Source organism: Gymnogyps californianus, chromosome 15, assembly GCF_018139145.2.
Source record: "Gymnogyps californianus isolate 813 chromosome 15, ASM1813914v2, whole genome shotgun sequence".
Taxonomy (NCBI): Eukaryota; Metazoa; Chordata; class Aves; order Accipitriformes; family Cathartidae; genus Gymnogyps; species Gymnogyps californianus.
In genome coordinates, this window is record NC_059485.1 from 6,994,078 (window position 1) to 7,196,465 (window position 202,388).

General features: G+C 40.7%; 4 protein-coding genes across 9 annotated transcripts; 1 reads left to right on the plus strand and 3 right to left on the minus strand.

The window, feature by feature from the left end:
* Window positions 1–1,049: 1,049 nt before the first annotated feature.
* On the minus strand, window positions 1,050–14,039 carry GET4 (guided entry of tail-anchored proteins factor 4). 5 transcript variants are annotated; one of them, XM_050906110.1, is made up of 9 exons: window positions 13,885–14,039; window positions 9,445–9,523; window positions 8,937–9,018; window positions 7,816–7,965; window positions 5,998–6,091; window positions 3,943–4,083; window positions 3,784–3,859; window positions 3,524–3,596; window positions 1,050–2,414 (listed from the first exon to the last, which is right to left on the minus strand). In XM_050906110.1, exons 1-9 carry the CDS (start codon window positions 14,037–14,039, stop codon window positions 2,326–2,328), a joined length of 939 nt encoding a protein of 312 aa, XP_050762067.1. In that variant the 3' UTR covers window positions 1,050–2,325. The 5 variants fall into 5 exon arrangements, with proteins under 5 accessions (XP_050762067.1, XP_050762066.1, XP_050762069.1 ...); XM_050906109.1 differs by having other exon boundaries at window positions 5,998–6,136; XM_050906112.1 differs by lacking the exon at window positions 13,885–14,039 and adding an exon at window positions 13,192–13,321 and having other exon boundaries at window positions 5,998–6,136.
* A 948-nt stretch (window positions 14,040–14,987) lies between these two features.
* On the minus strand, window positions 14,988–44,551 carry SUN1 (Sad1 and UNC84 domain containing 1). 2 transcript variants are annotated; one of them, XM_050906187.1, is made up of 23 exons: window positions 44,416–44,551; window positions 39,316–39,412; window positions 32,960–33,151; window positions 32,428–32,618; window positions 31,290–31,316; window positions 30,991–31,185; window positions 29,133–29,255; window positions 28,044–28,127; window positions 27,613–27,723; window positions 26,085–26,183; window positions 25,326–25,419; window positions 25,150–25,208; window positions 23,801–23,946; window positions 23,418–23,642; window positions 22,830–22,916; window positions 22,409–22,452; window positions 21,222–21,357; window positions 20,049–20,303; window positions 19,423–19,507; window positions 18,793–18,908; window positions 18,141–18,308; window positions 17,203–17,295; window positions 14,988–16,759 (listed from the first exon to the last, which is right to left on the minus strand). In XM_050906187.1, the coding sequence occupies exons 2-23, from the start codon at window positions 39,390–39,392 to the stop codon at window positions 16,646–16,648; spliced, it is 2,721 nt and encodes a 906-aa protein (XP_050762144.1). In that variant the 5' UTR covers window positions 39,393–39,412; window positions 44,416–44,551; the 3' UTR covers window positions 14,988–16,645. The 2 variants fall into 2 exon arrangements, with proteins under 2 accessions (XP_050762144.1, XP_050762143.1); XM_050906186.1 differs by having other exon boundaries at window positions 20,049–20,299; window positions 21,218–21,357.
* A 13,634-nt stretch (window positions 44,552–58,185) lies between these two features.
* On the minus strand, window positions 58,186–89,360 carry DNAAF5 (dynein axonemal assembly factor 5). The gene is made up of 13 exons (XM_050906286.1): window positions 88,829–89,360; window positions 88,204–88,388; window positions 87,222–87,346; window positions 86,662–86,777; window positions 82,372–82,604; window positions 79,135–79,347; window positions 76,818–76,961; window positions 71,685–71,853; window positions 68,892–69,039; window positions 63,269–63,419; window positions 61,751–61,907; window positions 59,746–59,937; window positions 58,186–59,231 (listed from the first exon to the last, which is right to left on the minus strand). The coding sequence occupies exons 1-13, from the start codon at window positions 89,358–89,360 to the stop codon at window positions 59,092–59,094; spliced, it is 2,505 nt and encodes an 834-aa protein (XP_050762243.1). The 3' UTR covers window positions 58,186–59,091.
* Window positions 89,361–90,982: 1,622 nt separating this feature from the next.
* On the plus strand, window positions 90,983–192,261 carry PRKAR1B (protein kinase cAMP-dependent type I regulatory subunit beta). Its single transcript, XM_050906039.1, has 11 exons — window positions 90,983–91,004; window positions 91,851–92,054; window positions 104,817–104,987; window positions 108,788–108,879; window positions 148,605–148,666; window positions 149,420–149,466; window positions 158,165–158,323; window positions 167,329–167,389; window positions 170,952–171,073; window positions 189,309–189,390; window positions 189,823–192,261. Exons 2-11 carry the CDS (start codon window positions 91,878–91,880, stop codon window positions 189,993–189,995), a joined length of 1,146 nt encoding a protein of 381 aa, XP_050761996.1. The 5' UTR covers window positions 90,983–91,004; window positions 91,851–91,877; the 3' UTR covers window positions 189,996–192,261.
* Window positions 192,262–202,388: the final 10,127 nt, after the last annotated feature.

The window sequence follows — 202,388 nt, forward strand, 5'->3', positions numbered from 1 at the left end:
CATCTGTGTATGTATAGAGACATTTTTATAATTGCAAATTTATAAAATATTTAATTATATATTATAAATATACATGTGCATGCTTTTATATAGGTACAAAGTATATAATTTATGTTTATAAATTTAAGAGAAATATATTGCATATAAACATACATATAGCCACATGCATATGCATAACTATAGATAGATATTTAATTTATTTATAAATATGTATTTCACACACACAGCCACTCACACTTACTTAAAACCCCAGGCATGTCAGAAGCAGGGAGAGGACAGGCTGGGCTAGTTGTTTGTGTTTATAGCTAGCTGTAAAGATTGTGTGCATGTATAAGAATAATAGAATTAATATTATAAATTCTATGCCATACAATTATTTAATTATGAATTATTATATACACACGCGTGTGTATATTTTATTCTATACACATACATATATTCTGTACATAGTGTTGTCATTATTGAATATGTATTTTGCATACATCCCCACACCTGCCCTGTGGCAGCAGCACAGCTGCCCGTGGGCACGCTGCAGGCTCAGCCCGTGCCCCGCACCCGGCAGCAGAGGCAGGGGCTCCCCGGCCCCGGGGTGCTGCCCTCCCGGGGTTCAAATCAGGGGGCTGCTGGAGCCCGCCGCAGCCCGGACCTGGCAGAGCCGAGGTGAACACGTAAGCTCACTTTGAGCCGTATATGCAGGACACAGGAGGGGCCGTTGCTGCTGGACACCTTAAGTTGCCCCAAGACAGGCACAGTCGCTGGCAGCCACAGGCAATGAAATGATGTGGCTAACTGCTGCCAGCATCCCAGAGCATCTATTAAATACTGCAGCCTCATCCCGGGTAGGGGGTTCTTCCCTGAACTTGCTGCAAATCAAAGCAATCCACATCTGCCCCAGACATCGCAACACCCGACGGAAACTCTGCCTTTACTGCACAGAGGTAAAGCTGCAGCACTGAGGTCTGGATGACCCACAGTCAAATGCAGAAGGGGAAAAAAAAACCAGCAAGGAAATTACTCATAAAACTCCTAGAAAGCACCAATATTGCACATCCTGGTATAAAGTGTTTATTTGAGACTTCACAATTAACACAAAGTCTTCCTTTCAATGCCTTTTCTTTTTCATACAGTCAATAAATTTGTATTAATCCCTCCCTCCCCCATGCATGATTGCTGTTTATTAATCTAAGCCTTTTTATTTTCATCGTGAAAAAATAAAGCGTTTCCCCACCATTTCATCTGTTCACTGTACCACTGACATCCGCTGTGCTGCATTAAAGAGGAGGAGATGTAGAATGGCTATGCCTACCACTGGGGTTGAAGTTACTCCATTATTTATTGGCTTATTCTTTTTTTACAGAAAGTGTTAAATGAATCAATCACCCAAGAAAAATAAATATATCATAAAGAACCAAAAGTTCTGCAGTATCCCTTTTCTTTACATACAGCTGCAGTTCAAACACATACATTGCTTGCGGCAAATCATTTCATTCACTGTAACGCCGTCGCCTTTACGTATGGTTGTGAACTTATGCTGAAAAAGAATCTGTTCCAAAGGAGTAGAGCCACGAGCCAGAGGAGGTATTTTAGATGCCAAATTTTTATACCTAGGCAAGAGAGATCCACATGGAAGCCAATTACCTATGTTCCACTGATTGGCTTTTACTCAAGAGCAATTCAATCTTGTGCTTTTCAGGAAGTATCGGCTAAACACACGCGTGGGCTCAGCCAGAGCCAGACCTTAAGTAGAGTGAAAGGCAGTATGAATGGCGTGCATGTTACTCACGGCAGTGGAAGCGAGTTCTTGCTATCAATGTCTCTTGGATGTGCATCTCAAATTATGCTGCTTGGCTCGTCTCGCAGTACTTTTGGCACCAGCCTCACAAATAAATTATTCAATTGCTCACCCTGCCTTTCGAGATCTTCCTTGGAGATGGCAGAGGTCAAGGAGGCTTTCTCGTAACAAAGATGGTACTGGGTAGGCCGTGAAGTACAAGACCCACATTTATGCTTTACTGAATTACTGTGCAAAAGGGAATACTGCATCAGAAACCGTAGAAGACTATATTTTAATCAAAGTCACCAGCCGCTGTATCGGGAACCTGCTAACAATTGCTCCGATTGGTTCGTTTGGCTACTTTTTGTTGGTTTCTTTCTTTTTTTACATAAATAATATAGACCGAACATTATAAACATTTCAGCAACCATTTCTAAAAGACCAGAGGAGCCCTTTTAGGTGCCAAGAAACAACTGCAGGATTCAAATTCCAAAACTGTCTTTGGAGTCATCGAATCATCAGATTTACACGGCACCCAATGACAACAACATTCAGTCGAGCTCAATAGGACTGCTGTCTTCCTGACCATCTTCTGTGTCATCGTCTTCTCCCGTTCCCATCAGACTGTTTAAGAGATTTCCTGGAATAAAATACAGGACAGTCAAAATTTCTAGTTTTACATTCTCATCTCAAAAACTTTAACTATTCTCCTACCATCCTGCCAGGGTGCAGATTTCAATAACGAAAAAAAAAAATTTTTTTTTTTTTTGTTTTGAAGTAAGAGAGTGTCAGCAGGACATCAGTATTCCCACACTGGTTTCCATGAAGAATTTATTGATTTGGGAAGCTGTATTTTGATACTGTTCCTTCTCTAAGAGTACACTGGAAAAACCCCACTGAAGTCACATACTTATGTACTATAGTTGCAGCATGAAAGGGAAGAAAAAAACCCCACCAAATGAGGAAAGAGACACCTCCAGCCATGAAACTGTCAAAAGCCAGCAATGGTCTGCATCATGCTATACAGAACTTGTTCGAGGCATTTATGCGTTCTCCCTGTTTTATTCAATTTAAAGATGCCTGAATTGCTGAAAAGCTGTTATTTACATATGGGATCTATGACGTTCATGTTTTTCATCAAACTCTGGGTATCAGTGAACTGACATTTGCAGGTGAAGCTTCAAGTCAGTTTACAAACAGAAAAGCTTAGTTCTCAAGAAAAAACATCTGATTTTACAAAAGTAATCCAGTTCAATTTGCTCACATTTTATTCAAGAGCCAGGAAATGAGGGCTGAATATCTCTATTCCATTTCTTGTAGAAGGGCAGTATTAATTTCAGAACTTCTACTTTGGGAACATTCATTTTATATCAGCACTGGATCTCTACCAAAGTCCCAGACTTGACTTAAGGAAAATCAGCCACTGAAGTCTGAGGAAATTAAGCTCTAACACAAGTAAGATTTTTCTTTACATTTGGAAGTCATACCATAATGTAAAAAATTAACTGTAAGAGTCATTTATATGCTTCTCCCCTTCTCAAAGATGAAAAGTCTACTAGCTTCACCAAATTAATTTCACGTGCAAACAATTAATCTTGTATTCTACAGCAGGGACTGTTTCTACAGGCTATGAGAAACCCGAGATACTCGTTAGAACAAATTATCTGTTTCCAGCACAGCTGTTTTATATAAGCCACTGCTCTGAAAAGACTGGTGGTATCTCTAAACAGTCGTCAGCATAAACCTTACCTAGTAATCCTCCGTAGGACGATGTCTGCTTGGGCGGAACACCAAAGAAAAGCTGTCCTATTCTATCTAGGTACTGAAACGACACAAGATGAAGAACAAGGTCAGCTACTTCGTTTACAGGTGGAAATACTATGGGCAGCAGTCACCCCACACAAGCTAGATCACTGACCCGTGTCTACAAGTCACAAAACAGGAGACAATCAGCTATTATTTAACTAATTCTGTAGGTTAAATCCTGTTTACAACTATGAGTAACTCACCTCATTATACATGGGATCTCTTTTCAGTGAAGGTTGATACTGTTCACACAATACTGTAAATACTGTTAGTTTTCCTCTAGAAAGGAAACAACCAAAAATGTAATCTCGGTAACAACTGAAAAGGAAACCAAGAACAACATGAGAAAAATCAGACTGTACCCATCAACCGCCAACAACAGAAACCAGATGAAGTTTAGCAGTGGTTGAACAAAGGGCGGACCCTTTTCTATTGAAGGATGTTTCTGTGTGTATGTCGTAAAAACAACTGATGCGCTGGTCTTATTTTTTAAGCAGAGAAATCTGCAAAAGGAAACAGAACAGGGCAAGTTACAAACAAAAGGCAGAGAAGGAGTTTTACGTGCAGAAAGAAAAAGGGAAGCCAAATGCTCAACAATCTCTACTTCATTTGTGCACAGAAACCATCTCAGGCTTAAACTGATGGCAAAAACTCTAACTGGTAGACGTGTACATCTTTGGCAATGGTCTGGCTATCAACCGAGGAAGGGGAAAATCGCTACTAAATTACATTGTGGAATAAGCAGGTTGGGAGGGAGAACTGACATTAAATATTAATAGAATGAGTTTAACCAAGATCTAAGCAGATTGTATACAGGACGGTTACTAACAGAGGGCATCAATTAAATCAAAATGTGGAAAGACTGGCCACTGCATAATTCAAATTAAACATGGCATTGCATTTACTGGTCCAGACTTTACTATGCTGAGGTAAAAACCTAATTAAAGACCTCTCTCTGGGTCCCATCCATGTCTCCTTTCAGTATGTATCTGCCAGTCTCCGATGACTCTGTCATTCTGTTAGCACTACCTCAAAATAACACAGCATCAGGATCACTAATAAGTTTGACACACGTCTAAAAGTCTCATAATAAAGCTACACTTTGAGCTTTATTTGTCACCAGTTAACAGATTGATTTCCCAAACTGATCAAATCTTTGTTCAGGTCCAGTTAATTTAACTGGCAATCTCTGCAAGTCTCATAGGCCTAACGCTGACAGCATTTGTCCCACATAAAGTCTCCAGAACTGGGAAGGCTGCCACGAGCAGTCTCATTTTTGGTCGCAGGCTGGCCTCCAATTCTGTACCCTCACACATGGAAGGGCACTGGGCTCTTTTGCCTTAATGCTGAGCAAAGAACTGCAATTATTTTCATTAGAGTATAAACCACTATGTAAGAGGATTTAGTACAGTGTTTGAGATATAGGCCAGTAAAGGATGTAGTAGTGCTATACAAATACTGAAAAAATAATCTCTTACTAATAACTTTTCCCCAGAATTTCCCCCCCTCCAGAACAAAGCCCCATAAAATTGTTTAAGAGTCCTGCATATACTGGATTTCCATAAAGGATTTTCTACCGCTCAAAATCACTGCCATCTATATCAACCAGCTATGGAAAGCAGCACAAATCTGACATGACAGCTCACTGCTGCCAAAAGAGAGACAGACTTGCTCTCACCTCCTCCCTCTCCCCCAACACCTACTCTCTCCCTGACTCCCTGCTGCACAGTCCTGTCTCCACCTCCTCCTCAGACTCCTCCATGAGCTGCTTTCTCTGACTGAAGAAAGCCACCAGCTGATTAAACACAGCAAAATTGGCTTTGTCAACCTTCATTGTACACGAGCTCTGCAAAGGCACATAATAGCTTGCATTCCCACCTCCTACAAAATAAATGCCTGAAGTAAATGAAAGCCACCAGCAACTCTGTCAAACCAAGAACCAGCGAACTGCTGCTCATAGACCAGGGTGACCCAAGACAAATTGTCTCTTAGGACGAGACTGAGAGCAAGTACTATGCTAAAGGTAAAATAGAGCCTACTTAGGTCCAGCCTTGGGAACACCATCAAGTTAAGCCCTAACTAGACATAAAGTGGTGTTAACAAAGCTATGAATTGTGGTTTCAGGGTCAAACAGATTACATTAATTCTTCAGGCAATTAACATGACTTCAGGTTTCGACCTTAATACTTTTTTTTTTTTTTCCCCCTCTCCCCAGTCTGACCAATTCAACAGACCAGTTCCGAGGTGGTTTTCCCCTGTTGTTACCACACAAAGCGAGTTTCAGCAGCTCTGGCCAGTTTCACAGTTTCTTTTGAAAAGGATGCACAGTTAACCTACAGTTATCATGATTAAATTAGATTGGCCTCAAACACAGTGTCATCTCAGCAAAATAGTTAAAAAAAAGTTTTAACACCTACTGTAGTACTGCCTGTGCTACAAACATGTCCACCTCACTGCGATATCCCCTGGACGAGGAGTATTCTACTAGCATATTTGCACATCCTTCGCCATCTGTGGAGTGCAAGAAGTGATACCGAGATTCACTATAGTTTTGCTCTATAAAAGGAAAGAGAAAATGGCTTTTAAGAAATCAGCTCATCACACCTGAACGTAAAAACAAATTTGTTAGGCTTGTATACTACAGGTGGTAAAAGGACAAGAGCTACACACATGGTATATAAACAAGACAACTAGCAAAAAGAGAGCGGGCTTTTGCCTTTATAAGTTACAGCCATTTTATAAAGGGAGATAATAAATATGTTATCCTAAATACATTTGAAGAACTGCTATTAAATACAGTTTATTCAATGCCACCACAAAACACAGCTACCACTGGGACAAACAGCTTCAGCTGCTGTCATATCATTTTATCTAACTGCATGTTGACACTTTGTGTGCTAGCATCACTGCTTAGGAGAAGAATCAAGAAGTTCCATATTAGACCACGTGCACCAAGGAGCCAAACAGCACCTTCGGCATCCTTCTTTCTAAGTGCACAGAAAGAAGGCATTTCCTATTTTTAGCTTAGCCTACTCTCGCTATCAAAACTAAAATTGCTTCCATGTGCTGAATAGAACAGCAATTATACGGGAAAAAAAGGTGTAAGAAATAGCAATGATTTGTTAGAACTTAACTTGAAGCAAAGCATCATGCAAAATCACCGCAATGACAAATCAAAACTGGACAGCTGCTAATCTTTGGAATTTAAAAGCTTTGTTTTAAAAATCTGAGCCTTTTCTGATGAAGCTCTCAAAAACTACAGACCAAGAAAACATATGCATTTTGCTCTTCAAAAGAACAGTGGTCAGACTGCTACAAAATGGGGATTTTTACTTTCAGAATGCAACCGTTTCTTATCCTAATCATATCATCTCAGCTTCTAACTTAAATGCTCTGAGGAAAATCCTCCCTTTCTGGCTGGCAGCAGCCATCAAGCTAACATAAGTCCCATGAGAACAGCTATGGGATTGCCTATGGCACGCAGAAAGGCAATGAGCTGGAATGTTGACCATTGGGTCAGGATTGTTATATGAAACCACTATCATCACTTTGCAGCTACTGAAAAATTTAAAATAAACAAACAATCCTCTTGCACAGTTATTAATTCACGAGAAACCACAGAAGAGATGGCATTTATTCAACTGTTCTCACTCACCTTTGTTATGTTTTGAACACAAGACACTAAAAACTGGCTATCATCCACAATTAAAATAATTACTGAGTGCATTTTTGGTTTATCTTACATCCCATCACAAGTGATAAAATCCCACATAAATCAAAGGCAACAGCATTCATTCTGGAATAAGCCTGCTGGTCAGCATCTCAAAAAGTACCTAATTACAGATCCAAAGATCGTTTTGGATGCTAGGTGATGTACTTCAGTCTCTGTCATGTTTATCCAGGATTTAAAAACAAAAAGACCACAACAGAACAGCTTTGCTCCCCAGCAATTTTCCTCCTAATGACTTAAACTACCTCAGTGTCTAAAGGATCAACCTACAGGGAGCTTTACAGCAGTTGTGTTTTGGGTTTTGCACTAATACAGAGTTACAGTCCCAGGTTTTTTTTGTTAGTAACATTAAGCTGAAGTTATTGCAAAAATCAGGTAATAGCAGAGCTCAATCAACCACTTCCATCTCAGCTTCCTGAGATTATTTCCAAAGTAGACCTCTTACAGTACCATACTTCCAACATTTTCAAAACAAAACACAGAAAAGCCAGTTGATTTTTCTTACCTTTCCACAGGGTAATTGCTAGTAACTGGTGTAGTTTTGGATGTCCAAGTTTTCCTGATCCTCCGCTAGACCATTTTAGTGCTCTGGATACGAAAGCCACTCTTTCGGGAGAATTTGGATCCATTAAACTAAACAATTTAGCCAAGTTTTCTAGAAGCAATAAGATTCACAAATATTTAGCATTAATAGAAATAGGATGAACTGCTGCTTCTAGTGCATCTTTAAGATACAACATTCAAGTTACAGTGCTATTGTGTCTTCAAGCTCCCTTAACGGCCTCCGTAAACCACCTTAAAAAAGAGTGACTTTGAACTTGAGCCACTTCTCATACATCAAGTCAATCTTGCATCTATCAGCCACCAATATTCATATGACTCCTCCACAGTCAAAAGCTGTGCCCTGCAGTCAGCCGGGGACAGCTTCCCTGTCTCATTGTTTGGGACAGGATATCCCTGAGGACCATGGAATTCCAAGGAGGAGGAAAGACTGCAGGTTATGGGACTGTTTGCCATTCATAGGGAAGCTGTGAGGGACACAGGGCTGTAGTTTGGAAAAGCACCACCAGAAGTCACAGATGGGATACAGAATGTCAGAGCTGACCTAAGTGAACAAAGAACTGCCTCTGTGTGTCTGCCTCCTTCCATAGGTTGTTAATAGGAGTGGCTCGCCCATGCTGCAGCAGTAGTCTGGCCAGGCACCTCTTAAGAAGGTCTCCCTGAACTGCCTGCTTACCAAATCTCACAGTCAAACAAGAAAAATTTCCTTGTGAACAGTTGAATCACAAATAATGTGCACACTACCACACTGCTAGGGTGGGAAACCACCATCCACCAAAGCCCTGGGGACGTCAATGACTCTGCAGACAATACGTTACTGCTGCACTGAGGAAAGGACAATGCCACAAGACAGCAATGTTTGTTCCAAGCATGCCCACAAAGTTATCGGGAATCCATTATCCTCTAATAAAGTTTTCCCCCAGTCCATTTCTATGATGAAGGTAACCCTTAGCCATGTGGGAAGGCACACAAAAAGGATTTCAGGTTCCAAGACTGTTAACAACAGTCACTGCGAAGTGAAAGCACATCTAAACACCATTAAACCAAGCACAAAGGTCACCTCACCTAAAAGATCATCTGCTACTTTTGCATCCGATTTCTCCAAAGACTCCAAAACCAGCATGGACAGATCAGCAGCACTGTTTTGCTACAAAACAGACACATACTGGTAGTGATGAACATATCAGTACATAAAAGAAAACATCAACCAGAATTTTGTCAGAAGCAGATTTAATACTTTTATCAACATCTACAGCTAAGGCACAGTATCACAAGTCTCAACCTTCCCTTATAAAAAAATTATAGTAATTTGATGGCATCAAAAGAGAAGCCTCCAGGAAAGCAAAACAAATGTGGCTACGATTATTGTTTGGATGCTCACAAACACTTCTGTTTGATGTTCCAATTTGGCATAATCCTTCTTTGTGGAGAAAGACTCAACAAAGAGGTAAACCAAAAGATTACAAAGCTATTACCCCAAACATTTACCATTGAGAATTCATCATTCACCCCTCAAAATCTTGGAATAACAAAGCCCCCCCCCCAAACTACACACACAAAACCAGTGACTTACCTGGTTATGACTGAAGAACAGCAAAGCCCCTGAATACATTAGTTCTCTTGCTTCTGCATGTTTTCCTTGTGACATATACCTGAAAACAACACCAAAGCCTTGATAAAAATTACCACTAAATAAGTTGTGTAGGCTTAAAGTTACTTACATTCAAAGGATTAAAGATCACTAAAATTTAAAATAAAGGCAATAAGGGATTTATTCTTAAATCAGATTAGTTTCAATAATGATGTAACTTTAACTGCAAGCTACAATTTGTTTTCTGCTCCAGACTTGATGGAATACAAGCGAAGAGTGTAAGATTGAAAACGGAGAGCTTCAAACCTGATTTGGGCTGAAACAAAGAAAAGGAAATGATCCCAGGAGTTCACCTAAGCAAAAGATGCTGATGCACTAAACTACACTGCTCAGACCATCACATTAGAGCCTTTACCAAAACCAAAGCCATCACAGTGAAACAGTTTTCGGAATACACCCTGGACAGCTCGCACACCCAGCGCCACCCAAGTGGCTCCAGCCCTCTCCTCGCTCATGTCTCCTTTCCACTGGTTTAAGTCTCTCTCACCACTACTACTCCCTGCCAGGGCACATCAGGCACATACTAGTCCTCTGCTGAACCAAAGCAGCTTGTCTCTGATGGGCTCTAGTAAGACAAGAACAGCCAGCAAGATTTACCATGCAACACTTTACAGAGTCACCAATTCATAAAAGAAACAAGTCTGGTCTCTCAAATATAATGCTTCAAAACATACCTGCTGCAGCTTCCACCTTCCTCACTTAAGAGTTAACCAAGAAATGAAGAATAAAAGAATTTGTTCCTAATGGTTACCTCAAGAGCAGGAGCCTCTTACCGTGGTGCTCTGATTGCAGCCTCCTGCACACCATCACTACGGGTAAATAAAGGTCTTGGATAGTCACATCTCTAGATTATAAATGCAACATTTCCTATAAAGGCAGTTAAGGTGTGGCAGCAGATACAGTTTCTAATTTCCACTGCTTCTCAAAAAGTCTGTTTTCTGAGTAGTTAGCAACAACAGCCGATTTGCTCATATCAAAAAGATAAGACGTCAGTTCTATCACACTGCTTTAGCATCTGCAATATTCGTTTTGTCCTCTACGACACCTGGTCGTGCTGCGCCCCTGTCTCACCCCTTCTGTTCTCAGGGGTCAGAGCAGCCTCTCTGCTCCTGCAGCGGCAAGGCCGCCCGGTACAGCAGATCCAATGCACGAGCGTCCCCGCAGGGTAAGAGAGAGGGGTCGGCGGCTCTGGGAGTGAAGTGAAGCAGTCAGGGGAGCGGTGGGACAGTGTGGGCATGGAGGGGGTCACGCTAACCAGAGGGAAAATGAGCAAATGGTGGATACCGTGCTCTTGTGCTGCACGTGAGATTCCCGTCACACGTGACAGTTCAGGGACAAGTCCTACTGGTAAAATCAGATCAAACAAGCAAGGGAGGAGACAGTCCTCCCATCCTGCTCATCATCTTCCAAAAACCCCAAGGTCTTTTATCCAAAACAGTCAGCAGAACTGTAATAATGGATGGCATGATGGTGGTTTTTTGGAATAAGTATCCTCAACAATTCAAATTTGCAACCACCATAGTAAATGCTCCGCATGGTAGTCAAACGGATCGGCAGCTCCCACATTTTTATAGTTGGCCTCACATCCAGGTTTGCTTCTAGGCGTTTGATTCCGAATCTCAGTGTGGATCCACTTCCACAAATTCTCCTTCCAGTAGGTTCCCAATACTATTTGGGAGCTCCTAATCTGGGAATTATTACAGCAGATACTAAAAGATGCTGAAAACAGCTTTACAATATAAAATACATTTAAAAGAGTTGTGCATTTTTTTTAAAAAACTTTTTAAATAAAAAGAATTTTAAATAAAAATAAATACTCACTACATTTGTTCTAAATGCCATTTAGATCAGAGAGAAACATTTTCATAATTGGAATCCTGGAACAGACCATTCATACCAGAAAAAGTACCTACAAGCATCAGGAAAACAGACACCAATGTAACTACAACAGGGGTGTCAAACTTGGAAGTTTGACTCAATCACCAAATCATAAACAGAGAAGAATTCAACCAGCCAGCCCGTACAGCCCAGGTACTCCTGTTCGGAGGAGCACAGGACTCGCTGCTCGGGGTCAGGCAGGAACAGCAGTTTTCCACAAGCTCCGTGGATCACAGGGAGGGGTAAGAAGTCTGCAGGAGGCAGGCTTACAATAATCTTTCCTCCTCCACTTCTTCCCTGCCTCCACCCTCAAATACATCTCAGTTTATGACTTTAGAAACTCTGAGTCAGGATTTCAAGTTTAACACGCAACTCATGACAGAACAAATGTTTAACAGGCCAGTGTTGTTTAAAATGAGTAAGCACTGGCTATCCCAATTACAATTCCACAGCTGAGATCATCTCACTCTGTGTTAATGTGTCTCTGGAAAACTGTTGACATTAACGTACATTTTACAGAGGACAGATGAGACTATCCAGGACTCTTTTTTGGCCTCACTGACTTTCCAAACAAGTTTCACAGTCTCATTATATCTTTTTGCCTAGAAGGAAACCCTCTTCCCAGCTATGCAAATGTCACCTTCTCATTTAATTGAGCACCTTCTTTCTCTTGCATTTAAAATGGAAAAGGCAGGATCTTTGATTCCAAATTAATTCAGGGAGGCTTAAGCAAAGTATGTGAGTTAATACATTCAGAAGACTGGATGAGAAGTGACCTGCTGAGCCAAGTCATCTTCCGCCACTGCAGCCATCACATCACATAATCCTTACTATAAAATAGGCCATGCTTTGTCTTAAATTTAGATTTATTCTCAAATACAGTTTAAGTCTTAAGGCCTAGACGGTGCCCTTGCTGATCCCATCAGAAGGCTACGGCAGAACACAACTGCTTTAATTTAATGGTGCTTGGTAGGGCAGGCTACCTAATGTACACTGGTAGCAGAAGCAGACTATGCACAAGGACTCTCTTCCCCACGTACCTGGCTGCTATTTTTCTGAGGATACCCACAGGCCTGTTCCCATTCCAAATCGGAGCTCCGAGGACAGCTGACACAAGTGAGCTACCAAGACTCAGAAGGCAGCTTTCCCACCTGTCCTCCCCCGGCAGAGCCACAAGTAAACAAAGCTGGGACCAACCGAGGAAGCCCCTAGAAGAACCACTTTATTCTGTGTCCCTGAAAGCAAGGGTCTACATTTTAAATTTTTATGAGAAAAAGGGTGACCACCACAAGTTACGGTGGATGTGAAAAATAGCGTAATCTAAAAAAGGTTTGCAATAAAAATAAGTTTCTCATAACATAACAGGCAGTAGTAATATTTCTGAAAGAATGCCCAGGCCTGCTCTACTTGGTCATTGTCATGTATACAAACATCACACCAGCTAGAATCCATTCTAACAAAATTCCTCAGTGCAGGTAATTCTTGCCTTTCTGAGCGCTGCCCCTTCCTAAAAGCGGTACCAGAGGGTGACCACCATGCAGCAAAGTAGCCCTGTTTCTTGGCTGAGCAGTAATCAAGTCAAAAACCTTAAAACCCTGAAACAATCTACTTCACAGCCAGGCTGACGTTTAAAATGAGCTAGCAAAGCAGAGGCTGTTGAGAAAGCATCTGCTTGAGGAGCTCACGGACGGCCCTGGAGCCAGGGACACGTGAAGAGCCCAGACCCGCGCTCCCAGGGGATGCCGGGGGAGGCACACCGAGCCCATCCCGCCTGGCAGGGGAGGGCCTTACTCCGCCTTCTCGGGACGTGGGGCCGCCAAGAGACGTTCGGGGACGAGGAGCGAAATTCAGCTCTGTCCGTGACCTCTGGGAAGTATGACGCAACACGCCCCCTTGCACGTCAGCGGGACGGTGTGCTCCCGGGAGGCGGCAGCAGGGAGCCCCCGCCGTGCCCAGCTGCTGCTGCCGCCGCCGCCGGCGCCCGCTCCCTCAGCTGGGCCTGTCGGGTCGGGTCGGGCCGGGTCGGGCCGCCGGGCTCGGCCGCGCCGCGGTCGGAGTTCACCTTCAAACCCCGACGAGCAGCGGCTCCCGGCGCCGCCCCCAAGCCCCCTCACACGGCCGCCAGCCGCCGCGACTCTACAGCAGCGGCCGGGGGCGGGGCGGGGCGGGGCGGGCCGGGCCGAGCCGAGCCGAGCCGAGCCGAGCCGAGCCGAGCCGGAGCCACAGCCACCCGCTGCCCCCAGGCCGGGCCCGGGCCCTACCTGGGCCGGCGCCGCTCACCCTACCCTCCATGGCACGTACCCGCCCCCCCACGCCCCCCCACGGCCCAATGAGAGAGCAGGAGGCGGAGATGGGCAGAAGCGACGACCAATGGCGAGCGGGCACGGGCGCGGCGGGCGGCAGCAGGGTAGAGTGCGTGGGAAGGCTCTGGAAGGCCGGGCGGGGGAGGGGCAGGGCGGCGGGCCGGGCCGGGCCGGGCCCTACCTGAAGAAGAGCGTCCGGTACATCTGGTGCGCCTCGTAGTAGTCGCCCTTCTCGACGCTGGCGCGCAGCTTGCCCTCCACGCGCTGCACGCCGCCGCGGTTCCTGCCGCCGCCTTTCGCGGCTTCCTGCTCCGCCGCCATAATCGCCGCCGCCATCAACGCGGAGGAGGGGGAGGGGAAGGGGGGGGGCGGGCGCAGACGCACGCAGCCCCGGAGCGGCGTCGCGGGCGGCGCGCGTCGCTGCCCGGCTTCCGCCCACTCTGACGGCGGCCTGCGAGGCTCAGGAGGCGCGGCTGCGCGGAGGCGCGCTGCGTCACGTGGCGCCCCGGGGGCCGGGCGCGGCCCCGGCCGATAGCGGTAGCGGCGAGCGCCCGAGGGAGGGCGGGCTGGGGGCTGCGCCTCGCAGCGGCCGTCAGGAGGGCACCCCCCGGGCAAGGGGAGAAAGACAGGCTCGGGCTTGCAAACAAGGCCCACCGAACGGGGAGGTGCCGGGCCCGTCAGCCGGCTAAAAAGAGGATTAAAGCAAGCTCAAGAGTCTCTGGTTGCTGTATCGCATAACCAGCCAGCAAGCCCAGGGAAAAAGGAGAATATAAAATAATCTAGGAAGGGTGTGTGGGTTGCAGACAGTAAGACCGAGCAGAGTACTGCTGTGGCTCAGGGACACAGGCAAGGCTGAGGAAACGGGGTTTAAAACCAAGCAAGCAAGCCAGCCCAACTCCCCAGCATTTCAACACTGTACTGCACACGGCTGAAAGTCATCAAGCAACTACCAACTTGTGGTTTTCTTCAAAGATGTCAGTGTGTGCTGAACAGCACAAGACACTGCTGCACAGAAACTCTGAGGGAAAAGCGAGCGCCAGGTACTTAACTACCAGACACATACTCCTCCTGGAGCTGCACTTCCAAGTTTTGTGACCCTACCCGGGAGCAGCGTACCTGACAGCCCACTTGAGAGCAATGATCGGGGCAGGGGGAGAAAGAGGTAGATTGTATTGGAAACGAGCCATAGGGAAAACCTATCCTGCCTGCCACGATGGCAACAGGCATTCAGTTTTAGTGTTAGAGCCTCTAATGGCCTCAGTTATTTAAGCAGGTGATCAAAAATACAGAAAAGCAGCTTTATTTCTTGTTTCAAATATTACATGCACTTTCAAAAATTAAAACTCTTTATTTAACATCTCAATAGCATCTTGTCAGTAAGAGGCAGCAAAGAATAACAGACATTTTGAAAAGCATTTACAAAAATACATTGCACAAAGTCCTATCTTGCTTTTTTAAAAATAAGTTAGTGTTATTCAAAATATTCCCACCCCAGCTACCTAATTTCAATTTATACAGGATAATTCTAATTTTAAATATGTAACCTATAATATGAAAACACCTGTACATGTGTAGTCTAGCTCCTCTGCGTAGGCCATAGGTTCTGTCTCTAGCTCAAGTGAAAAAAAAAGTTCTTCACATGGAGACTTTTTTTTTTTAAACATTCGAGGACTGTTGTGCAACATACATAACTCTATTCAGAAAACCAGTCAGCAGTTCCATGTGTTAACAGTTCATATGTAACTATAAAATGCATTATAACAGCAAGATAAAAATTCTGCATACAAGTACATTGCAGGAATCTTTTCTGAAAAGGACTTCAAAGTAGCATTCCTAAGGGGGGCAGTAAGTAGTTTCATCTCATTCTACATGGAAATGTTGCTTCTGAGAGCAAGACATCACTCTAATCATCCTATACCCGACTAAGGTTTCTGGGGATGATCTAAAGAATGCCCATATCTTTCAGTACGGCAGTACAGAGCAGAAGTCCCTCTTGTAAATGTGAAGTAGCAAGGTTTACTTCAGTCGTGTTTTCCACATTCCAACGTTTACCGAGTATAACAATGAACCAGCCTAAGGCATTCTTGTCCCAAAGAGATCACTTTTGACAAATTAAGATTGTTACATTGCTGTATACTAATGTTTACTAAGCAATTTATCAGGCTTATCAGCTCCGATCCAGTTAGTCAGTACATCAAAGTCAATTTGGAATTGACACTAAAGAAGAACAAACGGGCCAAGTTGCTATGGTAAAAACCCTTAAAATAACTTCAGTTACTTAAAGTTATCCCTGACTTTGAGAGCAATTCATGGCCACAAATTACAGTAAAGCATTCTCAGTCGCTGGTGTTTAAACTAGTTTTGGTCGTGTTAACTTTCCCTGACAGTAGTATTTATTATATTCAACATGTATCAAAGCTGCCCTTTTGGATCCACCAAAAAGGTCAAAACCAAGGGTCAACTGAAGGACACCTTTAGCCACAGTCAGTGTTTAAAGTGTACCACAGGTTTTGGCTTATGGTGCCAAGCTAACAGAAGTATGCAGTTAAGTCCTGGATTTAAAAAAACCAGATTCCTAGTTGCAGAAAGTGTGGTTTATTCTTTTAAAAAACCCTATACATTCATTTGTAATAAAATAGGTGTCGCCTGTTTGCCAACTGGGCTTTATGAACCAGAGTAGTTTTCATGCATTATTTCTCTCGGCATGGACACAAAAATATAAAGCTAACTGGCAATTACAAGCTGAGCATTAGAGCAAATAAAAATTATTTTTTATACAGGTTTGCTGACAGTCTTCTGCCTTTATCAGAGGATCAACAGTTCTGCAGTATATCTCTTGCATCCTCGTCCTTTAAAGATTCCAGTGTTCTAGGCTTTCCGGTATATACAAATTGAGAACAAATGTACAACAACAAAACCAACCCAAGCTGTAGTGTAGGAGATTATTCGGCAGGTTTCCCATGCACTCTGAACCGATAAAGGCATGTATATTCTGCATGTCCCCAATTAGAAAAAATTCTCAGTTCCACTATTTGGAATGCGGTTTCACTTTTCTCCTGGAGAAGGAAAAAGCAAACACACAAACCAGAGTTAGGTTTCTAGCATAAACAGGTACAACTGAAGTTGCTTTCTTAGATTCCTGCAACTACCAACTTTTATTAATAACTAAGTCATGCCTTGGGAACTTTCTGCCACTTTGAACACAACGTTCCCTGCCTTACAACTGGTTATTTGTGAAGGGAGTCAGAAGCAGCATGAAGCAGACTCTTCATGTGTTTAGCACCTTCACACCATTTGTGTCCAGATGGCACAAACCTTTCCTCCCCTCTAATCTATTTAGACCATAGGTTTTGAGGCAGATAGGTAGATACTTTCTTCCTCAGTTTCTACAGTGCCCAACAGAGAACGAGGCCTTTTTCCTTCACTGCTCATTGCACACGACCATAGAAAATACAGGTATCTTTCCCCTGACACTTTAAATCTTATCATGCAGACTTACCATCACTGGAAACATCTGCAGTGGTTCTCCTCCTTGATCGTAGACATACTGTCCTAGAAGCTTCCCTTCTTCTTGATATTCGTCATCTAGACCCTATAACAACAGGATAAAGATTTTTGCTTCCGTCAAATTTGAAATCAAACCAAAACCAGAAGCGTGTCTACATAACTGAGTACCAACAGACAGCATTCAGAAGTCTATCAAACCAGGATCGCAATGTTTCCCATGTAACCATGCTTGTTCAGGCACAGCTCTGTATTTGAGTTTCCTGCACTGCAAATAGTTGTGCTGTATTTGTATGCTTTCATGGTCAAACCCCTTAATCTCCATGGCAAAACCACTATCACAGTGTACAATATAAACTGCTCAGGACAAACAAGAATGAGAAAACATCAAGGATATAAACAAGACAGAAGTCAAGATTCAGATGCTTGCAAATGACTGCTTAAGCATTTAAAAGAACCAGACAAAAAGTTCTCGGATATCACAACTACACTCTGATGTAGCCTGTGGTCTTCTGTTCTGCAATCATGCCTACGCAACTGTGGTGCTAGTTAAAATAAATTTAAAAAAAGATTTGGCTTTTCATCTTATCTAAGATGTGCCTTAAAATTTGGAGGGAGGTGGGGAAGGGGGAGCAGTGGAGAAAGAATGGAACAATTGAAGTGTATTGAAGAATTACACCAAATAAAAACCCACCATCTCCCTCCAACAATGTTTACTACTGTATAAAGCAAGAGAAAAGAAACTCCCCCCAAAATAGGTGTAACACTTATTCCTAATCTCAAAGCTCATAAAAAAATAAGCACTTCTAAGAGCTATGACAGAAACAATTTATCTTCTTAGCTCCCCTGCCTTAAGTCATTATTTTCCAAGCTATGTAACACAAATATCCTTTATGCACACAAACATCAACTTAAGTTCAGAAACAAACTTACATATACTGAAAAGTTCCTAGGAGCACTGGTGATATTTCCTGTTGGTGAAAGTGTTTTTGGTATGTGTTCCACTGTAAAGGCAGTTGGATAGATCTTCATTGAAAGTCTAACTACAAGATACCCCTGTGATCCTTTGAAAGCCCAGCAGTTTCCTGGATACATGTCCGGCTAGACAGGAGAAGGGGGAGAGAACAGGATGGGACACAACAACAACAAAAACAGAACTACAAGCATTTTTGTAATGATTTTTTTGTAATAAAGAGTTGTCATGAATTCTGACTTATTAGGCACAGTCTTAGTAAGTGGCAGAATATAACCTATTTGGTAGAACTCTCCAGGAAGACAGCATATCCACCTGAACTACCAGCAGTGTTTTGAAGACCCACCCTGAGATTACTTCTCAACAGGAACCCTCCCAGTGCTCACACTTTGCAGAAGTCCAATGCACCACCCAAGCCTCCTATAAGGGTCTTAACTGTGCTACAGTAGGACATAAACAGTGCCCAGGAACTACCAGAAGAATCCCACTCTTGGGAACATAGTTCAAAGTACCCATGCCCCCCAATACATTAGACAGAAACATCCAGAAAACAATCCAAACCATTCAACACAAAATAACATTGCTGAACTTGTTTATTTGGCCTTTAATTACCTGAATCACCACTCTGGGAGACTGAGAGAAGTACCACAGGGGAATTCCAAAGAGACTAATTAATGCTGTTTTGGTCTCGTAGGTTTCAGAGCAGCGAGTACTCAGAATGCTGCCACCTCAAAAAAGATATATCAGGTTAGCAGAAATAATTACTCATTTCCTCCTGAACACTTTTAAGGCAGAGATTTGTACAAAGGTTAATGAGCATTAACAGTTATTTTCCTCAGAAAAAAAACTATTAAAGATATTGTTAAAGTCTAATAATTTTCTGGGGATACAATGCTTCTATCAAGTACAATGTCATTTTAAGAACATGTTAAAGGTTTTTCATTTAAGAGGGCTAAAAAATACACGCTCTCCCTAGTGAGTTCAGTGGTGTGTACAACCCGCACAAACACATCTGTGGTTCTCTATTACCCAGTTATATACATGCTTAGAACTATTCTATCCCTGTCCATGCATACCTATGCCGATATATATCCCTGTAAACAACATGCACAGATTGCAGTAGTCTGATGGTCAGGCAACACACAAGGATGCTCTACTAACCTTTAGTCTCCATTTACAAGATTTTTAGTAAATACTATAAATAACATGAGTAGTAAAAATGGTGTTTCCTCTACTATTTACCTCCAGATTCCAAGGCAAAATCCACCATACCAGTCTTGTCTTGAGAGTAGAGTTTCAGTGCATTGTTTACAATAATCTGTGCTTGCTACAGATGTACATATAGAAGAAGAGAATGGAAAGACAAAGATTTTAATAGTATCAACTGATAAAATAATTTATATATACACATCTGTATATAAGCACCTTTTTGAGATGCTGCACTCCATCACAAGTCTTTGAAAGCCTCTGTCAAGACAGAGGCCATTTTTAATGCATGGGTTTAATGCATGGCTTAAAATACAAATTCATAGTGCATCTCGACTGGTGTTTTCTTCAAAAGTTGCATTCTTTCCCCCACCTTCCCAAGACCCTGAGCTGCACTTCTTTGGTATACTTGTTTTTTTGGGAATTCTTCAATTTTCAAGATAGCATACTTTGGAAAAAAACAAACATTGACAACAGGCAACAAGCAATGCTGTAAGAATACATTTGATAAAGCATTTGCTGTAGTTCTCCCCATTTCAATTAACGTTCCCAACATCTCTCAAAGTCATTAACATTTATATTGACACTCATGCTCCACAAAATGGCTACAAAAGGACTCTTTACAGTTTTAGTTGAACTTTTGAGAACTTAAACTCACTCACCGCTTCTGTGATTCCAGAAATCCCTGCATTAGCCACAGCATTTGTTACTACCTCAGATGTTAGTTTTTGGTTTCTAACAGACATATGGAGAGTAATATTCTTGAGGATCTGCAACTCTAGATCCTGCAGCAAAATCTGCAGATCACTTTTGCTCACAAAATTGGACGTAAGCCATGGGAGAAGCGATTCCGGAAAGTCTTCTTGTCGATCACCAAAAAGCATTAGCTTGACAGATTCTTTGACCTGGGCATCTACCTAGTAGAAGCCATTAACAATTATAATAGAAATGATTAGTCTTTACAAACCATTAAATAATACCATATATATAATAGGCACATGTGAAATCAATACATACATTCAGTACTGCATAGAAGGCTAGCTTTCACATGTGTTTTAACTACATTGACTTACACTGAAATAACAGACCAGTCAGATGTGCAGAAGAACATATGGGAAATCTGGAGGCTTCATTGGTTTGGTGAACAAGACACTTAAAGCAAACTGTGCAGTTTATATTAGGGGTCTAACGCTTCAGAATAAAAAAGCTGGCTGCAACAGCTCAAAGGCGGCACCATGGCAACTCTAAGGGGAGTAGCGTACTTGTTAGGCCTAGCTAAGCAAGTTGCTTCATCACTCACTTATGGTATGCTTTGATTCCATACACGATAGCTAGATCATATTTGAGCATTATGACAAGATGGTGTTTTAGTCAAAGTTGATAATCCTGTACCAACGCTTACTGTTGTATTTTGTTGGCTACATTCTAGTCAGACCTTGTAAAAGGCTTCAAAAGAATTTAAGCCTGATTTTTTTAAAACAACTCTCTGATCACAAACCTAACTTGCTTTTACGTAAGTTTCTTTTCCACATTTCCATGGGTTAGGCAAAATACACCGGTAAGAACAGCAAAGTACTGTATACAGAACTGTTATTGCATCATATCTGAAATGCAAAAACCCCTGCCATTGTAAAAAACAAGCCATAAACTCTTCTCTAGTAAAATGTTACACATTAATGGAAAAAATTTACAGTACCACTACGTAAAACACTACCATTCTTTAAGATGAATACTACCCCCACATTACTTACTGCAGTGTATTTCAAGAAAGTTAGTGAACAAAATCAAGTAGTACCAAGTTTTACTGGGACAGTTAGAGAAGTTACAGAACCTACTTTTTCATGAATGACATCTATTTTCTCACAACTTGTCTTCACACTTTCCTCAGTTAACAGCTCCGATTTCATCTGAGACAACTCTAGTTCTAGCTTTTTAACTTTGGACAGAAGTTGATTATGTTCACCATCATCTCTGACAAAAACAAGGAGTCAATAATTAGGAAAGAGTAGTTTGAATCATTCCATCAAATTCCAAAGGTGTGAGAACGTACTTGTCTAACACAAAGTGCCTTCCTAGTTCAGTTATTCACCATGATAGACACTGTGAGCTTGCAGTTCCTTGAAGATGTTATTTAAGGCATACTTAGGATTAATATATTCAAAGCAAAGTATTTTGAAGTTGTGAACAAATCCAGCAGTGATGACCTTAGAACATCACCAGGCTGACAAGTTAATAAGTCAAACATATATAGATTTTTGGGAATTTAAGGTTTCTGGTAAACCAGTCAAACTTTATTTGCATGAGTTTGCCACTGGTTAGAGTGAGTTTCAGGTTACCTTACTTAAACCAGAATAACTTTTGAGGCAGGTGTCAAGTTGAGCTTAAGTAGCAGGTCACATATGAACAATATAGATCAGTGTTCAGTGCATGCTATGGAAAAAAGTATCAGCCATCATTCTAAAGCCATTTTACATTTAGATCTAATTTAAATGACAACTCAGCAAAGAAGCATTTCTCTTCCTCTTCGCAATGGGGAAACTACTTAATGAAGTGCAGCAGTTTTTAACCTGGTATTACACGGTACATGAGTGGAAAGTAGTACAGCTGACAAACCAAAAAACAGAGACAAAAAGGTTAGAACTGATACAATTCAAGAATTTAAATATAAAGCCTATCAAAAGCAGTTACTGTATGCTTCACTAAGCAATTTGAGGAAAAAAAATCTAATGCATTTATAAGAGGATGAGAAGTCACTCATTCTCCGCCTCTATATAAACAGCCTTCTCTAAAAAAATGTAGTTGTAGGACTGCTCACACACTGGAAGTGGGCCTTGTGCTGATGTTTGGCACCACAGTTAAAGTCTACTGTAAGACAGAAGTACTCTTGATGACAACACAAACTCTTAAGGTCAGTTAACTGACAAAAAGAAAAGGACTGTTGTATTTCAAAGAAGAATGTGTATATCACCATCAGTTAGCATCAGGATTGAAAAAGCAAAATGTATTTGAAAAGTGCTTATACCTCGTTGTTTTTGCTTTGGCTATGTCAAGCTCCTTCTGGATGTCCTAAAAAACACAAAAGTTAGTTTTAACATACAGAAACACACACAAGTGACAGAAAAAGGATAAAAAAGGTTAAATGAAAATTACACATTTTAGCACCACCTATAGAGGACTGTGTCCCCACACTTATGTTTGTGCCTCTGTATAATAAGATTTTATTCCAAATAGAACCTGCCTCACTGGTCAAGTGAGTAATTTTTCATCTTTGGACTGAAACCCTCTCCAAGAATGGGAAGCAAGAACACAAGTTTTGAGACTTAAACAACTGTAAAAACAACCAGAGTAAAGCAAACTGGGGTTTGGGATAGCCAACAAAAAACTTAGTCTATTTTATCAACGGGTTACAATTAGAGCGAGTTAGCAAAGCTAACTTTCAATACCTTGGATTCAGCAGCGAGTTTTCCAAGAAGGTCTTCCAGTGTCAGGATGCGCAACTCATGTTCTTGATGTAAAGCCAGGAAGTCAGTCTTAAAAACAGGGAAGAAAAAGGTGGTGTATTTTCTTTTAAGTACAAATAGCATAATTGAGATTTTCTACAAAGCAGAACTTTTATTTCATTCTGTGAGTGTTTAAGTGACTTATCCTGCAGGTAGTGTGAGAAATTATAGAATCTGTAATAGAGAGGCCTGATTCACCAGTAGTAGGGGTTATACACCGGGAAGTTTACCACAAAACCTCTTCTTTGTCACTAGTCCTTCCTATAGTCGTCTTCTCTGAATGAAAACAGGACAAATTCAGCTGCTTTTCAGCAATGTAAGATTCTACTTTAAACCGCCTATCTGGAATTAATTCTTTGTCAGCAATAACAAAGGAGGAACAAATGCCAGTGACTACTCCCTGGCATTTACTACCTAGCAGTTAATTCTATAACAGAAAAAGAATCCTAAAGTCAAATCACTAATAATCTGCATTATTAAAACAGAATACTTTGATCAGTATCAGAAAGCATCAATAACTGACTATCTTACCTTTTGCTCCAGTTTCATATCTTTAAGATGTTGACCCATCACATTTTTTATTAGCTTCAATGTTTCACTTTTGTCGCTCATCTGGGCAACCTGATCTTGAAGATCATGGAGCAGAAGCATCACTTTGCTGTATTCTTCATCATGGTGATTGCATCTGTCAGACATGAAGGCCATTTGCTTTTCCAGCTCACTTACACGACCAGGATCAAAGATATTTATGGTATCCTAAGGTAGAAAGATTTTTATATATTAAAAACAAAAAAATCAAGACATTTATTTACATTACCCTTGTGTGTCAAGTAGTTATTGCAAAATATTGAAGACATGGGAGTTAAGAAGTCTTAAAAGATATGAAAGTTCTTCCCGGGACTGTTCTCCCTTACCTTTGGAGGTTGCACAGAGTGAAAAGAATCAGCCTGTGGTTCAGGAACACGAATAGAGTCATCTACTCTCTGTATTCTATCAATTCTTGTCCAGTTCAACGAAGGTAATAATGAAATGAAGCCATCAAACCCCCAGAACCATATACCTAGATCAGAAACAAAAACCAAAAGGGTGTTCAAGGGAATTCTCCCTTAAAACTTCTTATATCTACAAATTGTTTTCTTACTTAAGGACACAAGCTATCTTAAGTTTGCAAGGTAGGTGTCACACAGTGGACATTACTCCAGTCTAAATAAAAATCAGCATGAGCCAGCTTTAAAATTAAGTCAAGCACTCAAGAATAGCAGGGAACATCCATCAGTACCACTCACACAGCTGTAAGGCAGGCAACTTGCACTTATATATCATGATATATCCTTAATCTCGTACTCCCTGGGACCTAGATCTCATTTACTGATTAAGACAGGCCATGCTCACTGAAAGCAGATGTAAATACTGCTTTTTATCTCAATGGAAAATATCTTGCCTTATACCCTACTTACTACATACCACATTGCATAATATCTAATAAAAGTTGGAGGAAACTTAGGCTTCCATGGAAACAATCTAGCATTTCATAACGATTACACTTATTTTTGCAATATCTTCGTGAGAAGTAGCAGCTTTTTCTACACAGGGTAACTTCTTCCTTTCTTATTCTGCCTAGTAGAGGATTTTGAATCCCCACTGTAAGTTTGAGAAGCTTCATCTTCTCCCCAAAGTAGCTACAAGTTCTTTAGGACATGCAAAGACGTGAAACTGCTTTTCAGAAGTGGCCCAGCACTTTTGGTAAGTATTTTAAACTGAGTTTGTTTACTTCAAAGTAGACAGCTGGCCTGGAATATTGTCAACTAACCAGTCTAAATAGCAGTATTTTAGGCAACTAAAGCATGGTCTAGAGCAAAGGAAAGACTTAGGATGAGTTGGTAAGAGAACTTAACCATACTTTTATGGAGATCAACAACAATCAAAGCAACCAGTACGCAGCCTACTCTTTATTACCTTATTGCTATTCCTATGAAGGGAGGTAAAGAAAAAAAAAAAAAAAAAAAAAAAAAAGGACTTCAGTGCATTTACTTACTCACCTACTCTCCGTCTAAAGAGCTCTATAAAATTAAATCAAGGGTACTCCTTTCATGGCAAGGGGAAAGCTCACTGACTTGTCAGTACTTTGAAAGCTTGAATTACTGCTCTGTTCACAAACTTGCTCTTTTTTGCTTCTGCATCTTCTTCATAACTAAAAATGCTATTTTGGAACAGCTGTAGTAAGCATACACCGATTTGTATAACAACTAAACAATTCACATACCTAGTAGAAACAGGAGTGGGATAAGAAACAGCAACAGCTTGTAGATCTTTGGAAGGCACCTACAGAAAGAGAGAGGCAAGTTTACAAGAAACAATACATTTATCATATTTTATTGTTTTATATTATATCTGAGTAAATAATTTGCTCACAAGACAATTTTTTCAAAGGATACACACCTTCTTAGAAGAAACACCTTGAGCAAAGACATCAGAGTAACAAGCTGATACCACCCAGTTCTAATCAACCTTAACATGCCAGAAGCTGCCCTCCCTAGAAGACAAAAAGTGGTAGTGTGAAATGTAATTACTGCGGCACATGTTCAAAGAAAACCAAGCAGAGGAACATGCAACTGTGGCCCAGAATACTTTGCACAGCAGAGAAATGCATGAGTACAGGCAACGCATGCAGCTTATTAACATCTAGATATCACAAGTATGACAGCATTATAACATCAGCCACTCAACAAAACCAATAGCCATGCAAAAAGATGAAATGCTCATTTATTATAACAATACTATCTTGCCAGAAATTCAGTATTAATGTTCGAATCCAAGTTACCATGCACTGAAGACCTCAGTATGTTTCAAGAAGTGCACAGATTAGCAGCATCAGTTTTTGCTAAGAGGAATACCAAGACAGGAAGGGACTACCAAACCAAACACACCCCATTATTCTTGACACCCCATATTCTGTGCTATTCACACACTCATTCCCTCATAAAACAGTCTGGTTAGTCTCCCATTATGCCTGTGAACAGAAATATACCCTCTCATTAAGCATACTTTGGTCAATAAAGAAAGTAAAGTAGCACATGCATTTCAAGATACAAAAGCTACAGCATAAGCATAGTTGAATTAGTGTAAGCCACATACTGCAGATTTCTAGTTTGTCAAAAGGAATACGCAATGCACACGCACACGGATTAGGATAATAACCTGGAGAAAGAATGGCCAGCCAAAGTAGAGACAACACCTTCTGAGACACAAGCCATCCCATTGCGCCCACTGTTTGCAACACATGAAGCATAAAGTAACCTAGATAATAACAAATTAACTCTATGTGGTAACATACATAAATGAGCTTAAGGTTCTTTTGCAGTAAAACTGCAAATTGCCTGTTTTACAGGCAGTAAAACAGACTCAATCCCCTGCCCATTACATGTTCTGCATAATTTTAAACCATACCTTTCAGTAATCTACAAACTTGGTTCTTCACTATTTAAAAGCAAAGCAAGCCGCTAATAAATATGAAGCCAAGTAAAACCAAGACAATTTAGAAACAGAATTCGTATGTATAAACAAAATGATCAACTGTGCAGTTACAATATCACTTTTCAAAAATCAAAGTTTACATTTTGTAGCATGTTCATCTAACAGTGCCATGCTAAGTATAACAGAGAATAGCAAAAAGTACTACCATAAAAACAAGTTTTAAGCACCTCATTACTTTAAAAGCATCTTATTTGTTCAGAATTATACATTGAGTTTGTTATCTAGGTTCATGTGTAGAAGAGGGAACAATCAAAAATTTTAAATCCTAGTGAAAGAATTAAATAATGATGTCTAAGAAATACCGATAAATAATAGAAAATATTCCCTACTAAAAGTTACAAGCAGTAAATTTTCATTAAACTGAATGTTCCCAAGGATCTTCAGTATGTCAGTTTTGAGTCTCTTAAAAAGAACAAAGTCAACAACAAAAAACCAACACACTATAACAAAACGCTGTAACTTAAAGCCCACGGAAGCCAACAGTTACTATATCCAAGACTAGGACTGTTCGTTCTACAGAATAAACTACACAGTATACGTTTAGAAAATAATCCTACATTTTTAGATTAGCAGATATGTCTGGGTTAATCCGAGGGATTATAGATATACCAACCCAATATTTTGCAAAGCATTTAGGTGACTGAAGTGTCTCAAATCATTTTCCTTTGCTGAATAAAGAGCACTCAACAGATTCTTGACGCCTCTGTCATTCAAGCTAGGGAACGCTCATCTCACAGGGAAGATTCTATCCCTATTTAAGATTCCTGTAAAAATTGACTATCACTAGAACAAAAATAAAATGTTAAAAACCCTTTATTCAAATAATCTGCATACCAATATCTCATACCTTGCTTTCATTTAAAGGCAGCTTTTCAACCTATCGAGTGTACAGACTTCCCCAAAGTGCAATAAACTAACAATCTGACTTGTTCTTTCTAACATACAAGGTGTATGCTGTCCCTACACCTTGTTTTTACTAATAGGTAAGCAGTTTGTCAAGCTTGTACAAAAGCCAGTACCAGAGCAAGAAGTCAAACAGGAAAGGTGTTAAGTAAGTTACTTTTCTAGACACTTTACACTTTTAATCTACTTTGATAGATGAAGGTTAAAAAAACCACAAAACAATATGTATGATTAACATTGTGAGACTGCGATGCAAAATAAAAGCAAAAGAAAAAAGGTCCAAGTCAACCTGCATAAGAAAAGGTGTGCCAAATGGTCCTTGCTACCCTTTTAGCCCATGAGGATTGCATGTGGTCTGTGGTGTATATTTCAAGATGTTTCTTCCCCTTACAGTCATCACCTGTTGGTTGTGGTAACAGTCAATTAATGGGACAAAGCCAGGATCAAATAAAGATTGTTACAAGATAACTTGAACAAGTCTATTTCATAATAGCAGTTATCAAACCAAAAACCACTAAGCAAACTTCAGTGGAATAAAACTTGTTTGGGGAAATATTACAGTACACCAGGCAATCACCATTCTCCCCCCTACATCTAAGTTGCAAAACAAACGTTTACTTTGTAGCTTCGATAGAGTCATGGGGCATCTGATATTACTATTATAGCCACAACCTGGTGTGCAGCCCAAGGCTAAAAGACAACATCAATCGTTATACTTACATATCGATTCTTCATTTACACCAAGATGGCTATCTTCTCTGTAAAACTCCTTCACATTCATGCTTCCACAGTAGTCTGAGTGAGCTGCAACACATTCAAAAAGCATACATGGAATGTAACTCTCAAGTTCAAAGCCTTTCACAAAGGCACATTTTAGCTATCATATATGCAGATTTTAGCTAAACTGGCTTGGTTCACTATTAAAGCCAGGTTACTCACAGGAAACCTGAAAAATAATCAAGGAAGAAGCCTACTGTGTGCAATCTTTTTTTCCCCTTCTTTAAATAACACGGGGGCTTTTCATTCAAATCTTTCTGCTTCTTTTCAGATAGCAAAGTTAGTAAAAAAGCCCCTAAGTAACAACTCATCAAATCTTGAGTCCCTATTCCCATCATTCTGTCAAATGGCCAACCATTACATCTTTGTGCTGGTTTTACCAGAGACCTTAGAAGACTGAGAGGAGAGCGTTAGCAAGTTATAAGGCACTGAGGCAGAGAGAACAAAGTTTTATTCACACACAAAAATCAGTTACCTTCTGCCTATGGCAATTTAACTTCACCCGTAGAGCACGTATTATAGAAGAGAAAGCACCAAAGAAGAATCGAACATTTTCAGGGAAAACAAGATGTGCTTTAGAGTAGTGCAGAGTGATGATGGTAGTTTTAGTTTTGCAAGACAGATCTAATCAAGTTTTAAGTGCACAGTGGGCGTAAGGGTAACAAGACAGTCCAAACCTAAAGACATTGAAAAGTTAGGATTTGACACTATCACACCAAACAGTTTTTAAAAATCAACTTAAGTTTCTCAATTTAAACATTACCTTCTACCACTTCCTAGTGAAAATCAACACGTGAATCTTAACTGTAACATAGATCTCACATCCCCCCCGATACTTCCAAGACGGGGAAAGTATGAAAAGGGTAGCACAACTGAGATAAAAAAGGGAGAAAGATAGGAGCCAGCCAAAAGACTATAGAGAGAGAACACTGTAGTGCCAAAGATGAAGTCCATTAAAAAAACCCAAAAACCAAAACCAACACACACACTCTGGCTTTGTGTGGAGACCAAGGAAGACAACTGAAAAGGTACCTTTAAATTCATAACCCAGCTTCAGCAAAACCATTTGAAATAGTTGCACTAACAGTGATGCAAAAGATGCTGCAGCATGTCTGACCAATCGCAGAATCTTACTCATGTAGAAATAGGTTCCTCCTATTGAAAAAAAGAGCGTGAATAAAAATTATTCACCTACATAAAGATGTACTTTTCTCTGGTGATCATTAGCTTGTGGAAGAGTGAGGACAAAGCAAGGAAAGCCTTTGTTTAGCCAGAAGTATGAAACTTAAGCAAGCGTGGTTTGAAAAGTCTGGATGCACTAGATATTACAGCAAAGCTTTTGTGAGAACTACACATCCTAGGGAAAATGCCTTCAAGACAGAACGTACAACTTCAGCAAGAATACCTTTTCTTTGTGAGAATTAAGAACTCTAAATAGCATTGAAGTCCTTGCTTACAGAACTCGGGATTTCTCAATGATGTGAGCTGTTGATACTGATTTTGTGGGTCACAGATCCAAAGAGACAAACTACATTCTTATTTTGGATTTGAAAGGGTAAGGACTTTTCACTTTCTTCTCTGCCTTTACATTGGAGGAAGTTACTGCAGTGGTCTGCCTCAAGTGCTAGAGCCACACACTTCTACAGAGCCACAGGAACAAAGCTGCAGTCCCTCATACTGCTGCTTTCCTAGAATCAGCCACATTCCAGAAGTCTGCCATGATTGTGTGCCCCTTCCCCCACCCTCCCCAAGTTTAACCCAAACTACTGGATTAAAGTTCAAAGGAACGTACAAAGATGAGTTGTTGTAAAATTCTCCTCTGCGAATGCAAACTCAGGAGCACAGGAAACAGTTTACATATAGTGTCACTTTTAGTTCATTATGCTAAGCCAACAGAATTCCTACCTGTGCTACACATTTACCAAAAAGAAATACTTGCCTCCAAGCATTTAAAGTCACAACTTACAGTCCAAACAAACTGATTTCTTGCTACTGAAAACATACTCCATTCAAGAATAACACACCTACAGAATCCCAAAATTGGTTCCTTTCTAATTCAAGGCTACTCAAGAAACAACTTCTTCGTGATAACTGAGGACTACCAACAAGCAAGAAATTCAAGATGCTATGCAAGAGGCAGGCAGACACAGTCAAGACACTGAGGACAACCATCCACAAAATGGAGATTGCCTTGGAAAGGCAGAATCTTATTTACAGCAGATTCATTTGTTTTTGAGCTTTGGGAATGTAGTCACTTTAGAATCAGTTTTTCCCTTTGGAGTTCAAGTTTTCAAGTAGTTGAGGTTTAGCTTCTAAAACCACTCTAATAAGCTGCAAGGTTAAATGAGGAGGAAAAAAAACAAAGCAGAAAGTCTCAGAGATTTCTTGGATAACAGAAGCACTGCAAAGTAACAATTCTGCTCAATCTTGAAAGTTCCTGTAAGAAAAAAAAGAAACTTCTTCTACACGGTCCAGTTATTTTTTTTATCTGAAAACCCTGACCAAAAGCCTTGTAAACAGACACATACAGATCCAATACCAGATTAGGAGACTCTTACGATCATTGCTGGTTGGAACAGCCCATTGTGTTCCAAATCGGTTTGGAAATATAACTTGGTAAGATACCACGGCATTTTCATTTTGAAATTGTTTAATTCCTACAGCAGCATTGAAAAAAAAAGTTGATAATTATATTATCGGAAGCTGACAAGTACATAAAGTTTCAACTGATATAGAAAAAGGTATTTCATATAAGCTGATCTCTAGAATTTAGTTATTGGTAAATTTAGCAGGGTAAGAAAAGTGCTTAAATAACACTACATGGAAAACACATCAACTAAACTGTATACCATTCTGCTATCCAGATAAAACACAAGAGAAAGTAACTTACTAGATGCATGTTTCTGGCTCCTATCCCTAGAGTAGATTCTGGAAGATGGCACATGAGAAGCTGAGTACGCTGTAAGAACCTCCTTCCGTTCAGAAAGCATGCTGCAGTCACTGCAAGTGTAGCCATTGATCATTGTGGTCTGTGTTTCTGCTGTTGCTATATCACCATTTCCCTGCATCAGTGTAGTATCGCTACCTAGCAAACCAAGAGTAAAACATTCAGTGCATTGACATCAGCATTGCCATCACTAGTTACCATTAACTAGAATGTATATGGAAGGAAAAGGAAAGTGTAGTTACCTTTAGGGTCGCCTTCATCATCAAGGCCTTCAAAGGAAAAAAAAAAAAATTTGGTCCCAAATATAAGGAAGTCCCGTAATCAACTACGATATCTGACATGAACTCAAATTGAAAGTCCCGCTAATTTTAAGACTGCAAAGAAAAGTCACTTTACAATTAGTATTTAACACATTTTGCAGTCCACCACATGAATAGATCCATATATTCAGACATTAATGTAGCAGGGTAAGAGTTTGTGAAAAGCATTCTACCACAGAAGCGGCAGACAAAATAATATGAATGACAACTATACCTTTTCTTAGCTCCCATGTGACTTTAAAGCAGCTAATTACAAGCTTACGCTGTTTCTGTTGCTTGGTAACTACTTTGGTACTACTGTATTTTAAGATTCTGTTTTAAGAGCCAGGTAATCGAAAGTTTAGAACGCATTTTACTAAGACTGAAACAATTCTTTACATTAGGACTCTGGGAAGGTCACAAGCATACTGACTAGAAACAAACAGTCTGAATTGGGAGATATAAGAAGTTGTTGATGTTCTCCTACACAACGCTTTACGTAGACAACACTTTACATAGACAACTCCCATATTTTCCTCTTCAATGAAAATAGTAGGTTCCAGAAAAGTATACTTGTATACACTTGCAAAAACAAACCAGTCAGCCACCAACTTGAAACTTTCAGATTAAGATATGTTAAGTTGAAACACACTTCTGCCTATAAACAAACAAGAAAATGCTTTTCCTTTGGCTTTTCAAAGACAAGTTACATATTGACCATTCTTTAAATACAGTATTCTATGCACATTTTGAAGAAAGTAATGATAACAGATAATTACATCTATACAATCTATGGTGTTGCATCACAGAGTTGTATACATTTGCCTGGCATATTAACTTGACTGTGCAACATGTCCTAATGTTGACTATGCCAGTGAATCAAGTTTACACACTGGACTGTGAATTTCCAGTAGGCATCTTGGCAAGCAGAAATCTACAGCAAAAAAGTACATGCATACATTTGAGGGCAGGATGGAAAAATGGATGGGGAAAAAGAGGGAGGATACGGACATATGTTTATACACACCAAACCATAAGCAGTTTTCACAGTCTGGTATGAGCAACAGCAATGATTACTTACCCCAGAAGTGATCAACTTCTGTCTGCTCTCGAATCAAAGACTCATCCAATACAGTGGATACCATTGATGCATCACTGGCATGGCTATTGAAACTGCTTTGGCTAAAAATGGAAGAGCTGGATAGATTTTTCCTTGGCGTGTGTCTTACACTGCCAGATTGTTTACTCATACTTTTGCGTTGCTTCACCATCCTAGCAAGCAAAGCAAAAACAAGTAAGACATAGCACTAACAATGCAAATCTCTCTTCATCTCTCATTTTAAGTGGAAAAAAAACAGTCAAGGTATTTTAACACTGACATGACTAGACAGCTCAAATCAGGTTTAAAAGAAAATCCTCACATTCAAGCATCTATATTTTTGCAAAGACTTCACTGCAAACCACACACTGAACACAGTTTTTAAAGTATGGCAGTAAACACTGAGAACAAAGAATAAAACAGTAGGTAACCTATGTTTGTACTATCATGTTCAAACAGGAAGTCTCAAGACCCCAACCAACAAATCAACTTGTGATGATAAAAAAATGCTTACTTAGACTGTTCTCTGAAGGACATGTTTCCGGCATAAGAGCTGTCATGAAGGATATCATTTTGTGCATCATCTGATTTATTAAATCCTGCAGCAGCTAACCGTAAACTACGCCGTGACATCCTTGGTGAATCAAATACTGGATCTATTTTGTTTTCAGTCTCAAAATCCAAAGCAGATGAAGAATAACTTGAACTGCAGCAAATAAGAACAGCAAAGTTACCAGGTTTAAAAGAAAATTCCCCTAGTAACAAACATGCCCTTCAAGTTAGTCTAAGTTTCCATTAAAAGCAGTTTATTCAGGGTTATGTAGCAATTCCCACAAGATATGCCATGTAGCCCAAATAATTTAGAAGTACGTAGATATTCAAGGTTGTCTTAAGCAATTCATATTACAAGTTTAAAAACTGAAAGCAAATCACAGTTAGAAAGAAACAACCGCCATGGAAACCACAAGTTTAGCCAGAGCAAGCATTCGTTATACAGCTTAGGTCTTTTGGGACCAATTTGAGAGAGGAAGCCATTCATGCCACAGTTTCTTCACCACACCTAGCAGCAAATTAAAAATCATGATGCACTCTAAGTTGACTAAAAATAAATCTTTACCCTGTAAAGTTTATTTTTATTTTTTGTTTGCCAATTCCTTGTTTTGAGAGCCGAAGACCCATATGCCACACTACTCTGAATTTCCATCTCCCAACAAGAAGGAACTTCCCCCCTTTCAGATACTTAAAGGCTTCCCTACTTTAGCTACATTAAATTAAGAAATCTTTTAAAATAATGATAGTTAAACTAATGCAAATCAGTAGAAATATTTAACTCTGAACATTTAGTGTCTTTCATCTGTTTTTCTGTTTTATCCTACAGAGGCAAGTTTACATGTAGACAAGCTTCACATCATTACCTCAGGAACTCTACTCCACATTTTTACACTTGATTCTCTCAGAACCTCCATGAAAACTTACAATGAAGACAAAGCAGCAACACAAGGCAAACACAAACAGATTAAACAGAATCAGTAAGAAATACATTTACTAAAACAAAAGTTTAGCCTAAAGCAGAATACTCATACTTACAATCAAAGGAAACATTCAGTCATGTAACGGAGCAGAGCTTGTTGTTACAGGGTATTGCGCAGCAGGAGGCCAGGTCCCAGAACCACTCAGCACCGTGACCCAAGGTATCTAAATGCTCAGTGCTCTAGGCCAGCTTTCCTACAGAGTCTGTTCCCTCTTGGGCCACAGGGATATACAGAGCTGTAACAGCAGTTACTTCAATATTCCTTGGTTTTTGTTTGTTTTTTAAAAGAAGAGCTGAGCAAGGTATTGTTAACTAAAGCAGCTCCTTCTCCCCAAAATCCCAAAGAAAAACAACCAAGCAAGTTAGATCTGAATGAGTAGATTCTACTGTGCAATCTGTATTTAAATGGAAGCTTTCCCTTTAAAAAATACATATAAACAGCTACTATAAAATGTATTTGTGCAAAAACAATTTAATGGAAATAATTTTCTTACACAATCATTAAAGATCCCAGAACATTACAAAGCAATAATATGGTATGTATTGTATTACTCTGGCATACAAATACGTTAACATCAGAAGGCCTAGTAGCTACACTTACAGCAGTGATTGAATTCTGACAAGGTGGGTGCTTTTGAAGCAAGTGTCGATTGCTCCACAATGCAAAGAAAATCACCTAAGATGGGACTGTGTCAGAGCACGTGAACTGCATTTCTTTCAGCTAAAAAAACTAACCCAGGCAATGCACTGCAGGAAAACATCTAGTTGCTCCAGCAGCAAGTGGGCATTCAGCCCACAGGACCAGACCAGAGCTTGTCCAAAGTAACTTCTTCGATCGCCCAGAGGTGCACAGATTTGATGGCAGATCTTCAGCACTACCTGCTTGATCTTATTGGTCTGCCCTGCTAAATGCTACCACGTGCAGTGTAACCCTATGCAAGGCAGGAGTCTAAGCACAGCTTAAGACAAACCCAGCATACATTACTATATACATTATGCCTATTAATCCTTGCTTACATTTGAGTGGAAGGGGGAGAGGAAATAAGACAGGAGCCTCCTCATGTGAAAACAGATTTAGTTAGGTACAAAAGGATATACTTTTTACAGTTTTCAAAAATATTAAGTTTAGATAGCTTGCATTCTGACAGATGTGAACTGAGAATAGGGGTTAAATACGGCTCCTCCTGTTGTTCATTCTGAAAGGGTCAGAGCCACAATAGTTTACTATTGAGTCCCTCCCTAAACAGTTGTTTCAGAACTCAGTTTTGCTATTTACACTTGCCACTATGCATTTGCTTTTCCTCATCTTCACCCAATGTTTCTTACAGATACTCAATTCACAAGAACACAAAGTACACAGGACAAGCTGACAGCTGTGACCAGCCTCAATTTGTTTCTGTTTATGAACCCTTGCTGTTATTAAGTATCTCAATGAGCATTTTTATCAATTTGGGTTGAATACATAGCTTGGAGTTGGGCTCTACTATCTAAAAAAAAAAAAAAAAAAAAAGAAAAAAATCATGGGATCTTTTCCTCTTTAAACAAAAAGAGAGCTTCTCTCTTGCTTATGCAGGATAATAATTCTCTTCACATTGAAAGTGAATTATCTGTCCTCTGTCGGCAGGACAGTATCTAGAAGTCTCCTAACTTGCCATCTCACTTTCCAAGCATGGAAAGTAGCCTTTTTTCTTCTACAGAAGAGAATACAGTAAACAAAAACCCCCTTGCCTTTCCTTTCACAGGACAGAAAAGAACCTGTACATTGATAGTATGCCTATCCAATATGTATGGCTAACCAAAAAACATCTTAAAGGTGGGATGCAATTAGCCTACACTCCTAGATAACCTACACAAACAGTGCAGAGGCTGGTTCCTTCCCCTGACAAACAGCTCCCATGGCTGCTGGCAGATCTGCTGACTGGATCCAGTCTTACATTTCCAGCTTCTTAGCTGTTACCTTGATAACTCCTTCACATGAGCTTCTACAGAATAAGAATGTTCTAGACTTCAGTGGGTTAATTTTCAAGTTATAGATTTATAAGTGGAATGAGAACAAGGTCTGCCAATTTTAGCACACCTATAGCTTTGTCTGGAGGACCTTAAGTGTAATGAAATGGGCAGTAATGTTCTTGATTATTCAAGATAATAATAGATAAATGCAATACACCTACAGAACTATAGCTAAACAGATGTCTTCTAACATGGACGCAGGCATATAATCAGTATACAAATGTTCATATGCTTTCTGACCAGGGCATTACTTATATTAACTGACCAAGGACACTACCTTGATTCGTTCAGCTATTGCTTCGATAAGTCCCAGAACGCACATAAAAGAACCAAAGGATTTTACTCAACTATTCTGCAGAAAGTTACACCCTGATTTAATGCTCTGACACAGAAAAAAAATCAAACCAAATTCTTATCAATTTAATCCATATTTGTGAAGAAAAATAAGTGTTAAAGGTACTTGGATTGACAAAACCAACACAAAAGATGATGGTGACTAAAAGGAAAGATCAGCCTGAAGAGGGGGGTGTAAATTATACGTTGGCAAGTGGGTGAGATTCACAAGTTTGACTTGCATTTTGAGGAGGATAAAGGTTATTCACCCATATCAGTTTAATGCTTTTCTCATTTGGGCTGGAGGAGTAAAAGCACAAAGCAGAAGCACTACAAACAGTTATGAACACACAGTAATCCCAGTGAGCATTAATACAAATTCTATTAATAGGTCATAACCAACTCTATTAATAGCTTTGTGGTATCTAACTTCACAGTACTTCTTTCTGCAGTGCTACATGCACAAGCCAATTTCTTTAAAGAAACTCACAGACAGGTTTTGTAAAGGTTGAATTGTCAAAGGCAGAACAAGCGAGATCAGAATATAAGCAAAACAAGTACAGGTGGGGGGGAGAGGAGGAGGAATGAACTTCAGCATGGAAATATTTCTGATTAGCAACTCTGCCTAACTCACCCTTTCCTCAGATTCTTCAAATATTGCTTGACCCAAGGTAGAAAGAGCTACATCAATAATACATGACATTCCCCACAGATTCAGCGAGCAGACGCACAGCAAGAGTCTGCTCAAAAGATTGTAATTTACTCTTGACACCCTGAAAGCCGGCAGTGTACCAAGTAGTTTTGCCCCGTTATTTTAATATTTGGGGCTGCACAGAATTTTTCAAGAGGAAGTTTTAAAGAAAGTGCTTGCTAATCCTTCCCTTCTACAAGGGAATTACAATGAATTAATTTCAACCTAGTTTAACTATACTTGCCTTCATTAAGTCAGTTACTAAGCTTCAGCTTATCCAGCTCTATCCATTTCTGAATATCTATACCTAATACAGTTTAACACAGCAAAATGGGAGGCCGAAAAGTTTCAAGATATGTAATCCTCCCCTTCTACAAAGGCCTCTTCAGAAATTCTCAGTTTTGCAAAACAATCTTTGTTTATGTAGGAGGTCAAACACTCCAATTGTCTTCCACACAAAAGCCACCAAAGTCATAATGAACTATCCTCCAGACTTCAAACAGGATTTATCATTCTGCATCTTCCTTTCCTGGTAGGTTAATCTTTGCTCCTGTGGTATTCTTGTTTGCTCCAGTGAGAAACTAAACTCTTATCTGACAAAATAGTGGCCAAGAAGAAAAACCCAGCTCAGAAGGGTTCTAACGCCAGATTAGTTTAAGCAAGCCATTGAACTTTACTTTGCTAATACTCTTGGAAATATACATCATAAAAAGAATTTAACAAAAAAAAATAAAAATCAATCTTAATTTCTTAAGTTAACACTAAGACCTACTTATTCCCACTTGTCTGCGAGAAAGATTAGTTGCTGTGGAGAACATTGTACAGTAGAACATATTAGTATCATTTCAGCCAAATATAACAGCTAAGGAAAAGAAATCAAATCAGAAGACAATTTCACAGCTTGTTTTAAGAAAGATATGCTCACAGAGACATAAAAATCACTGTCTAAACAACCTGAAGAATCAAAGTCTACTGTCATTGCTCACAGTAGGGAAGGTTATCCTCTGTAAAAGCGTTAAAATATTTCAACTAATCTCTAAGGTACATTTGCAACATAGAGCTATCTGAAAACACTTAGTAATATAACAGTGAATCTGCTGGCTGATATAAGGCACATAAATCATCTCTCATTGTCCAGCATGCCTTTTCTTGAAATTAGTAAACCCACTTGTATTTAACCAACATTTTACCAATGTTTTTCTAAAAATTCAGGAAGAGTTGCAATTTAATTGAAGCAACATAAAACACATCCCATTTTGCAACACTTTTGACATCAGGCTACAGCTAAAAAAAAAACAAACCATGATCCCCAACAAAAACTGATGATGCTACAGGTTTAGAGTACACAAAAGCAAGAATATTGTTAGTGATTTCTTAATTCTACACTTTTGCCAACTTTTGTTTTATTGGCAAGTAGCTAAGTCTTCTCCAATCTAAATAGTATCTTTTAATACACATTAAACACACAATAATGATTTACTGGCAAAGAGAGAATCAATCTCATACTGCATCCTAACAAACAGATTTTTTTTTTTTTAAAACTTAAAATTAGCTAAACCAGTAACTCAGGCTCACTGATGTATACTTGCTTCAAAATACATCTACTAACTCAACAGGAAAAGCTAGATAGATTAAATCAGCAGCCACAATCTGCTCTATTAATATTAAAAAACCTCAAATGGGCATCTCAACATTTATTTTGATTGCATAATACAAAAACTTGCAAATACACTACAGAGTTATTTTTAGAAAACTGAAGTGATTTAAGAAAAAGTCTAATAACGGTCATTTTAATAAAAAGATACAAGAAAAAACAAGTTCATTAGAATACAGATTTTACTTCACACAACAAGTAGTTTTGCTAAAAAAAAAAAAAAAAAAAAGGAATCAATATGCAACTTCCAGCAAAGTTCTATGCTAGCAGCAATGAGTGTATATCAATCTGTTTTAAAGTGAAAATGGTGCCAAGTCACAAAAGAAAACACACACAGAAGTTACAGGACATACAAGAAAACATCTAAGAATTTTGATGATGTATTTGTAGAAATAAAACAGCAATTGTAACTAGGCGGAGACTAGTTATTCATAGCAACTAATAAACACTGAGTCATTATCTTAGTCATTGTCCTGTTAGTTCAACATGTATTCTTGCCTCCATTTAGGACACAGCAGTTATTTTCAAAACAGACTAGATAAAGCATGCTTCTTCAAAGAAGTCAGCTACTTACCATGAAAGCTAAACTCTCCAGAATTAACAACATTCAGAGAACATATAGTTTCTCTACAAGAAGAAAAGAGTTCTCACCTGAGTGCATATGTATAGCCAGTGTTCTCTGGCAGACATTGGGGAGGAGTGTACGTGTGTAGACGTGAAAAGTCCATGTTGACTGTTTCAAATCATACTGTAAAAGGTGAAAATAAAGTAATGCAATGACTTAAATTTACGTAAAGTCAATGTAAGAGCCCTTGCATTGTTCAGCCTGTGTTATGAAGTATTGAAATAAAAAACTACTGTTACCAGAAATACGGAGCTCTCAGTATTTCAGCAGTATTGCTGCTAGTGCTAGATATCTCTTATCATTACTGCATGAAGCTCAGTGTATTTCTGACCGCAACTTTCTTTATAATACTCTATTTTCAGCAATTTCCGAGTTCTCTGGAACATTACTGTAATATGAGCCAAGCTCTTATCACAACTATACTACAACACTTCCACAGGAACTAAGTTATGCTAGCATCCCCAAAAGCTAAGCATAAAAAGTTAAAAAACTACGTAGCCATGCTTTCAGAGATCTCTTCACAATGAGTTTGCTTTGAAAGCCCATTGAGCAAAGCACAGGCTGTTCCGTGCACCAACAAAGCGTAACACAGATGAAACTTGAGAAAGTTTTTACATACAGTCAAATCATTTTACTCTACAACCTTTGAACACCATCCACTAAGCAGCAAGGGAGTTTCCTTCATTTCACATAAAATTGTAACATTTGGTAGTGGTTAATTTATTCCTGTCATAAAAAACACTGAATACACACCCTAGCAGAAGAGTCAACTGCAAAATGACTCACATGGCTAGAATTACGTACATTTTCCAGAGTGCCATCCAATTCCAAAAAAAAAAAAAACCCCCAAACCAAAACCACACAACCACCAAACCAAAACCACCCAACCAACACTTGTAAAACTTTCCATGGGGTCTTTGAAAGGTATTATAGCTTTAGGAAGAAAATAAAAACTGATGTTGTCACATCAAGAAACTTGCAGAGCTGCACGGGTGACTACATGTGGTATTATGTACGATTTTACTTTCAAGTTCAAAATATTTGCAAAAAACCTTAAGCCCTTCTCAGTTTTATTAGCCACAAGAAAAGTTTTGCTTTTCTAGAAAAGATTCTTTGACAGTAGGTTATTTGTGGTTAACAAGTAGGGATGTGGCTATCCTGGATTTGCATGGTTAGCAAAGCAGAATCCTGGATATTTTCAGATTATCTACAGCTCCTGTTTCAGCAGCAGTAAAAAATACTCCACACAACTGTGACGACATGCCTAAACTAAGGTAAAAATACCCCTAGCTACACTTTAATTCTTATAATCAAAACATCAACAAGCATCTCATTTTGGGGATGCACTTTGCTATGCTGAAATAAGAGTTTTCATTTGTATAGCTACATACACATAAGAAACAGAGACAAAAAGCACAGAGTCACAGGTACAGGTAATGGCAGCTCAAAAAGAAATCTCTACACGTAACATTAAAATGCTCTTAGTCAGTCCCCTTGTAGCCTCCAAATCCTGACGTCAGTAAGGCAGAAGGATATTTCCATTAACTACTGAAGACAGAGTTTCCTTCTTGTTTTTAAAAATCAAAACTTACAGGCCTAAACACTGTAGCTTTCTGAATATGCAAGCACCTCCCATGGATGTGTGGGGTTAACGAAAAATAAGGTCTCACTTCTGCTATTTACACATCATTTTTCTTAATATTATAGAGAAAGTATTCCCATTAAGTGATCTTTCTCTACACTTACTTCACTTGTCCCAGAGCCATAATGCTTTCACTGGCTTGTATATAAAATTTGTTGTTTGTTTAGAGGAAGCTTAAATCAGTAGTGCGGAAGTATTAGCAAAGCAGTCTAATTCTCTTGCTAGAATAAGCATCAAATACTGCCAGAATACATAACAACTGCTGCCATACTTTAACAACAAATGAGAGCTCATTTTAGAACATAGGAAATGGGGACCAGGGAGTAACGATTCCCCAGTAAAGAAAGGGGAACTACAGTGAATTTCAAGGTGAGGGATGTTGATAACATCAGCTAGCACTTGTTTTAAACAACAGCAAAACAGATTTCTCAGACATATGCCTACTGAAATTCAAAACTATGATTAAGATTGATCTGTTTAAATCGGTCCATCCCAATAGAAAGATTTTGAAACCACAAGCTAGGGAAACCTCTGTTTAGTTTCCACTGGAGCTGATCTTGACTGCTTAGCACACATCATTTCATCAATAAACCTAGTTTTTAACTGGCAACTCAATAGCTGATACCATGCCTTTGACACCCAGCAATATTTTCCCACATGGAAAGCTAGGCTATGGAGTGAGCTTTCAATAGCTATCCAACTCCTCCCTCTGTCTCTGCTACCCATATGGGCAGGGCAAAGGCAGACTTTGAAAAATAACATATTGGCTCAGTTTCTTTCCTGTTCTTTTCCCCTTCCCCACCAGTTCTCTCTCTCCTTGATTTCTGAAAGAATCAAATGCTAGAATTTACATCATACTCCTTATTTGATAAGGTTTGAAATATATCATTAAGTTAGTATTAGATAAAATATGTACTTGACAATGGCACTGCTAACTGAAAAGCCTTGAAGGTATTTATGTGTAGGTCTATTAATAGCTGGTTTTCATAGCACGAGGATCTCCAGTAAAGGTAACAGGTTTGCCACCTTAACATCACGTAGTTAGAAATCACTCTTAGAAGACTGAGGGACTTGGTTTGATTCACTGTTTGTCTGATGCTCTAAAATTAATCCAGACTCAAAGGGAAAAACTTTACTCAATTTTTCAAGGCAACAAAACAGGCTTAACTGACTTAAACAGAACTTGAAAATAATCTTCAGAGATAACCACCACAATTTTCAAGAACAGGCATCTAAAGTTTACTATGAAACTGGGTTTTTGTTTGTTTTTTTTAAGCCTGGCTACTAGTTCAACAGCTTAATTTTAGTTATCCATTTCTTCAAAACAAAACCCACCAAACAAATGATCAACCCAATTTATTTAGAAATATTCTACATACTTATTTCAGCAGAACTTCAAACTACAGAACAGACCGGGGGTGGATGGAGAACAATAACTCCCTCTAATTTGTTCACTCATGTTTAACAGCACTCCACCTTTCATATATTAATTCTTCTCATTTATGAAACTTTCATATACAACTGGAACAGAAAGAGACATGCTAATAAAATATTTCAGAAATTTAAAACCACAAAACTTGGCAGAGAACCTGAGAGGTAGACATAGTACTTAGTTCCAGTTTAAACACTTCTGGGTGCTCAGCAGATTTCTGATTTAGGTACCACAGATCTGTCTGGACTCAGATTCCTATAGGCTTTTAGTATCAGCTTTGTTGCAAGCATTACTGGGCCCAAACTTCAAGTAGCTTTTTTTCCTTCTTCAGAAGCCCATAAACTTATTTCTAAGTACTAAGGGATGTACAGTGAAAGAACTAAACATGTAGTCACATAAAAACCCCCAAGTAATAGGAATACATTTATAAGACAACCTAAAGGCAATTAAAGAGAAGCACAAATTTCAGCTAGAATGCAAGTGGACACGAAGCGCGCCTCAACTCACAAGCTAACTTCCACATTCCTGCAGAGGAGACAGCTAGATTATTTGCTTTTTTGGGGAAGCAGACAACAATAATCATCTTGAGTATCATCTCTTCTTTGCAATTCAACTGAATCAGTGTTACACTAAATCAGCAGAGTAGAAGGGCTGGAGAAGACACAGATTCTGACTTGGTTAGAACACAAGGAAGCACAGGGACTCCTGTAATCAGTGCAGCAGAATTTACCTTCGCACTAAGCTCCTTGGCTGTCTCCAGAGGATGTGGACTATGAAGCATTTGAGCGACATGAGACCGCACCACTACCTCATAAGCCTGTTTATCTGAAAATCACTTTTAGAATCAGCCAGTCTCAACGACACCCTAGTACCACTGCCGCAAGCTTCCTGGCTTTCATGGAAGGTGATGAGATGCTCTGATAGTGGCCTTTAAGCACAGAAGCATCACAAGGGGCAGGGGGCAGCACCAAATACACATTGTACATACACTACAAGCACCTGGCAAGGACAAGGATGAACCGCCACTTATATCTTTTGTGGTACATAAATAGACTTCTACAAACATACTATCTAGGCATTTCCTCACGAACACTCTTTGTGACAAAGGAAGTGGTAAATTGCCATTTCACAAACAGGATCCTGGCAGAGTAGAAATATTCACCAGGAAGTCTGTTATAGAATGAGAAAATTTGCAAGAAAGCATATCTTATTTTTTACATTACAAGGGGTAAAAAAATTATACATTTAAAGTCTTAGAGAGATGTTGGTAGTGCTGCTTCAAGTAGAACCTATTCTATCCTAAACTTTGTTTGCTTTAAAAGGTAAAGTCATTATGATTTAACATACTAATGCCACAAAACCTAAACAGACTTTCGGGCAAATTATTAATAACAATGAAACTGGAGTATGCAACTCTATCTGTTCCTGAGAGCAAGCCATTTTTACTCGTAATTTCAATTTTTATTTTCTACTGTTATTCAGAATAACCAATAAAATTACTCTTTTTGGTTAAAAAAAAAAGGGGAAGGGGCAAATTCCTAAGTAAATATACTCCATGAAGAATGTTTCCACATACCCCATTAACTACTGAACAGGCTGAAGAGCAAGGAGCTCCAAGCTAAACCAACATTAGAACACACATTCTTAAAACATTAGCATTCCTTTAAAACAAAAACACAAAAGCAAACAAACAAAAAATCCCAAGTAATAAAATTCAAATTTTAAACTAGACGTTACCACTGAGTATTATGGCAAAGATCCACACACACAGGTGTCAAACTGTAACGCTACTAACAAAAAAAGAGGTTCTTCACAAAGCAGTAATACTGCATATTCACATTAAGTACCGCTTCAAATGGTTTTTAAAAGAAAGGCTGATAGAAACCAGCTATACCTTCAGCTACGGTGAAACAACAAACACGTCTGTTCATTGTTTACACACACAGCACCTGAAACGCTGCATGCCAACACACCGAGTCATTTTATAAGCTAGGAACCTCCAGATCATCTCACACTTAAACACGCACAAAGAGCTCAGTGCACAAGCCTCACCAGGCCTCTGCATTTAAAGAGATTCAGCGCTTTGCTCAAGGCCTCCCCCATCCGACTCTACAAGCTGCCACAGAAGCAGGGAGTTGCAAAGCGCTCCAGCAGCTTGCCCGGGTGAGCCTCCGGCCTGGCGGGGCCGCACGGGAAGGGCGGGAGGCGCGGCCGGTGCCCAGCGCCCCGGGCGGCACCGGCTGGGGGGGCCGGGGGGGCCGCCGCGCCGCGCCCGCGATGGCGGCCCGGGCTCAGGGCGCGCTCCCCGGCGCACAGGACATGCTGTTCCATGCCACACCGCAGGATCCCAAAATGGCTTCCCGGCCCCAACAAAGCCCGCAGGACCCGGGTGACGCGGCCCAGCCTCCCAGAGCTTCCCTTGTCACTCAGAGGCAGGGTTTGAATTCACTGGACGCGGCCGCCTCAGCCAGCCCACAGCTTTTAACCCGTTGGTTTCCGTGCAGAGAGGGTCCCGCTTCGGAGAGCCTGCTCTGCAAACGCCAAGGTACACGTCATTCGTGTTTACTTTAACTGTAAGCTCACCGGCAGATAACAAAAGGCGTATTTTACTTAATGTCTCGCGTTCCTAAAACGCTTCACTTGCCCAATGAAACAACCTCAATATTAATTGTCTAACAACATGAAATCCAACCCAACATCTTACTCCTTATAACTAACTCCTACACCCGAATGCCTAAAATGTCCACAACTCTTACAATCACCAAGACCCAAGTCAGTCAAGGAGCACAGATTTAAGGATATATACATATGCATCACATTTACTAATATATCAATGTAAAAAGCCTACTAAGCTTGTCCGTAGAGCCCTCCATACAGATCACTTACAACGAAAAAGCCTGCAACTCACTTCCATAATATTATTATGAAAATCAGCAAATAGTAACACACCCCCATAGGTGAGAGGGCAAATTAGACACTAACTTGGATATTCAACAGAAGCATTAGCCTGTAATAGTCAGTTGCAAAGCACTAGGACAGAAATTTTTTTAAAAATGAGCGAAGATCTCACTTCGTTTTTGTGTAATGTTAAACTGAAAACCAGACGGTGGGATAGGGGGATTGCAAGTACTGCAGAAACACAGAACCTGGAATTTGCTTGCTAAGATTTTCCTTTCCTATAACATATTATAAACAATATCTTTTTTTAATAAATAAAGGAACATAAAATAAGGCAAACCAAATACTTTTTCTTTCCAGCAGACATAGAACTTCTTGAGACTGTCGGAAAACAGGCGCTGCCTCTAAACAGTTTCGTGTTTCTGACACTTCTACCCCTGTGGTTACTGAAGAGCAACCAAACCTGATCACATTAGGAAGACCGTTCTACCATCTCAAAATAAGCACAATACTAAAATATCGTATTTTGCAGTAAAACTATGAGCAATCACTCGCTCAGTGAGTGACACCAAACTCTTTTACAGTAAACTCCTGTTTAACACCACTTTCCCCACAGAAGCAGTTCACTGACACCAGCTGCCCTGAGGTGACAGCCGGGGGACAGTGAAGACAGGTTTGGCACTACCCAGCACCAGACAACGACATCGATTACAGTACGTTACCTTTGCACTAAAGCTCAGCAACTGCCGTGAGCGCAGGCACTACAGCACACTTACCAATTCTTTCTAAATCAGAGTGGAAAGCTGCAGGTTATAGTTACTTCTGACAAGAAAATGCTCCAAGTGCCAGGCCAAGAGGCACCCAAGCAGGCAGACAGCTACGGCAGAGATTTGTCTCTCTCCTTCCAGCTTAACAGCGCTGATCCAAGTAACTTCGGGCCCTCAAGAGCGGTCAGCATTTGACCCAACAACTCCAGCCCGCTCTCCAACGCGATGTCTTCGCGCCGTGCTGCCTTCCTTGGACTACAGTCCGAGCTGAGGAAGAAGCCGATCTCCCCCCCCCCGCCCGGAGGGGGACGCAGACCGAGACACAACACCCCACGGGCTCCCACGCTGGGCAGCTGCCCAACGCGGCCCTGACCGCCGGAGCCCGCCTTGCCCGGGACCGGCCCTCACGGCGGGAAGCGGCGGCGGGCGGGCCGAGGCGGGAGCGGGCGGCAGCTGCCGCCAGCCAGCGCGTGACGGGTAAACGTGGGCGGGGGGGGCGGTTGGCAGCGCAGCAACGGCCGGAACGGGCTGGCGCCGAACTGTTTGCCAGCCCCTCCCCGCTCTGAGGAAGGGAGGGGGAAACGCGGCCTGACCCCTGAGGGAACGGGGAGACCCCCACCCGCCCCAGCGCGGCGGCGGGGAGGGAGAGGCTCCCCCTCAGAGGAGGCGGCGGAGAGGGGGGACCGCACGCACGGACGCACGCGAGGCCGGGGCTGCCGGTGCCCGGGGTAGCGGTTACCTGGCGCCGGTAGAGCGAGGGAAAGGCAGAGCCGCCGACAGCAGCAACGGCGGCGGCGGCGGCGGCTGAGATTGGCCTCGCCCCGCCCGCTTTGCCGAGGCCGCCGGGAGCCCCCGCCCCGCCCGCACGGCGCGTGCCGCCAGCACCGCCCCTCACGCCCCGCCCCTCCCGCCCCGGCCCTCACACAGCCCCTGCGGCGGGGCGCGTCGCGGGGCCGCCGTTCCCGTCAGCCGGCAACCCTCCGTGGCCGCACCGCCCCGGCTCCCCCCGGGCTGCCCTTCCCTGCCTCGGGCTCTTCCCTCCGGCAGCACTGGCCTGCTGGCGGCCACAGCTAAGCTGCCCCCCTGCCTCGGCTTTTCCCTCTGCAAAATGGAGCCGTGGATGCCTCTGGCGTGAGAAACGCTGAAGAGATGAGGAGAGTTACCTCTAATTTTCACTTTGGCCTCCGTTGCTTGGATCCTCATTGACTTTCTTTCCCCGTATTTCTGCGTCTCCCCTCACTGTTTCCTTCCCACTCAGTCTTTTTTGGATTTTCTTTCCCTTTCACTTATCATTCTCTAAGACTTCTGGCGCTTGCATAGCACACCCAGCCGCTCGGCGGGATTTAAGTGCTTCGAATCCCGCGCTATGCGCAAGCGAGCTTCACCGATGCCAACACCAGGCTACGGTAACCACTGGACAACCACACCAAAAGAAATGTCCTAGGCCTGCTTTCAGCAGAGGAGAAGTAGCGTGAAACAAGCCCCATTGTTCAAATATTTGGGGAACGTATGCAAATACATGCAATTTGAAATCTCTGTCTGAGTCACGTTTTGTTAAACCTTCAGTCTCCCCGAGCCCACAGTTTTCTTGCAGGCATCGCGATGCTGTGCGCTGTGGGCAAGGACAGTTCCAATGGCAGTAAACAGAAGAATAGGGAGTGTGTCACTTGAGAAAGGGTAATCAGGCCAAAAATTGTTGTTTACTTGTGCATGCAAGAGAAATGACTCAGCTTTCTGGGAAAGACTGGGTAATAAATATGTAATTATCAAATAAATAAATAGACTCTGTGTACTTGTTTGGATACAAAATGGGTAAAAGCAGCTAATCCTTAAGAAACAGAAAAAGATGCAAAATAAAGACATTCACTTAAGATGTTAGCTGATGTCGATGTAGCACTGATTTTAGGCAATTACTGTTTATTTTAAAAGAGCTTTGCTCTAGCTATGTGAAAGTTTTAAGACGCTGCAGCCAAAGTTGAGCTGATCCCAGTAACACTTGGAAGCCAGCACACAATTTGGTAAGACGTGCAGCCCCTCACCAGTTGCCTCCTCCCGGCATATGGCTGAATACTTTGCAGAAGGGTAAATCACCTCACTTTTCTGACCACTCCTTCTCTTTCCGTACCTACTCCACACCTGCTTTCTTGTCTTTAGAGTAGATAACGTTTAAGGGCTTAAGATAGTCAGGGCAAAATCACTTCTTAGTTTCAATCTCTCTGAAATTCTTTGGTGGTGTGAGGCCAGGCCCTCTCGGGGGTATTTCTCCCCCCATTCCCCTGGAGCCCAGCCAGGGCAGGCTGTGCTCTGCTCTGGCAGGACCAGGCATGTCGCACTCCCCGGGCGTTGCTCCAGCTCCCCGGGCTGCTCTGGCTTGTCCCAAGCAGTTGTTTTTCCATCGGGACCGGGCCAAGAGGCTGGAGGAGGATGGCTTAGACTCAGCTTTCCCTCCACTCCTCAGCTATGAGGCTTCTAGGATTTAAGGGAAACTTGGTCGGATGTCCCAGTTTTGTTAAAAGCAGCAGGTACATGCAGGGAGTTAATTTTTCCACATTGCAGAAGAAACTGCGCTGAGGCAAACAAAAATTCTTTCAAAGTTTTTCAGCATCCAACAACGAGCTCTGAATGTAAAGTGGGCTCACTTAAATTTATTGGCTAAAATTGATCATATTAAAAATGTTTCAGTTTTAACACTGTAGAAGGCAGTTAGGAATTTAGGAAAAAAAAGCTTTCTTAAGTGACACCAGGTATAGAGAAACTGCAATACAAGGCCAAACCAATCCAAGGTCCACATTTCTCTAGTCCCACCTCTTCTTTCCTTCCCTTCCCACCGTGATTCCCACATTATTGCTCCCTTCCCTTCCCTTCCCTTCCCTTCCCTTCCCTTCCCTTCCCTTCCCTTCCCTTCCCTTCCCTTCCCTTCCCTTCCCTTCCCTTCCCTTCCCTTCCCTTCCCTTCCCTTCCCTTCCCTTCCCACCATGATTCCCACTCCCATTCCCAGTGCACTCCTGCACTCACACCTAGCAAACCTGTTCTGCTCCACGTTCTGGTCCTTGCTATCAAAAGGTACAGGTCCCTATAGCGACTGAAGGTATGGACTGAATGTGACAGAAACCAGCGCGGCAAGGTGTTTCTGACTGGTAATACTGGATACTGGGCATGGCATGCTGCTGTGCAGGTTGAAAAGGGTGAAATGTTGCACTTCCCAGGGTTACGGAGGGCCAGCGCTCGATGGGTACGTACATCGCCAACGCAGGGGTGCATGGAAGCGTTGTGCAGGCTGGGGGATTGCTGAGCACGGGACAGTGCCGTGTGATGGGTCCGTGAGGGGACCAGATCGCTGCTTCGAAGTCTGAAGGTGGTGGGGTTGGGGAAGCGCTGAAGTGAGCTGCAGGGAGCTCAGCAGCAGCCTGGGGAGGGATGTTGGGGTCGGGGTGCTGTGGCGGTGTGTGGCAGGGATGTGCTGGGCAAGGGAGATGCTGTGGATTTGTTCCTTAGTGTGAGGAAGTGTGGTGACCTTTATGTCCAAGGCTGGGGAGATGATCGTATATATGTATTAGTATGAAAATTGTCTAAAATATCTGGAAATCTGATTTCTTGCTCATTAAAGAAAAAGTTTCTCGCCATCTGCATCACACTTTATGGTTAAACTCATCAGGGCCCTTTCTCTACACCATCGTTGCTGTCAGTTAAAGGCAATGGGCACTCCATACAGAGCAATTAGGTTATCAATTAAAAGGGGGCTGCAAAGCACTTCAATTCAATTTTGCCACTAGATCCTGCCATCGTCCTGACTTACAGGGGATTTCAGACATTAACAAGAAAAGCCGATTACATACAAGGCAGGCCGACAGAGCAGCCGTTCTCCTCACAGCTCTCATCTGCTGCTTCATCTCAGTTACTGCTGTTTGTGAGCTTCCCTGGGGGATTGATCTCAGTAAATGGACACAAGCCTGTTAACTGTAATTTTTGTTGATCCTTCAGCTGCCTAATAATGAAGATTTTTTTGCTTTATTTTTCTTTCTCTCTTTTTAAAACATGGTTAAAGCTTCATGTGAAGGGCTGAGGCACAGAGCAGTCCATTATGTATCCATCAGGACCAGCTCTGATCCACTCTTCTAGCCAGCAGTTGCTCACCTTCCCATGCAGTGATCCTAACACAGATTCTGCAAATGAAACAGAAACTTGGCTCCTCTCAAATCAGCAGTTGACTTCCACAGGCCAAGATGTTACTTTATACCTGGGGCAATGCTCTAGTATGTTTGTGTTGTGCAGACAAGGCACTTCCCCCAAGTGAGATAAAGCCTGCACAATACCCCATCAGAACTCAAATCTAATCTATATATAGAACTATAGCTTTTACAGTATAACTTAAATATAGTAAATAAAATAATAAATAAAATAACTTATAGTATAATAACATAACTAACTATTATGGTTATACTATACTATAATAGTATAGTTTTACTTCAGTATAGTATAGTATAGTAAAACTATACTATATACTATACTGCAATAGTTATTTCCAGTAATTTCCAGTTATAACCGGAAAGTTATTATACTATAATAGCTGAAGTTCTATACGTAGAGATTAGATTAGAGTTCTGATGGGTTATTATACTTTATAATAACTTTCTGGTTATAACTGGAGGTTAGTCCCTGGGGATCACACTGCGTATGCAAGCAGGCAAGGTGCATTAGTGTGTCTTTACCGTGGGCTCAGATGACACAGTGCGCTGCCGGACACCTGCAGACAGACTCTCTGCAATCTGCCTAAAGCATTTCTGAGGAAATCTGCAGATTGCCTATAAGGAACTGCATGGATGAGAAGTGGATGGATCTGGGAACATACTTAACCTCCAGTCGCTCCTAAAAATGCTCTCTGATGTAGACTTTCTCTCAAAGTCTAGGTGCCTCATTTGACAGCGCCCTCTTAATGTCTAATTAATTGATTCTATTTAAGGTAGTCAACAAATATTTAGAAGATTCTATATTCAGTTAGACAGATGCATGCACTTACCAAAAACTTTGTTTTGCTGAGAATCCAAGTCCCAGGATCCTCCACAACAGGTCTTCTAGCTTACAAGGACGAAGACAGAAGCCCATCTGTTCGTCACAGGAAGGGCAGGGCTAAAGCTTGCTTATCTAAAGAGTCTGAAAGTTCGAGATAACTGTTTTGCCCCAAAAAATTGTCCTTGCTTAAAAGTTGCGTAATGAATATGATCCTAGTAACATTATGCAATGAACCCAAATAAAATCTAGTACATATAGTAGCTGATCTGGCAAAATAGAAAAAAAAAAAAATCATTGTCCTCGTTTCAGCTGGGGTAGAGTTATTTTTCTTCTTAGTAGCTGGCACAGTGTGTTTTGGATATTTAGTGTGAGAACAACGTTGATAACACGCTGATGTTTTAGCACGGTGATGCCAACTCATTGGTAGTAATGGACTGGAAAGATGAAGAGGGACCAACGGTGGATGAATTGGCTGGCCAACTCTGGCAATACGAAGAAAGTCTCTCTTTCTCCCTCATCTTGGCTGTGGAGAAATTGCCAGACATACTAGCCGAGAAACTGTCCTGAGGGTTCCAGCGATTTGAGGATAAGTTCTGCCTCCCACCTGTACGGACCAATATCTCAGCTATTAGGAATAAGCGTCCCTCTGCTCAAGAGACAGGAGATAGAAGGTACACACCACGGGGTACCCTGTGGTCTTACCTGCATGAACATGGAGAGGATGTGATGAAGTGGGATGGAAAACCTACCTCGGTCCTAGATGCAGGGGTACGTGAATTGCAAGGAAAAACAATCACAAATGAGGGTTCTGCCAGGGAAATTGCTGCTCCACTCTCCGGCGGGCGGTGTGAGAGGTGTGCCAGACAACGGAAGGGCTGATCTTACTCCTGATCCTATGAGAAGGAATTCTAATCCATTTTTACGAAAAGTGAGTGGAGAATCCTATGACTGGGACTAGAGGGGCCCTGCCTCCAGCCAGGCGGAGGAGAGGGACAACCGGGTTTACTGGACTGTGTGGATCCGATGGCCTGGCACATCAGACCCACAGGAGTATAAAGCTCTAGTAGACACTGGGGCACAGTGTACCCTAATGCCATCAAGCTATAAAGGGGTAGAACCTATTTGTATTTCTGGGGTGATAGCGGGATCCCAACAGCTAACTGTATTGGAGGCTGAAATAAGCCTAACTGGGAATGAGTGGCAAAACCACCCCATTGTGACTGGCCCAGAGGCTCCATGCATCCTTGGCATAGATTATCTCAGGAGAGGGCATTTTAAGGACCCAAAGGGGTACCGGTGGACTTTTGGTATAGCTGCCATGGAGATAATTAATTGAACAGTTGTCCACCTTGCCCAGTCTCTCTGAGGACCCTTTGGTTGTGGGGTTGCTGAGGGTCGAAGGTGCCTGGGGTTGCAGGTGCCGATCGCTACCACAGCGGTGCACCGGCGGCAATATCGCACCAACTGAGACTCCCTGATTCCCATCCATACGCTGCTTCATTGACTGGAGACCCAAGGGGTGATCAGCAGGACTCGCTCACCGTTCAACAGCCCCATATGGCCAGTGTGAAAGTCTAATGGAGAATGGAGACTAACAGTGGACTCCTGTGGCCTGAATGAAGTCACGCTGCCACTGAGTGCTGCCGTGCCAGACATGCTAGAACTTCAATATGAACTGGAGTCAAAGGCAGCCAAGTGGTACGCCACAACTGATATCGCTAATGCGTTTTTCTCAATCCCTTTGGCAGCAGAGTGCTGGCCACAGTTTGCTTCCACTTGGAGGGGCGTCCAGTACACCTGGAATCGACTGCCCCAGGGGTGGAAACACAGCCCCACCATTTGCCATGGGCTAATCCAGAATGCACTGGAACAGGGTGAAGCTCCAGAACACCTGCAGTACATTGATGACATCATCGTATGGGGCAACACAGCAGAAGAGGTTTTTGAGAAAGGGGAGAAAATAGTTCAAATCCTTCTGAAAGCCGGCTTTGCCATAAAACAAAGTAAGGTGAAGGGACCTGCACAGGAGATTCAGTTTTTAGGAACAAAATGGCAAGATGGACGTTGTTACATCCCAATGGATGTGATCAATAAAATAGCAGCTATGTCTCCACTGACTAGTGAACAGGAAAAGCAAGGTTTTTTATGCGTTGTGGGTTTTTGGAGAATGCATATTCCAAATTATACTCTGATTGTAAGCCCTCTTTATCAAGTGACTCGGAAGAATGATTTTAAATGGGGCCCTGAGCAACAACAAGCCTTTGAACAGATTAAACGGGAGATTGTTCATGCAGTAGCCGTTGGGCCAGTCTGGGCAGGACCAGATGTTAAAAATGTGCTCTACACCGCAGCCAGGGAGAATGGCCCTACCTGGAGTCTCTGGCAGAAAGCACCAGGGGAGACCCAAGGCCGACCCCTAGGGTTTTGGAGTCGGGGATATTGAGGATCTGAGGTTCGCTATACTCCAACTGAAAAGGAGATATTAGCAGCATATGAAGGAGTTTGAGCTGCCTTGGAAGTGGTCGGGACTGAAACACAGCTCCTATTAGCACCCCGACTGCCGGTGCTGGGCTGGATGTTCAAAGGGAAGGTCCCTTCTACACATCATGCAACTGATGCTACGTGGAGTAAGTGGGTTGCACTGATCACACAACGGACTCGAACAGGAAACCCCAGTCACCCAGGAATTCTAGAATTAATCACGAACTGGCCAGAAGGCAAAGATTTTGGAATATTGCCAGAGGAGGAGGTAACGTGTGCTGAAGAGGCCCCACTGTATAATAAAGTGCCAGAAAATGAGAGTCAATATGTTCTGTTCACTGATGGGTCCTGAAGCATTGTAGGAAAGCATCGGAGGTGGAAGGCGGCTGTATGGAGTCCTATATGACAAGTTGCAGAAACTGCTGAAGGAGAAGGTGAATCGAGTCAGTTTGCAGAGGTGAAAGCCATCCAGCTGGCTTTAGACATTGCTGAACGAGAAAAATGGCCAATACTTTATCTCTATACTGACTCATGGATGGTGGCAAATGCTCTGTGGGGGTGGTTGCAGCAATGGAAGTGGAGTAACTGGCAACGCAGAGGTAAACCCATCTGGGCTGCCCCACTGTTGCAAGATATTGCTGCCCGGTTAGAGAACCTGGTTGTGAAAGTACATCATGTAGATGCTCATGTACCTAAGAGTCAGGCCACTGAAGAACATCAAAACAACCAGCAGGTGGATCAGGCTGCTAAGACTGAAGCGGCTCAGGTAGCTCTGGATTGGCAACATAAGGGGGAATTATTTATGGCTCGGTGGGCCCATGACACCCCAGGCCATCAGGGAAGAGATGCGACATATAGATGGGCTTGTGATCGAGGGGCGGACCTGACCATGGACACTATCGCTCAGGTTATCCATGAATGTGAAACATGCGTTGCAATTAAGCAAGCCAAACAGTTAAAGCCTCTGTGGTATGGAGGACGATGGCTGAAATACAAATATGGGGAGGCCGGGCAGATTGGCTATATCACACTCCCACAAACCTGCCAAGGCAAGCGCCATGTACTTACAGTGGTGGAAGCAACCACCGGCTGGCTGGAAACATATCCCGTGCCCCATGCCACCGCCCGGAACACTATCCTGGGCCTTGAAAAACAAGTCTTATGGTGACATGGCACCCCAGAAAGAATTGAGTCAGACAATGGGACTCATTTCCGAAACAATCTCATAGACACGTGGGCCAAAGAGCACGGCATTGAGTGGGTATATCACATCCCCTATCATACACCAGCCTCTGGGAAAATCGAGCGATACAATGGACTGTTAAAGATTACATTGAGAGCAACGGGTGGTGGGACCTTCAAACATTGGGATACACATCTAGCAAAGGCCACCTGGTTAGTCAACACTAGAGGATCTGTCAATCGAGCTGGCCCTGCCCAATCAGAACTTTTATGTGCTGTAGAAGGGGACAAAGTTCCTGTGGTGCACATAAAAAATATGCTAGGGAAAACGGTCTGGGTCACTCTTGCCTCAGGCAAAGGCAAACCCATTCTCGGGATTGCTTTTGCTCAAGGACCTGGGTGCGCTTGGTGGGTGATGCGGAAGGATGGGGAAGTCCGATGTGTGCCTCAAGGGGATTTGATTTTAGGTGAGAACAGCCAATAGATCAAATTGTATGATGTTGATTGCTATATAATCCTGCCACTGTATGCCATCATTATTATAATTGTTATATGCTATATTAATGGTATTACGGTAAGAATTACTTAGATTAATGAAGAATGAACTTTGATAAAACTGAGCGAAGCGCAGTAGTGATGGAACCAGGACTAACTGCAGCATGCAACAATCCAACACCACACACCATCCTCCTGCTGCGCCCAATGTCACCCGCCCGCCGCACCGCACCGAAGCCCGATCCTGTTCCGCCGACTGAGCGGACTTTGCACCGTCCCTCCTGCCCAAACAGACTGTTATGATAGATGGAGTCCAAAGTCATGGACTGAATGAAGTCAACAGACATGTGATAGAGAGGGCCCATAGACTGTGGGAATGAGATCTGTGTGTATATATTAAAAGACAGGAAAAGTGGTGGTGATTAATTGGAAATGTATTGGAAAGTGTGGGATCTGGGCATGACGTAAATGGTATAGAATAAGGGGTGGATATTGTCCTGGTTTCGGCTGGGATAGAGTTAATTTTCTTCTTAGTAGCTGGTACAGTGCTGTGTTTTGGATTTAGTGTGAGAATAATGCTGATAACACACTGATGTTTTAGTTGTTGCTCAGTAGCACTTATCTTAAGTTAAGGATTTTCAGTTTCCCATGCTCTGCCAGCAAGCAGGTGTGCAAGAAGCTGGGAGGGAGCACAGCCAGGGCAGCTGACCCGAACTAGCCAAAGCGATATTCCATACCATAGAATGTCATGCTCAGTATATAAACTGGGGGGAGTTGGCTGGGAGGGGCGGATCGCTGCTGGGGCATCAGTCAGCGGGTGGTGAGCAACTGCATTGTGCATCACTGTTTTTTTAATTTTTTCCTTTTTTCCCCCTTTCTTTGTTACATTCCTTTTCATTACAATTATTATTATTATATTTCATTATCATTATTGTTAGTATTATATTTTATTTTAGTTATTAAACCATTCTTATCTCAACCCACGAGTTTTACCTTTTTTCTTGATTCTCCTCCCCATCCCACTGGGAGCCGGGGGGAGTGAGGGAGCGGCTGCGTGGTGCTTAGCTGCTGGCTGGGGTTAAACCACGACAATCACCCATTTCAGTTGTGTTCCTACTTACACAGTAAAATGTTGAAGCTGAGAAAGTTGAGTCTCAAAGAAAATAACTTTAAAACCCAGGCTCATACACCATCCACAGGAGACTCGATAATAGTACTTCTTCATAAAGGGATTTGAGAAATTTGCGTCATATAAGTTGAAGTCTGGTAAACTATAAGCAGGGTCAGCATATTGTTGAAGTCCTATGTCCAGAACGCTTTCTAATAAAAGGATGTAGTGGCGGATATCTAGTTTGTCACACATGCATAAACAAGATCAGGTTGCTGTTTAACATGTCTCTAGAAAGACTATTAGAATATTCCATTCAAAAAGCTCTCCTGGCTCTGAAGAAAAAAGCTGGTTTGTTGGATGATGCGGAGATTTTTCTTTGGGAGGCATCCCACAACGGACTGTTCTGAAAGATAACAAAGTGCTCAACATATGCAGAAGAAAAATTTCCCAGCCTACTGAAGATACCAAGCTTGATGAATACTTCAGCTCTTACTATTTGTGTACCAGCTTTAGAACATCTTGATAAACTTTGACTAGATTTCACCTAAGAAGGTTCTTGTCTCTAATCCCACATTTGAAGTTGCATTTTCAAATCTCTCTTCTTTAGATCACAAGAGTAATTAAAAGCACCTGCCCAACATTTGTACTGCAGCTATCATGAGGCTGCAGTCAGTGGTAAAGTAAAAGAATCTAAATTTTGCCAACATAGGAAGCTAAAAAAATTGTGCCTGTAGTCAGGTCATTAAGTAGGATTTATTTGGTGGACTTTCAAGGGAACTTTACAGTAAGAACTGGGTTCTTGTTGCTGAAGTGAAACTTTAGGTTGCATTGGAAGAACCTGCTGCTTTGCAACACTATTTTTTTTGAGAACAGAGAGTTGAATGAAAACTCTAAGGGCTCTGCTAGGGTAGTTATGTAGTCTATTTCCAGTCTAATTAAATTGGCTTTTTAATAATTGATTGGACTAAGGAAACAATTTATTGGAATCATAGAGTAGTTGAGGCTGGACGAGGCCTCTGGAGATCACGTAGTCCAAATCCCTGCCCAAGCAGAGTCAGGTGGAACAGGTTTCCCAGGACTGTGTTAAGTCAGGTTTTGAGTATCTCCAAGGCTGGAGAATCCACAACCTCTTCACTCCATTTAATGTCTTCTAGGGATTTTTGTTTCACTCACATTGCACCTTCTAAGAATTTCAGCTGACCCTCCAGTTATAGTGAGTTAAATAGTTAATAGTTTTTAGTCAACTAAAATGCTCCTCAATACCAGAATGGTTATATTTTAGCTTTTCATGAAAAGAAAAGTCAACTTCCAACGACAGTACATATGATCTAAAATGAGTATCCTGTTCTACAGGAATGCAAAATAGCTTTTGGATCCATAAGAAACTACTCAATTATTCTGTATCATTAGTATTATTGTCCCTTTTTGGTAGAATTTTCAAAGCAACTTACTATTTTGTGGAGAAGTGGCCATGAGTTTGCATGACTTTGCTTTTAAGCTAGAAATAAGACTTGTATATCCAATTGCTCAAATGTTTCTTTGAGAATGCAAGTAGATATTGCTGTAAACAGATCATGGTTTGGTTAACAATTATGTCACAAGTCTGAAAAGGTAAAGATAGCTCAGAAGAATACACAAACATGAGGACTTCCTACAGCATAAGGAGTATTACCAAACCCCACTGAGCCTGTTTTTAGACTTGACACAAAGACAAGGCACTTGGGAGTTAAAAGCCAAAGAGCACTTTTTGGCTGTAATACAGATAATTAAAAAAAAAACAACCAAACAAAAAAACCCCAGGATCCTGATTTCCCATGATTTGTGTGCCATAAATAGCACACCACCCCACAATGACACAGACAAGAATCTAGGAGCTCACTTACTTTATTACATAGCTGAGAATGTAAGACAACACTAAAACTTATACACTACAAAGGTCTTTTAAAAAAATAAATCAAGCTTTTATCTAATGTTGCAGAGTCTCATTTCAAAGTAATATGCAAACAAATGTTGCTTGCTTTCCAAGCCACAAGGGTATAAACATAAAACCTGCAGATGCGATATATTTAATACAAAAATATAAATACTGTTAGTCTAAATGACAAAACAGCACATTTTCTCCCTTGTATAAAGCTTAATTAAAAAAGGTTAGCTTTATTCTCAGTCATGAAATGTTAATACAATGACAATAGAAACTATTCCTTTAGTGACACCTACTCAGAATATGTCCCTATTATACCAGCATAGTAAGTACGAGTACTCAAAACATTATAAAAATTTGCTGCATTATGCAAGAGAAGTTTGGCTGTTTTTTTTCCCTGATAAAACTGATCCTCACAGACCTGACTCTGCAAAGTCTGAATATTATCCAGAGTTTGAAATGCTCCTTGAAAGACTGAGTCCTCGCTGAATTCCATTAATAACTTTGACATTAGACTATTACTTTGTTAAATAAATTATCTTTCTCAATTATAAATAGTGCCAAATTCCTGAAAAACATTCCTCCTTTAAACCTTGTATATGAAAAACTTCCAATGCAAAGTGAATTAAAACACTGTTTTATTGCTAGCAAATACAAAGAACTGTTCAAACGGCAAAGAACATAGAATTATACAAATTTGACTTTTAAATGAACTAATCACTGTTAGTTCATTTAAAAACTAACTTACAAAGAAAAAACAATCTATTTATTGCTCACCCTTTCTTAAGCAAATGAAAATATGAAAGTAATCAAGGTCATACAGATTTCACATGCAGTTCACTAAAAAGAATTTCAGCATTGATTCATAAAGCTGATTCTTTGGCTGACTGAATGTGATGTAGTAGTTGATTACAATAGACTGGCGTTTGATGCTTATGTACAACCCCTTCAATTTCTCTCATGAGCAGTTCTGGATATAAAATGCTTCCTTCTTTTAAAACTTCTGTAAAACAAAAATACATTTTATAAATCATTAGCCGCTCTGCATTTCTCTATCTAAGTTCCCTAAAAGTAGCTGAAACCTAACCTGGAAGTTGTTCTTCTACAAGTTGCGCAGTCATGACAACCTGATTCCTCCCTCATTCGCTGAGGTCTGTATTTTGACATTTATGTGCTTGAACACAGACCGACACACTAATAAATTCCAAAGAATCCATCAAGCAAGCTCGGATATGGTCACATCCTGCAATGGTTAGTGTCTATGCTCCATATCCTCTTTACCATCTACAAAGTCTTCTGACACATCAGATGTGCTGATATTCCCCCTCTGGTGAATGCTAGATAAACCATTACATTCTGCATACAGGTAAAAGGTCTGAGCTCATACTTGCTGAAACCCAAAGGAAAGCTTCCAGCCTGTTAGGATTAGCCTCTAGTTGTATGTGCTACTTTCATATAACACTTGAAAACATGATTTAAACAGCATTGTTAAAAATACACATGACTGAAAGTCTTACCTAGGACTGCATTTTGGATATTTTGATCTGGATCATCGAGATGTATCAACAGTTCTTGGTACAGAAACTCAATGTGACTTTCCATTGCAGATTTCACATCACTGTCCTTTAAGCATTTAAACCAATTAGTTAAGGTGTGAGCAGCTGCCAGTCGTACATCACATGAAGCATCATCCAGACGCTTTAAAACTTCTGAAAAGGAGCAAATACATAACCAAGCAGCACTGTGGACAGCAAAGTTATCTTTTGGATTTGAAAAAACAAATGTATTTTGTCATCACTGAAATTATTGTTGCATTTATGACATATTTCTGTCTTTTGAACACTGTGAATACACATAGGACATTGTTCCTAAAAGCATGCAGGGCATTGTTATTGGATTGTTATGTTGTCAAAAACATTAAAAGAAATTACAGTTAGTTATTATTATTATAATAGTACAAAATTATTTAGATTAGTTGAACATTCTCTAGCACTCCTAACAAGGTACTATGAATGTCTGTTAATGCATTACAGAAGCACAGAGTTTAAGAATTTTTATGCTCTATAAAGCACACTATTTCTATCAAATATTACTGTTTCAGTGAATGACTGCATTGCAGACTATCTGAATATGCAAGATGCAAAGACGTACTTTGACAATTGTCTGATCATGTATTTGTCCAAAATAAAAATGTTTGTTGTTAGATTTCTACTGTGCCATGTAAGAAAAAGTATCAGTCATTAAGATGTCGAGTTTGGGAAAGTCTGATTTATTTGTATACATCTCTGAGAACATAAATCCTGTTACATACCATAGACTGTACTTCTCCTGATTCATTGTTTAGCATTTAAACTTCATCCTAAGAAGCATTACAGATAATAGCTCTATTTGACATTACAGCACTCTAGATTAGGGTTTTCTTCTTCCCTTTTTTTTTTTTTTAAATAAAAAAACCCAACCCACTACCTATTCAGCTCTATTTATGGTACAATGAAATGCCTTGCTCTTGGCACTCTGAAACACAGCAAGGAGAACAATGTGACTACCATTTATATAATGCATAACTGTTCTGCTTTCACTATAGTTAGAACATTATTTCATACAGTCTAAGCTAGGAAGCAATGCAGATGAAATACTGGCAAGCCTTGCAAAGACCGTAGTAGTGAGTGAAGTTCCATCTAGTGGTCTAATGCACAATAACGTTGGGAATACTGCTCAGTTCTGCTCAACTGGCAGCGAGGGCATTTCCAAAGGACATTAACTTGTCTGCAATACAACACCTCAATGAAATAAAATACTGCAGTTAAAAAGCTACTACAGAAAGGCTTTGCAAGAAGCAAGTGCTGTTGGAGTCACACTCAACACCACCTACTCCAGTATTTACACCTTGATTTTCTAAAATGTGTATGTGTACTTTATACACTTTAAGCAGTCTCACTTACCAGTTTCAGACCATGTCTTAGTCTCTGCAGGATTAAGACATTAAATTGCTTCTCATATACAAAAATGCTGCTAATGGTATGATTTTGTGCAGCGCTTTTTCCCATTTCCTTAATATCTATAAAATTACTCTGGGGGAGAACTACCCAAATAGTTAAAATACCAGATAAGAGAACACAGAAATAGCATTAGAATATGTGTATGAGAGTGAAATAAGAATGGCCGAGAAACTGAGTCCACATAAAGTCTGCACCTCAAACTGTTTAAAGGCGTTTTGCTCTTTACGTGGGATTAAAGCCAGATGCCATAGTGACATACAGCAGTTTTTCCTCATTCCCTCGTCTGTATTTGTGCTTTCACTGCTACCAGCGGCAGTGAATCTGCAGGTGAGGTGGACAACCTGCACAGTGAATCCTAAAGCTATACTGTGAATCTGCCTACTGCTCCAGCATGATCCTTTTCATCCTTAAAAGCTAAGCTAACTATGATACTTCGGGTAAAAAAGCAACTGTAATTCTTCAACATGGAGATCTTGATTTAAAAATAAATAAATAAATAATTAATTTAAACTTTTACACTTACCTGTGTAAGTGTTAGTAAATTTATCTTCATCAAACTGCCTCCCACAGACTTTTAAAAAAACACCAACAATACGACAAGCCAACAGTCGAGTAATTTTAGAATCTTCATCCATGGCGGCAATAATTTGGGGCATTAGCCCATCTTTGACTTCTAACATCTACAATTAACACGAAAAGCATAGAAGAAAAACAGCTTTTCAGTCACTTTAAACCAATATGCTTATTGGTTACATCAGTTACCATTAGGTCTGACTGATACTGGCTTGCTTAATTTAAAAAGAAAAAAAGTTAACTATAAAAGTTAACCTGAAAATCTTAGAAGTTACAGAGCTCAGTTTTTGCCTCTAAGCAAGCTTGGGAAATGAAAATCCACCAGTTGATCATCCAGTTCATGAATGCTCAGTATATATGCAGATGAGTTTTATGTAACTTGTAAAAGCTTTAAACTTACTTGCCTTTTTATTTTTAAAAAATTGTTGGCAAGACTTTAAATAATTTGGAGATGAGGATTATGTGTATGGACCAGTAGATGGTGCTCTTATTCTAAAAGGAAGCTTTTAAGTAAAGACTGTTGTAATACAATGCTTTAGTGAGTTTCATAATTTGACTTTAATATGTACATTTCATATAAATTAATGCCTTTTCGGCATTAAGGCACTGATTCAGAAAAAATGTTTAACTAGAACATTAGTCTCTGATATAAATGTTTTCATATATGTGAACTCAACCAGTTACGTGTGTTTAAGCACTTTGTTCAATTAAGGTCTGTTATAAAGACAATAAAGACTATGAACATTTAATAACATTTTAATTCCATTTATTTAAAAAAAAATGCCCTTGTATTTAACATATTTCCAGTGCATCATTTCCAAATGCTATTTTTGTTAGCATAGAAGCTTCAAAACCCCCTCAGATTCAATTAATCCTTAATCACTATGGTGGGTAACATTTCTTTAAGTGTACTCCTTGTTAGCTCTCTACTTCAGTTTCTACAGATACCCTTCAAGTTCCATCTCAAGTCCTCCTGCCCGTTCCAGGAATCTTTTAGATTTTTTTTTTCCCCTAAATGGACCTGTGGGCTCCAAGGCAACCAGACAACTTGTCTTTGCCGCATTACACAAAAGCACGTCCTGGCTAGCTCCAGTGCTGCTGCACAGGCGCTGGCTAGGGGTCCAATAGTGTCGAATACCCAAGTTGTTTTGCTAGTAGTGGTTAGTATTTTGTGCTACAGAACTGACGTTATGCTAGAACAAAGATCTACAAAATTTGACCATGGTGAGTTCTACAGCTCACCATATGGCTGGCCTCAGGTCTCTTATCAGGATATCATCGTCCCTCCACTACTAATCGTTTCAATTATTAATACTCAATTACAATTAATGAATTTTATTATGCAAACTCTATGTCCATCTGAAAATATTACTTACAATAAGGATTTATTCTTTTTTTCCCCCTTGCATTTATTTTGTCTTCCTGCCTAAGATTTCAAAGTACATTTGATGAGAAAAAGAGAATTTACCTCTTTTGGTGAAAGCATTTCACAGTGAATAAGAGCCCAAAGGCATGATACAGCTGTAGTGCGGATGGCAGCTGCTGTTCTTCCAGCATGCCACTGCAGATTAGGAGCCAGTATGTCTTTTATCACAGTCTCAAGGTAGCTAGGGAACAGCCTGAAGCCAAAAATAAGAGAGCAAAATAAAGGTTCATGAGAAAGTGATAAAGAGACTGACAGGATGTAAAAGAGAATTTTCTGTCATAGAAACATAGGCAGAAAAGGAAAAAAAAAAAAGACTCTGTAAAAAAGTAAGTAAAATCTTATAAGCCAATGTGATTATAATATATGTGATAAGCTTTTCATAACTTAATTTTTCTAGATAATATTTAAACAAATACCTAACATTCATGGAAAGGGGAGGCTAGACTTTCTACCACTTCAGACGATGCCCATGACTCACTGTGTTATCTTGGTAAACTACTTACCTTCTCTGTGTCTCATTTTCTCGTCTGTGAAGTGGAGATAACACCCCATATGAATGCTGTGAGGATTCATTAATATTTGTAAGGCCCTTTGAGACTGTCCAGTGAAAAGCATTTATAACGTGAAAAGTATGAATGCTATTGATGAGACCTGAACTACTGATACTGCAGCGAGTCTACACAGAATACTTCAGCTTTCCCTTGGCTCAGAAGCTCGTCTCCCTCAAGGATGAGAGGTCTGTAGGATTTTCTGATGGTGCCAGTCCCAATACTAGTTCGCTTTCATTACAAACACACAAATCTGTGATATTTTTGCTGATGCTTCTTCCTCCTCCTCTATTGAATAGGCTATTACAATGCTAAAAGTTGCTGCGAGAGTCAGCAATTGCAATAGGCAGTATTCCCTCACACCCATTTAATTCCAGCTCAAACAATTTTAAATTAAGAGAAAAAGATATAGATCTTACACACAAGTTAAAAAAGACTTTGCTGCATCAAAAAGACATCTGTGCCTGGCTGTGACTAGATAACTAAGGCTCAGGTTATTCACTGTGCCTCTCTGCCTTAAAAAAAGAGGTTGGCAGTATGCAAAACCGATTGACAAATAACAGGCTAAATCTACCTTGACTTGTGTCCCACTCCATTCAAACTTTCCGCAGACCTGGACTGCGGCCACCTGAACGCAAAACAGCACATCACCACCCTGGTGCTTGGCAGAAAGGGAAGAAGCTGCTGCTGACTTTTCTAAGAGTCCTACATTTCCAGGACAAATAAGTGGCCCCTACAGAGATGTGCCAAGCCACAGGAGGAACGTAATGGGTAGATGTTAACAACAAACAATTATCACTAAGTACTTTTAAAAAAATCCCCACAACAGCAAAACAAAATCATCCAGCAATGATAATTTAAATAAAAATTTATAATTTTTATTTTATTTATTTAATAAAAAATTCCATAATAATACTGTATCGATGTAATAAGAAATGTGATTGTATCTACTTCTTTCCTGTAACTACCCTTTACCCACTGCAGTTACACTGTGTCATCCAGGTGTAATCTGACTGAAGCATGAGCAGCTAGCCTGCCAGGCCTTAGTTATCTATTGCACACACACAAAACTGAAAATCTCAACATGATGAAGACAGATACACGCGGCTGCTGCTCAGCCCCTTGGCTAAGGGAGCACTCCATGTCTGAGCAAGTCAGAGATCCATTCTTGCTTCCTGTCCAGCAGATGGCACTTAAGATTCAGTAATAACAAGAAATCTCACATCCCATTAGACACATCTAAATTTGTCAGAAACCTTTAGATTTATTATTTTCAACATTTTTGAGAATTAATAATTTTCTACTCAAAAAGTTGCCGGAAAAATTATAACTAATGATTACCATCATTCTAAATCTCCTTTTAGCTCCAAAGCTAAAAAAAAGCTTTGTGCTATCTGTGGTACTGTGCTGTCTGATCAGTAGCTGCTTCTGTTTTTAATAAAGCCTTCTGTTAAACTGCAAAGAAAAACCAATCTGTCAAAACATAAAGGTAAATTCCATCAGCATTATGTTAACCATAATGCTATGCTATTTGTGAGAATATTTGTTCTAGTGCCTTGAAATAGAATCAGTAAAGCAATATCTGGCAATTATCTGACTCAATCGTGTCAGAATCAAACAAAATTAGATGACCACACAACTGTGTTTAGCATAATAACTGAAAGCCTTCCTATCTGAACTGTTAGAATGTTTTTAGGGAACTAAACAAATTACTGCCAGCAGTGAATGCGATTGTGTAACCAGAATTTATTACTACTTCACTACACTATCTCTCATTACCATTAAGATGTATTTTTTGCTGTTGCTGATGCAATTAAATTCTCCCTCTTTCCATTTTCAGATATTACTGTTGTAAATCTATGTAACTTAATTCTAAAAGCGAGTCATTTCCATAAAGAACCTACTCTGCCTGTGCTATTTGTATTTACAGAGTTGAGACTTTATTCTCAACTGGCTATGAAATAACGAAAACGTGATCTGTGCATACAATAATACCTAGCTCTTATGCAGATATAAAAAGCAGAGTTTGGGTTTACATTAAAATTGCTACCCCCATTTTATGGACTTATATACTTAAATTTTCATTCCATGTTAATTATTTTTTATATATTTTTGTTCTGGATTGGCTCCTTTTCTGCTTTTATGGCACTGCTACACTTGGCTTTATGTGTTTGTGGATTGCTGTGTTTTGGGTTTTTTGGGTGTATGTTCTTTTTCCAAACTTAACATCCTAAATCCAGGTAATTTGAAACAAAATTGCATTTGCTTTTACAAATCAAAACCTCCAAAAATGTTTTGCAAACAACTCTTCAAACACAAAAACTTTACATGTTACTTCCTACATTAAAGCATTTGCTATGACAATGGTAAGTAGGATCAAGACTTCAAAGAGTCATTCAGCTCCCTCTACTGCTTTTTAGTTTCTGAAGATAAATCTACTGGTAAAATTCATTGCATTGCTCTTGTTCTCAGAGGACAGAGAGCCTCATTATGAGTTAGACTGGGCCATCCTTAGCCAGGAGTCGTTCTTCATACAAACAGGTCTATTAACCTCATTGGATGTATCTAATCTTGACAAAAGGCCATTCACTCATACTGCCCTGAGCGAAACAACTTCCATCATTGCTATCTGTGGAGAGCTGGTGTGATGTGTGGCTATATTCACTGAGAATATTACTTTGAAACATATTCTTCTATTTTTTCCACACTATTTCCCTTTCCTGGGAATCCTAGTGAAGCTGGCAGCTCATTGGGTTGGTTTTCTTCTTCCTGTCTTTGGCTCCATTATTTATACAAATGACTGGGTTGCAGATGAAAGATTTTGTTATTCATCCTATTTACTTTGACTACTGCCAAAACACAAGTTTACTCTTTGATGATGCTCTCCATATGGTCCTGCACTGATCATCTCTCTCTACCAGCAGTACCTACATGACCTAACTTAATATACTTACCTGAGCACTTCAGAGACTTTCAGATAGAGAAGTGCTACCAATCCTACTGTACAGGTGAGAAACAAAGAATGAGTAAGGCTATGTGTTAATGGAGAAGTCCTTCCTACCTCCTAGCCACCCTAGTCAGGAACATTGCGGGTCAGGACTCTCTAGCATGCCATGTAATGTACCTGTCATACTGCTTAGATGCAGCCTAAATGATTTTCTGTACATCACAATGAGAGGCAGAACAGAGAGTTTAACTCAGTTCTTCAAATTCTATTCTGCTGTAATCTGTAATGTTACTTCTGAGGAGGAAGAGCAGGGGACCAGATAACTGAAAACGTACAGAGAAGAAATGCCAGTGAAACTAACTTGTTGATCAGGTCTGAATTTGATTAAATACTTTGAAAGAATGAACATATTTACTGTTTTAAAAACAAATGTAGAAAATAATAAACGTGATTGTATGGTAGATGAACAGGAGCTAATAATGTATTCCGCAGTAAATAAAGGACAGTAAAATTAGGCCATTAAAAAAACAGATAGGAGAGAGTCGCATTATCCCATTTTTAGACTGAAATATGTTATTACACACTTAAGCATTATTGTTGTGTTCAGGGCATCACAGAACACATGAGATGACATATCTTGGCTCCACGGTCTTTGCATTCTCAGTGAGATGATACAGATCTAACAGATTAGCTTACAACAAATAGTCAGATACTGGAACACTTAAAATAGTTTTCAAAGTGTTTTTCTTTCTTTCTTTCAGAAGATTCTTGCATATCTAGATTGATCGTGTAACTACCACTCAGTTACATGTTTATTTAAACAAGTAATCCACTGACTACAAAGAGATTTTTCATATGAATAAGGATTTTAAGATTGGATCCTGAAAATATGGAAAAAGGTAACACACTTGGCACAAAAGCTTTCAGTTAAAAAAGGACAGCTTCATTATATTCCATCTTAAGCACACTAGCTCAAAATCTGTTAGGGGATGTGTTAGCAGAGATTCTTCAGCTTACCTGGAATCCCCCACTGAATAGGAACACCAGGGTTCCTCCTCCTCCCCCCATTATAGGATGCAGGCCATGAATATACTAAATATATCTAAAAATGGTAAAAATACATCTACATTCATACTAACATGGCCTCATGGAACCAGAATGAATATTCAACACACCAGAATGCCCACGGAGTGCCAATTTGCTCATCAGAATCATGAAAAAACTTTTAAGTATAAATGACCATTGCTATCATAGTACTTTTAGGAAGAATGCTTCCTGTGATTGTTTTTTGTTGTTTGGTTTTTTTTAAAACAGTTAAAAAATGAAAAGGCATCAGAATACATTTACATACTAAATGACACTAAATGCAGCAGGCACTGGCGAAAGCAGAGCAGATATAGTTTATGTATTCAGGACAACTTTGCAGAAGTGTTTGCACTACTAGTAAGGCTAAATTAATAATGACAAAAGAGCCCCACTGTTGACATTGTTATAAATGGAGGGGTTTTATAAGCACCACAAATTATAGTCAAGATTGTACTTGCGATGCTTAAATAGAGCCAAGCAACAGGAGGCTTCCATCTTCAGTCACTGAGAGTAATAGTAATTCCTTATCAAACATGTAGTTTAATGCTTTTTAAACACCATGCTATATCACGGGCATTTTTAAATGCCCATTTTTTGGCGTGTTTTATTGTTTCCTTACAGTGACTACAGGCAAAGTTTAAGGATTTAGGAGTTGGCTGGGAGAAAAAGAAAAAACAAAACAAAACACAACTAACCCCCCCCCATATTTCTTTCCTAAGAATCGCATTTTAGCTTTCCAACATGTATTCTTTTCAACTATAGCTCTTTATTTTTTGAAAACTATCCAGATCTGCATGACATCCATTTTAATTCTCCTTAGTGGCAGAGGTAGGAAGACTACAGTGGAAGAAGTCCAGACTTCAATTTTTTTTTTTTTTTTTTTAAATTATTGCACTCCGCCCTTCTAAGCATTGTTAAAAAATACAGCAAGAAAAATATGCTGTAGAAGATGGTGGGAAAGTCTTTCTTCTTCCAGACATGCTAACATGGACACAATTATAGGGGTTAAATAACTACCACGGTCATTACTTTTTAACGCCACTGTAGTGTTCAAACAGCTGTGTGAAATTAGAACTCTACTTACCCCTGAGAATTGACAGTTTCATTTGCTTTCTGGAGCAACTGTGATAAAACAGTGAAAAGTTTTAACCGCATCTGGGGATCTTTGTTTGGCTGAAGACACGTCTTAAGAATGAGAATAAAGTTATTTAGAGCTTCACCTATGACAGGACCTAGAAAATAAACACGTAAGACTTATTTCAGAGTACTAATAAGTTCTATTTAGATGTTAAATAAGTGAGTGCATTAGAATTTGTAATATGCCTGGTATTAAAATAGTACTTAACTTCCTACTCTTGCATGGCAGCTGTTGATGTATCTGTGTTACATCGTATTAGGCGGTGTACAAATACCCAAGCTAACTCTCAACGGGCTCAGGTACCCACAGTCTCAGCCATAGCAGCATGGTGCTCCCTGAAGATCGGCTTACCCCAGCCCTCATTTAGCCAGCTTGGTACTGCTGTACTGCATTGCATTACGTAGCGTGGACATATCAATGACATCCGCTAGTTGCTGGGACCAGCAGTACAAGATGATATTTTGGGTAGATTAATGCATTTGAGGGGGGATTAACACTGTTCAGTATGTAGCTCTGAAAGCTTGAGCCTATGCACAAAGTTTCGGTTTTATTAATGAAAAATTATACTGAATCTGGTATGACCATGACACCACTCCGAACAGCAGCATTAACCATGCTTTTTTCTTCTTTCAAGTTTTTCCATGTGCAGCATTCAAGGAAAGATATTCATGACTCCCAGAGGCACAGGAAAGGGCACATTCGAAAGGGTCAGCCTCAAAACTTGGATAATAGCATTATTGCAGCAGTATTCTTTCTCCACGTTATAATAACGCTTATCTGCATTTTACAAGAGAATCTAAAATTCAAATAGCTTCTAAAATTCATTGTAATACAAATATTTTCCAAATTCATTCTCTAGTTTGTTAACATTTTCACATCCGATGATGAATTCTGTTTTCACCACTAAACAATAAACAAACAAACAAACAAAGCCCTAAGCTGTTATCTCAACATTTGAAGAAATGATTTTCCCAAAACAGAAGGAAGTTTGTGCCTTTCTCCTTGATAATGATTAACATCTGCATGGTTTTAAAGAGGAAGAATACATATAGACTATACACATGCTTTATTCTGCAGGCTTCTTGTAGAATGCTCTTTCTGCTCTATGTTTGCAATAAGCTACTTTCCTCTAGGAACTTCTTCAACTTTGCATCCTTGTGATGCACATTCCATTCAACTCCAATCACTCAGAAAATCCTCCCAGGAGGCACAACACTGGCATTTCTGATGACAAGAATATTCCTCACACATGGAATAGGCAGATTGAAGTATTCAAGATTCCAAAACAAGTTCAATAGCATTTAATAATATCTGGAAAGTTAATGTTTAAAATAATAATAAAAAACCCCCAAATCTTCACTGTCTAGACCAAAGCAATACAGGGTGTTGAACTGCAGTTTGCTAAATTTCTGTGCCAACAAATAGATCTTTATTTTCACAGCATTTATTCAAAATACATTGCTTCATGTGAGTTCTGAGACATTTAAAAGATACTACTATTATATCAAAATGATAACAGCAAATTCAACAGATGGAAAATAAACAAAATAAACTACATTAATAATTTCAGCTTAAGCATATGACAATTTCAGCTTAAGCATATGTTCCTGAAAACCAGTAAAAACTGAGAAATTTGAAATGAGTAAATCTGATTAAATTGGTTAAAAACAACATTATGTGTGGGAATGAAAAGAAAGAAAGAAAAAAAATAGCTCTAGGAGCTGCTGTGTCAGACAGAAAACACAGACAATAGCATATTACCAGTGTTGGGTGCAAGCCAAAATGTTTGCCCAGACATTTGATGATTTATTTAGCATTAAGGAAAACAGAGACAACTGTCTAGAAGTCCTTCAGTCATGGAAATGGACGCACAAATATACAGAAAAGTTGGCCTCTCAGATCTTGCACTGAAAAAAATTTTTGTTCTTCCCACAGATGAAAAAAAAAAAAAAGTACTTATGCTGGTTGATGCACAAACCAGCAAGTGGGTGCTTCACATAGGTTTGTTGAGGCTTTTTTTGAGATTCAAGGATTAAATGCAGAAGATACAGTCCCTAAAAACATACCTGTCCACATTTAACTATCTGCAGTAGCAATAATACTACTTCACCTGTAGCTGAAGTAGCTGTCTGCATCACCTTTTTAACTAACAGAAAGGAAAAAAAAACCAAATAAACAGGACTTTCCATTTTAATCATCTTACAATGGGTGTCTAGGTGAAAAGAACTGCCTGTAGATGAAATCTGTGTCCCTTGCCTGTAGATGAAATCTGGAGAGCTGCGTCAGAGAAACGTTCACTGTGCAGATCTGAAGCTAGGTGAAACATATGCCAAAGTGCTTCTATACACAGCAATGTGTTGAAGAACATAAGTAAGGAAGTGTTTGTACAGAAAGATAGTATCTTTTATAAAACTAGTGAATAGAGGGAAAATTAGATAATAGAAAATAGAGGGAATAATAGATAAATTTTTGGACACATAAGCTACATCAGTTCGTCTCCCCATAATCCTTACCTATTTCATTTACCTGAAAGCGTACTTTTACATAAGTGCTTTTACTATGCTCTTTGCAGCCAAGGAGACTTTTGGAATTTGAGCTGCTTCAACATTTTTGGTTTTGCTTTCCATCATATTCTTGTGAAGTTTCTGAATATTACACTATTCATTATAAAACACAATGTGTCTGCAGGCTACAGAGATTATTACTTTATTTTTTTTATAACTACTAAATAAGTCATACCTGAATGAGTTGCGATGACATCTAACTGTAATATTTCTGGAGAATAGCATGTCCAACAATCACATGATACTGAAACCCATTCCATAAGCTGAATTATATGCTGTTTGTAGAGATAAAAAAAACTATCCAATTGCTGCACTTCAGCTAAGGAAGACATTGTTTCCTCTACCTGTTAAAACAAAGACAGGATACTTTATCTTAACTGAAACAATGTTAAAAAAAAGAAAAAACTTTTAAAACTCATAATTATACTGTAAGAACAGAAGGGACGCAAGAAGATTTCCATAGTTTCTACTTGGACAATCAAGATTGATATTTAATGTCTGCCTATACTACATCCATTAACTTTTATTTAAAGTGAAACATGTCCTGATTTCAAAATGAAATCATGAGGAACACAGCAACATAACAGCAAAATGAAAGAATCTCTAATCCATGTGAAAACCTATCCAAAAACTAACCACATCATAAAAAAGCTCTTAGTAGTTTTAAAGACGTAGTGATTTTTCTCCTTAATTTAAAAATGCTTTAAAACATTAACATAGAGGGAATTTCTCACAATCCTATCTAGCAGACCGTTGCAGCTCAGAGAAGACATGGTATTTCCCCTCTCCCCCTTCCTCCCCCCCCCCAATTTTAATTATGCAAGATGCTCTCTCTCTACAGTAGCTAGGCAGGTTCATTTTGAAATTCTCAACTTGTTGCTTCGAAGTACCAAAATTCACTGTTACATTTGAAATACCTTCTTCATATTTACATTTAGACTATTCCATGAGCCAGGCAAATAAAACATGTACAAATAAAACATGTAAAAAGAACTACTAAATTAATTCCAGACATGATCATGCTTGGCAAGGAAGCACATAGATTTTCTTAATCACTTGTAGCAGGCGTATTTAAAGCAAAGGAAAATTTGCTTTTACAATTCCTGAAGACTCCTACCAGAGGTATAAAACTTCTCTAAGGAAGAGATTAAAAGCATGCTGGAAGCAGCGTCTATAGTCTTAGTGATTTCAGTGGACAGTGAATCAAGAATGGGGAGCAAGACACTGTTAGAAACCCCACTGAGAAATAACATATGTCGTCAGCATGGCCAGTTCTAGCAGCGAAAGATGTAGTGCAGCACTATGAGTGACATCATTTGACTCTAAGTGGTTCAGTCGAACTACAAATTGTAGTCATATTTTTAATATTTTTAAGCTGAATTCAACCGCAGAAGTTAGCTGAAACATGTCTAGGACCTTTAGAATTTTACAGACTAATCACTTGCCAGACAAAGATGTTACTATGGAAGTACCAGATGTGGAGAAAATAAATGAGATTTCGGGGGGGGGGAGAATCAGGATTTGCTACGGACAAAGGTTACTCTTAAAGCAGGTTTGCCTGCCTCAAGCACAATAGATTTCTCCTTTCTGGAAGCATTCTGCCAGCCAGCCAAAACAACTCAGAATAACTGATATGTAAAATATTAATTTATCTGTAAATTAATTTGAACATTTTACATGAGAGAATGTGTCAAGACAGAAACTGCTCCCCACTATTAATCCCACTACAATCTGCACGATGTTTTTTCCATTGAAAAAGAGATACAAAATAACACATTGTTCACATGTGATTTAAAATAAACTCTAAGTAGTTTCAAGAGTGCAATTAAAAAAAAAAAGAGAATAAATATGCCAATAGACTGATGCATATCTTCTCATTAAGAAGTGTCTCACAGTTTAAAAAAAAAAAACCAAACAAAAACAAAACAGCAAAGGTGACTTTCTTTCCTATATTTGAAAGGTAACAAGTTTAATGATACATCATTTTCATGCTAATAATCAATGTGTGCCGAAAGAAGAGCCAAGATAGCACAGGCCACTTGTAATGAAACAAAATCTTATCTTTAGGTCACCAGTTAAATCACTGATAAGCTCAATACATGCTTAACAGACTCCAACAACTGATATGGCTTCAGTCTATTTGGGGCTGTAAACCATACTCCTCATCATGATGCTGAAGTGCTGAGTTGGTGGTCTTGAACTTTTTCCTTAGCCCTAAGCAACCAGAAACACTAATGAACACAAAGCAAAGGGGCCAAAAATCAAGCAAGACTGTGAGCGTTCACAATCAGGTCACATCAGTTGTCTCAGTCACATCTGCTATCTCTGTGATCTTCTGTCCCATATTAGTAAAGCCTAAATTGAAGTTCTAGAATGCAAATTTTTTAATAATTTGTTTATACTCAAAACCTTTTGATCCTGAATACAGACTTCTTTTCCAAACAACAAGTTTATACTTGTAAAGCTAGCTGTAATACATCTGCTCTATATGGTCTTAAGCTATTTTAACAGGGACTTCTTGCCTTCTGCAAGTTGTACAGCTCACTTTGAAGTTTTAGAACAGTCAGTAAGTGGGGAAAAAAATTTAAAAATTCAAGCCATATTTGTCTTTGTGACAAATTTGAAATATTGCAATTACGTAATCCCGTTGCCAGATTTTCTGTCTAGCTGAAAGAAAGGCTAATGAGAAAAAGGATTCTCATCCAAAGTACTGTCAACTTTAAAAAGCATCTGTAACTGCAGGAACATCTTAACCTTTAATAATCTTGGGAGATTAACTTTTCTGTATATGAAAATCAGGATTTATCTCCATGAAACTGCTTTCTTTGTAGGAGTATGAATTTGTAAGGTTTTAAAAGAACATTGCTGACTTTATAGACCACTGTAGGGCTAAACAGAGAAGATACTGCAAAACATACCAGATCCATCTGTCCAAGGCTTACTTGGACAGATTGTTTGTTTAAAAAAAACCCAAAACAAGCCCCCCCCCCATCCCCACCCTCGCACTGGCTCTCCATGAGACAGATCTTCATGCCGTACCTCTGTGACCTGCAAAGTCTTTTCAATACTTGTTTCAAGCTTTGTTCTATTTTACTTCTTTCAGAATAGTTTTCTAAGCATACGCCTTCTTGGAGGCAGCCTGTCAGCTATGGGGCCATAAATACTGACGCTATGCAGGCCTTTGGAATACCGTGCCTGGGAGCAAGAGAAAAGGAAGTAGAATAGCCATCGCATTTAAGGCGCACATTTGAAAAAAGACAACTTGGGTAGGTCACAATTGTACTACATGAGGATGTCTTGCTGATTTATTTGATATTTAGCTTGGGGAAGAAAGAGGAAGAGAGAAATAAAGGGGTGAGATAATGTTTAGCCAAAAAAGCTCATCTATAATCAGGGCATCTAGAGGTGTCCTTGATTTTAAAGCATTCCTGCAACACTTAAACTTTTGGTTCTGGTGGGGAGGTAAAAAGGTCAACTACTGTAAAATCAGTCTGATCTTTGTCTAAAGATAAAAAAATTGATTATGAAACTATCACTTTAAGGCTAGCAGTGCTCTTGATCTATAGATGAATTGTTCTTTAGTAGTCTGAAAATAAATTTGAGTTTTTTCCTGGCCACTTGTGTGCTCCTGTGTATAACCTAACATTAACAATAATCCAGTGACTTATATCCACCTAAAAAGTAAGCATCAACAGTTCAACCAGCACCAAGAGCATGCCCAAGGCTTTGCAGAATCCAGTGACAAGCATAAACTCTTGAACACCTCCTGTCCCAAAACTTTACCTAAACCATGGCCCGGTGATTAATATCCACCCAAGTAAAGTGTTCTGCTAGGCCAATGGCAGCCCTCATCCAACTGTGAGCTTCCCATGCTCCAGTAATGTACTTCAAGCCATCTATTCTGAAACCTAATCTAAACACACTTCAAAAAAAAAAAAAAAAAAAAAATCTAGTTGTAACTATAGCCTACAGACCCATACTGGGTGTTTTTGGCCACAAAATAAAACTTAATTCTAGGGCACTTCTCAGAACCAGCACATATTCTAACTCTATGGGCCCTTCAAGCAAAGTTATGAAGAAACATAATTCTCCAGGCTCTGCTGTCCCAAATTGTAAACCCAACTCTAAACTTAATTCTGGTATTAATCATATACAGCATGTACAGTGAGAGATGCACAACCTTGGACTAGCCACGAGCCATTACTCCCCACTGGTACAGCCCACAGCCAGTGAACAAGCCTTACAAGATGTACCAATAAGGCCAACTCCTAAGTTTCTTACCTGAGTAATATCCTTTCCTGTTATGTCAGCCAAACTCAGATATTAACCAGATTTCTGCAGACCACACTTATGTAGGAGCTAATATTTGCCTTAGAAACATCAGTGTATGTTCTAGTCTTACAGTGTTTGCAAGATGCAACAGTACATTCAGCTCTTCTGGTACGACTGTTGCCCTAGACTTTAACCTCAACTTTAGTCCCACCCTAACCCTAGCACTACCCTGTCTTCCAGTTCCGTAGAAGAAATAACCTATAAGACCCTAGTCTCTGTTGCTGCTAATCTTAATTACAGTCCTGTGGATTTGCAGGATTCAACATTAAACTGAGATCTTCAAACTGTTGTCTTGAAATAGATGTAGCACCTAAGAACTATGAACTGTGATCTGGCATGGCAGAAAAATCAGTATTTTGACTTACAAATTATAACATTCATAGATCTTTCAGCCTTCGCTGTGACTTCTAAATACTAACTAACCACCAGAACAGTGCCATAGGGATAGATCTTTGCAGAACAGTTTTATGACTAAACACAGTCCAAGTATTCCCTCATGCTTCTTTCATTCTAACAGAGTGAACCTGATGAATTTGAAGTCATATGTATATCTAAATGTTTAATTATTATATTTCTATATAATTTTTGAAATAGATTGCTATACTCACACACAGATGAAAAATAAGCAATCCCCAAACAAAACTAGTAGTATTGTACAAGGTCTTAGCTCTTACAAATAAGATGTTAATGATTTACTCTTCTGGAGAAGTTGCCTTTACTTGTTTTAAATGGACTAAACCCAAAGTAATTTCAGCTATAGAAAAAGATGAGGAGACAGACAGAGGGTACAGTCAAGGTCATGCAACACCAAATCTTTTCAAATGCTCCCAATCTTTGTGGATGAGCTCTTAGTTAAGGATTTCTGTGGTTTAAACCTAACAGCAAGACAAATAATTATGGCTCTGTTTAGACAAAGTGTCTTATCAATAGTAAAAATCAGAAACACAACAAAATATTAAACCAGCTCATAGTTTACCTTTTCTTTAAGGTGCTGAGAACATGGTATTGCCATTATTGTCACCAAAACTTTCATTAGCTGCAAGCTAATTTCTTTGCAGTCTTCCTGGCATACTTCAATCAGTGCTTGTACACAATAAAGCAACTGTTCCATATAAAAGACCTATTTTTTAATAAAAGCATAAATTTATTATGTTTTGTTATAAAATATAACATTGTCTTTAAGGGAGAGATATGGGAAACGACAATAATAAAATCTGAGCACTGTATAATCCCCTAAATTGGTAACATATTGATAATTTGATGTTAGTTCTTTTGATTACCTACATTCTACTTTTTATACAATACAACATAATCTTCCTCCCACACTGTTTGTTCGTATTTACCTTGCCCTGTTAACAAAATAAATGACCCTGCTCTTAATCACACAATTGCTCCACTGGGAATAAAAACATCAAAGCATTTTGGAATGCTTACCGATGGTACTTTCTCATTCTGAAGTGCAATTTGTTAATTAATAACATATTTGTTACAACTTTCAAATATTATTCCATGTTTGACTATTTTGAATGGAACAATAATGGTTAAATACATAAACCAAGAAAACCTGAGTGCCTGCTTTTACCTCAGCCAATTTATCTCATTTGATGCAATATAATGCATGTTATCTTGATTCAACTGATAGCAGTTGAAGTCAATATTGTTGTCAGTTAGTTTGCAATAACTTCTATGATAAAGTGCATCAGATATTCCATGAAGCTGTCAGATTACATTCAACAAACAGAAGGGGCCATTGTTACAAATTTACTTCCAAAAAATAAATCAAGTCTAGGAATAGGTTAGCTATAAATGTTATTTATCTCATGGACATGGTCAATCCTTAGCCAAACAGTGTCTATGCAGCGTTCGCTGTTAAAATAGAGAGAGGTTGTTTTCCAAGACCAAAGGCTAGAACAATTCCACCAAACACTTCAGCTGCAGATGGATGTGTCTACTGTATGTAACGCCAAATGGAAGTGGTAAGCTTAAGACCTCATAGCAATTTTGCAGATATACTTCAGGGAATTGTTATTTGAACAATCAGTTTATAGTGCTTCCAGTTATATGAGTTCCTAATCATTACAGGCTTCATGGAGATTAAGGTTAATTCCCGCATCACTGCTACATATTCCATTAGGGAAGAAACCTAATGAGGGAAGAACTTCAAACGAACATCTTACATTGGCTCAAGAAGACAATTATGCTAGATTCAGTCTACACACATGAATAACTGTTTTAAAGTTAAGTCTGCATCTGACATGAAGTCAGAGTTTTCTGATGGCACAGCACTGGCCCTTTTTTGGTCATCTAAAGAGCAGAGGCCTAACAAACTTTTGGTGGAATGAAAGCTGGGATTTCATTTGTGGGGGAAATTGTAGGGATTCTTCTTGCACATCTGTAACAGATCTATTTCCACATCTGAGCAATTGAAGGGGGGAAAAAAAAAAAAATCCTAGAAGTTAAAAATCTCCATTCCACATTGAAGAGAATCTCTCACCTCCTTATATAGCAATTAATGAATATTCTTCAAATGCTAAAATGAAAATGGTCTTCAGGCTCAGCCATTAGTTAAGGGTACACTTGGGAGCAAATATCTAATTTATAAAGGTGTTCCTCCTAGATTCTCACTTAAAGCGAAGCAACCAGGCCTAACAGTTTACAAAGCATGCTCCTAAATGTACACGTTAAGAGTACTGGTACCTTTCTTTTGAAATGGAGAACAATAATAACACAAAACAAAAATAAGAAGATGATATTAAGAAGGAATCTTTCTTGGGAAACCTGACATGCCAATTACAATGGACTGTGAAAAGTTTTTTGTCATTTTTACTGATGAGGATCGAAATATATGATCTTGTTTGGATTGTGAACACAAGGCATTTCAAAACATGAGTTAAATTCTGCCTCTGGATCAGCCAAGGTAGTCCTCTCTTACTACAGTACCTACTAAACAGCTTCTTCTCTCCCTGTCATGCCTTTTCATTTTCTTCCCACTATCTGAAGCCTTTTACAGCAGTTCTCAAACTTGAACCCACATCTGCTGAGAGAATGGACTGCTAGCAAGTTTTTGGGAATAGCAAATTTGACCAGGAGACCACAACATGTCCCAGGGAGGACAGGGAAGCTCCTGTTTTGTCTCAGACACACGTCCACAACTATATCCTGAGATAGGGTGGGGTAGGTGTGCAAGGGAGGGATAGGAACGGGAGCATTTAGGGAGAACAAGGGAAAAAATAAGTTGAGAGAATCACTGGTCTAAAACTTTGGTCTGCTGTGTATTTTCCAGTTAGCCTTACCTCTTCAGATCGTTGACAAACTCCAGCTTGTGACAGTGTGTTGCCGAGATCGGTCAAATGAGGCTGTAAGATTTCTTTTGGGCTACCTCGAATCACTGCAGTTAGAACCATTATACAAGATGGCTTAGGTGTCTTCCCAAAGGCTGATGTGATTAATCTCAAAGACACCTTAGGGCTGACAAACGTTCCAATCAATTCTGCTGCTTTCACACACTGAAAAAAGAACAGGAATAACTTGAGGATTTTCCTGAAAACACAAAGACCATTCAACATATCATAGGCTTTTTCTTTTTATGATTCCAGCTGTTATTTTAAATGCTTCAGCAGTTGCCTTGTAGGCCTTTTCCACTCACTCAGTAATGATTATATGCATGAAGAAATTTTCTTGACATGTGTTCAGCAAGCACATAATAAGGCATGCAAGCACTCTCCTCAGCATCGGACGAACTTCCATGAGAAAGTAATGCACAGAAATGTACAACCTTCAGTGTAATAAAGCCTCTAGTTTAGAATAACCAGATGTTACAGATTTAGTGGTTTAGCATTTTGTCCTCCAAATGCTGTTCTGAGGCATGCTCTTAATGCACCCACCACCCGTCTATTAAAAGCAACAACAATAAAACCCTGAAAGAGGAATTTTTTTGTTATTGTACTATATTTTGTCACTGACATTACAGATCTGGTTTAGTGTGGAAGCACTGCCATGGGGGAACTGCCCACTGCTTTCAATCTCTTACTTCTTTAACTGAAAAGGCTTAAATTACTACGTATTCCCCACGATACTCACGCCCTTTGATCCCATCTCTGCCCTTCAGACATATCGGTATGTTGTATTCCACGTGAAATACCATCACACCAGAGCTTACGCCCTGACTGATGCCCAGTATTTATATTTTTATTCATGCACCTGATTGTAGTCAACCACTGCACCATTATCTGTGCAACAGGAACATTTCTTCCTAACCCCTTTATTTAATGGTTGGCTCATTTCCCCAAACATGAAAGCTTATTTCCCTTTGTATATAATTTTTAGTCTAGTGATTTAGCCATGGATTTTTAATTGCACCTAATTAATACGTAAATCATCCTAGTTTTTTTACTCTCAATGGTAGCATGTAGCCATGAACTCTATAGTTTAAATCTACACTATATATAGCTGTTTCTTTTCATAAGGGTGAAGACTCAAACCAGTTATAACATACTCTATGTAGATGTGAACCCTGTCCTCCTCCATATTTGCCATAGAGAAAAAAAAAAAAAGACTTTTAGTGCTCTGAAAACTGGAAAAGGACTATACAGTTCAGAATATACAGTTCAAAATTTATACAGAATATTTATACAGAATATTTATACAGAATAAACAGTTCAAAAAATACAAATTGACACATTTGTACGGATTAATTTATCTACCCATTTTAACAGGGGGAAAAGAAAAAAAAAAAAGAAAAAAAAGAAAAAAGAGACCATCTGGGCTTTTACTCTTATACATCTCACTTGGTATTATTAGGCTGGAGAAAGACATGCACATTTCCCAAGGTGGTAGCTGCTCTGAAATGGGTTCTACAGTGACAAACGATAGAGGAGATAATCACAGTACCCTGGGCAGCAGCATCACTAAGGAGATAAAAAACATTCACAAACAAAAGTTGCTGAATCTTAAATTTTGGCACAAGGAAGAGTAAAATTAAATACAGGAACCATCTCCTAATTGGGAATAAATCTCTTGGAAGCACCTGTCAGAAGATTAGTGGTGGAATTCTAAGAAAGAGACAAGTATGGTCAAAAAAAGGCAAGAGAAAACTATATGCTGCTTGAACACATACTTTCAAATTTATATTTATAGCAACAAGCACTAGATAGGAAATTTGACCAGAACAGCAGGCCTATATGGGTTTATTATTCTAATTATTTAAGTTTTCTTATCTATTTTATACAAGCACTAAGGAGCTTGAAAAGCTGCATACCCACAGTGGCACACCTCTTTCTTCCATCCTGGGGCATTGATTTCCTAAGGCCCGTATACCCTGTTTTGAAACAAGATGACTTCTGACAATATTCCAGGTTTACTTCTCTCTACTATTGATCAGTGTGTGAATGGCTTAATTTACTAGCTCAGTCTCACTGTAAGGCAATATGGTTAAAGGTCAGATGCTGGTTCTGAAAGGGGAGATGCAAGGGGTGGAGTAGCTAGAAGGGGATAACACAGTAAGAATTGGGGGAAGGGGAGGAACAATTGAGGAAAAATTAAGGGAGAGAGACAACAATTAGTACTAAGAAAGACTAAAGCCAACAAGAAATTGCAGGGAAAAAAAAATGAGAAGAAAAAGGATGATTTCAGAAATTGATTTCATGGTCTATATAGCTCAACTGATAGCAGGAACCTAAAGAAAAGCCTGATTTAGGAAATCTACTTTTCTGACATTGATCGGACGACTTGCGTCCAGCAAGCAGAACACATTCTTCCAATTTCCCAAAGCAATAAAATTTGTAGCTTTAACATAAGTTACGTGGATTTTTTTTTTGTTCTACATATGTTTTCTTCCTTGTGTAGAAATATGAACAGAAGATTTTATCTTAAAATTGTAAAAACATTTGTATCACCTGTCTATTCTCTGCTTTAATTTATCTAATGTCTTCAACTATGTCTGTTTTATTGATTTATTGTTGATCAAAGTGTTGAGAGCATCAACGGTTAGAAAAAATGATACCAATTACTCCTCACAAAAAAAAAAAAAAAGGCATTTTACAAGCATTAAATCAACTATTCAAACACTGAATATGGGCATCACATGGAATAAACATACCTCAATATCTGGTTGGATTACACAACAGGGGGAGATAAGTGAAATTAACTTGAAAGGGCATGACCTGCACATTTTTTTAAATTGAATTTGTTGCCCCAAGGCTTTTATACTTTAATCCACTGCTTATGATTTTAGAGAGATCATTATCAATGCTTCATGGGGTTGGCATATAAACTAAATGGTATTTAAATAACTTTACTATTGGTCTTCATACCAGTAATAGAAGAATACATTTATTTTAACATAGGAAGTAAGTAAGGATACTTACTTTTTTAAGGTTTTTAACATCCATGAAAACCTGAGCCCGATCCTTCAGTCATGGGCAATTTCCAGTGACCTAAGGTAAGGTCAACCCTCAGAAGACGGACTCAGGACTATAAAGGATAGTGTCTTTATTCAGTGTACAACAGATAATTTAACAGATTAAACTTACATTTTTAACCACATCGCTTTCTTCGTCCAAGCATGCTTGGTACAAAGTTCTAAGCAGTAACTCCATGTGTTGAGTTATGTGATCCTCTGCATGTAACAATAATGTATACAGAAGCTGGGATGCTTTTATTCTTGTGCTTTCAACCCAGTCTGTTATATCATGACAGAGACCCGGAAGAATTTTGGAGAGGTTTCTTGACACAAGTTCCCGACAACCCAGTCCTGGTCGAGTCACTAGAAGAAAACAAACGAACAAACACAAAACAAAAAGAGAAAGAAATATCAAAGGAAAAGTCAACGCACATTAATCCTTAGAAAAGTTTAAAGGTTTCAAGGTAAGACCTATGGGTGTCTGCTTCAGCATGGAACAAAATATTCCAAATGCTGCTGTGGAATTTACCTGCACAAGTTGCATTTCTTTAACAAATATTGCAGAATTTAAACTCCACACAGCTCTGAAAATTTATGTATTTATTACCAGATGGTGATTTAGATTACGTGTTTTAAAATGTTTACAGAGAGGGAAGAGAAAGAGAACTTAAATGAATATGGGACATTACCCACTTTAAAAGGAAATTATTAAGCTGTGTTTTCCAATTTTTATAGCAACACAAATCCTATTCAAAAAATAAACTGAAACACACAGAGATAAAACAGAAGAAAGACTTTTGCATGCAAACATTATGGTATCACTGAGTTAAATATAATTTGGAGGCGGAGAGAAAGGTAGAAGTCACAAATAGTACAGGGGACAGGAACTGCAATAAAACAGACAATGTCAATTGTGTCCTCTAAAGGAAAAGGTTAAAAGTGTATCTACAAATTAAAAGTAGAAAGGGTACTATGACTTGTACAAGTGCTGTGTAATAGATCAGGCCAACCAAACTGATAGTATTTAAAAAATCACAGCTATTATATGATCTCTTTTCTAAGGCCTTTTCAGGAAAAGCAGCTCACTAATGTGCCTCTTCAATCTCTGTCCGATTTTTATATTAAATAACACATTTTAAAATGATATGAAAGATTACACAGGAGTTGGGGGGGAAATTTATTTTTTTTTTAGATTGAATTTAATTTGTAATGACTTTGTGGAAAGTGGGTTTTGTTGTTATCTTTTGTTTTTAAAGAAAACCCCGAAGTGTTACAAATACATATTCCCTACCTCAATAAAGGATGCAGACTTCTAGAGAACTAATAAACTTACCTTCCCCAACAAATGCTTACTGTCCTGTCTTGGTAATCATCAAATTTACATCTTAGCTCATTTATAAATCACTGAGACTCAGAGAAGCAACTTGACCAATATCATAAGCAACTATCAAACCTCCATTTCTGTACTTTACACGTAAAGCTATGACAGTGCTTTCCAAAGAACGGCAATAAACTTCAGTGTCTTTCTCCACAGCCAAATTTTTTTTTTCCCTTTACACTGTACATGCTTATACAAACCAAATCTGAAAAGTTGTTCTCTGAGAACTACCATTTTATAATTGCCACTCACAATGTTCACATACTGTTTTAAGAAAGAAACATTATTCATTATGAGGTGTCAAAAAACATTGAATATGCAAGTGCATTTTCTATTTCTGGTACAGAGTTGTCCTGTAAATGCTCAGAAAGGAAATGACTGAGTTGTCTCAGAATATTTTCCCGCATTGGCCCATGTAACTACAAATGCTAAAAGGAAAACAGACTAAAGTAAACGCTCTGAAGAATACAAAAGGTTTATAGAAATGCCTATGAAATACCTAGAGTAGGAAAAGAAAAATAAAATTCAAGCATCAGGACATGAATTACTGCTTCTTTTGTCAATGGAGGATAACATTCTGGATTATGAAAACTGACAATGAATAGCAAAAGGTCAAATAAAGAAATCAACTTGAGACAGCAAATACAGACTGGCATCCTATTCGACCCGAGGCAGAATTTTGTTTAAAGAATTTGGACCGTTCTTTATCGGCAGTTCCTTCATTTCAGATGTTCAAATGCAGGCATTTATCCCTGTAGCTACTCCTGTCAAAGACTTCCCTGCTATAAACTGTCTGCACCTGTATCCTAAGGCAATGACTGCTGTTGCTCAACGGAAAGCTATTCAGTTGGTTGGATGACACCAGGTATGAGGTCTAACTCTACTCTTCCTCTGACCTGCAATATCTGTCATCGTGAGATCAAAGCACAGGGGGGCTCCTATGTCAGGTCCATTAGCTTGACAGTTGGACAAAGACAGTTAAGTAAAATGTACTATAAACTCACAGTTGTAAAAAGATATGCCAGTACATTAAATAAGTCAGAAGAAATGGCAATAAAGTGTTAAAATACATCATTATCATATTAATAAAAATAAAAGTTTGTGGAGGGGAAACAGAGGGAAAGGACATACATAATAACAACTCATCCATATACAGTCTGTGGTAGGACACCACAAATTGTTACTTGAAACTAAGGTGTACTAGTCTCTCTGATAAAGTTTCGTATCTGTAAGGTTAAGTAGCCAATCATCCTTTCCTCTCATTTTTCTTCTGTTTTGTCACATAAAGCCTGACTGTTAATAAGACATACAATTTGGAAGCAAAGATAAGCAGCAGGAAATTATATCTTAAAGTCACCATTAACTTGGGACTCATGTCTGAAATTATCACGTCATTTCTTTAAAATATTCTTTAGTTATGTATATATACACATATATGTGTGTGTGTACATATGTCACATTCAAGCCTTAACTGCATCATTCTACCAAACAAGATGCATGAAAAGTCAATTAAACGCAGGGCTGGAATGTTGCCCAAATTCGTGAAGCATATTTATTGTGCTAAGAAGATTATTTCAGAAAGTACATATCATTTAATTATGAAGTAATTGATAGATGTCCCTTTCTTAAAAAAAAAACCAAACCAAACTAGTGTACACACACAAAACCCAACACACACCTAGAGAAAACTGAACAAGATAACAGTATTAGCAATATAAATGAAGCCTTTTATGATATACATATCATAATGTATGATATACATATATCATACATTTATATCATGGTCATTGCAAAATAAGTGACTGGAGTTTAGACACTCAACTTCATCAGTTTACGTATGTTAAAAAATTCTCTGACTGTCAAAAAAAGAAATATGTTTCTGCCATCACTAGTGGAAATAAAAGCATTCTTTACTATTTACAAACCCCTGAGGTAATATTATATATAAAATAAGGAAAAAAGAAAAAAATTGGAAAGGATAACAGATTAACTTGCCTGTCTTCAAAGCTAAATAGTTCTGTCAAACCAGTCACCATTATGAAGTGCTTCCCCTTTTATTCAAGCATTACTGAGTAAAACAACTTGGGGGGGGGGGGGAAGGGGGGGGAAGGTGTAATTTCAAAGAAGAAAGGACTCCGGAACCCACTGTCATGGAAAGGATTTTGCTGCTGGGTATTCTGTGATGTGATTGTCACGTAGGCACAAGTCAAGCATGAACCTGTTCTTTCACACCAAAAGAGTTTTTGTTCTGTTAAATATGAGCATAGAAATCAACAAACGACCCATTTAAACCCTCTCTCTCACCAACACCCATATGCATATTTTTAAACATTAACTTTATGAACCTGAGACACAAAACAAGTTTCAAGCTACTGCAAACATAACGTTTTAAAGCTACCTATAAATCATACGGTACTAAAAAGTAATCTACCTGTGCTGCATATCTTGTTTTTCTGTGTATAGTAAAGGAAATTATTGTTTCTGTTCCCATGTTCTTCATGTATGCTCGCAGATTTTAGTTAGCATCCCAGTGTCTCACAAAGCAGTCTGAAATCATTTCACTGCAAACTTTTCTTCCACGCCAATTCTGTGGATCATTAATGCTATGTCTAGTTCTCATTATTCAAGGACTCAGCTCACAGGTTCTTTCACCCTGCCTTCACTTCCGGACATCTCTCTGCCCATTCTCCACCTGGCTGCTGGCTAAGGTAGAACTTTCTGCTGCTTCTGCACCACTGCTTTACCTCTTTTTCAGCACAGGCATTTTCATTTACTCTTTCTCCAAAATGCATTTTGGGATTAATGGAAAAAATGAATGTAGTTACTGAACAAACATTTTTTAAAATTTAAATTTAATATAATTTAAATAATTTTATATACATATATGCTATATATTATATTTATATACATATGCTACCCCTACACATTAACTATTATTACATCTTGTAATGAATATTACACATCCTGCTCTGCTGTCATTGCTGCACTGCAGCTCTCGGGGATTATTCAGATAGTAAAAAGCACTTTCAGTGCACCACTTACCTCCTTGGGGATAATGAGATGGTGAAACACTAAAATCCATCTTATCCTTCAGATCTTCTTCATTCTCTTTCTCCCACTGCAAGCCTATCTTTTCCCAGTAAGTCCAAGCCAGTTTCCTAGACATAAAATAAGAGTTTTATACCATCATGCCCCTCCCCCCAAACATTTTAAAATGAGACTTCTGGAAAATCTGACTTCTAAAATTCAGCTGGAAGGATGGGAAGCATTCCTGCCATTTAACCTAGGCACATTAAGTTGAGAGTTTATGCTTCTTTTGTACTCAGTGGACAGAGATCACCTCTTCCAAAGGATAATTCTGTCTCTGTCTACCTCTCTGTCTTCGTCTCTCTCATACTTACTTGACTATAGCATAAAAGGACAATATAACAAAAGTTACTGAAGATAATGCTATGGGTTTGGGTTTAAGAAAAAACAAACAAAAGTGCTTTTTTTTTTTCCTCCAAGCAATACATCTGTGAACACAGAAACATTTCCATGTACAACAACTATTGGGTGGGGTGGGGGGCCAGAAGAAAAGACAAAAAAAGTGTTCTGCTTACGTATTCTCAGGAATTTCATCAGTAAAGCTGCCAAGTAACAAAGGGATCAGCTTGTGAAAATACGAATATCTATCTCGTAGGTGCAACAACCATTCTCCAATGACAGTTGTTACAGCGTGCCGAACCTACATGGATACAAAAAGACTATTTCAAATATGTCAGGAAAATGCCAGAAAAATTAAAAAATAATATTTGCTTTCCATATATAAGACTTGGTAAAGTGCATCAATAGTCTCAGAAGAAATTACAACAACCCAGGATTTCCTCACTTGCAGCAGGCATCTTAAGTAACATGCAAGGTATCACGCTCCCTCTTGTGTTCTCACTCTGGCTTAGTTAGTCTTAGACTATTTGTTGCATAAAAGCACATCTCCAACAGGAAGACAAGATACAGACCTAACTCAGAAAACTTTAAATTCTCATGGTTAATATCTCTCCGAGAACGTACGAAATGTACATTTCTCTGGAATTTGAAGCTTTCCAAGCACATCTCCAGAAGACAATTTTCTCAATTCACTATAAAGGAAGCCTAAGTTAAATAATGTGAATACACTCATTCAATAAGTAAAATATTTTAGTTACGATTAATTTGCACATTTTAAAATTGCTGCCTCAATTGCATCTTATGAAGGGACCAATACTGTGTTTGTTAAGCATCTGAAAAGGCCATAGAATCAAGTCCCAGAGAGATCTGACAGAAGAATTTAAGACAGAATTGAAGGCACCCATTAGAATAAAAAGGTGCCTACAAACTTCAACAGCCTGCAGAATTAGACAGCAGCTGAATAGGTCACCAGCCTTGGTTTTGGATAGCTTACAGTTGACAAAGCCTGTATGTGACATATTTACATATCTCAACTGAATGAATGAAAGCTGAAAATTTGGGGGGGGGCAGGTGAGGGAAACACCAAAAAACCCATCCTGAAACAGATTTAAAACAAATCCAGGGGAAAAAAAAAAAAAGAAAAGAAGAAAGGCACACCTTGGGAATCTCATCAAATAATCTCTGGGCCAGATGAGACAGAACATCATCCACTGACTTTCCATTTCCAAACTGTATCACTGCTCCAGTAGCCTGAATTACATCAACACGAACTCTGTAGTGCTGGTGCGAAATCGTTTGCATTAAGGGTTTTATCAGAGATTCTGACTGCATATGGAAGTGCTCTGTTAGGGCAGAGAGACAGAAACTTCAAGCACGCCTTCCTCTATGTGGGTGACAGATCTCGAGCAACATGATTTCTGTAAGACTATGAACAGCAGCCTGATTAATGTCGCTGCATTTATGTAGCGTGGAAATTTAACTTTATACTGTATTAGTGCTGAACGCTAGCTCACATGCACTCTCCTAACCCCCTCCTCCCACAATTACCCACACGTTGTAACGGCTCAGCATCCATCCCTGGCACGGTTCTTCTCCAACAGGTCCTCCAAGGCCTGCAAAGTACACCTGTGAGGGTGTGTGCAACTTCTCATCTCTCTTCCTCTCTCCTGGTTGCATCCCTGTAACCCCCTACCAGTCCCTACCCCAGCCCCTGTCCCCCCAGGAGACTGCAGGCTCACATCAGCCCACCGCTCCCCCCCCTTTGCCCATCCCTAGGCCCCACCTGGCATGGCCTGGGCGCAGGCCACGGCGCACCTGCAACTTTCACGCCTGACCTCGGCATAGTGGTCGAGGAGGGTGGCCTGGAGGATGCGGATAACGTCGCTGAGGTAGGGGGCCACGGAGGCCCCGCAGCGCTGCAGCAGGAGGCTCAGGAGCTGGACGAGGCCGAGGCGCAACTCCTCGCTGGGCTCAAAGCCCTGCGGCGGGCAGAGGCGCTGGGCCAGGGCCGGCAGGAGGACGGGCAGCGCCTCGCCGGGTCGGTCGCCGTGGCTGAGCCCGTGGCAGAGGAGCTGGAGGGCGAGCTCCCGGCACCGCTCCGCCGCGTCCCCCGCCAGGCAGCGCGCCAGCGGCCGCACCAGCTGCGCCCCGAAAACCTCCTGCACCACGGCGCCCGAGAGCGGCCGCTCCTGCACCTCGGCCCGGATGGCCTCCAGCGCCCGCAGCCGCGCCGCCCGGCCGCAGTCGGGCTCCTGCAGGCAGCTCAGAGGCCGGCTCAAGGCCTGCGCCACCTCAGCCGCCCCGGCCGCCGCCATGCTCCGCCGTCGCCACGGAAGTGCGGCGGCGTTGCTAAGGACGCGCGAGGCTTTTACGACGGCGGGCGAGCGCTTTGCGGCGAGGCGGAGCTGTGCCCAGCTCTATTGGCCCCGCGTGTGGCGGGCACTGGCAGCGCGGGAGGGGACAGCCCCGGCGGGGGGGGATAGCCCCGGCGAGGGGGGGACACGCCGCTCTGCGGGGACGTCCCAGGCCCCACAGCAGAGCAGCGAGGAGGCAGGGCGGTGGTTTCAGCAGGTACGATAGCCACCAGCAGGTGAGGGACCCGTTATTCGTATCACGCGGGGGAAAAAGAGACGCAGACCTGAGAGAAACCCACGGGTGGCCGTAGATGGTGGAAAGGACTGAGGGGAAAGGCAGAGCGACCCGGCCGGAGCCTCCGTGCGGACGCCACAGCGCAGCCCGCGTGCTGGGGATGAGGGTGTTACTGTGTGGAACCTTTCACATGTGACACGTTATTTGCATCACTTTTCCCTTCTGTTTTTTCTCTGGAGGTATCAATACTGCAGTGGCAGTAAGTCACCGGTTTCTGTAACAGCGTTATGTAATATTTAGTCTTCATTTGTATTAGTTAATGTGTATATATGTTGTGTTCATATTGTACTTACATGTGCTTTACACAACGTAACGCTTTGTGTGCTATTCTGGTGACTGTGCAATCAGCACACATCAAACCCAAAGTGTCGCCAGGGTCTTTTTCTCGACTAATCATACTTAAAGTGCAATAAACTACAGAACTAACTCCAATTATCCTTTTAACATAGCCTTGTATTTACCAGCACGGAGTTTATTCTCTGGTTATGCTGCTCCTAGCTTGACTGCGAACCTTTGGGGTCCTTATTCACCCTTTATTCTGTGGGAACCGCGACTGTGAATTCCCCGGGAAGAGAGGAAATCCTAACGTACACTTGGAGTATTCCTGACAGCGTGCGCTGGCGCCTGGCCCAGCAAAGGCGCTGGCCCGTGGCCGAGTCCCCGCTGCGAGCACACTCCTCACGGGCCTTGCAGAGAGGTGCTCCCGGGTGCGATGGCTTTACTTTAAACACCCAAGCGACCGAGCAGGTAGCTGCCCTCCCCAAGCTGTGGGCTGCGACAGGCCTGGCGCCTCAGGTGCCACAGAGAGCGCCGGGGCTGCCGCGCTCCTGCCTCGACTCACCAGCCCGTCCTTCGCGGCCAGGCCCACCCTTCATGGCCAGGCCGTCGTCCTTCGTGGCCAGCCCGTCCTTCGTGGCCAGGCCACCGTCCTTCGTGGCCAGACCTGTCGTTCAAGGCCAGCCCGTCCTCAGCGTGCCGGCGCGGGGCACTCGGGCCGTGCGGTGCGGCGCGTACCCGTGCCGCCTTTGCCGCGGAGGCGGCGGGAAGGCCGCGCCCGCCGATGAGTGACGGCGGCGGGACTTCCTGCGGGCGAGCGGCGGCGGGGCCGCAGCCTTTGTCCCGGTGCAGGGGGGAGGGTCCCCGCGGCGCCCCGCGGCCCCGGGCGGGGGGGGCAGCGAGGGGAGGAGGAGGCGGCGGAGGCGGCGGCGGCGGCTGCAGTGCGGATACCGGCAAGGGAGCGGCTTCCTCCGCCTCCACCGCCGGGGAAGGAGAGAGGAGCCGCCGCCGCTCAGCCGGCTCCAGCCACCCAGGTATTTACCGGCCCTCTCCGTCCCCCGCTCCCCAGCAGTGCCGGCCGAGCCCAGCCCGGCGCGGAGCCCGGCGGGGGGGGCCAGGGAAGGGCCGATCCGCCAGCCCGGGCCCGGGGGATGCGCTGTCTCGGGCGCCGGGGGACGCCCGGCCGGGCCCGGGGGAGCCTCCTCGGCGCTCTCCCGCCTCCCGGGCCTGTCCCGGGGCCCGCTCCCCGCCGCCCCGCTCGGCCTCTGCCGCCCCCGGGGTTCCAGCGTCCCGGGCAGGGGCGGCTGGGAGGCCGGTATAAAAGCTGCCGTCGCGGTTTTTGGTTTGTAATGGAGCGGTCCTGTGCTCTCTGGGGGAAATAAAGAGAGATTTGGGGTTGTTTTCCCCCCAATTGCCAAACTTCCCTTTGGGCAGCTCTGCCCCTTCCTGCCCATCGCGACCGGGAAGGGTCGTTCGCTGTGAGAGGGGGAGATGTTAAAATTTACCAAAAATCCTTCTGTTGCGGAAGACTGGGTTTCTGGTGACAGGGAGAGAGTCCCCAAGGGAATAGAAAAGCAAGGCTTTACACTGTCGTTTAATAGCTGTCTTTGAAACTCGTGGCCTTGTATGATTAATTGCACTGTTATTTCCGAAGGTTGACTGCTGTCTAGGAGTTAAAATGCTTTTTGTACTTACTGCTCGTACAAAGATGACACAGTTCAGCATTTCCACATACAACCCCTGAACATTAAAATGTTCAGAATCGATTGCTCTTGAATAGGCAACAGGCAATATTAAAATGTCTTTGCTCCTTCAGATCTCTCTGACAAAGGATTTGGGAACTGTCTCTTATCTCTTTCTTGCACCATTTTCTTACCTAGGTCTGTTTTCTGTTTACAAGCCTGAAGATGGCTGCTGCTTCTTCCTGCAATGTGGAAGAAGATGAGAGCCTGAAGGGATGTGAACTCTATGTTCAGAAGCACAACATCCAACAGATTTTAAAAGAGTGCATTGTAAACCTTTGCATAGCAAAGCCAGACCGACCTATGAAGTTCCTCAGAGAACACTTCGAAAAATTAGAGAAGGTCAGTGATTTTCAGGTGACTTATAATTTTCCATGTTTAAACTGAAAAATATTGTTTAAAAAGTTTCAAATATTTTGGTACATTTTTCCTTTTAAATTTTAGATTATCAGGCTACTGTTAAAAACCAGGCTGTTAGAAGAAAAAACCCAGCCCTTTATTTGCTGATGTCTACTATAATATTGGCTATTGTATAGAATTTTTTGTGCATAACACCAAGATTATAATTTCTCATCAAACTGCACTTGTTAAAAATGACCCAAAGAGTTATGAGCATACTTTGTGTTAGGGTACATGGTGTCCTGGACTTTCATCTATAGGAAGAACGTGCCTGCGAGAGCAAAAGATGCTGTTCCCTGTTTATTCCAGTGTCAGGTGATGTGGTTTTCCCTTCCCCTAAAACTGAACAAAATCAGGGAACCAGCAAGTTCTGAAAATCATGGAACAGTTTGCCATTTAATTTTACTGCTCTCACCCGTCTGCATTGCTTATCCCAGGATCCTCCAACAAGAGATGCATTCAGAGAGACTTCATATACTGTGACTGTCTTCAAAAGCAGCGTAGAGGGGGAAACATTTTAAAACATTCCCAGACAAATTCTTACTAAAGCCTATGGGTGTGTTTTGCAGGAAGAGCATGTTGTGTGAGCACAGCTTTTCTCTGGGGATGGGATTCCTCCAGAAATAAATGGGAGTGCAGGGCTGCAAGTTGTTGGTTATACAAGTCCTCAATCTGCCAGAGACTTTATTTGTATACTTAGTTTAAGAAGAGGATTATTTGCTTTTTTTGAAGGAAGTGTCTGAAGTTTGTAGGCTTAAGATATGAGTTTTTTCCTTCTAGAGGCAGAATTTTGTAAGGACAGAGCAAGAACAATAGTAACTAGTGAATAATACATAAAGCTGATATATTACAGGTGTTATAAACATTTTATACATTTCATTGTCTGCATTTCAGATAAATTTTTGTGTAGGAGAGTATATGCCACATTTGTGTAGCTTTAAAAAAATGCAAACATTGCATTTTGGTGGAAGCCCAGTAAGAATGCCTGGAACATCAGGGACGGGTAGGAAGTACAAGATGTCTTTTAATTGTAATGCTTATTATTAAAAAAAAAAATCTCTTAGTTCTGCATATTCTAAACTTCTGAGAGCCAAGATCCATTTCAAGAGAGTCAAATCTGTTGAATTTCCTTTATTGAGTTATGAATTGTTATCCATCTTAATGTGTGCAATTCTGGACTTCCTGGCAAGAAGGATGAACACCATTTTTGCAAAAAATGTTAAACTATGCTGTAGTATTTTAGAATATTCTCCATAGCTAGTGGGATTACTTGAGTTGTTGTACTGGGGGAGTTTGGCTTTATTGATCTACACACAGAATTGAGACAGGAAGGCAGTTCCTACCCTTGAGAAATTATATATTCTTTCATGTAATCTCCTATTATTTCCCAAAGATACCGGAATTCTGTAGCAGGATATCAATCAGGATGCAAACACAGGAGCTGATGAATATCACTTGCCTCAAAACGAAAGGAGACGATTTAGAATCAACCAGTCGCAAGGCATCAAATTCAGCGAATATCATGCTTAGTGTGGAAGGAAACAGTCTTGCCGCTGACGCTGTAGAGCAGCCTGGGAGCTAAGCCTGCAAAGTCTAAAGGCTTTAAGATGCTTCTGGAGGTTTCCAGCACTGTAATTCTTGTTCCTACAATAGTTTGACTTCCTTGCCCAACCATCATTGAGGACTTTGTTGAGATGAATAGCACTGTGGAGGATTTTCTGCTGTAGGATAGTATTTTGACTTAGTCGGTTGCATAACAACAGTTGAAGGAAGGCTGGTAAAGATAGAGAAGTAATTTCAGTAAGTTTTATTCTGTCTTTAGAAGACACTTGTCATATATAGGTATTTTGAAGAATCTTAATGGAATTGTGAATTTAGCAATTGCTGTTAGATTTTTGTATGTGAATGAGCAATACACTGATATGGCACATTTGCTATTAGCTCCTTTAATTTTTGTCCTGTGTGGGGAGAGGAGTGAAAATCTTTGGGTTTAAGCACGATTTTCTAAACAAAGTCATGCATTTTTCCACCAAAGTGTGGTATTTTGGGGTTGTTTTCCAAACTCATTAAAATAGACAGCACGTTCCACTGAAGAGAGCAGTAGAATAACAGTTTATCTGTCAAAAAATCATGTGGGCAGTTTAGAGATGAAGTGTGGAATATTTTTTAAGTGGTTAAAAAAGGAGCTTATGGAAAACGTGTAGAGCTCGATCCACATCAATGTACTGGAGCTACCTCAGAGGTGAATACAAAAAAAAGTTTATTTCACTTTTCTAATTCTTAACTATATCTCATAAAATCAACTCAGAAAAACAAGATTTATTATCATATGCAAGATCAGACCAGATCATAAATGCTTTTCACCTTACTTCTGATGACATCAGAGTTATGTGCACTGCCTTCAGCCTACATCTGTACTGCTAAATGAAAAAGGACCAGGGACTAACCCCTGACCCCACGACACTAACTGGCCCCAAATATAATTCCTAGGTCTAGCACGTCTAGGAGCAGGTTTGTTTTGGCAGGAGTCAGTACGAGCAGCTCAGAACAGAGCCAGGGAATGAGCTAATAGTTGAGGGATGTGGGCCGTCTTGGGCTAGTATTCAGATCCATGGCTGGGCCATTTTTTATTTCACAGTATAGACACGGCCTGAGAGGGCTGTAAAGTGAGAACATGAATAAATACTTATGAATAAAGTGCTAGAGATTGAGGATTGAGGTTTGATGTTTGATTCTGCAGTCGTCGTTTTCAGCTGGAGAAGTGCCAAGGTTGGAAAGAAACGCCGGCTGCCTTTTTAAGTTTGCAGCTTATTTGTATCAAGTGCAATATTAAAAAACGTAACTCTGAAGATAATTGTAGGAGAACTTTAATAGATATTTTTCTGTTCATTGAATACTGACAGGAGCTGCTTGTCTTAAGATGCCAGTAGTTTCTGGGAATCAGCCTAAGTTTCTATATTCTGAAGTTTGCAAGTCAGTTTTCGTATGCTGTGACCTACAAACTTCAGGATGACATCTACTCTGATCACATTAACAGTTACTTTGTGAAAATCTCTAACATTCCATTGAGCACGGAAAAGAGCTGAAAACAGTTTAGATACCTGAGATTTTAAAAATTATGTAATGTTTTCTTTTGAATAATTTGTTTTACATTTCCCTGTGACTGTATAGAAGTTCTTGGTGGTGGATGGGGTGAGGAAAACCTTTCCCTTAGGGGTATTAATTGGCTTTTTTAGAGTCGGGGAATAGATGTTAGCTAAGAAACTGTGGCATTATTTTAACAGCTGTAATTAGGTCCTGTTTACTCGAGGGCTAAAGAAGGCATAGCAGAAAAAGCAGGGAACCCATCTTTTATCTCCAGTTCTTACCTTATGTAAAAAAGTTAATTACTAAGAAGTTACAGGCAAAGCCTTGTATTTTCAGCTGTACTGAGACTGCAAAACTTTCGTTAGTGTCAGGCTGTTTAGTGCCGTGATGATATGATCAAAGGTGGAGTTGTCTTGCCAGGCTGAGCTAGACTGTTGTTCAGCAGAAAAAAATCTATAATAAATGAAGAAAATGGCACAAAAAAAGGGGAAGCAGCAGGAACCTGCAGGATATGTTTAGGCATTACCAAGTACTTTGCTGAAGCCATTTTGCATGCTGTGTATTTCAGAGCAGTGGCTTTGCTGATACCTTCTGGACTTGAGCTCTCTCCTGGTCCCTTCTATTGCCCTGTGCACATACAAGAAATACTGTCTTGCACATATTGAACTTACTGTCTTGGATTGCTGTGGATTGGCAGTGGTTTTATGGACCCAGGCTGATGCTGCATGTCTTAAGGTACCATTCAAAAAGAGAGTTTTAGAAAAACCTGGACTCTACCGTCTGTAATTAAATAAAGCAAAATGAGATTATCTGTGTAGCTCCACCTGGTGGTAATAGACAGTATTGCACACAGACCTGGTCAGAAAGATAAAGGCATTTGTGTGACAGGTTTGCTGTAAACTAGCACTGAAAAGACAGTGTGTAGTAAACTACAAATTCATTCACTGTTAGTAACATACAGTTTATTTATTTATCATAAAGAGTTTCAGAACCAAAGGTATTTGAGCATCAAAATGTGAGCATCAGGCTTTTCTTCTGCAACAGTAGTCTCTCCCAGTATTTACATTTTGTCACAAGAAATTTTTCAATCAATGATTTCCACCAGAACCTGTCCAAAACAATGAAATTCATTCTTATAAATACAGGTGATTATGGTAAGTATAACTCATTCCTTTAAGATAAGCTGGGGAGAGGTTATGGATTGGAAGGAAAAATCCTACGGAGGAAAAACTATTGGAAAAAATGCATTAACTAAGCAGTTTGATAAAGACTAATAAGACAAATATTTCTGTATCTTTCGAAGCTTGGAAAGCAGTCGGACGGTATCTGCTCAGTGGTCAGAAATGTTGCTAAAGCATGTGGGAACATACCTGAGCTACCTAAGACGCTGATAGCAACGCAACAGTGGGAGCACCGGGTGCCCTTGCTGTGTGACTGCACTTCTGAGTAGGCTTGGGCAGCCTCTGCTCCTGTGACTGCTCTGGTATTAGTACCAGAGAGAGCTGGATGAAGATCAGCTCAGATCAGACCTCTGTGATTGCTGTAGTCAGACACAGGCAGTGTTATGAGAGGTGACAGTTTTCTTGGAACACGTAAAGGAAAAACTAGATGAATTTTTACGACCCCTCAGGCAAGCTTTCCTAAATGCAGGAGGTTTAGGGAAGGGTGGAGGATGAAGGGGGTAAGAGCAGAAAGAGAAAAAAGTTTTTTCCTAGGAAATAAAATGGGTTATAAGTGAAGCTGTGCTCTTACGAGCTTGTGCAGAACACGTTAGAGCGTTGCTGAGCTCCCTGTTTACTTTGTGTGTCTACAAGTGTGAGTAGCTTTCCCGGTCTCGAAGTCAAAAACTAACAAAAATGGAGCGTGGTGATGGAACGAGAAGGGAAGTCTGTCTGGATGTTGTCTTTGTTTCACATCTCAAGCTATCATGTTTTACAGTCATCAGGATACTTAATCCATGTTAATCTTTAAGCATCTAAGTGGCTTTAAAGAAACAGGTTCATACTTAGCTTTAAACACATGAATGAAATACCTTGCCAAATTCGTGTAAAGTTAAAAATGGTGCTGGGTCAGGCACTGTCTGATGGCAAATTTCACTAGATCACAACAGACTTTGGGAAGGCTCTTGATACTAACGGGCCTTTACAGCTAGGAACAGGTACATATACATATTTGCCCCCAGCTGACTGCAGCCTTTTATAGGCTCCCAAACAGATGTAGGGGCCCTCATGACTTATTTTACCAATCGATTTTTGAAAAAGAGTTTGCCTAGACTTAAATCCTGTCTGTGTTGGAGTCCGTGGCTGCAGAACTGGCTGAGTACCTATCCTCCTGCTTGTCTGCAGCTCACCAAATCCTTCACTAATCTTTTGAAAGGCCGGTGAGACTACATAGCAACTCACCTCGGACAAGGTAAAACTCCAGATTCAGGGATGTGAGCATTTTGAGGCTGTACTCCTGCAATTCCTCTTCATTCTCTGTGTTTTACAGTCGTCAGAGCATCGGGCAAGGTGCTCTCACAGCTACCGATCCTTTCCATTACAGCCGATTGCTTAGCCAAGGCGAGGCAGTGGCTTTTCCGGGAGGCACTAAATTATCTTCAAAATTATTTCGTTTTATTCTCTTCCAGTTGTAGGAGGTGGCTTGAGGAGCAGAGGTAGTTAAGCCTTTTCTGTCTTCCCACAGTGATTATTTTAAACTGAGGGGCATGCCGAATAGGAATGATAGCAAGGAGAAAGACTGTGTAAAAAATGATACAAATCAAACCAGATTTCCAATATGAGGATGAATTTTGGTTTTGCTCTTGTTTTTCAGTTAGTTTTCAAGTAGTTCCTCATTAATATTCTCCTAAATGCAGAAAAAGGTGACTCCTTATTTTTAAATACCTTTTTAATGCTGCATGAATTCATTTTAATTAGGCACGTAAGATGGGGGTTGAGACTGTCTGACTGGACACCAGTAAGACTGGGTGGAGAACTGCAGTTTTCATAGCAGATTTGAGATTATTTGAGATTTGACTTTGTTTCAATTAAGAAAAGGACCTTAGATTTTGAAATGCTTATAGGCAGGGGAATTAACTGCTTTCCAGTGTGCTCTGCTGAGGTCTGCGCCTCTGTGGTTGCCTGCTTGGCAGCCTGTGTTGGAGCTGTACCCTGACAGCTTTGTTAGCTCAAGCTGTTGAGGTTCTGCAGCTCCCGGGAGCTCAGCCCGCCAGCTCCATCACCCCCTGGGCAAGATGCTAGGGAACTGAGAAAGTGAGCTATGGGAAACTTGAAATAAAAACATGTCCATAATTATTTTAGTTTGGATTTATTGGCAAATTGTGAAGGAAAAAATACTTCATGAGTTGTGAGCATCCCACTGAAGGGTTAAGGGGGACACATGGATTCTTGCCGGAGCACGCAGTTCAAGTTGCTATCCTAGCCTCAATACCCCTGTACCAATGAAGGCACTCATAGCACACGGAAGTTGTTTTGGGTTTCAGAAATGAAATGTGTGTGGGAGGGAGGAGGATAAAAGAGAGGAAAAAAAGCTGAGTGTATATTTAAGGTGGGCAGCCCAGCACACATATTTTCATATTTATATTAACATCAGATAATTTCTTAGGAGAGAGAATTAATTGAGTAGAATTTTATTGAAGAGTAGAAAATGTAGAAATGTTTTAGAGACAGTTTCCACTCTGAAATGACTGAGGGGACACAAGATTTTGAATAACCGTCCTTGCTGTCAACAGCACATTTGTTCTAAGGGCATCAGTATGCTTCTAAATGTTAAGTGGACCTACACAACAGAAGTATTTTAAGGAGCAAAAGGGCATGCTAGCATTTATGATTCCCTCTTTGTTGATAACCTCAATTATCAACTATCTCTTCCTATGCTCTAATGGTCCATTTCTGCCTCTTACATGTAAACCTCACTGAGATTGGTGACATTTCTCTTGGATTAAGGGTCTGCTGTGTTAGAAGGCTGGAATAAAAAATAAATAAGCAGCTTTGGCATTACATATCCAGTGATTAAAAACTTCAGAGTGACTTGGGGTTGCTGCTGAAAAATATGGCATAATATTTAGCATTTTAGTTTAAATTATATTTGTCTAGTAGAAATAGAGCTTTTCTGTGGGCATGTTTCTTATACAAGGTATGTGTGCATACATTGCTATTTGGCTGGATTTTAAAAATCAGAAGTGTTGGCTACAGTTCTCTTTGATTATATAAGCTTTCAAGTATCACAGATATGGTCTGTGTTTTGTAACATAACCTCTCTTACTTTACTGTGAGGCGTATGTAAGAAAGTAGGGAAGAGGTGGTGATGAGTTGAGGTACTGCAAGACACCGGAGGGGAAGACAAGAAGTGTTAACATGTTGCAGGAGGTAAAAGGATGCCAGTAAAGGGACTCAAGAAGGCGAGTGATGCAGTCAGAGCGACAGAAGAGTAGGCAGATTTTTGGCAGGAGAATTTTGCCTAGATTGGGAATTGGGAATGAACTGATATGCAGAGAGGCCACTGAGGATGCAGTAGTAGTAATTGAAGTGGTGGATAACTATGGGGTGGATAAATATGTTAGTAGGAGGGGTGGATGTTAAAGATATTTCTTAGTGATGCTGTAGAAGAAAAGGTGGCATTTCACATCGGGAATGCAGTGGAACAATAGTTGGGATTGTGTGAAAAGTCTCCGATTACAAGGCTGAACGATCATAAAGATAGAGTTGTCCATCATGACAAAAGACAAGACTGGAAAGGACATTAAGACCTCCCAAATTTCTCCCGCTTTCAATGATGGCATCAGTCAGCCCTGTGCTTCCAACAAAGCGGAGTGCTTTGCCTTTGGCCTTCATTAGTTGCTATAAATCATCATGTCAGCCTCCAGGAGTGTTGGGGCGGTGTTAGAATCCTTCCTGTATTGAGAGCATCTCCTCTGGGTCAATTCCAGTGCAAAGAGAGATTAGTTACATGTGCAGGAACTGTCCTGCACATTTTCTGTGGATAAATAGAAAGCAGATTCCAGGTCTGTCAGTCAGAAAACTTTATGAGTGCGCTTGAGGAAAAAAAAAAAAAAGAAAAAATATTTCATTTAGAGTGTACTTTGTGTTGTTGCTTTTGAATGCAATGAATAAATTGTAGGAGGCAGAGCAGAGATAGTAAGCAGTGATACCGAACGGCTGACTTGCTTTTAGAAGTCTCCTTGGGATGTTGTAAAGCTGCACAGTGATTTGGAGCCTCCTTAGGTGCTGTCCTTCCTTCAGCTGAAACATCTGAGTTTCCAGGCGGTGACAAAGCCTGAAAGGAGAGACCTGGAGAGGAACTACTGGAAACGAATTTCTGTTTGGAAATGCTCCGGCTGATAGAGGAGAAAGCTTCTGGGTCAGGAAGCGTGTGTGCTCTTCAGCAGCGGTCTGAAAGGAAAGCTGAAACTAAAAACTGTCTTGGCATTGTGGCCGCTTCACTTGCAGTGTTTAAACTCATTAAAAACTTGTGGAAACATTAATCGGGAAAGGTGATGACCCCATACACAGAGGACAGCCTGCTAAATTCCTGTGTTTTATACTTCAGCTTCTTGTAGCACAAATGTCTTAGCTGAAGGTGAACATTCAAAAGATAAATGGGTCACTGCAGGTGTATTTATTAGTTCTTCTTTCTTTTAATTTGAGGCAACGATAGTATATTTTCTTTCCTTTCCAGGTTATTATTATTGGAGTCAGTAGTGGTATTCCAGTTTCACCATCCATCTCCCCCAGAAATCCCAGGAAAGACTTTTGTTCACAACTTTAGCTAGGTTTTTGGTCACTTGCAACATGGTTTGAATAGAAGGAGGATTAGATTATGTATATATGAAATAGGGTGTTATTGTCACACAGCAATGTTGATTTGTAGATTTGAGGTGTGTTAATGTATCGTTGCATTGGACTGTGGCAGTGACGCTGGAGGCTTCAGTCAGTGGTGCACACGTGGTCCCCTGCTGCCATTTAAGACTCCCTAAATTATGCGTGGTGTCCACTGGGGCTGGTAGATGTGACACAGGACAGCATGAGACTCATGTCCTCCTCAGCTGGCAGCTGAAACCTGAGCAAGGTCACCCACAATGGCACTGGACTACGGATAACTGGATCAGACCCTACATGTCCTACAAGTCAGGAGGATCTCCGCTGAAGCCAGTGCAGATACTGGTGTGAAGGGAAGACCAAGATGCTCACTGAGGCTTGCTGGGAGGCAATTACACTGTTTTGCAGTTGTGTCTTCCATGTGTTTTCTCATTTTAAGGTGGACATAATTGAGCAATATGATTGTGAATTATCTGTGCCATCCGAACAGAGAGTGAGATCGCTTGTTGTCATGACAACAAAAGATGGTGAGGTGTTTACTTGAAAGTGAGTTCTGCACAAGCATTCACATCAAGCTGTGTCTGAAGATCAGTGTTTGAAGAACTATTCTTCAGAGAGTCCATTCCTCCTTTAAAATATTTGCTGTATTTGTGCAGTTTTAACCCAGGATATATGGAAGAAGGCTTTTTGAAAGCTTAACCCAGGACAGAGTGTACGCTTTTATTTTCAAAAGGCACTCTTTAGTTCAGTAATGGAAATCCTACCTAGACTACAAATAGCGGCATATGGAAAAGCCAGCCAGTCAACTATCTGCTGTTTATATAAAAGGAGTTTGTAGCGAAGAGACTTCCTTTTAAAATGAATCATATGGTAACTCACTTTTATAATACTTTAATATCTTTTTGGCTTTAAAAGGTATTCGGGTTTAAGAGCATGCTTTGTGATATTAATTTTATCTCACTGAGCTTTCTTTCATGTATAAATCTGTGCTGGGGCAGAGGAGATATTATTTATTAATTCCTTGGAAGTGCCTTTTATACAATGTGTACTGAAAAAGAAGTGTGTATTTGATATTCAAATGGGGCAAACTACTACTCTTCTCTATAAGTAAATATGCTCTGTATAAAAGGAACTAAGTGCTGCATACCATTAAATAGTTACCTGACTGCCTGCTTGTTGTAGTTACCTTTTAGTATGCTTTCAGCTGCTTACTGTCCAGAAAGGTCTTCATTACCTTTCAGTTAAGCTTATGAAGAAGATGCATTTGGTTGTGTTCATTTAATATAAACAGAGAATGTTAGCACTATCAAAGAGATACATAAGCTGCAATAGCCAGTAATATTATTTGAAATTCTTCCGTCATAGGTTTGGTTTTGATGACTAGATATTAAATATAATGATAATATGTAGCACACATACTTGTATTTTAAATATATGTGTTTCTACAAGTGCATAATTGTAGTTAAGGAAGCTAGAGACAGTTAGAGAGGAGTAGGGAAGAAGTTGATGAGAATGCTTAAATAGGACTTGCAGTTCTTACATGATAGGAAAATCTAGCTGAGTCATTTTTTACATATCCAGTGCTGCTATTTGAAATTTGAATTGAAAATGAAAAAGTTCCAGTGAGGATTTAATATATCTGAAATAGTTTTTTTTCTGTTTTTTGGTTACAGCACCTAGCTCAACTGTGTTATGGCCCAGGAATTGCAGTCCTGTAATCCCAATTTTAAAAAAATATTGATCTCAGAAAGAACTTGGCACTTTCTGAGGCAGGTCAGGGCCTTGAAAAGTCAGATCTTTAGCCAGCCCTCTACATTTTATCTCTGTGCTTGTCTCTTAAATATTTCAGTAGTCCCTTAATCAAAACAAGAATATGTGACTTGTTAGTTTGAATTATGCAGCATGGGAAATACTATTTAGTTAGTTATTTCAAGTAGCAATAATACATCAAAGATTGGTGTCAAAGGCTCCTTAGGTTAATGAGAGGGGCAATGTCAGTGGTGGTGAGGAAAGAAACTGGAATAAGACCAGAAAAGACAAGTGGCATGACTGGATTTGTCAGACATTTGTAAACATCAATGGCAAAACATATATTAATCATCTGTTTTTCTTGCAAGCTTAAAAATTGTGAACTTGTGCCAGTTTTGTGTACCGCTCTTTTCTGGTGTCATACCTGATGAGTTAACTATAACTCATTTCCTCTGTCAATGAGACCAACTGGCTATGTTGGTAATCCGCCACATGTCTGGTGCTGGTGCTCCCAGATCCTCCCTCCTCCGCCGACTCCATGTATTAGCTCTGATTGGAAAGCCTCATTGGAAATTAACTGTGTAAGACAGAGGCCAGGTTCTGGCATCCCCGTCAAAGGAACGTTGGTTTTACGGGGTGCGCAGGGACCTCAGCATTACTGCATTTTGTTTTGGGTAGCCTGCAACGCCACTGAACTGAATTGTCTCAGAAATACTGGAGTTGTTCAGGGAGTCGTTGGGTGATAGCTGGCTACGTCTGCGTCGATCAACATAACCCTGAGACTATCAGGGGGCGGGTTGTGCCTACGGCAATATAATAGATGACAGCAAATAAAACTACTGGACTACTGCTGCACCAGGCAGCTTGCCTCCTTACAGTGCTCATGTCTCTCCTGCACGTGCCCTTCAGTTTCCTGTATCAGACAAGCTGAGGACAGGACGTGGTCCATCCCATCTCCAGTTCTCCCCTGCCTTAGGCAGGGTCAGCGGAGACTAGAAGGAACCAGCTAAGAAGGGACTGAAGAAGTAGCAAAGGCAATGTAGTGTGTTGTGAGCAGGATGCCAGACTGAGGTGGTACCACGGGAGGTGGTGGGCTGGGAATGAGCAGACATGCCCCCGGTCCTTTGGCTGGTAGACATGGATGATGCAAAGGGAATTTTACTCCTGTGTGCTTTCCCTTGAATCCCAGGAAGCTGAAGAATAGGCGATGGGGCTCTGGGAAAATATTATAATTATGGGTAATCTTGTTTGTCTCAATTCTTTAGAAGTCAAATAATTCAGTGTATAAATTGACAGTCTTGCAACTTTGACATCCTTTCTTGAAGGTTTTCTATACTGTCTCCTGCTTTTGTTACTATCTCTTCAGGGATTCCCCTTTGTATTTTATTCTCCGTTCCATAAGCATGAAATTTGGAGAATAACCTCCCTATTGGCCAGCTGGTGCTAGGCCAGCCATCATTTTTCATAGTGCTCTGGAGCCTACCTTGGATCTTATTTGCTTGGAAGTAATCCCATTGATTGTAAATCTGTTATATGGCAGAAATTCTGGAGTAGAGAGCATCTTTGTTCTTCTGGTGATAGTAAGCCTGCAAAGCAGAGCAAGATGAAGAAACCTATCTAATATATTGATGTGTGTCTTCTGGGATGTTCTCTGTACAACAGACAAAGATAAGCCAACTGAGAAAATAACAGCTGTGATGTTGGGAGAGTAAGCAAAAGAGGCTTGTTCTGTTGCTTTCTCAGCCAGGAGTAGCTGCAAAGATATGTCTGCAGTTTATAATACGTTGGTTTCCATTACATGTGGGAAAGAGTTGAACAGGTCAAGTATTGGAGTGATGATACCTGTACACATTGTAGTTAGCGTCAGTCCTTCATGCTGCTCGCATAAAATTTTTTATTTTCTTTCAGCAGTACACATGTGTAAATTGACAGTCACCCAAATGTAGAAGTGAAGGGGTTGCTGATAGTCGTACAAGAGAGTGAATTGAGTATATCCAGCAAGTTAGCTACATGGGTTAGAGATGTGTCATTGTCTCTTTTTGCCTTGCAGGAAGAATGCAAACAAATACTGGCTCGGCAGAAATCCAGTTCCCAGTCTGATTCTCATGACGATGAGATTTCCCCTCCTCCTCCCAACCCAGTGGTAAAAGCCCGACGCAGGAGAGGGGGGGTCAGTGCAGAAGTGTACACTGAGGAAGATGCTGTTTCTTACGTCAGAAAGGTAATGCGTTACCGTCTATCTGATTCTGAGATGTACAGGACAATCGAGTGACTCATATTTTGCTCATAATTTGGACTCATGGGTCAGCCTGTAGGATGGTCTCCTCATGCCGGCATACGCATGGCTTGACCATCTTCTTCACACTCAAGTTCTTTTGCTGCCTCCTTGGCTAAGTACTTTCCCCATCAATGTGGCTTCAGCATTCTCTATTCTTTCCTTTTTGAGATGTGCTGCTAATTTGTTTCCCCCTCTAACAGGGTCGGTAATTCTCAGCCATTTTCTTGATATTCACAGACTCCGGCAGCTTCTGAGTTTTGTCAGAACCTCACAGTTTTGGAAAGCAGCCTTTTCTATTGCTGCATTTCCTGCTTTTTTTTCCCCCAAAAGTCACTTCTAGCTCACATTTTCTTCTAACCTAGGTCATTTAAGTTCCCTAGACCATTCAGGCACATGGTTCCCATGTTGATTGGGTACCATGTAACCCATGGGTTTTCGGAAGTCTGTTGACCATACTTGGGCAATTTTATGTGACTGCTGTCTTTGAAGAAATGCCAATCCCAAATTAGGTAATTTCTTCAGTAGGAGCACTAATTTGGGCTTCTCTTTTTTTAACTGCCTTTTTCACAAAAATATCTAGCTTATGTTATATCCTTAATATCTCTTAATAACTCTGCAAATCTTTTTTTGAAACTGGCCAAAGCTGTCAAAGGTTATTAGAAGACAGACATTACAATAGCGTATGTCATGTTTGTTTAGGGAGCTAGGCTAAAAATGCATTTCATAAGGCTGACAGATGCTAGTAATGTGCTTTTGTGCATGCCTGGAGTAGCTTTAACCCAAAGAGCTTTTTCTTTATGGGAATACATTTTGTCAGCCACTGTTTTTTGGCAGAATACTTTTTGCCTTTGCAGTCAGATGTGCTTTTGTCATCCACTTATGATACAAGTTCACTGGCTGCTCTGGGGATTTCTGTCCCAAGAAACAAAGAATTAGGAGAGCTTTTCATCCTAAAAACAAGTATGGAGGAGTATTCTTGTGGCAGTTAAATAATGCTTGCAAGTATGCAAACACTTTTCTTTCTGGGCAGTTTGCAATATCCCCCTTAAAAACTTCCATGAAGAGATCACATTTGTCTCTGCTGAATATGGGCTGCATCTGACTCTTCTGTAAATCAAAGGAAATATTCCTTTCCACACCCTTGAGTAATTCTTTTATGTTTATAATGGAACCTGAAGTTAACTTTGTTTTCTTCCTTTTTCAACAGTGATGCCAATAAGCCCTGACAGTAGCATGGGTAGGCAAGAACCAGAAGAAACAATACAGATCATATTCTGTGTGTTCTGTGACTAGGGCTGTTATGATTTTAATTTCCTAGGAACTGACTGATCTTAAATAATAATAATTTAGGGGATGGTTTCTTGTCAGGCTACAGATGCTGCAAGGAATATAGAACTAGCACTGGGAAGGTTTGTGTCAGTGCTCTGTCTTCTGCCATCAGCAAATGAATCCCATGGTGAATCCCGTGGATGTGTGTTTGTGACAGAGATTTCTAGAATACAGAAACAAAGGGAGACACTGAAAGGACAAATTATGAAACTAATTTAAAAGTGTAAAAAGCAAGGCAAGGGTTGTGTTAGACTATTGCAAACAGATGGAATTTTAGATAGTAGCCAGGAAGAACCGCTGGCTTGAATTCAGGTATTGGATAGAAACACATCTGGGTCATAAGCCGATTTGAAGGATCCCTTGAACGGGTGAGCTATAGGATGAGTAGTGCTCAAGGCAGTGCAATGAGTTATGTCACTAGAGAGAAAATCAAAGGAGATTTCACTTTGTGATTTGAGCAAGCGCATGGCATGGCTCCATTCTGAGGAGCACAAAGGAAGATCTCTGCAGAGGATTATTTTATTGCTTCATTCCTGAAACTAGAGAAAGCAATATTTGTCAACACATCTGACATGACATGTAGTTAACAACTAACAGAATAAGAATCTTGCTGTAAAGAGGGTTATCGGCTTGAAGAGAACATTCAATGATTACTTGGAAGAGTGATGTAAGAAATGGTCAAGTGATTCTTCCTGACATTTGATTTTGGTCAGATGCCTGGTTACTGTGAGCCCTAAAGAATCTCTCTTGTGTTTTCTGTGTCGCTGCCCCAACAGACCCACTTTGGTCTCTGCCTTGTGGCTTTCATTGCTGCAGATTTAGACTGGGAAAGACTTGTCTACACTATTCCATAATCAGCCAGAAAGGTTGGAGTTGAATGTCTTAGTGGTTTGATTATCTACCCTTTCGGCTTGTCAGCAGTAAGCTGAACAGCTAGGTTATTCTTAATAGAGCAAGGGTTCAGGACTGCGATTCAATCCAGGGTTTGTTTGATAGGGTAAAAACCAAGAATAAGATACTGGCCAAATGCTCATTTTATTTAACATTGAGGAATTTAAACTTTTAGATAAATTAAATTGCATTTCACTCTGATACAAATATGCAGTTTATACATATACACTTCTCTAGACTTGAGTAGTCTAACGACTACAGCACTCAATATAAGTGATGTCTGAAGCCAGAGTTTAACTTGAGATCTTCACAGTGCAGTATTTTACCTTGAAATAAATCTAGATCAATTCTTTGTGAGAAGTGGTTCTACATCAGTTTTCCCATTTGAGACATCCTTCTGGTTGGATGGGTAGTATCTTGCCTTTCCAGGATGAGGAAAGGAAACTGCCTACACGAGCGTATGTAGTAACTTAAATAAGACAGTTACACTATTCCTATCATAAGAAAATGTGAAAGATAAATGCCCATTATCAGACCTTTTTTGTACAGTAATTAAAACAGGCAAACATATGTTCATTTTCAGATTGGAGTAAGGTTTATTTAACACTTAAAACTTTTGCGAGGCTTGATTCTGTCCTGTTATAATGAAACTATTAAGGAAAATCACATTACTAAAGTCAAAGAACATCTTTTACAAGTCATAACCTTGTTAAAAATTTCTTGTGTCTCTCGTAATCACAAAGTCTCTGACTGGCAGAAGAAGATGCTTGGCAAATACAGAGATACAGTGTCTTTACTAATATCTTACCAAAATGCTTGCCAAAATGGAAAGCCTAACTTGCAAAAGTCTTATAAAAAACTTCACCCAATATGAAAACATACTCCTGAATTTCAACATAGATTTTGAGCAATTTCATGTACAACAGGACTTTTGCCATCTCTCCAATTAACAAATAAAAATGCCTCTTCATTCTCAAATGCAAGTCCTTCTCATTTGCCGTAAAGCAAAGGCACAGGATTTTGACCCAGGTGGGCCTCTCAGGAGCTTGGTTCCTTATACCACAACCAGTACTGAAAAGTATGATGTAATCAACACATTTTTACCTTTTATCTAAAGAAATGTTGCTCATTCCCTGGTTTTAAAAGTAGGTTGCTTCTGACATTGTTTGTGGGGGAAGAAGAATATGAAATATGTTTTCCTCAGTCCAAGAGATTTGAAAGGAGACTACACAGCTGCCAGTACCTGCTAATTACAGTATTTTATGGATATCCTTCTCCCCACTCATCCCGGATCTTATATTTCTTTTCTGGTTGTCATATTGAGAACATAAATTCTTATCTTCATGTTATCAAAACTGTAATTTATTACTTTCTTAGTGGCTTCATATTATAGACTAAACCTGTCTCAGTGTTTGAAATCAAATTGCATCCATTATCTTGAGTAGTGGAATTTTCTATAGATTTCAAGATCTATGAAGAAATACAACCTGGCATATAATTACCCTTCATTCTTTTCTCTACAGGTTATTCCAAAGGACTATAAAACTATGACTGCTCTGGCAAAGGCCATCTCCAAGAACGTGCTCTTTGCTCATCTTGATGACAATGAACGAAGGTATGAGGTGCTTTATGATTTAAAGGAATCTATAGCTTGACCTGAGGATAAGAAATTATATTAAATTTTAACTCAGGGATCAGAACTACTCTCACTGATGCATTTGGGTCATACTAGATGCACCCTCACACACACTTATGGTATTATGACAGAGGGTAAAAGCACAAGCTAAAAAAGGGCAAGAACAGGTTAGAATGTATTCAGACATTTAATATTTTCAAATCAGCTGTACCTGATGAACTTTATTCTAGGTTGCTTAAGGAATTGGTTAAAGCAGTCTCAGAAGCATTTGTAGTTACTTCTGAGAACTCAGGGAAGACAGGTCAAGTGCTGGAAGAGTGGGAAAGAAAAAGCTTAATGTCTATAAAGAGGTAAAAGAGAATTACAGGTAAATTATTTTGTTCTTTGAAAAACTGGAACAAACAAATTATGTGTAAGCACCTGAAGGAGACCAAGGAGTTCAGTAACAGCCAATGTGACTTTTAAAACTTGAAAATGTCTTTCTACAACTGAGGAGCAAGTCTTGTAGCTAGGGAAGGCACAACAGAGGCCAAACAGCTTGACTTCTAGTAATGTTTTCGACATTAATGTGTATGACAGTTTCATAAACAACCAAGGGAAACATGTCTTCAGTGAAACCACTATGGAGTCTATGCAAAACTGGTTGGATTGCTATACCAAGTAGCAGTTATCAATAGTCCGTCATTCTAATGGAAAGATATACTGAAGTGTGGGAAGGGTTGGTCTGTTTTTCATTATTATTGTCATTAATGACCTCAGTGGTGGAACAAGAGTATGAGTGTTGAATTTTTAGATGACATGAAGATGGGAAGGGCTGCTAAAACGTTGGGAGACAAGGCTAGAATTCAGAATTAGGCTGACAGGTTGAAGAAATGTTCTAGTAAAAGCAGGATGGGTTGTCACTGAGCCAAGTGCACTGAAGTATACTTAGGCAGGAAGAACACCTTTATAACTATAAGACGGTTTTACAGTTTTGGTAGTTCTTTGAAAAACTATGTGGAGCTTATTGTGAATCATAGTCTGAACATTAGTCACTGATGTCAAGCTGTTTTGAAAATACTAATGTTTTACTGGGGTAACTAAACAGGAGAACATGCAAGACATGTCCTGGTGTTGGAAGGATTTCAGCTGGAACACAGTGTCCAGTTTGGGCACTGCACTTCAAGAATAAACAGTTGGAGGAATTTCAGGGAAGAGTGGTGGGAGCGATCACAGATCTAGATAACATCACTTCTAAAGAAAGAATGGGTTTGGTTGGCCTGCAGAAGAAAAGTCAGGGGCAGAGGGACACGGTAGTAGCTTATAATTGTGTATGAATAATGGTATATGAGGAATAAACTGCAGTGTGTGCCAAAGGGTAAAGAATAACGGATTTAAAGTGCAGTAGGAAAGAGTCAAGTCAGATACTAGGAAGACATCTCGGACTGCTTGGGTAGGTTGTGGAGTCTCCACCACTTGGGGCCATTAAGAACAGATTAGACTACGGTCTGCTAGGAATGATGTAAGCAGTGTCAGTCCTGCTTTGCAGCAGATAGGCTAAGTGATGTCAGGAGGTCCTTGCCAACCCTACTTTTCTGTGCTTCTGTGGTTAGAAAGGACACAGACTTTGTCTACAGTGATGTTTTTGGTACTGGCAGAATATCAGCAGTACAGTCCTTCGGTGGGGCTACTCAAAACGCTTTCAGTCAAAGCACGTTCCAAGTGTGCAAATTTTGCTCCCTCTTGCAGGCGTTGACACAGTTTAATTACTTTGCAATCCTAATTATTATGATATCGCATTAGCATGCAGATTTCTGGTGTAATTAGAAAAGGATTAACTTTGCACATTTCTTCTAGCTTTTTCACCCACAGCAGAGAATTCTTGTACAGAACTACTGTAAGTCCTAATTATACCGTCAGCATGCTAACATGACAGGCACTGAAAGGGTAGGTTTTAGGGCTGGAAAAGGGACTTTTTGGTAATATGTTATCAAAGTAGGGTGAGAGAGAAAAACTGAAGGAAAAGTGCTTTTTCTTGCACTGTGCTGATTGTACATCATGGTCATGGTCTTTCCTATCCATTCCCCATGTCCCATTTACCTCTGTCAGCCAGACTGTCCTGTTATGGGTAGGTGTTAGGAGTGAAGAGATGTGCACAGATTCCCGTGTGTGTGCTGCAGATGGATTGTAGACTATCTGCTTTTGCAGTCCTCAAACTATGGCTTGACGAGGTGTATACTGTCTCTGTTGTCAAAAGATTTATAAGCTTCTTGGTTTCTGGGTTGTGCACTGGAGCATATTCAGCTGTATACCATCTCCCTTGCTCAGGGATGTGTCTAGGTGCCTCGTTCAAGCCTCATGATGAGCATGGTAAGCTACCGCTGACATTGGGGAAAAAAAAAGGAACTCACAGAAGGACGCATGCATTCTGCTTTTGCAGACAGGATTGCAATGAACGAATAAATTGTTCTCTCTGCATTTTACTGAGCTCACTCTTGACATCATGCTATTGCCCTTGTCTGGTTTTGTTTGTCAAGTGTGGAGAAGTCAGCAAGTTGGAGCATATCATTGCCATCACTTCCAGTTTGCAGCTTGTTGATGCAGATGTAGTTCAGTAAAGTAAGTGGTATATGACTTCATTTGGGTTCTGTCCTCTTGGAATGGTGGAAAGATAGGTGAGGATATTTCATTTTCTGTGCTGCAGTGGTGGTATTGGTGTTTCTTTTCCTCAGTGCTTTCTACACTGAAGACAGTATCATTGTTTCATTTAATTTTGTGGTTGACCGTTTGCCAGGATGTGGGAGGTGTTCAGGTGGGGGAAGGATGGGCTAGCAGGGCTTAATTCCTCATTTACAATGGATGACTCTCACATTTTTCCTTCTTCTCTGAAAAGATATTTATGTTAATCTGCTCTATGGCTGTGCAGTCCACGTGACTTGTGTTGCACTTGCTGCTTGACAGCTGTGAAGGTCCTTATGTCTGACATAAACCCTTATTTATAAAGGCAGTGTGTAGCATATTATCTCTGTGTCAGATATTCCATATGAATGATTAATTGCATGAGAAGTCATGCTGAAGTTAAGGTAAACAAGTGTCTTTTTGCACTGGTGTCTGAAATAGTTTTGTTCAAGTCTTATTTTAGATAGCATCTTTTCATGTGCCATGCTTAAAAAAGGGTTTCCATCTATCTCAGGCACACACACACGCACGCACGCACACACATACACACAGTCTCTGGTGTAAAATTGTCCTGAAAAGTGCAATAAAAGGGAGACTGTAACTGCATCAGTACTAAAAGCAGCAGAGCTAGTTATCAGCAACTTTTGCCAAAATGTTCATTTCAAGAGTTGCTAACATTATAAAGAACAGTGCACCTCTGCAAAGTGATGTGGCAGTCCACTGTTTTCTCGTGAGACTTTTCCGCTGACTTCAGTAAGATCTTGATTAAACTCTGGAGTAGGGTCCTGGTTCTCTCAAAGCCAGTGGCAAAATGCCCATTATCTGAAGTGGAAATGTGCTTTTAACTGTAAGGGAGCTGCTGTTCTCATTTGCAAAACCAGGAATGCATGGCTTTTTAAATTGTGTTTCTGCACATGTGCACCTGATGTATATTTTATGTGCATCCTCCTTTGCCTAGAGCTGGTCTGTTACATGCTCACTGACAGCAAAACCTCAGATTTACATGGATGTATCACATACTCATCATCCAAAATTTTTTTGGATTGATGAGAAACTAGCTGTAAAAAGTTAAAGCAACATGAGGGCTTCACAAAATCAATTTCTTACTGTGTTTTAATAGGTATAGTTTGATTTTGATTGTTTATTAAAATATTGCACATCTAACAAAAATACTGGACTATATTAAAATTTCTGTGAAATAGAGGCAGGGTAAATATTTATGAGCTGTGGGGAAAAGAGGGATGTTAAGGGGGTGATGGGCTTAATTATGAACTAAACAGTGTAGTGAGTTGCAGAGAGTACATGGATGTGTATCAGTGTGCCTACCTTTGGGCTCATCCTTGTTTCTTGTCTTGTTATCTGCCCAAACTCAGTTGCAGTCTTCTCAGAGTAGCCTTATGTCATATGTGCTTTGATGGGGTTTGCTTCTCTGGTTGGGACGTGTGGCAAAGCCCTTTCACTTTGTTTCAGGCTTTGATGTATTTACTCTGCAGTTAGGATGTATTTAATGCCTGGGTAGTTAAGCTTGGATTTTGATAGTGCTGTTATATCATCCTGCAGGTCCCTAGGACCTCTAACTTCTCTCTCCTCCTTTCCCCCACCCCATATGATGACATATTGGCTGGCTTATGTTCACATGGGGGTTTTGCCCTTCGTTCTGTGTTTCTTCCGTACTCCACTTCCTTTGTGACTCCACTCAAAAACTCTTGGAAGAGACTGCTCAAAGGGTTTTATTAGGTGGGCAGTGGAGCATGTTAGTTAAGCTCAGATGTGACTGCAGCAAGATTTTCTGGGAAAGCATAGTTCGTACTGGTGTGCAAACATCATGCAGAAGCTGTGGAGACGGCCACCAAGAGGACAGTTTTCCCAAGCACAGAACACTGTAAAGACCTGCTAGTTATGATCACTGCAAGATCAGCAACTCTAGTCCTGGCTTGGTGCTCACCAAAGCCTTACATATATATGCACAGTCCTGCAAAACAGCTTCTCGTGTGACAGCTCTGAAGGAGCTCCTTGCACCATAGAACAACTTCTGATACAGAAGACAGCGGTGTGCAGGCTGTGCACCCAGAAGAACTAGGAGTTGCTTTGCAGTCTGTTCAAGGATGAGAGAAAACATCGGTGGAGCTGGACCTTCAGCCAGGTAAGAGGCATTCACCCTCTCTTTCATCATACTGGGGAAAAGTGAAATGGCAACATTAACTGTGAGGGGTTTTTGCATTATAAACATGAATTTATTTTTTATAGATGATGTTCGTTGCAACAGTTTGTCTTTAACATCAGTTGAGGGCAGAAGCCATCTTGTTTCTCTGCTCTTCATTGCACCTGTGATCCAAGAGGAAGTCCCAGCAAAAAAAAAAAATTAAATACAATCCTTGATTATGGCATTTGTACCTAATAAAAAGAACTCAAAGATGAAATTACAGACTTTGCCGAAGTGCATATTTCAGAAAGTGCATCTATCTTTGTAACGTCCCTCCAGAATGCTGGGGGGAAGTAACACTTAATAACATTCAAGCGTTGTCTTAGGTGGCCTGTGCTATAGATTCTAATGGCTGAATAAGGGGAGGAAGTTCCTTGCTGATCTTATCCCTCCTGGTTCCAACGTGATCTCATGGTTCAGGTCCATTCTGAAGGCTGTTAAGAGTTTGCATAAACTTTCCCCCTTCTTTTGGTCTGTGACGCTTGAGAGTTTTGCATATGGGAGAAATCAGCAAGGCAGCGTGCGTTGTACTGATGCCCTCTCTGCTGCTTTGGTTTTGTTCAGTCAGCAGACAGTGAATGATTTCTATCTATGCAAAGACAGAATTACACCCATAACTTGGCAGCGTTTTATTTCCTCTCCCACTCTTAGATATCCAGCAGATTAACCTCCTCTAAGGCTTCCTAGTTGTGAAATGGTGTATAAAGTCAAAATTGGTGACAAGGGGCTAGTCTGATTGTCCTAATCTCTTCTAACCTGGCAGTGTAGCTAGTAAGAATTTTTATCAGTTCAGCATGTAATGCTGGAATACAAGTACACCCACTTGGCTTTGCCATGATGTTGAATACTAAAGGGGGAAAAAAAAAGGAAGAGATTGTTCATTTTCCTTCTGTGGATAAAAATAAAAGATATTTTTTCATAATTTCATTGACAGGATGTTCTGTCTCTGCTGGATGAGGGCAGCCACTGAGAGGGGGGCAGAGAGAAGGTTCAGATCTGCTGTGGGAATGGAGGTTGGACCCGAAGCTGATGATTGTCAAGGAGGAGAAGGAAATAGAACTGAAGCATAACCAGTGGGTGAGAGAGCAGGACTGAGAGCCGCAAGAGTGTCAGTCCATGTTCCAGGATGTCACCAGTGCCTGTCTGCTCTGCTGTGAGTCACGAGCCACGTCTGTCAATCCCTGTTCAGAAGCTCAGTGGCCTCCCGACCACATAAAGAAGTGGAATGGTTAAACATTCACCATATCTGTGTTGAAAAGCTGTGTAAAACTTATATGTAAAAGCTATGTAAAACTTGTTCATCAAGGAGTAAAGACAGTAGACAAATATTTAACATGTACTTCCAGACTCCACTTTTGGCATTTTAGCTAATATCATAATTTTTATGAGTATTTATTCTCTATTACTAATGTACAGGCAGCTGTAATGCCTGCAACAGCTTTCAGAATACTTTTGTGTATTTTATTACTTGGATTAATAATACATTGGTTTGTTTGAACACTATACTGGTGTGAAACTGCTTTGGAAACAAAGAGTCGGGAAATTGTATTTAATGCTTTTACTAAAATATTAAGCTCTTATAAAGGTGCAAAAAAAGCAACAACAAATGAACTAAACAGTAAACAAAACTGCTGTATTTATTACAGCAACACACAGTGTTGCATTTACTCTTGTGTTTTGCCTGCATGGCAAAGGTATGAGAATAAAGGGCATTTTTTATTTTCTGTGCTTGTTGGGGCCAAGATGTAAAGATGAAAATCGGCATTTGTACTGGGCATGCAAGCCAACCAAAAGCTTTCTTCAAGCAAAAATTCTTACCCTTTTCCCAGCATCCTCCCAAACATTGTGGAGGGCACATGCTACTGTGATACTGCAGATAAAATTGGAGGCAAGTTGTTGTAGATACCATCATCTTGCTTAGCATTTCAGAAAAATGTTCTGCTACCTTCTTACAAACGTGTTTTAAGTAACCCGTGTTCTGCAGTTCAGGCAGTTTTGTAAGCCTTGATTGGTGGCAAAGTGGGGTCCTATAGGGACTTACTGGACATAAATATATGCTATTTGAAAGACATTAATGTCCAAATTAAGACTTCCTCAGCATTGAGACACAATAACGTTCTTAAAATGTGTTAAGGGCTGCCACAGAGGGGAAATGAGTAATCATGTATCTGTGTCCCCTGAAGACAAAACATTAGAATTAGGCTTAAATTGTACAAGATGGATGTAAACTAGACACGTGGTAATGATTTCTAGTGGTAAGGATACTTAAATAGCTTGTAGAATCTATAATTGTTAAGAACAGGTTAGGCAAATCTCTTTGAACATAATTAAGTTTGTCCTCTGTTTGGATGGGAGAAGTCTCTTAGCCCTGTTTTTGTAATTCTTGGATCCTCGGTAGTGGGAAACTAGTATATTCTTTCTCTGTACATTTTTCTTTCCTCTTTTTTTTTTATCTGTTTGAAGGGTTATTGTTATTTCGCACATCTTCTGTTTTCTCAGCTAGATGAATAATTCTCCCCATCTTCCTTTGCAGACCAGGTTCCTCAGACCACTGATCATTTTTGTTGTTCTCAACTGTCTCCAGTTGGTCCACCTCTTTCTTGTTTGTTTATATTTTTCACAGCAACAGGATATTGTTGACTCCTACTTAGCATGTGATCACTGGAATCACTGGATCCTTTCCTGCAGAAATGCTACCTTGACAGTGAATCTTCACCATGTATTTATGCTGTTGGTTGTTCCTACCCAAATATACTTAGCTATTGTGTCTTTATTGAAAGTATATCTATTTTCTCAGACCATTTCTTCAATTTGTAATCATTTTACATCCTAAAGTTTTTTGAAGTGCTTGCGGCTCTTTTACAGCTAGGTATTGTCTTCAAATTCAGAAAACACACTCTTTATTCAGGTCAATAATGACTCGGGTACTTTTTTCAGTACAGGCATAATCTAACATGAGAAAAGTGGTTTTCCATAGCTAATAGATTAATTTTAATTGTTGTCCTGTTGATCTCATATTAAAATATTCTTGAAACTGCTGGTGATTAGTGAATTTCAAGGACATTATTATTGCTATAAGCTTTATTCACTTCTACATAATACCATGTTTTATTAAAGCACTGGCTGCAGGCCAGCTGGAAAGCCTCATATATGTGGAAGAAACCTAAGACGGCACCATTCAGGAGCAAGATATTTTAGAAACAGGATGCCACAGCTATGACATATTCATTACACATCCTGTATTTTGCTTGCATTTGTAACTTAACTCTTTTGTTGAAAAACAAACACAGATCTAGCTTCTGCCTGTGCTTCGTATATGCCTACAGTGTGCATAACAGTGCAAGAAAAATTCCTTCCCATGATACTGCATTAGTATTTCTGTATCTCCAGGAGTCCACGTTGTGCTAAAACCACATGGATGTTAAGGAGGGGTATTTACTCTGCCTGCTGTAGGTGTCTAAGAGGATGCTCAAAACACCTCGGTTAGGAGCCTTAGGGTATGGTTTCACTGTTGATTGAAGCCAAATTCTGAGCTGGTACCAAAGGAGGAAGTAACACGGTGAGTGCCAAGCCTTGGCTGCATGTTCCTGGTGCTCTCGCTGCCGCGGTTAGCCAGATCACCTCTCTGAAAAGTGATCCTCCCCTGGAGGGTTAGTTTTCAGTCAGATCAGGTCCTTCCTCCCACCCTCTGCCTGGCTGCAGAAATACTTTGGCTAGCCGAAGGGAGGAGAGGGCAGGGCAGGACCTCTGCTTTTGGCAGCAGCGGGGGCTGAAATCAAATTAAGTGATGGCAAAACCGCACCTTAATTTCCCTTACTAGTCATTGGACAAAGTCAGAGGATGGAAATAGATGGTGTGAATACCTCTATAATGAGCTATTGTTCCTTGCCAAGAATGCTCAAAATGTAGAGCTAAGCCACTCAGAAGATGAGAGATGAAAAGAAAGAAGAGATGAGAGACATTGCACAGCGAGGCATGGCAGAGTGGGGAGCGGAGGGCTTTGTTGAGTCAATAACGTGGCTTCCTTAGGTTACATTAGGATTTTTTGTGACCGAAGAGTTGGACGGGTTTCTTCCCCCTCCTTTTTGGGAGTAGCAACAGAGAGAGGAGAATGACGGCATCATCCCAATGCACTTTGTGCAGGATGCACAGCGGGGTGGGCTGCATCCCGTGAAGGTTTGTAGAGGCATGAATGTCCCACCTGTGCTGGAACTCTAGGAGATGGTCAGCACACCATGGTAACTTGGGGGCAGAGGAGATGTGTATATACAAGTTATATGTACATGTAACAGATCTGATACCGAAGAGACTGGTGCAAAACCTCTCTGTGTGGGAGATCTTTTTCTGATCATCAGTCCTATTAGATGATTAGCCTGTCCTTTGAATTCTACCTGTAAGCAACCAAGAAGAGGAAACTCATCCCTCAAATCAACCAAGGCATGCTAAACAAAGCTTTCCCTCTTTGGATAACACCAAGGTATTTTCCAGGTAAATTGCCTGGCAATCCAGCTTTTCTTTGTGCCTTTTATGCCTTGTTCATGGCCTTGATTCAGCATGGTATTTAAAAGTGCATGTTTAACTGTGAGTTGTTCCATTGACTTGCTATGGATGTCAAAGGAACTATTCATGTGTTTAAATGGAAGCACATTCAGTCCTGCTGAATTGGAGCTTGCCAATGAGAAATACTACTTAAACTAGAAAAAGTTACGGATTTTGGAGACAACAGTCATCTGGCAGCAGAGATGGAAATGAAACCAGGTAGAATTGCCCAGCCATTTGGAAAATAAATGATCCAATTCTCCATTCAAGGATTAGCCACGAATTTAATGCTGACTTTATTTTCCAGTACATCCATCTCATTTATCCAAGAATTATTGTCTTTAATTACCATTGTGGTGCCTGCAGGCAGCAGTCTTTAAATTAGTTACGCAAAGTTCTGCTCTCAGCAGTCATCAGGAGATTGTATCTGCTTTAGTATCAATCCCTTTACAACAGCCTGACAGCGTACAGACTTTGTACTAGGGATGTACTTTTTGTGATGTCAATATTTGGCCTGGTAGATAGATTTTTCTCTTAAACATAACTAAAAGCACACACATTTGGTATTTATGGATATTTTTATCTTGAGAAACAAATACTGTCAGTTCATAGCTTTTTAGAGGTTGTGATTCACCCTCAGTGTTTTGTTAGACAGTTTATATTCTTCATCACAAATACTAGCGGCGCCATTCCTAATGGTAGTTATTTTTAATTCTGCATAAAGTAGTGGTTTACATATGGGCAGTATGTCACCCATTCTGAAAAACAGAGTTAAAGCGGAGAAGTAATTTACATAAATCCTTTTTAGATCTGGAAAAAAATAGCCTGAGACAAATAGTATTCATGCATGCTCATGAAAAAATCTTGAGTCTAAACTTATCTCTGTATATATAAAATAGAAAAATTAAGACTAGTGCCGAATTTAACAGGCCTTGTAAAATTTTTCTGCCACTGCAGTATATATGACTGTGCCTTTGTGTGCTTCTGTACACAACAATTAGCTGGCAGTGGTTCTGAAAATGCATTACTCAATGCTAAGGCTTTCCAGAATTAAACACAAAGGTTGAATAAAAGAACATCCACTCTTCTCAGCAAGTCTTTGTCTTCTGCATCAGAGCAGCTGGAAGCAGTAATTTGTCTTTGTGCATGGACGAACAAGGGTTTATTTCAGCTAAAGCTCTTTAAAATGATGCTTCCTTTTTTTTTTCCCACAGAAGCGTTGTAGGTAACCTGTCAACAGTTACTCCTACTCTAATATTCTTCATTAGGTGACTGATTCTACAACCTTGCCTGGCTTTGAAAGCCTCCCTTCTTCAAGTGGGAATATTACCGGTACCGGTACTGGAGGATCAACTGTATGATTAAGTTGCTTAGTTATGCATTTAGAAGAGGATGTTCAAAGAGCTTAAAGGAACTAGATATTCACGTTGATTGATATATAGTGGGAAGTGAACACTTAACTCCTATAAGGTTGTCTTGAAAATCCCCTTCTTATGTTCTGAATGGTTAGACCTGTGCATTGCCATTATGAGATGACATCTGCTTAGTAACACCGCATTTGGAAAGACAGAAAGAAACTGACCCAAACAAAAAATAAATCTATAATGCTACAAGGTTTAGTGGTGGTTTTTCTCCTTACAGAACGAGGGGATTCAGCTCAACAGCCAGATGAAATTTCTCTGTCATTCCAGTGCACTTAACGGAAATACCAAGTGTAAGTTATTTGACTGTTAGGCTGCTACCTCTGTTTTAATGAAAAAAAATCTGACAAACCCAAACAATGATTTAGTTCTTGTTTTACAAGTTCCTTACTAAAGACTTTGACCTGAAGTACATTGCATCTTGTGAGGTAACAGCTGGTCTATCATTGTCTTCGGAAAAAAGTAACAGTTGCTAAGATTTCAAGAAACAAAGATGGTCTTTGAATCAACTGGAACAGCTGTAAGAGACTGACACACCATGCACTGTCAGCTGCTAAATTCAGATACTCAGACTGCCCGAAACGGGATACTTTAACCCTTTGGCACCATCAGATTCCTTTTCTCTCTGTTTTTCTTTTAAAAAAAGTCAGAAAAATAAATTGGGTTTTCAGTTTGACTTTTGCTGTCAGAAATTTAAAAAAAACCTCACAAATCTATCACTTTCTTTGTAGGGATTTTATTTTTAATATTTATTCAACTTCTGATTTATAAGCGATATGAAGACATGCTTATTGACAGATGAAATTTGCATTAGAAAAGTATAACACGCTCTGTGTGGTGCGTTAAATAGAAAATATAATAGTGCATATCCAGAAAACAGTGTCAGATGCTAATTTAAGGCACTCGGCATCTTCCATGTTTTGTATGTGGAGAGTGCATTTAGTTTAATGAAGCAGAATGAAGGTGAATTGATCATGTCTGCAAGAGAAAGGTGGGTGATAGCAATGGTCTCTTTAATAGGCAAAGGCATGTGAGATCCAAAAGCTGGTGGCTGAAGTTGGGCAGACTGGAAAAGTTTAGTTTTTTCTTTTAGAGTAATCAGGGAACTGATCCATAATTTAAATTAGCTCGGGATGTGGCAGATTTTCCATTGCATGAAGCCTTCAGATCAAGCTTGGCTCTCCGCTGTTGCTAGTTCTTGCAGCACTTTCTGAAGTGCTCCAGAATATTGTGGGGTTTTTTTCAAAGATGGCAAAATGTGATGACATGAAAATTTATTTCACTTAATGAAGAGTCAGCAACCATCTCTTGTGAACAAAATGTTTGTATGACTTTGGTATGCCTGAAAGCCAAGCTGTTACAACTTGGAGCCTGACTGATTTTTGGATGCCTGAAATAGGCACATATTGGGTCTCTTGCTAAACTATTGTTTTAGTTCTGTTACAAAGGATGGGATATTATTCAGGAGCCTCTGAGATTTTGTAGTCTGTGTTAGATGGTATCAGGAAAGCTGTAGTTGCCTTAGCATCTATTCATCAGTTAACTCTCAATGCTGCACAGCATGGCTGATCTTACTGCTGATGGAGAAGGTGAAGCACCCAGCAAGTGGTACCCCAAGCCCTCTGCTTTGCTTTGTGCAGAATGCTCCTGATCAGACGATGAGACTGGTGTCTCAGCCCTGAATGCTGTGTTTTCTTGCCCAAAGAGCCATGCTGGCTCAAGCTTGCTTCTAAGTGATTTACTTCAGTATTTCCAAGCAGTGCATAGTGATGGCTTCTTATAAAAACGCTTTTCCTGATCACATATAACCTACTTTCTTGTGCCCTGTACTCCTAGGTCCTGATCCTGCGCCATCTGAGTAACTGAAAGATTGGCAATTATCGTCACTGTTTGCAGAATCAAGTTTAGTTTATTCTTCTGTTTGTGGACATGACCACGTGAAAAAGTAGATTTATAGCATGACCCCAGAAGATTTGAAAGTTCTTTGCTAATGTGAATGAATGTCCTAGAGTAAAGGCTGAGATAAATAGAATGATTTTCCAGATGTGATAATTGAGGTAAGCAGAATAAACTGTGCAATCTAGAGCTTTAATTCTCATTAATAGGAAAGCACTTTACTGTCCTGATAGACTATTTTATATTTACAGTTACTACAGAGCCCACGTTAAGGCTAGACCTCCTGACAGCCCTCTCTCCATTTTGCTGTTATTAAGCCACATTCCAGGTCAGGTTTCCACATCTTTGTAGTTTTCGTATGTCTGATAGTCTGTGAGATCTATTTGTCATGAAAAGTCAAGGAGAAACAAGAGAAACAAACCAACGTATTTACATGTTTTCTGAATTTAATTTTTACTTTTTTTATTTTTTATTTAAAAGATCTGTGAGAAGACTTTGAAATGCTTGCTCTTCTTTTCCGTAACAGAGGCACATCACTATCTTATGAGGTGAATGGGAATTACTTTTTAATATCTAGAAACAGACCTTGGCCTTTTGACATCTTCATAATTCCCAGAACAGCCAACTGAACCTTTACCACAATAGACTGGATTTGCTATGTTAAAATATTGTAGCGGTGCCCTGATTTCAAGTCCTGACAATTTCATCACTGCAGTTGACCCGTGTTCCTCATACAGCTGCTTTCTGCAATGTGGTTACAACATCCATGCAGATTTTCCTTTGCTTTTAGAAACTTGGTTTAAAATAGTGCTAAGTTGTGTTTCGTCCAAGTTTACTTGCTGTTCTTTAATGGTATGTCATGTGTCATGTTTCCTCTCTTATTTATTAAATCCCGTGCTTTGACTAGAACTTATTTCCAAGAATATGAAATTATTGTTCTATTATTAGAGCACAGGGTTTGATTCCTTGACAGGTTGACAAGAGCTTTGCAGCACTTTGCAGGAACAGCCCTTCCTAATCAAAACTGTCCTCAGCAATGTCAGTCGGTTTACCCTGGTACTAAAATATAGCTGAAATAAAGCTGCTCAATTGCTTGGGCAATGTGTTGTGGCATTTGGGACTTAATGCTCTCCTTTTCACACTCACCCCACCCTCTGATACTGACAGTCATCTTTAGAGCAGGAGCTAGCAACACACGCCTTTTTAATGTCTGATCCCTTACAGATACGTCCTAATTGAGTTCTTCATAGATTCCAACAGCTATCAAGTTTTCTTGGCTGTCATATACCATATTAATATAGGCTCATGGTCATCTGACTCCTGGCATTTTTTGGTAATAAGTAAATTGCATTTAGACTAGAAAGACAACAAACCTACTAATTTGGTGCACCTTGGGATCTTCCTTATGTTGCAGGGTTTTTTTCACTGGCTTCTGAGTGTTTTCATTTACTGTGCTCTTTGGCTTTGGGACTTCCTTCCTCTTCTGGTTTAGGTTTTTAGCCAAATTCAGCACTTGAGATCTGATCTTCACTTTAATATGCTCAGTGTAGGCGCTTTTTAATTACCTGGGCTATATATCATTATGTCAGAAAATTTAGATTTCTTTTGCAGCAACTTCCTATTAAAACAATTGCCTGATGAATACAGTTATTGTGAATGTGAACGATGTGCATTTAGAATAGTTTCATTTTCAAAGGATGCTTTCATGGAAAACAAGGTTAAATTGTGTGGGAACAATGGAGATTCTGCAAATAGCTCCAATAGGTAGTTCCTTTCTTCCTTCTTAGTGTTAGAAACCAGATTAGAGCACAAGAGATACAGGGAGGAAAAGAAAATACAGAGTTATATTGTTCTTAGACTCCAGAACCCTGTTCTTAAAGCCCACGGGTGAAATGATGAACAATTCATGCAAAGGTTACATAGAGCTTATTTCTACTAAACTTCTCCACATTTCTTGTTTGTCCATTTTATTTGTTTTGTTGCTTTGTTCTAGTGCCGTAGTGACACCCTCTGGCAATGCCAGGATAGCTTCATTGCCATTAGTGAGCTCTTTAGCAATCGGTGAGCAATCTCACTGGAAAGGCATTGGCCTACCCTGTGCTTCCTTCCCTCTCAGAGCTAGTTTGCCTCAAGACTAAAAAAGTGATGGCTGATACAAATTAAAGTACCATGTAATAGTGTTGGGCAGCTTTTTTTTTAGTGAGCAGCTTGAAAAGTCTCCCTTTGTACTTAAATTAATTTGTTTACATCAACTCTAAAGCACGCTTTTCTCTTCTGGAGTGCAGCCTCTGAGCAAAGCCTTAGAGATGCTCTGGCTGCTGTGCAGCTCGCACCAGATCTGTTCTACCTGTGAAATAAAACAGGTTTTTAAAGATGGAAAAGCTATTGTGAGTTGTCTGCCTACTGTTAATTTTGTATTTTGCATTGGTAATGCTTTTATTTGTGCTGTTTTACACTATGGGTTACAAAATGCAAACTTCTTGCAGCTGAAATTTTCTCCAGGCAGTATAATGAGAAAAACCAGTAAGCTGGTTGGAACAGCGAAGTGGGGCGGCTAAGGCTTGGAGAAAGGCATTAAGATGCCTAAGTCCTATTAAAATCAAAGTGTTGGAGAATACTTAACGTTTTTTGTCAGCTCTAGATCTATGTCTCATTTTGATAAGCAATTTCTTGCATGTCTACAGGGCAAGCTGGTAGTACAGAACTACCTAAATGGTTGAGTTAGGGCAAAGCAACTGCCTGGCTGCGGCAGCGCGAGGATCTGTGCCGGGTGCCTCACCTGGCTTCTCAGCAGCCTGAATGAGCCCAGATATAGAGGTTTGTGCTGCTGGACTCCTTCCAGCGCTCAAGCAAAGTTGAAGGCTGTGTTGTTAGAGAAACCTCCATGCATAAATGGGGAATGGTGGTTCTGAGATAAAAACCTCCACAGGACCTATTGCTCTGTCCCATAAGGACTTCTATTGACCTGCTTGGAACGAACCCTCCCCAGTCCCATAGCAGAGACCGAGCTGTCCTGGACTGATGCTGGGGACTCTGAGTTAGGACACAGGGACTTCTCAGCCTCATGATGAAATATGAAGGTCTGGCTCAGCTTCTGAAAGCAGCCATCGTTGTATCTGCCACCTGGGGTCACTGTGTTCAAGGTTATTAAAAAGCATAAGTATAAAGTAATAAAGAAAATGTAAGCAGTAAAAAACGTACTTCCAAACCCTAACCCCTGGAGACTAAAACTGATTGCCGTTAAGTATACAAAGATTGCCATAAGTATACAAATTACTTGAAATTTTTATTGTGTATGAAAAAATGAAGGCCTATATTTCAGTGTGTAAACAGAAGTCTGCTTTAACAGGTCAGAGATTTGTATAAAGCAAGAGATGACCTACCACAAGAAAAGCGTTATCTCTCATAGACCTTTTCTTATTACATTTTGTCTTAGCTCTTCTACCTGTTGGTTCATACAGTATATTACAACTGACTTTAAAGATCTTTGTAGCAGTGTAATTTTGTGGTTGAGAAATCTTCAGTGATCTTGATGCTGATCTTGTTTTACACTGGAATTACTGCACATATCTCAGTGGCTTTTCATATTATTTACACATGTGAGATTATAGGTGAGTCTAATATATATTTTGAATCTGCACCCATCTTACAGAATTTCTTAAGTGTGCTATTATTTAAACCTTTGTCTCAGCTAACCCCACATGATATATTATGTACCTGCAGTACTTCTTAAAAGCACTTTAGCTGAATTTTCAAGCTGGCTAGGCTTAAAGTTGTCAAAATATGTATTTATGTTAAAACTCCTCAGAATGCTGTGTGGATGTAAATCTTTCTGTGGAGGTGCTGCATCGTGGGAGAGAAAAAGCTGGTTGTACACTGGGAAAAGAGCGGCTCCAGACAATGCAAATGCTACTTCAGACCCCATTTATTGTCAGAGCGGCATCAGCAGGGTGTGTGCTGCTCGGAAGCTGGACATCCCCAGTGCTCTTTGAGGGCTGTCTCTAACAGCAGCTGCAAAATTGCTGCCTAGTAGTCTGAAAGAGAAAGTCAAAGGTAAAGAAGTAAGGCACAGAAACCCTTTTTCTCACTCTCTTCTGTTCACAAATCCTTTTATAAAGCCCTGTAGGTATCCAGAGAACATATTTCTACTGCTGTACCTGGCCACTGGGTAGCCTCCATTGGAGCTGAAGAAGATAACGTACATCTATGGAGTGCATCCTTTTTTTTCTCTCAGCTAAATAGTGCTAAAACTTCTAGATAATGGGGCTGTACAAGACATTGCATGGAATTCAGGCTGTTCTTTAGTATGAAAAATTGGTAAATCAATATTTTGACCCTTTTTTGTCATTACTAATTAGAAATTACGTGTATAATTTACTTAATGCTTTTGTTGACATATCTGTGCATTCAATTAGGTAAGAAGTACTTCAGTTACAGGTATAGTTGAAGGAGAATAGAATGGTGAAAACAGTATTGCACATAGTGTTTCTTCTATAGCTCTTTGCAACTGGAAATCATCCATTCTTTGCAATACTGAAGGGTTATGTAGTCAGAATTGCCTTACTCCTGTGCCTTTTGAAATGAACTTTACATCACTGGCACCACCTCTAAATAAAATTATTTAGCATCTTTTGTAATTACATGATCTTTAAAGCATCTCAAAGGACCACATTTTAGTCCTATTATAATCAGTATTCTTTGGAGTAATTCATTACTTGGATCATCATGAGGTCAGAATCAGAACATTATGTTTTCATCTCTTACAGTGAGATAGCTCCTCATATGGGGTATCATGCTGCTGTACACATAATTAGTACTATATGAAGAATATAAATTAACATGTTAGTTTTGATGGGAATGTTGATGAGGTTGGAAAGGCATCATTAATATGCTCAATAGTGCAAAATAATACTTCTGATTTTAGCTTCCTTTGCTTTTCCTTTCAACTAGTTAACCTAAAAATATGGCACAGCTGCTTTCCCTTTACACATGTGAAAATGTGTGGAATGTGAAGTAAGAGAGAGAATTGCAACCCTTTGGGTGAGAAAACATGACATTCAGTGCTGAGACACCAGTCTCATCATCTCATCACGAGAGCAGGGCAAAAGGGAAGGCTTGGTGGTACCACTTGTTGCTGTAGGGACTGGAAGGATTGGTCCTCCTGACACAGCAAAGCAGCATGACTGCAGTAGTATGCAGCAGGATGGGTTTTGTTACTGGTTGATTACGTTCAAGATAAATTGCTAACTCCACTTGGAGTTGCTAACTGCGCTTTTTCCTTCTCTGTGGCCTAAGTTGTTTTAAGCACTGTCGAACTTGAGCAGTCCCTTGAAAGCACATCGTCTAGTCCTCAGTTAACTGCTGCTAATGGATCAGATAGCAGGAGTAGAAGATCCTTATGGATGTAAATCAATACTTATTAATGACATCTAACTGTGTTAAGTCTCAGGAGAAAGGAGAATCCAGCTGTAGGATCTGATCTGTAGCTTGATAGAAGGTCTGTGCAGGAGACCAGTAGAAAGGATGAATGGCAGTGAAAAGCAAATGATGGAAAGCTTTGTGAAGTATATTTATATTAATAATAGTTGACTCTTAAAAGGTGCTCTTTGCCTGTTGTGCTTTGGGCTTTTTATTAGGAAGGGTAAGTAACCATTGTCTATGTTGAACACTTTTTGGATATCCTTTGCTATTGTAGCTGATGAATAAAATTACAAAGTGAGCATCTGATCCTGAAAGTGGATCTATGCAAACAGGCTCTTATAATCTGGAGGAACTCAGTGGGAGCTACTACAAGCAGGAGGATTAATCAATATTAAATTGACGGCCAAAGTAAAGGAGCTGAGGACTGGGAGCAAAACAACAGAAAATATTGGTAGGAGAGAATTAAATTGTCCTCTTAGATAGCTCTTTTGTAAAACTAACTCAATCAGAAAGTCACTAATTAGTTTTTACAAATTCTGGGAGCAGTTTAAACTTGGCTGCCTTTCATAGTTACTGGAAGTCTCACATAAAACAGAGTGTATTTCTAATGTGACTGAATTAATGTTTTCTTCTTACTGGAGTGTGCTTTATCCTTTCCTTATTTTTGTTGATTTAATATGCAGGAGTATAATACTGCATCAGCGCAACATTGCACAGATTGCAAGTATATGACTTTAAAACCAGTATATTTTCTTAACTGTCATTTTTGAAAGTTTCTGTTTTTTCTTTTAGTTTTCTTAGTGTTTTTTAGTTCCTTGCTCCCTAATTCAGCCTCTTGGTAGTAGGGTGACCCAGCTTTCCAGTCGCAGAGGCATGGAAAAACAGCATAACTAAAAGTCATATATTAAAGCAACTTTATAACAATTTGCTTTCCTGAAATGCAAATGAGATAGGAGAGAAGACTCACCCATGTTTGCTATGTATGTTGCTTGGCAGAATCCATCTATTGCACTTGGAGATTTAGTGATTGGTAGGATATTGCAGGTATTTCTATTGAAAACTCAGGGTTTAACTCACAGGACGTTTTTAGTTCCTGACTTACGTTATTGATTATAATTTCTGGTCAACCTGGATTCTCTTCCTATCTCTTTTCCCCTGGTATTCACAGTGATGCCACTCTGCCTCTCTCTCTTAAATCCATCAGTTTTACATTCTGGTAATTTTCCACTTTTCTTCTCCCGGCCCTCGGCGTGCTGCCTTACATCTCTCTTCCACTTTGCAATTTCTGATTTATTTCTGGCATCTGTTCAATTTCGGAAAAAAAATAATTCTAGCCCTTGAAAGGCAATATAAATTCCATTTTTATCAACATTCATCAATTAAAATCTGATACTACCAAGTCTGTTTATAAATAACTTGACTATTCCAAATTTATGTTGATAATACCTTATACCATTCATTCCATATATATAACACTTTCATATGGCAAATGAGGAGAGATGTTTCTGTGAGACTACATACATTTACAAGTACAGAAATAAAATCCATTGACTACACCCCAGTGTCACGCTCACTGTGTGTACGGTACGCTCACACTTATACACATGTGCATACAAGTTGCTTTGAAAGATGAACTTGTATATGAATATCTGATAAGATATAAAACTGAAGCCTGAAATCTGGGCTGATCTCTTGAGTTTTGGTTCAAGGCCAGATTCTGGAAAATTATTTGAGTTCCGATTCAGGCAGAACCCCTTGAATATGTTTTTCTGGCAATATTTTTGAGAACAGCTGATCTTTTCACATTTTTTCCATTTGGGTTAGAAATCTTAAGAGAGTAACCAAGATGCCACTGAAATACTGCTGTTTGCTGCTCGCTGAAAGGAAAATGCAACCCATATACATGGTACCATGATTTTGGCATTTTCCTCTGATGTATCACAAAGCTCTAGATGATAGATAATGACATTAAGGAGAGCGAGTTGAAGTTAATTGCAAAGCATTGCTTATTAGGTTTGAAAGAGATATAATCACAGGGCATTCTAATTTCTTAAGACACTGATTAGTATAACAGCTACAGAGAGAAAACTGGCAGTGAATATGTTTCTAGGGAGTTTGCAGGATTGCTGGTTTATGCATTTTCTTTTACAGCCTACACAGTTGGAGATAATTCAGAATCTTACTGTTTAAGAGTAAGCCAAGTATCTAAAATCTTGTGACCATATTTAGGGATGGATGAAATGTTTTGGTTAAAATAGCTCACACTCCCCTACACATGACCATATTTCTGTCCGGTCTTCAGACTGGTGAAAGGAAGAAACAGGGAGACCTCAGAGATTTCCTTTGCCTTTCTTTTAATCCACTAGCTGGGTGTTAATGATCTCACACTGCTTATTCCAGTACCCAAACACCTGCCTTCCCTCTTGACCTGTTTGAATCACCCAGTGCCTTTACCAGTTACTGTATTCATCCACAACTCTATTTTGGTTTAATCATCCCATTAGTTGAAGCTGGAGAAACACTTTGTGGCATGCGGCACTGGTTTGTTCTGCATCTCATCGAGCATGATGCTGGGCTATGCCAAGTAGGGTTGTCTTCTGGCAAGGCTGGAAGAATAGGGGGAAAATTCAGAAGATATGGGAATGATAGCATTATTTGGGGCTTATACCTTTTTTCTTGCTGTCCCACTGATACTGACCTTTCCAGTTAATATCATTCCCTGTCCATCCAGCATGTTTGTCTGGATAAAGGCTGTCTGCATCTCTGGTGGGAATGTGCAAAATATGGAGAGGGCTAGTGCAGTTTAAAAATAACATTTATTAGCAGATAGATTAAAGGCTAGAGAAGGATGTTTGGTGGAACAGCGAGAAAGGCAGTCCCAAGCTACATCTGTAATAATGAAATTCTTACAGTAGTCTCAGACAATCTGTTCCCAGTATGTACCAGGACATACAGCATTACCCATAGTCGTGCCAAGAGACCGGACTCCACACATGTCCTGACAGTCAGTAATTCAGCACAACACATGCAGTTAGATGGATTCTCTGGCTCTAATTGAAATCTAGAGGATGCTTGAAAAACTCCTAAAGCAGGCAAAATTAAACAGGCTTCAGCTATATAGGAGGTGGATTCTGAAAGCTACCAGTGGCAAAATGGAAGATTGTTTTTGAAGAACGAGATGTCTCATTCCTGACCCCGTCACCTTCCGTGCGAGCCAGGGGGAGAGCACTGATGCCAATCCAATAGGCATGCTCAGCAGATGTCCAAGTCTCTGGTTTATATCCAGTGATACTAAAGGTTGTTTATAAAGGCAAGACGTTATTGTTTTGAGTGTTTGGCACTGCCTCTCATCTTTTAAAAAGTTGAGAGGAACAAATCTGATGAGGTTTCCAGCTATTTCGTCTCGGTTACAAGAGTAGGCTGTCAGAAATCAGTGTGTCTTCTCGGACAGCGATCCTGCACTTGTTTTACTCTTTGTTGCCCTGCTAGGAAACATCTTTTTGCTTGTCCTTGGGAATACAGTCTGAAAGGGTTCTCTTGAATCATTGAGTTCAGCCATCTGATACAGTAGAAAACCAAATCATATGATCGCTCAGATAACCTAAATGAAGATATTTTTATTTTCTCCAGTTTATTGGGCTACAGTTGTTGGAAAGCTGCTCCATAACACTACTGTTCCCACGGCAAGACAGCATCTCATTTCCAGACTAAATGTTTGTATGTGTTGATTTTTCATGCCCTCATTGTCCGTTAGTTAAAATAACTTTTTTAGCTCTAATGTTCACCCTTACCCTTGCCTCTCATCTCTATGTATTTATAAATTAAAATGGTATCTGTTCTTTACTTATTTTACTGCTGTAAATGATTCAAACTCTTTTCTTCTTTTATAAAAGATAGGCTCTCCATTACACTTATCACCCCAGAATACCTTTTCTCTACATCTTTTTGAATCAAATGCATTTGTTTCTTTGTTTCTTTTGCACATGGCTGATTAGAATTGTGCACAATATTGAAGTGAGATAATTTACAGAAATACTTTTTACAATGGCATTAACACTTCCTTGCTTACTTGGAAGCAAACCAGTTTATACTGATATAGGGTGGTTTTGCTTTTTTTCCTGGCCAAGGGTAAAAAGGAGAGCTTACAGTTATCCAGTGATTTAATAAATTCAGATTAAAGTAGAAATTGTTGCTGTAACTTCAACATGCATGGCCTTTCGTGTTAGATTACTGAATTTCATTCCAACTTCATTACTTCAGTCATCAAAAGCATTCATTTTTTTCCTGTGATACTCTGTGCAATACCTCCAAACACAGCATCTCCACTTCTTAAGACTGGGCCTTGAAATATTCTTAATAAAATTACCTCTGGGCTTGTTCTTCCACTTCCAATATCAACTGTTGTTAATCTACCTTAAATTATTGCCTTAAACACATTATGGTTCTTCTTCCTAATCAACTTTCCCATTTTAACCAGCAGTTTACCTCATAGCACTGAACATGCTTCCTTGAAGAATTGATTGATTTATTTTGTCTAGAATATCAGTTATCAAATAAAGGGAGAAAGCAGATATTGCAGTGTGTCTCATTTTCCAATTACCTCTATGACTTTCATTATTCTTGCCTTCAAAATGTGTTTTTAAGCCTTGCATTACTGAGGTTGGACTAATGGCGAATCTATAGCTGCACAGGTTACCTGGGATGACATCAATCTATAGCCATCAAAGACGATGAACAAAATGCCTTTTAGTTCAGTCTTTTCTGAGTTGATTATTAAAAGGTCAGACATTCACGCTGCAATCCTGATTTCACATCAGGAAAAATATACTTTCTGGAGCCTTACGGAATAAGAATTTCAGACTGTGGGATGTCTAACAGATTTAGTTTTCAACTGCATGAAAACTAACTGCTAGGCTATCTCCCCCTCAAAATGCTAGTGAAGTAGACAGTATTTTTAGAAATCTCTATTTCTAATTAAAAAAATCAAACTGAAAGAGGTTTATGCTTCTCCATTTTTTCTCCCAGCAGGTCACTGAGTCACTGCTTCTCTTAAAATCTCATCCAAAACTTTCCTCGTTATTTCCTCATCATTTTGCATGCTGTGAAATAATTACCATATAAAATGTTTCACCATATAAATGAGTTCACCATATAAAATATACTTTGTATTGCATTAAGAATCCATAGTGGGCTTTTCACAGTAGCCAAAAGAATTTCAATTTTAAGGGAGACTTTTTGGCACTATTTCAAAGTGAAAGTGACATTAAATGTAAATATTCTGAATATTGTACTTGTTATCACTATTCACTGATAGTCCCTTTTACGAGCATCCTCACAGGGGTAAATAGTTTGCAAGAAACAAGATCTGCCTGTTCCGGACACAGCTTCTACTCAAAGGAGGCAGCAGTCCTTTTGCTGAGCATTTCAAAGTTGTGCTTATTAATTGAGTCTACTTTGGCATTATATTTTCCTGAGCAGGACTGTCCTGAAATTATCAGTTCTTCTGAAAACCCATATATGTGGATTTCTGGCTTCTAATTTTGAAAATCTTGGCTATAAGTTTTATATAGCGATTCTGTCTGTTGAGAGAACACTTAGCCTGAGATCTCATCCGGATTTAGAAGACAGAGTACAAAGACATTTTGTCTTTTGCTTGTCAGTTTATTATCTTCCTTCCATGTTCCAATTTGTGTATAGTTGAAAATCACTTTTCCTTTCTTTGCAAGCTAAGAAATAAATCCTGCTTAAAAGTGCAGCCATTCTGCCATTCCTCGAATTACTAAGAACGTTAATAAAATTTAATGACATACAAAGTGTACATATTAATGAGACTTCAGAGGCTTCTAAAATATTTGGAGCAATAATATTTCATGGATTGTTTTGGAGTACTCTCTGTAGAGGTCAACTGTGATATGATCACTGAAACCTGTGGCTATACTGTAGCCTTAGGAAACCTGTGTAAAAATAAACCACATCGCTTTGATAGACCAGAACAGCCAGCAGGAAGTAAGGGCAGAACTAGACACCACCGAACACCAGTGGCATGAGAGAGGCCATTAAAGCAAATAATATAAATGAGCCTGAGATGGCTATAAGACCTGCAAGGTGATTAATGCCTGTGGTGACAAGTTGGAGGCATAGGAGGAGATTAAAGATTAAGTTAAAGGTAGCAGTGCTAACAGGCCTTTTCCTGCCCAGTGCTTCTAATTGCTCTTCCTTCCTGCAAATCCAGTGGCCAGCACTGCCTGCGCAGCACCACATTCCTCCCTGAGACTTGTCAGACTGGTAGATAAATGAAATATTTTTTTTAGAGCACTTTGTTCTGTCTTTTCTTCCTTTTTTTTTTCTTCTCTCCTTTTTTTCCTTTTTTTCTTTTTCTTTTTTGCCTGTTCTGTCATCCCTCAGGTTTATAGGAAAAAATTCAGAAGTCATGTCCCCGTTGGCTTTAGGCAGTGTCCTGCATTGGGACGGTAAGTATATGTTGGTCCAAACCAGCCTCCAACTGCTCAAGCTGGTGCAGTTTGCAAAGGGGAGGCCACCAGGAGGCATAGGTAAGGATTGCAAATTTCTCTCGCTTGGCTTTCCAAAACAATTGTTCAAAGAACAAGAAAAACCTAGAGTATCAAAAAAGCCCAGTCTCCTGACCCATTAAGGCTTAGTTGTAGCGTATCTACTGCCGTATTTGCAGAAGGTTTTAACACTTGACCTGAAAAGTCAACAAAAGAATCACCATCTCCCATCTTAATAAATTAAGTTCTATCTTCTCTAATCACTTCCTACAAACACACAAAGTCATCTGTTTCCTTTTGGCTTAGATCTTGTATACTGTTTGGAGGAAGAAGGTCTACTTTTGTCAGCACTCCTGTTAAATTTATTTGCTTTTCTAGTTCAAGGAAAAAGCCTATAACTCTGAAAGTCATCCAATGCTTTTATTTATTTATTTTGCTCACTTTGATTGATACATCTTTGTTCTGAGCTCATACAAAATTGACCACAACTACAGTAAAAGTGCCTCTTGTTAAAACGTTTCCAGAATATCCACGTGTTCCCCTCCTGCGCTTGCCTTGCGTGGGAGGAAACTTGACCTTAGATGAAGGTGCACTGAATTCAGAAGTGCTCCATCAGAAATCTTTCTGGCTGGTAAGTCCAGAACTTGACAATTATTCAGACTACTTTGCTGTATGTAACTCTGATTCTTAAGTTACAAGCATGGGTTCTCAAGCTAAGATGGAAATGAGGCAGCTAATTGGCACTTAAGGTCCTGACGTCCCTTTGTGTCTTGGAAACCTTTCATCTAGCTCAGTGGGCAAAGGGAGTCACTTGGAGAAGCAGAAACGTCACCCTTAGATATCTTCAGTGCCGACATATGCAAATAGATGTATCTAACACTGATTCATAATTGTTCATTGGTTCTTTCCAGCATACTTGAGAAAACATGCTGTAAAAAATGTTGATGATCATTCTTCCAAATAATTTGTGTAAATATCTGTAGATACACTTGTGTCTATGAATGTATATATACATATATATTTATTTATTTCATGTTTCATAGGCCACCAAGATTTATTGTTCTTGGTAGTAAATATTGACCTTGGATTTATCTCAGTCAATGTTTACCTCTTAGGCCAATAAATCTTGAGGTTCACCTTAACAGAAGTCAATATCTGCTTAGTGTTCAGCTCCATCATTAATATAAATATTTTAGTGACCTTTGCATGTATTAGTCTATTTTTTAAAGTCAACTTAATGTTACAAGTCCTATGGCACATCGGTAGTTTATTTTTCAGATCTGTTTATTCATTTAAGATTTTTTTTTAGTAACCTCTGATACTACTGTCGAGGTGTTGCAGAAAGTGTGCGGTACATTTTTTGAGGGGAATCTCAGGAATGTAAGTGCAAGTTGCTATTTCAAATGGAGAGGGAGGTGGCCTGTAGTACCAGTGTATATTTGTGCGGTTCATTGTGTATTTACCTACTACCAGGGTATAAGCGTTGCTTTGATAGCTGGCTCTTTTCTGGTCTTTTTTCAAGACTTTTTTTGTATGAGCAAATCTTTCCGAGATCAAGTGTTTGCTTTTCTGTATCTGTCACTGAGTTTAGGGTTAGCAGGGACCTTTAGACCACCTAGTCTGACCTTTTTATCTCCTGCCATCTTTATCTCCTCTATTTAAGAAACACTTTTCGCTGCCTTCCTCCTCCCTTCTCTTTTGACCCTCACCAAGATGAAATTTCTCTGCAGTGTTCTTATTAAAGTTTTCTTTTTAAATTGTATTTGATTTGGTGGGATAACATCTCAGTCTAGATTCAAACTGAAGTGTCCCAAAGTCTGGAGCGTTGCTTTGTGAGTCTCTCCAGGCTGTCACCCCTAAACGTGCACAGACATTGCCCTTTCCTGCCTGTATGCTTAGAAGTGAGCATTGCATCTAAATGTTTTCTCGAGCCGTTCAGTCATGGGTGGGGTCCCTCCTGATGTCCTCCCCCTAAAAAGTGAGATGCGAAGTAGGGTTTAAACACCTATGGCCTTCTTCCACCTCCTCTGGCCACAGGGACATGTAAAGGAAGCATATGACATGGGTCCACAAGTTGTGAAACCCTCTCTTTAAAATAAAGCAGCCTAAAGGATCCAGGACAGTTACTTAATTCAGGCACTGAGCTCAAAATTTTCCTTGTTATTATTATTATTGCATTACAAAGCATATATATAATACTTGTGATTACAAGCCACTTCACCAGCACAGATAAGAGAGATGTTCTTCATCCCAGAACGTTTTCACTCCAAATCCCCGATTCTACCACCGCCTTTTCATTAAATTACTCCTTTTATTTCGAGTGCTGACTGTTCACATGGATAAAAGCTCGCAGGGTTAAACCCTTTGTGAGCCTACAGAAAATGTTCTGTGAATGTGGAGAGGTTTCTATTATTTGTTATAAAGGTGCTGTCGGGGTAAATGGTTTAAAAACGTTGTGCTATGGAGAATTCTGATCCCTGTCACATGAAACGGCATAAATGTCAGACCGGGGATTTATATGAGTATTCCTTGAAGAGAAGCAAAGACAAGGAATTAGTTGTTCTCTTGTCCCATTTATTCCCTTTAATTGGATTTATTTTTAAGTGGGCTTTAGTATAGAAATTTCTGCTTCATTTCTTTATTGTATTTTGGAATTTCATATCAGCACAGATAAAGCCTGCTTGCCCTACATTAAAAATATATTTAAACCAGTGGAGGTATGTTTCTTAAACAGCAAAATCTTCTATTTTTTAAAAACTATTTTTTAAACCTAACCTAAATCAGTTCTCAGCTAACAGAGAGAGTATTTTAAGGTGCTGGTGTCGGAGCAGTTCACAGCAGTGTACCCAGCTAGGATTCAAGATTTGGAGCAATTATATCTGCTGATATATCAAGTCTTTGAGAGAAGGAACCGTGAAGCATGAGGGAGTTGGGTGCTACAGGCCACATTGTAGCTGGTTTACACCAGAGAACTGATAGAGCAAGCACAGCACTTGGCTGTTTTTCGGTGCATGCCTCTAAGTCAGACTGAAGAGCAGCCTACTGTTGTCAACGTTTGATTCATGGAGTTGTGTAAATGGGCAAAAAATTCCTTTCTGTCATGCCAGAGGCCAAATTAAACAGAAATTTGTGAACTGGGAGCATTATTTAGTTGGGAGGAAACAACATGAGTCGTGTGATAATGTACTCCTGCAAGTTTTTTTTGCAATTTGTTTCGGGGCTAAGCTTGTCCTGGTTTATTTAATGCCCTAAAATATAATTCTTCCTGCTGAGAAATTGCTTAAAAATGATACCAGCGTGAAGGCAAACACGGAGTTAGCAGAGCCAAGCAAAAGGTGTTTGAACGTTTGTACTAAGAGTGATCGCAAACGTCTGCGTTAATACCGATCCACCAGCCTGCCCGGCAAATTCTTCGTGTTCCCTTTCAGCCAGGCATTTAAAAAATGTACTGCAGATATGCAGGAAGGCATATACAACACTGCTTTTTCCCCTCTCCCATCCCAGCAATGCTAATGAAAGCCCAACATAGCTGAGACTTCCAGATCACCGTGGAAAGATAAAAGTAGACCTGTGCGCATTACATCGCAGAATTTAACGCTGGGCACTCTCGATTTTGTTCATGTTTGCAGCAGAATGCAGAAGAAAGAGATTAGTGCCATGTTTGCTGGGCAGGTTTTTGAAACACAGCGAAGTGCTAGGGAATTAGTGCTGTGAGGTTCGCAGTAGCAGGTGTTGCTGCCAGTGATATTGCTGGGTGTCTTCAAGATGTCTTTGATGTACATTTTAGTGGTTGGTGAAGACTTGGAAAGAAAATTACTAAGAAAGATGGAACAAAGTAATGTAACTGTGTCTGAGTTTATTTATATAGCTATGAAGAAAGTGCACCTTCTGTTTGTGCATCTATACATTTAAACAGCTCTTCATGCCTAAAAAGCTCCCTGTCCTTCAGACCCCTGCAAATACAGATCACTTAAGAAAAAATGCATGTATCATCCGATCTGATCGATCTCTCTTTTCTCCTTCTTTGAACTAGTGGAGCTGTAAAAAAATGAAGCTGCTTAATTGTGATAGTTCACTAAAAAGCTCCTACAAAAGAAGTATTTATTGTCTAGGGAAATTTTATCTCTAGTTCGTTTTATTGTAAAAGATTCTATCTCAGAAATGCTGTGAATCAGAGATGAAGGGGAGTAATGACAAACTTAGGGAAAACATAAGGAAAATGTGTGGGTGTATGAGTTTGCACATGTCTGTGAGCTATAATAGATATGCAAATAGAAAAGCAAGTGCTTGTGGACATGTGGTTTTGTGTCAGCTATGAATTTTATTCATCAGCTATTTAACACTAGATTTACACACTTTTAAAAAATAATTCTGACTCATTCTAGGGAACCTTTATCAGCTGTCTTATAATGATTTCATTTACTGATCCAATTATGAACTAAATTGAATCCTATCCACTAACACAGGTTAAAATGTTTTTATTATACACAGCTGTTTGATATCCCCAGGTGTGGGAGCACACAAGAAGGATGGAAATTAATTAAGCAAGATGTGGGAGATGGTTGCAGCCGTATGTTATGTGCTTGTCAGCCAGAGGAGACGCATGTCAAACACTGCTTGATTAGTTGCAGCATGCGTTCCTCTGACTTGCAGCAGGCACGCCGCTGAGTGACTCGGGAACTACAACTCTGCAGAGCCTTGGCTTCAGTCTCTATTTGCTTCCAAGCTTTTCCAGTGGCACTACATATTGATACACATATTACCAAAATTTCCCTAGGATTCCTGATGTGCAGAATTATTTTATACGAACATGATAAAAACCCCCTCTAACTGCATTTATATTGAGCATCTTGTCATTCTTTAGCATCCTGTCATTCTTTAGTGTTAGCATCTTTAGCATTCTTGCAGTGTCCTGATTTTTATATTAATGGCAAGGGCCAGCAGGCACGGAAATGAAAGGATTTTAATCTAATACCTGATAATTCTTATCTTTTATCTATTTTTGTGCTGATATATTTGACAGGCACAGGTACTGTCTTGTGGCACTTAAGCCTTTCTTCTAGGTGCAGAAGTTGTAGTCATAAAAATAGTGCGTAGGAGCAGTAAGTATGTGATTTGAAGAACAATCTCAATTATCAAATACAATTTAATTTTCCCATATTTATAGAAAACTGTTAGAAATGACTCTTGCACAGAGTGCAAAAGAAGTAAAATAAAAGAAAATAATGAAAATAGATTAATACTGTGTTCACACTCAAGTTCCTACAACCACAACAGCTTGTTTGTAGGCACGCTCTGAATAGGAAAATTGGATGAAGTATTAGAATAAATCTTTCTCTGTCAACAGTTTGCCAATCATCGGGATGCAAGAAAACACAAATATATATAATTTCTTTTTCATTGAAAGAATGGCCTCCGTCTCAATCTCAAAGGCAAAACAAAAAACACTATCACTGTAATGGGGGAGATATTTCTCTTCACTGCATAATGTGAACAATAAGGTAATGTACATAGTATGTTTTTCTTCATATTTACTTATGTACATGTGAAATACAATTTATCGTAGTTCATTATTTAATATAATGTCCTATATCCCTATATAGGGATATCCCTAGGGATATAACGTCCCGTGTCCCTATGTTGAGAGACATCTCCTCCATCATCTACTCCAAGAGGTCACATAATAGTGCATTTATAACTGCAAACCTCTGGGAGCTCTTTAAATCTCAGTATATACTAATATATTTTCAAAGAACTTCAGCTGTAGTAACCTTGAAACTGGGCCACGTTGATTAGTGATCTATATCAGTGCCATTTACCAAGGGCTTCTTTAGCTGTATTACCTGAATACTAAAGTAAGGATGAGGAGTAGTGCATAGTAACTCTAGCTTCATTGGGATAGTCCAGAAGAGGGAGCTTGAAATTAAAGAGTGAAGAGATTTAAAAGTACCAGAAGGAATAAATTGTTCAAATATGAGAACTTTGTTATGGTCACCCTTTATCATTGCTGGAATTTGCTTCATATTAATAACAACAGAGATTTATTTTGGGGGTGATAGTTATTCTTGTGGTGTTGTGTTTCTGTCCCACTAGAAGGAATTTTCTTTCAGCTATTAAGTTAAAATACTTATTTTTTGCAGCGTGGTATCCAATGTTGGTTTTCTAGAATGTTTGAGAAAGAGACAAGTAATTAATTATGCAGAAAATGTAAAACATATATAGTCATCTGTGATGTAAAGGGCCATCCTTTAGTCAGCTGAAATACACCGACCTTGTTTCTGTGACTCCAGGGATGAATTTGGCCCCCTTTGTCTGAAGTACCTGGTTTGTCATTGTGCTAAGCGTTTCCCCAGGTCACTTCTGCAATGCCAACGCATACAAATAACGCCTTTGACCTTGCTACAGTGCCCTTCTGTGCTTCTAATAATAATGTATTTGGAGCTTTCTCAAAGTAAAAGCTTCAGTAGGGTATGCTTGCAGCAATGCTGTACTCTTATAGTATATAACCTCCATAGATGTCTCTATCTTTACATTAGAGTCTGGTACCTGCTGGCTAAGGAGAGAGTTCCTAATCACTGTCCTGTACCTACTAAAACAGAAAGAAGCCTGTGTAGTCTAGTATGTGTGTTTCTTTATATGTGTATATATATATTTGTACATCGTAACCAAGTAGGAAGTGTATTTGTTGACCCAGGTTTCTCCGGGATTTTTTTTTGCATGTTTGTGTTTCTTTTGGCATTTAAATTTTTCTCCCATCTTGAATCTTAGTTCCAAGATTAAAATTTTGAGAATGCTCACACACAGAAAACAAGCAAACAAATATGATTAAGTTCAACTGAAATGTCATTTTCAACAATGCCTTATTTTGATTTTAGCCTTTTACTAAGAAACTTAATTTTGAAGTAACTTCATAGTGAAAAGTAGATCCTCTGAAGATATCACAGTAGGACGTTTAAACGGTTTTGAAACTTTTAAAACATTTTAAATTGGAAATGATGTCAGCCATTTTCCACAGGAATATTCAGTCTCAGCAAACTGTTTTTTTCCCCCAAAAAACATGTTACCCAATTTCTAATCATGGCCTCCTGATATGCACAGACTTTGTTGATGAGCGGTGGTATTAGTGATGTGAGGTTGGGATACAGTCTCGTTGCAATTATTCATGCAGAAGCACGCAGATATTCCTACATCAGTACACAGAGAGCATATTTTCCATACATTATGCATGGGATTTCCTCCAGCTGGCCTCCTGACTCACTCTCCCCCACCTCCCCCGTGTCTGCGGCTGAGCGCAGGACCACCTCATCTCTCCCACTGGGAGAAGCTCGGTGCCAAACCCTGGGCTGCCGTCAGGTGGAAAGGGCTTCCAGACATCCCTACTCCAACCTTCTGCTCAAAGCAGGTCCAGTCAGAGTTGGCTGCTCTAACCAAGAGCCTTGCCCAGTTGAGTTTGGAAACAATCCCCTTCCCTGGGCCCCTCTTCCAGTGTTTGACCACCCTCATAGTGAATTTTTTTTTCTTTGTACCAGGTGGTTATTTCCTCTGTTCCCATTTGTGTCTGTTGCCTTAACATCCTTTTGCTGTGCACCTCTAAGAGAAGTCTGGCTCTGTCTTCTCTACAGCCTCCCATTAAGCACTTGTAGACAGCAATAAGATCTCCCTGATCGTCTTTTCGTAAGAGAATAAACACAGTTCTCCCACCTTCTCTTCATCTGCTGTATGCTGCAGGCCCTGGACCATTTTGGTGGCCACCGTGGACTCATTCCAGTTTGTCAGTGTCTGTCTTGTATGGGGGAGCCCAAAACTGGACATGGTACTCCAGGCTGTCTTACAAGGGCTGAACAGAGGGAAATAATCAATTCCTTCAACCTGCTGGCTACACTCCGGTTGATACAGCCCAGTCTGCAGTTGTCCTTGAACTACAAACCATGAAAACCTGTGAAACTAGTCTGCTGTGAAAGACTCTGGAGAGCTGCCCTGTGTTCAGCTGGGTCTGCTAGAAGGCATGCTGCGTGGCTGCAGCCTGGCATTAGACGCAGTGTGATATGTGGCTTAACATGCACATTGTTAAGCTCCCACCATCCATCGCGTGCCTTGCCACAGGGCTTCTTCTGCAAACAGGCTGATGATGGGTCTGGAACTGGGACGAGCTGAAGGAAGTGTGGGTCTTCCCTCAACCTTGTGAAAGGTTAGGTAGAGGTGATAGTAAGAGATGGACCTGATTTACATTTCCATCGAGCCCTGCCTCTTGGACAAGTGTGGTGCAACCACGGCCTTGGCAGCATGACTTCAATGAAATGATGCTTCTGAGGGGTGGACGGGAGGAAAAGAGGCCAAGGCGAAAGCAGTGGGGTAGGGTGTAGGATTGGACCTTGTCACTCTTGAGCCACACAGCGTGGCCCCTTTTTTTACCTGTTACTGCAGTAGGCCATGGCAAATGGTTTTCCAGATGAAGATTCCTGCAGAAACTCTTTCTCTTTGAAGGCTGTTGTTAACATGTGGAAGATGATGTGAACCATTGACACGTAGATGTATAGAGTCTGTAAAATGAATTGATGCTCTGCTCATAAAGTTGCATTCAGTTCATTTGGTGTAATAATTAATGAACCTATAAAAGGACTTCATAAAACAGTAAAAATGGAAATACTTCACAGAAATAGAAGACGACAGCTTTTTATTTCTTTCTCTTTCACATGTCTTAGTTGTGTGGACTTGTGACTTAATAAATGTTATGGAATTAGACATGGACTTTAATGTTAACCTGCCATTCAGAATGTTTTCTCATGTCTGATTTCAAAGACTTATATGGTCATTATAGTAAAATTAATGCATGTCTTAATTGTAATAATAACTATTGTCCATTATAATGAAGTAATTAAATATTCTCAATTGTTAATAGCTTTGTATGCTGCTGTAATTAATTTGTTGCTGTCCTAACAGGAAAAGAAATTAACAGAAGTAGACGGGTAATGTTTTTGTTAAGGCTTCAGTACTGACTCTTAGGTACAAGCCTGCGACACCACATATTTGATTATAGCAGTTGTAAGCTCGGGGCTGTTAATTTTAAATATCTCTAAAAAGGAATCTTATTTTACCTGGGTGCATTGCATTTATTCTCAGTAGTCAGTAAATAATAGTAATAATTTCTCAGTGGTTTCAGTGTTGTACATCAGTAAGGACTTGCAGCATTCCTAGGAACAAGCAGTATGGATCGAAGCCTTATACTTACACATAGCATAGACCCTTGCATTTTATTCAATGGTAAAGTATTGCATTTATTCCTTTACTACATAGATGTTAGTTGAAGCCAGTTTGGTTTAAATTCTGGAGAATTTAAACCTGGGCAGGAGAAGCGGTTGTTAGAACGATTGCTAGAAAGTTGTTATCTTTTCAGGAAATGAATAATAAGAAAATTTTAGACATACACAAGAAGAGAACCCCCCCCAAACTTTAGAAATCTTAAAGTAGTACTCAGATAGAAGAGCTACAGCTAAAGAAAGGTGGAGTTACTATCAACTCTGTTTAGTAAACTTTAAAGGTATGTAAGTAGGAAAGGTTTAAAATGCTGGAATCCTCCTGCTAGGGCAGCCTCACTCCGAGAAAATGTTGCGTGTCTTTTGTTGAATTATGCCAGAGCAGCTACATATCTTTTAAAGCTATCCTCAACAATACAGAGCTTGCTTTGTTTTGCTAGAGAGATAGCAAAAGAAGAAAAAACTGTATAGCACAGACACTGAAGGCTTTCTGAGTCCGCCTGCACAATGAAATTGTTCTGATTGAACTCTTGACAAATTATAACCTGCAGGTATAACGAGGATTTTCCATTTTTGCCTAACACGTATACATTTTGTCTCTTCCATTTTTCCTTTCCTGCAATGCGTTCAGCACAGCAAGGGCTGGAAAGAAATCTGATTGTGAAACTGATAAATTGTCTTACATAGTTTCCCTATTTTGGCCATTGCCATGGTCTGGTTCTGAAAGTGCTTGGAATCCTCCTTCTCTCGCTTTGTTTTAACAAGCTTCTTCTCAGTTGCCCATTGCCAGTGCTATATTACCTACAGTGCACATAATTTTTTTTGTCTATCTCATATTCTACGTCGACTCCAAGCAGCCTTGGTGTAAAAGCAGACGAGATGACTTATTTTTATCTCTCACTTTTTCTCGTGAGAAAGAGAACCCGTTGGCCCTGCCCTCTCTACTGGCTTCCTCTTAGCACAGTCATTTGCATCTTGGCAAACGGGGTCTATAAATGCTACTGAATTAAATCAGCAAAGTGTTTCATCATATTTATTTTGCAGTCACTGTGATAGGCTCTCTGCTGGTCTAAATAGCTGCAGTCTCATTGATTCGAGTGGGGTTTTCCTTCTTTGCATGAAAAGGGAATTGGCTCAACCTGGACAGGTGGCCAGAAGTCATTACAGATGACAGACAGCAGAGGATCAGCCCCTGTGATTTCAGGTCTGATCGCAGTTGTTTGCAATTCTCCTGTACACTCACGGAAGACACTTTATGTGTTAAAACTTGCTGCAAGCCTTTGATATCTTTGACCTTTCTAAAAAAGTCTTTTAAATTTTGATATTCCCTAAGAAGACAGATGGTATTTTTTGATTGAATAGATAGAGATTTCATGTCTAAACACGTTTCTTGGTTTCACTTTGTTGGACTAGTTAACTGCTCTCTGTATGTTCTATGCTGCACACAATCTTTTCTTGTAATTTGTTTTTGAATGATACTATCAAAAAGTTACAAAGAAATAAATGTGCAGAAGTCCCCCTGGAAAATATTAGTAATGTCCTGCTAGTGTCTCCCTTTGGGTCCAAATGTGGATATTCAGGTATATACAGTCCCACCTGCAACTACACTTCCAAGCCAAAAATTGCCCTTGATACCTTCTGATTGGAAAAAATGTTTGACTCCAAGTGCCATGAGTAACCAGAAACAGATCCTCTGGAAGTAGGTAGGGAAGCTGTGAAAAAATTGCAAAGCCTGTCAAAAGCTTTGGCTCTGGAGAGGGTGAGAAAGAGCCCTTCAAGTACTGATGCTGAGCCTGGGACACGCTGGGTGCAGTGCATGTCTCTTGGTTGCAGTCTCTTGAAACAACAGCTGAAACACCAGCACTGGTGCCCTATTTTCTTCTTCCATCACCTGAATAAGTCATCTGGAAACAGGGCAAATGATACATTTTCAACAAAATAAGGAAATCCCTCTGAGCAGTTCTCATTTACAGCACAATCATAAAAATCTTAGTAAAAAATCAAACTGTTTCCATATCAATTCAGTGCACGGCATTGCTAGCACTGTTGGTGTCAACAGTTAAATAGCTGGCATAGGGACAGAAGACAGAGGCTGCTGTGTTCTTGGTGCTGCAGCTCAGACAGAAGATGAAATCATGGTAGTTCAACATTTGGTGAAGGCTTAACTACTGATTTTCTGGCTTTCTGTTTATGCTGGAATAAAACCTGCTTGTGCTTGAAAAAATTTTGGTTGTTAGGAATGTGTATGTGTGTGTTTGGCCCTAATTATTTAACAAAACCTTCAAACCCCAGAAATACAACTACCTACTTTTGCAGAGCAGTAGGAGAACATAGCTACAGTCTTTGCTTGGTGGCGAGATGGTTGCAGCACTGTATTTTTAAGGGCTTTTTTTTACTGTAATGGTCAAAGAGTGATTTTGAATGTCTTATAAAAAGGTGCATGGTACAGGAAAAAACCAACAGGCCATATTTTTGGCCTTGGCCATATAGTTTATGCCGTTAGCAAGTGCCACTTCTTAACTTATTCAGTATTTAAAGCTTGTTTTCTCTACATAGTACAGACCCAGGACACATGGCTGAAACTGGATATGGAGCATTGGACGTTTATTCGGGAGGTGGAAAATATGTCTGCTTATTGCAGTTTCAGATTTTGGCTTGTGTCAGGAGCAAATTTTTCAAATTTTCAAAGTATTTTGGTATATTGATCCTTGTGACATTTTCCTGTTTTTTTCAGACACTGAAGATAAAGGCAATAAGAAAAATTTCCAAACAGATTCTACACTTAGTCTGAATTAAATCAAAAGCCAGATTTCATACAGGGACCTTAAGCATTTGGTACTTTAGGAGAGGATAATTTCCGGAAAGGTGGTTTTCTTTGGTGGTATTCTGAATGTCCCAGTTCTTGGCTGCCAGACTTGTAGCTTGAGAAACTTTGAGGCTGCTTGCTGATCCGTATCATCTGAGATCTGAGTCTATTTAATGAATCTCAAATTGAGCATCCCAGAGCAGAAACACTCCGACTCATTAATCACTGTGAGAGATCTTAGCCTAACCATATCAATTAAGAACAATAGTTCCCTAGTAGAAAATAAACATGACGATGTGTTTCCAGTGACAGTCATGATATTGTTGGTCACTTACATTTATTTATCAAAGATATGCCCTTGTTTCACTTTGGAGATGTAAATCAACATCACCATGACTTTGGGTACCTTGTGTGTCTGTGTGTTCATATGTATCTTAGACTAATGTTTGGTGACATGTCCTTCAAAGGTCTCTTTAAAAATCCAAGTCTTGGTCTAGTAAGGTTAAGACTTCGCTGAAACACATCGTATATGGGGTGCTAGAATATTTACACTAATATTCTGCTACGCTGCTACCCAGCGGAATATTAGTGTAAAACTGCTGTTGCTGCTAATAGACTTTGGATTCATTACACTGTCAGCTGAAAGTTTCAGTCTGTGAGTTTTAAAGAGGTTTTTTTTGATTAAAAGGTGTTGTAGAAATGGAATGTGGAACATTTTGGAGAAGAGTGCAGTGCTATACATAATTTATTGGGCACTGTTTGTACAGTCAATTCTTAAGTTATAAATAAAATACAGCCTTAAAACAAAGATGAAAGGGTGAAACTGTGGGTAGTTATTTCCTCTGTATTTCTATTAAAAAAAAAAAAAAACGGTTTCCAAGTTTGTTCAAACAGTCACATTTTGGTTTGGTTATTGATATTCACAGTGTTGTGCCTATTTTTGGATGTATTGCATTGAAGACTTTCTTCTCTGCCATGCAGACTGCCTTTTCCTCCAGTAAATCTGCAGGCTGCAGGACTGTTCTTAAAGCTCAGTGAGGTGCCCAGGCACAGCCAAGGGGAAACCACAGGGAGGCAAATGAGCCTCTGTCATACTGAATTTCCAGGTCCCAGAGCTACCGAAGAACAGCTTGACTTGCCTCGTTGACATAAGGTCCCTCAGTGGCTGCTCCAGTTTGGCGCCTACCATCGTGGTATTCTCCCCCATCTCATCTGAACTTCAGCTCCCATTTCTTTTAGGTGGAGGGCACCGAGGCTTGGCACAGGGACCAACTCCACAGCCTGCACCAGAGAGATGCTTTCTGCCAACAGAGAAGTCCCTTGAACTGGAGAAATGCTGAACACATTTAAGATCATTAAAAATGAGCTTAGTGGATTTAAGAATACAGTCCGTATACTTTTCAGAATAATTTATTACAGGTCTTTGCATTGGTGCTCAGACTGAGGAGAGAAAGAGGTTTCTCCTTAGAGCCTCTGTGCAGGCTTTTTATCCGTGGTGGAGGTATTTCCTGAATGTGAGTAGGAATAGCACAGGGTGGGCCTGATGAAACAACAGGGGTAAAATATTTCATTTTATTATAGGTCATGGGCTAAGCATCCCTTGCAGGTACTGCAGAGCAGCGGGAGGTGCCTCGTTTGAAATCTCCCAGTTCTCCTACAAGTGGTGCTGACGCAGAGCTGCGATACTGAGCAAAAACATTCTGGCTGCTGAAGAGGAAAGACATGACCAATTTGAACTTAGGAGTGAAACATTTCCTAGAACTGAGCCTGAATAAATTCTGTAACAGTTGAACAGGAAATAAGCTAATAATGGGATTTTACAATATGCATTTCCCATATAAGGCATTGAAATGTAGCATGGGTTTGTTTGCTGATCTTCTGGCTATTTTGATGAAAATTTTAGGTTTCTTCACTGTTCACACTCCGTTACGATTGTGAGGACTTTGCTCCATTCCAGGCTGAAGCGTTTCATCTCACCACTGTCATCGGTGGTCCCTGGATGGACCGTTCCTAGACCAGACCAGGGAAGAGACTAGTTAACAATTCCTCCTTGCTGCCTTTTGTTTGTGTCGGGGAGCTATTTCCTTTAGCCCTTGCGCCTGATGCATAGGAAGGGGAAGAGAGGTGGGGAGCGCCCGTCTCAGTGTGGTTCATGCTTCTGAAAATAAGTTCCCCAAAATCTGATGTGGGGAAAGGAAGCCCTGGCTCCATGGAGCCTGCTGTGTCCCTCAATAAACAAAGGACTGGATTTGGGCAAGTTGCCCAAAGTGTTGGTGCAGGGTGCGTTCCCGTCCTTACTGCTGTTCCTGGCCTTTTAAGGATATGTGACAGTATGCTGGAGACCACAGTAAGGTGTGTAATTCAGCAGTGATTAATGAGCACAAGGCTCTTCTGCAGCTTCGATGTTTCTGTAGCATTGGTCAAATTCCCTTCTCACGAGTAACTCACTAAGATTTTCAGAGTTTGGCCTCTTCTGCACTGTGAGTGCAATCTCTTGCCAGCTCTTATGCTACATTAATTTAGAGCCGTCTACCTTTCCAAATGTGCTCTGTATTGTGGAACAGGTTTTGCTTGTGAATGCGAGGCCAGATGTTCAGAAGAGGAGAGCTCCTGTTTAGGCATCTAGCAATTACTGCGGTGACACATACCGATCGCAGCTGAAAATCTGAAATCTGTCTGCTTAGACAATAAAATACTCAGGCTGGCTAGTTTGTGCAGTGCTATAAGAAGTGACCTATATGCATATAATTCAGGAGTTCTTTCAAAATAGCATGCACTGAATCACGGTCTCACTTAGTTTTAAACCACAGCTTGTGCCTAACTAGTTATTTTGATTTCTTGCCAAGCAGGGGCTCATTTTCCAGTTGCAACTAACATTTTCCTTTTCTTTTTCTGCAAAATCTGTTAATGAAGGCTAAATGAAACAATGAAGGTAGGTCTACTGGCTAGGTAAGAAATAGGTCTGATTCATTAATAAATGTTTCTTTTTTTTTCCAGTGACATATTCGATGCCATGTTCCCCGTCACACATATCGCAGGAGAAACAGTCATACAACAGGGTAATTCTTCCTCTCATTTTTTCCTTTGTATGTGTGCTAAGATTGTACAATTCACATCTCTCCATTTGAGATTTCACCCTCTTTGCTTAATGGGAAGAATAACCATATTCCGAAAGCATCTAAGTGTGAAGCTATATCATAAGTTCATGGATGCAGGTCTTTTGCTACATGTGCAGAGGTCTCCTACAAAACCACACTGGTAGATCTCCAGGGTTTCAAAGTGCTACAGTTAAATGTAGATAAATAGCACTTCAAATTAAAATGTTCATTCCTTAACTGAAGATAGTCAGGAAGTAAACCACAGCTCAGAATGCATAAGGGTGGCACAAGCTAGCTGAGAGTAATTAGAGATGGAAAATATTTTTATGGTTGTTGGGAATATTCAACACCTCATTGTGCTGCATCATAGTTATCACACTTGGCAACTTACCTGCGTGCCTGCAGCATGTTGTGGAGGACTTCATTACCCTCAGGCTATATTAAAGCCTCTTGTGTGTTTACACTGAATGAAGTGTTGAATCAATCAAAAGAGATAAATTAATGCAATTGAAAGATATTGATAGGAAGAAATCTACCGATATTTTGATTTATGAAGGCAAATGGGCAAGGATGTTTCAGAAAATGAATCTGTCTGTAAGTAATCCGGTGTACAAACCTGTGCAAATATGTACAGGATTAAATATGGAGACATGAAATTATTGAATAGTTTAGCAGACCTTCAGGAAACAATCACCTTTTGTATTTTGCTTCCAGGTGATGAAGGAGACAACTTCTATGTGATTGACCAAGGCGAGGTGGATGTAAGTACACTCTTACAGTATAATATTTGTTTTGAAGCTACATAATAAAATTGTATGCTCTGGCACACAGCTTGATCCAGCCATGTGCTGTGGTTCTGTCTCCTTTCTTCTTGAAATAGATTTCACAGGATTGGTCTCATTATGTTGCTTTTGTTGTGTTAAATCATTTGTGCACAATTTTATAATTGGCATGTTTTACATCCTAGCTTATTTGTCCATTCCAAGCAGGAAAATATGGTATCAAAACCAAGCAAATGACATTATCTTCAGAACCCTAACCACACCTGGAGGTGTGCAGTCTTTGGCAGAGTAGGCCACCATGCTGGAATGCACCCGAGGGTTCAGATCAACCATAAGGAAAATATTTTCTTTAATCAGTTAGCTTAGCTCATATGTTTTGTTTTGTTTTTTTTTTTTTCCATATTGAGATACAGCCTCGGGCAGCGAGTTTCATCTTAGAAACCTTAATTTGCTTTTAAAATTAGGTCCAAATATACGAACAATGCAGCATATTAATAAAGCAAGGATTATTATAAGTGTAAAGTGAACTGTTAGACCACAAAATGTTTACAGGAGTATGCAGTGGTTTAAGCTTCTTTCTGAACCTGCCTTCCAAATCATAATATATTCATAATCTTATCATTTTTGTCCTGTATGAAACTCACCCTTTTGCAGTTTTGCCACAAGTTCCTCATTTGACTGAATTTTCTCCAGACATCTTACGTATCCACAGTTGTCGGATAGGACAGGTTTGCTCATTAGCAACGTTGCCCTTCAGATGCCCAGATGAGTTTTGTTTGGCATATTTAAAGAAGAAGGTGATTTATTTTAAATCCAGGCAGGAGGCATACAGTTATTTTAGTGAAAGTTATTTTTTTTAGCAGTCTGTTTGTGTCAGGAGACCATCTAATTAGTATTGTTGGGAATTGAGAAACCTCACATGCTGCCTCTGCCTCTGGAAGTTGCTCCTCAGGAAATCCGTCTGACTCACTGTTCCTATCAGGCATACCTCTCAATAGCAAACATTGCCACATCCACAGGGCCAGAAAATAAAAGAGCAATATTTATAGAACAGCGCTAAAATTTATTTTTAAAATAATTGGTTAGGGCCCGATACTGAGCTTAATGAGTTCACTGGCTTTGAATCAGACCCACAAACATACGCAAATGCACATATTGAAGTTATAGATTAATCCTCTTTAAAAACAATTTGTCCTCGCTCAAAACCTTTAGGAAACCTTTCTTCAGCGTTTGGCTCAGGGATAGTGGGGGACCGAATGACATCAGAAAACAGTCTGCAAAACCCTTGCAATTATTTCAAAAAAGATAATCTTCCATATGCACATATTGCTCTTACAAAGCAGTGACAAAATGGGGAAAATAAATGTCCAGGGCCTAGCCAGCTTTGTGTCTCCTTGTAAAACCATTGCATGAGGTGGTTTGTGCATTTTCTGTAACTGGTGGTTGCCACTAATGGCCAAGGTGGCCGTGGCTCTGCAAATGTTGAGAAGGACTTGTTTAGAGCACCAGTTGCTGTATTCTCTGTTGGGTAAGATGGTGTCATAGTTCCCTTCCCAGGTATAACCTGGCATCTACTCAGAAACACCTTTACTACATCAAGTTAGTTGTATATCAGAGGTTCTCCGTGTTTTTACGGAAGGTTGAAATCCTTTCATAAATAATCTCGACCACACATGGCCCAAGAAGAGACATGTGTCCAGATCATTTTTCATTGATGGTTTCTTGAGTTCATGAAAGTCTTTTGCAGAATAATCTTATATTTCCCAGAACAATTCAGGGACCTGTGAGGCTTCTGAGATAGGATTTGGGGTAAAATTTGAAAAACTGCCACAGTGACTAAATGGCCTCAGTGCCACTGCGTTGCAATTACACATAGGCTCTTAAGCTGTATAGATGTTTTTGAAAATTTTATCCCAGACCCCTGATTTGACAAGCTAAGTACCAGTCCCCCTTTAAGCACCTGAGCAATTCTGTTGACTTCAGTGGGACTCACTGTTCTGCTAAACGAAGAGCATAGCACACAGCTTTGTTTTACGCTATTGAGTTGAAGGCAGAAGTTTTCTTTGTATTCCGAGTAGTTCGCAGTCCTCCAGTTATGTATGATATAGGATATACATTTTTTGTGCCTTGTCTTTGAGACTTGCAACAGCAGATTTTCTAAGGAATGAATGAAATAACTGGGTTTCTTTAAGTAGATTGCAACTTCGATTTCACGAGCATTCTCAATCCCTACTCCCCTAATTGCCAAAATCAGCCTGTAGCTGCTAGAACAGATCAAAAAGGACAGATCCACAATAGTGTCATCCTGACACTTCTCAGACACACGTATGGACAGTATTCTGACATGACCTATGGGACAAATACATCCTAACAAGACTTAAGAGATGTCATTTGGACTGAGCTTATTCCAGGGACAACGAAAGCTCCTGACCCTCTAAGTCTTGCAAAACTCTTTTGTGACCAGCTCTCACGCTATTCCACTTCAGCATCCCCCTTCCTTCATCCTGCTGCACCTTACCACTGCTCTCTCCATCTCCTCAGCTAGGTGGTCTCTCCTTCCTAAGCTTTTCCTATATCTTCAGCCAAAACACACAGTGAATTCCTTTGCAAGATACTGTGGAAGGCACAAGAAACGTTTGCTCATCCAGGACCAAGTTGCAACTACACCCTGGTAGCTACAGAAGTTACCTACCTTAACTGCCTTTGCTGGGAAGCTGCAGGGAGGCGAGCCCATTTTCCCCCCACGGAGTAAAGTCTGTACCAGGGCAGTTAGTGCAGAGTAGCTTGCTCCTGTATAAGGCAGCAGCTCCCAGACCCCATGGGTGTGTACTATCACACCGTATATAGTGCTCCCCAGAAAAGAGTTCTTCCACTTTCTGGGCAACAGTGCTAAAATCCTTATTGTCTGAAGAAAATCCAGACTGCTAGTAAGCGAGCTGCAGTTCATTTAAGCCTTGCCAGATACTTTTTTGGCATGCTTCCACCCTTCTCCAAGAAAAAAAGCGACTTGGAGAGTAGACAATTGACCCTGAGACTTAAAGCCTCAAGCCATTTTCTGCCCTAGTTCAGCTGGTGTTGGCATATGCATGGAGGCTTTTAACCCCTGGCCAGGCTATCTGCCATCATCATTTCCCTGATCTGCACAGAAGTGGCAGGTATACCAGGACTGGTGGATTCAAGGAGCAATTTACTCTGAGAACATTGTCACTGATAAGCACCCAGGTTTTCCATACACATGCAAAGATACAGGTAAAGGAGGTTGCAATTGCCATCATAAAATTCCCATCCCCTGGAAGAAAGTCATGGCAAAACTAAAAAAAAAATAATCTATCAACCAAGCAACCAAAACCAAACAGAAACCACCAACAAAGCCAGAATAACAAAATCAGTGTGTGGTGTTTTGAGTTTTAAAAACTGCAACATTTAAAAGTAATTTACTGTTAGAGTTTTGGCATAGGCACCCCACAGAGTAAGTAAGAGCATTCTAATATTTTCCCTTAAAAATAATCTGAGTCAAATTAGAAGTACAATAAAGTATTTTTAAATATAATAACACTTTATCCTCAACTTTTACACTTTCTTAGGGTATAAACAAGCCTCGTTAGCATACAGAAAAGCATCTGTACATTTCCTTCCTGGTATTACTGTGGACAGCCAAAGAAGACTCAATACCCTTCCATTGGCAAGCACGCTCCACATGGACTGTGGGCCAAGGGAGAAGTGCATAAATTTTCATATGTAAAAGAAAGGTTTTTAGAATCAGGAAGAGGTAGGTCTTAGAGAACCTGGGGTTTTCCTCTCATATACTGTATACTACAAACCAGGTATGCTTTGACCAAAGCTGGCATTGGATGGGAAAGGACATTATAGCGTTACCAGTCACAGTCTTCCTCCTTAGCACTTCAGGGTTGAGGAGAATTGTTAACTCATGACCTGGCCCTGCAGATGGATAAAGTTTATACTAGATAGATGGTGGCATGAGGTTTGAAGTCTTAGAGGTCAATTGTCTACCGGAAGCTTTTCTGCTCAGACAAATGTGAATGTACGCCAAAAAGTAGCTGGCAGAGCTTAAATTATAGTTTCCAGTAAAGATGTTGAAAGTACCTGCTAAAGTATGTGTCTTGCAAAAATCTCTAATCCATATTTCTAAATATAAAAATGACTTCCTCTTTATTATTTTAATCTTACAACCTCGCATTTTTTACTTTAAAAAGCTCCGTCAACTACCCTTTTAAAACAGATGTATTTTTTTTAGACTCAACAACTTCCTATTCTATTTAATGTCACAGCAACTTTCTCTACAGTCATTCTCAGGTTTTCTTCTTGTAAAACAACAGCAGCCAAACTCTAGTATGGTGAAAATCAAAATGAAAACTTTTCAGTATTTTTTCTTAAAGAGATTCTGTATTTACTGTATAAATCTATATGTGGAGCTATGCATGAATATTGTGGACAATAGATAAGATTATCTTGATTGTAGGTCAAATATTCTTGGAGCCCTTGTTCTTATATACAAACTGTCTAATTTGTATATAGAAAGATGAAAATTACATGGTGGTCTATGTGAGAATACTGTTGGATTTTAAAACTAGTTATATTTTATGGTTAGATTCCATAGATTGCTTTTGGTTTGAATTTTTCCATCATTAATGATCTTTCTAATTTCAGAAGGATGCTTTTTGAAATTTGAAACAGAACATTTTAAAGTTTGGAGTTTTTCAGCTTGAATTTTTAAGGATTCTCAAGGCAGTCTCCAAGTTCGTATATTTATATTTAAGAAAAGCAAATTCATGCTACAAATAAAGCACTGGCTTTATTTGAGAAAACTCATGTCTAAATCTTGCTTATTTTTCCAAGAATAAATAAACCTCATCTTCATTTTTGGATAACAAATATTAAGGCTTGACAAGACACAAAGCACAAATTATTACAAACAGATCCGAGGGAGGGGATTTAACGTCTAAAAGTGGCAATGCCTGGAACAAATGAGATTGTCCACATAGATCACAAAGTGGCAGCAAAAAAAAATGCTAAAAGTTAACTTGAAATAAGCAATACAAAATGAAAGTAAAGGTAAATTTACTCCAATGAAGCTCAGAGATAGGTGTTCATATCCTGCCTTCAAAGTAAAATGGCTATATTACTACTCCTGGTAAGGTTACTTTCTGCTCCTCTAGACAACATGGAGATGAGTGAGGCCAAGATGCATTCCTGTTGCATTGAGCATTGTGTGACTCATTGCATTTTCTCTCGCAGTTAGCGCCTATGTATATCGCAGCCCATGAAGAAAGGAACTGCTGATGTTCACAGGAGATTTTTCCCATTTGCCTCCTAAAAAAATAATGAAATAAACCAAGTTGTGTGATTTTCAAGCCCGCAAAAATTGCAGTGCTCATGCTACATGATGGAAAACAATAGAAATCTAAAGTACTTTTGATCTGTGGAAAGTAGGTGGCCCTGATGGCTTGGTCATTTTTGGGCACCTGCAGTTCTACATTCCTCTTCAGCTGCATGAAAGAAGAAGGTTCCAGCTATTACAGAGCTGCAATTGGCAGGTCAAGTAACTATTAGGTATCATTCACTTATGTACTCGCCACTTTGGTGAGAGTTCAGAAATGCCTAAAACTGCCTGAGCCAAAACCTCAGCCCAGCATTTTTTAGGATAAAGAAGGAGATCATCTGAGCTGCTGCCATATAACATTGGCTTTCATAAGCTGTTCTGAGCCTAAAATAGCTTTACTTCCCACACCTTACAAACAGAGCTACTTTCCTTTATACTTCTTTTTTTAAAATCTATTTTAAAGGGATTCATAGTCGAGCTGAACTCTCTGTTAAAGGGCAGAATGGCTTTGTAATGTACCATCAATGCACTTTAACTTCATGATGAAGACAAAAGTTGATTGTTGACTTAGGCCTTTGCAGAGAATGAAGTGCAATGGTTTTCCTCCTAGAAAACAACAATTATTCTCAAGCTGTGTTAGCTTTTGGAGATTGATATTGGAAATGGCATTTTTATTGGGTGAGTGAATGCTGGGCCCAAAGACTGTCAGATCAGTGATTTGATTTCACCTCAGAGTACTTTAAACCTGACACCCTTAGGGTGGAGGAATGGCCATTTGCATAAACTGTTTACAGGCGAGATGTCAAACACGTTTCGGGGAGTCCTGTCAAGTAAGACAGCAAAATTAAAGAAGTCTTAGAGCAGTTTAGTAGTAGCCTCTCTTTATAACTACTGTGCAACAGTAAATGTCCATCCTTCACTTGCTCTACCTTGAGTTTTACCAGCGTAATTCCCCTCTCTGGGCTGCAGTCATATCATGCATGCTGCTTTAACAAGAAATGTCACCATATTGCATAAAAAAATATGTGTTGGAATGAGTTTATTTCCCACTTATAATTCAGACCCTTCTGCAATAACAAAACCTGTGCTTTTCAACAAAAGAGCATGTAGAAACACGTGTATTTTTGGTGTGCTGAAAAAGAGTCAAGGATGCAATGTCAGTTGACATTCAGGATGTGGCCCAAAACTCATTGGAATTATTAGATTTTCCCCATCGTCCCTGAGACTTTTTACTGAGGACATGAATTACTGTACTGTAGCAAATCCTGGGTCCATCCGGTGAAATCCCCACAGAAAGGGGATATCCCTACATTCAAATATGCATCTGGACAATTTTGCAATGGATTAATTGAGTTTAAAAAATTTCATACATTCTCATTATGTTACAAGCCTTTCAGAATCCTAATTTTATTTCTCCTGCTTGTCTCACAAAAAAAGATCCAGGAGCCACAGTATTACCTGCTTGTTTCACCAGGAAAGGGCTTGGGTTTGCCTGGCTTTTTTAAAACTTCTTTTTTTGCTTTCATTTTTTTCATTATGAGGAGAATCAAAAGTAGATTCAATGTTCTGTGAGATTTTCTTTCTGTGGTGAGCGTAAAAGTTTGAAAGGAAACGCTGTTGTTATTCTCTTGTGTCATATTCTCCTATGTGACATTCATTTTGTCGTGGTGAAGAAATGAAGCTATAGCTTTTGTGGCTTGAGCTCTTCCTTGGCAGTCTGCTACCACCTGCCTGTTTGGGATTATTTTTACCCTTTATTTCAGCCCCTTGATCCTCAGATGCTCCAGGAACACCAAGAGCCACAACATTGCCTGGTGTTCAGCAGTGATGCTAATACTGCTCCTTTTTAGCTGGTACCCGAGACGTCTCTTGATCAGCTGAACTGCTCTGTGGCCTCATCCATCTCCTACTGAACCAGCATTTCACTGACCTCAGTAGGAGCTGGATCAGATCTTAATTGAATATTGGGAAGATAAATTGGGATTGATTCCAGCTGTAGTTTGTAATACGCCTTTTCATCATAAAATGAAGATAGAAGTAAAATTAATACCGAGAGTTTGTTGAATTTTGACCCCAGTTCATTTATTTTGGTCACTGTCTTTTCTCATGCCCAGCTTGAACACAGCTCTAATTCATGTGTTTTTTAAAAACTGCTAGTCTGTTACTCAGTAATTGGTAACAGGTTATGGTCTTTTCCTTTGCCATAATTTTCTGCTTAAGATGAGAATACCTGCATATTTTCTTCATATTGTTTTTCTTCACAGAGCTTCCAAACAAATGAAATTCACTCTGGTTGATTTCTGCTGTTACCGGTCTGTAACAGATTGGGATATATTCTGCACTGGGTAAAGGCACACAGCCTTTCCTACCCTCTAAACTCAAGACACATTAACAGAATGAAAAAGGTTTATTGTGTAGGTTTATAGCAGCAAGCCTACAAGCAAGCTGCAGAATACACAATCCATACCAGTCTTTGAATACACTATTATGTCTCATGAGCTGCATTGTCCAGGAATAGTGAGGAAGATGCAGCCCAGTGGAAAGCACCTGCACGAGTCCCCCTTTCTCCAGTGAAGGTTTTACGTAGCACTCAAGTGTAGGAACTCTTCTCCAACTAGACATCATCCAGGAAAAATACTGTGATAGTGGTATCGATCCATACTGTGTTTCAAGAGGATATGTTCTCTAAATAGGCTGTGGGTCAAATACTGCTTCATAAGTTCTGTAGAGCTGATGTTAAAGACAAAGGGTAATTCTGCATATAGCTTCTCAAGTCCAAAGCACTAGTAGTCTTCGCTAAGGGAGAAAGAGATCTCAATAATTATATTTAAATGGTTGTTAGAGGCACTAGGCTTAGGGAAGAAAAAAATGTTCCTTTTCAAAAGATATTTCCCTGTTTTGACTGTTTTTCATTTCACGGCCATGGTGCTTTTCAGCAAACCTCATTACACATATCAACAAATCTCCTTCCTTTCAAGTTTGACAGTGTTAATAAAAAGCCAAAGTTGTGACAGTTCTGCTTGTTGACTGTCTGAGCCTTGAACAGAAGAGAGAAAACACGATGCCAGTTAACCATGGGAGCTGAAAACTCAGAGAGTAAATACAGTCATTGTACTGAAGCAAGATGACTTGAAATTCTGTCCACAAAGCAGGTTGTTGCCCTCTTTGGGGACCAACTGCAGAAACTGTTACGCTCTTGTTTTCCTTCTGTGTCCCCAGCATTGACGATTAGAAAGGAAGTTACTAATAGCTTTTTAGGTAACTGGCAGGAGGAGGAAAACTGCAACTAAGTCCCCAAACTGGTTTTGCTTCTTATTTTGTCTTGGGCTGTGGTAGGTTTATGTCAACGGGGAGTGGGTCACCAGCATCGGAGAAGGAGGCAGCTTCGGGGAACTGGCATTGATCTATGGAACACCCCGGGCCGCCACTGTCAAGGCCAAGACAGATCTCAAGCTCTGGGGCATCGACAGAGACAGCTACAGACGCATTTTAATGGTAAGTTTATGGAGAAGGGCTTGTTTATGGAGCTGATATTTTTTACTTCCTTTTGTAGCGGCAGCACTTCTATTCTGTGTTCAGAGTACACTGATGATAGAAGGCTGTGCAGTCTGTGTTTCGACATAAAAGAGAGAGGACATAACAATAACATTGAGTAACTAAATTAAGTGAACTGAAGGAAAAGGGGACAAGATTCAGCAGAAAGATGCTGAGTCAGAAATGCAATTGAATAACATTATGCATAACTATTATACGTGAATGAAAACCTCAGGAGGCCTCCGTTACCCACTGAAGCTATGCAAATCCTCTCCGTATCGTGAACCTTAAAATGTCTTTCAGCACTACCCCTTGCCTATGAAGTCTTTGTCTGAACTTGTATTATCCTCTTCAAGGCAGGCAATACAAGGTAAATCCAGCTCCGCTAAAAAAAAAAGTCTTGGTTGGACTGTGCCCTCCATCTTTGTTAGCCAGCACGCAGCCACACGTATCATAGGATGCCAGCTGCAGAGTCCCTGCTAATGATTCATTGCTCTGCTCCTTTCAAACTCCCTCATCTCTGCAGCAAAGCTCAACAGACCTTCTGGGCACCTGAGGTGTGTGCTACCTTATGGATTTGCTGTTGGTTCTTGAGTGGTGAGTTTATAATGGAAACTTTGACAGATAAGAAACGTTAGCAATGTCATAACTTTTTTTTATGAGTTTGTTTCTCATGTCCATATGCATATCTTCCTTCTCCATAAAATATGCCTTTCTTTTTGATAATTAACAGACATAACTCTATGTAAAGCCTCTTTCTCAATAGGACTTGTCTCTAAAAGCTGCATTGTTTCATTCTGATCTGAAGGAAATTACACTATGCTCTCAGAATAATAAAGGAGTGTGCATTTTGAGATCATCTATATTTCCAGTGGATGTCATGGGTAACAGAAAAATTAGCAAAAGAATTGGGTAGATTTTACACTTAAATGATTAGTTCTTAAGCAACAGAGTGATCTTTGTACTGTGTGATGACTGTTGGATGTCTGTATGAAGCGTTGCTGTTTTTCACTCTGTATTTCATGGGCTGAGTGTTTATCACATAAACGATCATCACACTGACATCTAGGAGAGTACATCTGATGGAAATTTACTCTATCCCAAAATACTCACCCTGATTGCTTCAAGACAAAATAGAGGGATAATGATGAGAAGCGTACTGTCTTCTCTCTTGTGGATAAGCAGGATGTATAGTTTTTGAATGCTTCCCAGTGCAAGGAAGCAGGTAGTAGTAACTGAGACCTTTCTGCAAGATATTCCTAAAATATAGAGCAGGAGAACTTCCTAACAGATTTAAGAGGCACACTCAACTTATTTTTCCCGTGTCCTACATGGATGCAATGGAAGGGTGTCTGGGATAACTGGTGCGATGAACCTACATGCTGCAAGGAAGAATCCAAGGTATAAGGAATGTAGGAGGGAAATAAATGTCAGGACAAGCCACATATTCCTTGGATTTTTAAGCATAGCTTTTTACAGCTGCCTGTAACCTTGCTGCTAAAGAATTGAAGGGACAGATTCACACGCCTTGTAGCCTAGAGGTAGTTTCAGTTTCAGCGTTGATGAAAATAGTGGTACCCAACATCATCCAACCCTGTGAGCTTTCAGGTTTGGTCATGTGTCCATTACCATCTGACAGCAGCCTTCAGAAGATGAATATTTGATGCAGAGACAGGATTTTACTAAAAGGGTTTAAAGCCCCAAGTGGAAAAGACTGTGTTTTCAATGCTAGCTTTAGCCATACATAGAACTTGAATATTACGGATATACTTCTGTTTCATTCTAGTGTAGTGCTAAGTGCTTTTCAAATTAATTTACATATTCTCTGAACCAGTGACCGCTGTACCTTACCTAGCAAGCTCAGTTTCTGCAGTTGATGAGACCTTTAACTTAACACGGAGGTGTTTTTTCTCCTTCTCTCTCTTCTTGTGGTTTTTTACAGTTAGGGCCATTAAAAATTGGTGGTCTGTTGCATTGCATTAGATACTCAGACAGTGTAATTGTGGTATTCCCAATACTTAGATAGGAAATATTTCAGGTAGCATGGTGAATTAATTGCTGCAGGTATAGAAAATGTCCAGTTTTAAGTGTTGTCCACGGTGAATGCAATTTACCCATCCAGATCACATGAATTCTGTCATCTTTTCCTTTATTTGTCGGTGCAGCGTGGATAATTTCTTTGCTGTAGGTGAAATGAGACACCTGTCTTTGTGCATTCGTGTGAGGGCACATTCGTGTGAGGGCAGGTTACAGTGGCTCTCCGCACGTTTCCTCCAGCCCAAGAATTAATTACATCATGTTTCAGTGGCTGCATTTCATACTTGAAGCTAACTCCACCATTATGTGGCTGGTTTTGCTGTACTCAGTTTCAAGATGTAGTAGTAGCTGCCTTTCAAGTCCCAGAAACATGGTTTCCTGCCATTTAGCCTCTAACCTTATGTTTCTAGAAAGTTGCTGGATATTTTGGATGTAGAAATGCTTCTGCCTTTAAATAAGAGGTAATATTGTTTAGGATATCTTTTGAAATATATCATTTAAGATGGTTTTAAAACTTGAGAGCAAGCAGGTTTTTCTTTTTTATTTTCTGTTTGCAAATACTTTTGTCCAAGGGATCAACAACCTTTTTCTCCCAAAGATATGTTTTTTTTCTGTAGTCAGATAAAGCCTCTCCATAACCCGAGATAGTTTTTTCTTTCGTCTGCATTCCTTCCCGGCCATGACCAGCCCCATGTTTTCTCAGTCTAGTGTTGAAATTTTATTCAAGTTGTAAATATTTGTTTGCAAATCATGCCTTCGGATCCACACTTGCCAAAAAGATTTTATCCTGTCATGAGACACTTGCCTCTCTACCTCATTTCTCCTTGCAGGCTCTGTTTTGGTTCTTTGCTTTGCATTTAGTAATTTCTAGTTTTTGTTTCTGCTTAGTGCCATTTTCCCCACTTACGTGTCTCATTCATCCTGACTGGTTTATGGTATGAATAAAATGCATCTCAGGAGGTTTGGGAGTTTGGGTTTTCCTTTTTTTTGGATGGACAAAGCCTGATGCAAAAAGTTCCTGCTGGCTTTTAGTTACACTTGTCATCTATTTATTATTTAGCCTGTCCCAAAGGAAGTTTGTTAAAACAGATATATTTCTTTATATTTCATTGTCTCAGCTTAGGTACCTTGATGGCTTGAAGGTCACATTCAAGTTTGTTTTAGCAGCTGTGATGATTGTAAATGTTGAGATAGTTCTTTTTGTCAGGATTTGCAGTGAAATTGCTTGGCTTTCACTGCAGTCCTTGACAAGGTATTATACCATGAAATTCATTGTACTAGATGGATTACAAAAAACACTTCAACATGTTCCCCCCTCAGTACACTCACAAATTACCTGTCCATCTGTGTGTTCCATTTATTTCATAAAATTATCTGTGCTGACTTGCATACTTTTCACTGTTGTAAATATTTTTAGGTATATGTTCTCTGTGTGTGCACACACCAGCACACACACACACACGTATATATTCTATATTTATTTACTTACATTCTTCTGGGAGAGATGCAAAGGAATTTTTTGCCATAGGATTCTCATGTAATTCAGTTGCTGAAATGTTGCTGCTCTTTTCTTTGCAATTGGGATTCAAGAGCATTGCGGAGTGGGGAACATCCCAGGGTAGTACAATATTTGTATTCTAAATATAGCAAATACCACAAATACCAGAGAAGCAAATGTCTGTATCCCAACATCAGATGGATCCCCCAGACAATTCAGTTCCCAGACTGAGGAAATTTGAAGTATTAATTTCTTGTAATTTCTTCTTTAAGAAGGCTTGATTCAGGATAATTTAACTATCCTTTACTTCCCAGGGTCCAAGATACCTGGCTCTGAGAGCAGAGTTGCATGGGATATAATACTTTTTGCCTATTTGGCAAACTTTGCTCACAGAAAGTGAGTTGTAATATTGGGATGTAAGTCATGACAAATCAAGGTTAGTCAGTTCCTATGCTATGCCTCATTTTATTTATGCTATTTTGGCTTTGTTTTACCATCTTTTCACAGCTTTGAACCTGGGAACAAGTTCTTTAACAAGTGCCTTTTTCTACTCAGATAAAATAAAGTCAGAAGGACTTCGTGTTGCCATAAAACGTAGGTTGCGTGGTGGCCAAAACATAAAGCAAATCCAAAGCCTGCAATCCATCCGACATCTGTGCAGTCTAGCACTGGGATCTTGCGGGCTATTTTGTTTTCATGGCCAGTATGTATGGTGACTCTTTCTTTCATGCTCCTGTCAGAATGTACACCCAAAGCATCATTCAATATCAGGTTTGTGCAGGGATTAAACAGGGCTGGAGCAGTCCAGAAGGCCATTCTGGCACCTCCTGCCAGGATAACTCTTTTTATTTGAAACTTGAGCCATGCTTTGCCTTTTGGTAAACATTTGTTTGGCTTCTTACTGAAGGTGGGGATTTCTAGGAAGGACCTGATCAACTCCACCTGAAAAAATGAAGCGAGAAAGAAGACATGAAGAGTGCTGGAGGGACAAAGCAAAGAGGCGAGCAGAGGGGAAGAAAGACAGAGACCGGACTGGAGGAGTGGGAAGAAAAAATGGAAGAAAACAGGGAAAGTGAAGAAGGAGCAGTTGGAAAAGAGATGCAACAGTCCTATTCAACAAGACCTGTTATAATCTCTGGGGCATTCATTTTTCCTAGCCTGTGTATTGCTAAAGCTAAGCCTAGGGCTTGCTACATTTTTAAGTGGTGCTAAAACTGGCTTTGAGCTCTTTTCTGGGTGGATTTGGCAAATGCAAGTGATCTCGTTTCTCCTTGGGACTGTTTCAGGAAGGAGCACTACAGCTTAAAATATTAACGAGTCTTCGTAGTTAGTGGGAACCACTGTCTTTAAGAAGATGAGCTTGTGCATGACAGCTCAGAACCGGCGAGAAAGTGAACAAAGGAAAGGGGGGAAAGGGAGAAGCAGCGACTATTAAAATAAGATATTAATAGGTTAGAAAAAGCAGAATTAATAAAGACTTTTAAAAACATGCCATCAAGAACCCTGCCAGTGCAGAATTATTCATGTACGTTTACTATTGTTTTTATCTGGCTCAAGCAGTAAGATTTCTACTGCTTCCCTTGGGAAACTTTTCTGCAAGACAATAATTCCTACCTTGGGAAAACTTTTTTAATATTGATCTTAAATTAGATTTTCTTAATTTTCTCCTATTACTTTGAGTTATGTCAAGTTATGCTGTACTAAATTGCCCTCTCTTTCTGTCATATATCTGTAGATGATTATCACTGTCTACTTAAAACCCTTGCAACAATGCATGCTAGCTATGAGCATGACATACCTATGATCCCAGTGTTGAGCTAAGATATACAGGCTGAATTTGTTTTGCTCCTTCCTTAGCGGCTCTCCCCAAGTGTTTTAGCATTTCTTCAGGCTGTGTTTCGTTTGGGAGCACTTTTCGGGAGAAGAGGTACCAAGACAGTGTAGCATGCCAGGCGCTGCCACATCTGAGCCACGGAGATGGAGCCTCTCAACTTAATTCCTGGATGATGTCTTTGAGTATACAGACCAAAATAGCCTTGGCTGTGTTCTTGTTGCAGTCCGAATGTTGCAACTGGGTCTTACCTACTGTCTGTGTATCTCTTTCAGCTTTACAACTTTCCAGTCTTCTTCCGTTCGTCAAACATCTGTGCTTTGGATTTTTTTTCTTTGCATTTCTTAGCTGTATTTTCCAAACGGAAGCTCATTCTATTATTTTCTACTCCCATTTCTAATGTCTCCACGTCCTTTCTTGTTATTTTCCTGTTCTGGCAAGCTTTCATAGTATCTCCTAGTCTGCAGATATCGTTACTGTCTGATCTGTTGCTGCTTCTAGAAGATCCATGAAAATACTGCATAAAACCAGGCTTAGCGCATGTCCCAGGGAGCGCACTGGTTGACACTTCTGCAGAAGTGACTTGAAGGGTAGGAGAAGAGGTTATGATGGTGTTCGTGCCTGTGGCCTCAACAATTTGGGTAAAGCAACTATACCAAATAAAACAAATATAAAAAGGACATCAGGAGTCAGCAGTGACATTATGCCTGTGGGAGGGGATGAGAGGGGAATATTAGACTGATCAAGGAAGCTGGGAAGTAGGCATGTTCTCTCTCTGTTTCATGGGGAGAAAAAGATGATTAATACCAATGGAAATAAGCACATGCTTTGGTTGTTTGTAAGATTTCTACTGCTGGGTTGTTTCTAGCTTACATTAGTGTTCTCTCAAAATCTCTTCCCTTCACTCTGCTTGTGAAAGCTTGAGCAGGAAAACATGCCCAAGTGAAAACAATGTGCGTGAGGGTGAGCCAAGCTTCTCCTTTCTGGAAGAGAAATTGGGATCTGGTTGTGCTGATTGGGACCCAGCCTCGTGTGCTCTGAAAATGCAGAGAAAGCTTCTGTGCCTGCCTGGGCACCCTTAGGTGAAGCTCTGCTGTTGGGTGGCTCGTGCCACCCTGGGGGCTGTTTTTTATCTCCTCCAGGAGAGATGGAGGCTTGGATGGAGCCATCCTGCAGGTTGAGTCACGAGCCATGAGTTGGGTCACCTTGGGTTTCAGTGCATGTGCTGGGAAATAGGACTCCTAAGCCTCAACCACTAGTTCTTCCCTAGGCTCTTGTTCTCCCTTACCTTTGTGGTATCATTCTGAGACATGGGATATTTAAGACAGTGTAGCTATGCATTAAGTGGAGTCCCGCTGAGGTTCTAGATACTATCACAATACAAAAAATGATAACAGCACATTTAATTAGTTCTTTCCACTTCAGTTTTGCTTTTGCACTTGTTTTCATGGTGGATTCTGTACCGCTGCCCTGGCTTAGTTTAGCCAAGACATAACACACCCGTTTTCCTGTAGGAAGTGACGGGCTCTTGCTCTCCGGGCCAGGCAGGATGCCTGCAATTCTTACCTTCCTGGGTCTTGTCTGCGTCTCTAAATACTCGAAGTTGTGGTCAGGCGTCGCTTATGGCTACTGATTACTGCTTCTTAAAATTCATCTGTGTCCGCAAGTCATTTAAAAAACATTTTCCACATCTGTCCCTGGGTGCCCCAGCCCATCAAACTAAACCACCAATCTGGTTTTCCACAGCTGTCAATTTTGCTGGTCTCATTTCCACTCGATTGCAGGGAGGAAAGCAACAACTGCGCAGTGTCCAGTTTTCCATCCTTTGTCTCACAGCGAGCTGTCAGGATCTGGCGTGGTTTGCAGAGCCTCCTCCGTTTGAAGTTCTTTTTTTTTTTTCTTTCTGGCACTTCAAATGCTCTCGGGGGCCCCTGAAGTTGAGAACCAGGTTTGTCAGACAGAGAGGTCAGACAAAGGTTACCGATGCTATCACTGAGAGGCGAACTGTCATCACCAGACTTGGAAATTATGAACGGAGTGTGGAGGGGGAGACCTCGGTAGCTGGTGCTGCTGCTGATCCAGAGATGCCTGGGAAGAGTGGCAGCTCCTGACGGTGCTGCGGCTGTTTCGGAGCAGGGGTGGCCCCAGGAGAGGGGCGCAAATGGGAGCTGTCCCCAGAGGAGAGCGCCCGGCAGCTTCTGCTGGTGCTGCGGTCAGAAGCTGGAGCCAAAGCCTGTTGATGTTGGTGGAAGGATTCACGTTGCTTTGGTGGTCATCGGATCAAGCCCCACCTGCACAGCACGTGTAGGAAGAGGGACAATGTTTAATTCTTAGTTATATCATTGTACTTGAGTACACCAGCCTTTCCCATTTTCATAGCTAAAGCACTTCTGAATGCTTTCACAGTGGAGGGTAAAATGTTTCTTCTCCTTTTCCTTTCTCTATCCCCACTTTCTGCCTCTTCTTCAAGCACTTACCAGTGCTCACTTGGAGCAGGAGGAATAGAGAAGTGGCTTTTTCTATGGCAGACACTGACATTTGCTTCTGTCTTTTCTGCCCAGCCTATAAGTAGATGCCATCTTTATTTCCCCTGTCTTCAGAAGATGAGTGTGTCATCTTTGTGCTGTACTCCTGCCTTGTAGATTTGACTAGCAGGCACCAGGCAGCCTTCGATATCCACAGGGAATCTACCCAGGCAGAAACGATGCGAGCTGTCATAGAACAGTGTGGAATAAACTGCACGGTACCAAGGAAGACCCTGGAGTTCCTCTTTGGTACCTGGGAAGGTTTTCAAGTCATTTGTGTCACTGCCGAAGGAGTTAAGGATGAATTAATTATTTTTGTATTGGTAAAACTGTATTGTATTTATTCATACCTGAATCTCCTTCAAAAATGCGTGCTGGAATGGCTACTCCTGGTTTCTGTCTATGGTGATGAAACACTATGTAAGCAGAAGGTTTCTCAGTAATTTATCACACAATAAAATCTTAGTAGAGTGGGAATGACTGTGCTGGTGGCTGCACATACATTGATGGATTGTCTGATCCAAAACGCTTAAATCTTGTTAAAATAATAATATGAATAGGTTACTCAGCAGTAACAATACATACAACGCTATACAGAATATAAACCAGGCTTACAGATAAATGCTTTTGGCATTAAAGAGGTTTTAACCTAAAATGATGGGACCCATGAGGGGGACATTTTACGTTTTATCCTACTTTGTAATTGTAAATTCACTTCTAGCAGGGCCTCATTGGTAACAAGATATATATCGAATTAGCTAAACAGTTAATTGATGAAGCTCTGGCTTTAAAATGAGTGCCTGTAAATAATGGATACAATTCATCCGCGGTGTCTAGTAACACCAGTGAAGTCAGTGAAATTACACCAGGATTGAATTTGATTCCTTCTGTCTTTGCTTATCAGCAATACAACTTGCCCAGACATTTTATGGGGGAACATTTGCCTTAGGCTGTTTATACTGGCTATGCTTAAGATTTGGAAGGGGAGGGGAAAAAAAAGAGCAGCTGTAGGAAGAAATCACAAAAATACTTTGTGTAATGTTCTGCCTCCTTTTTCTCTCTCCTTTAATAACAGGGCAGCACGCTGAGAAAGCGGAAGATGTATGAAGAATTCCTGAGCAAGGTCTCCATTTTGGGTCAGTTGCCCTTTGGACTTGCCTGTTAGTTCCTCTGTTATACATGTTGGCAGAATGAATTTTGGTCTTTGATGGCACGATGAAAGCAATGGTGGTCAAACAGAAGGTCTCATGGTTGCGTTGTTTCCGAAGGAATGAAAGTGTAAAGGGCCCTTTTTAGGACTTGTTTTTCTCATTCTTTAATATGCACTGAACATGTGTTTGAAGGACAGATCTTTCTTTAAATATGGGAGCAGGCATGCACTGGTAACCTTTTGGTAGCTGCTGTTGCAGTAAAGATCATATGGATAGAGGAGAAAGCAATGCAGAGATATGAATTTGTCATAAAGTCTAGTTACATCCTTCCATCCTTCCAGGTGGCAGGTGAGAAGCTTTTTCCTGCAAGAATACTGTATTTATGTGCACTAAACAAACTAGCCTTACAAATCAAAACGGACTGATTTTTTTTCTTCTGTGTATTTTACAGCCCCTGTCTCACATTCTTAAAACATCTGTTTAGCTTCTTGTCCTTGGATTTTGTTTCCCTTTGATTAATGTGATAGCCACAAAATCTGGACATGTTCTTGATGGCCTTCAGTAGGAAAAACAACAAACCCATAATGCCTGACCAATCAATCACCATTAGGAGAACAAAAGCTTCTAATAAGGAGGACAGTGTTAGAGAGTACAATGAAATGTTGATTCTGTAGGAGAAACATCATGTTTCTGCTGGGGCTATTTTGAAAAAAACAGTTCAGGACTAATTTGCTATATAATTAAAGTATTTATATTTCTACTTAAACAATTTCCGTTTCTTGTTTACGGTATTCATCTACCATTCGAGCTTAGGTACCTGAAATATGAGAGTGTCTTAGTGAAAATATACTTGAACTTCTGAGAGGTGCTATACATGAAATTTTCAATTATATTTGTATGCTTAAAGTAAGGCCAAGTGTGTTGCTCACTTATTAATGAAGTTTTCATCATTTAAATGCCTTCTTTTATGCTTAATTTAAATCTTCCTAAATTAAGAGCACAAATTATACCAAATTACAATGAGTATTTAAAGAAAAAAGGTTCTCTGCACCTGCAGTAATGAGGAGCAATTACAACAATGAGACATCTCAAAACAATTTCAGAGTAGAAAGGTTATTCAAAGATGTGCTTCCTTAAACATGCAGTTTGCAAGGTAATTATATCCTAGTTTGTAGTACGGCTTCTGAATCTCAGTAAAAAAAGAGGAAGGACTTCAAGATTTGAACCTTTTTTAAGGACAGAAAAGCAGTGGACAAAATAACGCATCATTTCAGGAACATGGAGAATTTAGGCGAAATGTGTAAGGACCTATTTTGCATGTCTAAAAAGTAGATGACACCTGGGAAACAGAAAGGTATTTTGGAAATCTGAACATGGCACTGAGAAGTCAACTTCACTTCATGCCTTAATGTGGTCAGAACTCGGTGATTTCTTGGTGGAAAAACCTCTACCTGCTTCTTATATGTATTTTTTCAAGGCCTGTCTAGTGTCTGTAACTAGCCATATAATTGTAAGAGTCATATTTTTTAAATAATCTAAGGATTTTTTAGGTTATCAGTAGCTGCTTATAGTGTATCAAACAAGATATGAGAAAACGAATTGTTTTAAATCTTTCTTCTGGAGTTTAATTAAATGTAAAGCCATGAATTGATAGGTACAATTTAGAAATTGCAAAAAATTGCATATGGTCTACTTTATTTGGTGCTTGACTTTAACTCTGCAACTAAAACTTTAGGAGTTTTATCATGTACAATATTCTATATAATGCTCTGTTTGCAAGAATCATTAACCAATGTATTTGGAGTGGTACAATTCCCTTAGACAAAAGAGAGACACTTCGTGACTAGAGCTAGAATTAGCTTTGAATTTTTCATAAAGCCAACTGAAGAAGTTTCAAGAGACTCTTTCTTTTCATTGTTAATTACCAAGTTCTTTTAAAAAAAAAAAAAATGAAAAAGCCTACTCTAGTCTGCATGAAAGAGTTTTATGCTTATTTTTAGTCAAACAGAGCACTTTTTGAATGTTGCATTGACAATATGGGCTTGGTCTTTGATATTAATGCTTCTGCAGCAAAGGTCACAAATACACCAGGAAAGTGCATTAGTGATTATAGGTGGGGAAAATATTAGAAATAATAATTTCCCAAACAGCAACAGAAAGTGGCATAAAAACATGAAGACATATGTGTGTCAGGCAACGCAAAACTTACCTTTGGTACATTGATCACTTTGATCTGATTTTGTTACCAGACTCAGTGTGCGCTTCTGAGCTCAGCCAAAAGGCTTTTTAACTTTTAAAGAACAACTCTTTCACCCTCACACAATACTTGTAAGCAATATTTTGAACAAAGTGGGGAAACCAGAGCTGAGAGAACAGCCCAGATCTAATCCTGGTATCAGAAGCCATGTCTTGACCTATATTAGTTCAATAATTCATAATAAGTAAGAATCAGCAGAGCTCTAGTACATGAATTTTAGCCCAGCTTTTTGAGGCAGTGAAGGTTGTATCATTGTATTATCTGTTTTTTTAAATAAATTTTAAACCTGTCACTTCTTTCAGTCAAATCTAGTAAAAGTAGGGAAGTTCAAGTACAATTCATTGTCTTGAATTCTCATGCAAATGGGTAGAGGAGAGAGACACAGGTTGGCACCCCTCCTCTCCCTGAGGGCAGGAGAGGTAAAATTCATCCCTTAGCAAAGGCAGGAGGAGGAAGGCAGCGAGCAGCCCTGGATGAGCTGCTGTGCAGGCTGTCTTTTGCCGTGTAGGTATCACAGGGGATTTGTGGCAGCTGCAGGTGGGTGATAAGGACACCAAGCCACAGGAAGCAGGCTGTATTGGCTCCATTGCTCATAAAACAGACCGGTAATTTTTTCTTATTGAAGTTTACTTTTAAGTTTTAGAACTTTTCTCTCTAAGTGGGGGAACGAAAAGAAAAACACTTTGTAAACCATCCTGCTGGCAAATGAAACAGAGGTGCCACTTCAAACATCCATACTGAGCCTCTGGTCTCACTGCCACCCGTGCTACCAGGGTCTTGCCGTTGGCCTCAGTGGTGCGTGGTCTCACCCACAGGGTAAGAGTCATCTTTTAGATTGGCACTGTTTCATCGCTTATCTAGCAGGCCATCAGTAACCGGCTGAGAGCAACTCTGACGAAAAAACAGTAGGACTTGTTCTGACATCTGGTGTGGGATGTGGTAAGAGAATCCCAGCGCTCCCATATCACTGGTATCTCCAAACAGCTCCTAGGCTGCTCCAATCCGCTGCAGCATCAGGGCAGCGCAGATCAGATCGCAGGCGTAGGGAACCGGAGCCAACTTTTCCTGTCCAACTTTTACGATTATTATCTGGGTGATTACTAAAGTCTAAGACACAATGAATAAATACATTCATGTTTCCCAACTGGAGGTTCGTGCAAAGTGCCTGGGTGAGAGAAATGTTTCTTTTACAACAGAACCAGGCATAGCAGAGCTGTCAGTTTAGATACGAATCTTCAGCCAAAGTTAGAGTCTTTTTATAATAAACCTTTATGATCTTCAATATTTTAGAGTCCCTGGACAAATGGGAGCGGCTGACAGTGGCTGATGCACTGGAACCTGTTCAGTTTGAAGATGGAGAAAAAATTGTTGTGCAGGGAGAGCCCGGTGATGACTTCTTCATTATTACAGAGGTAAGATTGGCATCCTGATGAGTTCTGTCATTTCCTGGTAAGGATCAAGACTTTGTATTAAAAGACATTTGGGTTCAGTTTAATCTCTTACTTCAGCATAAATCTGAACTAACTCCACTCAAACCAGGAGAATTACTCAAAATTCAAATGAATTCAGACACCAGTTCCATGGAAATGTCTTAAGTGGGACGATCCCTAATTTCCAGTAAATTGAAGACTCAGAGGAATTTTGAGGTGTGTCTAGTGTCTTTACTGTTTGAAGGTTTGTTTTCTACATGAGATTTTTCTTGTTCCAAATTGCCAATACTTCAGCCAGGCTGGCCAGCCACACAGTGCATTGATCATTGTTCCGAAAGGGACTTACAGGGGAAATCACAAACAAACATCTGTAAACTGGAGCAGACGACCTGATCTGAAAATGGATAATTTGTTCTTTGTTTTGCCTTAAACTCAGTCCAAATGGCTGAGCCATTTTCTTGTTTACTCTCACACAGGCAGACAGATCTGTCAGGCAGCTGAAAATGCTGACATCTTTTTGGGAGATTATCTGACACTTCAGTTCCACCATCTCACTTCTGCAAACAGATGCTGACGGGGTTTTTCCTCCCTCTCTGACATAAATATTTGGATCCTTGGTATCTCATACAAATACCTCAGCGCTGTGATATAACAAGTTATAAAAAGGTATTAGAGAGACTCAGACTAAGAATAACAAGACAGTATTAGGATATGATTGTCTATGTATTGAAGTAGGAGCTTTTCAGTACCAGCTGTGAGTGTTCATACACAAATATATAGACTGGGAATTACCAACATATGGCTCTGTGGTGACAGTTCAAGTGCACATGCCAGGCCAGATGTTACATGACCAGCAACGAGGCAGTGGTGGCACAGGAGCTGGGAGGTAATCTGAATCCCTCACTGTGGGAGAAGGTGGGTCAGATGGATGTAAGGAAGCTGGTATCATTGTGTTGTCTTGGGATCCAGTTGTATGTACACAGAATACATCTCTGGCTCCATCAGGCTGCTGTGTTGTGATGTGATTTAGGAGGAAAGAGACCCTGCCCCGCTCAGGTGATAAAGGGCTTGTACAGCACTCATTCCGCACTAAACCACTACAGATGGTTTAGAGGCCAACAGGTTTTTCTTTGCTTGCTCCTTATCTGTGGATTTTTGGATAGGTGCCTCTATCCAAGGCAGCCAGAATTTGGTTCATAATCAATATCTGACACTTAAAATTCCATTCTTCTTTCCTCTTGAGTGTTGGAAATATGTATTTGATTTATGAACATAGTTTCTCTTCTGATGCTCATGAAATTGTCAGTGCAAATAACTGCAAATACAGTTAGACACTTAAGGAACTTTAAATATGTGATGAGCAGTGCCCCTTCAGAACAGTAGTGTCAGAATAAAAGAGACTAGATATTAGATAGGGAATTTTGGTTTGTTAACAAGATATTTAGTATCTAAGAAAAATTTAGGAAATAGAACTTTTTTTCAGAAATATGGAATTTTTATTTCTACTAGTGTTACTAAGTGTGCTGTTATTCCTTGCAGGAGCATGAGACTAGGAAAACCTAATTTTCTTAGCCATCGAATCCCATGTGGAAAATTGGCAGCTTGCTTAAGAATTACCAAGGACCTTTATTTTCCCCCTCTTGATGGAACAGCTGTTAAGACTTGAATGGGTAGAAAAGTATTAACACTGCATACTGCATTATCATAAAGTATCTGCTCACCTCACCCTTCCACTATAAATCTAACATAGTTTCTCACTTTGGAAATTGCCTATATTTTTCTACATTAAAGAATGAACATCCAGTATCAACTATTTCTTGTGCTGCAGTAGTATTTCTGCCTGCTCACACGTAGTTTAAGCTTTGTATTTTAAACTTGATTTCACAGGAGTTTACATCTTTGATGTTAAACTTTCCTGCAGGAGAGCTGATGCGAGCCGCCAGGAACACATTATTCTACAAACTGGTTGAAAGTAGTTTTGGCTGGTTTGTTGTCACAATATGTTGAAAAGTCATTAGCTTCTTTCATATGTTTTTTGATGTTTGTGGCCTTATAATCCAAAACACTAGAAATGCAGCCAATTTGTTTGGCTGCTATACATGCAGAAACCATTTCATATATCACCAGAATGCAGTCTCCTTTGGAGCACAGTATGTCTAGTAGTACAAAGCTAAACTTTGCCACACAATTTTTGTGCAAGGTACTCATTTATTATAAACCATGGTCATTCATGGCATGCTTTAGATAAATCACTTACCAATTTACAAAGCTTTGGTGCACCAGTATCACAGATACTGGTTCCAAGTGGCATCTTGTGACTCCTGTCATAAAAACTTTTCTAAGACACCCAGGACTCACACATGGGTTTTAAGTTGTTAGCACAGTTTTGTATGAACTTCATAAATCAATTGTTCATTTCTGGTTAGCCTGCAATGCTGCCTTCCCTGTGACATCCCTTTGGGATACCATCTTTTAAGTATATTGGTCCTGCAGAAGGACATAGCCTATAAGTGAATTGGCACCTTCAGGATTTGCAGACTGAAGAGCAACCGTTAAACCCTTTGAAAGGGAGATTTCCAGCCTCGGTGATGATCAGAACAGCAATTCTGGCTTTAAACCAAGAATATCATCCTGATTAGTATGGACAAGAATATTTAGTCTCCCCCTTCTGTCAAGCAAGCACATTCACCTTTTCTCCATTTTTCTTAGTATAACCTTTTTTTCATGGCTTTCTGTCCACCAGCTTATCTCCAGCGTTGCATAGATCATAGTAGGGTGCAGGTTATTTGAGGTGCAGGCTGTATGCATGAAAATGCTGCAGTGCCCCATGGAGAGCAAGGCTGCAGCAGGAGCTCAGCCAAATTATTAGAATAACAGAAAATGTGCACAGGGAAGAGTCACAGGAAACCAGAGCTTTTTAAGTTCACTGCTCACAAAGCTGTTTATGGTTTATTTTTTGTTAAAAAGTCTAATGAGAACAGTATTACCCTGAGATTGCAGGACAGCTACAGTTTTTCTGCCATCCTAAGTCTTCACAGGCACCAGTAAGATGTTTACTTGCAGTAGGTTGGGTGGTTTTCCATTTAAATCGCAAGCAGCCTTCAACACGATTTAGTTTTAATATTTAAAGGCTGGGATTTTTTCCAGAGATAGAATTATTTTAATGTTTATACCATATTCCTTAATTTGAAGATAGGATCAGAAGTGAATGTCTGCTTACAAAAGCAAGGTTACCGCTTCTGTGAGATTGATTTACTGCACTTGAAACTGGCAATTAAAAAAAAGAAAACGAAGCAGCCCTGCAGTTTCTGTATTTTCAGATATTTCCAGGTCTTATTTTCCCACTATGGTTTTCACACAACAAACTCGGGCTTTCCCAGACCAGACAGATGTGGAATGTATCTGCTGGATTCCAAGGTCATGGAATTATCCCATATGAGATTCCTGGCACAGAGGTGAAAAACTTTAAGCACCATGAAACAATTGTTGCCATAAAGAATTATATTTTGGCAAGCGTAAATCATAACAGATGTACAGTTTCTAACAAATAAATTTGCAGTTGTATTGTACACTGCCACACTGTGTACCCAGCAGAAGGGAGGATTTATTCATCTGACTTCAGATAACGCAAATATTTTTAGCTAGCATTTTAAAGTGGTAGCTTGCAAAGGCATGTGAACTTTGTGGAGTTAAATATCCCAGCAAATGTTAAGTCCCTTTAAATGAAATGCCAGTTGAACGGGGGCTGATTTTATTCCTGACTCGTGCTTTGCCACTGACTTCAGCTCAAACAGTAGTTCAAACTAGTGTAGTAGCGCTCTGAAACTGGAAAGAAATGAGGGTTTTGCTGTTGTCTAGGTTACTGAGAAAGGTAGTGACAATAGTATTAAAAATAGCGGTTATGATCATGTACTACTCTCTTAAGTTCAGCTTCGAACTTGGCTGGGTGGCACAGTACCTCGAAGTCCATAACGCAGCTGCCAAAAATGCAGGAACCTGCAGCCGTGAAGTGCCCTGCTGGGTTTTCCAGCTCCCACCCCTCCCCATGTCAGATCATTTGGATCTACTTGTCATGACCGAGCACCGTACACAGTACACGGATATTGCCACGGGACTCCACTGACTGTGCTCAGGGAGTCTTTTAATCTCAGCTGCATACTGAGAGCTTGCTGAACTGCTGCCATATGGCCCTAATACTCCATAAAGTTTGACATGGCTTAAGAAAAATGCGTGCACAGACACAAACGTGCGCAGGTGTAGGAGGAGAGAACAGCAAAAGGTTTATAATAGTGCCACACTGCGCCCGAAGAGCACAGCTTGTAACTGTCCTTTAAATGTGCTCTCCATAGCCTGTCATCTCCTCGAAGGACAGTTTGGATTAAGTGGTGCAGAAAGCAAAGAAATAAAACTGCATGAGAAGTAAAACGTTTCCAATTAATCGTTGGTCGAGCTGCCCAGCAATAGCATGCAGCAGCCTAAAAATAAAAGATCTAAAAATAGAAGATAATTCACAGGGGAAAATTCAAGGAGAAATGGACCCATTGTATCCAGTAGTTTCACATTAGATTTTTGTTTTTAACTTTGAAACCTAGTATATTTAATTGCAGATTAGTGCTAAGTTACAGGGGGTAGTTGCACCCTCTTCTGCAACTCCTTTGTGAAAAGCACTTCAAAAAAGCTGAGGATTTGTGTTCTTCGTTATTATCCTGCTGGTTAGAGGAGGCAGAGTCAGGGCATCTGATTTTCAGTCTCGTCTGTATTATCAGTCCAGTCTGTGGGCAGAACATTATCCTCCCTGTTTCCCCATCAGTGGGAATAATCCTAATGACACTTCATAAAGGTGAGCAAAAGCTTAATGGGAAAAGGCATAAAGTATCCGCCAGTACTGAAACCAGGCAATGGGAATAGCAAAATTGACAAGTAAGAGAAAAAATGTCATTGATAGTACAGAAATCCTTCCAGAATTAATGCATAGAGCTGCCTCATTGACAGAAATTAATCAAATTAATTGGTAATGATTATTTGGCCAGCACTATTCTTGGCTGATCACATTGAAAACAGTCTTGTAATCCTTGGGGGGCTGCTAGATTTCATGCTGCTGTTGACATTTCAAGTCAGGGCCACAAACTGGCTCTGGTCTGGGCAGGATCCGCTGCGAGTTCTTGCTGAGAGAGTACTTGAGATACTGTCCTGTAGGTGAAATCAGTGTTTCCAGCCCCGCTGACACTCTTGGCACGCTATGGAGCGTCTCTGCAGAAATGCAGTTCAAAGCCTTGTTAGGTGGAACTGTGTTTGTAAAATCTTCCTACCATGGTAATGTGTACCGACAGAGGAAGGTCCTCGGTCTAACTCGGAAGGGCGCTCCGTTCTTCACAGAATTGGGCCTTTTTGTAGGAAAAGTCGACTTGAGACTTAAATTGCACAACAAGCATCTGAAGATTTATGATTTAAAAGCTCCTTAAGAAGCAAAAGAAAAAAGAAAAATAATAGCCCAATTGTTTCCTGCTCTAAATTGTTGCTCTTTGACTTTCTAACCTAAGAGAGACCCCTTTGGCACCTACCCCTGCGACAGACAGGAGAACTACAAAGTAAACTTCTTCCGTATGGTTAATGAAGTCACTGCCTTAGGCACACTCTGCTATCACACCTGATAATCTCTTTAAAAACACAGTGAGATTAATTATTAATTAGGAAGATGAATGTTGTCTAGAAAAGGAGTTTCAAAGGCTACAATCCGAACTGCTTAGTGTTACCGGGATTTTGTTGATACCAAAAATGTTTGTCAAAGGCAGTCTACAGCAACTCCTAATATACCTAATAAACAAAATGTACCGAATAAACAGAGCCAGCAGTGACTGAGGGCTCTGTACTTTGCTTGTTTTTAACTGCAGAGGCATTGTTTCCCATAGAGCTCTTACAGGAAAGGTACATTCAATTTTCTTGATATCACCTAGTTGTGCTGGAGTAATAGCGTTTCCATCGGCCCTGCTTCAAAGTTCATCTCTGTTCAGGATGGCATTTTTAATGCCCGGCTGACGTCAAGGATTGAAAGTTAGGTGTGTGATTGGGTCCCATCCTGACTAGGGGTAGAGGTGAAGTATTTTGCTGAGTCAAAGGGACTAAAAACGTCAGCTTAGTCCCACTCTTGTTAAACTCAGTTTAACTTTGACTTCTGTGGGCAGTGGATCAGGCTGCATATACATGCAATATCCATATACATGCAATCTTGAGCATATCCTTATCTCTCCTCTGTCAGAAAGGGACAGTGTTTCATAGGAAGCAACTGGCTGTTCCCTTTCTTCTTCTCACCAGCCATGGAGGACCTGTCAGTGACTGCAGCTTTTGGCCCTTCCTTCCAACTGTTCCTCCGGCCCCACTAATAATCACCGCAATGCAGTCACCTACAGTAAATTCTGCAAAATCTGAAACCTCAGAAGTGATGTACGATGGAGCATTTTCTTAACAATTTTGTGAAACTTCAGATTAGCCAATATTTCTAGTCTATTTTAGAACTTTGCAGATTTTGTTCCCCGTTTGTGGCAGAAACCAGGACAACTGTATGTAAATTCTGTGAGTTGCTATGAACCCAGAGACTGGAGAATAATGTATAATAGTTTAAAAATGTACAGTTAAAAAAATACTGTCAAACCCAGTCATGACTCAGTCTTGAGTCCACAATCAGAATTAAGTCCTCTTGCATCATCCTTCTGCAAGACCATTAAGATCAGCTAGCTTTGATATTATGAAAAAGAACCGTCTTAAAAATAAGTCTGATGGGTAGGAAAACAGCGTAAAAGCAATGTACACAGCCAATAGTTTGTTATGGAAAAAAATTCTCACCTGGATTGGCACATCCATGTAGTATGACCAAATAATTTTAAGAGTCATAATAACTGTGGTATATAATATATGTAACCTTTTAACCAGCTCATTTCATCTTAGCTGCTTATCTGTCTTATATGAACATCTCATGAACTTCACGGGGTTTATACTCACTACAGCTGTGTGATGAGGTGTGTGAAGCAACCTCTGCGTTGCATGGTGCGGTCTGAAGCCCAGGCACAAGAATTAAGATAGTTCTTCATTCCTGCTGAAAACAATCAACAGGCATCAGGCATCTTGAAGGTCTGGACCTTCATGCTTGCAGAAGGTCTAAGGCAGAGAAGCAGTGTTAGCCCTATGGCCAGCATCCCAGGCTAACACATCGACTGACCATCCTTTTTCCTTCATGTTAAATTTTACCACCCAAAAATGATGGGTATTATTTTCTGCTGCAGGTTATGTGGAAGTCACTTGCACTTTGTATTGCTGACTGAAATTTGTTTATTTCTTCCCTTGTTTTTGTATAAAAGTCTTTCATAAATCAAAGGTTGGCAAATAATAAAAATCCAGGATTAGTTACTGGCTAAAGGAATATTTGCAGTGTCTTTGGCTACATAGTTCAAAGGATTTGTCTTCTCTTGGACAGTAGCCCTAGAACTGCTGATCCTTAGCTGTAACATAAAAGCCATCCCAGGAATGATGCTATCAACAGTCCCAAAGGGCTAAAATGGCAGCTGAGAAGTGATATGCTAGTGGTCTTCCAGGACATTGCTTATGCCAGCATCATGAGATACATGCAGGACTTGCTCTGGTACTCTGTGTCGCTGGGACATTGGTAAACTTAGGTCTTGAAGCAAAACCACCGGGAGGATGCAGTGTAGCCGTACTATTCTCAAAGGCTTAAAAGTAGTTTTCATAACCTCTCTTTTGCACATGCTATACCCAGCGCAAAAAAAAGTGTATGAATGTTTCCGCAGTTCACTTTTGACATGACAACTTGTGTAGGAGTCTTCAGTCTCATTCAGCTGTAATTTAAAACATCTGATTTGTAAACCCATAAAATTGAAGTTTATGCTGGAAATACAGACACACCCTGGCCTCTTACCACTATAGGATACGTGGAAAACTGGGAGATCGTTTGGTGTGCAGAGGAGTAAAACTCGAAGTTAGTAATTGGCAGTTTCATTCTTAATATATACATGCTCCGTTTGAATTTTCATAAAAATCAGAGCGCTAGATTTTCTCTGTGTTCAAAACAGCCTGTGACTTTTTACTTAGCTAATACTTGCTTTAAGGTATGGTTGATGCTTTGACTCTTCTTTCTTTAGTCTTGTCCAGTAGTGTCTTCCTACCGTGAAAGTCTGCAAAAGCAGCGGTAACAAAACACCTCTCCGTGTAAGGAGACCAGCACAGGCTGTTTACCCCTCAAGGTTTTCAGGAGGTTCTCAGGATCCTTATAAGCTCTTCTGACACTGAAGACCAAGCTCACAAGTCCTGATTCAAAGCACTTAGTCAATGTGACCAAGAACTTTATGGCCCGAGGCACGTTAAATCTAAACTGAAATTAAAGGCATCTGCTGTCTCAGGGGCTGGGAGCTCCGTCCTGAGAAGTGCTTCTGTCTCTTTAAGCAAAAATACTGCAGTATCAACAAGACCTGAAATATAGTGGTGTCCAACCTGTTGGAAGAGGAATGGAGGATTTCCTAATCCTTGCTGGAGTTCCTCCCTTTCTCTGGATCATGTTAAAGCTGTCCCTTAATGGGATGGCTTTTGTCCCCCCTCTGCAAAGATACTGTTGAGATGACTGCAGATTTGCTGAAAGAATATACCCCTTAGGGCTCATTCATTAGCTGTGTAGCGTGGATTTTGTGGAGCGTGCAAGGCTCTCTGCAGTGTGCTCCAGGAAGAGGCAACTTTGAGCACATCAGTTTTTTTCTTCTGAATTTCACAATTTGGTCCTTTGAATACACAAGATTCATCAACTGAAAGGACTTAAAGAGAGCTTTCCATGGGGGATTTTCCTGATCTCTGTGATAAACTCTCTTCTCTCCTTCCCCCAGTTTGCTCCAAGTTTTATTTCTTGCTCAGAAGCTGTTGCCCTAGCTGGCCACAGCTGCTCAGCCAGCCCTGGTCACAGCATTAGTTATGAGACTTTAATGACGATGTCTGTCTCAGCCTTTTGCTTGGTCTGGTTACTTCAGCATCTACAGAATGTTTTCACAAAGAAGCAGATGGTGGTAGGAGTAATTGGGCCGTAAAACAACATTAACAGCTAAAAACTATTTTCACCAGAAAGGATTTTGTGGGCAGGGTGAGGGAGGTTCAGCACTGTTTTCTTGTTTTCTCTCCCGTACATTCAACCCTGCCCCTGCTGTAGGTGGTAGCGCTCTGCACTGTCTGCTTCCAGGAGATGAGCGCTGTCAGGTCAGTCACAAATATGAACAGTTGATGAATAACCCATTATAGAGTCACTTTTATGTTGACTCAGTGGACGTTTCCTGGCTTCAGAGAGAGTCAAGATAATGGCTAGCTTTGTAGAAAGAAAGAATCTCTAAAATGCAACATTTTTTTTCCTTTGTGACTTTTATTGCTTTGTACGCTGACATGTCTGAGGGAGAAAAACAGTGCCTTGTTGCCAATAATCCACAGCGCTTGGCACAAACGGTCTTTAAAATCTGGCACCGGGATGAATATTAATTCAGTTGTTTTCCCACAGAAGCTACCGATTAGTCAAGGCCAAGTATCACTGACATGATTCATTAAAACCCAGCATCTGAGCCCACCTTTACTGAGTGGATCTGCTTTTCGTTACCCCTGCGACAGGTGGACTGAATATGTAATAGAAGGGGCAACTAAAATCCTGGAACGGAGTAAAGATAAAAATGCAGAGGGACCCCGAAGGCTGGGCTGTGGTGCAACTGCTTCCCAGCTTTCTGGGCATGGAGCCAGGACAACTAGCCAAGGAGGATCACACCCCAGGCAAGGGGCTCCTCCCATAGCTCAGAGCTGATATCCTTATCCCTCTGTCACCATCCCGTCTCTCCCAGGCTTCCCAGTCCCAGGTGGCAACTGGTGGTGTGGAAGAGAAGCATGGGACTACCGTGACACCGAGACTGGGGAGCACGGAGGCCACTGTGATATCCCTCCATCTGAGCGAGTCCAGAGGAGGGCCACGAAGAGGATCAGAGGGCTGGAGCACCTCTCCCATGAAGACAGGCTGAGAGAGTTGGGGTTGTTTAGCCTGGAGAAGAGAAGGCTCCGGGCAGACCTTATAGCAGCCTTCCAGTACCTAAAGGGGGCCTGCAAGAAAGCTGGAGAGGGAATTTTTACAAGGGCATGTAGTGATAGGACAAGGGGTAATGGCTTTAAACTGAAAAAGGGTAGATTTAGATTAGATGTAAGAAAGAAAGAAGTTCTTCACTGTGAGGATGGTGAGACACTGGAACAGGTTGCCCAGAGAGGTTGCGGATGCCCCATCCCTGGAAGTGTTCAAGGCCAGGTTGGATGGGGCTTTGAGCAACTAGTGGAAGTGGTCTAGTGGAAGGTGTCCCTGCCCATGGCAGAGGGGGTGGAACTAGATGATCTCTAAGGTCGCTTCCAACCCAAACCATTCTATGATGATTCGATGATGATGATGATGGGGGATGATGGTGCCTGTTGATGAAGTCTTGAGTCCCCCAACACATGGATACGCCTCTATTGGACACCTGCCTGATCTAGCCTGATGTTAGCTCTGCTGCTGTGGCTCAAGGGCAACATTTTGAAGTCCAAAGACTATAAAACTTAATGTTTTGATTCTGAAAAGCCTTTCAGCAGAAAAGGCTTAACAAAAAAAATCCCAATTTTTTATTCTTTGTGCAAAAACCACTTTATTTCACCTAAGTATTGCAAGGGTCTCCATGCATGAAGCAAATTGCAGTTGGTGCAGCGTATTCTGCTTCTTTTGGCTTTTCACTATGTTTACTGGTTTCTCTCTGCCTGAATTTTGTCTTCTTCCATCTAATAACAACATTTCTTTTACTTCAAGGGGAATACATAGGTACAGCACAGGTTTAATGCAGACTGTATCAAAGAAATACTGAAGGGGAAGATTGTCTGAGATACTGCAATAGGAGGATGAACAAAACGATTGAAAAGGTCTTCCCATGTCAAACATCTATGATTTTAAATACTGAACGATCAAGGCAAAGGTGTTTCCTGGTGATTAATGACGGGCTGGGTGTAGTCATGTCTGGGCCTTAACCCTGGCCTCTCATATATCCCTAGGAAATGCCCTGTGGCTCAGTTGTTTCTGCTGTTTTAAGCTACACTTGGTTTATGATTGATTGTCATTTTTAAAAGTGCCTTTATGTTTGTGGTTATTTTGGTGACTGCTCTAGACAGCTTTGTTCCTCTCTCTTTGGGCTGGATGTTATTCCTAAACTAATATAAATGTGCCTAAGTAGCAGAAGTGGTGGAAGTTTAGGCATATATACAGTAGTCTTATGCAGGTGTGATATAGCTGGTACACATGGCGAACTGCTGATTGTTTGATATCGAGTGTGGCTGTGGAGCTAATGTATAGGACCTGTGCCAGCTGGGTGGTGATGTTTGCTTTCCATCTTTGCTAGATTGCAGTGTGCATTAGTGTTGTTGAGAATTACGGCCAATAAGAGTTTGATGCATTAATGTTATAATGACAACGTAATGATAATCATATACATTGACACTGCGGTTGTCGCAGTGTAAAGGCACTTTTTGCAGCACTGCTCTCTCTCATGGAGATTGTATGGGTATCACAGTGCACGCGTTGTTACTCTAATGTTGCCTTTGGAGCTCATTTGACCTTGCATTATTAATCCTAACGATAGTCCCAAGGTTCTGGCTTTCTGAAAATCCACTGAAATCAGTGGCACTCAAGATTTCCAGAGTCACGACCAAATTTAAAAAGCTGAATGTGTAAAATGTTGTATATTTGTTTTCAAAAGCTCTCAGTAGCTCATTAGCTTGGGCATTGTCTTGCACTGTAATCTGTAGTGAACCCTAATGGATGCAGAAAAGAACTCACTTGGTAGAGATAAGCAAACCAAACAACCACCACTTTTTCAGTCAATGCAAACCTGGGGCCTGTTCTTGTAGCCCTTACCCACTCAACGGTCATTACAACAGGCGCTTCATAAATGCTAATCATAAAAGTAAAGTTTGCTGAACTGGGCCAAAGTTGTTTGAGGTTTCACATCAGACAACCGAACTGATTTCAATGATCATTTTTTGAAGTGGAGGGTGAAACATCAGCTGACAGATCTTAGCAGGTCTTGCAGATTCACCAGGCAATCACTATTTCCAGGAGTTTTGTAACATTGGGAGCTGTAGCTTTTGACTCTCCTTAATTTAAGGTAATGACTTGGAGATGCTCTATGAATGATTTAATTGCATGCATGAACCAGTAAGCAGGCAGATATAATTAAATAAGGTGCAACTTATTATGGTTGTAGCTGTTATAGTGTAAGAACATTGCCCAGACAGTGTTTGTAGATAGGTAAATGGTATATTTTATTAGATATATCTGGAGAAATAGGCAACTTGAAGAAAGGCATGTGTGCCCAAAAGCTCTTCTCCCTTTTCTAGCTATGCTTGTTGGTCTAATGAAAGATATTACTTCCACAAACCTCGTCTTGCCTGCAATTAAATAAAATACTCCCAGAATCATACTGTGTGAAAGATCTTTTAATTCATTTCAGATCTGCTATAGCTTCCATCCAGTCCTGTCTGCTTTGCCGTGTGAACGGGAGCATTTTGTACCACTTCACAGCCTCTTCCTTCATCTTTTGTAGTCACTTTGCAAAGATTTCATAGCAACATATAATGAGGGTTTGTGTGACTGTGGAGTGAGGGGAAACTTATCTTTTGAATGTGTGAATTATGGAGTGTGTGGATTAACAAAGTGAGAAAGAGTAAAGGTATGTTCATAATAGCAATTGATAGAGTTAATAGCAATAGCAGATGGATCGGCCTGACCTTTTCCATCTCTAATTCTGTAGACTGCGCTGCTCTTTTCTAGTGGATGGTGAAGAGGAAAACAAAATAGGCTAGAAAAACTTTCTAAGCTCAAAACTAGCATAAAAATGTAACATTTTGAGGGCATGGGGGAAAAAAACATCTTCCGTGCTTTTCTTTAAAAAAGCAGTAAGTAAAAAAGTGTGAAATAAAAATGGAAATAGAAATAGTAACTTCCTGCTTATGAAAATTAAAATTCTTTTCTTTAAAAAGTAGAAATTTATTCTGTATACTTAGTGTATCAAAAGGACATAGACATTGATGTTGCATACACTCATGGTAGAATAAATATTCTTCAATTTTAATAATGATAAATATGTCCTTATTACAGATGGAGCCTCACTATATTTTTTACTGATTGATATATCTTTAAAATGGGAGGTTAGACCAGTAAAACCAAAACATCAACAAGATTGACTTTTAAACCAAAAAGTTTTTAAAACAGTGCTGAATTTCCCTTCCCATCCACTGCCCCTGGTGAAGGACCGTACTGCACACCCTGTCCCACCCAGAGGTAACACGGACACATCACTGTCCACCACATTTTGCCTTATGCTGCCCAGGAATGATCCCATCCGATCTGCTGAGCTGAATAGAGTTAAAAATACAGGATTTCAGTTTTTAGCATCACGAACACTTGCCTTTTGTAGCCAGGCTACTTAGGCCAACTGCTGGCTATAGGATTCATACTTAAATATAAAAACAGGGCTCCTGAAGCAATTAGTGCTTGTGAGTACATGCAGGATAAGGCCTGGGAATCTCAGTGTTGATCCAGATGGGTCACTGTACGCTGTAGGATGTCTCACTCATCCGTATGGTCTGATAGTTTAAAAGTGAAACATCTATCAAAATCTCATTACTTTGGAGAGGATGGGAGCTCATGGATTATAAACCTTAATTTATTTTTTATATCTTAAATTATGGTGTCGTATCTAAGCCATAAATTTTTACAAAACAAACTGCTGATGCATTTGAAAGAGTTGAATAAATACTCTCAGCGCCATGACAGAGCAGTGATAGAGGGAGTGAGCAGGTGCGTGGGGCGAGGACAGCAGAGAGGTGGTGATGGCACATTGCCTTTGGGACTGCTACTCTTGTTGTTTTTGCAATAAGATGCCCGTATTTACTTGGAGGAGAGGAGAGAAGGTTAATGATATCGGTTCCTGGGAATACAGGCACTCCCCAGTGACTGAAAGGGAATATTCCTGGATCCACCAAAGATCATAATTTCACTCCCAAGTGTCTGCTAGCAGAAAGACACGCCTGTCTGCCTTCAGTTTAATATCATCACAAAGTGCTGATTTATTAAATGGTGTCAAGCTTCTTGACAGTCTGTGAGCCTGTGCTCTGTAGGTTTTGCTTGGTGGTGTAGGAGGCTGAAATGGCTATCAGTGTACAAGACAGTATTTTAAATTGAGCAGCACTAAATAGACTCATCCTGCAAATCTAGGATTGTGCAGTTTATTTCAGAGAGACTGATCTTGCCAAGTTTTGTGTGCCATTTAAGGGGAAATCTTACCCGTCGAGACCAAATACTTTTGGGAGTGAGAGTGATAAGCCCCTTGAATCCATATGAGATAATGCCCAGAGGCAGGGTTTGCCAAAGCACAAGAAGGATAAAAAGCTCAAAAACTGCATTGGAAAGATCTGACAAGTAAAGTAAAATGAAATACAGTCATGAAACCTGTGATGGGAGCAAGGGTAGGGGTCAGCACCGAATTCATTTAGTATGACAACTTCATTAAGTATATGGGTAATAAGGGATTGTTTCTGTAGCATTTTATTCTGTATTATTTTATTTCTGTATTATTTTTGTCCTGGTTACACTGGTCGTCTGCAATTGGACTCTTCCTCTAATACAGTCAGAATAGCATTGATTCCAGAGATAAGACACGCAAAGTGAAGGTGATGCAGATAGATAATTATAAATACATCTTCGTTGTTCCATGGTGTGGACAGTCTTCCCGTGAAGGTCACTCTGACAATGCTCCAGGATGTACTTGTGGAGCTGGTGACTGGTGCAACGAGAGGCCAAGCGGCGTAATCAGATCTTACATCTGGGTGCTCGCTGTCAGGGTTTCAGGAAACTTCTTTTGCTCCGTGATAGACCTGTTCTCACTGGGCAACGGGAAAAGCCTATGTGACTGTTAAAACAAGAGTGGAAAAATATGTATCTGGAATATGCATTGCTTTATCCTGCCAAGCCAAGTGTTTATTGTGGAGGCCAGACACATCTGTCCTCCTCCAACAGATATCATGGTGTTTCTTGGATTAAAAAGGCCGACTATAGTGGAACAGTGGAAGAAATTGCTTCAGAAGACTGACTTATTGGAGTCCTATATCATATGGACCCTGTCAAAAAAAAAAATTAGCCACAATAAGAGCTGACACTTGGGGAGATGAAAGCAATATTGCTTGATATTGTGATTATCTTTGTGGCAACATGCTCAAGGTGGGCAGTGGGGAATTGAGTCCTTTCTTTGTTTGACCTGGGTGGTCAATATGATTACTGTGGGGATTTTTTTTGTTTTATGTAACAAAACATCTGTAATAAAAGTTTTTTTAAAAAAATAGTTTTGGGACAGAGACTGGAGACATGGATTGCAGACAGCTATTTGGGTCAAGGGGTTAGGTTTTTGCCAGGCTCCAGATGGGGACGGAGAGGAGGACAGGGGCTGGAAGCGATTCTGAAGCTGAATCCATCTACGCTGCACGGGCCATAAGAACAGCATCAATTTAGTGAGCTGCACCTGATCTGAAGTTTGGCAAGAGAGAGGTCGACATACGCGTTATTCCCTGTATGGGGTATTTCTGAGAATGCTGCTTATAAATGTGTGTTTGTTCTGAAAACTTGCAGTAAGTGTGAATAACAAAACTCATTACACTATCTTTGCATTTTCATGCCCTTGAAGATTTACTGGAAGATCTTGGAAAACAGCAGCTTTGGCGGAACAATTTAGTTGTATCAAGGATAAGGAATTTTTGCTGGAAACTTGACAGGCACCAAATCACTTTCTTATATCCAGTTCTTCCAGTTACTTCTGTGGATAGCCTTACACTTCCTGTGGACAGTTTTATGTGCATGGCATGTTTTAATGGTAGATAAAACCCCCCAAAAAAGCCACAAAAGACCAAAACCAGCCTTCCCCTGTATGTTTGGCTTATTTTTGAGCAACCTTGCTCATTTCAGGTGCCCTTGCTCATGCACATTGTGCCAAGCACATGGTTCTGTGTCTTCTGCCATCAGCTGCTTGGCATATTAAGAGTGAAAGAACTGAAGCCGAGAAGAGTTTTGTGATTGTTTTCAAACAGATCTGGATTTACAGCCCTGGTGTTTCTTCAGTATTTTTGTAATACTGATACGGCATGTAGCTGATGGGGTGGAACGGTAAATTGTCATGACCAATGTAACATGTTGACAGTCTGATATCTAGGGATTTATACTAAGCACAGGTTACTGCTAATGGGCAAAATGAGAAATTATAACTTTGAATGTGCCAGATTAATTGGATATACATCCAAGTCCGTATAAAAACCATCAGCTGCTTTGCATGTATCAAACAATACTTGCACATTATTTGATTTTTGTTTCTGGTTCCTGGCATCAGCAGAAATAAGATTTACCTCTTCATTTATATAGCACATAAATTAACCTAGCAATTTGTAAAGTATGTGGGCTTAAAAATAACCCTGTTATGAAATAGGACATGATGCCATACAACAGTATTACAGCAGCTTAGTTGTGTGTCTTCAGAAGAAAGCAAATTACGATCATTTGCTATGTAATAGTGCATATTTACTGCTCTTGGTTATTCCTGGGCCCTCAGGTCCTACAAAAGCAAAAGCGAGACCTGAAGCAGCCTTACATTGGTGTTCAGATTTGCAATTCAATGACAATGTTTGGGATACTATAGGGTGTACTTAAACACAGTGCAAAAGTGAGGGGCTGGTTCTGCAGGGTGCTGAGTACCTTTAACTGCATTGAAGCCAAGGTGTTTCAGGGTGCTCAGTGTCTCCTCAAGCCCCCCACCATACCCGGAGGCACACGAGTTTCTTTTGGTGGAAGGAAGCTGCAGGGTATTTGCAGCCAGTGAATCTGCAGTGAATACTCTGCACTGGAGGGCGGTTTATGCTCCAAGCTGGGGTGGTCCTGCAGCTGGTTGCAGGCACCGACAGCGCCGACGAGCCAAGCAGTGCAAGACTTGGGTGTTAAACTGCAGAGTGAGGGCTGTGGTATTTTCCAATAACTGGCATCAATCTTCCGAGCATAGTCCACATTACTGTGTCTCCTCCCCTTCCCTGTCCTGGTCGGGGCAGGATCAGCCCTCACGTATTACTTTCCAAGCTGAAAATCTTAAAAAAACATTGAAACATCGATGCTCTCCAAATGCACTGTCAAAAAAAGGCTCTCCAGTCTATTTAAAAATCTTGGCTTTTAAAAATCTTTTTAATTTCAGTTAAAATCAAAATATGTTAACATTTTGCCTTTCCCTATGCTTTTGGTTTGGACTCAGAAGATCATTTCATATGTTACTGTAATTTTTTTCCAGAAAAGCAGATACCTTCTCTATTCCTCTACAAAAGCTTTATGCCACAATAATTTAAGATTTCCTCCAGGTTAGAATATTTCTGCATGTAAAACCTCTTTGAAGGTTTAAATAGACGGTAACTGAGTTTTGACATGTGTTAGCATGTGTCAAGTACAGCAGTTATTAAGGGTAGTGGAGACAAGACACATTCCATCTCTCCAGCAACTGACTCGCAGGTGTCCAGATCACTACAGGCCACAAGCGGGCAAAGCCACTAAAAAAATATCACCCTTTGTTGCAACAAGCATTAAAAACTCCCATTACCGACCATTTCAGCAACAGATCCAGTGAATGATCAGGTGAGGAATAAACTCTAGTTGCTGTCTTACAAAATCATGTCCTGAGATTGTGACTGGGAAAATTGCCTTTTTATTCCTTTTAATGTAAATCTTTTCTGCGTCTCTCGTAAGGTTCTGCATCCGCTCAGAACATATTTTTAAATTATATTAAAGCATACATTTGCACAGCATGATGTGCATTAGTTAAATAGGAGTTACTGAGTTCTGTCCTGTTCCTCTTTTCTTCTGTGTGAGCTGAATCTGTTTGCATCCAAACAATTCATAAGAGAGAAATCGTTTGCCATACTGATAGATTTTTTTTACCCTTTAATTCCTTTCATTCATATATAAGGAATTGACTGAAATTGTCATCTCTCCTATAGCAGAACTAAAGGAGTGTGACATGCAAAAGCAAATACTCAGGATTCAATACTTTTTAAAGCATAACAGGTTTAAGCAAAGCCAACTGACTTTCTGCACTTCTCTTCCCAGGGCACAGCTTCTGTTCTGCAGCGCAGGTCTGACAACGAGGAGTACGTTGAAGTTGGAAGACTTGGTCCATCAGATTATTTTGGTAAGAAAATTCAGCTTAAGTATGGCTCAGAAAGACAGGCGCATGGAGTTGTATCAAGTAGTTTTTGTCTTAATTAGCGTTCTACTCTTTTACAAGTGAGGGGTTATGCGTAGGTCAGCCGCTGCTTTCAGCGATACTGAGAGATTTCAGTGAAGCTGAAACCATTCCTTGGTTTACACCAGTGTAGCTGACAGGAGACAGATCCAGAATCAGCAAAACAGTCTGAAAGCATTTGTTTTCAAAGGCATTTTACACGCATGCATTATGCATGTGTAATGCATTTGTACTGTCAACAGAATTATGTAAAGTGTCTATCAAGAGATATATAAAGGGAGATGTTCTACAACCAAGGCAACTGGATGGCGGCTAGAGTATGCACCCTCTGAAAAAGAGGCACAGGCTGTGTGACAGTGTACTTATCCCTATTTCCAGGTGAGATAGCGTTACTGCTCAATCGGCCCCGAGCTGCTACGGTGGTGGCACGCGGACCCCTGAAGTGCGTAAAGCTGGATCGGCCCCGCTTCGAACGAGTGCTCGGTCCTTGTTCCGAAATCCTCAAGAGAAACATTCAGAGATACAACAGTTTCATTTCGCTCACCGTCTAAATGATTCCTTCTGGAAAGCTGCCTTTGTGTGACCTTGTGCACTTAAATTTGCTCTGTGCAGCTCCACAGCTTTATGAAGAAGAAAATAAAAGATGTGCATTTTATCTGTATTTTTTCTGTTTATGTCACGTACGGGATGTCAGTTCAAATCTCATGTATCATGTAAGTAGGAAGACAACTGTTTGGATAAGACTAGCTTTGGGCAAGATTAGGCTCTTGGCTTGCAGGCAAGATTTTTACCTATTGTTGGATCATATAGCTTAAAACTGTGTTTTTAACTGTTTAAAATTTGTATGAATTTCTATTTCCCTTATTGTCTTTGAAGTTGGTCTTATTCACCTTTTGTCAAGCTTCTTTGATCAAGCGATGTCCCTCTGCCTGTCACTTTTAAAAGACTTTTCACTGGTTGTGGGCTGGAGGTTTCTGAAATCTCACAGGGTGAGTGGCAGTCGCACAGTTTAAGAGGGAAGGTTGGAGGAAGATTTTGATCATTCCAGCAAGCCAGGGAAAAGTAGAGCTTTTGAGTCATTTTGTGTGTGGCTTAGATATAGGGGCCATACTCCTCCATGTTACAGCCCCTTTCAGGTCTGCTTTGTAGGATATGCTGAGCCAAACAGCCTGCTCCGGTCTTCTGGGTGAAGAGGTCAAGGAACAATGTTTTGTAAGAATTCAAATGGAGCCTTTAGGACCTAAGTTACTTGTCCTCAGCTTTTTTTAAATGAGGGTTTGCATTAGATCCCTTAAAAGTCCAACGGGAACTTCTCTGCTGAATTAAGTGGGCTTCAAAACGTATTTATCTGCAGCAGAGTGTCCTCGGCCACTTCTCTGAATATTATATGAAATGCTAAAGAGATGGTGCCAGGCGCACATCAGGGGCAACAACAGCAGTTTGTTTTTAATAAGGTCCACTTAATTAAATTCCAATGCCTTTCTTTTAGTATATGACTAAATTTTAGGATTTTTTAGGATTTTCTGAAAGCCAAATACATGCTTCAAAATGCTGCCTCTCCTCCAAAAGACGTGCATTGCATAACAAAAAGCACCAGGATCTTCCAAGAAGCTCCTAGAGCCCCGGTCCCTGCCGGGGCGTGCAGCCTCGCTGGCAGTTGTTGCTGCCCTGCCGAGACATGGGTCTCCTCTTGAAGGGAGCTGTTTGCAGATCCAGACCTTACTTGGCTGCGCAGCCCTCAAGGCTGGGATCATTTAGATTATTCTTTGCGAAGCTTTTCCTGTGAAGGAAGACTTGTCTTTGCTAACAGCAGCAAAGGTCTGCATCTCAGCTACCCTAAATAGCACTGCCCGCTTTTCGGTTGTGGCAAAACTCTATTTCTTCTTCATGATAACATTCTTCTGAGTAAATACGAACTTTCTGTACCTTTTACATGCCAGAGGTTATGCAATGAAATAAGGCAGCAATCTCCCTTTTGAAACTAGAGGTGTTAGTGAAGAACACGGCTAAAATTACTCCTGCTGACACGCAATATGCTTTCTTCTTTGGAATTAACAAAAACTAACTTGGGACTTTCCTATCGACTCCCACCAAGAGGGCCCAATATTCCAGTAGCTGCCCACAGTGGTTTTTACAGAGCTAACTGCTTCTCGACTTCAGACTCCTCTCATCACTTCAAGGTGCTTAATTTATTTCAGCATATTTTCAGTGGTCCTGTCAGTGTATATTCGTTGCTACTATTTATTATGATTCTGTCATGCTTCTTGCATGTGTTATTAAATATGACCGTTCACATTTTTCGACCTTGCAATTTTTATCACGTACATTTATATAGGCAGACCCCCATTATATATATATATAGATAAATGTATATGCATTTGCAAAACTTTTGATTTGCTTCACTGTTTTTGTATTCTCTTGTGCAATTTTTAAAAGAAATATTTTTAAAAGGTTACCAGTCACTCATGTATGTTCTTTTACCTATTGCATTTCTGTTGTATTGGTAAAAAATTGTGAGTGTTTCGCATAATATGCAAGATACATTTCTTGTTAAGCACCAAGTATTAGCCTCACTGTTTAGAAGTTACTCGAGCAGACACACACACAACACAGATTCTTTGCTTTGAACCTTTACAGCTCATGGAAAATACATTTGAATTATGGTTCTGTTATAAGCAATCTCAAGAGAAGTGTAACCATTTAACACCAGAATTCCTATGCTTTAAGTGGAACAAAATGATATTCAATGACATTTTAAAGATAATTGTAATATTTGCAGTGGATGATGGCACAGGATTACGGTATGAATAAAATTCTTCTACATTATATGCAGCCGTTGTGGGTTTATTAATAATGGAAGTCTGTATGAATAGAAGTCATGTTCTAGTTAAAATCTGCATATCATAAAAAGTTTGAACTCCACTGAAAATAATCAGATGCAAAGGGACAAAAAATAGGCCAAGAATCCCAGTGCTATATATAGTAATGGAAACCAAACTGGTTTTCTGGAGGATTAGCATGAAGAAAAAAATTTCTTCTGTTTAAATGTAACCATGTATGTCTGTATAAAGAAGTAGGGGTTCAAGGTGTCTCTTGGACCTTCAGGTTGTTGTTTGGCCAGGCGTTTAAGCACATGTGGAACGTGAAGGACACGAGCTGTCTCGCAGGTCGCAGGGACCCTGTGTGGAGCTTCGAAACCCACCGGACTGCGGATGAGTCTGTTGTACAGCCAGCAGGAAGACTTGGGGAAGAACAGGCTCGCTCCTTCTCAAATACCAATGCTGCTCTTTTTCCCCCCAGTATTGTAGACAAAGCCCATGGCCCTGACCACACTGGGGATCTGTCCCAATCATTCCTCTCAACTTCTGGCCGTGCATGGATTTTTAGAAGTGCAGCTGCCCTGGGACTGAAGCACAAAGCCGTTTTTGGCACCAGAGATGTACTGTGCTGCTGCCATGGCTTGTGTTCATGCGAGGGGCTGGCCAAGAACTACATTGAGGACAAACTTCTCAGAGAAGGCAGAGCCTCCAAAGGAACCACCTCTATCTCATGCATCAGAGTGAATGCATGGGTTGAAGCACTGGAGAGTATGGCTTCTGGGTGAGGAAGAGGGGTTTAGCATGTTGTTAGTGCCACACTACCTACGATATCCACCAGAGCTCTGAGTGGCCACATAAGCAGGTATGTTGTGGTCCAAACTTGGCTCCTCCGGTGCTGGAGCCGTTGCCCCAGAGCAGCGTGCAGGGCTAGTGGACTCACTCCATGCAGCTTCTCTGTGGTGGCCCCCGCAGAGGAAGCCTGGGCGGCTCCCGGCATCCAAGGGCTGTCCAGCTTTCCATTTTTGGAGCGTGTTATTTTTCCCCCCTTTGCTATGATTCAGGCGGGAAGGACTCGTCTTTCCAGAGAATTACATTATGTAGTAATCAAAAGTGACTGCTCTCTCTGAGGTTCTTCCAGAAGGACATTACCAGCCCACGCTCCCCAGAAAAGAGCATCTCACCACTCCTCATTGTCAGTCTTTTTTCGGTTGGTTTTAATTGTGTCACAGCCATTTCAGGACTCCCAGGACAAAAGGAAAGACTTTTTTTTAATAGAAACTAATTGTACCTCCAGGTTTTTACAAGACCCATGTGGCTGACCAGGCTTTAGTGTGTGTCTCAGATTACTGTAAGCTCTCTTAAGCATTCCCGCTGCTTTGTGGCAATGGGTGCCTTAAATTGTGGAGTCATCTGAACCCCGTGAATCCTTGATCCTCCGGCAAGCACAGTCTGACACCACGTTACCTGTTCAGGTGTTTGTGGAAAACAAGAGCTGTTGCAGAGAACCAAGTAATCCCAGCGCACGCCAGTTTGGTTGTCGGCTGCTGGTTCGTTTTTCTTGCGGTAAGTGGTCTTTAGAAGCAGAGTCGCCACGCGAAGGGTGACCTATCTTCTGTTGTGAAGGCTGCACAAGGTGTGTGCATCACATTCAGTTTTAAGTCTTAAATGGTGCATAAATCCTTTCACTGACCTATTTATGCAAGAGATCATGTTTGTTCTTTGTGCAAATTTCTGTGTAGCAGCCGAGAGAGAGAATATTATCTTGTGCAGGGGCAAAACCACGATGATCTCCTTAAAGAGAGCCAGAGATCCTATTGCCTGCTGTTCATTGCAGTGCCACATGAATACACAACCGCAGCAGTGTCCCCAAAGACCGTTGCAGGTGGCTGGGAGTTAGCAGAGTAGGAAGACAGAGTAGGTGGTGTTGCACCGTTGACCCGATGACCACTAACCAGTTTAAAAGCTCACACTTGGTATTTCAAAGACCAGCTCACCATTCAGAGACCGAATTATCTACTCTTACATTCCCAGGCATGTTTTTTTAATTTGTTTCTTATGATTTGGCAACTCTGACTGGAGCTCATTTGCGCCTTCTTCAAATGCACACAACTGCTCAGAAACTCGTAAGAGTGTTTCCACAGCCAGAGTCACTTCTGTAGGTCCCACTTCCCTCTGGAGAAGGAGAACATACTTGGATATGAGCGTATGCATAGCCTCGAAAATCCGATGTTACGGGAATGCATTGGCTTCGATGCTCCTCCTCCTCCAAGGGTTTCTCTATGGCTCTTTGCTGCTCAGCAGAGTTTTATCTGGGATGCAGCACTCGCACGACAAGCTGGCCTTTTCTCTGAAAAAGCTGCCTGGCCAAAGGAGCTGGCATCTGCAGCCATCTGGTATTTTTGCGAAGGCTGAGGATGTTTTTTGTGCTTGATTAGGCTCCAATACCGGAGTGATTCTTCTGATGTCTAAAAATCTGGATTCAGCTTTTAGAAAAGAGGCTGTGCTTTGCCTGGGAAAGCAAGGCAAAGCGTGAGCGTCTCCTTGGGCATACTCTGACTCCTGTCTCAGAAGTGCATGGGTAACTTCTTGCCTCTGAGTGCTCCAGCCCCTCCCCAGCTGTGTTTTAATCCTTGTTTTCAAGTCACTCTCTGCAAAAGTATCGCAGGGAGCCTCCGCTGCCCAGACAAGCTGCAACACACGTCCCATCCTCTTGTGCTCAGGCGATTTTAAGTGTGCAGGGTTCTCTTTAAAAAAGTCATGAGCTCTCATGGAGGAAAAAATAATCATTTTACCCAAGAAGACTGCTCCTATTCCAGTATAAACTGTCTCCAAACATGGAACAGTGGCGTGCCATGTTGCTGCATGGGCCAGCAGTGCTGAATGAATTGGCAGATGCTGCGCTGCTGCGTGATCTCTGGTAGCTGGGCTGCGAGAACGCGGCTCCTCTCCACTTACAGCTTCGGGTCGAAGCCGAAAGAGTTGATTTGCCAAAAAAGTGCCCCTCACCCAAGCCCTGATGGGATAAATCGAGCCTCGCGCTGCCAGGACTCGCCGGGTGCATTCACCTTACCCTTGGTGGGTGCTAACAGCCTCCGCTCTTTGCAAGAACTGGCAGTTGGAGACGGGACGTATAGACTGATGATGAGGTAGGGATTTTCTCACCACTGCCTGCTGTTACTGGCGCTCTGGATGTTCATACTGCTGGCTCTAGGGAAATCAAGCCTTTCTGGGAAGTGGCTACTCCCTATCCTCTTTATACAGAAAATGTATTGTTATTATTTGAAAGCACTTTTGTATTGCCCTTAGACTACAAGCATGGCGATTGTTCCATTAGAAGACATCATGGTGCATAGCAGTGAAATACGACGTACAGTACCATGCAGTATGTATTTTCCAGATAAACTGGGAAAATAGTGAAATGGATCTGCAAAGTGGGGGTACAATAGCTGCTTTGCATTCCTCCACATGTGTGGAATTTATATGCGCTACAGAGTGACTCTGTTTCGTTACCATGTGTTTACGATGATCGGATGATTAGTCGTATTTCTAGCCGGTTTCATTTTCTCAGTTGTATTTGTGGGCCAAGCACAAAGTCGCAGCGACTTCAGATCGAACGCGGCAATGAATTAGTGCTGGCTAAACCCTCCCACCACTTATTTCCACTACGGCAGCGAGAGGGAACAGACTTAGCAGCTGAAAAATACAAAAGGTTATTTCTCCTTCTCATCCAGGGGCAGCTCAAGCAATTTGCCAGATAGAAGTCGCTGGCTGCGTTTGCAGACTCTGGGTTATTTGATTGAGAGTTTCCAGCCCGGAGGTGCATCTCCTCCGCACCCCACCCTGCCCGGGGAGCTGAACGTGCCACAGAAGCGCCGAGCGGGGAGATGCGTCACTCTTCACAGTTTAACTTGTGTAACGATGACTGTGGGAATCGCTGCCGGAGGAGAATCTGCATCTCTTAGCGCCGGCTCCTGCAGAGATGGAAAAGCCCGAGTCTTGGTCCTGCAATCAGGAGGAAGGAGTCATGCCCTTGCACACGGTTCGTATGGCTCTTGGCGAGGCTGAAGGTATCTGGGAAAGCAATAGAGTTGCTCCTGAGCCTGGCAAGCCTCTAAGTCGCCGCTAACGGCCACCGGCAGCATCACGAGCTCCGCTCCCACTGACGTGGACGCTCAGATGCGTCCAGCACATGCTACCATGGGCCAAATTCCCATGAGATGGCAGGATGGTTCATATTGTTGACACGTATCCAGTAAAGCATCACACCCTCTCCTGTTGCCTTGCATTTCTGGCTCTTCGCCCGGGATTTAGCTTTTAGAGAAATGCAGGATTAGCCAAGGAGGGCTTTTTAAAACTTGTATTTGTAGGGGGCAGGAGAAGGTACCGAAATGGCCAGAGGTTCCTGAGGAACACGAGAACCGGCCCAACAAAGGCGCCCTTGTGCGAGCAGGGAGATGCAGCAGAACCTGTGTCCGGATGAAAGCTGCCCTATCAAAATAGCCATAAACAAACCCGCCTCCTCCGCTACAGAAAAGCTGTTGTGCCAGGAGCATATTAAATTGTATATGCTTTTTCTCAAGGCAAAAGAATTGCAGCAGTGACGGCAGCTGTGTGTGCTGGAGCCGAGCCACTGTATTCAACTAATGAAGGCCTTGCTGCGGACGGGGTGGGGGAAGGACTGCGGATGAATGTATTATTCAGAGGGACCCACACTGAAATAATCTACCGGCACTGGGGATATGTGGTAGGGGAAAAAAACGCGATTGCCCTGGCACCGCAAGCTGATGCGTTTGCCAGAGGGCAGCACAGGTGATGGGCCAGATCCCTTCCCAGGCTGGGACCCGCAGTCCTGCGGGCGTTGCTGTTTCCAGGGTGAGGCAAGATGCGTTCTTCCTTCCCCGGGTTTCCCTGGGGAGGTTCTCGGTCTCAACCCCCAGGAGCAGAGCTGGGCTGCAGCTCCCGCTCTGACCCAGACGGAGGAGCAGGTTACAGGCAGGGGGGTGCCCAGCCTGCCCAGCGCGGGGCGTACAGGAGATGGGATTTAAAACCAGTGAGGAGCAGGGAGATGTGGGCAACCCCGTCCTCCATGTCAGTGGGCTCTGCTGATGGCCGCCTGGTTGGTCCCAGGTGTGGTGGGTAAATGGGAAATAAAGTGGCCTCATACCCACAGGGAGGATTGTTTCAGCCCGTTTCTCCCCCGGCAGGGCTGCTCCCTGCCTGGCTCGTGCCTATATCCTGCAGAGACAGGGTGCAGAGGGCTCGGGACTCACCCACGCTGCAGCCAGTGCGTTGCCTCAGCGAGGCCACCTCTGTGTGAGCGTCCCCACACCAGGGACAGGGACTCGGAGGGATCCCTCCGCCCTCCGCAACCTCCGAATGTTGGTGTGTTGTGAACAACCACGAAACGGGATTTCATCACCGTTCACACCGTCTCAGACACGTGTGAAATGAACCTTGCAGCCAAGCTCCTTGCTTGGTTGGAGGCGGATCTCTAAGTCTGCTGCCCATGCTTTGCTCTTTAACTCCTTGGGCTACTAGAGGTCCAAGCCTGAACCTTGCAGCCCCTGCACAGAGGAGACACGCAGGTCCTATGTGAGCCCAGATCAGCCAGAGACCTTCTGTGAAGTATGGTGAGTATCTAAAATCTTTTTCCACCTTGAGCTGCAATTCCCTTGTGAGCAAAGTTGAGTTGCGAGTAAAGAATATGGGATAATTTCCCATTCCTCCCAAAACTGAGAAACATCAAGAAAACTAGCAGGATGCTTTCCCTTTTAACTCAGGAGCATGCTAGCGTAGAGGCACCTCATGTAGATCCTCCTCAGGGGGGAGCGAAATAGAATAAATTCAGAAAGGACAACTTCTGTGCAAACACCTTGCAGGTGCCTCATCAAAGATCAGTTTATCCCCAGGCGATGTAGTTCAAACGCTGCAGCGAGGAAATGGGATAGAAGAGCCTGACACCCATCTCAGCTTAAATTCAGTCACTGCAGCTGTCCCGTTCTTTAAGGCAGAGAGGAAATTTATGGCTCTCCTGCAATGCGAGCAATGCTCTGAGCACCCACAAGGTAAATGCCCTTTTGTGCTCGAATCCATTCCCTATCATCTGAAGTCACAGTGAACATAGGGCTAACATGATTCACTGAAAGAAAACCCATTTTGGTTGCTTTGTAAGCAGATTACAGCAGATTAGCTGACTAATCTATATGGAATCCTCTCTCCAACAATTTCAAACTGTAAACAAATCCAGCCACTTTTGTATTGTGTATAAATATTTACTGTGGATTATACGAAGATTAACTTCAAATGATATTTGCAACAATGGTTTTATTTTGTGACTTGCTACCTTTAGTAATGTAAAACCTTTTGAAAGAAACATACCTTCAACAAAGCGTGAATTTAAGGCCCATCAGCTGTACAATAGCATGTACCAGAGCATGTACACAAACAGAAACTGAATATATTATCACTGACAGATGAAGGAAACTAAGAATAAAAGCTACTGGTGCAGAATAAAAATGCCTGGGATTACCATAACATGGAAGTAAAATCTTCCCTATGAGATCTGACTTGGTGTTAGTAGATGACACCTCACTGCTACTCACAGTTGGTTCTTTAGCTGCAGAAAAAAATTGTGCATGGTTTGCAAGCAAAGGGTGTTTGATGGATGTTGTTCAGCATCCTGAGATGTCACCCTCCTCGGGTGGTCAGTGTGAGTGAACCTGGCCCTGCTTGCTGCCCAGGCGGCTGGTAAGAAATGAGGCAGCCTTTGTAACAAAGCAGTTCATCTGCCTGAAGATCCGGGGTTTTCATCGTATCTCCAGCCATACGGAAAAACCTAAGAGCCACCAGATCAAAGCTTCAGATGCTGCTGCTGACCCCAGTGAGATCCCTGCAAGCCCAGTGACTCGTGGTGTGAAAGCTCCTAGGTTTGATTCCCGAATTTAAAACGTCACTGGCGAGGCGAGGGGTGGGAATCGCTGTTGGTATCACACAGCTCGGGAGAGGAGGGAACCAAAAGGCTGGAGACTAACATCTCTTGCTCTGCCACATCGCCTGGAGCTGAATCTCAGTGTGCACCCCACGCGGGGATGGCGTGGGAGGGCACCGGCAAGCGGAGGGAGAAAGAAGGGGGTCGATACACAGTAGGTGCCCGGAGCAAAGTGCATCCTTCCAAAACACAACGGGCCAGAGGCCACTGCTGAGGAACCACACGCAAAAGCCAGTGCAGGACGGCGTTTGGCAGCATGTCGTGCTCCAAGCGGGGTGTTTCAGGGGCAGCCAGCACCAGCCTAATCCCCGCACCTCTGATCCCCATGGGGCTGTGCCCGCGACTCTCCGGGCTGGCCGGCTCGGGTACCGCTGCTCTGCAGAGAGCAAAGCCAGCCTTGAGCAGTGTTTGGTTGGGACATGGGGAATGTTGTGTCTACCAGGGTAGCGAAGGAATGCTCAGTTTACAAGAGAATGGCTTTTTAGGAAGCCAGAAAAAGTTAAACAGCCTTCCCAGATGGAAGATTGTCCCTTTCCACCCTTTATATAATTAGGGCAGCTTCATACTCCTATAAAGAGACGATCTGTTTAATACAAAAGATTTCCAAAGTCTTAGCAAATGAGTATCTGAGAACTGGCTTCTGATGTGGTTTATGTTCTTCCGATAGATTTAGGTTATGGGAATGTTGGTTACAGAGGCAGAGAGTGATTCATGCTGCAACCATCCGGGTGCCATCTGATACACGCTGTTCACCCGAAGGTAGAGGGAGGCTGCTGCCTGGGTTGTATTAGTGCCTGCAGTTTAAGCTGTTCAGCGGGAAGTTATAATTGCAGAAAAATTACTACAGCAGAGAAAAAGGAAGGGCTGTGTTAAGAGAGGTAATCCTTACCAGATCAACATTTCCATAGCAAGCCGGGGTCTTACAGCGATGCCTCGAGACCTCAAACTGACGTGCTCCGTGTAAGGAGCTGCACCGGCACCTTAGAAAAAGCAGGTCTCCCTGGAGAGTCGCTGGCTGCTGCTTGACGAGCCCAAAGCATCACAGACAGGAGCTGACTGCTCTGTGCTTACTGCCCACCTTGAAGCTGTCTTGGAAAACATCTTTCCCCCACTGACTGCAGTTTTGTCTCAGTAGTACTTGCAGGATCAAGCCCTTGAGCAGATGGGGGAAAGAAGTGGGGGGAGAAATAGCATTCTCCTCTATATTTTTTTCCTTATAGTCAAGCATTTTGAAATCCTGTCTCCATCTGAAGAACATCAAAGCAAGCAGAAGGGCAGAGGGTGGTCTCTGAAAAATCTCAAAGGGGAGCTGCTCTTCAGAGAAGGATCGTAGTCCTCCAGCTTTGATGTGCTCCCTGGAGCCCACGTCCCACCAGGTGACCCTTTTTGGCTGGCTGAGGCTGGGCCTGGCCGCTGCACAGGCTGCCAGCTGAAAAATCACTCAGAGACGAAGCTTAGCACCGCAACAGGAGGGCGGACACTGAGCATGGAAAATTGGGTGAACAAAGCTGTGGGGCGCAATGTTGGTTAGCAACGAAGCGGTCACTATCATCCAGTCGCCTTGCAGCACACGTCTGTGCTGATTCCTGTCACGAGGGCAGGAACGGTGGGAAGCACGGATACTCCTCATCAAAACTCACAGATTCCTGTCGGACTTCCGTAACTTCTCCAGGACTTGTGTGAGAGCAGGGCGAGGCCACGAGCCAAGAGCTTTGCAGCATCACATACCTTTCTTGCCATGTAATAAGCAGAAGACTCGAGGGTACTGTTTTCGTTTGCAGGTTTTCCCCCCTCTATTGCTTGTGTTTCAACTACACATAAATCTGGAAGGAAAGTTTGTGTCTTCTTTTATATCAAATTTGTGGCTGAATTATGGGGGTTCCTTGACCACTTACTCCAAGTTTATTCATGTTAAAATAAATTCAGAGTCACTAGGGGTCAGTGGCTTGTGCAGGCATCAAGAAAGGCCTTGAAACGGTGCAGGAGGCTGCTAGTACCGGAGCGGCAGCCTCCAGCCCACCGAGCCCTTTGGGTGACGTGGGAGCACCAGGACCATGCTAGATGGCCCTGGAGCGGTTCCGTAAGCGGCCATGTGTCCTTTTCCAGTGAAGCCATCCCTCTCTGCCTCCTGTTTTGCAGCGTTTTGCTGGCCGAGTGCCTGCGGGGTTAGTTCATAAACCCCATTTCACCTGCAGCCGTTTCCCCATGCAGAGCATCTCTGGTTAGGAGAGAACACAGCTGCGGCAGGAGGGACACCTCTCTCTTCCGATTCAGCATCCCTTTTCTATCGCAAGCTGGTGGCCTTGGCTGAAGGCCGACGCTCCAGATAACCGGGCACCGAAGGAAGCCTCCCCGGGCTGGCGAAACACTGGCCAAAGAGTAGTGCCAGCAGCTCCTGCCCGAGATAACGCAGTGTGCTTTCAAGATTTATTGCCTTTATCCCCATTTACTGCCAGCCTGAATGTTTCAATTATCTTTTTTCTGTTTTGGCATTTCCCTAACAAGCAGTGTTATTTTGTTGCTTCTGTTTCAGCAGGGACAGATGGGGCCTTGTTTTCCAAACATGACACACATACACTGAAAAGCAAGCGGCCGATGGCAAAGCATATTTGGTCTGCCTTGGTGATTTGAAAGGTTATTATCTGACCTCTCTCTCATCACCTTAGCCCCGTAAATCTAGCAAAGGGGCCGTTCTTGGCCCTTCAGAAATGCATCCTGTTTCCTCTGCAATGGACTCATGATTTCATTGCTGACCTTACCAATTAATTCCCGTAATTCATTCACTCTGAATTTCTTAGAAGTTAATCTGCTCCCCAGCTTGACTCTCTTGAGGCAAACTCAGCCTTGGGGCAACTTCACCCATAGCTGGGAGTAACATCAGCACTGACTTTCGCCCGTGGTTCCTGCTTTTTGGTTCTAGCAGCATCTCAAATTGCTTATCGGCATCGGAAGGTTGTTTTCAAGATCTCACAGAGCTTCAAGTCTTCCTCTCCAATGTTACATACACTGATAATGAGCCATGTTAGCTAATCCCCCATCAGGATTCACAATGTCAGAAGAAAAACCTGGTAGAAAAAATGTTCATCACAGTTTGTTCTGCAGTACACAAGGTCGTTCTGGCTGAATAGTTTGTCAGA

Coding starts and splice junctions, on each gene's coding strand:
- GET4 (XM_050906109.1), bottom strand. CDS start 14,039: ATGGCGGCGGCGATTATGGCGGCGGAGCAGGAAGCCGCGAAAGGCGGC. Junction 6,137..7,815: donor AGCAATTACCCTGTGGAAAG/GTAAGAAAAATC, acceptor TTCCTTTTATAG/AGCAAAACTATAGTGAATCT. Junction 4,084..5,997: donor GTAGCACAGGCAGTACTACA/GTAGGTGTTAAA, acceptor TTCCTTTTGCAG/ATTTCTCTGCTTAAAAAATA.
- PRKAR1B (XM_050906039.1), top strand. CDS start 91,878: ATGGCTGCTGCTTCTTCCTGCAATGTGGAAGAAGATGAGAGCCTGAAG. Junction 149,467..158,164: donor TTGACCAAGGCGAGGTGGAT/GTAAGTACACTC, acceptor GGGCTGTGGTAG/GTTTATGTCAACGGGGAGTG. Junction 171,074..189,308: donor ACTTCTTCATTATTACAGAG/GTAAGATTGGCA, acceptor TTCTCTTCCCAG/GGCACAGCTTCTGTTCTGCA.
- DNAAF5 (XM_050906286.1), bottom strand. CDS start 89,360: ATGGCGGCGGCCGGGGCGGCTGAGGTGGCGCAGGCCTTGAGCCGGCCT. Junction 86,778..87,221: donor GATGAAATTCCTGAGAATAC/GTAAGCAGAACA, acceptor TTTTATGTCTAG/GAAACTGGCTTGGACTTACT. Junction 63,420..68,891: donor GAAACTGTCAATTCTCAGGG/GTAAGTAGAGTT, acceptor TTTTGGCTTCAG/GCTGTTCCCTAGCTACCTTG.
- SUN1 (XM_050906187.1), bottom strand. CDS start 39,392: ATGGACTTTTCACGTCTACACACGTACACTCCTCCCCAATGTCTGCCA. Junction 25,420..26,084: donor GCTGGCCATTCTTTCTCCAG/GTTATTATCCTA, acceptor TTTGTCTTCTAG/GGAGGGCAGCTTCTGGCATG. Junction 25,209..25,325: donor AAGGTGTTTCTTCTAAGAAG/GTGTGTATCCTT, acceptor CTCTTTCTGTAG/GTGCCTTCCAAAGATCTACA.